The sequence below is a fragment of the Pipistrellus kuhlii genome, unplaced genomic scaffold, assembly GCF_014108245.1.
Source record: "Pipistrellus kuhlii isolate mPipKuh1 unplaced genomic scaffold, mPipKuh1.p scaffold_m20_p_12, whole genome shotgun sequence".
In the NCBI taxonomy this organism is placed as follows: Eukaryota; Metazoa; Chordata; class Mammalia; order Chiroptera; family Vespertilionidae; genus Pipistrellus; species Pipistrellus kuhlii.
The window spans coordinates 49,250,550-49,538,907 of record NW_023425427.1 but is presented as its reverse complement, the minus strand read 5'-3'; the positions used below and the strand labels follow the sequence as shown (position 1 = coordinate 49,538,907).

The following is a 288,358-nucleotide window of genomic DNA, read 5'->3' as shown; positions in this document are numbered from 1 at the left end:
AAAACATTGCATACTAATATCACAGAACTTAACATCTCTAATTTTAAGAATTAATATTTGTATCTGGCCAGTGTTGCTGAGTGGTTGAGTGTTAACCTATGAACAAGGAGGTCACTGTTTGATTCCCAGTTGGGCTTACATGCCATGTTTTTGGGCTAGATCCCCAGTAGGGGACATACAGAAAGCAGCAGATCAATGATTTTCTCTCATTATTGATGTTTCTCTCTCTCTCCCTCTCTCTCTTCCTCTCTGAAGTCAATAAAAACATCTTAAAAAGAAAAGAGAATTAGTATTTGTAACATTCACCAACCATTTTGTAAAAATAATTTTAGTGTATTCTGTTATGTTCATAGAAACATTAAATTTTATGGCATTATATATTTTGTTGACAAATTTATTCGCTTAGCATTTGATCTCAATTTCTTGGGAAAGAAATCCTTTCTTTCCATAGTTTTCCCAGTCTAGCCATATCTCCAAGACGTGCCAAGTTTTAAGTGTAGTAGAATAAACACAGACACACTTACATGGGGAGAGTGTGCCAGTTTTTAATCATCCCTTTAATCACCTCCAACATCTGCCAGCTTTTCCGTCTGTGAAAGCGCTGCCACTTTTAGCATGACCCCCAAGAGGCAGGTGCAATATACAAAAAGCTTGGTGTGGTGCTTTCTGATTGAGTCCCCCTTGACTTTCCTTTGAATGATGGGCCAGCCTGGTTTGGCTGAGATCAGATAGGTAACTCCTCTCCCCCAGCATTTACTATGACAACACCGCAGGAGTGCTGTCTAGGAGTTCCTGAACTAAGACAACATGAAGGAGGAACATCTGAAGAGAATGTTCAAAATGCAGAAGGATAAAAATAGCCTGAGGTCAGTGGACACTAATATAGACGTGAACAAAAACAAACAAATTGCAGTAACTATACAAGATACACCAGCAAATCAGATGCCTTTGTTTAAAATAGCAATTCTGGTTGCAAAGGAACCTGGTATGATAAAGTGTTCTCTAGACAGCTTACAAATCAGATAGATTCAAAGAGTGAGCTCCTACTGAGGACTTGGCTTAGAATAAATCCTGCCTGAGTACCCTGAAATTCTGAGTTTAAGTAATCAATTACTATTGATTTTTCACTTTTGTTCTGCCAACATTTGGTAATTCCCTAGGTCACCTCCTAGCCTTACCATTGGAGCCAAAGTCAATAAAGAACTTATTCATTCATTAGAATCTGTAGAAGTAGAATGTAATGCTGAAAAATTACATTTAAGAATTTCTATATATGAACTCTCATGGGAAACCAAAAAAAAAAAAAAAAAGGATTTTCTTTAGTAAATATTAAACATTTTGTGTGAGATTTTTAATGTCCATGACAAATCTATTTTAAGGACAAAAGCAAGATAAAATTATGCCTTATAAGGGACTAGTTTTGTTTATTTGAATTGTATAATTGTAAGATAAAAGTAACTTTAAAAGAATTCAACAGCAATATTTGTTTTATTTGTAGCAGGATTGTGAATATTAACTCAGTCATATACTAATAATCATGAAGTATTGTCATTACTTTTATTATAATTCTTGGAAACACCAGATATAAATAGAGTATTATAGTCTGACCTCTATTAGCCAAGTTCCTTCTGATGATAAGCTGCTGGAAAACACATAGAAGTAAAGATTTTTACAGTAATGTTGAAGCTCCCAGTTTGTCTTTTCATTACAACTAGTGCTTGTGAAAACATCTTGATTAACCAAAAACAGATTATTAATTTCTTACTTATTATATTTGCTCTAAGTATTCTCTTTAATTTTCAATCAAAAATACCAAAATGCTATGCAGTGCTTTTCATATGCAGAAAAGTCTTGCTCAATGATTTTAACCCTTTTCATCTCATAGCACAGGTAAACTATTAAAATTCTATTGCACACTAAATATATTCTTTGCAGACCTGACAAAAAAGTTATGATTTTGATTGATTTACAAAAGAAATAATCATAATCACCTACCTTTTATGCTTCAAAGTGACTTTTTAAAAAATCAGGTGCCTATACTTGTATATAAGGTACCAAAAATTGCCAAAAGCGGTTTGGCTCAGAGGATAGAGAGTCAGCCTGCAGACTGAAAGGTCCTGGGTTCGATTCCGGTCAAGGGCACATCCCCGGTGGGTGGTGTGCAGGAGGCAGCTAATGGATGTCTCTCTCATCAGTGTTTCTAACTCTCTATCCCTCTCCCTTCTTCTCTGTAAAAAAAAATGATAAAATATATATATATATATATTTTTAAAAAGGTACCAAAAATTAACCAATCAGATGCACCCATACTATGAGCTATGATGAATAAGATGCAACTCATATGATCTACTAGTGGCCCAGTGCACAAAATTTGTGCACATTAAAAGGGAATTAATTAGAGAAAATATTTTAATATTGCTATTTGCCCTTTATCTATAATAGAAGTGTCAGAGATGAAGAGAAATTAGTAAAATGTATATGAAAATCTAATTTCCCTCCTGTCAGAGTTTGGTAAATTAATAATGCTTTACCAGCAATTATTTTCTAACTGGTTATAACATATCTTTTTGTGAGTCATTTGCTAATTTCTACCTGGAAACCTCTTTGAGGGTAACTGTTGGTATATAGTCTTAAATCATATTCTTACCACATTCTGTGATTCAGTATGTGAAACTCTCAAGTTTATGATTATGGAACATTCCTGGATTTTCTGTATTCTTATTACCATCCATAGTCTTTGTCCATTGTTTTTGCATCTATGGAAATTTTTTCACCTGTTTTCCATTCTATCCTTATATTAGGCATTTCCTCTATTTCACTCATGAGAAAGCAGATACAAGAAGATTAAGTAAAACCAAGATGTAAAAATGTTACTTGCAGAATCCAGATTAGAATCCATCGCTTTCTCCTCTACATCATTTTCCATTGGTCCTACTCGAGTTACCCTTAAGGGATAATTCCTCCTATAAACTCATTAGTTTTTCATGAAGATATGGAGAAAAGGGAACCTAAGTACACTGTTGGTGAAAAACAGTATGGAATATCCTCAAAAAAATTAAATATGGAATTGCCATTTTGACCCAGTGACCCCACTCTAGGAATATATCCTAAGAAACCCAAAACACTCATCAGAAAGAATGTATGCATCCCTATGTTCTTAGCATCACAATTTACAATAGCTAAGATCTGTAAATAGACCAAGTGCTCATCAGATGAGTGCATAAAAAAACTGTGGTACATTTATACCATGGAATACTATGCAGCTATAAAAAAAAAGAATCCCTTACTCTTTGAGACAGCATGGAGGGACCTCAAGAGTATCCTGCTAAGTGAAATAAGTCAGTCAGAAAAAGACAAGTATTACATGATCACACCTTTATGTAGAATCTAAGTAACAAAATAAACTGATGAATGAAGTGGATCCAGAGATATGAAACAGAGTGTGGAATCTCTGAGGAAAGGCAGGGGGGTGGTTGGGTGGGAGGTAATCAAGCAAAGACCTTATATGCATATATGCATGGCCCATGGACACAGACAATAGGGTGCTGAAGGCCTGGGGCGAAGGGTGGGGGCAGGCTGGAAGGGGTTAATGGGGGGGGGGGGAGGCTTATGTAATAGTTCCAACAATAAAGAATTATTAAAATAAAAAACTCATTAGTTTCAAACAATGGTCCATAAATTCAATGAAGTTTTAGCTACACAATCTCAATTTTGGACAATGAATATAAGTAGCATTATACTCAACTTGAAAAATCAACTTATGAATATTAACTTATAAAGTTAACAAAATGCTAGATCATATAACCAAGATTTTCTTCTTTCACATAAACTAATATATTAATGTAAACTTGGATTTTCCAAAAATGACCATATGTCTTATATTTCCATTGTAATTTTTTTAAGAATTTTAAGTTGTGGGGAGGGGAAGGTTAAGACTTGAAGGAAATACAGTATATAACAAATATTTGTCTGAAGTTTCTCTAATTAGCAGCCACATGTGTATATAATGTCATTCAAAGTACCTATTTTTAAACAATTCTTTCATGCTTATGGCTTTTTGTTTTTGTCATACCAAGTAATTCATTCCTATATTAAGACTGACACTTTGAATCATGAGATATTTTTATCAAATAGAAAATTAAATGATTGACTATCTCAACATTTTCATTTCACAAATACAAAATGCAGATTTCAAAGACAGATTAAAAAGTGTTTTTTGTGCGACTCTAAATAGTATTTTCTTTCTGCTTTTTCAAAACAGGGGGAAAAAATTAAGTGAGGGTTTATGTGGCATACAAGTGAACACAATTAAGGAAACCCTCATTGTTGTCTCCTGAATAGACTTGTCACATTACTATTCACAGCTTTGTCTGGTGACAGCGGAATATCAAAAAGATACTGAATAATATAGCAAAAATCTATTGTGCCACTGAGATCTAATCTTTGTCTGAATGTAATTGCCTTATTAAAAGATTTGCAAGCTTACTCTTTCTGTGGTTCTAAAATAAGCCAAGAAAAACCATGCTGTAAAACTGCAACCGCAGTCCCTATGATATGACAACAGCATGTAAGTCAAACTGAAAATTAAAACACCATCCCCTGGTCCCCCAGCCATGGGATGGATGCTTCTAGTCCTGCAATTATCCCTAGCGGTGTGAATGGCATTTGGAAGACTTTCTTCCCATGAACTTAGCTGATCATGCCTCAGGAGCTGCTTATGTAAATAGGAACATCTCATTTAGATTGTAATTTATGGTATGTGGCAGTGTCTGCCTCTTACTACCTGTTCATTAGAGCTAATAGATTCAGGATCAGCTCCTTTGTCTTTTCCCCTCTCTCCTCCCAGAAACACCTTGCTCTGAGCCTTCCTAAGGGGAGAACAGCCTCACTGTTCAGTGCGAGTGAAGAAGTAATTGCACATCCTGATGCCAATACCCATCACAAATTGTTATTTTTAGTAAATAGCACAAGTGCATGAATCTTCTTTTTCTTTTTTATTTCTTTTTCCTCCCCCAGGCTATTTCTTTTTCATATGCTGTAATGATTTACTTTTATGATTTTGTGAAAAGTATGGTTTCCCATTCCCTTCACTCCCTTCAGTCAGATATAATAAGACAGGGTACAGGCTTCACACTGATAACGGCATTAATTCACTTTGACTGGGGCCTCGAGTCCCTATTCTTCATTGAGAACTGAACAACCACCAATTTCATTTTTTTATGATATAACTATATCCTTCAGCCAGTTTAGCATACCCCCTTGATTAAGAGTGGATTGAAGGTGGGCTATTGATAGATTCATGTATATTTCAGCAAAGTGTTAAGTTAAAAGAATTTTTTGAGACTCATCCATCTTGATCGTTTTTTTGGTGTATACATAAGGTATGTATAAAATGTGACATGTAAATTAGACAAAGTTTTCCTTCAATATTCTCTTTGCACATTAATAGCATGGGAGCAATTTATTCACATAATTGTGCTTTGTAATCACTACTTTGCCAAAATGAAAGTATGAAGTTAAGCTTACTCAGAAACTGTGACTCATCACTATAATCACTATGAAACATCAATTCAACAATAAAATTTGAGCTCCTCTTCAAAACGCAATAATTTGATATATAAACCACATAAAGTGAGATTTATTCAATGACACTATTAGCAAAATTCCAAGAGTAGAAGCTTATTTATAATACTAAGCTTCTTCTCCTTACCAAAAATCTAGATTTTTGTTAGCTGTTATAGAAATTGGGATTACATAACTTCCCTTAAAAGAGCATTTTTATTCAAATTATAGGTAGATGAATGAAGGCCAAAAATGTTTGCACATAATTTGTACTAATTTATATGTACCTTCACATCTAAATAGCAGCAATTTAAACACAATTATCGGTTCCCAATAGAAAGGCATTTCCTGATTTTTTTTTAAATTTCTTTTTCCTCAAATCCTGTACTAGATCTTCAGAGTACAGTTTATATGGGAAGTTAGGAGGCAGAAGCATAAGACTATAATATATTAACAGTCTCACAATATGTGAATGTCCAACTATTAGTGATCTTGAGGAAGAATGAGGTAAATTCTGACTTAGTTTGGTTAACCCAAGTTTATCAAGTTCATAATAAACTATTGTCCAGTTGAAGCAAAAATAATGTGATAAAACATTGACCCCTAACTTTATGTGATTCTGGCAAAGCCATTCATTCATTCTCTTTCCAGAATCTCTTGGATTAGCTGGAAGACTGTAAAAGGAATGTAAGCAAAAAGGAATGTGCATTCTACCTTGTCTTACTTCCACTCCACTCTACCCTGTCACATGGCTTAACTACGTTAAACACTCAATATCCTAGGTGTGGGGTACGGCCACAGTGTTTGGACAGGTTCAAGCCTAGGACTGATGGGAGGGCACTTTCCACTCATGGCCACGTGCAAGTCCCAGCTTGGAAGGCAGAGCCCTCCCAGCATAATTATAGCCAATAGCTGTAGTTGTAAGCTTGAACCTGTGGTCCGAACACGTGGTCCCACGTGCCTGAGTGATATAGGCTACAAGTAAACAAAGCTTTATCAGGTGCATGTAGTTGAGTAGGATCAGAATCCAGAAGAATGTTGAAAACAACTTGACCACACTCTTCCTTTGCCTCGGGGCATCTGCTATAAAATAAAGATGTGGCTTATGGGCGCTGGCTTGGTCTCTCAGGGAGCAGCTTTCCACCGAGACTCAGCATTCATTCTCTTGTCTGTCTTTTCTAAGCCTTTCACCACCCCCTCACAGGATCACTGAACCTGGCTGAGCTGGCACCCCGGAGCTGAGTATGCCATGGCCATGCCAGCTCACCACACTAGGTATCCAAACTCAGACCATTCAAATGTAAGAGAGGAGGCTATTAGTAATTATACCAAGACAACACATGTATATAGAAGTGTTTCCTGAAAACTGGGAAGTGTGCGAGCTATGTACCTCCACCCCAACCTCCCCATTTTCAGGGTGAAAAAAGGTGAAGGGACTACCAGAGGGAAAGGGGGTGTGGTAGGTAGGAATGAGAGGTAATGAGAGTTCAAATAGTGATGGAAGGAGACTTGACTTAGGATGGTAAACACACAGTACAATATACAGATGATGTATTATAGAATTTTACGCTTGGATATAATTTTATTATGGGCAACTATATTTATCAATATAGTTCATCCCTAGCTGATAAGTTTATATTTCCCAATTACTTTACCATGAAGGTAGACACAGTCTTACTTTTTTATTCAAACCAGAATCTTAGGGCATTCATAATTTCCCCCATACGTATAGCACATATCAGAGAGCATGCAGAATAAAAATGACATCAGAGAGGAAGACAGAGTGATAGAGAGTTGGAAACATCAGTGAGAGAGAATCATCAATCAGCTGCCTCTTGCACACCCACTACTGGGGATGTGCCCACAACCAAGGTACATGCCCTTAACCTGAATCGAACCCAGGACCTTTCAGTCCACAGACTGACGCTCTATCCACTGAGCCAAACTGGTTTGGGCGATTCTTTCATCATTGATGTTTCTATCTCTCTCTCCCTTACCCTTCCTCTCTGAAATCAATAAAAAACATACATATTTTTTTAAAGAATCACCTGAAGAATTTGCTAAAAGTACAAATTTTGATTCTGTAAATTTAGACTGCAATCTACATTTTAACAATCATCCCAACTGATGCGGATGTAGGTCACCCAAAGGTGACACGGAGGAAAAATTAAAGTTAATAATGACATTTATCCCACAACTACAGAGAATTCTTGGACATAATACAATCTCAGTGAGACAAGCCTCACCCCCTTCAATGACAGAATGACCAGCTAGAACTGAACCCTATCATCTCACAGAATGAAGATACACGACTCAAACAAAAGGAAATGATAGCCTACACATGCCAAGCAAATTTAATTTCAGCATAGCCATTTTTGAATGTACAAATGGATTCAGAACAAGTCACAATTGAAAGCCAATTCAGGATATGACCTGTACTCTACTTCCCATCCCTGTGCCTCCCATTTGTTTGTGGTAATAAAATTAGAGCAGATTCCAGAGAGAAAGAACAAAGTAACTGCAGTGCTAAGTGAACAGTTTGTTCTCTGGGCCGAGTTTTCCAAACTGTTGTTTATGACAAAACAACTGCTTTCCTTTTGCCAAATGAGATGCTCACCAGCTTGAATGACTTACGTGGATATATTAGAATGCAGGCATACCAAAGACAAAGTTTCTGATAGAAGATGAGCTCAAAGTAAAATTTTAATTAAATTACTGTTGGTAATGGAGAATTAAAAGTAGAATCAAACTTTTCTTATAAGACACAACATTATTATTACTAAGTGTTTAAGCAATGGTGCTTATAGCCATGCAAATAGAAAAATAAAAACATCTTCCTCTTTTAACTTCCTCTTTTAATTTATATCTGACATACAAGGATCTCTAGCCAGTTTTTTATTATTTAGAATCACTGAGTTCCGGAGTCTTCTCTTTACAAGTGGGTTTGATATTAAATCCAAACACCTAAGCCCCCTGCATAATACATTGGCCAATGATCTTCTAACCTCTCTTTAAAAACTCTGATAATGAGACAGCATTACCCTGCAGTAACTCCCGTGTGTATTTAACAACCTTATTGGAGAGTTCTTCTTTTGGATGTATTCTGTTTATTCTTCTCCCCACAGCATCCCTTACCCCCACTCCAACCCACATCTATCTCCACACAAACAGAAATAGTCTCTCTTACACACACACACTATACAAACATACACATACACCCACAGACCATATCTCACAAACGCTCCACCTCCTGGGACTTTTAAAACATTGACCAAAGAAGCAGACAAGCAGGGCTAGAAAGTATTTCTTATTCCCCTCAAGAATAATAATATGGATTCCTCGTGGTAGTCATCTATTAAGTTTAGAGTATTAATATTTTCTTTAATGCATGGCAAATAACTGACTTTCAGCTTACTAGTAATTTCAATCTTTAATCAGAAAAGAGACTAGAGCTAAAACTACATAAGTCAAATGTTTTCAGGCATTATTAAGATGGTGGGGAAAATGAAATATAATTTGATATTAGAATAACGATGTGGTTTCTGAATAGCCAAATTACATGGCTCCTCATTACAAAAGGAAAGTTTTACAACAGAACCTTTAATGATATTTTTCTTTAAAATGAATACTCAGATCCTGAACATTGTCACACACACACACACACACACACACACACACACACACACATGTGGCATCACAGTGAGTCAGGTTCCTCCTGTCTTCTGTGCATCTAATTAGTGTCCTTACTGTACAGTGGTTGGCAAACCGAGGCTGGTGAGCCAAGAGGCTCTTTGGCCCCTTGAGTGTTCTAACGCCACTTCTTCAAAATAGACTCGACCAGGCCGAGAACCAACTTTTGTGCATGGGCCATGAAGTTTCAGTCACACTGTACGTGCACGCCCGCACGTGGTATTTTGTGGAAGAGCCACACTCAAGGGGCCAAAGAGCTGCATGTGGCTGGTGAGCCGCGGTTTGCTGACCACTGTCCTAACACATAGATGAGTAAATGTTAGATAAGATTTAACATTATTTTTTTTTAATTTTTTACCTATACTTAAAAGTTATTACCTTGTAAAAATGGGTTTCTATAATATGCTATTTTCTATATAATATGAGCATTTCCTAATAGAATATTAATTTTTCACAACCTGACACCCCATGCAGTTAGTAAAATAGCAGTATTTATTGGCATTTCTTTAAAATGTTACTAAAAGTTGGCATATCTACATCATAGAGCTCACAATTTTATTTATTCAATACAAAGTAAGTTCATATTGTATGAAGGACATCTTCAGCCAAATGAAGAAAAGAGAATTGCAATCCTGACTCTACTTCTCCCCAGCTATGTCACAATGAAACCGTTATTTTACTTCTCTGAGCTTTAGTTTCTTCATTGGTGAGATAGGAATAAATTACTATTGTTGCAATTAAACTATCTTACAGCATTATTGTAAAGATTACAAACATTTTATGTTCATTAATAACACAATGCTTGGTACATACTGAGACTCAGTAAGTTATAGCTGGTATCATTGTTGCTTTTGTAAATATGAGTGACCAAAATTCAAAGGGAAAAAAATATTCAAAACAAAAGCAAAAAGCTTAAATAGTTTCTATTGTGTTTATGCCAATCTTTGTATTTTAGAAATTGGCTATTAAAATATTATATTGATATAAAATGTTCATATTTACTATGTTTCCAGAAAAAAAAAACCTTCCATGATAAAGATTGTAATTTTTATATAAGTGTAAAACGATGTGGGAATTATCAGCCTATGACTTAAATAAGATAATTGAGATTCAGAAAAGTCATTGCTTAATCAAAATCACACAACTCATGCACTGGAAAATCAGACCTCAAGGCAGAATCTCCTGAAACTAGGTTCACTGTTTTGAGTGATAAAATAATGATAATCAGAGCAAAAACAAAAAATTTCCCATAAAATAGAAGTGATGCAATCTGTGAGCATGAACCAAGAATGTATGAGAATTATATTCCAAATTATGTGATCATTATCATATATCCCAAATGAAAAAGATCACTTCTTTCAATTAATATTATGTTCCTAAAAAATGAAATTAATTCAAATGATATCTTAACATTAAATGTCCTTTTGAATATTTTCATTATTATTAACTACCAAGATGCCCAGTGCATGAAAATCATGTATAGGTAGAGTCCCTAGGCCTGGCTGGCAATCAGGGCCAATCTGTGGGGTGCCTGGCAGGGTGATGGGGGGAGGGCCCACTGATACCCACCTTGGCTGGCCTGGGACCTGTGGACTTGGGGCAGCTCCTGCCTTGAGTGTCTGCCCCCTGGTGGTCAGTTCACTTCATAGCAACCAGTCGGTCTGCCATTTGGTCAATTTGCATATTAGGCCTTTCTTATATAGGATTTTAATTATAATAATCATGTATTAATTTATCAATATATTAATATTTAATTCTATCCATATAGAATTACATATGTTAATTATGTATTTATCATATGTAAATATATTTGTGTAATATATAATGTCATATATTTTATATAACATAATCTATATAATTATTTTGATTATTACTAGTTAGTCTAAACATTTTTGGGGAATCATATAAATATCATTCACTTAAGTCATATTCATTAAAGTATGCTTCATAGTCCATTTTGTTTTTGCATTGAATTATTACTTTATGATACCCAATGTAAACAATTTCAACACTAGCAATTTAGGAAAAGGAATAATTTTCTCCCCTTAAATTCTAGACAGTCAGTAAGTGTGTAAGAATACTGCCAAACAAATCAGTTAGGTTACCCAGCAAAAAGAAGCTTAATAAATATTTGTTGATTATTTGATCTGTTCATCACCAAATTTTTAAAAAACTACTATCAACTTCAATATTTTCTGCCTATCTTTGAAAGCTAGCCTGAAGAACAGGGATTTTCCCACTTAAAAATGTACTGAACAAGCATTTTTATTAATTGAGGACATGGCCTCAGATGAGAACAATCGCCGTTGTGTGAGACAATGTGCATACTTTTAGAGTATACTAAATATGCTGAAGTATATAAAGCTGAAATGACAGTGTCTGGAATTGGCTTTAAAATACTTCAGCAAATGTTCACACAACAGAAATGCACACATATGTTCACCAAAAGATATGTACACTAATGTTAACTAACGGTAACATCAAAGACTAGAAACAACCTGAATGTTGATCAGAAAAATGGGTAAATAATGGCCTATTTATTCAATCCAATACCATATAATAACAAGAGTAAACTACCCCAGCATGGGTGAATCTCATAAACACGATGTTGAGCAAATGACACACACAAAAATGTCTATACTATATGATTTCACTTATATGACATTCCAAAAGCAGGTCAAACTAATCTATGGAGACAGAAGTCACACGGAAGTTGGGAGTAGTGACTGGGAGGGGCACAAGGAAACTTTGGAAGTTCTGCTGATTCTCTGCTTCTCAAGATGGATGCCTAGAGGATTATCTTCTTATGGTTTGTGTACCTCTCGGCAGTGTGTTACACAGACAGATGTTTATATGAAATAATCCCACAAAATAAAAATTATGACGTGCCCTAACCAGTTTGGCTCAGTGGATAGAGCGTTAGCCTGCAGACCGAGGAAGGGCATGTACCTTGGTTGCAGGCACATCCCCAGTAGGAGGTTTGTATGAGGCAGCTGATCAATGTTTCTCTATCATAGATGTTTTTAACTCTCTATCCCTTTCCCTTCCTCTCTGTAAAAAAAAAAAATCAATAAAAATATATATTTTTTTAAATTATGATGCTATCACAGTAAAGACTTGATAACTAGAATTTGGATGATGGGTATACAGGATTCATTTTACTTTTCTTTCTACTTTTATATCTGGAAACTTTCTTATTAAAAAAATTTTAATGTAATCTTAAAAATACAATATCAGCCGAAATCAGTTTGGCTCAATGGATAGAGCGTCGGCTTGGGGACTGAAGGGTCCCGGGTTCGATTCCAGTCAAGGGCATGAACCTTGGTTGCAGGCATATCTCTAGTGGGGGCCGTGCAAGAGGCAGCTGATCGAAGACTCTCTCTCATCGATGTTTTAACTCTCTATCTCTCTCCCTCTCTCTCTGTACAAAATCAATAAAATATATATTTAAAAAATACAATATCATTGGATGGGAACCTAAACTTAAAGGGTATGAACCCTTCAGAGATATAGATTGAAGAAGAATTAAAATATGGGTTCATAAATATACAGTGCATTGAATTTTGTGGAAAATAATTAAGATTCTGCCCAAATGGTCTTCCCCTTTATACATAATTGAGTCATGTATCTTGAAGAAATTACCTGGATAATGCAAGAAAAATCACATTGTACTCCCACATTTCTGTATTAAAAGGCCTGAGAAATAAAACATTGCCATCATTGTAATAATATATGGACATCTTCCCTGACAGTTGAACAAAATACCTATGCCTAAGTGATTCTTTTAAATGGTTTTTTGTTTTTGTTTTTTGGGTTTTTTTTGTTTTTTGTTTTTTGTTTTGTGTGTGTGTGTGTGTGTGTGTGTGTGTGTGTATTCTAAAGACTAGTTCTAAAAGATTGGGATGGGGTGGGAAGTAAAAAGTGATGGTGAATATCTTGAGAGAAGTCTGCTTATAATTCTCAGTGAAGCCACTTCAAATTTAGATGCAGTCAGAGTTGGATAAAATATCATTAGGCTATTGATTTAAGCAGGTAAAGAAAAATTTAGCCTACAAGGAATAGCACAATATTTCATTATGTTAACATGAAGCCTCCAGAGTTTGCTGAGTAGAACCTGCTGCGTATGCATGGTCAACACTTTGTCTTTCAAATTGGGCCATTTTTATTCCTGCTACAAAGAGCGCACTTTCTGAGTGTGTTATTAGTTAAGCCTCCCAAGTCTCCAAAGGTATTCCCATAATGGATGAAGAAATCACTGACTTGCCACCCCGCTTTGTTTTACTTCTGTGAATGTGCTTTTTACATTCTATTGTGTAATCCGAAAACATGATGCTAAGTACTGACTGATTTGTTTTACATTTTGTTACCATTTGCTAGACTATTCCTACCCTGAAAAGGTTTTAGAGCAGTCCCTTACAGAAGTCAGTTTCTTTCTGAGCAACCTAGCCCTACTTGTTGCTTTGTTATGTTAAAGTTCTAAAGGAATTCACACCTAGTCACAGGGCATATGAATTGTACTTAATAAACCATTATTCTCTGTGAACACTATGATGCTGGGGTCCTACTATTATATGTTCCTTGAGTTAAGAAAATTTAAAAACCTCCCTCCATTCAGTACAAATAAAATAGGCTTAACAGTATGTAATTGCTGATCATTTTTTGCCAGATATTTTTTTATTAGAGTAGCATGGTTACCATTAAAATAGGTTCGCATTTCCTTCTGGAGCATTAATTTTCGGATTAAATAAAATACATGGTCTTATTTTAAAGCAGGCTCATTTTATACAATAGACCGATTTTTTTAAAAGAGCTACCCTACACTTAATGTCATTAGTAAACAATGCATTTAGTCACACAGGAATGCGAGGCTCATGCATTTAAAACACTTGAGCATTTTGTTATGCCAGCTGAACCCTCACACAGCAGTGGAACCTACTAACAAGAGCTACTTATAGGACCAAATGAATATAGGAGACCGGATTTTCCACACAGATACAGCCTCTTTTCTAGCCCTTCTAGGACAATGTCAGAATACTGACCCATATCTGTATATGTTGATCTCCATATACCAGGAAAAGTGAGAAATTGACTGTTACCCACACACTATTATAGAGTTCCATTGAAAGTCTATCAAGTGAGATTTTCCAGACTAGTCTTAGCTCAAGAGCTTACCCTGGTGTGTCAGAGGAGCTATCATTAGTTAACCTGTTAAGAATGGGGGTAACAATCTACACCGTTAACATTATTCTATCATTAGTAGCCAACAATGAGTAAGCATTTGCAAGGCAATGTCTAAATCCCCCACATGCTTAATCTCATTAAATACTCAGAGTAGATTAGACTCCATTTCCCTGTTTTTATTTCTTCCTCTCCCAAGTAAAGAAACTGAGATTCCAAGGGATAAACAAAGTTCTAACCATCAAACAGCTAGAAAATGGTGAACTCGGAATTCAAGCTAAATTTATCTGACTCTAAACAGAAAATCATCTTAGCCAACTTTCTGACTAACTTTTTAAAATAATATCTTGGTTTTTTCCCCCCCTTATTTTATGCCTCCTATTTTTCTCTAAAACTACAGTCCCAGCATTTGGTGGTAAACTAAAAGCTTTGGCACTAATTCCAACACAATTCAAGCACCGGTATAAGTTATTCATAAATAAATGAGTTATTTTATTTTAAACAATCATCAACTTGTTTCTGTAAGAGGTAAAATAATAAAAGTTAGCAGATGCTCAAAATGTTAAATTTATTAGTTTATATCGTAAAGATAATAATACAAAATTTTAAAAATAATAATATAAAAATATAGTAAGTTTATAGATAGGGAAGGAGATTTACAATGTTTTAAGAACATTCTGTTGGGTAAAAGCCAGCAGGAATCATCTGGTCCCCTTCTGCCACACCACCCCCAACCCAGTCCACTCTTCATAAAACACGTACACAAAGACACACAGCCAGCAGAAGCTGCAGCCCTCCAGAACTTCCAATACTTTACCATTGTTGGAGATGCCACCTCTGCTTAACTGCCCATCAATAATGAGATACTATCTTATGAAGTTTATTCCATCTTTCAGATAGTTGTAATGACTTGAGTTCTTGCAAAAATAATGCTTCCTCCTCAGTCTCACTAAGTTAGGTAACTAGAATTAAAATAAATGTTCAGAATAACAATTGAAGCATTGATGAATTTATGTCTCCAATTCCTTAGATATTTTTAATATAATTTCAGGAAGAACTTCAAACAAATACACATTTTCATTGGGCATATATAAGAGGAAGCTCTTCAAAATATTTCACATCTATAGCTCTCTCAGGAAAGATCTCTGTGATTTACCCACTCTTAGAAGTTATAACTAGAATGCATATGGTGTGTAAGTTTTGCACATTAAATATTTCACAACTAGTTTCCTTATAAAAATCCTCAAATTTACATAAAATATATTTGCATATATATTTACAATTATAACACTTCAATTTACTGAGAGTGAAGGTTTTGTTTTATGGGAATGAGTAATTAAAAAGAAAAGAACTCTCCACTTATTATGTTTAAATTAATATAAATCATAGGTATATTTAACATGAATTAATTTCATTTATAAGTTCATATCATGGCTCAATAAGAAAGAAATTAGAAAAAGTCATTTTACCTGGTTATAATCTCAGATAAATCAACCAATAGCAGTGACATCTGAAAAACCAACATTTCTTCCTGGAAAGCAGTTTTTCTTGTTTCAAAGTTTACTATTACAATAATAAATGATTGCTTTGTTATTTACTTCTGAATATTCTGCAGATGTAAGGATGGTGAATAAATTGGTTTGTCTGGTTTTGAAACACAGTCCAAAACTCTTAAGTTGTAGATGAATGTTTATGCTTTGCTGGACCCTTTATATATTCAAGATTTTTTTTTCTTTTAAATACATGTTTATTGATTTCAGAGAGAACGGGAGAGGGAGAGAGAAATAGAAACATCAATGATGCAAATCATTGAATGGCTGCCTCCTGCACGCCCCCTACTGGAGACTGAGGCTACAACCCAGGCATGTGCCCTTGTCCGGAATGGAACCCGGGACTCTTCAGCCTGCAAGATCAGGCTCTATCCACTGAGCCAAACTGGCTAGGGCACAAGAACTGATTTTGTGTCTTTGTTCATTTGAGGTACTCAAGCATCTTGACTCCCCAGACTGTTTACAAGTTAAACTGGAAAGCAAATCCAGTTAATTATTTCAAACCTGGAGCCAACCAAACAGGACTAGCCATTTTCCTTCCATTTACTATATAAAATGATTCCAACACATTTTCATCAGGCAGCAGAATTGTCATTTTTAGAGCAATAACTGAGCAATGTTTAGTAGAATCAGAAGGTTAAGGCCTAGCCGATTTGGCTCAGTTGGTAGAGCAGACTAAAGGGTCCTATGTTTGATTCCGGCCAAGGGCACATGCTTGGGTTGCGGGCTGGATGATCCTCCCCCCGCTCCCAATAGGAGATGTGCAAGAGGCAGCTGATGGGTGATTCTCTCTCATCATTGATGTTTCTGTCTCTATCTCCCTTCCTCTCTGAAATCAACTATAGATATAGATTTTGTATTATATATATAGTTGATTTCAGAGAGTTGACTTCTCTCTCTCTCTCTCTCTCTCTCTATATATATATATATATATATATATAGAGAGAGAGAGAGAGAGAGAGAGAGAGAGAGAAGTTTAACACATTTGTTCTGGGCAATATCTTAATATTTATATAAAGATTAACACTTCAAATTATTCCTGCTGTTAAAAGATAGCAATATCAAAATTTATCACAAAATTTTGTGGTCAATGCCAGTCAAATGGAAACAAAAATATTTTGAGCTACTTATTTTCAGTTTAAGTTTCAATGAAAATATAATGTAAGCTGTTCTTAAAGAAATAATTTAACTTATGCAAATCATGTCTTTAATATCTAATTACATTTATGTAAATAAGATACATTAGTTTTCTAAATTGCTGTAATTCTCCTACATCATCAAAAATAAGTTTTATTAAATACTTTAATGGACACGTTTACAACTTTGAAGAATTACACTAAAGAATAAAAACTAACCCATGTCTTTTAGACATAAAGTCATCTGAAAAAATCATTCCAAATCTAAGAGATTTCTGTGAGCAGATATTTTCAACACAATTTAAAAAGTGAAAATGCACAGTTCTTTGGCTAGTACTTTACCTTGCGATTGCTGTATGTTCTCCTGTACCATAACATCCTGTATTGGATGTCGGGTGAGGGAGGGATACTGGGTTCATGGAGGAAAGAAGAAAATGGAACAAGGACAGGGCGATTAAGAGCAGAATGGCTGCGGAAAAATAGAGGCCTGGTAAAGTCAAGAATAAAAATTTTAAAAAAAGTAAGAGGCAATAATTATGGAAAAAGAGCCAGAAAACTCTATGGGGAAGGAAAAAAGGAACAAACAGCTTACTACAATTACCCCTATTTGGAGTGTAAGGAAAAGGGATTGCAATTGTGAAAGAGGTCGTATATTCTCACAATGAAATATTATTATAAAACAACCCTTAAAATGAACAAATGGCATCTATAAGTAACAACACAGATGAATAAGTAATGTTGAGCACAGGAAGACAGGCAAAAGAATGCGTATTGTATGATTTCATTTACATAAAGTTAAATACAACTGACTTAGTGTTAGCAGTTGGATAGTGGACAGAAGGAATAGTTATTGGGAAGGGACACAATCCATATTTCTGGAGTTTAGTTGATGTTCTATTTTTTTTTTTTACCTGTATAGTGCTTTCATGGGTTATTCTTTGTGTTAAATCATTTAGCTAAACATTTATATTTTGTACATTTTTCTAAGTAGGTGTTATATTCAAAGTGGAGCAAAATAAAAAGTTTTGGGTAAGGAAAAAAATAATGAGATAGGGATAAGACATAAAGCCAAGCATTAAACTTCACTCATATAATTATTAAGAATCAAATATTGCCAAAACCAGTTTGGCTCAGTGGATAGAGTATCAGTCTGCAGACTAAAAGGTCCCAGGTTCGGTTCCAGTCAAGGGCATGTACATTGGTAGCGGGCACATCCCTGGTCGGGGCTGTGCAGGAGGCAGCTGGTCAATGTTTTCTCTCTCATCGATATTTCTGGCTCTCTATCTCTCTCCCTTCCTCCCTGTAAAAAAAAATAATAATAAATTAAATATTATATATATATATATATATATATATATATATTTAAAAGAATCAAATACTAATATTATTGCATCAGGGTGGACCTAACTGCCCAGAAAATTTTTTATTTAATTAAAAAAAATTAAACTATTAACTTAAAAGAATTTTAAAGGTCAATTTAAACAATATTTTTTATTGACAAACAAGACAGATTTTAAATAATTTTTAAATACAAACTACCCAGGGAAACATTGTTTCATTGAAACAGAGATAAGTAAAAACATTCTTTACCACCATTATTGAATGGTGAATGTTGAATACTCATTCACTCATTCTCTGTTCAGATGACACTTGAGCAGAGACTTGAGGAAATGAGAGAGCAAATCACGAGGATACGTGGAAGGAAATCATTGTTGAGGAATCAGGCAATGCAAGTGAACAGAGGAGTGGGGGGTATAAAAATTGGAGTGGAGGAAATTCATGAACATTATTAGTTGTTAGTAAAATTGTTTATCTGGAAAACCCAAGAGATTCAGCTACAAAGCTACTCCAAGTATCAGTAAAAGGTAGAAGGCACTTGAAGTCTGCCTCCACCTTCTGGCTGCCTGTTAGGCTCTGTCACAGAGAGTCTCTTGGCAGTAGGGGTCCTGTGAGCAGGACTCAGTGAGTCACCAGGTTGGACCGAGTGGTGTTCACCAATAGTGCTCACAGATTCAAACAGCGCAAGTGCTGGCCGGAGCCACTCAGCAAAACTCTCCGGTTACATCAAGGGCAGCCGCCACCCACCAGGGGCCTGCGGACCTTTGTGGTGGATCGATGGAACGGGGTCTCGGGGTGGCCTCAGGGAAAGGCCAGTGGAGCTAAAATAGATTGGGATTTGTGGCCACGGGGAAGCAGGTGTGGTGGTGTCAGTGAGGTGTGCGAGGAAAACACAGGCCTTGCCCTAAAGCCACGCAACTCAGCCTCTCCTGGTGGATCTCTGACACCCCCTGAGTCAGCCCAACCCCCCTCAGGAACATTCCAAGAACACCTGCACCAGAGGCCCAGGCTGCCCAGGAAAGATGGCTGCATCACACCATGAAGCAATGAGATTCCAAGGGATGAACAAAGTTCTAACCATCACACAGCTAGAAGATGGATAACAATAAGAGAAAAGGGTGGAAGAGTAGGGGTAAAACAAACTCTCTGGTGGAAGAGAACACAAGCTGCTCTGGGTCTGCCCAGGACGCCTCTTCCAGCCAGCTCTGTGTCAGGAACCAGGGCGGGATCGGGGGAGGGACCTGCAGGCAGGGGTGCTGGGGCCTCAGTTGGGTGAGAGGCTGCACAGGCCGGGCCCTGTCCAGGGCTGCAGCTGGAGCTGCCGCTGGTGATGGCACGGCCGCTGGAGGTGGCCATGCCTCCAGGTCTGGAGCGGCGTCCAGGTCTGTGCCCGCACGGGCTGCTCAGCATGTGCGCCAGGAACAGGCTCTGCCTCCTGGGCTGGGGCTGGAGTTCCAAGAGGAGAAAAGATCACCCATGTGCTTGCATCCCACATGCTTCTCTTCCCATCTCTACTCTCCTCCCTTTCCCCGCCTTGAAAAAGACAGAACACAGCCTCAGCCCAGGCCCACCACAGGATGTCCTCCCTACCGGCATTCCAGCAGATGGGTGGTCTCTGAGGCAGGCCCTAGACCCCTCCCCATAAGCTCACATGCACCTCCAGCCCACATCCCACCCCCACCTCCCCACCTTCTCACCCTGGGGCGCTGCCTCCTTGAGCTCCAGGCTCTCCTGCCGGGTGTGTAGAACACGGGCAGGCGTGGCGCTCCAGGACAGAGGGGGACATTGTGAGCTGCCTGTGGAGCCTGGGCGGCTTTGGGGGAGGAGTCTTTGTCCAGCCAACCAGGGGCCCAGGTTCCCCAGACACCAGGTGGCCACACTCACTCTGGGCTTGCTCTGGTGCTCAGTGGAGTGGCTTGCCAGCCCCTCACTGTGGACATGGGGTGGGGGTCTTTGTCGACCATCTGCTGCTCCTCCTGGCTTGAGTTCTGCCATGACAGTGACTGATAGCCTGTCGGAGATACCTCACGCCATGCCAGGCCCCAGTCACTGCTGCTTCTGCCCCCTGGACCTTCTGCTCCCAGATCAGGCACAGCCCTGTGTCTGCATAGACCTCCACCCAGGGAAATGAGATTCTCCTCCAGGGCTTAGGATAGACCCCCGGCTGAGGATGCCACTCGGGCTCCATGTGTACCCCACCTCCCCAGCCTTGATGTGGGCTGTGAACCTGACAGGTCCATAAGGCTTCTAACCTCCTCCCATCAGCCTCTCCCTGCTGGGGCAGGCCCTCCCCCTGTGAATCCACTTACACACACACACACACACACACACACACACACACACGGAGGGGACATGGGGTTGTTCAGGTAGGATGAGAGTGGTGGCCTGACCAGAACAATCCTGTCTTGGACCTCCATGTGTTAACTTGTTTCTTCACTACATAGACATGGTAGGCAGAACAGTGCCCCACCCCAAGATGTCCATGCCCTAAACCCTGTAATTTACAAATATATTATATGGAACAGGGAATTCAGTTTGCCAATCAGATGTCCTTGAGATGGGGAGAGAGTATTATCCACGTGGGCCCAATGTAATCATACCGTTTCCCTGAAAATAACAGTGTCTTATATTAATTTTTTTCTCCCAAAGTTGCACTAGGTCTTATTTTCAGGGGATGTCTTATTTTCGGGGGAAAAACGGTAGCAGAATTTAGACATAAAAGAGGAAGACAGGAGAGTCTGTGCCAGAGTGATGCAACCTGAAAAAGATTTTCCTCTCCCCCGCCCCTGCCCCCACCATCGTTGGCTTTGCAGATGGAAAGGGCCACCAGCCAAGGAAGGTGAGCAGCCTCTGGAAACCGGAAAAGATAGAAACAGACCTTCCCTGGAGCTGCCACAAGAAACGCAGCCCTCTGGACACTAATTTTAGTCCACTGAGAGCCACTGTGAACTTGTGACCTGCAAAGTTTGTGCTGCTTCCTTGTGTTGTTTTGAGCCACTACGTTTGTGGTAATTTGTTACACCAGCAACAGACAACTAAAACAGTAAATAAATGGTGAAAACATGGCACAGTGCCTCCTGGGACCAAGCTTCTGAGTGACTGTGCACACAGGGCAGGCCTTAGGCACAAGGTGAGGCAGCTGTCTTGGGCAACTTGCTCCCTGTCAGCATCTCACTGCTTCTTTCGAGTAACCTCATCTTCTAGAAACCACAGCATTTGTGTAGAAGGAGAAGACACCATTCTCTGATTATCTGTGCCGCACCACCCTTCCAGGGCCAGGCCAGTGACTTGTTCAGTCACTTTCATCCCCGCAATGTTCATTGGAAGACCTGGGTGGTAGGTGAGACAACTACCTTGAGGGAACCTGTGGTGCAAAAAAGACGGGGTGTCAGAACATGGAAACAAGGCAAGAGGTTCATTATCCAAAAGATGGGCATTCTGAGGAAAGTTTTTCATCATTTTTCTTCTTGGGAGTGGAGCAGATAAGACACAACACATTTGGCAAGTCAATCCTGTAGAAAAAATAAAATAAAATAAACAAAGAGCAGATACCCAGGCAGGTAGATAGTTATTTAATATAAGGGAAGCTGAAAGGCAGATTTGGAGCCCTAGGATAAGTGATGAATTAAACTCTGCTCCTGAGCATACCAATTCGTTAATTGGTATGCTTACGAGCAGCTCTGCTAATACCCATTAGCAAAGACAATGGAGCACAAAGCAGGAGATGTCTCATTAGAAAAATTATGGCCAAAGTAGAAAAGCCTTTAGACTGAATCAATGTTAAGCTAACACTTCAAACCCAGAGATCCATCTATTGCTTCTATCCTGAGGTAGGTGTTGTCTAAATGTGAGGTGGGGGTGAAATGCCCCATCAGGGGAATGGTGTAAAGCTGCATAAGCAGGGCCCAAGCTCGCCATGACATACTTACTGTGTCCAAAGCATAACTGAAGTCTCATTATCACTGAAACCTTTATTCATTAGAGTTCACTGAGTGAGAGTAAATTTAACCAGATAAAATCATTGTGGGAGCATAATGAAGGACAATAGTACTTCTCAACCATTGTTGTTGTTAACCGCTATACACCTGGGAGCCGGAGAAGATAACAAAACCCCATCAATAACAGCCATTTATTACAGCGAAGGTTCCCATTTGGGGAGAATGGGGGGAGGTTTTGTCAGACCTTGAATGAGTCTGAAAAGTCAGACCTTAGTATGATTCTGTAGCCTACCACCTCCTGCCCACACTGCTCCCCAAGAGGGAATCTTTCTCTTCCTCGGTTGAAAATCACTGTGTAGCTTAAAGTGGACCTCAGCTCAGGATTTGAATCCTGGCTCCATGACTGGTTTTTCTCAACCTTTCTCAGGAAATTCATGGCCCACCTGCAGCTGGATTACCTTTGATTATAAAGAAAGAAACAGTCCTAGCTGGTTTGGCTCTGTGGATAGAGCATCAATCAGCCTGTGAGCTGAAAGCTCCCAGGTTCGATTCGAGTGAAGGGAAACATGCCTGGGCTGTAGGCTTGATCCCCATTAAGGGACGTGCAGGAGGCAGCCAATCAATGATTCTCTCTCATCATTCATGTTTCTATCTCTCTTTACTTCTCCCTTCCTCTCTGAAATCAATAAAGATATATATTAAAAATAAACGAAAGGAAGGAAGGAAGGAAGGAAGGAAGGAAGGAAGGAAGGAAGGAAGGAAGGAAGGAAGGAAGGAAGGAAGAAAAGAAAGGTAGATTTATACTGTGTATCACTTTAGCCAAGTTATTGCTTGGTTTCTTTACCTGAAAAATAAGAGGTTTGGCTGAAAGGTAGTTGTAGTACTTAAAATTCCTACAGTACGGCAGTGAAAGATAGTCCTTGGAGCTAAAAGACATGGATTCCAATGCCAATGCCACCACTTCCTGTGTGACATTGAGTGAATTATTAAACCTATTTTACTTTCAATTTCTTCATCTGTGAAACGAGTTTAATAAGAATATCCATTTTTGTAGGTTTCTTGTAAGAATTAGCAACAGTGTACTTAAATTGCTTGGCAATCCTGAAAACTATCTTTCTAAAACAAGTGTTATCACCTCAAAAATAACTTGATATCTTTGCCTCATTAAAATGTTAGCATTGCTATGGCCAAGTGGCTCAATTGGTTGGAATGTCGTCCTGTACACTGAAAGGTCTCAGGCTCGGTTCCCAGTCAGGGCATATGCCTGGCTTGTGGGTTTGATCCCCTATCCTGGTCAATGCAGGAGACAACCAATCGATGTTTCGCTCACACTTCTCTCTTTCAAAATAAATAAATGAATGTTAGCATTTTCAAGCTTCTTTAAGGAGGGACTGGAGCAGACTGTATACCACACATTGAGGATGTGTCAGTGCCAGAGAAAAAGCATGATTCTTGACCAGAAGGTCCAGAACTGTACACTGTCACTATTGCCACATTCGCTTCACAAGTCCGGCCCAGATTCCAAGATGTGCATAGAGACTCCTTCTCTCGATGGCAGAAACTACAAAGTCACATTATAAAAGACATATTCCTTTACTTAAGCTGACACCAGTAGTTCTTAGGTTTTGGCATGCCTCAATCTCCTGTAAGGCTTGTTAAAACATAGGCTACTAGGTCCACCTGAGTTTTTGATTCAGTAAGTCTGGGATAAGGCCCAGTAATTTTGATTTTTCTAACAATTTCCCAAGTGATGCTGCTGCTGTCTGCAACAGAACACTGGAATCTTTTCTATGAAAAAAATAAATATGTAAATTTATTCCTAAATAAACTATTTCCTGCATTGAGTAACATATATTATTTATGATATATTTCTCTTCTAGTAAAATGAGAAAATTTAAAATCTAAGTATTTTAGAGGACTTTGATTCTCCCTCTTTTTAAAAAAAATATAATTTCTGTTTTGTGATGATACTCTAAACACATCATAAACTCCATTCAATCAAGAACTATTGAAACTTCTTATTTCATCTCTCCCCTTGTCTCTTCCTACCCCTTCTACATTCCTTCCTCCTTCATGCCAAATACAATTAGGTCATTGAGGGGAAGGTCTTATTGAGTCAAATGAGAAAAATGTATTTTGTTAAATTAATAAGAAAAATAATTGAATAACCAATAATTAAACAAATATGAATAAAGTACATTCATATTGCACTTTCTCACTTAATAGTTGAAGGAACAGGTTGAGAAGAATTGAGTAACTTACACCAAACACGGATTTTGGTTTAATTACCCCTACTTGATATATCATAAACACACATGATCTAAATCAACAGTCCTCTACCTTCATCTGAATTCTTCAAATAATTAAATACCTATGCAGATTCTTTGTAACCTCTAAGTTAATTGTGACTTTCTCCTTCTTAGAAAATGCACTCACTTTTCTATTCTTTATTAACAAGAGAAAAATAAGTAATTACCAAATTCTTACCTAATTTTTTAGAACATTTTCCTGGGAAGACAGGCATTACCTACATTATACTGAGGAAAATGAGACTTAGGTAGGTTCAGAGATTTATATGTAATCATAAATTGGAACTAGGACTGGTTTGTTTCCATTGTATCAAACAAAAATAACAAATATTCAGATTAGCCCATGTGAATTATCCATGATGAACGCATAATTAACTCATAATAAACTATTTGCTCATTTATTTAGTCTGATTTTAAGTGTCAAGAAAAACACTTTCATCCCATTAGTTACAATACCCATTCCTTCCATTTTTCCTCTCTTAATAGAGAAGGTATAAGTGGGAGAAGCAGAAAGGGAGGTAAGGAAAAGTAAACCTTAGTAAACTTTATTTTCCATAACGTCTTCAAAATTGTTCAAAAGTAGAGTTGTAAAGCTGCAGTTCTTGGTACCAAATCCTACAGATGCTCTCACATTATTTACATTTAAGTATTTCAAATACTTTACTATTTGCCTAACATGGTATTATCCTAAGTGATGCTTGTTGTTCACTTACTATATGCCCATATGTACTATCTTATTTAATATTTACAACAACTCTCTAAGATAGGTACTATTTATATCTGTAGTTTACAGATTAAAATAGAGTTAGATGATTATTTGTTTGATTCCAAATCTTACTGTCTTATCAGTGACACTATTTTGTCTTGCTACTTGTACATTTTTTTAAAAATCAAGTAAAATGATGGCACTACAAAAATAGCTTTGAATTGATTGAACACTGAGCCTATTTTAGAATAAGACATTTCTGGCAGAATGAAAGGGGAAAAGAGAAAAGAAAACATCTGGTTTATTTTAAAAAATGCAAGTGAACATAGCTATGAGACTGATGCATTTAGCTAACATATATGACCAAGTGTATACACCTCTAGAGCAGTCACCTGGAAAAAACATGTTTATTTGAACAATGCTATCATTTATACAGCAGGTGTTTAGACTGATTATTTTGTGTACAGATATAATTGTTCCTTAATAATTATAGCAACAAAAATATGCATTGTTCAATTTATCAGTGATTGCTTACTTAATTTACTAGGTTTGACTCTGAACAACTTTTTGGATATTTTCCAAAATCAAATCCACTCTTCAGAGAACATGTTCATTGACATTGCTGCATTCCCTAAAACTGTAATTCAGAGTCTGAACACAATTCCTAAAAATAGCATCTAAAAATGTTTTGGCTATGACAGGAAACTAGAGTCATCAATTAAATAAGTTAATAATCTTCCAAGGTGAATATTCTAAATATTTCAATGTAAATACATTCCAAGGTGACTAAGCCTACATATTGTGAAAACAGAAGAGTAATTTTATTATAAAAGGAAAGGAGGAAGGTATTTGGACTAAATAAACGTTAGGTTCAACCTATTATAAGACAGTTATGGGCAACCTATTATAAATCAATTATTGGCATTCCTCTAAAAGAATTGTCAGTTGTGAGACTTCCTGAAATAAATGGGCCCTACATACCCACTCCTGTTCAATAATTTCAGCAAATATTGCCCCCATATACCAATACCAGTGATATTATTTAGGGGTGGAGTTTCAGAGAAATCTTTTACCTGGAATTCTTTAAAATAGCTTACATTCAGGGTCATATGAATAATCAAGGCAGATTTTATTTACATGCAGAGAACTACACAATAGCAGACAAGTCCAATAGGAAAGCAAGTTACAGAATATTTAGCTTTATTAATATAGCTTAAGTAGAGAAGACTTTGTTTTTGCAAATAAAACACCAAGTCCAAAGGTGGGCAGGCCAGGCCTAATTGAGCAGCTCACATATGGCATCAGGAGCCCATCTTCTCCTCCATCTTTCAGGGCTTGGTCTTTGACTTAATTGCTTATGAGGACGATACTCTACCAGTGGTTGGCAAACTCATTAGACAAAAGAGCCAAATATCAACAGTACAATGATTGACCGAAGCCGGTTTGGCTCAGTGGTGGAGCATTGGTCTGTGGACTGAGGGGTCCCCAGTTCGATTCCGGTCAAGGGCATGTACATTGGTTGCGGGCACATCCCCAGTAGGGGGTGTGCAAGAGGCAGCTGGTCAATGTTTCTCTCTCATCGACGTTTCTAGCTCTCTATCTCTCTCCCTTCCTCTCTGTAAAAAATCAATAAAATATATTTAAAAAACAAACAAACAAACAAAAACAGTACAATGATTGAAATTTCTTTTGCGAGCCAAATTTTTTAAACTTAAACTTCTTCTAATGCCACTTTTTCAAAATAGACTCGCCCAGCCCATGGTATTTTGTGGAAGAGCCACATTCAAGGGGCCAAAGAGCCGCATGTGGCTCTCGAGTTGCAGTTTGCTGAACACGGCTCTAACCAACTAAGCTACCTGGCCAGAGTTGGTTCTTGTTCTTTCAATGTTATTAAAAAGGGCATGATCTAGCGTGGTAAAGAGAATTGTACAAGTCATCAAGTTTATAAGCACTGCAATCAATTTCTAGTTGGCTCCAGAAACTCTGCTATCTAACATGGGCAAAGATATCATAACATCCAGAAGACTATGCTTTTCCAAAGACTAAGAATCGAGCTGCTCTTAAAAGGCAAGCGAAAACGAATCCACTGGATTCTCACACAAGGGTCTTGTTCTCACTTTTAACAAAATGTGTTCCTAAAAGGAGAGAGCCTTGGTCACATGGGACTAACCATGTGCTTCATTGATCATTGACACCTTAGCCTGGTTCTGGAAGGTCACTCACTGGTGGCAGATTTCCAGATGGCAAATGGCTTATTGAATACCTACTTTATATATTTTCCAGACTCAGTTTGCTTTTATTGGTTATTTTTCCCTGCCACATAAAGCAGGGCCTCACATAAATTAATAAAAATACAAAATAGAATATATTACTTTCTTCAGGTAGTAAACACCCTCTTTTCAAAGTGCGCCAACTCTGTCATATAGGGTGGTGGAATGGGCTAGGCAATTTTGGTAGGATAAACACTTTTGCAGGAGAATGGATCTTTAAGAATCATATCCACAATTTTTCTTCGGGCTTGATGTATCCTTTCCTACTAGAAAAATTTCAATTTACATATAGGTGTATAATTCTTGCTAATTCAGTACAACTGTGTTCCACACCAGCTTAGGTTCTCCTCATTAATGCTGAGTGAGTTGATGTGTCTTAATAATCTCCAACTGTGCTAACTTCTCCCAGGTGCAATCTTATGTTTCACAAGGTTAATGCATTTAATGCATACACTTACTGGAGCTGTTTTTATCACATCATAAAATTTTTATTTGTTAAAAGACCCAAATTCCAAATGTATTTTTTTTAAATATATTTTATTGACTTTTTATAGAGTAGGAGAGAGGGATAGAGAGTTAGAAACATCGATGAGAGAGAATCATCAATCAGCTGCCTCCTGCACATCCCCCACTGGGGATGTGCCTCCAACCAAGGTACATGCCTTGACCAGAATCAAACCTGGCACCTTTCAGTCAGCAGGCCGATGCTCTATCCACTGAGCCAAACTGGTTTAGGCCCAAATGTATTGTGTGTTTTTTTGTTTTGTTTGTTTGTTTTTTGGTCTGTTTTTTGAAGTGTCAAGATAAACATCTTTATTCCACTAGTTGGCATTCCAATTCCTTCCATATTTCCTCTCTTAATAGTTGTAGCACTAATAAGAAGAGCATTAAGGGTGAACTTGACAAAGTGTATATTTCCCCAATGTCTTCAAAACTCCTGAAAATTTCATGGGTTTAGGGTAGGGAGTGACTTACCCAGCCTGCTAACAAGCTCTTCTTTTAAAAATGTCCTAGTAGTTTTCAACCAGGAGAATATGTTCAGAGAAAAGTAGTTAGTATCTTACTTATCCAGGTCTTGAAGAAATGGAGAGCTTTAATAACAATATAAACATTTATTGTTTACTATTACACTTAAATTAGCATATTACAAAAACATTTGGCTCTGTATCCACTCACAACTGTTGAAGTAACCCTTTTACATTATACTAATTGTCAGTAAATCAATGTAAGAGAAAATGGCTTTTTTAAATGTTTTTTTTTTAGATTTTTCCATATTCTTACACATTATTTACATAGAAACAAGTATTTTGTTAATTATATAAAATTCTCATTCTTACTCATTAAGGTACACATCTCTAAGGCTTTCTTCTAAGCTCGCTTTATTAAGTTGGTGTTACTGTTAGTCAATAAATTAATTAGTTCATTAATTCAGATTTCTCACTAATTCCAGCTGGTTTTCCCCCTCACCAACTCCCCCTTCCCTTTTATTTAATTGTAGGAGAGATAGAAACCTAAGTCTGGGACTACTTTCAAATCATAAATTGTGAAAAGTGGAGATAAGTAATTGATAAAAAAAAAAAAAAAAAAGAGGAAGGCTTCTGTGCCCTTGATGGTTTTGATGGTTTATAAAGAACTCCATGAAGTCATCATCACAGCCTTTTCCTAAGTCTTCTGACAAGATCCTTTACTCTACTACCCGTGGCTTATTATGAGAACCAATGAAGGGCGTCCAGGTCTGTCACCTTTCCGAGGTGGCGGGACAAACATCTCAGTGCTCTCTGGCCTCCTAGAACAGGCTGCACAACGTACACCCCAGTTTTAAGTGACAAATAAATAGCTGACATAAAGGAGAGAGATGCTTCATTAGACATAAACGTTCTGTTTTCGCTCTGCTTCTTGCTTTCTCTGAGCTGCTCTAAGGCATCAGTGATGAGAGCACAGGAGCCGGTTACATAGTGTCCGGGACGCGGGGCTCCATAAACTCCCATAACACACACCAATCTCCCCGCGCGGCTCCGGGGACGCGCTCCGGGCGCTGGAACAGGTGCTTTGCGGGCGCATCCGGAGCGCGCGGCGTCGCAGTGAGTTGGAAATGGAAAGTTGAGTGTAACATAACAGCCCATTTGTCCACGCAGGGAAATAAAGCATCCTGCGAGGCTTTCCCCTGCTTGAGAAATCAAGTGCTCGTGAACTCGGTCCTTCCGACCATTAACAAAATGGAAGGGAAAATAAAAAAGTATTCGCGGATGTTTTCAACGGGGCAATGGGGAGGAGGGGAAGCCAGCATCCAAGACATCCAAGACTTCCCACAACAGGGACCGAGGAGAAGGGCTTTCCAGTGCTGTCTGCCTTCCGCCGGCAAACAGCCGGGGCCGGCGCGGTGGGGGGCGAGGGAAGATCCCGCCGGAGGGAGGGGGACGGGGAGGCTGGGGTCCAGCCCTGAAGGGGTGGCCGCGCTGCACCCCTGGGGGGGGGGGGGCGGCGCTCCGCGACGAGGGCGCAGCCGGAGCTTCCCCGTGGGACGAGGACCGGGGCCCGAGGGGTGCCCCGCAGCCAGGGACAGAACCCCTCCCGGACCGGACCCGCAGCCTCGGACCCTGGCCTTCACCCCGGTACCTCGCCAGCCCTCCCCTTCAGGTCGGGCTTTGGGTCCGGGTGCAGGGGCCCCTCCTGTATTGTCCTCCCGCCCCCCGGTAGCCGGGGGGGGGGGGGGGGGCGAGCTCTGGGAGGAGGGAGCCGGGGAGCCGGGAGCGCCTCTCCCGCGCGCGGTTGGGGGTGCGAGCCGCTGGACACTTAGTTGGAAGGAAACTCTTGGCGGCAGAGCATCCCGCTCACTCCCACACCCCCACCTGTGTTTCCTGAGATGTTTTTCCTGAGATGAATGAATGAATCCGCTAGCCATCATCTGTTCAGAAAACAATGACCTGATGGTTTGCATACTCTGGTTGAAGGCTGACTGCATAGGATGCCACGGGGAGTCGGAAAAGGGGAAGGAAAGTGTGCGTGTGAGTGTGTGTGTGTGTGTGAGTGAGAGAGAGAGGGGGGGGGGCTCAGGACGCAGGGGGAGGGCAGGGGGCTCCTCTCTCTCCCCCGAGGACGGACAGGATGATACATACTGTCATTAACGGCTCTGACCCACCCAGATCCCACCCCCCGGGCGCATCCATCACTCCGTGACAAAGGGCCGCGCTGTCCTCGGCCTGCCTGCCCGCGGGCTCCGGGCTCCCGGCGGCCTAAGGAGGTGCCCGGCCGGGCCATTGTGCGCCCAGGAGGCCGGGGCGGGGAGGCCACGTCTCAGCCGCCGCGCCGGGCACCCTGCAGCCCTGCAGCCCGGGCCTGGAAGGAGGGACTGACGGACTGACAGACGCCCCTGGAAGCCTTTCCCCGCAGGTACCCGCCGGGCGGAGGCAGCCCGCGGCGGGGCCAGGGAACTTAGACGGCACATCCCTCTGTGCGGCGGAGCCGGCTGCAGGGAAGTGCGGCACCGGGGAGCCTGGGAGCGGGGGCGGGGGTGGAGGTGGAGGTGGTGGAGGTGGAGGTGGTGGTTTTAAGCCCATCCCTGGTCCAAAGGCTGCCTGGATCAATTTCCCCTGCAACCACTCACCTCTCCCCTTTTTACCTTTTGTGTTGTGAGCTTAGCTTTTCCCACCCCACCCCCTCCCGGACACCTTCTGAGCCTTCCATCCGGCTGGGGGAGGTGTGTGTGTGGAGGGGGGACTTGTGCATGTTAAATATCATCCTGATGGGTGCCTGTTCTCTCCCTTTTTGTTGTGATTACTAGAGAGACTTTAAGTCCTGCCTTCCCAGTTCTGCGCCCCGCACAAGCAGTTTTGAAAAATTAAGTGCAAAATAAAAGCATGACAAAGCAATCTGAGGTGGCCGCGGTAAGTGAACTTTTAAACCAAAAAAATTACTTTTTTTTTTCTTGTATGATCAGATGGGTGGTTCCAAGGGGAATCTTCCCAGACAAAGGGCCGGGAAGAGGGGGTGGTGAAGCCAGCACAGTGGTTCTGATTTTGGTTTTGTCTTTCCTGTGGCCAGGAGACACGCTCTGTGTTTGTCCGTTTGGTACTCTTGGAAAGGTAACAGGCTTAGATGTAGTGGAAGTGGGGAGAGTTTGCAGTCTCCAGGGTGGAGGTGCAGGGGCAGGGAGGAAAGGGAAGAGGTAGGTGATGGTGTGGTTTCAAAGACCTGTGCTCTGACTTCCTGAACTCAGCACAGTGGTGGGGTCATTCCTGGTCAAATCCTTAAGGAGAAAAGGAACAGCGGGGTCATCCGAAGTCACAACTCTCTCTGTGCCCTCCTCACCTGCACTTTAGACTTCTCTTCCTCACGCTGCCCCAGGTAGCAGCCTTAGAAGCCATCCTCCTCAGACAAAGTTTAACTGCTAAGTGATGATCACTTATCGCCTTTGGGAAGTTGTGGTCTTGAAAGGTTTGAGGCTGGCGAAAGGCTGTGCTTACATCCTTCCCTCCCACCTCTCTCTTCTGGCCTCCTCCAAGCCGCTTTTTACCCTAAAGTATTCACATCCATTTAAAGGTCCTTCCTCCGCCTCCTCTCCTAATCCCTCTCCTTTGGTTTTCAATGGGAGGCGTGTTCCAAGGGAGAATTTCTGGGTTTTGTCCCTTAATCTCATTCGCTTTCTGAGAGCAGGTATCCACCTTAATATGGGTGGTCAAGTCACAATTCCGAGTTTAGTAAAGGGCCCAACCTTTCCTCCGGAAAATTCTAAACTGTTTGGCCAGCTCTGCACTTAAAAAATAAATAACAATGCTCAGTAGTCTAATTGTTTTCTGTTTGTGAATCTAGTTAGTTGCCTGTTAGCTTGTCAAGGGCTGTTGCCATGGAGATGACTGCCCCCACCACCACCACGCCCCTTTTTGGAATGACCTGCACATTCTCTGATAGGAAGGCCACCTAACTTTTCTCATTTGAGGGATGGGGTGGAAAAAGAAAAGTCCCTCCCTGAAAGGAATTGGTTTCATGTTTTGTTGAAACCATTCTTAACTTTCACTTATATGTGTGCAGCTATAATTGCATGTGCTTACATTTTTCAAAATCTATTCTGAAATAAAGAGTTCGTGAATTATTATAAAGTTCCTCTGATCATATGAATCACAGAAAATGACCATTTTAATTAAGAGGGAAAAAGGTTATTTTATTGGAAATGTACTTTAATAACTTACTTTAACAGCTGGCTTATTTGTTGTCCATTCCACATGAAGTTATTATAATTTACCAGCAACTGTCACAGGAAAATGACACCATATGCAGCTGGCTTCCAAAGTCATTAATATTGTTTTTCGTCTTGCTATATGCAGTTCCCATTCTTAAAACAGTTTTCAGTTTGAGAACTTAAACAAAATGGCTAACTGAACTACTAATCTGTTGGTTCAAGAGGAATCAATTCAGTGAAACTTGGAAGAAAACTTTCAGAAATCTTTAGATTGAAATATAATACTTTATATATATTTTAGGAGTAAGAATTTTTCAATTGGGAAGTTTGCTTTTCTTATCTACTGATATTAGAGTTACCAACTAACAATGTTTTTAACTACATAATTTTATTTCAGGTCATACTACTCAACTATCATTCGGTGTTTAATTTAAATCTATTATCTGTACCTATAATATTACTTTGATATTTGAATTGACAAAAAACCCTTTAAATAGCTTACATACTCACCATCTCAGACAAGCCCTCCTACAGATTGACTAAAGCCGACCTACAGATTGAAAATACTGTTTCAGTTCAAGACATTTATAAAAATTATTTAAACTAAGTTGGATAATTGAAAGTTGTCTTCTAAATGACAATCAATACTAGTGCAAATATTTCATTTTCTATAAAGGTACTTACACTGAAATTCCCTTATATCAGAATGTAATAATCCATTCCTTTCTTCAGTGTTCTACTTATATGCTGTTGTCATGTTAGAAATATTGCCTTCTCCATCCTATCCCTCCTCCAGTAGTCATGTTCTGATATTCTCCCATAACCTCAGTCCGTTAGAATAAATTTTATAAATAACAGAAAGTTTATAATGTTTACATGAACAAAATTCTAAGTGTTTTCAACTAAGCAATACTCTTCTAGAAATATTCACTTTTTCCCATTATATTGACTCACTTTAAGTGAATAGATAGTTACATAAAAGAGAAAAGTGGATGAGTTCTAGGGAGTGGGGTGGGTGGTAGGCAAGATCCCCCAATGTAGGTTTTACCACCTGCATTGCAGGCTTTACTCCTTGTACCATGCTTAGAGCATGCAATGTGCTTAAAGCAAAAAAGTAAAACAGGAATGGTTGAAGTGATACTATACTTTAAAAGATCAAAAGTAACCTTCATTTGTTATTTCTAATTAGTATTAAACTTACCATGTATCATATCAAATATACAACCTAGAACAGCTAAGAAGTTAACTTTAATAGTTAACATGAGTTGTCTACCTACTGTGATCCAGCCATGAACCCAGTCATATATGTAAGTGCTTTACATATATTTCCCTAATTAATATTCATAACATTGAAGTGGTAGGTTTTTCTATACCTAGAAAGAGAATAAACCATGAAGTGATGATTTGAATCAAAATCTGACTCTAAACTTGGGTCTAAAAATCAAACAAAATGAGAATCAACCAATAGAAAATATGAGATAATTTACTAAATTTAAGGAGACCCTCCACATAAAACCCACATGATCTCCACAAAGTCTAAAGATAAGAATGATAACTCTTACTCTAGGCACTTTCCCATATAAAACATTTTTGAAGAAAAATTATATGGAAATATTTCTAACTATGTCCCCAAATTGGGTTTGGATTCTTTAGGCAGGTTTGGCTGATTCTTCAGGAGCAATAGTTATGAAGAATTTATTGCCTTCTCCATCCTACCCCTCCTCCAAAATAACAAAAACAGAGGAAGACTAAGCCAATAATAATAGTATTTTCAAATAAGCATGAACAATGCTACTTAATAAAAGGAAAACTTAACTGGAAACTCAGTTTTCCTTAAAAGGGAATTTAAAAATCAATTAAGCACTGGGTTGTTTTTTGTTTTTTTGTTTGTTTGGTTGTGTGTTTTTTTGTTTGTTTGTTTGTTTTTGTGTGTGTGTGTTTTCATTGTATCAACTTAAATATAATTTAATTTTTATTTTAAATACTTTGAAAATTCACTTATAATAACAGTTGCTAAAGAAATTAAGGGTTATATGTTTTTATAGATAGCAAATCATTTGATTTGAGGGGGGGAATATATATTTTTTTTTCTAAGTTAGGGTTTATCTCAATATACTTACAATCAGTTACCTTCTACCTTAATTATTCAGTGACTTGGAGCCCTCCATTTTTAGAACTGCTCTCATTTAGTGAATCAAAGAGACATAAAGGTAGAAAGTAAGAGAGAAAATAGAAAAGTTTCAAATGGGGTCCCATTATATGATTCCTTTTTAAATAATAAAGCTGATAGACTCTTGAATACTGGGTGGGTGGGGGGGAGAGAAAACATTATTTGCCATTGAAAAGCTCTAATTTGCTCTTTTTTTTTTTTAATGTATAAAATCTCTAAACCTGAGAGGTTGAGACATAGATATTGCATCTGCTCGGGTTTGTTTATTAACTTGGATTTGCAAAAGTGGAGATGTTAAGATTTCATCAAGTCCCTCTAAGTATCAATAAAAAACATTGTTTAAAGTCATCATTTCCATTCAACAGGAAACTGCTCAACTTTTCACTTTCAGCTAAGAAACAGAAGCACTCATGATACTTTACCTCTGTCTGCCATCTGCACTTCATACAATACATGGGCTTCTGAGTTGTTTTGTGTAAGCCTTTTTTTTTTTTTTAATTGGGTTACTTTAAAAAAAAAATGCAGAGAGCTCACACAATAAAAGAACATTTGGATCTATACTCTGGTTAAGTGAAGAACTTTTAAAAAAAATTGATTAATCCATTTTGTAAGTTTTAGATTTTTATAAAGTGAAATCATCCAGATCTATCATGTTTTAACCCCATTACTGTGAGAGTGCTGATAGCTTTCTTAAGTCTGATAATTTGGACCTTTGAGAACCATCTTATAAAGGGAAGAATTGAGAGGTTTGAGCATTTCAACCCCACAATATTATAGCAGTCAGTCACATGCTCCACCTTGACCTTGGAGGCCATGCCTTGAAAGACCGTTGGATTTTTAACCCCCAGAACCTAATTCTAGTTACTTGTCTCATTTTAAATAAAACCCAGGCTCAGTTGTATGATGGTTAATTAAGTAATTATTTAATTTTCTACTTATCCATGATTTAGGCATTTGTATTATATTATTATGTACTAAAAACCTAGGACTATATCTAGACTATTTTTTCTCATTTCAAAGTCATCAAAGTGTACATGTTGTATATATAAATAATACATATATGTAAATATACATATACAAAAGTTATGGTTCTATTAGTATGAAGCAAAAAAGAAAATTTATTATAGCAGTTTTCTCATTATAAACTTATGGGATAAATAATGCCATAAAACTGAATTTTACCTAATGACAAGAATATTAACTATACTCATTAACTACAAACCTACGAGTATTTTAGGTTAGGTCTGTGGCATCTATTTTCTTCTACCTCTCTACTATTATTTTCCCATAACTTCATACAAAAGGATCATTTCTCTTAAAAAATTGGGAGGGAAATGTAGACTACATTTAAATTAAGAAAGGAATAAAAGGACTTTATGATAGTTCTTCCATAGGTCCTGGAATCCTTCATGCTATACATCTGCCTTTAAATAATTTAAAACATGAAATCAGTGTATTTTGTGTTTAAAATAAAGTTATATGAGTTCTATATTATGGGCTTTCAATGTCTATCAGAGCATGAAGGATTATGAGAAAAGGCAGAATGATACAAGCTAGATACCATCACACCCGGCAGATGTTGACAAAGGCTAAGAAGGCAGTGTTAATGGTTTTAATTATAATGAAATCTGAGATCATAATCAATAATCATTAAGAACTGAGAACTCAGCTTTTGAGTGTTTCCAGTAAAAAATAACCATAAGACACATGATAAGTATTTAATAAATGTAAAGTATTAGCCCTCTCCTTTCTTAAGGATCAGGAAAATAAAGAATTCTATAGAAATCTAGACTTGAATTTCTGATTTCTCAGTGCTCAATTTATAACCATGGAGTTTGATATTATGGCAGAGTTGGTACTGAGTATATCTCATCATAGACCTAACATTTTGATGTGTCTTGGAATACAAATACATGATAAATGTCACACGACTGCATGCTTAGTAGACTCTAGGCTCAGTACGAAGAGCCTGGCAATACCCACTTGGAAAGTTAGCTTTGCTGTCAAGCTATGCACAGGCTCTAAGAGACAGACATGTCAGCACCTGGTTCTAAAGCAGTGAGATGGTTGCTGTCAGAGGCATGTCCATGCAGAGCGCTTCCACACGGAGGAAGCTGTCACCACGTGGCTGCAGAGGGTTTTAGGTGGGTATGCAGAAAGTGCTTCTCAGTGGAGGTGAAGTTTTGCATACTGACTTTTTTTTTCCATTCAAAAATGTAATAATGGACCTTCAAATACTATAAAGAAAAATTAAATATATATCTTTCCTGCTTTTTTACATATTGATATGTACTTAGGATGAGGAAGACCAAGCTTTCGGTGTAGGATGCTGCATTTTTTTTTTTTTTTCAAGATTCATTAGTTTAATTTCTCAGATACACTGTCTTTGACAAATGTGCACAGCCGGGAAAACCTTTCATCGTATCGATTACGTTAGTGTTTTGTTGCTAGCAGCATAATGGATAAAGCAAGGGCTCCATTTTTATTCTGTGCTCTACCAAAAGATAAAAATAAATAAAAAGTACCTTGCAAACCGGGAAAGGCACACAAAAGCAACACTAATTAAGTAAAGTCAGTGGCCAGGGAGATTGCCTGTAATCTGGGCTTGAATTGGAATGGGAGGTGTAAGAGTTTACTTGAGAGGAAATGATATATGAACATGTTTTAAAACAGAAAAAAGAGTTCTCTTTCACAACAAAAGGATATCAACTTAAATGATTTCACTTTCCTTCGTATTGCTTTCACGTTTACAATGGAGGAGGAAAGTACTAGTAATCTGAAATTTGACTTAGTTATGATTAAGTTTCTTCATTGACCAGCCTGAAACCATCCTATTTTCTTTATTGAACTCCCAAATGCATGAAAAACCTTCACTTCAGAGTGATTAATACCTCATGTGAATAGCAGTATGCATTTTGCTCTCTGATATCTTGACAATACAGTTTAGCCCGTTCCCGCTGGGATTCTCTCCTGGCAACAGTTTTTTTTTTCTTTCTTTTTCTTTCCTTGTGTTCATTTTTAGGAAAATCCTCTCAGCATTGTCATATATATTATTTTATCGGAAGGAAGCATGTAAAATACCCTTGAACTCATTTTACTTGGGAATTTGAATAGCGTTCAGATTAGAATGATTCTCCCAGAATTTTATAGGCTTGCCCAATCCAGCTGTATATTTTATATGCTAATGTAAATTCTATTTTTGTTCCCCTTGGGGGTTTAAGTGATTATAATTGTTGCTCTTCAAAAGCCAAACAGATGATGATTGCTGCTTCAGGAGTATACCAAGAGAAACTGGCTTTCATTAAACCTGCTCATCCCCTTCATAATTATCTCCATTTTATCTCGCTAAGAAGCAGGGGGAAATGGCAAGTACAGATCACTGAAGCCAGTTCAGTTATTTAAACGCCACTTTATTGAACTAGCAGGCGGTGGTAAAGTAGAGGGGGTGTTTTCATTCTAACACAGATATGTAGCCAGTGGCCTAACTCCGAGAGTTAGTTGAGCTTCAAATGCCAGAGGCCACAGGGACTGGAGGAGAGCTATTTTGAGCATTCACAGCGGAGTCCTCTAGTGGATACAATAAATAGTACCGCAATGGCAGCTATTTTGAAATAATTCTCTTTGCTTGTTTTCCTTCCTGTAAATTCAAAAAGGAATGAGCTATTTAGTATTCACTAAGAGACTCAGAAATGCTTCCTAAGTGAAAGGGACATTTCCTATATAATGTAAAAAATCGGGGGAGGGCGGAGCAATGGGGGTTGGGGGTGGGATATTAGTAAATTCTGAAAAGATTGCAAATCCTGAGACTGACATCAGAAGCCCTTTAGGGAATCCTGATGATCATGTGAGCCTTGTAGTCTGGCCATGGGTAGGAAGTAGGAAGCACATTCTTGGGAAGGTTGTTGGGTTTTTTTGTTTGTTTTTTTAACTGAGAGAATCCCTCTCTCCTTCAGTCTCCTTCAGGCAACACAGGAGCTGTTAACTGTTCCCTAGTCCTAGGGTGAGGTGGAGGGTGGCCTTGGAATTGGGTTGCACTGGAACATGTTTCTGAGCACCTCCATTGCTGGCTGTCCTGATGGCACACTGAGGGTCCTTGAACTCGCACCCAAAGGGTTAGAAAAGTGCTTCCAGCTGTGAGAAGACAATCACTTCTCTGCTCAAATTGAACATTCTGAAAGGGCTCTCTCTTCTAACATTTCAAAGAGCCACATCTTAGAAACCAATTGTCTATAAGACTAGCCCTAGCCCTAGTCTGTCTGCCTCAGTGGACAGAGCATGGGCTTGTGGACTGTAAAGTCCCAGGTTTGATTCCCGTCAAGGACACATTCTGGTCCAGGTTGTGGGCTCAGTCCCCAGACCTACATAAAACATTACATTCATAGACAAATAAGATGAAAGGTTTCACATTTTCTACAGATTTTCATGTTCTGTGACAGTTCATCAAATGTCAGGCAACTTCATTTTTATTTTTTGAAGTTTTAGCATGGAGTTGTTCTCTTACAACCTGACATTGAAACTTTTGGGGAATCATATTGAAAAAGGAAAAAAAAAAAAATTAATGAGAAAAGGAAATAGGTTCCTGCAAAGCTTTCAGGCAATTTACTAGAAGGTTGTGTACATTAAAAATAATTACTTTCATCTCAATTCCTATGCCACAGTGATTTTTCCAAGTTGCATATACTGTATGTAATTTTATTTTGGCTTCACAGTAACCACTGGAAGTAAGAAAAATAGACACTACCTTTTTATTTTTATTTAATATATTAAATATATATTTTATTATATATATATATATATATATTTTTTTTAACATAAAGGTTCAAAAACTAGAATCTGGGACTATCCACTTCTTGATCAACATCATAATCTATCAATAGCTTGCCATATATGACACTGGACCATATCTAAACCACAGAATCCTTTCTAAACCCCAAAGCTTAGAATGTTCCCAGGAAAGAAGAATTTTCCCAGTGCATTCTTAGGAAATCTGCACACTTTGCATTCTCAGACCAAATTGTGCAGATTTGGTATTATCTATCAGTGGCCTGTACTCTAAAACCCTAAATGCAAAACTCTGGTGGTGTGGCAGTATCCAGTATCCTAAATGTATCTTATAATTGTATAAGACTGACCCACTCAAAGTCATATGACTGCCAGACTTCTACGACAGGGGAAGATAATTAAGGAGGGTAGTGGTTTCATTTAATGTTTAAAAGTTGCTCCCAGATAATAGAATGCTGTCATTTTTGTTAAACAGTCATGGTGAGTGACTTGTAGGGTGGTCATGTCAGGCCAAAGTATGTCTTTTTTTGATAGCTTTTTTTTTTTTTTTTTTTTTTTTTTTAACTGTGTGGTACTCCTTGATCTCTATCATGGAAGAGACTGTTCACTTATCTTGAAATAGGACAGATAGAAATGAACCAACTCAACAGGAAAATAGTTTTAAAAAAATTGATTTGGTAGTATTGGCTTATCAGCCTATGTTTATTAAAGAAAAGTAAAAGCTACAAGATATAGTAAAATATCTTGTAGCTAAAATATATCCATGCCACTGGATGACTCTGCAATGTCCCAGCTTTATCTCACATGCCTCTCCTTTTATTGTAGTAACAGGAAATTGTGGGAAAGCACATGCACTCTGTGACCTCATAGGTAGATAAATATAAACAAAAGCTTTTAAGTCTCCTAGTTAAATGTCTTTCAGTGTAACACAAAGTACAAATTTAACAATTATCCCAATGAATCTGCTCAACAGAGAGCCAAACCAAAATAATTCAAGCCAGAGTTTACTTTACCTCCTTGTTAACTGAGCAATGGGAAAATCTGTACTGTTTTTTGCTTTAAATCAGTGGTTCATCAGAATCATCCATGCAGGTTTTTATAAACACACTAGAGGCCCGGTGCATGACATTTGTGCACTGAGGGGAGGGGGAATCCCTCAGCCCAATCTGCATGCTCTCACAGTCCAGGACCCCTTGGGGGATGTCTGACTGTGGTCTTAGATGCTCCTGCCACCGCCACTGTGCTTGCCAGCCATGAGCCTGGCTTCTGGCTGAGCAGCACTCCCCCTATGAGAGCACACTGACAACCAGGGGCAGCTTCTGCATTGAGCATCTGCCCCCTGGTGGCCAGTGTGCATCATAGCGCCCAGTCATTCCACAGTTTGGTCGATTTGCATATTTGGGTTTTATTATATAGGATACGCTTAGATCTCACATTAGAATTACTAAGTAACCTCCTGGGGGTTGAGCCCAGGCCTTTGTCCTTTGAAGGGAAAAACCTCCACAGGTATTGGCATTGAAGCACAGGTATCCGTGAAAACCACTGAGCTTTTGTCTCACTAGTTCTGGCATTCACAGAAGATTCGCTCTGTGCCAAACACCCTCTGATGAATACATTGAACTGCTATAGCCCTGAACTTAAGAAGGCCTTTTTAGGATACAGATTGAAAATGTATGCCTGTACTTTATAACTGTAATTTCTAACCAAGAAGCTTCCATTATGCTGCTTTGATTAGCCTAGGATTAGCTGGAATATCAAGGATTGTTTCATTTTATGGCCGTAAAGAAATTTCTTTTCCTGTGAAAGGAGACATGGTCTAATAGGGAAAAGATACTTTAAAATTATAGGTAAAATGTGTTGCTTTCTTATTATAAAGTTCACAGATGACTTTCTAACTTAGTTCTTAATTCAGAAACTCAGGAGCTGCCATAAACTACCTTTTAATTTCGTGGCTAAAAAATATTCAGAAATGAGGCAATGTTACAAGATCATGCTTGTCATTCCGGGGCGATTTCTCATTAAGAAGTATTTGTTATTGTACAGAATCATTGTGATAAATGCAGTTTCCGGGATGGAATGTGCAATATTAGGATTTGTTCTTTTTTTTTTTTTTTTTAAATATATTTTATTGATTTTGCACAGAGAGGAAGAGAGAGGGATAGAGAGTTAGAAACGTCGATGAGAGAGAATCATCGACCAGCTGCCTCTTGCACACCCCCCACTGGGGATGTGCCCGCAACCAAGGTACATGCCCTTGACCAGAATCGAACCTGGGACCTTTCAGTCTACAGGCCGACGCTCTATCCACTGAGCCAAACCGGTGCCGGCAGGATTTGTTCTTTCTGATTTAGGTCTGACACCATTATTTAGAATAGTGATGACTCATGTCTAGGCCTGAAATCTGTTTTTCATGGGTTTATACATCTTTCCCCTTGAGTTGCACCAAAAATGGTTTTTTAATTGGCTTTAACTCATGCCCAATAAATTGGACGAAAATGGATTGCCTCAGTCATGTTTGGTTGGAAATTATCGAAGAATTTCTGTGCCATGAGTCAAATGAGTGCATGCACGAGGGCAGCGGCGCTGTATGTCCTCTGTTTGTGACAAACAACTTTTTGCAAAATGATCCTGACTCCTGTCTAAATGTTAATATAGGTTCACGACTTATAAGACTTGAAAGGTATTAACAGAACCCTGTTAAAACACGTGTTTAAAAATAAATTTCCTTTATTTTGGTACTCTTAATACCTTCATTCCCAGTTCTACCAGTACTGTATATTTCATCATAATATTCCTACATTTTAACACAAATTTGCTATATTAATACATTATTAATTTATATATTTATTGTTACAGTAACTTCATTTGAGCATATGAAATTATTTTGCAATAACATAAACATAATCCCTGCACGTAGCTCTTGTTAGATTCTTGGCTATAATATTAGAATTTTTTTTAAATGGCAAAATTAAATAAGTGAGAATGTTCAGAGTATATGATCCTATAAAGTTGAAACAGTGAGGCAGTTTGTCATTCTCTGAAGGGTGATTTTTAAAGACAAAAATTAAACAAGATGAAAATTGATTAACTCAGGTGACTGTTTAGGGCACTGAAATAGCAATTCAGTAAATGGTACCTGTCAGGAAGCCAGGTTTTGTTTAATCTCATTACAGTTATTTACTGTATTATGGCTTTCATTAATTTATATGACATAGAAATATAAGCAGATCACTTAAAAGAACCTTGCTAGTTGGGAAAAAAGGTTCATTTTATGAGATCCTCCAGAAACTGTGGGAAAGGGTATAATAGGGGGGGAAATGATTAATTAAATGAAATAAAGAATGTCCCTTGGCTATTATATAGACAGTAAGTAAAGGGCATTGTTGATGCTCATATGTTTAAGTAATATTAGGCAATTCTAATTGCATAGGAGAGTTACATCTGATATTTAATTCTAAGAAACTGGTAAAGCAATTTCTGAAACTTTTCTCATTTTGCTCTGTTACATTTATTTTTCCTATTTTTAAAGCTCAAGATTTGTTTTTGTACGTGAATACTTACTTTATCTTTATAAACTGTAAAGCCCCAGGGCTACTAATCTGCCCTCTTTCTAAATCTAAGTTGTCTTTTAAGAGGTCACTGGTCCTCACCCATCTGGTGGCTACAGGGCTGCAGCTTGAGCTCATGATTTAGAAAGGTTTTTCTCCCCCAACACAAAACTGCCCAGTTTTCTGATATATAAAACAGAATATGGGTTAAGAATTTTTACAACTGAATAATGCAGAAAGCATAAGTAAAATAAAAAAAGTAACCATAAGTCTACTGTCATTACACTTTAATAGCCGCTGCATAATGTTCTAGTTAAGATCCATTTCAGGATGTTTAATACTGTCCACAACGTTTCATGGAAATCTTTATGCCGTTAAAATGTAAATATGTTCTACCTGTTTTAACACTTCACTATATGGTTATGGGGAAGTCTTGTCTGAAAATTAAAATTTACAAAAGCTAAATAATTAAATTTCCTCAAACCCCAGATAAAATAATGTGGAGGCTAGGCTTGCCTAGGACATCTTATCAATATATGGTATTTCTCAAAATCCTACTGTATTTGAGCTGATCATTTTTAAAGAAGCAAATCATTGAAAAATGGGTTTTCTCTCTTCCATTTGTCAACAAGAAAGAGCATGGCAAGACATGAGTAAAAAAAAAAATCAATGGAAAAAATATCTTCTGGTGAGAATTTAAAAAGCTTGTTAATTATACCTATTTTGCTTGTGCTTTGTTTCTCTTGCAAGTGTTAGGTCATCTTGAGTTTCTTTAGAATTTTACATCTAGAAAGTACTTTAGAGGTCATCTAATAAATAGTGGTTAAGGATTTGGGCCCTAGAAATGGACTACTTTGGGTAAAGGTCCTGCTCTGTCCATTTCTAGTTGTACGGTCTTGGGTAAATTACTTAACTTCCTCGGATTCCTCATCTTTAAAACGATAGCATTGTTGTGAGGGTTAAATGATTTAATGCATGTAAAGCACTAAAATGCTGCCGAGTACCTAGTATATATTAAATACTTGTTACCCATTATCATTATTATGACTAATCCAGTCGTCTCCTGGGGAATCATGAGGTTTAGTCACAGTGACTTGCTGAAAGAACCAGCTGATTTGTGGGAGAAATAACACCAGGACTCACATCTCCTTTCTCCAGGCCTAGGAGCCTCAGCTCAGGGCCACAATGTGTCTTTGCTAGCAGTTTTAAAGCCACCTTAGGCACAACGGGGTTTTAGATCCATCCACAGCTAAGCTCAATGCAGCCTGATCAGCCCTGGATCCTGGTTTCACTTCCTCAGAGTTTAGGCGGCTTTTTGGCTCCAGAGTGCTATGTGTTCAGAACCCTGATACTTTTTGGCCATAAAACACTTTCATTAGTGTCAGTGTGAACCCCTCCTCTATACCTGTCAGTCTGTCTCCATCTCTATTTATCCTCTGGCCTTGCCACCTCATTCTAAGGGGTCTCAGTGTTTTAGACAGAAAGCCCCCTTCACCCTCCTTCTGTCTTGATTCCGATTCCTATCTCCGAGTCTTTCCCTGCTTGGCATGTCCAAAATTTACACTTTCAGTGGATATATCCTCATGCCGTAGATTTATGCCAGCACTTTTCTCTGCTGGCTCTCAAAGCCCTCCGTGATGAGACTCTACTATACCTACCCAACCTGATAGCCTATGGCTTTCTAGGACTTTCCTCCATTACAGTGGGTCTGGTCTCCCCAAAGTTTTGCAGTTTTCATCTCTGAACCTCATTTCATTTGCTCTGAACATACATACACACACACACACACACACACACACACACACACACACACATCAAATACTTATATAAATGTATTTTAAAGCTAGGAACTAAACCACCATAATATACATTAATATTTTCTTCTTTTATAAAGACCTTGTAAAGAGGCTCAAATTTTCAAGCATCCTTTTGATATGATTAAGATGGAGACCCACCTCCCTTTTAGTATTCATTTTACATCTAGGAAATATTAGTATTCTAGAAAACATCAGTGCTCCATGAGTTAAATAATGAGCACTGACAGAAAAGAAAGGCTTTTCTTTTTATTGTCTGCACAAAGAATCTAGAAATATCAGCAAGAGGGGGGAAAAAAAGGAACTTCACAGTAAATTGTGTCAAAATAATTCAAGGAAATGTCTATTTGTTACTCAAACAGCTTAAACAGTCTGTAACACCATTCATTTATATTACATCTTCCAACCCATGTTTACAAAAACTGACATTTCAAACTACCATATCCTCTAATATGTCATACCAGAATAACAGTGACCAAAGGAACAGAACATTACTTCTATTAGACATTATTCTCAGCCTTAAAATGCACATAAGTATACTCATTCAGAGAAAGAGATTTTCTGTTTGGTCACATCGACATGGGGGGTTAAAGGGCTTGGGGTGAAATGGCAATCAACAGCTCTGGCTCTTCTGGGTGATGTATGTTTCTTCTTGGTGCTACTTATACTTCCTCATACCAGTCTGGCAGTCACATGTCTGGGCTTGACTTTGGGTGGATCAATCTTACCAATTACAAGATGCATTTAGGATACAGAATTTTAAAATAAAGGTTCACTCTTTTATCCGTTTTCTTTTTTTTTTTCCAGTCCACATCTGTAGCTGCATCTATGTTAATCCATTAGTATTCTTTGATATTGTGTATTTTACAAAGTCAAGTAGATATTATGTTTCCATTTTGTTTCAAAATAAACAAACAAACAAAAAACTGTTATAAAAAGTGTATTCTTCTGTGCCCTTTTATACAGTCTACTTCTATATTCCACTGGATATTTATTTTGATAGATTTTCCAGGCACAGACAACCACAGAAATAGAAAACTGGAGAGGAAAGTACTGTTAGCCTATGTAAATGAAATAAATATAACAGCCTATAACAATGTAGGTAGAGTTAGGGAATGAGCCTGGGGAGAGGTGAGTGATAAGGAGATTGAAATGGATTTCTTTTAAGGCCATAAAGAAAGAATGATTTAAAATATCTGGCCTGAGATTTAATACACAATTGTAAATAAGATTGTATAGATATATATAAAATTGAATAATAAAAGTTTCTTTTGGCATAAAGTCAATATGTTTTCATTTGATTAGACACTGATGGTATATATTTGACTCAACTTGATTTCAGCAAGTAATTAACTGAATTATAACCTATACTTAATGCCAAACACTAAAATTTTGAGACTAACTAAAGTAACAATGACTATAATTAATGCCAAAGAGAATAACACATTGCAAAAAGACTGATATTAGATGTTCTCTAGTCCTATTATTCTTAGAAATGTTACTTTAATTCCTAACACCACTGTTATGCTCCTGAAAATGAGAAATCATTTATGTCCTTCCTTATCTCCTGGATTTAAATGATATGTAAAAGTGCATTGAGCTTTTTCTGATAAAAAGTACTAAAAAACCGAAAGTGTTTTTATTATCATATCAGTCAAATGGGATCTCAGTCTAAGTTGCTTTTTGAAGACCCACAACTCTTTATGGGTGACTCATGAAATTGTATTGGGAAATATATTGAAGCCACATAACAGGGTAGACAGAAAATTTTATGCTACTCCGGGCCTTTTAAACTGGGTTACAATTAGAAATGTGAAAAGATATTTATCAGGTAGGATGTTAACAAGTGCAAATGACAACATTTAAAAGACAACACATAAAATCAGAAATTGGCTTCATCAAATAAATGTGCTAAGTCATCATTTTTGTTCTCATAATCCTAGTTACCATGTATCTACTGCATCCTCTATCCCAGGAAGTTTGATTATTTTATACTCACTCTACATTTATTTGTAATGTGATTTTAAATTAATCATTATCACCATCTTATAGATCAGGAAATCAAGACTTATAAAGAGGTAATTTGTCTAAGGCCCCACAGTGATGGAGTCAAATTCAAATCTGGAGTAAAGACTTAAGCTCCTAACAATTTGCAAAACTGTAGCTCCTAGTAGAATCATTCTATAGTTTCTGTTTACAGGACTAATTTTTGACAAGCTAAACTATTAAAAAACTTAATAAAGAGATATTGTACAAAACCTTAAAAAGATAAATAACAAAATCCAGACACATTGTGAAGATGTGTTATACAACATGTTAATTTGAGTTGAACTGCCTACATTTTCCTTTTACTAGGATTTCCTAAAAAAAAAAAAAAAAAAAAAAAAAAAAAAAAAGTAATCTGATTTCCTTTAGGCATTTAGTCTCTAACCTAATTGTATTATTCTGGTACTAGATAGTCACTCAAAAGATGCTTGAGTCAAACTGGAATAGATCTTCTGTCAAAGATCAGAAATAAATATTTAGAAATAGGAGCTGATTATATATGTATCCTTCACTTGACCCTCACCTGAAGATAAGTACATAATGAGTAGCCTGATTTTTCTTTTGGTAATAGAATTATAATCAGTTTTAAACAAAACTATTATAACTTTGAGATATTTCCAAGGCTTCCAATATTTCTGCCTTTATACATAAAAGAGAGACTGTTTGCCTTATAAATCTATTAGCTCATTTCTAAAGAATAAATAATGGAAAATTCTTTAAAAAATAAAATTTGCATTTTTGGATTTTTTATTTTTCATCACTCATAATGAATTGCTATGCCTTTAGAAATCAAATATGTCATTTGTGATAAAAATTAGACAGGAGTGATTTTTAGAATAAATTCATGGTAAAATTTTCTTCCTGTTCAATAATGAAACTTTTATTTTTAAAATTATCTTTTAGCTTTGAAATATAATTTCAATTTATAAAATTCTTTTCAGATTTCAAACCTAGTGAGAGTTCATCTTTTAACCCTTATGCAAATTCTTATTATATAAAAGTCCTACCTATTTTGATAAAGGATAATTCAAACTGTCCATTGAATGCAGAGTTTCAATTTAAAAGTAAAAATTATAGCTTGAGAGACTCATTAAACTGGCAATTCAAAATTGTTTTGAGCATTTGTAACAGGTAGAAAAACATCTGATTATCTGAAGATAATAGTAAAATAATGCCTCAAAGGCTACAATTCACAAAAGCAATACTTCTTCAATGCTTGTATAGTAGCCACGATTTAAACCAATATGAAAAAAAATTATGGAAAGTGGTGGTATGAAAGGGAAAAGTTAACTTACATAAAAATAAACTTCTCTTGTTTAACGAATACATATAGCACTCATTCATCCATACACTTGAATTAAAAAAAAGCAAACACAACAGTTCTGTATTACAAGATATGAAGGATTTTTGCATCAAGTATTCAACATAAGTGTGTTTGAGATGTCATGACTTATATTTGTCTACCTCCCTATGAATAATCAGATGACAACTTCAAAATTTAAATGTATTGTTTTGTACTAAATCTCTGTAGTTTAATAACTACTGAAACGAAGACTAGCATCTTAAATTTCCCCTCATCACTTTTCCTGGCAAACTCATTTCTAATTCTTTCTCATCCCACTGTGATTTGAGCAGCCTTTATATTGTCAATTAAGTGCACTCTGACATCGATCAAAGTTTTGGGGTTAAACAAAGTAAAAACTGATTGATTTTCTAAAGCTGCATTAACTATGTGTTATCATCAGAAGGTACCTTTTTAGAAATGTTGCTGAAACTTAAAATATAAGTGCTGTTGTGGAAAAATGGAATGCTCCTTCTCATACTTCGGCACTCTCATAATCGTACACCAGTGAATTTACAATCTACTCAGCTACGAACAGAACAAGGTACAGTAGCAGGTCCTTAGTGCATCAAGGTCACTGGCTCTATTCTGATCATGGTACATTTAAAACTTTTTGTGAAACATTTATTCAAATAATGAATAGAATTTCTTGCCTCCTATTCATAAAAGCAGACCAGAGTGTGATAAAAAGCGTGCCACAACAACCAGGTGGTGTCAGAATACACACCTGGAATTTGTTGTTTCCGGAATTAGCCCATAGTAATTGTCTGGGGAAAGGGGGCGGGTGATATAGGACTAATTCCCGTAAGCAGCTGAGCACATCCTTTTCTGTGGTTAACAGCTTCTTAGGTTATTTCTAAAACCACCCTGCAGTCACTCTGGTGGCTCTCTCACTTCCACACACAAGGTCAAGTTAACCTCTAGTTGTTGGTAACTCCTCTGTATCTGGTTGGTCTGACACAAAAGGGAAAACTTGAGAGTCCATTCGGGATCTGCTTCTAATGCTGTAGTAGAGAGACTTCTGCGGCCCATGCTCTGAAAAAGACAGAATTCTGTGTTCCAGCAAATTGGTTTAAACGGTTCCTTCATCCCTTCTTACCCCCAAACGGTTCCTTCATCCCTTCTTACCCCCAAACTTCACACAACTTTATCCTTATCAGGTATTTTATTTATATATATATACATATATATATATATATATATATATATATATATATATATATATATATATACACAGACACACACACACACACACACATACATGCAGCACAGCCATGACTTGGAATCATGACCAAAATGATATGTCCCTTTGCTACTCCTCCTTCCAGCTTCCCATCCCCAAGTAATTTTTTTTTTTAAAAACTGGTGGGCTTTTTCTCTCCCTGCTCCACGCCCCCATTTAAAAAAAAGAAAAAAGAAAAAGTATCCCAACCCAGGTGCCCCTTCTCCCGCCTGCCAAAAGCATTTTAATGAGAGTTTACTTTAGCGGGCTGGGAGCAGGCTGCCCCTGCCTCTGCCACCTGAATTTCAATTTCTTCATTTACAGCCCAGATAAAACAGAATGGAGCGGGATCCGGGCTGCTCCCTACATTGGGCCGGCCTTATCAAGCGTGAAGTTTGGCGCATTGCAAACCTATTCAAGTGATTATCTGTGGAGGACCTCTCGAGCCATCTCCATCTCTGCAGCGCGCTGATAAGACAGCGGCTCCTCCAGCCGCCCTGTCTCCCAGGGCCTTGGTCTCCTTCCGACACAAACCCCGCCTTTGTCCCCGTGCCCCCGCGTGGACACTAGCTCCGTGGGGCAAGGGTTTGATCTAAACACACGTGGGGGGTGGGAGGGAATGTGAGAGCCGAGGAGGAAGGAAAGAAGAGGGGGGAGGGAAGGGAAAGGTTAGAGAGCGGAGGGGGTGGGGGCAGGGCGGTGGATAGCTCTGATGGACTGGCCGCCCAGCCCGGCTTCATTATTTCAAATTAGACGTGCATCGCACACAAGTGGAAACATCCATCTCCGATAGAAGCCAGAGCCTCGAGGAGGATCATCGGAAGCAGGAGAACCGTTTCTTCCCAGGTCCGGGGTAGAGGGGCAGCGAAACCATCGCCACCCGCTGAGACCGATGCTGGTTTCCTTTAACTTTGGAAAAGGGCTCTTTTTAATCGCGTGAATTCATGTTGCATGAGACCTATGGGCTCCGGGAGGAAGGCAGCGCGGGGCAGGCGGTGAGCATCCCTGAACGCACCGGACACAAAGCCCCGATTTGTCCTCTCTCGCCTCCAGGGTGTCTTGGCCTCACCTGGCCGCCTTCGCCGCCCTTGGAAGCTCAGGAGAGACGCGAGTAGTTTACCCGGCTAAAAGTTACTGCGGAGGAAAAGAAATCCGAGGACTTCTTTTTTTTTTTTTTTTTTTTTTTTTGAGCTTTTGTGCATAAATGATCCGGCGACCCGAAGCTGAAAATATATTTTCTGAGACGCCCTGGGGCACGTGCAACGGATTTTAGTCTGAGTCCCTGCAGGCAAATCACCTGCAGGAGCATGAACCTCATACACATTGTGCCCCGAAAAAAAAAAAAAAGGAAAAAAAAAGTGTGTGGGGGTTTGGAGGTGGGGGACAATATAATCTGGTGGCAAAGATTTACCGCGTCACCAGACTGCATTTAAAAAAACCCTTTCAATAAACAATTCACGTGCCTTTATGCGCACACAGTGACCTCAGGATGTAGGGGGAAGTCTCCCCAGGCTGCTCCTTTGAGTCCTTTCTCTCAACCAGGAGTTTAAGGAGGAAATGCAAAGGGAAAGTAAAGTTATGTCTGTGATCCTGCTCACTGCCGCCCCCGGGGCCCTGTCCCCGATGGAAAGTGTTTGCAATAGAAAGAGTCTTTCACAAAATAGTCTGGGAGGTCACTCACCTTCTGATAAAAGGGTCGGGCCCCTTCGCCAGGAGGCGGTGGGAGCCCGGAGAAGCGTGGGGGAGGGGAGCGAGGGGGAGAGGGTAGGCGTTTCTGTTGCGATTCTCGCTGGGAATTTGAGGACTTCAGCAGACTTTTGGATGACTACCTGGACTTGCATTTATTTGGCCAGCCCGCTGTGGTGACCGGCAGACTCAGCAGGGCCAGGAAGGGGGTGTGTGGCAAGGGGACAGTGGAGGGGGTGCAGCGAGCTCCGGGCTCTTACCCTCCTGGCGGTTTGTCACGATGGCCGGGTCCTAACAAAAGCCAGCCCGATTCAAAACAAACGTGTGTCCTCTGAGGAGGACAGCCTTGTCCTTAAAGTCTGTGGAATGAATCCTTCCCAGGAATTTCAGTCTCCGCGTCTCCAGGGAGGGGCAGAAAACACAGACTGAGCCAACCTCTGCTCAGGAGCTGCTGGTCTCTGTCCATGGTGCTAATTCATGCCACGTTCTGCTTAAACTCACATTGCTGTCAATTTTCTCCAAAACTTTTTCTGTTATCTAAACTGTGGAAGGAAACTTGGCATACTTCTTTAAGAATAATAAAAGCGTAATCATCAAGCTATATAATATCTATATTTCTCACACACAGGCATAAAATTGCCACGTTTCCAACAATATGAGCCACAGAGAGCCCAACAAACAGCCCAACAGAATAACACTAAGTATTTTTATTAACCTGAAAGGGCATAGTGTTTGGAATTATTGCCCTAAGACAAACATTGTAAAGTCATTTAAATAGATTCTCTGTTTTACTTTATTTTTTAAAAGTTACAATAGTGGTTTACAGTGCCCTTTATCATAAAATGCTAAAATCACCACACACACACACACACACACACACACACACACTAATATAAGGAGGTTATTTATCTTAAAATACACTACCCACAATACTTTATTAGTATATCTGTAGTTGGCTTTTTCCTTATAAAGAAACTTTGTAAAATTACTGAACTTATACATTTTCAGCTTTGAGAACCATTCTTTTGGCAACTTTCTCCATGGTAAACTTTTTCTCCAAGCTCTCAGTGACTCTCTAGCTCTTGCCCTTCTCTGTTACAGTTTAACCCCAATGACTTTGAAAAGATATCAGAGCTAGCATGACAAACATAACTGAAATGTCTTTTAAGTGCTTTTCTAATGCAAAGTCTGAATGAATAGGGTTTGATTACAATGGCTTAATGTGAGGTGTGATATGTACACATTATTTTTATTAATTGCAAAATAGAATGTTAATATTTCAGGCTATGACAACATGAATTCAAAGCGAAATCTACAGCCAAATAGCATTTGGATTAAAGTGGCTGTGCTCAGTTTTTATTGTTAAAAGTTGAAAAAAAAAAACAAACCAAAAACACATGTTATTTATGGCATATCTACCCATTTAAAAGTTTTTAAACTTAAAGATATTTTTAGTATCTTAAATATTAACTATATTTTTCTACAGAGAAAAAAAAAAACACTGAAAATTACAACATTTTGGAAAATATTTGCTCTTCTCCCCAAAGTGATAAAAGCATAGACAATGAGTCTGCAGAATTTAGCATTTTGTATTTAAAAACTTTTTTGTTTTTATGCATTTTGTTTTGTGCATTTGAATGGACAAGTTTACTACTTCCCATGTAATGTAATTAACTACATAACAAGCATACTAGATTTTCATCATCCCACACCACACCCAGCTTTTCAAATCCACCTCCCCCAATCCTTTTGGAAACATATCATTATGATTTACAAATCCTTCTTATGAACACAAACATGCACTGAAAAATTAAACTAAGTATTAGTTTCCACCCAGTTGGTACACAGTTATGTAACTGTAAGTTAATGGTAAATATTCTCTTCAAAGTGCTAAGAATATTGCATGAACACATGTAACTAATTCAACATTTTTCCCCAACATTACTTTAAGAGCATGTTAACAAGGAGAAAAGGCAAGTCACTTCATAGATAAGTCTGACTGAACAGTGCTATTTGTTTACCCAAATTGTATTTCTCTGTATTGAGCTGGAGCGAGGGGATGAGTTGAAAGAGGATGACAACAAATCCAATCTTCTGACTGTGTGCTCACACAGTGAGTATTCTAGGCAAGGCGAAGCATTTCCTCTCCCACTGACTCCCATCTCTTTAAACTGCTTTTCTTTCTCATGAACTTTACCAAGGTCTAGAGAATAGTTTTAAGTTGAAATTAGGAACACAAGCCTGATGTTAAATAAAAAGTGTGGAAGGGGTGGGGGGCAGGGATTAAAGCCTGGTAATAAATGCTAATTATAAGAAAACACAGACTCAGGCCTTCTTTTCCAACCTCCAGTTATTATCATGCAAAGTAACACAACTCAGACATACTCTACAGCCTCTTTGGGAGAGAAGCAGGTCTTCTATTCTTTACCATTAATCATTTACCAATAATACTCAAGGACACTCTCAAGAAATCCTGATTACTTCACCCCTCCCTTTCTAGTCATTTTGCTTTGTGACTATCTGTCCCTCTTTCCTCCATCCCACTCCACCCTCCTGCAGTCTCTCTTACCTCAGACTCCTCTTTCCGGCATTTTCAAAGGTAGTGACTATTAGTAAATAAACAGGTAAAGGAATTCCTTTTAGAAAAGGCTTGAGCTCCTAGAGATGATATGTTACTACATTGTGTAAGTAACGTAAGTTCTTTATAGGAAGTTGGAGCTATCTATCCTTCAAGATTGAAAGGAGAAATTCAAGCTGGAAAAGAACCCAGGTCAAGTGAATAGTGTCTTTACTTATACATCAAGTTGCTCCTAAGGACCACACTTTCAGTTGGAGGAAGAACTAAATGCCATGGGGAAAACACACAGTCTTTCAGCTTCCCAAATATCATTATAATATGCGGTCTAACAAAGTAGTCTTCATCTATACAGCAGAAGCGTTCAAATCACTGGGTCTTCTGGTTAAACTTTTTAATCCCCAGAGGGGAGAAGCTAGATAAAGGCACGAGTATCTTGACTGTCAGCAATACATGTGTGGTCCAAGAAGTGTACTGCTAACAAAGGAAGAGGCAAGCCTTGTCCTCATTTTATATACAGCTGCTCTTTTTGAGAGTCATCATACACTTCAAAGTGAAGGACCTTAGCTCAGTCCCTCTTTTCCTGTGCTGGATGCTTATCCTCCACTTTTCTATTCCAATATGAAGTGAAAGCTAATCCAAGTCGTGCAGCTTTATTTAAAAGCATTTCTGACTCCATCCTTATCCTAAAAAGGATGCTTTAATATATATATATATATATATATATATATATATATATATATATATATATATATTTTACACGAGAGCTGTAATATGCATATCTTAAAATTGAGAAAGACATAACATTCACTAATATCCAATACAAAATACTGGAACACAAATAGAAAAAAGAAAAAGAAAAAAGCATGCGGTCAAAGAATGGATGTACCTTCATCCCTTTCACTCAGATCAAAGAGAGGGAGCTCTCCAGGACTCATACATACCAGACAGAGTTTAATGCTAATACAGAAACGTGCCACACAGGACGAGGCAAAGGGACACGAGCCTTTCGGAAGCAGAGAGATTGAGGAGGAAAAGGAGGAGACCGCGCCACCTCGCAAACTCTGCTAGTACAGTTCCAACACTCCCCACACTGGCGTCCCTCTCTCCATCTCCCTTGTTTTTTTGCTCCTTGCATTTCCCTTCGCCGCCAGCGTTGAGTGTGTACCGCCCCGCGCAACTCACCTTGAAACGGGACTCCATTGAGCTCCGAAGAGTGACACAAGGCCTCAGCCAATCCTGTTCCGGGGCTGCGCCCGGGCCGCCTCCATAGGAGCACGCGGGCCAATCAGAGTCCCGGGGAGAGGAAGCAAGTTGCGTTGTGGCGCGAGGCGGCGTATACTTCCGCGCGTGCCGCCCGGGCCGGGATCCTGGCGGAGCAGCTGCACAGGCGGCGGTGCGGAGGCAGAGCCGGGCTGGGTGATCCGGTGCTATAAATCTGCGGCCGGTCCACCGCCCTCTCCAGGCGTCCTCCCCCGCGGTCTCCGTCCTCAGTTAGAGATGCAGCAGCTCACTCCTGTAGCGACCTACTAAGAGAGCAAGCCAGGAGAAAGAACATCGTCTTTTTTTCTTTTCTTTTCTTTTCTTTCTTTCTTTCTTTCTTTTTTTTTTTTTGGAAAAAAACACACACACAAAACGTTCTTTCGTCTCTTTGTTCCTTCGTTTTTGTTTTTGTTTTTTTCCCCCCTTGCCCCTTGTTTTGTTTCGTTGAGCGGCAATAGGAGGGTAGTCTCTCTGTCTTTTTTAAACTCTCTTTTTAAGTTTTCCCTCCCCTTTCATACATTTTTTTCCCCTTCCTTCTTGTTCTTCTTCGCCATTTCTTTTAGCGTTGGACTTTTTGGGGTCGAAAGCATTTCTTTTTTTTTTTTTTTTTTTTTTCATTTGCTTCTTTTAAGCCGAGCACAGTTTTTAGGTCTCGTGCTGTCTTAAGAGAACTATCCAGCAGCAGCTTCTTGCTCATCCTTATTGGGAGAACTGCACCGTTACTTTAAAAAACAAAACAAAAAACCACACACATAACACAAAAACCTTAAGGGAGAAAGGTAAGTTTCGGTTTGGTTTCTTTAATCATTAGTTGCAGCGATGCGCTGGCAAAACCCAGAAAAACCTGTAAGTGAGCGGAATACAAGAATTATGAAGTTAATTGCACATGTTTGTCTCCTTTTCCAAGCGAGTGGCTCTGCCTTTCTAATTCTGGAGAGCTAGACTCGAAAGAAGGTGGATGCATGCTTGACGTACTGAATATTTGCAGATGCCAATGGTAAATGTGGCCGGGGTCGGTTGAGCCACGGGGGGTTGCAATGGAAGTCTAGATGGGGAGTGAGCCTGGGGATTGAGGTTGGAAGTTCATTTTCGTGGGAAGACAGGGATCGCTTGGGTTATTGGGGGGGAAGAAGAGGGGGGATGCATGCCTCTACTTTTCGCAAAGCAACCGGGGGACTGGAAGAGGCTTAAGTGCCCATTGAGGATCATTAGAAGCCTGGACTTGCAGATTAGACACCAGCGAGCACCCCAGACTTAATTGCATTAACCCGATCGCGTGTGCCGGGGAGATGGGATTATACCGGGTGGCACTGAGATGCCGAACCCGGCAGCGAGTTGTAGTTGACTGGAAGAAAGTCCACGCCGCCTTGGGGCTGGGGCTGGGGCGGGTGGAAGCTGTCAAAACTCGTCGTGGCTTAGGTGTGCTTGCTCGAATGCACGGGCGCCCGTGGCCGGTGGCTCGGTCGTGGAAGAAGGTATAGCTCCTTTGGGGCCGGATTCTTCAGCCCGGGGCCGGGTACGAGATTCCCTTTGTTCAGAAAAGAGTAAATAAGATCCTCGGAGCTGTGTCTGTGCAGCGGCGGCTGCCTGCCGGGGGAGCCTCGCAGCGGCAGGCGCGGGGAAGTGCCTCGCAAGCCCTGTCCTTGGTCCTACGCGGCTGGCTTCGCCTTTGGGGCGCGGGGTGGGGGGGACCCCATCGAGCTTGGGGGGGAGGGAGGAGGGGGCTTCGCAGCCACCTCCCCGGGAGCCAGCTCGGCTTAGGTAGGTAGCTCTCCTCTCCTTCCTCCCCGCGCACCCCCGCCCTTCCTCCAAGAGCTATTGTTAAACGGACGCCGCCGGGAGGAAGATGGTCGAGGACGAGAGATGCCGGGGGAAGACACATGGCTGCGTTTGAACTTGCGTGATTTCCCCGGGTGTGGGAGCAGCCGGCCGGCTTCCTCCTAGCAGACGGAGTCCTCCGGGGGAGAGAGAGGTGGGCCGGGGGAGGATGCTCTGCTCGCGGGGCGGGGAGGGAGGGCGGAGGGGATGGGTGGTGGCGGCGGCAGCCGGCGAGGCGCAGCCTTTGCCTGAACGAAGTTTAAATAATTGGCACGAGGGAGGGTGGGGGAGCGTGTGCGTGAGGGCGCCCGTGTGGAGTGCTCCAGAGGAAGGGGCCGGGGGAAAGGTGGTACAAAGCCGGCTGGGATTATTTTATTTATTTATTTATTTATTTATTTATTTATTTATTTATTTATTTATTTAGCTGCTCTCCACCCCACCCACCCCTCCAGGGTCGAAAAGCCAAGGCTCGGCCAGCCTACTCTAGGCTCCTCCACTCCAGCGGGGGGGCCGAGGGGTCTGGGGATGGCAAGGTGGCAGTGCCCACCGTCTGGAGCTCCGCGGCGAGCCGGACCTCGAGTGGCCATTGTTGCTTAATGTATGCCCAGCACGTTGCTACCTCGTGCCCACCTATGTGGCACGTCTGTAAAGAATTAGCACGAGAGCTATACAACTGTGGCAAATTGGAGGTTGGATTATGTTCCCCCGTTTTTTCCATTTTTTTTTTTCAAGTGTGGGTGAGCGAAATGGATGGGGGAGACTGGGTATTTTCCCTGGTAATTACCTGCTGGCTGGATGGTGGCAGAGAAGAGTGAGAGACATAGTCAATCATTTTAGTGTTTGCTCTCTTAACCCTGCTGCACCAGGATGGGTGTCTGTACTTTTTTCCCCAAAAAGGCACCGGTTCTCTCTCTCCCCTCCCCTACGCAGGCACACAAACTGATTCTAACCCTTCAGTCCTTCCCCACACTCCTATGGATGATGCTCCTCTCAGGATGTTGGGAGTGGGAGGGAGATGGAGGTGTTTAATTTTTTTAGGCCTACACTGCAATCTAAAAAAAAAAAAAAAATGTAGGTTTAGAGTGGGGGAGGGGACAAAGCAGACAATAGTAACCAAAGGAATTTTCCTAATTGGAAAGGTCAGGGAAATGGTGTGCCTGTTTGGGGGTGAGGGGCAGGTGGTAGGGGAATGGAAGGGTTGGGAATCTGGTCTCCTAAGGCTTCCTTGGTAAAATGGCTTCTTAAGTGGGGCATCTAACACATTTCTCAGCGTCTGAACAAGTAAGTGCGCAAAACCCGAAAAGGTTGAGTGTGTAAAAGTTGCCTTTTGGGGATTTTTTTTTAAAAAAATTAACCGTCTCTCTTCGTTACTGCTGTCATCCCCTGAGTCTGGCTTACACCTGGCACTGCTCCATCCCGTTCTCTCCTTTAACCAAGTGCGTGGGCACCCCACTTTGTAAAGCTTCCTGTTCTGGAGTTTTCCACCAGGACGCAGTTTGCAGGCAGAAGCCTTTTGGAGGAGAGAGGTTTCCTGTAACTTCAAGAAGTCAGCTTTAGGAAGTAGGGCGTAGGGCATTCTGAGAGGTTTAGGCTTGGATTGGCAAATTTGGTAGGCCCATTTTTTATTTTTATTTTTGCCTAACGTTTGGAAACATGGGTTTTTGGCAATCCTGCCTACCTGATTTGAGAACACTATAATTCACTTTTTTTAGAGAGAGGTCAAAGAGGCACTCTGAGCACTTTCCCCAGGAACCCCTACAAAGTCAATTAAGGTCGTGGTTTTTTTGTTGTTGTTGTTGTTGTTTTGCCAATCAGATTTGCAATTAAATGACCTTATACTTAGATAGAATCAGGTATTTTTGATGCCCCCAGCCTCCGTCCCCCCAAATTGGGGAATGGTCGGTTTCCATTTGGTGGGTGCTTGAGCCTCCTTGTTTCCTATATGTGATTTAAGAAGCAGGCAAGTTAGCCATCCTGGCCCCCAACCCTGGGTTAGAGGAAGCCTGCCCCCCTTCCTCCCCAGCTCCGCCCGCCGCCCGCCCGCCCGTCGCGTGGGGGCGGGGAGCTCTGGGCGCCCTTAGCGGACCTTGCTGCATCAAACCCGCATCATGCCCTTGAAGCTGTAACCTCGGTCACAGCCTTGCAGCGACTCAGTGGCCCACTGCTCAGTGCCTCTCTTACCTTCTGTGGTTTCAGGTATGTATGGCAGGTGATGTTTTTAAATGTAGGTGTTTTTTTTTTAATTTTTTAAGGGTTAAGACAGAAGCCTTTGCAATATAAAAAAACAACAACAAAGAATCCAAAACCAAGCCACCCAGCACGACAGGTGCTCTAGCAATTAGGCGGCTGAGCAGGTGTAAAAACGTGCTCCCTCCTCCTGGTTGGGGGGGGGGGGGGGTCAGTTTTAACTCTCAGTCACGGGGCTGAGTGTGAGGACAAGCACAGGTTTTTCTTGGGAAAAGCGATTGACCACCAGGCGTGGGGGCAGGCCGAGGCTAGTGGACGCCCCCTCGGTGAAGAGTTGGCCATTTCTGGCATTTCCTGGCGGCGGTGTGTGTGGGGGGGTGGGGAGGGAGAGGCGTCGGAATATGCAATGAAAGGCAGGCAGGCAGACAGGCAGGCACAGAGTGGAGTGCTGGATTTCCTGTTCTGCGTTTGAAGCAGAGTATAGCACCCCACACAGGTATTCCGGGCTTATTTGAACATGAGATTCTATCCAAAGAGGCAGAGGTGGGCAGCGGGGGTCCTTCAGCTTAAAGTGGTGGGGGAAAAAGAGCTTTCAACTCTGCTTGGAATGGATGTGCACAGATGTAGGTCTGCATGTATATATGTGTTTGATATGTACATATCCATCAATGTAACGCCCCCAGAATCACTCCGGCTCTCCTCGAGCACCCGGAGCCTCGGGGTTTAGAAACTTGAATCCCGAATCCGCCTGGTCGGGGATTTGGCTGCAAATCGGGAGCCGGGAGGGACCGAGACTCAGAGCTGCCGCCGGGGGTATCTCCCCAGGACTGAGTCGCGGGGCTCTGGGCAGGGCACGCGCTGGCGCCACGGCCCGGCGGCCCCGCCCCCGGCCGGCCCCCCGCCCCTCCCCGCCTACAAACAGCGGAGCGGCGCCGAGGGAGGCAGCTGCCGGCGGGCCAGGAAGCCGCTCGGTCCCGGAGCTGCGCGGCGGCGCGGGCGTTCCTCCGGGTTCCAGGCGCCTTCCTGCCACCACGGGACTGGGGGACCGGGACGCAGCCTTCGCTTCTCCAAGGAGCGCGCACGGTGCCTCCCCCAGGCTGTGTGCTGAGGACCTCGGCACGGGCTGTTGCAGCTGCTGCCCCCGGTCGTAGCAGGCAAGCGAGGGGGCCGCGGGGAAAGCCGGGGGGCGGGCCGGGAGGGAGGTCCGTTCAGACGGCCGAGGCTGAGGGCTGTGCGGGCTCAGCATCGCCCCGGAGCCGCCGGGGCGCTGGGCGGGAGCGCCAGCGAGGGCTGCGGAGCAGGCTGCGCGCACCCCAAGTTCCTGGAGCCGGCCCCGGCGGTGGAAGAGCGGGGAATCGGGCGCCTTGGGAGGCGGCGCCGCCCCTCCTGCGGGCACAGGGGCCGGGGGCGGAGGGCACCGGCGGGCCCGGGCGGGGGAGCGTGCTCGGCGCGGACGTGCGCGAAGCGGCCGCGTGTAGCGCGAGAACTGCGCCCGGACGCAGGTGAGTGCACTGGAGGGGAGAGGGAAGGGGGCTTTTCCAGAACAAGGGCGGGGACGCCGTGGTGGCCAGGCAGCCCCGCTGTGTGGGGGGCTGTGTGCACCCCGGCCAGGTGGGGCCTGGGGGCGCGCCCACTGGGTCGTGCTCCTCGGAGCTCCCTCCGGGCGGCTCGGGTCTTTGGGCGGCCACGAGGAGTGAGGAGGTGGCCTGGGACGGTGGCAGAGCAAAGAGGATCCTCCGAGCTTCTCCCCCGCCCTTTCCGCCTTGCCGGGACCCTGTTAGGTGAGGCCAGGGGCAGCAGTCCCGCGACGTCCCAGCCCGAGGTCAGTTGCCCAGCTGCTTCCCGGATTGCGCACCGGAGTGCGCTGGGCAGGCAAGCGGGGGAGCGGGCCCTCCGGCCGCGGGCGAGGCGGCCCGGGCTGTGGGCCCCTCGGAGGGGAGGCCGCAGCTGCTCCTCCTCCGGGAGCACCGGCCAGCTGCGGCCCCGCGCGCCCACCCTGTGTGTGCGCCCATGACATTGGTGAGCCTCTGGAGGACCAGTGTCGCTTTGCCAGCAGGTGCTCCTCCAGTGGCCGTGATAGTGACAGGCAAACAGCCTTTCCAAGGCGTTTCTGGAAAAGCCCATTCGCTATCCTAGAGGGCTGGCGCTGGAACCTCGATGTGAGCTGTGAGTGTGCTGTCCAGATGGTCACGCAAAATAGCATTTTCAAAGATCAGGTGCAGTGTTCATCTTTTCTGGAAATGCGAGGAAAGGAGGATTGGTTGACTTGCTGTCTGGCTGTCTATCCTCCTGGATTCCCTCCCTGTAGAGCGATCCTTAACAAGGCCAAATGCCTCCGGCAAGGACAAAAACCTTTTTGAAAACTTAAGTTTTTGGTGGACGTGCCCATCACAATCCTATCTTTTCAAAAAGCGTAGCTCACCCCCCAAACTTACGGCATATAAGTCCATTTAAAACCCCTCGAATACCAGTTGGGTGTAATTTCCCCATGGTCTTAAGAAAAATTGATTTCTTTGAAATGCTCTGTAGCTGCCCTTGAAGACAGTTTTCTCAAGAATCATTTTCCTAGAGTCGTCTGAATTTTTCCTTGAGCTAAGGTAGCTCTTTCCTGCGGAAGCTGACCTGGGTCTCCATTTTGGTGAGAGGGTGGGAAAAGCTTGCCTGGATCTACTTTCTCCTCCGGACCTTTGGGTCCAGAAATGGTGTCTGTTTTCTTGGGTGGCCTGGCCTGACACTGCATTTGTCTTGGGTCTTTTCTCTCTAAGAGGTTTGTGGAAATGCTGATTTAACACAGCTTTGGTGTGGGAGTGCATACTAAGAGACAGTGCCCCTGGAAATGGGGGAGGCATGACAAAAACATCTGGACGATAATGGCCTGGGTGGGGTAGGAAAAGGTAGGTTATGAAGAAACACATTTACATCCAGTTTCCTAGGATTCCTGTACTTTTTTTTCTTTTCCTTCTTGAGAGGGTATTTTTGTGTTTGTGTGATCAATTCTGGTCCCTTATGCCCTTTTTTGGGTAACATCTGCAACCTTTCGGGGGGGATGAGGTTTTTTGTTTTCCCCTTCAAAGACAGAGCATTTAAGGCACCCTCTCCAATCAGGCATGTCTACCAGTGCTTGTCCTTAGGATTCACGTTAGGACCACTGTTTTCAGCTGCATGCACTCTTTCTTCACGGTTCAAGAGAATGTTAGTTTTCGGAAATGCTCCCAGAATAGAACCGGTGCCCAGAATTTTGGTCAGTGACAGCCACTATTTACTATCACATCTTTTATTTCCTAGGCTCAGGGTGTGCTACTAGAATTTCTGTTCTGGTTTTGTTGTTGTTGGTTTGGCCTGGGTCACGATTCTTCCCCAGACACTCAAGTTCCTTCTCTGTTTGGGTTTTGGTGCTTTGATGAAGGCCCAGCTCCCAGCGGGTGGTGAAGAACAAGGCTCTGGGTGGCATTTCTACCACCCCATCCCTGAATCCAGCCTTTGGGGTCTTTGTCCGCAGATGGATGTTCCTGGCTGAATCCTTGTTGCCCTTTTCAGCCATTGCAGCCTTCAAGTGCTTTTCTTGCTAACATGGTTACTACGATTTTGAAAAATACTAACGCGGTCACACCCCCCCCCCCCCCCACACACACACACACTTTAAAAGCAAGTCCCAGATTCTCTTTAAGGACACAGCAGAGCCATCCAGAAGGATATCCTGACTTCTCAGCTGGGGTCAGCCTTTCCTCTTTCTGACGGGGGAAAAAAATTAAAACAGAAAAAACCAAAAGAAAACAGCCCTGCACTGTTTTAGCTGCCCTTGCTAGGGTTAGCGTGGTACAGAGCTCCACAGTGGCAAGTTACCATTCTTCCTGTTCTTCCCCCCCCCCCAGAGGACTGGACACTCCAAGAGAGCGTCTGATCAAGACTGCCATGACCATTTGCCGGTTTGACCTCTTGGTCTGCGTGGTAGGGTCAGCTCTTTTGCTCTCATCTGAAGTCATATTAAACCTCCTACGTCATCACATTCTTGTTGCTGCCCTCGGCATCAATAGGCATCAGTAACGTGGGCTTGTAAGTAAGGGAGGCTGGAGATCTGCAAAACTTGGCCTGGTCAGGTTATTATTATTTTTTTTTATAGCATATGGGGGGTGGGGGCGAAGGCTGGATGCACTGGTGGCGCCACACCCAGCCCCTGAAGGAACACGAAGGAGGACATCAGATGCTCGGGGTGTTCCCTTGCTTTGTCCAGTTTCGTGTGACAGACGTGGAGGTCTTCGCTGGTTCTGGTGACTTGCAGAACCCACACGTTGGGTACTTGATTGCCAAGCTCACTGCTTTACATGTTGCTCATTGGGCAGAACATTTGCCCTCCGTTTATTTGATTCAGGATCCTAGTGTTGGCAGCACTAGTTGCTTTTTCTTTCTTGATTTTAATACTATAAGTTTGCTAAGTAGAAAGGCACTTAAGCTTGCAAAGCAATATTTCATTTCAAGGCTTTTGCATATTAAAAGATGCGTGTAGTATTATGCTATACATAGGCTTGGTAACTTGGAACCTGAACTAAAGATAGGAACTAGTACAGTAAGATTTTACAAAGGTTTTATGGCGTACTTAGGAAATTTTTCACTAACAAGAAATGGACAGATTTTCCTTTCGGCATGCATACTGTGTATCATGACTTTAATTTTAATAAGGTCACGGGAGAATGTTTTTCCCTTTAAGGGGAGGTGACTGTATCACTAGCCTGGTAACTCCATTGTATACAACAAAGCAAAAGGTGAGTCTTTGAGAAGCCGTGAGCCAGGTGCCTTCCCATAGGCACCTTCCCCTTTAACACCAAGGCCAAGTTTCCAGAGGTTGGTCTATGTCAACCTGTTTTTGGTAAAGGCGTTCCTGTCTATTTTCTCAGCACTTGTGCATCAGTTGCATTGATCCTCCTATGTTCCTTGCTTTGGAATCTTGCTGAAGAGCTCTGTGTGATGGCAGGTACGGGCTTTTCCTGTAAGAAATCTTCATGCACATAAAGGACAGGTGCTTTGGGAAGGAGTGCGAGAGGTCCTAGGACTGGGTGGCCATGGGATTAAAACCAAACCAACGTATGTTGTCTAATTCATGTAAAGTAACCGAGCTCTTCTCGTTTTTAAATTTGCACTCTCCTTGTACTTGTCTGTGTTGCTGATTTCCATTGTGTCCCTTTCAGACATATGACGAATAATACCAAAAAAGGTTTGGCAGGCAAGACTCCCTTTCCCACTTTTAGAAATTCTTTATTTTGCAATAAAACTGGATCGCTTTTCTCAATAGACTTGTTTATCCGTGAGTAAAATGATAGTTAAAAAAAAAAACATGTTGATGGTTTTGCTTTTGAAGAGATAAATTTTGAACTCCTGGGTTGTGCTAGCTGTATATTTGTCTCTTGTCTCATCGAACAGTGATAGATTCGTGTGAGACTTTCCCCTTGACTTAAACAAATGAGTCTGTCTCATAAAAAGGACATTTATATGCTACACGACTAGCGTTTTGTGTCCTGCAGAATTTTCGTTGTTGCGAATTGTCCACCACTGATTATTTCAGCAACTTTAGCGACCATATTAATGGAATATCACAAAAGTTCCTCTTTCCATAAATGTCACACCGGTAAACTTCCTTCAGGATGGGATTTTATTTCATTTTGCTTTTATAGTTCGCCGTGGTCAAACTCATTTCAAGCTTCAGTAGACATTTTCTTGACTAATTTCCTTTCCTTATGAGAATAGGGGCGATAGTTGTTTTAGAATTGCTCGCTTCCTTATTAATGGAGCTACTGTAAAATTGCTGGTTAATATTGAGGAGCTCTGAATCTCTGAGCATCTGAAGAAAACCCGTGGGCCTTTTTTCCCTTGGAAAATGCATGTACACGACTTTCTTTTTTCCTTTTTTTTTTTTTTACACAGTTTTTTGTCATCTTGCCCTCTGCAGTAAAGAGTGTGAAAATGACGTTTTACGGGGGGAAATAGGACTTTGAAAATTGGAGCCATCTCCCATCACTGGTGACAGCCGGGCAAAGTCACTCAGATGAGCTCTTGGCTGCTGAATTGTTAGTGATGGGCCTTCAGCTTTCATCCAAGACAGACTCTCAAGGTTCCTTGTCTCCTTGCAGTTTGTTTGAAAACCCATTCTGATTTTGTAAACAAATTTTACACATGTAAGATCTTCTTGAGAGTCCAGTGCCGCCATGCTGGCCACTGAGCTGTCTTGCCTCGGGAGGTTTTGTCCTTTAGGTTGAAATTCTTAATTTAGCAGAGCCAGGTGGAAAAGACGAGGCTGGGAGTCTGAGGTTTCCGTCATGTGGTTTTGGCTCAGTGGCCCATGTCCTTGGTTCCTTAACCTTTTTTTGGTACAAAGCAGCACCCTCCACGTCTGAAGGGCTGATGGAGATGAGCGTCTGCTGAGGTTTTTGGCAGTGGAACAGCGATGCTTACTGATTTGGGGGTGGTCCTGATAGGTTAGGTTTTATATATTTGGATGGGCTTCAGTGTGTTTTATGAACTGTTGTTTTTAGTGATTCTTTGTAACATAACATCATATAATGTATGTTTCTGCCAGGAGGAAAGAGGCAATCCCTAAACTGTAGCAAGATTTTGAGAGAATTGTGACTTTGCACATTTCAGTATGGAGATAGACACAAATATATCCATGATGGTGCAATTTGGAATGGGGGTTTAAAATGCATTTCACCCCCCCTTGAAAACACAAATAATGCTAAAAGTACCTGTGAAAAGATGAGGATTTAGCCAGCTGACATTTCAGGAATATAAATTTCTTAATTTAAATTTTTCTATCCTTTTTTCTTTTTCAATGACAAATCAAAATTTTAAATCTTAAGTATTTGCATTAAAATACTTGGACTATATTACCCTGATTTGAATGTTGCTTACTCTCTTATCACGGATTTATTCCTGTTCATCACGATAGGGAGTTCACACAGAAGTGCTTTATTTCTCTTGCTTGCTTCAGTACCTTCTCACCACCCCAAGTGAAAGCCAGTGATGGATGCCCTGCCCAGGAAGTTATTGGGAATTGCTCACTTGCTTAGTTTTTAAAGGATGTTTAAACACATCTTTATCCGTGAGGCATCATTTGTGCACATCGCAACTACCGGTGGCCTTTCTCAGAGCAAATAAATAAATCACAGTGCGTTTGAAAATAAACGTCGTGATTTGGGTAAGATGGGGAAAATATTCCCAGAACTGACTGTCCTTGATCATCCGTTTCCGCTGAGCCCCTTTTCAGAACAGAGATTTTTCTCTTTCACCGATGCTGCTGCTGGGTTGGAGGTACCTCTGTGGAGGGGACCACCCACCTTGACAGCAGAGCTCTCCGGAACATTTTAAATATACAAAGTTCATTATAGCATGAGCAAGCTTTTATAACCTGTTCCCAGGTCAGGCCTATTTCTATAGGAGTTTAGTCAACACCATGTTCTCTCCCCTCGCTGCTTGCTTCCTGGTGGATGGCTCACTTGGTTGAAACCCTCGGGGTCCATTCTGGCCTATGGCTGGGAGTGACTCACGGACTTTTTCCAAATACCAGGTCATCGGTGCTTTTTGACTGCCATCCTTCCCCTGCCATGGCCTCAGCAAGGGCCTGGAGCTACCCAGCCTTCCTGCCTTCTCTGTGCCCGCGGCCCCTGTCCTGCCGGCCCCTGTCCCGGCTCCTGAGCCCTGTGCCAGTCCCACTGCAAGCCGGCCCTTCTGGGTCGGTCATGTGCAGCCTTCTCACTTGTCCTTTTCTGTTCTTCCTCGGCTTGCACTTTGGCCATCGGCTCTGAGGCACTGTGTTACATTTTACTCACGGAAGGATACAGTATCCTCCGCATCCTTTCTGAGGTTTTATTCTTACTCGTGGCCTGGAAATATGAAATGGAAAATTCCAGAAGTAAACAGTTCACGAGTTTCCAATGGCACGCTGCTCTGAGTTAGCATGATGAAACCTCCTGCCATCCCGCTCAGAACGTGAATCATCCCAGCGTCTCCACGCTGCCTGGACGCTTCCTGCCCGAGTCGGTGCTGACGTAGCAGCCTGGGGGCCAGATCTGCTGTCCTGGGAGGGCAGCACTTGTGTTCAGATCACACTTATTTTGCTTACTGATGACGCCCTAGCGCAAGAATAGTGATGCTTCCAGTTTGGCTATGCCAAAGAGATGTCACAAAGAGCTTCCTTTAAATGAAAAGGTGGAAGTTCTTGGCTTAACAAGGCATTTTATTGTCTCACATCATCATCATCATCGTCGTCGTCGGAAGGGTGAGTACAGCACGGAACGGCATTTTGAGCGAAAGAGTGAGACCACATTCACCCAACTTTCATTAACAGTACATTGTTGTAATTGTTCTAATTGTTCTGTTTCCTTGTTGTTAAAAACCTTACTGTGCCTACTTTATAAGTTGATCTTTATCACAGGTGTGTCTGTATAGGAAAGGCAGCATTTATAGGGTCCTGTTTTAGACATTTATGGGGGGAAGGGGATGGTCTTGGAACGTATCCCCTGTGTATTAAGGGGAATGACTGTATTTTCTGTGACCAAGTGAATGGCTGCCGTTAGAAGACAAAGCAGAGAAAAGGGCATCAGTGGATAGCAGGTGTAAGCTTCCGCCATAGACCCCAGAGTGTGTGGCCCATTGGGCTGCGTCTTGTCTAACCATTTTCTTTGGCCCGAACTGTTGTGAATTGTTGCTCTAGGCGTTGGGAAATAGGATGCAAAGATCCAGAGAGCCATATCTTATGTCTCTTGAGGAGTTGGAAGGGAAGAGCAATGCTGGCCCACATTCATCCAGGGCACCCTTTCTCTGGAGCAGGGATACATGACCGCCTGGCCATGGTGGGTATTCGAGTCTGTGACCCTCCTGCTATGTTTCTGAAGTTTAGCTTAGACATAAAGCCGAACGTTCTAAAGCCGTCACATTTGTCTGATTTTTCTTGGTGTTTGCAAATAACATTTGAGGAATGTTAGGTTGCTCCTTATAAATGTAGATCTTTATTTCCTTTACCTCAGTTAGAGAAGCCTTGTCTTAGAGTTCTCCTGCCTTAACCCCTGATGGCAAGGCGGTGTCTCCTTCCTACAGGAGATGCGCTTCCTGCTGTTGATCTTTCCTTCCCGATGCCCCAGGGGGCCTGGCCCCGCTGGGAGCAGGGGTTTCTTCCTGCCCATGGCGTGCTAGCTCCTATTTGTTCAGATGCCTCGGGGTCAGCAGAAGTTGCTTGGTGCTGGGAAAACTAACAGGACGTGATGAACTGTTTGGAAGAGGCCCATGTGCTGATGGTGTCAGCTTGGAAAAGACATCCCGCCTCAGGTTGCTGTAGAAAAAGAGCTGATAGGAGAGGTTCCCAGGTGTGGGGCTTCTGCGTGTTGTCTCCCCTCCTCCCCCCCCCCCCCCTTCTGTTTTTCAGTCCTCAGCCTTTCTCCTCTCTGGGAGCAGCAGGGCACCCTCAGCAAAGCTTCTCACGCCTGTGCCTTAGGGCAAGCGGCGGCACCAGAGGCAGAGAGCGGCTCCACATGGCCTGTTTGGACCAATGCAGTAATTTTATCTTCCTGTGAGGAAGGCGGATATTACCCACCGACTCCTGAGCATAATAGATAGCACACTTTGAATAGCAGAGAGCGACGTTGGTGTGTGTGAACGGCGAGGTGGGCGCATGCAGATGATGCTAAGTAGGTAGACAGTGCCGGTGCAGGGCCTACCCTTGGGGAATGCGCCTCGCTTACATTTCTAGTTAAGTTTTTGTTCAGCCTGGCAAACAGGAAGATCAGTCTTATCTACCCAGCCCTGGTGTAGCTTTTGAGGCAGGAACCATGCCGTGAAGGCCCTGCTGTCCTGGTAGTCACCTGTGTTAGGCCCATCCTAACGAGGAATAAGAACGTGTCCCCATATTGAACATCTTCGCAAAAAACCCTTCAGCATAATAGGAGGTTAATGTTGGCAGTTTTAAAAACTGCCGCAGCTAAGTTTATGTTTTATATTTGGGGTGTGAGTAAAAGTGTATGCTTATTTAAAAAATACGTTGAATTAACTGTGTATATTAAAAATTATTAGGTATTTTTTGAACTTTTTTTATTTTTTTATTCCTCATCTGAGGACATTATTTAAAAAAAAAATTGATTTCAGAGAGGAGAGGGGTTGGGGGAAGAGGGAGGAAAACTTTGATTGGTTGCTTATGCATTCCAACCCAGGATCGCATCGCTAACCTACGTAGATAGGTTACTGCATATTGCTTCCGGGACAGGCCTGTGTAGCTTCTAGTGGTCGTTTTTGTGTGTATATTTATTTATTTGTTTAGGTTTTTTTTTTTTTTTTTTTTTTTTTTTTCATCCACCCTTCCCCTCACATCTTTTGTTCCTTTTGATTTTCTCCCTTCTGGTCTGAGTAACTCTTTTTCCTGGTTTGCCAGCCCAGTCACAGGTGGAGAATATTTATGCAACGCAGAAACTGCCAAGCCCTAAGTCGCGGCTGGAGAGAAACGCCACTGCGGTTGTCTTAATTTTGCTGCTGTTCTAGGAAGAGCGGATCCAGGCAGGTGTGTGGAACCACATGACGCCCCCCAATCTCTCCCCATCACTTTATTCTCTTGGCAGCATGAGGAGCCAGGAATCTCCTCTGGGTATCACGTTTTTCAAGACACCTAGGAAAACATTCTAAAGATGCTAACGTCCCTCTGGCTTTCTCCCTTTTAGTGCAGTTTTAGTGGCAGGAGCGAAGGAACTGTCGGAAGCTGGGGTGCTTTTCAGAGCACCGACCTGCACCTTCTCTTCGCATCTCCCTCATGCCCAAGGCCATGGCCATCAGGAGCGTGGGTTCTCAAGGCCGCTGCTGATGGTAACTTCCTCGTGCCAGTTCTTGGTGTCCTTAGTCTGGCTGCTGCTTCAGGGCATTAGCATTTACATTGCTTTCCCCCCTTCCTCCTGCAAGGTGATTGACCATCCCACATGCCCGCTGTAGCTCCTTGGGTTGCTGGAGCTGGCCCACTGGGACTGATGGGTATCCTTGGACTTTATCAAAGCCTGGCTCATCTACCAGTATTGTTTTTATGGACAGTAGGGGGCAAAGTTTGATTTCATGGTGAACACCATAGATTTGTGATCGAGGGCAGAAAGGGAAAGAGATCTTTTCTCTTTTGTGCAACTTCTGAAGTAACTTCTGAAGGACTGCCTCTTAGGACTGGAATTAGAGGAAGAGATTTTGAATGGGGCAGTCGGGTTGGCAGTGTATTGGAAGGAGGCCCCCAGAAGCCTCCTGTTTTAATTTTTATTTTCAAAACAAATTTTAAATAATTTTTATTGATTTCAGAGAGGAAGGAAGAGGGGGAGAGAGAGAGATAAACAGCAACATTTAGAGAGAATCCTTAAATGGCTGCCCCCTACAAGCCCCCAACTGGGCTCAAGCCCACAACCCGGGCATGTGCCCTTGACCGGAATCGAACCTGGGAACTTTCAGTTTGCAGGGCGACACCCTATCTACTGAGCCAAACCAGCGAGGGCCAGCCTCCTGTTTTTCTTTGCCGACAAACCTGGCTATTAGGACAGGAAACCAGGTGGAGTCTGTAATGGAAGGTGGTGCAGCACCTGCTGTGATGGAGCCAGGAGCAGCATTTCCTGTAGTGACCTTGGTGACACCCAGTGTTTCTGTTCTCCGGGTGCCTTTGCAAGGGTAATATGTTTATAGGCGAGGAAAGTGAGGCTCAGGGGTCAGGAGATTTGCCCCAAGATTCAACCTCCTGAGTTGGGGAAGGAGGGCCGAGGTCTGTGACCCCAGAATCATATTCTTACCACCTCTGGTAATTGTGTTGATTACAGTTTAAGGTGGCCGAGGCCAGTGGCCTACCAAGAGGCAGCCCAGCAGCTGTATCTCGACTCCAAGCCTATAGCTTGGCTCCTCCGTGGTGAGGCTGTTGTATAAGCAGATTTTGTGTTGAAAGCTTTCCCTACGGTAGCCACCCCCAGAAGGAAGGACGCCCACCAACTCTTTCCCCGGGGCCAGGATTCTGACTTTCCCTTATTTTAACCCCGTGACAAGGTGACTTCTAGAAGGATCCCATCACAGGAGGGTGTCTTCCTGTTGCCAGCTGGCAGTCTCAACTTGGAAGATTACTCTTTGGAACCGTATGAAGTATGGATTGGTTATTTTCTATACGCAAGAGGATGAAGACACTGTGTCCAGACTTATTTTAGGATGCTATTACAACCAAGGGAAAAAAAAAAAAAAAAAGATCAAAATACTGTATGTTCTATTCCTGGCGAAAGTGGCATTTCGGTAACCCCTGCTCATTGTAGTAGAGAATCTGTAAGGGCTGTTCTGAAAACTTGTTAAGTTTCTGAAACTAATATGTTCCTAACCTGGTGGGCTTTTAGAAACATACAGTTCTGAGGGGGAAAAAAAAAAAAAGAAATTTAGGACAGGTGCTTAATACAGGGTGTACGATGTCCAAACTCAAATCAATAAAACATCCACCTAGTAAAAGATTGTTACTGATTTATCTTGTTTCTCCAACTTAGCTACCATCCAAATTGGGTGGAGGCTAGATGGGGAAGAAAACAGATTCCTGGTAATCTTTTCATTCTTCCCTCTAGAAAGGGGACGCCTTGTTTATTCTTCTTATTTCTTGCATTTAGTGTACTACTTGTTTGCATGAGGAAGTTGGGAAATATTTAATTCAAAATTTGGAATAAGAATAATGTAGAGAAAAAAGGTAAGATAATACAGTGCTTGAAACGTACTCTCAACTGAGGAAGTTTTACTGGCATCCGTAGGTTAACCTTGTGGTTAGATGATCTCACCCGGAGGTCTGCGGAGTCTAGAGCTTGTATTCTTTTCTCTTGAAGTATGCTGTCCTTTTCTGATTTTGAAGTATAGTTTATTAGCATTTTTGAAAGCATTTGTCCATTGTATTGATTGAGGTGTAAGCACTACAGAGGAATGTCTATTAAGCTTTTTGCCTTGTTTAAAGGACTTTACCAACTCACCCAGAATTGTAGTTTGTCATTGATTATTTAGTTAATGAATAATTTTTCATAGACCCCCCCCTCTGACAGATCTTGACAACCTTTTTTATTTCTTCACAGTACTGTGTTTTCCCCAGTATTCGTTTAAATTTAAACTAATCACTAATACTGTATTAATTTGCGACAGTTTTTTTAAAACAGTTGTTGGGATGGGAGAAGCATAGGAAGTTTTCTTTGTAAAACCTTGGGAGACATTTATTTATTGGAAAAAGAATTTTTTTTTTCTTAAAAGGACCTGAATGGCTTTTGTGCAGCCCCTTAGTCCTAAAGGGTTTTTTATGTTTGTAAGAGATAGAGTCTGGGAAATTGCTCTAAGTAATCAGACAAAAACAAAGAAGAAAAAAAGAGGTTACAAAAAGGAGGAGGAAGTGAATTCTCCATGTGGCTTGTTCACTCATCCACACAGCTCGTTGGAATTAAACATACCGTGAATTTATGACATTACTATCTTCCTGCTTATTATTTGATCGTTCCATTTACTAGAATCTACAGGGTGGGGCAAAAGTAGGTTTACAGTTTGAATGGAAAATAATGCAATAATCCTATGTAATAAAATCCTAATAAGCAAATCGACCGAATGGCAGAACGACCAACAGAATGACCGGTCGCTATGATGCATACTGACCACCAGGAGGCAAATGCTCAATGCAGCAGCTGCCCCCTGGTGGTCAGTGCGTTCCTACAGGGGAGTGTCTCTCAGGCAGAAGCTGGGCTTATGGCTGATGAGCGAAGTGGCTATGGCTCCCAGCCCACAGCCCTGACTAGCGGTAATGGGGGTGGGGCCAGCAAGGGGGCATCACCAGGTCAGCTAGGTGCGAGCAGGGGCCCCGATCACCTCACAGATCAGCCAGTCATACCTAGGGACCCTACCAGTGCATGGATTTTGTGCACCAGGCCTCTAGTTAATAAATAATAATATTACAAGAACAAACAATGTGTTTCACATACTCATAACTGTAAACTTACTTTTGTCACACCCTGAATTGTTTATTTTAATATATATATATTTCTTGATATCAGAGAGGAAGGGAGAAAGAGAGAAAGAGAGAGAGAGACCATCATTAATGAGAGAATCACTGATTGTCTGCCTCCTGCACACCCCTACTGGAGATAGAGCCCACAATTAGGGTATGTGCCCTTGACCAGAATCAAACTTGGAATCCTTCAGTCCGCAGGCTGATGCTCTATCCACTGAGCCAAATGAGCTAGGGCCTACTTAATTCATTAGTATCTTCAGAAAGGCGGATTCTGGTGGCTAGAACAGTTGTCTTCTCTTGTTTTTAATATTATGTGGTAATGAAAACTTTGAATTCCTGTTAGTTTAAGCATTTAGAATTGTTTCACTTGGATGTAGCATTTTTCTAATTGGATCTTATTTCCTCACAGCTTTTAGTTATCACTTCCTTTTTCCTAAGATGCCAAAGGAAGCCATGGAAAATACGCACGGTGGCCTCCACCCTGGAAACGGGGTTGCTCGGAGAGCTTGGAGCACGTTTCAGTTCAGGAGAGAATCCTAACGCTGCTCGCACAGTGCTGGGACCACAGGGATGAGAATTAGGGCTGGTGTGGGAACTGGGGCTGGGCACTAACTTCCCGCGGACTTGTGTGTCTGGCTTTTTCTTAGTGGTTCTGTCAATTGTTTGCATCTTTAGGGCACCTCTTCAGTGTTTTCAACTACATTGGAAGCTCCTTGATATCCTGTCTTATAGCTTTAGCCCTTAAACTTAGGGCCTGTTTCTTTTAAATAAAGATTAATGTTATAAAATTACATATGCCAACGGTAAATATTGCATATAAGGTCTTTCTTTTCCCTCCCTCCATCCCTCCTTCCCTTCTTTTCTCTCTCTCTTTCCCCCCCCCCCCCCGCTCCCCCAAACTCTTCCTTTCCTTCTCTTCTTTAGTGGTATACTCAGTCTCAGAACTCTGGCTGCTGTGAAATTGCTATGTATAATACACACATTTAACCAGTTGGAGCTAATCACTATTTTTTTTTAAAAATACATTTTTATTAATTTCAGAGGGGAGAGGGAGAGATAGACAGAAACATTAATGATGAGAGGTAATCATTGATTGGCTGCCTCCTGCATGCCCCACACTGGGGATTGAACCTGCAACATGGGCATATGCCCTGACCGGGAATCAAACCTTGACCTCCTGGTTCAAACACTGAGCTATGCTGGTCAGGTGCTAATCACAATTTTTAATGTATAAATTGAGTATCTTGATGTTTTTTTTTTAATGGACATTGATTATTACTATTCAATAATTAGTTGCTGGTAGTAGTTAATTTGTCTTAAAGTATCTTTTGCATTAACAGTGCTGTTTTTCTCCATCCATCCCTATGAATGATTAATACTTGACCGTATCTATTTGCAGTCTCCTGCCTGGTGAGTTGAACAGTTTACTTGGACCACACAGGAGAAGATATGGTGTGATCCTTTCTGTATCCACTTTGCTTGGGTGGAGACTCTGCTTTTATACATGCATTTATGACCTGTTTTATACAGCTTCAAAGTGTGCTATATTTAAAAAAATACTGTTGCTTCAGGACCGGACTGAAGTGGCTGTGTTTGCCAGGATTAAAGAGGCAGGCTCCAGGGATGACCGCCAGCCCGGCATTTAATAGCAGCATGAAACCATTTCTGGCTGTCCAGCGGATGGCTGCTTTCTGCTCAACACAGAGTTGTTTTTGAAGCCTGTAGACAAGTTGGGAGCTAAGGTGGATGTTCTGATCACAGAAGGCGAACCTGAAGAGGGGTTATTGGGCTGGCTACACCCGTGGTTTACCCCAGTCCCTACACACACACACACACACACACACACACACACACACACACCACACACACATTCATTTTCTCATTCTCTCTCCCCCTCCCTCCTTCCCTCCCTCCCTCCCTCCCTCCCTCCCTCCCTCCCTCCCTCCCTCCCTCTCTCTCTCTCTCTCTCTCTCTCTCTCTCTCTCTCTCTCTCTCTCTCTCTCTCATATCAGCAGCTCCATCTGGTATGTCCTAGGCCTGCCATGACATAGCACTGTTTGTTCCAAAGCAACTCATTTTAAAGCTGCAGTATGTTAAATGGGCAGCCCTTCATGGAAGGCCTTGGGTGTGTTGGCAGTTTATCAGCAGCAGGGTTGTGATCCTGCCACTTCTCGTTAATGAAGCCTTTTTATTTAGCTTAGCAAATCATATCTCCTGTTAACATCCACTCTGTACATGGTGAACTTGAAAGGGGTGTTTGTGACTTTTTATTAATTAGTAGCCATCGGGGCGCTTGTGATGGCCGCATTGGTATATTTCTTCTGAGATACAGCTTGTCTTCAACTATGAAAACCTGCAAATGATTAAAATAATCCTTTGTGTCTTATTTTTGGAACGGTTTTGTAGCTGTCCTCTTAGGAGGCCATTTCCTCTGCTCTAAACTTCACTTCCATTTCAACATTTTCTAGCGGGGGTTTCATCAGAGCATTTACTTTTCTTTAGACAGCAATTTGACTTCCCAACAATTTGTATTTCTGGACAGCCCCCACTCCCAAATAAATATTTTGTGTTTATATTTAATGTGCATTTCTTAAATAAAGCAAATTCAAGGACATCAGAGAATGTGCAGGCTGGAGGGGTCCTTACCTAGTGTTGGCCAACACCCTCATTTCATGCATTTGGAGGAACGGATGCTAAAGATGTGTTGCCTCATGACTTAGGAATAGTGATAGCGGTTGGTCACTCCAGACCTATGGCTGGTTCCTGCCATGCCTTTTCTTCCCTCAATGCCCTCTCCTCTACACTGCTGCTGTATTTGTTTAATTTTTAAAATGCAGGCAATGCCTTGGTGGGACTGTAACTTGCTAAGTTTTTAGAAGGTTTTTTGGCAGCAACTAGCATAATTAAAAAGGCAAATAGACTGCAGACCGGCAATTTCTAACTTTATGTTTTTACTCTCTTGTATAAGGTATTTATTGTAAGCATGTTTTGAAATTCTGAAACCTTAAATGTTTATTAGTAGCAGTTTGGTTCAATTAATTTGGGCATATCTATCAAACAGTCATCTATAAAGAAAGATTTCTCTGTGTGCTGATATTTAAATGTAAAAACCAAGAGCAAAGAGCATCATAGAAAGATCTGCCCCTGTGTATTTGCTTTCCTCATCTGTGCTTGTTCAATTTTGTGATCCCTTTGAAAACGTTAAAATTGTTAATCTTTTCACCTCTGGGTGTGTTGGGAGAATTAGATTTCAATCTCTCATTTTGCAAAGGTCAATAGTTATTTTTTTGCATCACATATTTTTAATTTTCAAAAATATTAACATATAATTACTGATTACTTCAAAAGATAACCCCCCTTCTATTTTTCAGAGCATTTTAATAAATCCTCAGTATTCTGTACAATCAAACTGTTTATTAGTGTCCGGTGCCTGTGTTGAGCCGAGCTGTATGCCATGGCTTTGGGAGTTTAGAAGCAGCACCATGTGGATGCTCTCCCTAAGTGTAGCTGGCAGCCCATGGGCAGGCAATGGGATGAGTTGATTATGTGGTTCGGTAGGGATTGCTGCCTAGTTGGGAGAGGGTTCATGAAGTCAGGCAAATAAGCATGGCACCTTGGGAGGCTTTATGTAAGTGGAGGGAGACTTTTTTCTCTCTAGGAGAAAAGGAGGGGAATTCAGCATAATGTTCTTCCTAGCATTTAAAAAAATATATATTTTTATTGATTTCAGAGAAGAAGGGAGAGGGAGAGAGGAACATCAACGATGAGAGAGAATCACCAATTGACTGCCACCTGCATGCCCTTCCCCCACCCTCAATGGGGATCAAGCCCACAACTTGAGTATGTGCCCTGACTGGGAATTGAACTGTGACCTCCTGGTTCATAGGTCGATGCTCAACCACTGAGCCATGCCAGATGGGCCTTCCTAGCATGAATAATTAATAATAATAATAATAATAATGTTCCCACTGATCTCTAGAGAGGGTCACCTGGTGCTGTCAATAGCAAGTTTTACCTTGGCCCCAGTCTTAGCTTCGTCTTTGGGGTTGTGCATGCGCTCTCAGAAGTTTCTTGAAGCACTAGCGTTCTATGATTTATTCATGTATTTTTCATAGTGCTCTCAACACTTCACTTTCTATAAATACACACATGCCCACATATCTACGTACATGCCTTTGGAGCACTTTGGAAGGACACATGAGCTAAAAATGCACCTTGGTGTAGTTCACCTAAGCATTTTCTTTTTTCCTGCATTGCTTTCATTGTCCTAGTTTGTTTCTTAAATAGAAATTGACTAAATGGTACTGTGGGTATGTATATAGAATCTTAACCTCTTTTGTCAGCTGTGGAACACATCTGCACTTACAAAAACCACACAACTCTCCAATGCATTTATTTCCTCCCCTAATTAGTCACAGCGTTCGGCGGGTGAGGACAACGAAGGTGAGGCATCACCCAAACCGCCCAGTCATGCAGGGCTGCACTGGTCTGTTCCAGGTTGCTGTGGTCCTTGAGAGAAGAAATGCCACACTACTAGTCCCTTCTATCTTTAAAATGCAAGGTGGGGGTGGTGGTGGTGAGTGGATACCCAGTTATTTCTCTGTATATGTTTTCACATTTAAAATTCTGTTAGAATTAATTTCAAGTTTCAGATTTGCCCATTTACACATTTCCTGCATTTTATTTGGATAACAAATTCCTGAGCATTATCTTTTCAAGTATTCAGACATTTATATACCCTGATCTGAATGAAATATACTTATTCTTAAAGGTACTGATTACTATTTAAAAGTCAAGTTCTTTGCTTGGCTACCTGTGGTGGGTGAGTGAGGATCGTTGATATTTTGGATTTCTCGTTGTAAGAAACTTACTTTGTTGAAAATTCTTGAGGGCAAAGAGACACTTTTTTAAAGAAAGTGTGTGTGTGTTTTTTTTTTTTAATTTATACTAATTTCAGAGAGGAAGAGAGAGGGAAAGATAAAAACATTAGTGATAAGAGAGAATCATGGATCAGCTGCCTTCTGCGCATCCCCTACTAGGGATCAAGCCTGCAATTCTGCCCTGACTGAGAATCGAACCATGACTTCATTCATAGATCAGTGCTCACCCACTGAGCCACATTGGACACTTATATTGTAATAGTTCCATGTACACAATAGCTTGATATTGAGTGAATGATAGTAAAACTTTTATTCCTTTCAAACCAAAGACTCAATGTAAACAATCATCACTTTTTAAATTTTGGAAATCCCTATAAAAATGAGATCTTCAAACTGAGAAGATTCTGTCTTACTTAAAAGAAGGCAGCAGTTTATCTAAACACCTTTTGATCTATATATCTTTATGTCTATTTTTATATACATGTATAAAATTTGAGGTGATCACCAGTAATGGTGCTTTTTTGTGTGTTTGTTTTTATATTTCAGTAGAGGCCGGTGCACAAAATTTGTGCACTTGGTGGGGGGGGTTCCCTCAACCCGGCCTGCACCTTCTTGCAGTCCGGCGGCCCCTGGGGTATCTCCAAACTGGGAGTCAGACATCCTTAGTGCATGCTGGAGCTGTGCAGTGGCCCTTCCATGAGCTGACACCCTGGAAGAGGCTCCTGCCACTGCCGCTATGCTCACCAGTTGTGAGCTCTGCTTCTGGCTGAGCTGCCCTCCCCCTGTGGGAGTGCACTGACTACCAGGGGGCAGCTCCTGTGTTGAGTGTTTGCCCCCTGGTGGTCAGTGTGCATCATAGTGACCGGTCATTCTGCCGTTTGGTCAATTTTCATATGAGCCTTTTATTATACAGGATACTTTCAAGTGTTTCCTGTTAAGGGTATCTCTAAAGGCAAAGGGCTGTTTTGAAAAAATAACCTCTGGAGATCAGGGCATCTGTTACCTAATCCAAATAGAAATGAAATGCAAAAATGGAAGGATGGGTTGCTGTGCCATTCACCATATTGAGGCTTAAAACTGGGTCCAGCTGTAAGGTTTATTGGTACATAATGGACCTGGATCTGAAAAAGCACAAGAAAGGTGCGCTTAACTTTGCAAGAACAGGAAGAGGTGTTTATGCCAGCTTTCCTGTGGCTTCTGTTTGGTAAATGAGAACGAGATCCTCTGAGGAGATTTAAAAAGCATTCCCTGCCCTATAAATCGTAATGTAAATAAATGTGTTTTCTGATGATTCTCAGAACTGCTGCTGTAGAGCCTAAGACCATCAGAAAACATAGATATTTACATTATGATTCATTAACAGTAACAAAATTACAGTTACGAAGTAGCAACAAAAATCACTTTATGGTTGGGGGTCACCACCCCATGAGGAGCTGTATTAAAGGGTCACAGCATTAGAAAGGTTGAGAACCACTGAGGTCCTAGAGTCTTTGGAAGCCTTTCTCTAAAACTTCAGTTGTGTTTTAAGAAAGCAAATGCTGCAGTCCGTTTCCAGTTGCCCTTGGGTGGGAGGAGAGGACTGGGGGGAGAACCTGTGCTCAGGTAGCAGGTTCCCATTGAAGCACTCTGACATTTGCGTCTCCCTGTGTAGCTGAGCTGCTCTGAGGCAGCGCCATCTGGGGCTGTGCAGTGGCCCTTCCATGAGCTGACAGCGTGGGGACACCTGCCTGTGTTAGGTGGGCTGGGAGGAAGGAATAGGAACTCTTGTGTTTTAGAACTTTATTGTTACATCCGAGGTTAAGAATTCAGGGTCCTTATTCCAGACACCCACACTCTCCAAGCTTTCCAGCTTTTCACTGGAAAAATTATTCTCACAGATGGGAATAGTGATGACACCGGTGATGAAAGGTTGAGTAGGATGCTGTAGTAAAGCTCTCAGAAACAGTAGCTGCTTTCTTTTCTGGTTCCTGAGTCAGAGTTCTTTGGGAAACTGGAGCTACTTGCTAATGTTAATGAGATCATTTTATGAGGAATTATTTGACTTTAGGGCTTTATTTCTACAATATTTAGAATCCTTTGAATTTTGCATGAAATATCGGATCTGTTCTATGTACCAGAGACCCCTTGGATAGCTAAGGTGAAGGGCAAAGGCTTGGCTCTCACAGCTTTTGGGAAAGTGAAGAGAATGCAAAACTAAAGAACTTAGATTTCTCTCTTCAGTGATAAATAGAACCCTTTCAGGGTTTTCTAATTCTTAATAGATTTCTTGCCCAACTGTGTGTCTCCTGTTTGGTGTATCAGGTCCCTAAAGAAGCTTAGTCTAGCCAGAAGGGACCTGGGTGTGGTAAGGCAATTACAGGCTCTCAATAGATGAGGCACTAATTAGTGATCCACATCCCTTTCAAACCGGGGTGTCGGCTGCCTGGAGAAACAGGAGTTACTATTAAGCACCAATGACTAAGAATTAATCTTATTTAGCTGGAAGTGGGGGTAGAGATTGTAATTAAATGTGAGCAGCACAGTGATCAGACTTGAAAATGTAGGCCCTTTAGATTATTTCCATTTCTCCCACCCAGCGGAGGGAGTGGAGGGAAGAGTTTTGTAGTGGATGAGACCTGGGTTTCCAGCCTTGCTTTGACCTTGAGTGTCTTAGGAGAGCACATCCTTCATTCATTCTCCGAGTTTTCTTCTATCTGTGTGCCTGGGAGCCAAATGTAGGATTGCTTTTCTCCTTTAGCTATCTGACTTGATGTCAAAACCAGGGGAAGGGTTCCATCCTGTTATGAGTGACTTTGTTTTCTTGTGTAGAAGTAGTAGGTGAGAATTAAATAGTTTACCTTTTATTTCGGGCATTTTGTGGGCAGTTGTTTGGAGACTGAGGTGAAAAAATTTGAAAAGCTGCTCAGAGAGTGTCTGTCATAATTGGATAATAATTAGTTCATTAGAAGGCTATTATGATCAAGTTTTTAATAGTTCTTCTGCCCTTCACTTCACATGACCATCACCTGTGAGAAGATTTTGTGCCCTTATCAAGGAAGAAAATGATCAAATTTTGGCTTTAAGAACCTAACTGTTAAGTCTTAATTAAATGATACCTATTAGGTTGTAATTATGTCTACCCATATGAAAGAATGATAGCAGATTTGATTGCTGGTTTTCCAAAGCAGTTTTTTAGGATAATGAGTTTTAATTGTGTATGTGTACTTGGGAACCATTTTAGGCCATTGAGGGGAAAATGGATAAGACATATTGAAAAGGAAAAGTGTTTACCTAGATATATAGCTTTTAGCATGTGGTTTTGAGAGGACAGGAACGGAAAAACTGACTCTTTTCTCTCCCTCCCCACCCCCCAGGCTACTGAATCAATCAGTATTCCTTCATTTTATATGAATTTGTGCACCAATGGAGTCCCTTGTCCTGGCCTGCAGGATCAGGCAGAAATAGGTTCTCCAATATCCCCCCAAGGGGTCCTGGATTGCAAAAAGGGTGCATGGTAGGCCAATGGACCCCACTGGTGCACGATTGATCGGGGCTTGGGAGGGATGCAGGAGGTTGGCCAACCAGGGAGGGACTGCAGGAGGTCTCCATGGTGTGTCCAGCCTGTATTGCTTAGTCCTGATTGGCTGGACTCCAGCATCAAGCTAACCTACTAGTCAGAGCATCTGCCCCCTGGTGGTCAGTGTACAACATCATAGCGAGCAGTTGAGTGGCCTTAATATATCATTAACATATTATGCATTGGTTGAATGATGACTGGACAACCGGGCACATAGCATATTAGGCTTTTGTTATAGAGGATAGGATGCTGTAATATCAGTCAGATGTCCAAAGGATATGTATGGCATAGGAGTGATTGTGCCTGCTTCACTTGGAAGAAAACTTTCTCTGGGCCGGCACTGATCTCCAGTTCTCAGAGCTCTTTACAGAAACTGCAGCACAGAGAGGTCAATGTGAGCCGAGGCACCGCGAATGGCAGAGCTAGAATTAGGACTCCTGCAGTCTGGCTCCTGAGTGCTCCGTTATCACGGTACTGGAGTTAGGTGTCCAGGTTTTAGGCTCAACACTGTGGGCCAGTTGGAGTACTGTTTGGCTTTTGTAACTTTTTTAGCATTGATTTTTATGAACCATCTCCTTGGATAAAAATAACTTTGTAAGATTTAGATACATTGAGTTTAGAACCTTGTATGTAGGAGACAGGTGAAGGACAGCTCTGGCGCTGCCACTCCTGCCTGAAGCCTTCACTGGCTCCCTGTAGGCCAGACTTCAGAAACTTCAGGTATTCACAGTTCTCCATCCTCTCCCAAGTGCCATGTTCACCGTATGAGCTTAGCCACGTGATATTTTTACTTGAACATGGTCAACGGATTCTTAACCCATGCTTTTTACTCATTCAGATATATCTCATTATAGCAATCTCAAATCCTACACAGTTTCCCTTTTCACCTCCTCTTAGCTCCTGTCTTTTATTTGTTCTTTCATTATCTCATCCCCCTCCCCCACAACCAGAACCCAACTTTCAATTTTCATTTTCCAGTGCCTGGCACTCAAGGCTCATTTAAGTGTGTATTGCATGAGATTAACCTTATATCATGAAGATGACTCACACATTTTCCCACTTAGTATTGTTTATATTTACACTGATCCTGTGATGTATTACAGACTTAGGGATCATGCATTTACTTAGGGCTGTGTTTTAAGATTTAATTTAATTATTTTTAGAAAATATACCTTTTTTGAAATGCTTCTGTTGTTTGCATTTTTTAAAAAAAATCATGCTTATATTTTATTTAACAGAGCGGATGGATCTTCACTTGGTTTTAAACAAAAAGTAGGATTTATGCTAGATTTTGGCTCATTTCCCCCCTCAAAACTTAAGCTTTTCAAATCCTATTGTTAGCAGCCTGGAACAGAGCTGGGCAGGTTGTATCCATTGTATAAATCAGGACATTGAAACTAAAGGTCAGGTTAATTCAACCTGTGTCCACTTAGATAAATTGACAACCATGTCAGGTCTATGGGTTCACTCTACAATTAGGGGTGTCGAACTCAATCAGAGGGGGCCAAAATCTAAAATCCAACCTAACTCGCAGGCCGAATGGTTTACTGAACAGTCATAAACTGTCATTGTGATGGAAACGCAGCGGAGTGCAGTGATGACAGCGCGGTTCGGGCCACATTGCAAGGCCTGGCGGGACGGATTTGGCCCGCGGGCCTTGTGTTTGACACATGTGGGTTAGACTCTACATTAACCAGATTTGCTTTCCATCAGCCCATTCCTCATCCTATAAGCATCCCTCATCTATCACATGCGTCCTTCCTGTTGACCATAAACAGAAGGGGGATAAAGTGAGTGGATAATCAAACCTAAATTCCTTCCCTCTATTGTACTAAATGATCATGATACTGGCCCAGAAGGGCTACCTGTACAAAGGCATAGACAGGTGCTGTTTTTCTCAAAATACCTTTCCTGTATTGGGGATATTGTGTTTTAAAGAGACTTAATTATAGAACTAAGATTAAATGCCTTCTTGTTTAGAGAATCAAATCTGTACATAGATTTTGACAATGACAATGTAAAGGTCCCCTAAGGACGGTAAACCCTGAATACCTTACTTATAAAAAAATCAGACCTAGTGAGATAAACTCACGGATCTTGGACCATAATGATTCTATCACAGAATTATAATCTGGCAACTTTGTGGATTTACTGTTAGAGTGCGAAGCTGTTTTTGCCTTTTGGCAGTATTTTGCTTTCATCAGGATGATCTCAGCTTTCATTATGTTTTCATCTAATTGAAAAGATTGATTTTCGAGTAGGTGAGTCCTTTTATACAAAGTCTCAAAGGACAGAGTGTGGGTCAGATCACTCTTCAAATGGAGGGTAATTGTGAAGAAGAGGCTTTTAAAATGGAGATAGCAAGTTACCCAGAGCTTATTGGAACTAAGAGCTTTTATATGTAATAACCTTCCACATTTGTAAATACCGGGAACCTCAGTAACCCAGCTAAAGCACTGAGACCAAGGCTTGAACCAGAACTATGCTTTTACCTTTATTACCCTTCTAGTACTATGTTTTATTGTAGGCACTCCTTCTGTAGTGGGACCTAGAAAGTTCCTCATTTTTCTTTTTTCATTTAAAAAATTTTTTATTTATTTATTTTTTTTATTGCGGAAATATTGTCCTCTTCATAGTTCTGTTTCCTATAAAAGTAAGACTCCATGAAAACTCGAAGGACAAAATGAGTACACTTGCTCTGTGTGATATTCCACAACCTGGTGGGGGAAAAAATAGTGAGATCAAGTCAGTCAGTCATTGAAGTGTTTTCCCCAATCTGTAAGAAGGTGGTGGTGCCTCAGAGCAGGTTGTGAAGAGGAGTAAGTATTAAAAGTGATTGCTTAGCTCTTGGAAAATACTTTCCTGGAAACGATAAATAGCAATACATCCGCTTTTAGAGAGGAGACACATTGCCACTAAATGTCTTGTTTTTGTGTCAGCTTTGTAATGAGAAAAGGAATGTTTTTTCTCTACATATGTGAAATCTTGAGATTTTTAAATTCCATTGTAAGATGTTTATGACCTCTCTTTGAGGTCATTTTATCTTCTACTAGAGGCCTAGTGCATGAATTCATGCACTGGTGATTGGGGCCAGTTGGGGCAGTTTCCCCCAATCCTGATCGGAGCCAGAGGCCAACTTCCCATAGACCCTCCCACCGCTGGCCAGTTGGATTGGGACCATTGGGGCCGGCCTGCTGGTGGGAGGGACTGCGGGAGGTTGGCCAGCCATGGGAGCTTGGCTGTGGGAATGCACTGACCACCAGGGGGCAGCACCTGCATTGAGCATCTGCCCCCTAGTGGTCAGTGCATGTCATAGTGACTGGTTGACCAGTCGTTCGGTCGTAATGGTTGCTTAGGCTTTTATATATATATAGATTTGTGACTATGAACCTATTACTGTTCAATACTTAAAATGGTGTCTTGTTAGTGTCTTAATAGTCACTGGTAGGATCTTGAACTCTCAGAATCTTTTTATAAAACATAAACCAAATAAATTACTTGCTTAATCATGAGCCTATTACTCTTATGGTATATGAAGGCAGGGGCTTAATTTGTTTTTCAGGGTAGTTGGCTTAGAAAATACTGCTTAGAAATGTGTTTTACGGTCTAAAGAGCAATAATGTTATTTTACTCCTGTGGTTTATTTTGATAGTTGTTGATTTGTAGGGTATGGATACAGGTATCTTTTAATTTGTGTATTTGCTTAAAGAGAAATGTTAATCCTTTTAGCTTTTGTTAATTTTTATTTTTCTGGGAGCTACATATAACTACCATATATAGTCCTGAGCCTTTGCTGATTACCATAATGATAAAAGGCAGAAGTATTAATGCATACTTTGCCATATTTTACTTTAATCCTATTGGACAGGAAATCTTACCAGATTGGAGAGAGCGATGCCAAGTGGTTTTGTGTACTGGCTCTGAAAAGTTTAAGTTGCCTTTAACCACAGACGTTTTAGAATGATTTCTCTTAAACACTAGGACTTGACTGTACAAGCTTTGTGTAATTTTAATAGTCTGGTTTGACTAATGTAATTATTTGATCTGAGAAATATTTATATTCTGGAATTCTCAAATTCTAGGAATTTTTGCAATGTAAAGGTTTCTTATTCAGACTTGAATGGAGAAAGGGGCTCTCTACCCAGTGAGATTAGAACGTATCTCTCACCTCTTCAAAAAATTGTCCTCAGAAGCTTTTAAGAACTCTGGCAGGACAGCTTGCCTTTTCTCCTGCGAGAGGCCTGCTGTGCATGTGTGGAACAGTCAATCTGTCCTAGAAAGTGGGTGGTTCTTTCCCCTTTTTGATGGGGAGCTGATTGCCCAGCCCTCCTGGGCACTTGGTGTTCCAGGAAAAGAGAAATGTGACGTGTCTGCGTGTTATACTATCAGTTTGCTTCTGATTCTGCACCCTGCTTGTGGATCCACGTGGTGCCATTTCTCTGTGTTTTCACCGCTGAGTTAGAGTGGGGAAGCAGCGCATCCAGCGGGTTGAGTGCTCTTGGTGGCTAGTCTGTGGCATTGGAGAGTCTCTGGTAATGTGGACAACAGGTTCTCTGATTTGAGTTGGAGCCATAGAGCTAAGGCTCTTTCAATTTACCATATTTTCCGGCGTATAAGACGATTTTTGAAATGAAAAAAAGTCAACCGAAAATCGGGGGCAAAAGACCAAAATTGCACAAAAATTACCTGCAGATCTTGACGGCAAAGTAAGTCTTTTCTTTGAAGTGGGGGGTAGTCTTATACAGCAAATATAGGCATGAGCCTATGTTTTAACTGTAAAATTAGGGGGTCGTCTTATACGCCAGAAAATAGGGTCTCCGTACTAGTTAGGTCTCTACATAGGAACTACACTAATAGGTGGAGTCATTTTCACGGGGGTCTTAAAAGTATATGATGCAGTGCAAGCTAAGTGACCAGGAAAAATTTCTTCTACTTTTCAAAAGGGAAGGAGGGACTTGAAGGTGAGTGAAGTTTTCATAGTGATGAGCACATGGCTGGATTGGAGTAGGGGAGGGAAGATGCCAGGTGGAGAGAGAATGGCAGGTGTGAAAGTATGGAAGTGGAAAGGCCAGTGAGCAGGATGGAGTTTCTTTTGGGAGAATATAAAATTAAGAGCCAGACATTCAATTTGTTATATTATTTGTTTTTTTTTGTTTTTTTTGTTTTGTTTTTTAATTTGTCAACTACATGATGAAAAATTCAATAGGGGCCCTAGGTGGTTTGGCTCAGTGGATGGAATGTCAGTCAGCCTGAAGACTGAAGGGTCCTAGGTTTGATTCCGGTCAGGGGCACATGCTAGGGTTGTGGGCTTGATCCCCAGTAGGGGTTGTGCAGGAGGCAGCTGATCAATAATTTTCTCTCATCATTGATGTTTCCATCTTCTTCTCCCTCTCCCTTCCTTTCTGAAATCAATAAAAATACATTAAAAAAAAAGAATGAATAGGGATCTGGCGTAGGTGTTGAAGCTCAGTTTTGTCTTCACAAAAAGAGGGTGGAGGAGGCTTGTGAAATTCTCTGGAGAACTCATAGAGAGGGGTCACTGAAAATTGGGAAAAATCTGAGCAATTCCATGACAAGTTTTATTGCTGAGATAGAGGTGGTGGTGGTGGGTTTGGAAATAAAACAGGAGGTTTGAGAGGAGACATGCGTGCACTCCAAGGCCAGTCTCTGGGTGTCTCGTGGTCTCCGTACCTTATGTGAAACTTAGGATGATAACATTTCAGGGAAGATGAGCATTTGAAACTTTCTGATTTCCAGTTATGTGTGAAATTACGTATGATAGTCCCTGCTTCCTATTTATACAGAGGGGCTTTTTCTGTGCTGGGGAAGTTAAACATCACTGGCTCTAAGTGGAGCATGCAGTCTGTTCTCAAGGGCCGGTGGAAGCCTCCTGGTTCTTCTCCTTCCTACTCTCCAACCAGAAATAGTTTGGATGTGTTAAGGAATGCATGGGCATGTTATGAAATTTGTGATTTTGCTCTCGTTTTTCTTTTACTAGGTGGCTCCATCTTCCAGATCTTGTGCATGATGCCTTGGTGGGGCTAGCAGCCTATTTGAATGAGACACATTTTCTGGCAGAGCAGCATTTTAGAGTTATTGTTTTGTTTGTTTGTTTGTTTTCGCAGTCCCTTGTGATGGGACAGTGTTCTTCATAACTTCTCTGTTCCAGGCACCATTTTAAAGAGGAAATAGAGCAGAATGGACATTATAAATTGTTGCAACAATGTCAATAAAAGCAAGGAAATAGGAAAATGCAAGAGATATTCACAGTATGGCTGTCAGTCATTTTGACCTTGTGCAGGGATTTATTTTTTATTTTTTATTTTACGAGAGGTTGTGAGAAAACGTTAGGGTTGGCAGGTGGTTAGACAGTTGAAAAGGCTCCTGGGTGCAGATGTGTAAGAATGTAATTGATGGCATTGGAGCAGATGATATAGCATGTGATGCTCTTGGGAAGGGGAAGCTAGTCAGGTTGGAATTAAGAGTAGGTGGTTGGGGGGTGGGGGGAGAGAGGAAGAATTACATATGGTAACACGGGCTTGCCCTGGTGTCAGGGAAATTTGGAGAAGGAAGTGTGGATGCTGGTGGTACTGAAGCAAAAACAAACAGTTGTGGATTCAAACGTGCTGAGATGTGGTTCTGCTCACCGCCCAGGAGTCAGCAGGGTTGGCTGGCGGCATTAGAAAGCAAACTGTAACGGAGAGAAAGAGTTGGTTTGGGGGTTGTATCAGTCTGCTCAGGCTGCCATAACCACATACAGACTGGATTGTTTGAACAAAAGAAATCTGCTCTCTCTCAGTTCTGGAAGCCGACAGTCCCAAATCCAAGTGCTGGTGGCAGGGTTGGTTTGGGGTGAGGCCTCTCTTCCTGGCTTGTAGATGGCTGCCTTCTCCGTGGGCTTTCGCCTGGTGTGTCTTCCTCTCTCTCTATGGTGCCCTATTGGATTAGGGATGCACCCTTGTGACCTCCTTAATATTAATTACCTCCTGAAAGACCCTACCCCCAAATATAATGACATTGGCATAAGGACTTCAACAAGTGGGTTTTGGGACACATTCAGTTCAGAACAGGACTTGAAGGCATTTGATTCCTCTGGGGACGAAGGGAAACTAGTCTCTTTCCCTTGATTTTTCCATCCACAGTTTTTCTTGTTCAGCATGGATAAAAAATATTTTCTGATCTTGACAACTAGTCAAAGGCTCCTTGCTCCCACCCCAGGGATCAGGCATTTCCAATGTGGGGATTCCCTATCCCTTTTCCCCCTTCCCCGCCCCTTCCACTCTGTACAACAGCACCTGACCAGCTCTGCCTTTTAAAGTTGAGTTTGACAATTGATAGACAGTTGATTTCTTCTCTCACCTCTTCACTTCTATAGCCTGACCTCTTGTTACAATTGCCTTTAAAGGTACCGTGCCAGGTGCCAGTGCTTTAAAAGCCCCTTAAACAGCAGAGTTGGAAGACAGGATGCTTTACCACAGGTGTCTTGAGGGTCTCGCAGTGTTCTCCCTGCACACCTCACCTGTCTGCTGCTCTGAGACCTGGTCCCCTGGGCTTGAGCCATCAGGAGGCCAGCATTCATCCTGGAACCTGTGACATTTGTTTTGGAAATGCTGAGATGTGAGGTTAGGGACATTTTTTTTGTTTCTTTTGCTTTGTGTAGTTGCCCAGGGCCCACCTCTGAAGGTCACGACTTTTAAAATGAGGACAAATTTGCAGCGGAACCATCTATATATATATATAAATGCCTAATGACCAGCCAACCAGCCAACCATTCAGCTAGAAGCTACAACGCCCATTGACCACTAGGGGGCAGACGCTCAAAGCAAGAGCTGCAATGACTTGGCAGCTACATTTCTCCTATGACACCTGGAACCAGAGAGGAGGAGCCCGATTCTGGGGTGCATCCTCCAGGAACCGCCCTCTTGAAATCCGGGACCCCTCGGGATGTTGGAGAGCCGGTTTCAGTCTGATCCCCACAGGCCAGGCCAAGGGACCCCACTGGTGTACTAATTCATGCACCGGGCCCCTAGTCATGAATAAAACACAAAACCAAAGGTTGGATGTAAATGGCTAGCAATGACTGTATTAGCAGATCAGTCTAGAGCAGGGGTCTTCAAACTTCTCTCATTATGAGAATCACCTGGTGGAGGTGTTAAAACACAGATTCCTGATAGCACTTCTTATAGTTGGGATCCGGGAATCTGTGTTTTAACAACTCCACCAGGTGATTCTCATAATGAGAGAAGTTTGAAGAACCCTGGTCTAGAGTTACTGGCCCTGCCGTAACTTAACTATCTCTCTGTCTCTTCAGGGTAACTGTGGGATCCTGCCCTTACTGTCTCCTCTGGGGGAATGCGGGGGAATTTTCTCTAGGCCACGGTGTGTAGGTGTTTGTGGAGTGAGTTGTGAGAATGGCCTGGAGCCTGAGCTGGGAATCCTCCCATTTTCTTCAGCCAGGCTTTAGTGGAGCCGCCTTTTGTTTGAAGGTGAACTCCCAGGGCAGCTGATAATGCTTGTGATTAATCCTAACTAGAAAATCCATTCCAAAAGCAAACCGATATTTTCACTTTACCTGTGCAGGCACAGAACCGGGAAAGAGAATGTGGATTCAAACAGTTTGGTGACATTATCCCATCTTTTTTGTTGTTGTTGTTGTTTAATACATTTTACTGATTTTTTTTTTTTTTTTTTTTTCAGAGAGGAAGGGAGAAGGATAGTTAGAAATATCGATGAGAGAGAAACATTGATCAGCTGCCTCCTGAACACCCCTACTGGGAATGTGCCCGCAATCAAGGTACAGGCCCCCAATTGGAATCGAACCTGGGACCCTTCAGTCCGCAGGCCAACGCTCTATCCACTGAACCAGACCAGTTAGGGCCATTCCATCTTTTCATCAAGCAGGCATTTCCGTGTATTTAGGTGCCCTCTCTCTCCTAACCCTTTTCGCCATTTTAGGTTTTCCATTTTAGAATTCCCTCTCTGACCTCTCCCTTCGGTGTAACCGTTAGATCTATTTTGTTTCCAGCACACAACAAGAGGACGGTGACAGGCCCTTCAGTTCTTTCAGAGTGGTTCTCTAGACAAAGAATGATTTCAGAAAAAATTTCTCATTTACCGAAAGGCTTTCCCCCCCTTTCTTCACAGCAACTGTCATTCCATGTGTCTCATGGGTTATCCAAGCATTATCTTCTTTCCCTTTGAAAACCGGTTTCAGGAATTAGAAATGTGCCCTCTTAAGTCTGAGAGGGGGTTAAAGGAACACAGATCTTTAAAAAGCAACTTCAACATCTTTTTCTCATTTGTAAACTACACTTGGGAAAGGCTTGAAAGATATGAGAAGCTAATACTTTTTACTCCTGTACTCTATTTCCCCCCATCTTGGCCTCCCTCTCCCTCTCTGTAAGAATGCTTATTTTCTTGGGGAAGGAAAGATACCCTTACACAGCAACTCAGTTTTCCATCATAGTGACTGGACATGGTAATTTGCATAAGTTATTCAGGAAGACATTTCTTGCCATTTAGAGTGTGAGTTTAAAGATCACTTAGCTGGAAGATTAGCTACTAAGTGTGTGGGAAGTCATCTTAAAAATAAGGTCAGTGAAGAGGAATGTTCAATAGGAAATCTCGCAGACTACTACCAAGCTTTGTCATCTGGCAGGTGTCAGATTTTAAGTTGTGTGGGTTGTTTTAACCAATGGTTGAAAGTTTAACCAATCCTGTTACTAGATTTGTTTTCTGAATAACACTTGGCCCCAAGAATTCACTCAAGGACAGAGTATTATCAATACTCTGGACAGAGTATTATCAATATATAATTTTGTATATAAGTCAATGTACAAATTATGTACATTTAATGTATCACTTACATAAATTTACCAGCCATTTGTGAAATAGTGTGTGTTGCACCTTACCATTTAGAAAAATTTTAATTTTCATAGCTTGGACTGAAGGAGAGAGTATTGTGATTGAAAATAGAATTTGAGCCAAAACCAGTTCGGCTCAGTGGATAGAGCATAGGCCTGTGGGTTGGAAGGTCCCAGGTTCGATTCCTGTCAAGGGCATGTACCTTGGTTACGGGCACATCCCCAGTAGGGCGTGTGCAGGAGGCAGCTGATCAATGTTTCTCTCTCCTTTCATCAATGTTTCTAGCTCTCTAGAAACTGTTAGAAACTCTCCCTTCTCTGTGAAAAATCAATAAAATAAATTAAAAAAAATAGAATTTGAATAGACAGGTGCATTTTTCTGAGCCTTGAAAACTATCGAGGCCATTTAGAGGTGTAATGGTAAGAAGGGGAAAATTCGGATACTGTTTTCTCATACTGTACTGTATTAGAATATAGGAGCTCTGAATCTATTTTATTTGGATTATCTCATTTGTTCTTACCAATAAGTGAGCAAGGTGATGTGTCTGTTTCCTCCATTTTCTAAAGGAGGCTTAGAATGGTGAATGCTTAGAAAGGGTCACTGGAGAGTTTATGGTTGTAAACACTTCTGATTGCTCAGCAAGTCCTGCTTGTTACCTGTCCTTTTGTAGCTCTGCCATTAGCTTTAGGTTAGTCCATGGTTATTTCTTCCTTTCCTTTCTAAAATGTATATCCCTTTTGTCACCTTAGTTATAAAAGTTATTTTCCCCCTTCTTACCTACAGTCTTTTTTAAAAATCTATTTTTATTGATTTCAGAGAAGAAAGGAGAGGAAAGAGAGAGAGAGACATCAGTGATGAAAATCATTGATCAGCTGCCTCCTGCACGCCCCATACTGGATAATCGGGCCCGCAACCCGGCGGGGTGGCTCAGCTGGTTGGAGTGCTGTCCTGTACACTAAAACTGTTTCGGGTTTGATTCCTGGTCAGGGCATATACCTAGGTTTAGGTTTCCATGATTCCTCTTCTCTTCTCTTCTCTTCTCTTCTCTTCTCTTCTCTTCTCTTCTCTTCTCTTCTCTTCTCTTCTCTTCTCTTCTCTTTTCTCCCTTAGTTTCCTTCTCTCCCCCATTTCCCTCCCTCCTCCTTCCCTCCATCACTCAAATCAATAAACATATCCTTGGATGATGAGTTTTTAAAAAGTACAAATTTCCTGGCCTGTACTTTGTGCTCTCAACTTTTCTCTGTTTCTTTAGTCACTGCTCTGGTGACGCTTGCCCCGCACATGCTCTTGCCGGCTCTGCCTTCACATCCCACTGATGGCCGCAGGGCAGCCCTTTTCTCCCTAGAAGCTGGTGTGCTCCCCTGTCTTTGGCTGCTTGACTCTTGCCTGCCGGTACCGTCCACCTGATACTCCGCTTGTTTCATGAAGGTCTTTGCAGGGGCGCTCAACCCTGGCTGCACATTAGAGTCACAAGAGATTCTTACATACGAGGTCTGGGGAGAAGCCCAGCATTGGTGTGCTAATTTCTTTACTGAGGTGTGACAAAGAGCATGTGCTGTGCAGTCTGAATACACCTGGATTTACAAGTTTTGTAGTTCTGGGCAAGTTAATATTTTGAAGCCCGTTTCCTCCTCTGAAAAAACAGAGAAAACGATCCATTTCTTTAGGTTGTTAGGATCACATGGGGCTTGTTTTGCCTGGTGCACCCTAAATTCAACTTACAGCTGCTGTCTTTCTCACTCCATCCAAGAATGTCTTCCTTCCCCAGTGTCCATATTCTTGCTCACATTTGCCATTTATAGTAGTATATTGCCTTTCCGCCCTTGTTTGAAGTTATGTCTTTCCCATTAGAATCGGATTCTAGGGCCAAGATCCTTAATGATGTTTTATTCCATTGTGTGCTTAAGTAAAATCATACCTCTTAAAAGATATTAAACATAAAAAGCTTACAAGGAAAATAGACATATAGTGTAAAAGTTCTCTGAGTAGAAAAGTAAACTGGGTCATGTGTGTGTCATTTTAAAAGTTCAGTGGCTTAAATTTTTAAAGGCTTTCCTTTTCCCCCCTGTCACTAAAAGTGTATTATTACTGAACCCACTACAAAAGTATGCTAATATACTTTAGGAACATGAGGTCTTAGGTTTTGTTGTTGTGTTTAATCCTCACCGGAGGATATTTTTCCATTGGTTTTTAGAGAGAGTGGAATGGGGCAGGGAGGGGGTTAGAGGAGAGTTAGAGAGAGAGAGAGAGAGAGAGAGAGAGAGAGAGAGAGAGAGAGAGAGAGACACAGACAGACACCTGGACAGACAGACATCAATTTGAGAGGGACATGGATTGGGTCCTTCCTATAAGTACCCTGACTGGGCCAGTAATGAATCCCAACTCAGGTACCTGCCCTTGATCAGGAATCAAACCTAAGACCATTTGGTGTGCAGCTGATGTTCTAACCACAGAGCTGCACTGGCCAGGGCGAGGTCTTAGTTTTTTGCCTTAATAGGTTTCTAGTCCTGTCCTTACCTGAAGTTTATTCCCTACCTCCTCACTCCCCCCCCCCCCCCCCCCCCAGATGCTTATGTCTTCAGGAAAACTTTCTGAGTGATACAGTCTATCTCCAGCGATAAAGGGCAATTCAACACTAGTTGAAAGGAGTAACTTTTTTTTTTTTTTTTCATAAAAAAGATGGGTTTTTATTAAACTGCATTTTTCTGGGATGAAGGGAAGGTAAAAAGAGACACTCTTCCTAAAAGCTCCCATTGTTAAGTCAGTCTTCTGATAAGTCGGTAATCACCTTTGGATTGTCCTCATTTTAGCAATTCAGGCTTCAGTATGTTTCTAAATCATTCATGTCTTACAAGTCTTGGTATGAAATAAGCCTGCCTGAGTTCCTTGCCTGGCACAGTCTGAGCTATATAGTTCATCTCAATATAAATTAGATCTCTGTTACTGGCATCATTTTGATAGAATTTGATGGTAAGGTTTTAATTTTCTTGGAGTTCACCTTGACTTTCCCAGTACACGTGCTTTTAGATGGCTTTTCTTTCTCTCTGTTACTTTTAGTGCAAACGATGTGGGTTTTCACAGCCATTCTTCTGGAAGGTGACTTTTCTTCAGTAACAGAGATAAATGCTCTGGTACAGACACCAATGTTTCTGATGTCCTTGGAAAGATTTAGAAACCTCTCAAGTTCAGCGAGCCTGAGACAGTTAGTGTCCAAAATAGAGTGTAGCATCAGTGAAGACCAGCTAACTGTTCTTGCAGTAGATCAGTCAGCATTCTGGGAGGATTCCTGTTCAGGGTGACCCCATCTGGGGACTTTCAGGGCGAAAGGGTCTGGGATTGTTAGTCGCTGTTTCTCTTCTGGGACTGCAAACTCTGTGGAAAGGTTGAGATAAGTCTCCTTCAGGTGGGACTCAGGGTTGTGCTGCTTCTGTGCAGAATTCTACCAACTGGTTAACTTTTCCCCCCATTATATTCCTTCTCCAGTTTTAACCTGTTATTCTTCGCTGGCCAAACCTGGTCATAGGCTATAGAAATGTCTGTTTACAGCTGCTAATGGGCAGAATAGGTCCAGGTTCTGTTACAGCTGAGTGCCGGCAGTGGGAGCTTTGGGTTACCCAGACATGAGACGGTGAGGGAGGACTTATAATAGCTCCAATTTGAAGGACATTTCCTCCCCCGCTCTCCCCCCGTTATATTTGTTCCCACACTATTTGTGAAAACGTATAATGTAAGAATTGGAATATATGTAATTAAAATGTTTCTTTTTGGCTATAATTGACTTCTAAGGGCAGCTGTAATAAGTTCAAAGATTGAAAGTCCCCCCCTCCTCTTTTTTTTTTTTTTTGTCTTGCAGGACACAGAATTGCACTCATGAAAATTATCGGTTTATAATATACTTTGTTTTGTACATGGGCCCTCTTATTTTGCTGCTGAATAGTATTCAGTTGTGGGAATGTAGGACTGATTTTTCTCAAGGCAGAGGTGTGTAGGTGTTTGTGGAGTGAATTGTGAGAATGGCCTGGAGCCTGCGCTGGGAATCCTCCCATTTTCTTAAGCCAGGCTTCAAGTGGAGCCTCCTTTTGTTTGAAGGTGAACTCCCAGGGCAGCTGATATACTTGTTAATTAATCCTCCAGCTTTTCTTCTATTTTGTTTCCTACGCCCCCTCCAGGGCCACCTTTACCTTCAGTGCTCTGGAGTTCCCTTCCTCAGTTATGCTTTCTTCTGGTGCCCAAGTCTGTTCTGTAGGCATGTCAATAGTTTATCAGTAAATTCAGGAGGATTGCCTCATCAGCAGACTATTATCTTAGTGTGATATGGCAAAATCATCTTCAGGCTTAAGTTTAGTTCATAGTTCTAGCTCTTTAAAATGGTCTAATTTCTTAGACTTTTTAGGAATGCCAAGCACTTAACATTAATGGCAGGTGAGTCAGTTTGTTGACCATGCTATGACCCTGTGTTAAGCACTATGGTAGGCCCTGAGCAGATCTTATCAGACACCTTATTATGAATTCTCTATAGTGTATGATGATTACCTACACTGAGCGGCCAGATTATTATGATCTCTGAACGCATAATAATCTGGCCACTCAGTGTATATCTTATATATCCTATATAATAAAAGGCTAATATGCAAATTGTCCCCTCGACCGGGAGTTCGACCAGCAGACAGGCTAGCCTACCGCCCATGTCCCCTCCCTGTGGCCAGGCTGGCTGGACCATGCATGAATTCATGCACTGGGCCTCTAAAATACATGCACAAACACACACACTGAGTGCCCAGATTATTTATGTGTTCAGAGATCATCATTATCTTGCCACTCCATGTATAGTATAGGGATAGCTATAGGGTATGATTCTTAAATTAACATCTAAACACCACCGTCAGCTATCTATCAACATATTGTTTTTTTAATTGGTATCTGCTTAAGCATTTCTATGTTAAACAGACTTTACTCAAATAGACTATTCTGTCTGCTGTGGTAGTTTAAATATTTGGTACTTGGAACTTACTGTATGAGAATACTGTATTTTCCGGTGTATAAGACAACTTTTGAAACAAAAAAAAGTCAACTTAAAATCGGGGCAAAAGACCAAAATTGCACAAAAATTACCTGCAGATCTTGATGGCAAAATAAGTCTTTTCTTTGAAGTGGGGGTTAATCTTATACAGCGAATATAGGCCTAAACCTATGTTTTAACTGTAAATTAGGGGGTCGTCTTATAGCTGGAAAATATAGCGGTATTTGGCCTGTTTACAGGTGAGTTTAAGGTATACAGTGGCCCTCTTTCCAGCTGAGAGAAGAAAGCATATCTCACCTATATGCAGGGGTGTGTTGTGTCTTTTTGTTAACTTTGAACAACTTGATGTTCGCATACATTAGAAATGTGCTGTTGGAATGAGGTAGTGATAGCAGAAAAGATTTCTCAAGGTCTAAGAAATAATACTTTATAATGGTGTCTTATAATTTTTAGAAGCCACTCTTTTATCAATTATCTAACTTTGAGAAAAACCCTGTTTGCTAGTCAGAGTGGGAAAATCTAGATATAATAGATGAGAGAAGTTACTGATGTTAACAATTTTTCAAAGATCAAAAAACTATTAAGCAACACAATTGGGACTGGCAGCCAGCTTCTTTACTTCATAAGGATTTTTACTTTTACTGTGTTTCCAAACCCTCATTAGTTGTGTTAGACTAGGATCTGGAAGGAGAATTGATCCCTGGAAGTCAATTCCTGGCCCTGACATGAGCTGCTGTTGAAAGCTTCCACTCCCACCTTTCCCTTGCCTGCTACCAAGTACTGAGACCTGTGTTCTCCACCGTGGTGTTTACCTGCTCTCCTAACTCTTCTGAAGACCTGACCCAAAGCCTTCTTTTTACTACAAATAGGTGCATTTCATTTCGATATTTTAGATATGGGAAATACTAGCTGTGCTGGGGCGCGGCTGTGCTATACTTGATCATTTTGATTCGAGCACTTATTTCTATGAGGGATATAGTAAGAATCTTGGTGCAGGCCAACATAATTAATGATGTGGTTTTTATCAGGTATTCATGTATTCTAGTGTTTTAACTTTATAAGGGCATAATAGATGGACCAAAAATACGAGAAAGTGATAATACAGAGATGCATAAGGACTTAATACTTGCAAACTTTTGTCATATTTGGGAGTATTAGTATGTAGAAAGCTTTTTCCCCCCCTAAATTTGTGAGGCTGAAATTTCACCTGAAGGGTTAATTGTCATCAGGTATTGAGGGGAGAACTGAAATACTTGTCAGTGTTTATATTTAAATAAAGTGTGAGAGTGTCAGATTCTTTTTAGTAAGTTCTGTTTGACTAGTTTTGGAATCTCATACACTAGATTAGTAAACAAATAAGAAATTATTATCATAATGTACTGCTGTGTAATCCCAATGTTGGTCTGTTCCCGGTTCACATATTATAATCCAGCCCTGGGAGAAGAGAGGATCTCCCTAAATTACAATGAGGTTTTGCAGGATGGGCAGGATGTTCCCAGGTTTAGGACCCCTAACCACCTTCCTCATAATAGGGATTGGAAGTTCACAGGAAAGTTTTTAAAGGAAAATTAGCAGGAGTTCTGGGGAAACACACACACACACATGTACACACAAAAACCCATTAAAAATAAATTCTTGGCAGCTTTAAAGATTTGTAGTTGAGAGAGAAATAATTTAACAGGTTCTATAAAGCCCTCAATGTTGGAAGTTCTTTTGGCTTTTTATGTTTAGCTGTGGCTTTTGGCTTAATGAGAAGAGGTGAAAAATATCGTTTTCTCCTAGTCTCTGCCTGAAATCGCTGCAAGTTCCAGTTCACTCAGGTTCTGGGGAGACCCTTGTTAGGCATCAGTGTTGCCTGCTCTTGGCTCAGACAGACCTCTTGTTTCCAGAAATTTGCAAAGAATGGAGAGTTAATCGCCTCATGATTTTAACCCAAGTTGTAATTGCCCTGATATTGCCAAATGGACCCAGGGGCAGTTTGGCAGTGCTTGGAAAACTTACACCTGAAACAAAATAGCAGTGGGGCTGTGGGAGAGCACATTCACCCCGCCTTCCAGTGGTTCCTTTCACGGCTCCCAGCTCCCACTGCTGGTGAAGTGGCCAGGCCTCAGGCCTGCTGCCCGCTGGCCCCGCTACTGGCCGTCTGTGTCCACCACCGCCTGCCTGCGCTGTTGGTCCCAAGCAGGGTTTCATGGGGATCTTTCTGGTGAAGCTGAAGCAGCTGGGAGAGTGTGCAGTAAGACCTCTTTTTTTATACACTTTTGTCCCTACTTACGCTCCATCCTACCTCAAATGTAATTTATGTTGGCCACGAGAGACAGTTTTTACAGACTTTGAAATTAAAGCTTGTTTATTTTCATTCAGGGCTTCTGGTATAATGCAAGGTGATCTTTATCTTCTGCATGTGCTGGTCCCTCCCCCCCTCCCCCCCCCATCCTTGCAATCCTGGAGATAAGCTCTTAGTAGACCCCTCCCCTTCTTTCTGGTGTGAAAATATTTACTTAGGACTGAGTTAACTCAGGAAGGGGCAGGTATACGTACTTAATTCTTTGTGGACAAGACCAATCCGGCTAGCACAGGATGCCAACATGGATCTCATTTCCTAGTGCATTGAAGGTATGTGGCCATCATATTAAGACGTATGGAACACAGGATGTATGCTCTTTTGCTTCATTCTTTGTTATGGTTACCCCTTGGAACATTTCATGGACTATTAGGTCTAAAATTAAAGATGCTGAATTTAGATGACTATGATATGTCAAAAGGAGTTAAGATTAATTTACCCCACCCCAGCCCGTTATTAGTTGTACCTCTGTGCTGTATCAACAGTGACATTTTCAAGCATTTTGCATAGGAGTTCTCCTTTCTACTCCTCCACTCCCACGTCAGTATGTCAGTACTCTCGACCTCCGAAATCCTCAACCATCGCGATAGAAAAGCCATTACCCCCTTCAGCGTGTTTGACCTTTAGGCTCTGATGTTCGATGTGAGATCCAGCCCTGGCAGGAAGCAGGGCGTTCAGGCAAAGGCTTTACATAAAGCTGGTCTTGGGAGAACTGCACAGAAAGTGCTCCATTTAAAGGGCAAGCCTGCTGGCTAGCAGCTCCGTGGGAATGTGGCCTCTGTTACCAGTCTTCTCTGCTGTTTATTGGCTTCCGTTACTTCTTAAAGAGAAGCCCGTCATGTTTTTTTTAAATAAATGTGAAATTGTTAAATTGGTAAAGTTTTAAAGGTTGAGCACTACTGGTTTTATAAGAAGACATTGGCTAGAGCAGATAACACAGACGTGGACTCACCCCACCTCCTGGCTTCCAGTGTGGCTCTGGGCAGAGATCCTGGCTGTTCACTGCCAGGCTGCTTGCTTCTATTCTTGCTTTTCCTCCAGGAGCCACAGGCATGATCATAGGTGGTTACTGATGACTGTTTTGGGACCTTTCTTTCTTCCGCCTTTCAAATGTGATCCTGTAGCTTCTTTCTGACTTCATGCATGGATTTAAGCCGAGTCCATTGCCACCTTTTACTCTTATTTTTGACTGTACTAACTGGTTCTCAGACTCTCGGCCATTTATTAGAATGTGTAGTAGCTTAGGAAGACTTCTGACTCCCTCCTACCTTAGGCTCCCTCTTTCTCCAAGGTTTCTTCCCGCTGGTCAGAGCCACTGCTCTGTTCACCATGCCATCAGGTATGTGATGAATTTTGCACCAGGAAGGATGCTGCACGTGGCCACCTGGCTGTGTTGCTTATAGGTATTTGTTAATGTGTAGCCAACCTGGACAGATAAATAAGAGGATTCATTTGTTTGCATTTCGGTCAGTTCTCAGTGTAGGAAGTCAGCTGTCTTTAGTCCCAGCAAGTCAAGAAGATGGGGCATTCGCAATTAGAAGTGACTTTGGCAAAATACTGCTGTCCTGGCTAGTGATGCATAGTGCTTCTTGATCTGATAGCAGCAGCAGTGAAATTCGCTCTAGTGAGTGTTGTTGGAAGTGTTCTCAGGTCTGAATTTCCTGCTCCTGCTTCTACCTTGATGATTCCCTTCCCCCAGGGGTGCTCCTGCTCTCCTCCAATTAGAGAATGAAAAGTAGTATCCCATTTCCTCAACTCAGTTCTAAGTCCCACACTCCCTAGGTCTTTGTTGTGAATCCTGGGTTCTCTTCCTGACAAAAGATACATTTCACAAAAGCATGGTTGGTTGGGGGTGGGGGTTGGGGGTAGGGGAGAGAGTCAGAGGCTCAGGTTACCACTGTGCATTTGTTATGCGATGTTTCTCAGCCAGAGATTCAAGATCATGTCAAGGAACTCTGTACAATATGTCTAAGAAACTATACTTTTGTAGATCTTCGCTCTCTTTATAGATATGGTATAAATCAGAATTGGCTTGAGGATTCTTTTTCCTCCAAATGCATTTGAGATAAAAGTAGTAGATGATGGTAAAAATTTCTTTAGGCTGATCCGAAAGAGCTTGCAGTCATTCCTGCTGTGGACTAGTACATATTGCCTGTTACACAGTAGGTACTTTCTGAAAGTCCTGCCATTGGTAAAACTCTGCGTTCCCACTGCCAAACAATTGATGTGCTAAATCCACTGCATTGAGGAGTTCTTCTAAAGAAGCTTGTTCTTCTTACGGCATAGCAGGACATGGATACCAAGCAACTCTTAGCAGTCCGGAATCGGAAAAACTTCAACCTTTGCTCCTTTGTAGTTTCAAATTTTTATAATGAGGCAGAAATCCAGTTTAATGTTTAAATGCGAAGGCTCTGCACAAGCTCCTATTATTCTCTGGCACTTTAGACGCTTGGAAGCAGAGTGCTTCATGTCTTCTTAAATATATGCCCAGGCTCAGATGTGTAAGTTAGATGTGGTAGTTTCCATAGCAGCAATGACTTTGCCCTTTTATCTTTTTTTTCTTCTTAGATAGTACAATTTTTAGAATAGGTCACCCAGAGAGAGGGTTATTTCTGACTGTAGGTTCTTAGAGACTGCCTGGGAAGCCTTTGGCTTCTTGGGGTGCAGGTGGAGGAGATCCTGGAGGGGCGGGATACAAGTGTGTTGGGGGTGTCCTTGTCTTCCTCGCGCCTAGCACGGTGCTCCTGTCATGCCCACTGAGTCAGAGATGTTGCCTTCCTGGCCCCAGGCCGTTTCTTCCCAGCTTCCGGAGACCTTGGCTAGGCTGACAGAGAGGGGGGTGGACATCTGGGGCGGTCTTGGTTTTTCACGTTGGTGGTGAGCTTTGCTTATTTCTAACTGATTTGTTGGCGATAGACCACTCCCGTCTCCCCCCCCCCCCCCCTCTCTTCCTTCCTGAGGCTTTTGTTGTTTTAACAAAGGCTTCTAGTTAGGATTTTTTTTTTTTCCTTTTTCTTTTTGGAATGCTGATTCAACTTGAAGCTTGAGCAGATAATATAAGCATCAGTAGGTGTATCTGGAAGGGCATATGTGTGTGTCAGTGGTGGGGGAATGACAGCCTGCGACAGGGCTACCTTCCCTGTTATTAATAATCGGTGGAGATGCTGGCCCCTCCAGGTACAGAGAGTTGCAATGGAAGGTTTCCCACATGGCAGGGAATGTAAAGCCCATGAGAAATCCCACAAACAGGTGGGGATTATTTTTACTTGCTGTGTGCCTCTCAGGGCAATGATGCTCTTTCTCGCTATGGGTCTCTGCACATTCTTTGCTGAGGTGACAAAGGTGAGTGTCTGGGCTAATAGCACGGAGACTAAGCAGTCACGGAAGGCTTCCTGGAGGCATTGTGCCTTCTGAGAGCTTAGGGTGTTTCCATCACAGGAGAAAAATGGTAACGAGGCGGTTGCAGGCCCAGAACAGAGCATGAGGCACAGTGGGAAGCAGCTCGGGCCTGGGAGGAACCACTGGGGCTGGTTAGGGCCTCTGCAGCTGGGAGTGGTGGGCATGCCCCTGGGAGGTGGGTGGGAACAAGGTCAGGTTGGGGGCTGCTGCTGTGTAGGCAGTGTGGAGTCAACGAAGGTCTTAAAAAGAGGAATGGTTGTGTGCTACTGGCCCCTGTTAGGTAGATCACTGTAGCACTGGAAGGAAGAATGGATGGAGGGGCAAGACTGGAAGCAGATAGGAGGCTTTAGGTCAAGTTTTAGCACTGGTTTAGAAACCCTTGTTTCTCTACTTGATAGCTGTATGGGCTCTTGAAGTTCTGAGATTCTCATTTGTAAATTGAAGCTACTGTACAGAGCTCCTAGTACACGAGAGGATTAAGTGGGATTTTGTTTGTAAAATATCTAACTTGAGGACTTGTCTGGAATGAAGGATCAATAAAGGCTGTTCCCTACCCTCTTTCAGTAGTTGGGATTCATTAAATTCTACAAGAGGCAGTCAAATAATCTGAATCTCTTCTCTGCAGCAAGAGATATCTAAATCCTATGATTTGGTTCAGAGAATTCAGGAGGATGCCATGTTTAGTCTTACTTCCTTTTAATTAAAAATGATCTTAAAACTGAAGTGCATGCTTAGAAGGAAAATGTTGAAGTTCAGATCATTTTGAAAGTTGCAGTAGGAGAAAAATGGGAGGAGATTGTTCAGTTGTGTGTGGGGGGTCATTTCCCTTATGTGTAATTTGTAGAAGCTATGACGCCACATGATATGTCTCAATCTGCATGTTATCATCCTGTATTTTAGAGGTCAATCATGGATGAGACTTCTATACTCTCTCCTTCTGTTGTAAAGAATAAATCTAAATGTAATTGGAAGATGCTTGTATCATCCTTGGCGTTCCTAGCAAAGGAACAGAGAGGTAGTAATTTCTAATCTTAAATATTAGAATCCCAAGTGGCTGAGCAGCTGAGCAGGAGCAGACCGAGTTGGAGAGAATAGGACATATGTGCACTTGTGTGTGTGTGTGTGTGCGCGCGTGCGTGTGTGTGCGCGAGCGCGCACGCGGGGGGGGGGCGGGTGTGGGGGCAGCAGTGGTGTGCTTTTTAAAGTAAGGTATACTAAAATAGACAAGGTTGAAATTGTGATGTGAAACACTTAGGCTATTGGTATCCTATATATTTCAGTAGGCCTTGGAGGTCTGGGATTAAACATTGCAGCACTTCAAGTAAAAATTCTTACCCTCCTTCGTCACCATTTGTGGCTGAGCTAAATATGGGTTAGCGTAGCATCTGCTGCAGAGCCCAACACAGGAGCTGGCGGTCACGATGGAGAAGGCTGCCTACTGCACTCTCCATCCACAGTGTTCTTCACGTCAAGAGGGTCCCGACACAGCTCTGCAACCTTGTTGTCCATTTGGACATGGAAGGGGGTGGGGGGGAAGGCTAATCCATTACCTCAAAGCCAGAGAAGCAGATTCTCTGTGGTAGCATTCTAAAAGGGGCATCTTCCTTTGTCCAACAATAATGATAATAGCCTCTAATATTCACTTGGCACTTTACAGTGTGTAATGTGTTTTCACATGTTATTTGATTAAATTATACATATTTAATAAAAGCCTTTTGAAGAACATTGACCCCTATCCCCTCTCCCTCTTACCAGTGTGGGAATATGTCAAATCCTAGATGCTCCTGTGGTTTGAGTCTTAGAAAAAATTTCCCGTGTTAAGATGCATCCTGTTATTAACATAAGTGCCCTAACATCAGCTAAGGGAAATGGATATTGCTTCTTATCAACTCTTAGAATGTGTGTACGTACATAAATAAGAGATACATATGTTCATTCAATCAAACCCTTGCTTACAGAGTAGGCCTTGCCCCAATATACTTTGAGTTTGCTTAAACACTTAATTAAAATGTGCTTTATCTCAGCAATATTAAGATAATTTTTGAAGAGAGAAGTGAGAAGTTGAAGTGACAGTCCTTATCGGAGAACCTAAACATTTTGACTTCCTTTCCCTATTAGAGAGGTAGCCCAGATCTGATGCCAGGAGTGTGTGTATCGGTAGTCTAAAAAATGAACTTACTTTCTCCTTTCCAGCTTTAACTCTTCACATTCTTAGGCTGCACATTACCCAGAAATTTCCTCTTGATCCTCTCCCTCACCCACCTCCCCTAGTTGGAATCACCGGGCCTAAAAATAACACTTTAATTGAATTCCAATTCTCCATGCCCTCTTCCCTCTGGAAATTGTAGTAAATAACCAGGAGCTTAATTACCAAAGGAAGACACAAGGTACTTAGGTGTTTTTTCCTAGCTGTGGTGAAGTTTAAAGAAAGTTGTCTTTGGAGGAAGAAGGAAAATACTATAGCTAGACCAAAGGAGATAGTCTCTTTCTTAGTGTGAACCTTGTTTTTTTTTGTTTTTTTTTTTGTTTGTTTTTTTTTAAGATGTTCTAGCTTCCATTCTAAATAATTCCTATCCATGTTTCTAAATCAAAAGGATTTTTCTCTTGGGAATCACAGAACTTTAAGTGTCAACTGAAAAGAAAAATACATTTCCTAGTGGAAGTAGGTGAAGTATCTGTTGGAGACTCTGACATTGCAAGAGGAAGGAGCTGGCACCTGTGTTGATCAGGTTTATACTCCTGTGGTGGTGGTGGTAGTGGTGGTGGTGGGGCAGCAGGGGAGAGACCTTTCCCCCTCTCCCTGGTGTATCTATTAATCATAAGATTTTATATGTCCTAGGGCTGCCCCTCATCATTTCCAGTTTTTCTGAAGTTCAGCAGAAATGTTTGTAGCCTCCCACCATCATTAAGGAAATAGGCCTTATTTTTCTTACATTTTACTTATATTGACTTTTATTTTGGTGTAAGCTAATTGAAGTTAATTATACTCTTGGTTTTCTGTATGTGAGGCCAGCCAGTGACAGTGACGAGTCACATAGCTCTCCAGAGCCACACGGAGTACTGTGGTCCTTTATTCCACTGGTGACCATAAAACTTCCTTGTGTTTTCTATTCCTGGCAAGCCTGGGCATATTGCCCTAGTCCAGTGGTCGGCAAACTCATTAGTCAACAGAGTCAAATATCAACAGTACAACGATTGAAATTTCTTTTGAGAGTCAAATTTTTAAAATCTAAACTTCTTCTAACACCACTTCTTCAAAATAGACTCGCCCAGGCCATGGTATTTTGTGGAAGAGCCGTACTCAAGGGGCCAAAGAGCTGCATGTGGCTCTTGAGCCGCAGTTTACCAATCACGGCCCTAGCTGGTTTGACTCGATGAATGGAGTGTGTCGGCCTTCCGACTGAAGGGCCCCGGGTTTGATTTTGGTCAAGGGCATGTGCCTGGGTAGTGGGCTTAAACCCCAATGTGGGGTGTACAGGAGGCAGCTAATCAATGCTTGTCTCTCATCATTGATGTTTCAGTCTCCCTCTCCCTGCCTCTCTCTGAACTTAATAAAAAGTATATTAAAAAAAAGAAAGACTGGGCATACTTTCTGTTTTGGAACTTGAGTATGACAGTACTTAGGAGCTATGTTTTTCACCTACCTAAAGGAAACTCCCAACTCCAGGGATTAGAGGACTTCCAATCAGTCTTTCACAAACTGGTACTGCCCTGAGGGGGTTCCCTTTAGCTGTGACTTCACATTCTCCTGTTACACTCCTATCCCTCTCTAGGTTCAGTAGCCAAATAATGACATGGTCATTAATGAGGCCCACTGAGGGTGGAATGAAAGAATGAGGTTGGAATGATGCATCACTAGAAGGTAGCCAGTGTATGCAGAGTGTATGCAGGCCCGTAACCAAGACTGAGTTAACTCCCCGCTTAATCATCACTAACTACTGTGGAGGTGTATAAATAGTCCAGTTGAAGAATACAGATTTTAAAGTTTACTTCCATTTCACAAGATGTAACTTATTCCTGTCTGATTTGTTTCAAACGTTGGGGGGTGCAGGGAACTGGGAGATATTTTATTTTGCATTTTTGACAGCTTTAATGGGGCTTCATAAATTACAAATCAGTTTCTGAATAGTATTCCGTTTAGTAGTTGCATCTTTTAAGTTACTCTGGGTTTTTTTTTTGTTTTGTTTTGTTTTTAATTTACATTTGCTATTAAGTGAATCACTTCTTGGTTTGATATAAATTCAGGTTCTTTTAAAATACTTTTTTTTTCCTTTGACATGAGAAGCTTACTTTGCTTACTTAACCTTGTATTCTTAGTGCCTGGAAATTAATAAATGCATTGGTGGTTTGTTTGAATGTGAGCAATTGAAATCTAAACTGCTACCTTGATAACGGATTGAAACAGCTCCCTGCGGTAATTAACATTAGCCCGTTAGTGACAGGTTTCCTTCCGGTGTGCCCTCTTCCCTCCCCTCTGATCTGTTCCTGGCTGGAGTCACCCACATCAGACACCTTGATTACACAGTTGTTTTCCTCCTGATCTTCCTGCTTTCAAAGTGACTGAGTCCTCCCACACAATCACACTGATTTACTTTCACAGCATCAACTCTTTGGCTTAAAACCTCCCTGTGATTTCCTTTCTGACCCTGGCCTCTGGTGGGGTTTAGAACACGATCCCAAAATATGGCGGCCGCTTGGCATAGTGACTGTCTTGAGCTGACGGGGATTGAGAAAGCAGCAGGAGCAGAAAGTTCACTTTGACCACCCCCGTCCTTCCCCTTCCTCCCTGAAACAGGTCCCCAAATGCCGCAAGTGAAAGGTTCCCTCCTTGTACCATGAAGAAGGAAGACATTCTCATCACCAGAGAAGGGGATGCGGGGCCAAGAATTCTGTACAAACAAATTTCATTAAACTTACCTTGCTAGTTCTTCCTCACTTACCTGTCCCTAGCCCGGACCCTTTTTATCTGTCAGTTCTTCTGACATTTAGTGTTTGTCTAAGCATACAAACATTAAAAGCTTTCTACTCGGATCACATCTTTGGGCCTTCCAATTTTTCTTGTGAAGGCTCCCATGTAGATACAAACATTCAGTGAAGATGGTATGCTTTTCTCTTGTTCGTCTGTCTTTGTCAGCTCAGTTTTCACCCAGCCAGAGGCCTTAGGATTTTGGAAGAAAATGTGTTCCTCCCCACTATGCCTCCAAGGCCGCCTGTGGTCTGGCCTCACAAGGACTGGCCTTGGAAAGAAAGCAGTGTTTCTGGAGGAGCCGTAATGGACCAGAGACAGAGAAATGGTAGCATTCACAGCCGAAGCACATCCCCCTGTCTCAGGCAGCTGCTGCCCTTGTTAGCTAGCCCCAAAGCCCAAAAGCTAGTTGGACAGGGCTGAGCAATCCATAGGGCAGGCGAGCAGCTAAAATGGTGTGGCAATGGGGCGGGGACTTGACAGTGGTTCTGGGTTCTGGGATTGAGGAAATCGCTTGAAGTGTCAAGCCACAAACCTTTACAATTTTAAGAAGCACAAAGTGAAGAGCGTTAAAGAAAAACCAATGGCTCCTTCCTGGGGCTGACATCTCAGCCCCATGGATTCGGGGCTTGGTTGACTCTTCCATTGCTTGATTCTGTGAAGCTGAAATATATCCACCAAAATGCCATTTTGGTGGGAAAGACAAAACATGGTTCTGAAGGAATGGTGTCTGTTAGACAGATGGCCCGTTTGCTACTTATCCAGTTCTCACCAGTAAGCTTGCATCCCTTCACTGATTACTTGGAGTGCTTAGATGTGTTTTGGCCATCGATGCTGTTTTAGGTAGGTTCTGCTCTTGAACTTGAGAGACAGATGGTTTCTATGTGGTCAGAGGAGCGGTGTGCCCTGGTACTAATTCTGCCCTGGCATCTTGCTCTCAGAGAACCCTCTTGCTGCAAATAAGTGTATAGGTCAGGGTCACTTGACCCAAGCTGGACCTTTCTAGTGTGAGAGATGCTTGCCCTTGACCTTAGCTCTAATTCTTTTTAGAGCTGTTGTTTTGAATGTTTGCTTAAACTTTCTAGTTTGTGTTGAATTAAACCCGTTTGAAGTTCATAACTTAATTATTACGATGTGTTTTTTAACACCTTTGTGTTAAAATCTCATTTCCCCCCCACACATACCTTTGCTTCTGCCATTTTTCTCAAGTTAGATGCAGGTTCCAGATGCCACTGCTCCCAAGCCCTGCTGACCAGAGGTTTGGGGCACATTTGTGTCATGTTTTTGGATTTGTCTTGGCTTCTAGCTTCTTAGTAGTTGGCATGTTAAGCTCTTGAAAAAATAAAAAGTACTCAGGTGGCGCCTGGCTGGTATGGCTTCGTTGATTGTGGTCCTCCTGAAAAGCAGAAGGTCTTGGGTTCAATTCCTGGTCAGGGCATATAGCTAGGTTTTGGGTTTGATCCCCAGTCATGGATTGTGCAGGAGGCAACCGATCGATGTCTCTCTCTAACACACACACACACACATATATATATATATATATATATATATATATATATATATATATATATATATATATATATATATATGTATCTCCCTCCCTTTCTCTAAAATCAGTGAAAAAAGAAATTTTTTTTTTAAAGTACACAAGTGGTGAAAGTAATTTCTTTTGTCATGCCATTTGACAAGAATTTGGACTTTAGTTCTTAAGGATGTCTGATGAAGTGTGCCAAAAATTGAAAACAGGTTTTCACGAATCTCTCTGGTTTGAAATACTTGAGATGGAATAGGAAAACAGGCTACCGAGCTTTACAGGAACTGTTCTCGTCCTTATTTATGTTTTCAAATGCTTAGTCTCTGCACCCCCTGGCAGGGATGTGCGGTGGGTTTGGCTGGGGGCCTTCCACAGAGATGGAACCCCATGAGCAAAGCCAGAGATTGTATGATGTCTTTGTTCTGCAATGGTTGGAGCAACACCAAATGTTTCAGATTTTTTGTTACTTGAATAAATGGGCTTGTGGAGGCTCTCCGATATTTATAAAGTTTGTACAGAGTGCTTTGTGCTTCATTTGATAGGCAGGATAGGGGGCTGGCCATGGAGGGTTTAGGAAAGTCTTGTTGGGGAACAGTGTTATGTGGATCAGAATGATGAGGGGACCTTTTGGGAGGCTGGGATGTACTGGTCCAGATGAGAGGTGAGAGCCCAGGTCAGAACGCTAACCATAGCATTGAAGAGACCAGTGCAGACGGACAGGCCTTTCCAGGGCATGTGCAGCGGCCCTGGCAGCCGTCCTGCCATCCACCTGCATAGGCTGGTCCCCAAGTCACGTGGGTTCTAGGCCTTAGAAACCTCCAATGCAGATAAGGTACTCGGAGAGAATTCTCAGAATACATTTAGGATGCTTTTGGTTAGCAATCTGTTTTGTTTGGTGGCTGTCTCCCAGAGGTTTGAAATAGCAAAGAGGCTTTCAGATTTTTATTTTATTTTTTAGATTAGGAAAATTGGAAGATAGGAACATTTCCTTTTCTCTCATGTGACCAGAAAACTGTTGGTCCCAGATATGAGAAATCAAGCAATAGCATTGGTTTCCTAAAATGTACCATTGTGATTAACTTTTGAAATTTAGAGTACACAGAGGGCCATTGAAGTAAAAGAGAAAACAATTCAATTTTAAATGCTTGTATAGGTATATGGGAAGTAAACTGTGAGTGGGATAACTTAGAGGTCACTCCCCCCTCCAATAAAATCACGCCACACCAAAACTAACCTCCTCTTCTTCTCTTGGAATCCAGGGAACCTTTACAATATTCTAGACTGATCTGTGTGAAAGTGCCTTTTCATAAATCACCGGTTGGTGAACAACAGGAGGAAAAGCAGTCTCCGTTGGCCCAATTGATGTCAAAATTGAGACGTGAACGTACATTGAGACATTTTTTTTAAGCCTTAAAATTAATGGTTTCGTGTCATTAAAATACGGCCTTTTCTCCTCTTTCCGAAGAGTTTCAGAGCCAGTGGAATCTATAAATAGTGCCAGCCTGGTTGTCTGTGGTAGATTGAGTAGAGCAGACTCGCCTGTCCTTAAGTGAAGGGGAAGTAGCTTTACATTTTTAGTAACGGAATTGTTGGCCAGCATAAAGGTAAGGGCCATGTGAGCAGCTTATTTATAACTTCCCCACAAAGGTACGTGTCTGCCTCAAGCGGAGGAACTGTCTGGGGCGCTTGGAATGTAAAAGTGCAGCAGAATCATTTTCCATCCACAGCTTCCCCCACCTGGTTGGTGCAGTGAAGGGATTGTTGGCACCCCTGTGGCTTCCAGAAACTGGGGTGTCACTAGATTAGTTCATTCGTGTCCCCTGCTATGGAGTAGAAGGGATGGAGGCCATTAGGTTGGAATCTGGTTTTAGGTAGTGAACATATTTAGATAGGACCTCCCAAGGGTACTAGGGTATAACCAGCTTGGTTTGACCTGTTGGGTGAGGTCCTCCACCCCTTTCACCCCCATGTAGGCTAACGGTAAATAGGTTGTTGTCAAAATATATCATGGGTTTTAAAGCACTTTATTTTTTTCACAGGTTCAGTTCAGCTCTTAAGTTGTTGTGTTGTGTTTTTTTTTTTTTTTTTTTAAATAACATAGAAATCAGACTGAATTCTCTGATAACAGTGGGAGAAGGGAAGAAGACTTAGCATTTTCATGGCATCCTGTAAAGAGGGCAGATGCCAGGACATGGAGTCCATTGTTCCATGTGACTAATGCCATCACTTGCATGAAGAGTAAATCACAGCCAGATTTAACTCTGAGGATAAAGTCTTTATCATCATCAATATGCAAGTGAAAGCTGTTTCCCCTCCCCCTTCCCACCCTTTGTTGCTCATCCTTTATTTCAGAGACTGAGCTTTTTATTTTTTTCTTTGTTTCTTGAATATTACGTTGACCATGGAAATCATCTGCATACATGGCTAACTGTAAACTTTGGCTTTCCTGCCAGTACCGGTGGCAGCTTTGCTTCGTGTTCGGGCAAGTTGTAATAAGTCGTGAATGGCCCATTAACTATATTGGAGGCCTCATAGCAGCACTAATTTCAAATCGTGCTGGGTTTACAATTTGCATATTAAAAAATGTTCACTTGATTCCATTTGGGGACAAAGCTGACATCCTATATAAGCATTACTCCAAACAATCCTATTTATTGGTCCAATTATTTCAATTGAAGGATGCTGGTTTACTGCCTCTTATAGTATACGTGAACAATTCTCAGTGAAACTGTGGCAGAATAACCTCTCAGGGTTCCGATTCACTTTTAATTTTCAGTCCCAGGATTAAGGATCATTTAAAGTATAATGTAACATTGTGGGCAAATATAGCTTCTCTTAATGCCCTTCTGATATTTTGAGGAAAAGAGTGCTTTTATGCAAAGCATTCACTTATGAATTGCATGACTGCCTTTCTCACTATAAAATCTCATTCGCATTTCCTCCCTTCTCCCACATCCATAAGAGTTAGGACAGCATGCCGTGTTTTCCTTCATTTTACGATTTCAAATATATATTTTTTTTAAAGGTAGCTCTTTAGGATAGATGCCAAGGTAACTAGTTAATACCGTTTTGAAAGCAGGCTCTTAATTTAAAATGCTTAATTTGTGCAAGAAAACGACATGTTAAAATGAATTTGGAAAGATTAGATTGGAATTGCCTCAAATTCAATTACGCCACACTGCATGGACGTGCTGGGAATATTAATGCAATCACTGTAAATTTTGTACAAACTGATCTGTTGCATTATCTTGCTCATCTAACATACGGTACTTTTTGTGTCCATATTGCAGACGGCAACTCCAAACTAACATGGCAGTCAGACTGTGTGATGTGGCTTCTCTGCTTAGAAGTGGTTCGTGGGCAGCAGAGCCTTGGACTGGGGTCTGTGGGATTTTTCTTAAATTCTGTAGGCTGCTTTTTTTCAAGCATGTTGCAGGAAGTGCTGAGGCCATACCAAACACTTGAACTTTTCATTTGGCATACGAATTACTCTTACATCCAGCCGGTGACGGTATGGCCATCATTAGGACTTGGCAATTCTAACCACGGTGGTATATGCAGCATCAGAACCATGCTTTTGTCTCTGACTTTTTCTATTCTAAATTAGGACTTAGTGCAGACTCAAAGAAAAAAGAGTGACAAGCTTTCTTTAAAAAAAAAAATACAAACAAAAAAAAAGTTTTGGTATGGTCTGAATGCTAAGTTACCGTAATTCTTTACATTCTGTTTACTATGTATTTTTTTGGTTACTAAATTTTTGAAGCTATTCACAATTCCTGACGCTCCCCAAAAGTTGTTGAAACGGTAAATCTGGCTGGAAATTATTTGCCCAGTAACTGTTGAAAGAGTTTGCATTCTGTGAACAGTTGTGTTGAGCCTATCAATGAAATATGCATTATTTGTAAAATATAGCACATTAGTATCATTTTATTCTGAGCAGATGGTCCTATAGCTGAGAGATGCTGTAATTTTCAGTGCACACAGCCTACTGCAGCTGTTCACTTGAATGTTGGCTTAGGAGCTCATTCTTGCCACCTGAACATGGAAATAAATGTGCAATTAAGTGAGGAGTGTTTGTTGTCCTTACTAAATCCTGCTAATCTCAGTCAGTGAACACTTTTATGTTTCAAATGCCATCCCAGTGAGCTTCAGTCCAAATCTCATCTTGGAGGCTCATCTATGAAGTTTCTACACGTGCATAACCCTAACTTTTGAATAGCAAGTTGTTTTTATTGGCCTGGGCCTCTTTCATCGTGCAGCTCATTGTTTTCCTAACTGCTGGGCCAAGGTTAATCCCACAAAAATGTTGCTGTGGGAAGTGACCCACAACTAGTATTATACAAATTGGAACAGTTATGCTTTACTGTATTAGGAGATCTGAAACCTCCTTCCTCAATTTCAGGCAAATTTGTTAATTACAATAAAATGCACATCTTGAATTGTGTTAGATTTTTTTTTTCTCCCCATGCAAATTCCTAAACGTTTCTTTACTCCTTTAAGCAACTCCCTGAGAATACTTGTCCTAGAGATGTAGCTTGCAGCTTGTAGAATAAAGACCCATTTCTTTGAAAAGGAAATGAAGTCCTGGAGGGGTGATGGGCTGTTCGATGTTTCCTAGGTCCTCTGGCTTTGTCTGCTATTTTTATTTTTTTTATTTTTTATTTTTATCATGATAGCACTGATTCTTGTCCCATGCGGCCAGCCTCAGTCTGGTCAGTCTCAATCTGTTCTCTGCTGCCTTCTTTTGTAAACATCTCTTGCAGCAGAGATTTCTTCTTGTTTGCTTATGCACCGATGTGTCTTTTTGTTTTTCCTAGGCAATAATGTTTTTTTTTTTGTTTGTTTTTTTTTTAAAAAACTTTTCCTCTTTTCCTGTGACACCTTTTTCCTCTACTTTGCTTTTTAAATTTTGTCTCAGATTCTTTGCTTTTTTGTATGTTAACACTTCCCCAAAACTAGTATCCCATCCATTCAGAATTGTCGCTTTTGAGAAGTGGTTTTTTGGTAAGATGAGTGGTGTATTGGATGAAGGAGGAATGGCGATCCTTTCAGCAATGCTTTGGTTTTTGGATTCCCCCACAATTGTGGCTATCCTTGTGGCTATTGAAAGATGATTTTAGAAAATTTGGGGCTCTGGTTATGAATGTCTCTTGCTCAAAGAGCATAGGGTTGATTTTTAGAGAATTAGATACAAATTTCCTTAAGTGATTTTTAGAGTACCCTGAAAAATTTGAGGCTATTTCCCCAACTCTGCTGTTGATGCTGCATTTGGAGTTTTTAGATGCATTTTCAGCAGGCTATGTGCTCAATTGAAAATTCCTTGGGCTGGTTTGTTTGCAAAAGTTGATGTATTTACACTGCTGTTTTAGTGGACTGGATAGTTTTATTTTTTCTAAATGTCAGACTTAAGGCACAATATCCATGTTGAATTGTTTGGGGATTTCATTTTGATGCTTAGATCAGTTGCCTTGTTGGTGATCTTTAGCTGTCAAGGTTGACAAAAATGGCTAGTTAGATCCTATAAGGTACACTGTAAGTCTCATAGCTTCTTTCCCAAGATACCCTACAAATCCTTTTCACATCCTAGCATATAACATCTGATATTTTCTTATTTCTTACCAACAGAAGGGGTATAAGATATTGTCAATCACAACCATTTTCAATATGTAACCAAAACAGTACATGTTGACAAATTTATATTTTTAAAGTACTTTTGCTTCCTTGTTTTAATTAATGGATGTCTGTCAGTTTTTAGAGGATTGAAATTCCTAGGCTAACTGAAAATCTCTTCAAAGTTAGGTAGAACATTTTTTTTGTTTATTTTTGGTAGCATGTTAAGCCTTTTATTTTCTAGTTTGTTTTTTAGTCAGGGTTTGATTCTGTGCCTTTTGGTACTAAATTTTCTGAAGTCTGTGGACATTGCAGGTGAGTAAGGGTATGTGAGTAGATTCAGAAGGTGGTTCTAGAGAATGTTTAAGATTTAAATTGTGCTTATGTGCATGTATGGAATATGTACCTGTAAGTATCACTGTGACCTTAATTGAATAGCTTAATATGAAGTAAAAATCGGCATAGGCGTTGCACTTTGTGTTGAAGCTTTATTGCCTTTACAGCAGAATGACTGTGTGTAAATTTTAGGGTGGGATTTTTAATAGTTTGTGAAATATGAATTCTGACAGAATTCTGACATTTCTTATCGTCTCTGTGTTTAGCAGGTAATTGCTGCCATGGAAACACAACTGTCTAATGGGCCAACTTGCAATAACACAGCCAATGGTCCAACCACCATCAACAACAACTGCTCGTCACCAGTGGACTCTGGGAACACGGAGGACAGCAAGACCAACCTAATAGTCAACTACCTTCCTCAGAACATGACCCAGGAGGAGCTCAAGAGTCTTTTCGGGAGCATCGGAGAGATAGAGTCTTGTAAGCTTGTAAGAGACAAAATAACAGGTATGCAGTTGTATATATTTACTCATCTTTAAAGGACTGTGTTCCAAGGTGCAAGAAAATAATTTTACTATTTGTCCTGAATCTTACGCATCTAGTTATTTCCGGTGTGAAACTTAGTTTTAAGAATTTTATGAACTTTTTATTTTAAAGATAAAATTGCTTTATGGGCAGTATCTATTATAATTAGACTTGTACACTCTGAACTGTATAATATCTTTGTTTTAACCATGCATGTGTCTGGGACAGCAAATATCATGTTAATCTTTGGTTTTTACTTCCTGAGCTTACATGCCTTAGCATTTCAGCAGTGAGATAATAAGGATACCGTTTGTCAGGATAAGGGGAAAAAAAAACTCTTTAAATGTCCTTTCCCTTAAGTCTGTATAGGCCTTCTGCATATGACATATATGAACAGAGGAAGTGGTAATATTCACATTGTCAGTGTATAAATATTTGCACTGATACCATTTGAGCCTAGCAAGATCTTATGTTTTGTTCCTTGACGAGGAAAGGATTGCTCCTCTTATAAAGATACGAAGGAAAGAATGGGTAACTTGGCCTTTAATGATGGATGCTACATTTTGAATATTAGGTAGTGGAAAATGTCCCTGGTATTTTGTAAGATTTGACTACATTTTTAGAATAAGCCAGAATCCAATGCAGAGCGAGCTCTTGGGGTAGAAGGGTGAGTGCTTCCTGCAGAAGTTCTCTTCAAACACCGAGGCTGTGTGAAGTTACGTGTAGCTTTTTCAATGTCTGTGAAATTGGTTTAACTGGGCTTATAACAAAAATAAAACCAAATATTCCAAGTGCGTAAAAGATACTTAGAGACAGCGTGACAAGTCAGACCTGGAGTCTGAACTTTGCTCAGTTACCTTGGACATGTCACCTCTTGGCTTCAGGTTTCCCCTGGTAAAATGAGGTAGACGGCAGAGGACAGGGTCACACTGGGTGATTTCTGACGTCAGTGGTGACCTGAAATGGCTTTAACTGTGGTATGGGTGGGTGAGCATCGACCTATGAACCAGGAGGTCACCCTTCGATTCTCAGTCAGGGCACATGCCCATGTTGCCAGCTCTATCCCCAGTCGGGGGGAGTGTGCAGGAGGCAGCCAATAGATGATTCTCTCTGATGTTTCTTTCTCTCTCCCCTCTCCTTTCCTCTCTGAAATCAATAAAAAATATATATTTTAAAAAAGATAGGACTTATTTTCTCTAAGATAAATGAGTTCTTAGAGCTATCACCTGGAGGCGGGGGTGGGCTGTTGCTCAGCCCAGCCTGCGCCCTCTCGCAATTCGGAACTCCTCCGATAGAGTCCCTAGGCCTGGCCAGCAATCAGGGTCTATTGGGCTTTCCTTCCTCCTGCTGCCGGCAGCTGGCCCTGCCCCTGGCTGTTGCCACTGCTTGCCATCTATGCAGCACTGTTCCCCCTGGCTCCCTGCTCTCCCAACACTCCCCCACCTGCTGACTCCCTCTGTGGGCGACAGGCGTGGGGTGCAATTGTCTGGCTCTCCTGGGGCTCTCTCTGTGGGGTGATGGCTGGCTGGCCCTGCACACCCAGCACCCACCACAGTGTCATTGGCCAGTGGTCTTGCTCACCCACCTCAGCACCACCAGCTGATGGCCCGGCCCTCCCCCTGAAGTGATCAGTCAAGGGGCTCTGTGATTGATCACAGTGAAGTGGGCCACCCGCTGGGGCTCCATGATTGATCGCCGTGCAGAAGATGGCCTGGGCCTCCCTCTTTGGGGTGATCAGTCATGGAGCCTACCCAATGATAGCCCCACAGAGGGTGGTTCAGGCCTTCCTCTGTGGGGTGATTGTGGGGTGATGGTGGGGGGCCCCCCGCTAATCATATCGCACCCAACTTGGCTGGCCTGGTGCCAGTGCGTGTCATAGCATGGTCTTCCAGAAGGTTGTCCAGACAGTCATTCTGCTGTTCGGTCGTTTGGTCAATTTACATATTTTGCTTATTATAGATGTGTCTGTTATGATTCTATTATTTTTAGCAAAACAATGTCTTTTATGTATGAATTTTTCAAACTCTTTGCTATAATGGCTGTGTGGTAAATGGTATGAAAGCTGTGTTATAAATACGTGTTTTCTGGTTTGACGGCTTAGTAACTATCCCTGCCATTTAAAAAAGTGGATGCTTGAATTAATACTGGCAAACTGCATTAATATTTGTTGTCCATTTCTTTCACCTACCCCCACCCAACTCCCCACCACCGCCCTTTTCGCTGAAGGGAGCTAATAGCGTTTCCCACCATGGTAACATTTCTGTTTGACATCTCCAGTAAGCCAAGTGGAATTCCCAAGGAAACTGACAGCGAGCATGAGGGTCAAAGGATGTTTTCTAAGTTTCAAGCTATATTTCTTGGAATAAGTCTTGCATTGACAGACACGTTTGAGAAATTCTGCTCTCCCACAGTTTCCTATTGAAGACCCACACTGCAGATCGTTAGCACGTTAAAACTGCTAAAACCTTGCTGTAAAGAGAAACTGGTGTGACTTATAGCTCCCCAGCATCATTTGACCACGGAACTCATTCTGTGGGTCCCCCACACACTAGATTCACATTGGACAAGTTACTATTAAAGCTTTTAAAGTCACTTATTAACTGGTTATCAGACAATTCATCCGTCACCTTTTTTTTCACTACGATAAAATGTTTCCTAAAATGGAAGTCCATGATAATGAACTATGAGTTAAAAAAAGTTGGGCAGCAAATCTGAATACAAAGGACCTCTTCTTCCAGTAATTCTGTTTTGATTTGGCCCATTGACATCTTATCCTTTGGATCGGTTAAAATAGTGTTCAGAATGGTCTGACTTACTTAGTTTCGAGCATAAGTTACCTTAAGTTTTTGTTGTTGTTCTTTAAATTCTGGGTTTCTGTAAATTGTTGTGTATTGAACAAAATAGTCTACGAAATTACAGATTTCTAAAACCTGGTTTTAATGGTTGCCCTTTGCAAAGTGGGCATGTCTTCCTAAGAAGCTATTATTATATTACCATGTCTCTAGAAGTGTTTGAATGAATGTGTGGGGATTTGGGACCCTGCCCTGCGGTGTTTGGCTTTAGCCAGCTGGTGCAATCCCTCAGTTTACACGTTTAGGGTCAGGTCAGAGTTCCTTGGTCCCTCTTTAATCACCCAATTTACCCTCCTTCCTGGGCAGCACTTAGGCCTGCTCTTGGTATTCTGACTTTGTAGGAGGTGAGCGTTAATTGTCCGGGTCATCAGAAAACTCGGGGGTAATTCTTCGGAAAGAAAATTTAAATCCCTCCTTTTCCCTTTTCTTAAATCTTTCCTTAAAGAATGCTGAATTAGGAAACAACCGCAGGTATAAAAATAACTACTTAGGAAAGTGTAGGCCTCTTTCCCGAGTCCTAAAAGAAAGTATGCAATTTTCAAATTGTGTTGGTGTTAGCAAATCAATGTCACTATTTTGATAGAAGGAGGATTAGGGAAATACATTAAGACACGTCTTCAGTAGCAAATACAACAGTCTTCTCTCCAGCCTACATTCTATTGTGTTGTTCTCCAGGCCCTCTCTTTGGGCTCGCCCCCAGCCTGGTGCTTGCTTCTGTTTCCATCTAGAGGCATTCATCACGAGAAGCTGCTGCCGCTTGTGCAGCTTAGCTGCTGTGGGTTCATCCCTTTGAGTTGTTAAACGCACTTCAGAGTCCTTGACACCTGCTGATGCTGCATTCTAGAGGAGTGAAATGGATTTTATGATGCAAGGAATGAATAATAGAGCCTCTGAGTCAGAAAAGCCCTTGAGGTGACCGTAGCCAACTCTCTCACTTGACAGGCCATGAAAGGCCCAGGCTTGTTGAAATGACTAGTCCAAGGCCATGCGGCAATGAAGTGGTTCAGCAGGAACCAGGATTCTGGTTTTCTTGTTGTTTCCTGGTATGTTTCCTCCTTGCCTCAGAGTCTTGAATAATGAAGTGCAAGAGTAGCTGATGAATGTAGAGTGAGACACAGAACTTGTGCTGGAGGGGAGCAGCTTGTGGGGAGTGTGGCTCGATCGGAAGGCCTATGGGAGATTTTTGTGAGCTGAGGACTGAGGTATCCATAAGGTGAAGATTACCCTTGCCTCTCTAGAAACTTTATAATCTGTGGTTGCAAATTTGGATATTCCAGTCCAGTTGTTCCAAATCTGGCTGCCTTCTGACCTTTAAAAATAAAGATTCCAGAGGCTTTGGGGATCTTGTCAGAAAGCTCCACAGATGATTATGATGGGCAAGCAAGCCCTTCAGGGACTCAGTTTTTTGCAGTGTGGTCTGTGGGTTGTACCTATATTAGAATCAATGGGATGACTGCCAGAAAGTGATGTTCCTGGGCCTTACCTCAACCCACTGAATGAGAATCTTTGTAGGTAGAGCCTAGAATGTTCCAGGTACCTGGGAGTTATCCACTTTTTTTCCCTACTTTGCCAAGAGATACAACTATAGATGGACTTCCAGATTTACCTGAATTCTGTGTGGTGGTGGGGAGAAAGGTGTTGTAACCGCAGAGCCTCATTCTATGGCTGACTAGTTTCAGGTGCTGCCCCTCCTCAGCAGTGATTACCGATGAGTTCATTCCTGGGGTTCAGGACTAGAGATCTGCATTTAAAAGTCATGAGGCTGTGTCTTTATTGAACCTCTTACCTATCCCTGAAAGCATTTGTTTATGCATGTGTGCGCGTGCGCGCGTGTGTGTGTGTGTGTGTGGTGTAATTAGTTGTCAAAACTCCAGGATGGCTTATTCTGTTGTTACTTTCCCTTCCTTCTAAAAGAAGAGGTAGAGAAATATGGTCTGTTGAAGACCCCAGGGAATGAGTGTTGCTCTTTTAAATCTTGGTGTGATGGCTTCACTCTTACTCTAGGAATTGTTTGAGGTGGGTCCTATGCTGACCCCATCAGCTGCCAACTAGAAGCTTTCACACCAAAGGAAAAAACAAAGACCAAAACAACCAACCAACTACAAAGCAGAAGAGGCCCGAGAAGGCACCTTGCCAAGATGAATTATGCCTGAATTGGCAGTACCATGGATGGTTCACTGGCCTCCCTTTTATTCCCTTTAGAAAACCATATCTATACTAATAAAAGAGTAAGATGCAAATTGGCCATACATTCACAACACCCCCAGTCAATCAGGAGTGGGTATGCAAATTAACCCAACAAAGATGGCAGATTGATTTGCAAATGCAAGTGCTGAGCGGTCGGGGGTGGGGCCCTAGCCACTCCAGGCCTCTGGGCAGTGTGGGAAGGCAGAAAGGCAGCTCTGGGCCAGACCAAAAAGGCAACTCCAATCAGAGCCATGGTCATGCTGTCAGCCAGGGGAAGGAAGGCCCATTCTTGCACAAATCTTTGTGCATTGGGCCTCTAGTGTACACTGAGTGGCCAGATTATTATGGTCTCTGAATGCCTAATAATCTGGCCACTCATTGTATATCCTATAATAAAAGGCTAATATGCCAATTGTCCCCTCGACCATGAGTCAGGCTGGCCAACTGCCCATGTCCCCTCCCCCTGGCCAGATTGGCCGGAACCCACCCATGCATGAATTCATGCATGGGGCCTCCAATATATAAATACACACACACACACACACACTCTCTCACTATGAGTGACCAGATTATTATGTGTTCAGAGATCATAATAATCTGGCCACTCGTGTGTGTGTGCGCACATACATGAAAGTTCCCAGCACGGTTTAAGTTTTATTGCTTCTTGACAACTTTAAAGTTACTTTTTCTTGATCCTGGTTTATTTTATCAGAATAATGTGATTTTAAACTTCATTTTAATGGCATGGTATCCTCCCTTTCTCTTTTTAACATACAATCATAGCTCCTTGGGATTGAAACAGATAAGTAGTATTTTATCAGACTAATACATAATTTCAAATTCAATAGCATTTATTTACTGTGATGCAATCAGTCAATCATATTGAGTTGGGGTGTTTTGATGAACATCAGTCTGAAAAGGTGGTTGTATGTGTCAATTACAGTCTTAATGTCAACTGTTAGACCACCATAGATGGTATCAAGAGGACAGGAATCTTGATTCTTGAAGAACAGTAGCTGAAAAAAGTAGGATGGGGGGGAGGGGCGGTGGTAGCCTAATAAACACCTCACTTTGCAGACTTGGGATGCTATTTAGTTAGAAATTTACCAGAAAGGATGGTGTGAGGCTAGGTCTTCAGGAAATAAGATAAGGGCTCCATGGATAAATGCTTTGGAGGGCCCTGGTGTGTTACCTGTGGGATGAGTACATTGGAGTATGGCTAACTTGAGAGTTTAGTGACTATCGATACATTTGTAAATAGTGAAATTTGTATTTTCTAAAACCTAATTTCTTTTACCTTGTACTTTTGTCTTTTTCAAAGGTAATTACTAATCAGTCATTTTAAAAAAATTGCTATTATCACTATAGAAACATTTCATAAACTTAAGAATTATTTATTTTAGGTTCATTATTCCTACTCAAACCTGGAACTGGGGTGTTTTAGAGAACAATTTTCAGTGTCAGTGTTGATTAACTTAGACAAAAAAAAAATTCAGGACAATGAAATTTGAAATGTATACAATTTAAGAAATAGAATACATTTTATTTATTTATTTATTTATTTATTTATTTTTTACCATTGTTAAGGCTGAAAAACTTATTCACAGGCCCTAAGTCACTGCACCTAACAAGACAGATAATACAATGTTATATGTTGGTTTTATCTCAGTAAAACTAAGGGGAATAGTTTAAAAGGAAAAGAGGCACATAATTTCCATTAATAATTTTAAGTGTACTGAAGTTCACAGGAAATATTGCAATAGTTGAAACTCAAGGAAGGGGGATTACATCCCATTTTTAGGAGGGAGGGAGGGCCTGGACTCTGAAGCTCAGTAAATTGTTGGGGAAGTGACCGGGACACACATGGTGGAAAGTCACAGAGGTGTCAGGCTGTTTTAGCGAGGATTGTGTATGGGTCTTGGTGTTGGCTCTCCACCTTGGCGGTGAGAGTTGCTCTCTCTTCCTGCTACAGGAAAGAGGATTCCTTCACTCACTGGAAATTCATGACCTGCTTTTAGGTGGGAAAGGAGAGGGCAGAACATTCTTCCTGCCTGTGTTTGCTTCTTAACTGCCTTCAGCTAAAAATAACCCTTATGCCAGAGTGGCATATTTGGGGTGGTCCATGCTGGAGCCCTTCACCATGAAACAAATTGTCTCTCAGTAAGCAAAACTAAACAGAAAGGTTTCTTCTTTGCATATTCTATGGCAATGAAACCTTAAGTGGCTAGTTGCTGGGAAGAAAAAACAACTGTTGAAACAACCATTCCTGGTTAATTTGTAAATCATTTGGATTTTTTTGTTTGATTTCTGATGTTGATGTCTGTGTTACTTTATATTTTATTCTACCAGAAGGAAATGAAATAAGTATCACAACTCCCAAGAACTAGAAACTCAAATGCCAAGAGCTTTTTAAGACTGTTTGCTGGGAAATGGAGGCTGAACCAATTGGGTAAATGAGGTTTAAGAGTTTGAATTCTGTGCTTTCTTGGCCTTGTCACTAGGATTTTTAGAGTGACCGTACCTGTCTTGCCAGTTGAGGAGGCACAATTGTTGAGCACCTTTGACTTTCTTTTATTAGTTTGATACGAAACACAAACTTCAGTAATGCCTAGTCCATAGAAAATAAAACACGGTTGAAGTTCTTCTGTAAGGATTTCCCCCTTAAAACTGAGTAAGGTATGGCTGTTTGTGTGCTATTTGCACCTTCCACACTTTTTTTTTTTTTTTTTTTTTTTTTAGTTTCTGTTTACCTTTGCATTGGGAGATTGCTGTTACTATATGTTCAATTTATTAGTTATTGGCTGTCCTGGTAAAGGTGGAAAAATGGGGATGAGAAAAAGATCGTGAATTAATGGGCGAAGATAAAGAGCAACTAAATTCTGATATAGGATTTCTTCTTCCTTTGGTAATCTGTAGAATGTTAAAATCCTGTTTCTCCTTAGGTATGAAACTGACTGAATAGCCATGCCTGCCTCTCCAGCCCTCCTACCCCCAACCCCCAATTAAACCTGCTTTTCTTTGGCTGATTTTTATTCTCTATTACTCCCTTATCTAGTATTATACTACCTGAGCACACCAGCCTTTAGTTTTGTAACTTTCTAAATTATGACTTGAGCAATGCTTTTTTTTTTTTTTTTTGCACCTATTGGAACATTTCATTTTAAATATTTCCCGAACAAAATACTATCAAAACTCGCAATTTCTTTTGCACATGTTCTAAGTTAATTGCCTTTCAGTGGAGTACACTGCTGCTTCTGAATTGTGAGAGCTGGGGAAAGTGTGCCTTTCCAGCTAAAAAGGTCAACCTAAAAAAAATTTTTTTTGGCATTTAAGTTGTATCACTTGATTTGTCAGGTCTATGTGGCGGCTCATTTAGCATGTTTGGTTTAGCTTCTTAAAGTTTTAGATCCAGTATTTGACACCATTGGATGTCTCTTCTGCCGATAACAGTACCTGTCATCAGATATTTTTTGAGGAGCTCTCAGCTCAGCTGTAAAGCCATATTGCAGCTCTCCCAAGTTTCGGTGCATATACAGATCCTCAGTGAAAACTGCCTTTTTGTGTTCTAACTATTCAGGAATCTTCTCCCATCAATACCATCGTTAGCTATGGAGGGGGGGATCATTCTACATTGTTCTAAATTAGAAGAAAAATTCTCACTCTGTATGCCTCCTTCAAGGAAAAAAAAATGCAAGATGGCAGTGTTTAATTTTTTAAACTGTTTATAAGCATTCTTTTTATCTTCCCATGTGCGGTGGACCTGAAGGCAGTGGTAATAGGATTTTCCAAAGCCCTATGTTATTATTTGCTTAGCTTGGGATCATGTTCTCAGGATTAACATTGAAACAAAACACCTGCTACCTTCTTTCCTGCTAGGGAGGTGGCCTACAGTCGCACTACTTTTAGAGGTTTTAGCCTAGAAAGAACATGTTGCACTTGGGTTCCAATCCTAGCCTAGCTACTTACTTCATAGTCTTGTGTGAGTTATTGGACTCCCAGCTTGAGTTTCCTTTCTGATGTGCCTGGCACACAGCAGTTCTCTCTCTCTGCTTTTCCCTTCTTACCAGTTAATCATCAGCTACTTGACAATTGCAGACTATTTTCTTCTGGTAAACTGTCTTTTTGTTTTGTTTCGTTTTTTCGTTTTTTCTTTTTTCTTCCCAATCCTCATCTGAGGAGATGCTTATTGATTTGAGAGAGGAAGAGAGAAACATTGATTGGTTGCCTCCTGTACATGCGCCGACAGGGGCTCAAACCTGCAACCTAGGTATGTGCCCTGACTGGGAATGAAACGGGCAAACTTTTTGGTGTATGGAATGATGCTGTAACCATCTGAGCCACCCATCCAGCCTGGGAAAACTCATTTTTGATAAAATCTCCAAGGACAGGGTGTCCCCCCAATATGTACTTTAATAGCTGATAGCTCAATTTTGAAGATGAAATGTATTTTAATAAACACAGCCTTGTAATCACTCCAAGTGTGTGTATACTTTTTTGGGAAACACTATAGATCTGATGTCTTAGTATACTTACAGTTTCTCATAAAGTGGGAAGAATGCAACGTTAATTTTCTATCCTTTGCTAGTTTCTAGGTGATTAGACCAATGCATTTGATTTTCTAGGGGTGATTGCAAAGTGGGAATAGGAAGTAAGTACAAGTCAGGATTTGGAAGCCCAGAGGAAGATAAATTCTGTTACACTAACAACTGTGGATTAGAGCTCTTGGTGGTGATATTGCTCTGTGTGGTGTTGTGGGAATGTTATTCAGCATGAACGAGCTTGACTTAGAATATGAAGGAACTCTCAGCCAGCTTCCCCATTGGACTGTCATTGTCCAGGGAGGTCAGCAAGTTGTGAAATGGAGCCATGAGGTATTGGTTAGATAAAAACTTAACTGAAGGGCTTGTTTTCACTTTTATGGCATCTTTTCCCTTAAGATTAACACCCTTTTAACATAAATTGTAAATCCTATTGCTAAATATTCTGATTTCATAAAGAAAGACGTTCAACTAGGGGAATGCAGAGGCCTGCGTACTCGGTTATTGAGAATATTCCTGTTGTATTAGTGGATCAGAGCACGTAGAAAAAAGATTGCTGTCCCTTTGTTTTCTTTCTGTTGAAATATTCATTGAAAACATTGAAAGCCTTGCTTTCTTCAGTCATCAAAAACTTTACAGATTTTAGGTTGTGGAAGGGGGCTGGTGATTTCCATGAGGCCATGGCTAACTTAGCAGATGCAGTTTTACATCTTGTTTTCCTTGTGTGTGTTAAATCCTTATGCAAATTGTGAATTAGAGTTTATTTTTAGCTCTTAATGAGTTTTTTTTCTCATCACTGTACTTTTTGTTGGAACACTGTTTTCTGCATGATGCTTTGATTTGAAGGGAGAGTGTATGTGGCTTGCAAGTCTTCCAATCCCACCCTCCAGCTCAACTAAAATGTGCATTTTCGCATTTGGTTACTTGTTTCCTTGCAGAGTACAGGTGTAAATGCCTTGACTCTTCACCACCTGTCTGACTTTCAGGCTTTATTCTGAGAAAGCCCAATTCTACTCTTAATTTAAAAATTTTTACATATTTCATTGATTTCAAAGAGGAAGGGAAAGGGAGAGGAAGATAGAAGCATCAATGATGAGACTCATTGATTGGCTGCCTCCAGATCAAGCCCCCAATCTGGGCATGTGCCTTGACCAGGAATCAAACCATGACCTCATGGTTCATAGGTCGATGCTCAACCACTGAGCCATGCCAGCTAGGCTCAAATTCTCATTTTAAAGTGAGGTTTGAAGGAGTTATAGATGCATGTAAACAGGTAAACCAGAATCATTTCATTGGGTTCAAGGTCACTGGAACCTGGAGGGAACAACTTTCTTTCCTCATTTTGACTCTTTAAATTCAGTCTTAAGCAGTCACTGGGTCAGTTAACACCAAGGCAGTGTTTTCTGAATCAGTCTGCGACTCTGATTCTAGTCCTGAGAGCTTTGAAATAGAGTTTTCTCTTACCATTATCTAGCTCTAGAATTCAGTGATTTTTCTCTTTTGTGACCACAACTGCTAATGTATCTCTTCTTAAACGTAGTGCCAAAGGATTTGATGTAAGGTGCCAAAAGCACCTCTCAAGCAGAATAGTTTGGGATCTAATATTTTAACCTCGAGATGTTAATTAAACCAGTTTTTTTGTTTGTTTGTTTTTGTTTTTAAGACTCTTATATTCTGAGTATTTCTGGGCCTTTATTTCAGGGGTAAGTACCATTATTCCTGTTATAATTGGATTAAAATACAGAATTGGCAATAATGATTTGTGTCTGTTTTAGATCAATATCAATACATTTGTTATTGTAAGTGTTGAAAATTAGAAGCCTTTGCAAAAAGGCACGATACCATACCATTGGATGTGTTAGATCCCCAAATTCCATATTCTAGAACATTAAAATAGGACCTAATATGCTATCTAGAAGTACAGTGTGGACTCTTTGGGGCTTTGCTTTCTTGCTCTTATTTGACATGTCAGTTCTCTTGAGTGTTTATGGAGAGCAGCACAAGTGGGCAGAGGCATCCATGTAGAGAGGGCATCTGATATCCTTTGCTGGCTTCTAGAGCAGGATGGTGAACTTTTTTTTAAAATTATATTTTATTAATTTTTTACAGAGAGGAAGGAAGAGAGATAGAGAGCTAGAAACATCAATGAGAGAGAGTCATTGATCAGCTGCCTCTTGCACACCCCCCACTGGGGATATGCCTGCAACCAAGGTACATGCCCTTGACTGGAATGGAACCCAGGACCCTTCAGTCCGCAGGCCGATGCTCTATCCATTGAGTCAAACCGGTTTCAGTGGATGTTGGACTTTTTAAGAGTCCCTCCCTCCTTTATTTTAGGGATGAGATTATTGCAAATGGACCTATGCCAGTTTAGTGTATACAGCTTGTAGGTCATTTTGGGTAGGTAAAAAGTGGGCACCAAAGAGGGAGGAGTGAAATGACCTCTTTTCAAGATCCAGTTCTGCCATGTGTGCAGACATTGAGCAAGGAGGCCCGAGTGATTGACAGAACTGCTTTACTTGAGGAAGTCCCAGTTCTGTGTTCTTGTGAAGGTCTTTGGATAACACAGGAATTGTTCACTCTGAACTGACACCATTCCAGAGGCAGGGATCTGTGCCCCTGTTTGCGTCATGCAGAAAGAAACCCTTCTAAACAGAGGCTGGACCCAGGACCTTTCACATTTCGGGGTTCTGTCCAAAAGGACACAAATGTCCTGTTTATACAATAGCGGCTGATGTCTCTAATTCAGCCCATCTACACACCCTTGAATACCTTTAATTTTACCAAGGAGACCCCGTTTCTAACTTCTATCACACTAACAAGTAACTAGCTTAAGGAACAAAAAGCCCATATGCTCATGAGCAGAGAATTGGTTGTTGATTTAGCTATAGAGAGCAGATAGGCGTGTAGCAGTCACCTTTATATTCTGCTGCTCAGTGACTCCTGGACTGTATTCATGATAGGGTGTTAGATGACCAGCCCTAGAATTAAGGCTGAAACTCTTGAGTGTATAGGTAAATTTACACTGATGTATACACCAAATTAAAAAAAAATAATTTGAGTGTGATATAATATGCATAACATAAAGTTGATCATTTTAAGTGTGCAACTAAGTGACATTAAAGTACATTCACAGCTGCTGAAACCAGTTTGGCTCAGTGGATAGAGCATCGGTCTGCGGACTGAAGGGTCCCAGGTTCAGTTCCAGTCAAGGGCATGTACATTGGTTGCGGGCACATCCCTGGTAGGGGGTGTGCAGGAGGCAGCTGGTTGATGTTTCTCTCTCATCGATGTTTCTATTAGCTTTCTATCCATACTCTCCCTTCCTCTCTGTAAAAAAAATCAATAAAATATTAAATAAATAAAAGTATATTCACAGTGTTGTGCAACCATCACCACCATCCTTTTCTAGAGCTGTTTCTCATCCCAAACAGAAACTCGGTACTCCATAAACAGTAACTCCACCCTCAGACCCGGTAAACCACTGTTCTACTTTCTGTCTCTTTGAATTTGTCTGTTCTCGTATAAACAAAAAGTGAAAGCCATATGTCATACCAATGCATTTAAAAGGTAATTTATAGCAATTGTTTCAGGAAATGCTAGGTTGCTTTCTCGGGCTAGAAGCCAACCCCTCTGGACCCCGAAATAGCTTATTTATCTTCAAACTCAGTTCTTGCCGCTTTCCCATAAAAGGAATATCCAGTTGTGAAATGGGGAATTCGTGTAGCCTCCACCACACTGCTGACTGCTTGCCCCTCCGCAGTTGCTCGGCCTGGTTCAGCCTTGTTTTCTTCTTCCTGGAAGTTGCCTCCAATCTCCATCACTCAGCAAGATGGCAGGCCACCTGGAGGAAGAGGCAGCAGCATATAGTAGATTCAGACAGGAGAGAACCAAGCAGTCTTGCTCCCCAGTAGTCTCTGCCTTTGCGCTTTCCTGCTTTTTCTTCTCCCAGAGTTACAGCAGCCAGGGAGGAACATCTGAGGGGGGTCCTGGGTCACAGAGCAGCAGTTCTGATTTCCTCTACCTCACACCCATGTCTTCTGTTGAGAACCCGATGGAAATCTTGGCAGAAAACCATTCCTCAGTAGAAGGTGCCAAAGAGGGAGAAGTAGAAATTCTCTTCAATAGTTTTAGCTTTTCCTTTCATTTTCCCCTCCCAAAACACACACACACACACACACACACTCTCTCTCTCTCTCTCTCTCTCTCTCTCTCTCTCTCTCTCTCTCTCTCTCTCTCTCTCTCTCTTTCTCTCTCTCTCTCTCTCTCTCTCTCTCTCTCTCTCTCTCTCTCTCTCTCTCTCTCTCACACACACACACACACACACACACACACACATTCCTTTTTTAGCCCGTAGGGAGGAAGCCTTCAGCGTTTTCCTGAAGCAACGTTGGGAGACAGATGCTGATGTGGGTTGAATTTAGAGGCAGGTGGCCTGTGGCCTATTTCTGCCTTTACATTATTTCAGATTCTGTGTTACTGAAGTAGAGCAGCCTTCCTTTAAAACTTCAGGTCTCTTAGCTTGGCCTCCTGCCTTCTCTGTTGGCATCAGCCAAATGCCTGCTGGCTGCAGGAACATTATTTCACACTTAGTGACTGTATTTATTTTCAAACGTTGGCTATTGACAACTGAAGAGCAATTCCATGAATTGAGACCTAGCAGAATGCCTCCCCCAGGTTGTGTGAGTTTAACCTAATAAAGATACATACTTCTTATGGTTTAAGGTCTTCATACAAAGTTCACCTACCTAGACTTTACTTCTCTCCACTGCCTGATTAGCGGGGAGCTTCCCGAGGCCTGTTACTGGGATGAGGGAGCTCTGCCTCGGGGGCTGTGAGGTCTTGCCTGGGAACAGTGGTGAAGGTGATGCAAGCTTAGCCCGTAGTGTGGCAGGCTTGTCTAAGAATCGTGGGCATGCTAACGGATGTCAGCCCATGTTGGGACACTTGGTTTCAAGGTAGGTTCTATCTGTTGATGAGATCCTGAGTTCTAGAACACTGAGAGTGTAGCTTCTTACAGTGGCACTTAATTATTGAGGTGAAACGGAGGTGGAGGGACCTCCTCCCTGGCCCCTTGGGAAGGAGATGCAGAATGTGCTGAACAGGCAACTTTACTTTTGAGCAAAATTTAGAAGCAGTGTTTCATATATGCATGGATGATCTTGTCTGTGAATGATTTGTTGATTATCCTATTTGATAGTTCATCTTTGATGCAGTCTTTTATTTAAACAGAAGTGGGAGTTGCCCTTTTTTTGTATGGAGACATGTGTAAGGCCCTTTATGGATCTAAGGGAAGATAGTCTCCCTCTTTAATTAGGACTATTCCATATTGGGGAATTCTCTTTGCTAGTTAGGTGGCTTGTGGTTGGATAATTCCAGAAGCCAATGAGGAAGGTCCTCTCTGTCCCTGCCTTAGTGTAGGAGGCAAGGGGCTAGTGTGGGACCCACGTTAAACCAATTAGGTATTTTCTGCCGGGACCTGGATTCTCAAGGAAGTGATGGGTGGATGTGATACTGACAGTGAGCCATCTCATCATAGTCCGTCCTGGTTCTGAGATGGTGGTGGTTCTTTGAACTTCCTAGCTCTCTGGAGCCAGATAGTTCCCAGCCCCAATTAATTCTGCAAAGCCTCTGTGCCTCTCCCATAATCCCCTTCAGCTAGTTAGCTAGAGTCAATTTGTGTTATAATTTAGCAGTCCACAGAAACAATATGTGTTGTTCACATTTTTATCTCTTTATGTCAGAGTCCACTTTCAACACATCCAAAAGTAAGCTTATTGATTTTTTGTTGTTGATTTTTTCCCCCCGAGCCATTAGAGAATAACTTTTGTAATTGCCCCGAATTCCCTGCTTTGGACTCGCCACCTTGCCATTCAGGCTTGTCAAGGAAAGTGGGGGTCTCAAGCATCATCTTCAGGATGCCTTTGAAAGTACGCAGTGAAGCCGCCCGCATCTCGTTTAAAACAGAGTTTTCCGTTAGGAAGTTCTTTGAATCCAAGTGGGAGACTGAGTCCTTTTCTGGTTCAGGTCATAAGACATGCCAGTTAGTTGAATACCTTTCACACCTACATCATCCTAACCTGAACTTTTAGTCTTTAAAGTACCTGGTACGCTCAACGAGGTCCTCTGAAGCATCTGTGGTGTAGAAGAACTTGGATTGCTTTCTAGCGTCAGCTATTCAGATGTATTGCTGAACAGGGAAGAAAGGCATAGTTTTTATTTTGTCTGGAATGGTTTTTACCTCTGCTACAGAGTTTGGGGGCTGTTGTTTACAAACTCTTTCACTTCTAACAAAACAGTCACCCCTTTTGTAGAGTATCCTTCATTGCCAAAGTCCTCTAAAGTTGGCTTCCTGACCTTTCCCCCAATGTCTGCAGGGTCCCAGTTTTCTCCCTTTGAACCTAATTGTCATAGCTATGATGGATGAACTGCCGAAGCAGACTACCTACTTGCCCTCAGACCTTTTTCTTTGTGGGACAAAGTTTTCTTAGTTTATTGAGTTGGATTATAGTTCTTTTTTTTTCTTTTCTTTTTCATTGAATTTATTGGGGTGACATCTTCTACTAGTCCTATATAATAAAAGGCTAATATGCAAATGGAACGACCCTAGGACAGGCACTGACCACGAGTGGGCAGATGCTCAAAGCAGGAGATGCCCCCTGGTGGTCCTTGCCCTCCCACAGGGGGAATGTTGCTCATCCAGAGCCTTGAACTGGACTCATTGCTGGCCAGTGCAGCGGTGGTGGTGGGAGTCTCTCCTGCCTCTGCAGCACCACTAAGGATGTCCACCTGCTGGCTTAGGCCCCCTCCCCATGGGGAGCAGTACTAAGCCATCAGTTGGACATCCCCTGAGGGCTCCTGGACTGCAGGAGAGTTCTGGCCTCTAGTATACATATAAAAGCCTAAGCAACCAGTTGCTCTGACACATACCACCAGGAGGAAGTCAACTTGGACAGAGGAAAAGAGAAACAGGCCATTTAGTCTATGAAAGATCTCAAGCATATGGGGCTGAGCTGCAGTTTGCATTGGGCGGCTGGGCCATTGGCCCAAATTCCGTCACTCCCCAGGCACTGGTCCAGAGGCGTGGTGCCCCAGACTCCCGTCAACACCTCCGGCCATGTCCTTCCGGGCAGCCAGGACCAACGTTGGAGGGAGAGAAAAAAGAGACCAGGAACTCCTTCCCTAGTGCCCACCTCCTCCTATCAGACCGGAGCCACCCCAGGACTTGCAGGAGGGCACGTGAAGTGGGCAGCTACCGCAACTTCCCGGTCTGCCCCAGTTCTCTGAGCCTAAGACTCACCCCACTTCTCTGAGCCTAAGACTGCACCCTTAGTGAGGCCATGTGAACCCTGCCCTAGGGACCCACTTCTCCATAGCTGGGTGCAGCAGACCAAGTGATGCAAGAAACGGTGGTGGAAGAGGGGGGCAGATGCTCAGCTGACCTGATGAGTAGGGCCAGGGTGAGCAGGAGCAGCTCTTCCCCAGCCGCCTGCTGCTTTGCGTACTACTATATCCCTTGAAGATGTTGGATGCTGGTTTTAGCCCGATCCCTGAGGGACCTCATCAGTGCAGGAATCCGTGCACCAGACCTCTAGTTGGATGACAAAATTATACAGGTTTCAGGTGTACAATTCTATAATGTATCATCTGCAGGTTGTATTGTGTGTTTACCACCCAAAGTCAAGCCTCCTTCCATCACCATTTATCTCCCTTATACCCTCTTCTACTCCCCCACCCCTTTCCCTCTGGTACCATCAGACTTTTAACTTTAAGGAAAACAAAAGCTATTGATTGGTAAAGGAGTTTGTCTATGCTTTGATAGGTGTGTATTTTGAAAATAGTCACTTGTCTTTTTAAAAAAAATGTTTTATTGATTTTTTTTTTACTGAGAGGAAGAGAGGGATAGAGAGTTAGAAACATCGATGAGAGAGAATCATCGATCAGTTGCCTCTTACACACCCCCTACTGGGATGTGCCCGCAACCAAGGTACATGCCCTTGACCAGAATTGAACCTTGGGACCTTTCAGTCCGCAGGTCGATGCTGCTCTATCCACTGAGCCAAACCTATTTCGGCAAGTCACTTGTCTTTCAAATAGTTGATTCATTTGATTCACATTGTAAGTATTAGGGGAAATCCAAGTTCTAATATAATTATGCAAAAAAAAAAATGAGGAACAGAGAGGAATATTGATTGTCCCTCCCAAGCAACATCTTGTGACAGCTCCCCCATTTTATTATGTTTTATTGTCGCTGCTTTCATTGAGTGTGACCGAGAACAGCCTGGAGAATGTCTGAGAGGACTGGCATCTTCTGTGATACCCTTCTGGGTGTTTTATCTCTAGTTTTTAATCTTCAGAGGTCAGTAATATTGTGACTTCTGCATGTGTAGCCGCTTATGAGAGCCATATATACCTCGCACAAAGACAGGCTTCCTGTGAATGACCCACATTTATTTCTTCTGCTACTTAGTCATCATTTAATTAAAACCCTTTGGTGTCTAGTCACATGGGGTCATAGGTATGCTTGGAGGCATTAAATTTCTGTGTCTTATGGAGTCAGTGAATACATCATCAGCATCAGTTTTGTTTGTTTTTTTGGGCGGGTGTAGTCTTCAGTTCTCTTTGTAAAGATCAAATCCTGTTTTTATCTTGATAGTCTTTTTGTTTCTAACTAGTCACTGAGGCAGAATCATAATTGTGATTGTGTGAATATCCAATCAATTTGATGTGCTTCCCTTGCACCCTGTTTAGCTACTTAGGTAAGCTTAAAGGATTAGAATGGGCTATCTGGTCAAGTGGCTTCAAATAAAAACATAGGGGAGGGTGGGGAGAGGGATGGCCTGGCCAGGGTATCACCAGGTTTTAGGAGATGATACAGAAAATCTTGGAATAACAGTTTAATTAGACTGTAGATTTTGCATTGGAAGAACAACATTCCTATGGAGATTGTAAAAAGCTAATTAATCTAATTTAGCTCCTGGTCACTGTGTGTGTGTGTGTGTGTGTGTGTGTGTGTGTGTGTGTGTGTTTTCTTCTAGGAAATATCTTGCTTGAGGAAAACTAGATTGGTGATCTAGATATAATGGAATACCTTAATGATGATGGTGTGGATTAGGAGAACTAGAATTAGCACCACCTTCATAGGTTATAGTTGTTATATTTGGGAATAGGGCTTAGCTGGTTTTCCCCAAATAAAGCAGATTAATTTGCGGTATATAACTCCCCTGCTACTTTATAAATAGCAAGGAAGAAATTGTCAGCAACAAAATAGGAACACTCTTTGACACTAAAGGCTGTTGGATATTGGAAAGACTAATGTTCAGTGAGATCTTCAGTTGAGTGGTGTACTCGTAATTGAGTACCTAACGTTTTGTATAGCTTTCTACAGCATAGCAAACTCTAGTTCTGATGCATAAGTCCGATTTTATTTTTGAAACGAGGGAGATGGAGGAGAGGACAGCACCTTTAGCTCACCCCTTTTTTTTTTTTTTTTTTTTTTATAGAATAATTTAACAGATTGTACGTAAGGCCAGCTAGCAGAAGCCTTAAATGCCCAGTCATCTCCTTTTCTTTAGGAGACACTTTGTGGCCAAAAGATAGATTTTTCCCAATGAAATGCTTTTGCCACCTCATTCCCCAGATCCTGAAATGTCTTTGCAGAGTTGCCATGTCATATGGGCCTGAGAGCTGAGAAGGTCTGTCTATAGAAGTTACTTCCCACATCAGATACTCCTTATAATTAATTATTTAATCTGATGCTGTGAAAACACAGCCCCCTTCCCCAAGATTGAACCTCAGATATGTGACTAAGTAAGTAATCAAGTAACGAAAGAGCATCTTTAAAAAGGTTCTTGAGATGGGAAGTTCTTTCTTGATTATGATTCTATTTACTCCATCCTCTTGTTGTTCCAAGCTCATGGGTACTTGAGGTGATAAAATGGTAATACACTGAAAATATTATTTTTATGTTTAGATTTTTCCTACTTTCATGGGGGGAAATGTGTCTAGAGGTCACATCAGTGGCCCGCTGTACTAGGCTGTGGAGTACATGACTTGAACATTTCATTTTTAATAACATACTCTTCAGTCCGTGAGAGAGAAGTCCCAGCTCTTCCCCGGGTGGGTGTGATGGTGCATTTCCCCTGATGCTGTGGTGGATGGTGTCTCATCACTTTCGTATGCTCATGAGTCATTGTCTAGGCAGAATCTCTTAAGCGTTTGCTGCCTCTTAAAGTGTTTATGTGAATTTCAAATTGGGAGGATTTCAGCAGCTAATCTTTCCAACTTTCAAAGTAGGTGACTTTGCACGCAATGCCCCTGTGTGATATGAATGTGGCAATCCTAAGAGCTAGACCATTTTGCATTTCTCTTTCGAAGCCATCTGTTTAATTGGTGGGCAAATTGCCCTGTGGTCTCCGAGTGGCGTGCTGTCATGGAGCTGTCCCTTTATAAAAACAGAGCGGATGTTTATTTCTGTCAGGGTACCTCTTTGACTTAATTTGTAACCATGGTTCCCATCTGACCCACAGCCTTTAAACTTTTACCGTGCGCAGCTCCGCTTCCTCTGTAGATGGTGTCCCTCTGGGATCCTTTCCCTTTTACTGCTTCAGAGAAGGCTTCCTGGAGGCCCTGGGAGCTGTGTCTGCAATATTTAAATAGGTTTCTTTTATAGTCAGCATTTATACCCTAACCTGCCCAAACACAATGGGTCTGTTTGGGGATTTCTCCTAAGAATAAAAATCAGTGCTTTTGTGTGCCTATTTTAAATTGAGAGGGTAGGGGAAAAAACATGTTCCTTATACTCTCTTGAAAATGTAATTGCCTTTCTCTATTAAATATAAACCAAACACAATGTTCCATACAAAGAAGGAAAATCACATGTTATTTATACCTGACTCTTCGTGCCGGCCGGGGACAATGGATGTCCTCTGAAATTTTACCTCCTTTGTCTTTGCTAAAAATATCACTAATGTTAATTATGGTCTTTCTTTTTGAAATGAAATGAACTACAGTGGAGAGTTGTGCCAGATGGGAGCTTTATAAGGTACAGGAAGGATGCTTTATCAGTGATACGGATAGGAAGGTGAAAATATCCATCTGCTTTTACTTTATTTGAAACTTTTTTTCCCCCTGATGATAAGATGCTCTCTACTAGCCCTTTCCTGAATGACCTAGTCTTCCTCTCTCACTCTCTCTTTTTCTGTTTTGACTCGGTATTGCCATATTATATGTGAAAAACTTAGGTATGTGTGTACCCTCAGAAGTCGTATGTAATCTTATGATTGCTGCACAAAATGCCAAAAAAAAAAGGTTTGTTTGGGCCAACTTCCGGTAATAATTAACATTTTCTGTCCACTCATAATAGCAGCTTACCCATGGGAACAAAAGGATTCAGGGACACGTTTTTGCAGCCATATAAAAGCTTTTCCGGGCAGTTGTCTTGGGCTTTACCTTCTTGGTGGCTGAGGTTACCATCCATGCCTGTTAGATGCATAGGGAAATACACATTGGAGAGACTGTTGAGTTGGTGCTCTATTAACCTCTGAGCATTAAACTAAGGTTCAAAAGGTTCCTTGCCCTCTTATTTCTCTTACAAAGGTGAGAAGTACCACGCCAAGGAAGTGCAGATGCCGGGGCAGTGAGGGTTGCCTTTGATTCCAACCCTGGCTCTGATTCTGGAAGGCTCACTGAAGGGGAAACATTACTGGGCCCAGAGGTTCATTTTTGGGGGAAACGGGAACTTGGATGGAGTTAATTCTTATTCTAAGCTAAGCATGAATTTGGCACCGGCTCAGAGAACAGCATGAGCAGAAAGGTTCTGTGTGCCTTGGATAGAAGATTTGGGCTGGGGTTTGCCAGATGAGAGGTTAGCCATTTAGGATTGGGGCAGTTTGTAGGGTTTTGTGAAAGAGATGGTGCATTTCATCCTTATGTTTCATTTTTAGAGCTTCTGGACTTGATTGGAAGGCTCTGGGTCAGGTCTACTCCTTGGGCCAGCACAGCTTTTTGCTGAATGGTCTCCTTGATCCTATACCTGCTAATGGTCTTTCCCTAAGTCTGTCCTCATTGTGCCTCCCTGTGAGATGCATCCTGTAGTATGACCACCACTAGCCTTCCCTCCCATGGGGCACCCCTTTTTCAGGGTGAGCATCTGCTCCCTCACGTCTGCTCAGACCACTTACACAGAGAACGTGAGTCTTTGGTGTGACCATCTCTGTACTTCCCTACAGACCAGTTCTTCTCCAGAAACCTAATTCCTTAATTAGGCTGTCAAGAAACCCCTGCATTTCCCCCCCCTTTTCCACCAACCAAAGACTCCTCTTTTCAAGCTTGTTCTGGTTACCTGTGACACCCACGGCTTAATCATAATCATAGGAATTCCATGTTCATTAGGTGGCCTACATCTCCCTTATTGACTGTCATGCTTTACATTTCTGAGCTTCAGAACTTAGAGGGCAGAAAGCATGTGGTACCAATCCCACCTGCTTTTCTCCGCTATGGAGCTGCCCCCAGCCTAGGAAAGCGTGTTAGCGCAATCTGCCGCCTGGAGAAGTGTCTTGTGTGGGAGACGGTTTTGGCAGTGGCAGACATGTTTGGCTTTAGCCATAAGAATTGCTTTCTGAGTTTCTGGAAAAGGAGTATGTAAATCAAATCCTATTTTAAATGAGTCTTTTTATAATGTGGATATCTCTAATCTGTCTGTTTTGTAACGATAGAGTTGTTTTGAGGGTTTACGTGATTTGTGTACCTGCAGGATGCTACTCTTTTTCTTTTACACATAGTATCTTGATGGATTGAGAAAGAATGTTGAATTTCTAGTCAATAGATCACATGACAAGTAACCAGAAAACAATGCAGGTGTAGTTGGAGTTTAAGATGCATATACTGGTTGCAAAGTTATGAATGTTGGGTGCACAGGTGTCTACCTCCACATAATTTCCCAAAGTTGTTCAAAGGCAGTGTGCAATGTGTGCCAGAAAGACCAAAGTGGGAAAGGCCAATTTTGATTTAAAAAACCTGCCTACCTCTTACCAGCTAGTTCTGTGCCTTTGAGCAAGTGAATCAGTATCCAAACCGCCATATTTATATCTGTAAAATGGTTAGAGGCATTATCCACACAAAGTGTTGTGGTGAGAAATAAATGTGATAACTCTATGTCATATAAAGCTCTTAAGGTGCTTAGTAGCGGTTTCTAATTAAGCAGTGACAATATATGCTTCCAGAAAGCTAGATATAAGCATTTATGGGAACAAACTTTTCCCAAATGTAGGGGGCTTTTCAGATTGGTAGGTTTTGACTGGTGGACCTTTTAACTTTTGAATGAGAGAGAGATAAAAACAGAGAGAGCACGCATTTTTTTTTTTAAATACCACAACAATTCTGTGTTCAAGAAGAAAATTAATCATATCTAACGAAAATTTTTTTTATCATGTGGACCTGGTGGGATTTTTGTAGTCTGACCAATGTTTCCCATTGGTCAAAACTGGGAGCTCATCCAGAGTAGTTGTAGGACTGACAGGGTTTCAGAAAGGGCACTGAGCTCATTATAGAGCCCAGGGTCTTTAGTATGTTTTGTTTTGTTTTTTTCCCTTGCAATATCTGAGGAAAAATGATCTGTTACACACAGAGAAAAACACATTAAGAAGCCATACTGCTTTTTGATTGACGGCTTACTAGTACTAGTTTCCGTGTGTGTGTCTGTGTGTGTGTGTGTGTGTGTGTGTGTGTGTGTGTGTGTGTGCGCGCGCGCGTGCGCGTCTAGATTGGCACCAGCTGGCAGGGTAAGCAACAGCAGATGCCCTTTTTACTACTGCACTTGCTCACTGGTTTCCCCCTTTACCACAATCATCTTTGCGGCATGTAGTTCGTTTCCCTTCATCTCACATGATATTTACTTGAACAACTCCATCGCCTTTTAAGTAAGCACAAGATAAAGCAAGTCACGCAGTCTCCCCCGCTCCCTCTGTGGGGAGGGGAGGGAGCGTGTGGCATGGACTCTGCATACTGGCAGAGTTACTTATCATTAAAAAGAAAGGAGAATATTGCAGCAGACCCAGATCTCTCACTGGGAGTAGATTTCGCCTTAGCTCAGAGTTGTTAATGTTGTAACTTTTTTTTTGAGTCTGACTTTCTGGCCAAACTGACAGCTTTTTGGCTTTGTCTCTTATCACCGGGGCAGCTCCGGTGTTTGAAGGTAGAAGTGCTGATTTTTCTTTTAGAGCAACTACCTAAATCACTAAGTAACGAGAACTGGCTTTTGTCTTAACAGTGGTGTAAAGATGCTACCATAAGTCACTCTCTTGTCTCTCAAGCTAGAGAGCCTGCTAAGTTTTAAGTCTTATGCCGGGATGTGCATTCCGGGTGAATTGGTTCATTTTCCCACGTTAGATAAAGAGCATTTTCCCCAATCTTCTTCATCTTAGTACCCAGGGGCAGGATGGAGGACTCAGAGGGTTGGATCTGCCGTTGCTGTTCTCCACAGCCACTCCACAGCCCAGGACTGAATTTGTGTGGGAGTTCTTAATGTATCCCCAAATTGTGATGTATTAAGAGCCCACGGTTTCGCCAGCTTAAGCAAGGTCACGCTGCATTGCCAGCAGATTCATAATTACTGGGACTGGAGCTATAGGAAAATAGATCTCTACCAGTTACATAATCTGAGGAGAGAGATGGCCATTAAAATGGACTCGGAAGGAAAATACCCCGGTGCCCAGGTCATTGCCTGCTCCCTCTAGAATTAGGCCGTTTAGGGACTATTTACCAAACCATCACTATTTACAACTTTGGTTTCCGCAGACAAGCTCCAATCGAAACATTTCTAGGTTACATCTCCAAGTCTCTGTGAAGTCCTGAGCACCGCCTTACAATCTCGGGGCAGTTCCGGCAGGGGCCAGCTTGATCAGCATTTGGGTGGAAAAGGCTTCGGAGCGAGCCCATCTGTTCTGTATTATGCCAGCGTCTAGGTTGAATTCTCCAGCCTGTGCTAATCCCCGGGGATGCTCTTTGGGGAGCCGGTTGGAGTGCTCCATGCTTTCAGGGAGGCTGGCTTGGTCTGCAGTCCCAGCATCCCACCGGCCTCCCACCTCACCATCTGACCTCTCTAATGGGAGGGCGGCCAGGAGGACCCCTTCCGTTTGACCTGCGTGCATGGGCTGTTTAACTGGGAGGACCTGCTGCAGGGGAGGGGACTCGGCTGAGTCAGGAATTAACATACGGAGAGGAGTGGGGCTAGAGAAGATTGCTCCCCTCTGTTGTTCTGAGATTCAAACCTTTCCCCTACGCTGCAGCACCTGCATGGCTTTGTTACATATCAGACAGAAGATATTTAGAAGCTCCTTTGTCAAGTCTGGTGTATGTTGCTCTGGTGCCAGAGTTGCAGTGCACAGCCTGTCTGAACAGACACATGTAACGAGTGCCCAAGAACAGAAAGTCCATCTGAAAAAATACAGCACATTTGCAGCTTTGTTGTATGTTTGAGGAGGAAGAAGGAAGGGTATGAAAATGAGGAAAAGCTGTGGGGGTGTCCTTAAAAACCAATATTGCCCCCCCCCAAAAAAAACAAACAAAACACATACACACATACCTTGGAGGGAAAAGTTGCTTTTCCATATCAAGTTATATGCTTACTTTAAAAAAAAAAATTAATGTTAAGGGATGCAGTTTTATATAGGGCTGTTTCTGAAGATAGTTTAAATTTGTCTCTCCACGCTCCCTTCCCCTCTCCCAAGTGTTACATTATTAGTCCTTGGGTTGCAAATACTCTTGCCTGTCAGAGAGGACCATATCATAGTGACCTGTTCCTGCTTACTGTGGGATTTTAAAAAGATTCATGCTGCTCTTTGTCCTTTTTTTTATTTCATAATATATTACTACTGCTCTAAATGAAATAATAGATACACATCAATCAGTGTAGTCACCTTAGAATGTTGATTCAACTACCCGGTTTTTACAGAATTCACTCTGCATTTTATTTGACTTGTACTTGAATAGTCTTGGCAGACTTAATTATATTAGTGAGAAAGCACTTTCAACAAAATTATATGCTGACATGCCATAATTCATACTTACAGATTTGTGAAACAGATTTATGTAAATCTATCAAATTACTTGAGGTGACATTATTTTTTTAAAACTGGGAATTGATTTAAATGGTATTTGTAGAAAATTTTCATATGAAAAATTTTACAGGAACTATTTAAAAATATCTCTCACATCACTCCCTTACAAAGTCAGAATACGGTAACATTTGAGCATCTTGCCTTCCTTTGTTCTGCCATCCATCTGGTACAATGCAGGGACATGGGGAGCATGTTTATAAGGGCAGCTCTCGTCTTCACCATAAGCTCCTGGAAGGCAGATGGCTGCTTCTTCGTTTGTTCCTTGTTCATTAGCTCGCTTGTTCATTCCTTCATTCCCCCCTCCCCCCATTCAGTGACCATGTAGTTAATAATCTGTATAGGATCTTCTAAGCCTTAATCAGTAGTCTGAAGGGGAGGCATCCAGATGGACCCAATACCCAAATATGTACTAAGATGAAAGGGTAATATAAGGCCGAAACCGGTTTGGTTCAGTGGTTTGAGCGTCGGCCTGTGGACTGAAGGGTCCCAGGTTTGATTCCGATCAAGGACATGTACCTTGATTGCGGGCACATCCCCAGTAGGGGGTGTTCAAGAGGCAACTGATCGATGATTCTCTCTCATCGATGTTTCTAACGCTATCCCTCTCTCTTCCTCTCTGTAAAAAATCAATAAAATATATATTTTTAAAAAAGGGTAATATAAGGACTGTGGAAGGACCAGAAGGAACATGGAGCACTGTGTATTGGAGTGGGACAAATCGGAGTAGTAATGGTCTCAGAGAAAGTCTCGAAGGATGTACGGGAGTTGGCAGTTTGAGAGGTCCTGTTCCAGGTTCCAGGCGCAGGACAATGGGATGTGCACTTGAGGGAACATGTGTTGGAGTGGTGAACATAATAAGCAAGAAGATGATGATGACCTTGGAGACTAGAGCACAGATTCCTCTCTCAGAGAGATCACCAGACAACATCGTGATGGCGGGTGACTGGTTTTGAAGCCAACAGGAATCTGGGGAAGGCATGCTGGGCATAGAGCCTTGTAGCAGTAATCCACATGAGACATGAGGACCTGTGCTGAGGCAGAGAGGTGGGAGGAGGGGCAGGTGGGGCTGGGAGACCTGGCAGGCGGTGATACCTGTGTGGCAGACCTGGCCCTGAAATAAGACTGCTGGCACAGCTTCCCTTTAGCCTGGAAGCTGTTTCCTCCAAGTCTGATCGACCGCTAGGTTGAGACCCACTCTGACCACTGTGTTTAAATAGCAGCCCTGACCCCCTCAATCCCCACTCCCCACACTCTCATCCCTCTGCTTCCTTTTCCTTCCTTCATTCACTCTAACTTTCTTCAGGGTTAGGTATTTCTTTTGTCCCTTCTACCAGGATATACGTTTTATGAAGAGGAATTTTTTTTTGTCTCTTCGCTATAAACTCAGGGACTACCAAAATGTAGACTTTCTATGACTGTTGAGCAAGCGAATGCTAAATGTTGCTGAGGAATAATGAAGTCTGCCCTTTTTTTAAATACAGAATTTTATTTGTCACAATCCCATGTTGAGAAGGTTCTCGCTTAGTGTTGGTTGGATAAAATTAAATTAATGTGCCAGGTTTATAATCAAGAATTACGGCAGTCTGTTGCCTTTACCTTTAAACCTGAGGGGACAGTTCTGTACATCGGTAGTAATTTGAAGTAGAAAAGACTAAATAAAGTGACCTTTGAATTAAATGGGTCCAGAAGATTGTGTGTTTTTAATTAAAATATGCAATTAAAATTTTAATTAAAGTGTGCCATTAAAAGCAGTGTAGGTGGCAGGGGAATGCTGCTGGTTTGAATTATGCACAGTTTGGCATAAATTGGAGTTTACTGTGTCTGCCACCAGCACTTTGTCCCTATGTGGATCCTCTTCCTGTCTTGCCCTTCCTGCTCTGACCCTCACGTGGCTCTCACCAGGCCTTGGTCCCACTCAGAGGCCTGTGGGAATCTCCACTCTGTGCTTTAGATTACTTGACCTTGGTTCTATGCAGCCTGTCTGTAACCATTTTCTTTTTGCCAAGCATAATTTATAAGCGAGTTTCGCCTCTTGGGAAGAAGAGATCTTTTATTGTGGCAAATGTGTTAGACTGAAAAAGAGGAGGCAAAACAAAGGCACTCTCTCACACAGTGTCCATAAAACATGTGCTGAAGTGCACGTCCACATGGAGTTCTCAGTACTGTGTGAAGGTCTTAGGCTGTATGGCTCTTCACATAGCTTGCTTCATAGCAAAGTCCCTGCCATGGCTGTCAGGGCCAAGGCTTGGTATAATGGTTCAAAAATTCCTAATAGTCTGTGACTATAGGTAGTTTGTGGGGACAAGTAGTGCTGACCTCATTCTTGATGTTCAGTTACCAGAAGGCGTTATTTTTTGGTTTCTAAAACCAGAATGTGTGTGTTTGTGTGTGTGTGTGTGTGTTTGTGTGTGTGTGTGTGAGAGAGAGAGAGAGAGAGAGAGAGAGAGAGAGAGAGAGAGAGAGAGAGAGAGAGAGAGGGAGGGAGGGAGGGAGGGAGGGGTGGGGGGTCAGAAAACGAACACCTTAGTTTTGTCATTTTTTTTCAAAATTTTCTTTTTATCATATTGATTTCCATAATGGCTATATTTGGAATTTAAATGTATAGCTTCATAAATTTTTTAAAGAAATGATTCTTGGTTTTGGGATTGTCAATATGCACATTCTAAATTCAGAATGATTTGAAAAGTAGATTTGGGTGATATGGATAAACGAGGCTTGGCTTGCAAGCCTTCCCTGGTGGTTTGTGACTGTAACTAGCTGATGAATATAAGAGCAGGGAAAAGTAGATCCAGGCTATATATTTTTTATTGATGTTTGACTTGATATAGTTTTATTTTTAAAAAATCTGCATTCACAATAATCTGAAAATAGGCGCTATATAAGATACAATTTACTTTGTCATAGGAATTAATAAACGCAGAGTAATTCATATATAGGGATACTGATATTTGTATAAGAAATACAGGAATTTGGCTGAAGCCGGTTTGGCTCAGTGGTAGAGCATCGGTCTGGAGACTGAAAGGTCCCAGGTTCGATTCCGGTCAAGGGCATGTACATTGATTGCGGGCACATCCCCGGTAGGGGGTATGCAAGTGGCAGCTGGTCGATGTTTCGCTCTCATCGACATTTCTAGCTCTCTATCTCTCTCCCTTCCTCTCCTTAAAAAATCAATAAAATATATTTAAAAAAAAAAGAAAAGAAAAAGAAATACAGGAATTTGAAAAACAGTGGGCCACTGTCGCAAAAAAGTTTTTTTAAAAAAAATAAATCTTTATTGTTCAAATTATTACAAATGTGTTCCTCTCCCTGCCCCTTCAATTGCACCCCTCCACCAGGTTCACAGTTTTTGTTCAGTCTCTTCCCGCACCCCCCACTCCCCTTTTCCCTGAGAATCGTCAGTCCACTCCCCTTCCATACCTCTGATTCTATTATATTCACCAGTTAATATTGTTCATCAGATTTTTTAATTCCCTTGGATTTTAGATTCACTTGTTGATAGTTACGTATTTGTTGTTCATAATTTTTATCTTTATCTTCTTCCTCTTCCAAAATAACCCCCTTCAGCAATTCATATAATTCTGGTTTGTCAGTGATGAACTCTTTTAGCTTTATTTTATTTGTGAAGCTCTTTATCTGGCCTTTGATTCTGAGTGATAGGTTTGCTGGGTAGAGTATTTTTGGCTGTAGGTTCTTGCTATTCATCACCTTGAGTATTTCTTGCCATTCCCGTCTGGCCTGCATGGTTTCTGTTGAGAAATCAGCTGACAATCTTACGGGTGCTCCTTTATAGGTAACTACCTGTTTTTCTCTTGCTGCTTTTAATATTCTCTCTTTGTCTTTTGCTCTTGGAATTTTAATTATGATGTGTCTTGGTGTGGTCCTCCTTGGATTCCTTTTGTTTGGGGTTCTGTGGGCTTCCTGGACTTGTAAGTCTATTTCTTTCCCCAGGTGGGGGACGTTTTCTGTCACTATTTCTTCAGTATTCTTTCAGTATCTTGCTCTCTCTTCTTCTGGGATCCCCATAATTCTGATGTTGGTTCGCTTGAAATTGTCCCAGACGTTTCTTACACTGTCTTCAACTTTCTGGATTCTCTTTTCTTGCTTCTGTGGAGGAGTGTCCTCTGGCTCTTTGTGTTCTAAATCTTTGTCTTGATTCTTGCGATCTTCCAGTCTGTTTTTAGGACTCTGTGTAATATTTTTTATTTCAGACAATGTTTTCTTCATTTCTAGTTGATCCCTTATTATTTCTAGTTGCTCCCTTTTCATATCCTCTTAGGTCTCATTTATTTTATCGGCCTTTTTTAGGAAATTCTTGAATAACCTTATAATTGTAGTTTTGAACTCAATGTCCAATCTTTTCTTTTCCTCCATCTCCTTCCTTTTTGTCCTTCCTCTTGTCTCCATTTTAGTTGTTTCCCTGATTTGATGAAATAGTTTTGTGTGCTAGGTGTCCTGGTAGAGCCCAGTAGCACAGCCTTCCCAGTTACCTGCGGTGGACAGTCTTGGTATAGCCCTTTGTGGGCTGTGTGTGCAGTCTTGTTGTTAAGCCTTGCTTATTGTTGGTATCATTGGGAAGCGTTGATCTCCAAGCCAATTGGCTGTGAGGATCAGCAGTGTCTCAGCTAGGAAGGCTTCTGTACAGACAATCTTTGGTTCCCTGTTAGTCTCGCCTTAGAAAAGTCCTGTTTGCGGTGAATTTCAGAAGATTGGTTGCAGGCGTGTACACCTCTTTGGTAAAGGCATAGATAAGCTTTGGATTCTGGCCAGTCCCTCCTTAAAGAAAGCCAGCCTCTGGGAGAACTTCTGTGCTCAGCTTGGATGGGGCAGAGTCTTGGGTTGGTGCACGCAAGCTTTATTTTCCCCTCGGCTCCTCCCTAAGTCCCGCAGTAATGACCTCTGGCTTCACACACCTCCAAGAGATCTCTGTCCCCTGCCTGACAGTCTGGCCTCTCCCTGACTGGGGCCGTCTATCAGAGCAATAGGGTGATTCTGTTTTCCTCTCGGACAAGAAAGCCAGCCGCGTGTTAGCTGTCCGCCCTCTCCGCGCACCAGGCGTAAGCCAGTAGCGAACTCAGCCTGGCCAGCCCTCTCTGCACACCAGGAGTATGCCAGCAGCAATCTTGGTCCGACCCTTCCTCTCCGCGCGCCTGGAGTAAGCCAGCGCCTTTTCGTGCGCACAGTTCTCAGTACCTTCACAGTTCCTGAGGTTCAGCGTGCCTTCTCTCTCCTTCCCAGATGGTAGAGCCTCCTCTCAGCTAGCCATCCGGTGCTTCAGGGCAATGCCTCCCCTGTTTTCCAGTTCTAAATTCAAATTTGTTGTGGTAGGCTGCATTCGGGTGTCTACCGTATGCCGCCATCTTGGTCCCCCCCCCCCTTTTTTTTTTTCTAACAGCCTTGTTAGAAAATGCCTGCCTGTTACATGATACTTCAGGCATATTAAAGATATTCTGGGCTCAGATATAAAGTAGTTCGAATTGAGTAAGAATGTAGCATTTGCGGGTCATGGATTCAAGTCCTGACATAGCTTCCTACCTGCTTTTTTAGTCTGAAGAAGCTGATTGACCTTGCCTACCTTCAGATATCATTTCTCCCTGCAGGGGAAGAGTAAGTATCTCACATGATTAATGTGAGGCTCAATTTAAATAGTAAAACATTACATTGAGTGGCCAGATTATTATGATCTCTGAATGCATTATAGTCTGGCCACTCAGTGTGTGTGTGTGTGTGTGTGTGTGTACGTACACACACACACACACACACACACACAGGAGGCTAGGTGCATGAATTTGGTCCAACTAGCCTAGCTAAGGGGAGGGGGACATGGGTGGTTGGCCAGCCTGCCTGCTGGCTGAACTCCTGGTAGAGGGGACAATTTGCATATTAGCTTTTTATTATATAGGATATCCATTGAGTGGCCAGATTATTATGCGTTCAGAGGTCATAATAATCTGGCCACTCAGTGTATATCGCTGAAAGGTGAGAATGGGAGAGTTTTGCCTATCTTGGTGTCATCTGTGATATTTTTATTAATTTTAAACATCTAATAAACATTGGCTGACTTGACTAACGCACTTTAAAAAGAAAATCTGTGAGGTTCCTCACTCCTTTGTGTTCCAGTGCCAACATTTTAATGCATCTAGGAGAGTGTATTTAGGAATGCAGCCTATTAACAGCAGTTAGACCCTTGAGATTATTTTGCTTGGGCTAATAGTGATAGCGATTTGGCTGACTCATCGTTATTATCGCTACCCATGACTGTTCCAGGGAGTCAGGTCAAAGATCCAGTAAATGGATGGGCCATGTGATGGTGATGCTGATAATACCTTTGGTTAAATGCACAACACCATAATGCTTCTCATTTAGTCCCTTATCAAGCTTTCGAGTGCCCAGTGTGCTGGGCGTGAGAGCTCAGAGGCCAGCCTGGGGGACAGCTGAGCAGGGACTGAGCTTTTCACTTCACCCAGTGACCCAGCTCCGCAAGCACTGCTGTGCTCAGCCTGTCCTCAGCCGGCCAGTGAACTGTTTCTCTGAAGGGATGGGTAATGTGATGATTTTAGAAGAAGGACATCCACTTAGATCTTAAAAATGCATCTGTGAAAGGTACTCTTCCCTGCAGAGTCACGTCACATGTCCAGACCACAGCACTTGGCCCTCCTCAGGCTCCCAGAAACCTCATATGTAGCCCTTAATTATCTCTCACCATCAACACTGTGACTCTCAGCACTGGTCATCAGGATTTATAACACCTGGTACCAGTGCTTTGTAATAGACCAGTAAAATAAAAATCTTTGGGACTGGATCTTAGACCTCAGTGTTGTTTTGTTTTGTTTAAAGCTTGGAGGATTATTTCATTGTGCAACCAAGATTGAGAAAGCTCTGTGATGAGAAGCTGCTGAAAGGCAGGTGTGAGGGTAGTGCCAGAAGCTAGGAGAAATGGACTCCTAATGCTGGTACAATCGATGATTTGATTAATTTTGTCCCAGAGTAGCAGTGTGACCAGAGGACACAATGTTTGGCTTGCCTTTCTATTTCCCATCTTCCTGATGTAATGTAATTATTAGTTTATTTGTGAATTTGTCTTTATTGTTGAAAGTCATACAGATATTCCTTTTTCTCCCCATGGACCCCCTCCGCCCTGCAGCCCTCCAGGCCTTCACCAAAGTATTATCTGTGTCCATGCATTATGCATATAAGCATATAAGTTCTTTGGTTGTATTAAACACCTTAATCTATAATAGAAATACAGGTACTTTTCCCTCAGTTTATGTTTTTCTTTTCCTTTTTATTTGGTCAGTCCTCACCCCAGGATATTTTTTTCCATTGATTTTTAGAGCGTATAGGAGGGAAGGGGAGAGGAGAAGGGTGGGGGGACATCAATTGGTTGCCTCCCGCATACGCCCCAAATGGGGCCAGGGGATTAAACCTGTAACCCAGGTATGCACCCTTGTGTGGGAATTGAACCTGATTCAGTGTGTGGGCTGACACTCTCTAACCATTGAGCACACTGGCCAGGGCTCCTCACTTTATCTTTTGGCCAGAATAATCTTCCATCATTGCAGATGTTCTCATCATTGTTGCAGCAACCTCATTTGTTAGGGATTTTCCTTCTCATTTTAGAAATAAGGAAGTGGTGACTCAGGGAGGCAAAGTGGCTTCTCCAGAGTCACGTAGCTGGTAAGTGGCACAGCCAGGATTGGAAGTCCTTGTGTCTTTCTCCAAAGCCCGTATTCTTTTCATCATAAACTGCTTCGTTGAGCAGATTTTTTTATGTTCAGCCAATTTGAATCCTTCTCAGCAATAGTAGAGCTGAGGCACATTTCCTAAGAAGGCACTCACCATGCATGCAGGGCACACGTGGTGCTGGTCGAATTAGTATAAAGCTGAGTGTTTAAAATGACAGTGGTTTCTTTCACCTGCAATGTTTAGAAAATAGAACCATGAGTAAAACACATTCTCTATGATTAGTATGAGAGAAAAGGGTGAAATGAGTTAACTTTAGCTATCCCTTACTCTCCCCTTAAAAAAACAAAACAAACAAAAAAATACAGTTTGATAATAGGACAACTTTAGCAATGATTAGGCCAAATAAGGATAGTGGTTTCCAAAGTATAATCACAAATTTTGGTGATTATTAGGTACTGTGGTTTAACCTGCCTCCATACCTTCCCCCACTCTCTCCTTTCCTCCTCTCCCCTCCGCATCCCTGTCTTTATTGTTTTCTGTGTAAAACCACATTAGGGTAACCAGAGTGGCTATCCGAAATTCCAGTATTCATAACCACTAAGGTATCCCTTAAATCAGGGGGTGGGGAATGTTTCTCCCCCAAGGGCCATTTAGATATTTATAACATCATTCCCAGGCCACACTAAATTACCAGCTTAAAAATCAGCTTGCTATATTTGGTCAAGCATTTAATTAACTTACTCCTAATGCCTTGGCAGGGCCAGACCAGATGATTTTGTGGGCCTTAGCGGGCTAGATGTTCCCTACCCCTTCTTAAAAGAAGAAACACTCCCTCATCTCTTGGTGAGATCGATACAAAGATGGTGTTTATTTATTTTTAAAGTAAGTTTTTGTTGATTCGAGAGAGAGAGAGAGGAAGGGAGCGGGAGAGAGAGACACACATCAATCAGCTGCCTCCTGCATGCCCGCCTACTAGGGATCAAGCCCACAACCCAAGGTTGTGCCCTGACCTGGAATTGAACCAGCGACCTTCTGGTGCACAGAATGTTGCTCAACCAACTGAGCCACACCTGCCAGGGCCAAAGACGGTATTTAATGCAAAGCATTTGGACCTTACTAGGCATCTTCCAGGAAAATGTTCATTAAGTGTGGTTTTTCTTCCAGTGGACCATACCTCTGTTTACGTCTGTTTTGTAGTTCTTCTCACCTTTTCAAACCGGGAAACCTTCCCCTTGTTGAAAAACCCAGGCCTCTAGGATTGATTGGCTTTCCTAATTGTGCATTTCATTGATTCCAACCCCTTGTCACTTCCTGTTGTTTTAGAGTTGGGGCACGATTGAGCCAGGGGGAAGAGGGCTCATATGACAGGGAAAAGCAGCCATCAAAATACTTATTGGAAGCAACTCTCACTCCAAACATCCTGTTTTGTTATCTTTGTGCTGTTTTTTTTCCTTCCCACATGTTCTCGTGCACGTGGTCATCCTTAGTGCAAATCTTTGTGTTCATATTTCCCTGTATTCCTCACCTAGGCCATCAAACCCCTTTTAGAAAAGTGAGCTCAGTTTATTTGAAGAAGCTCTCCTTTGAAATACATGTCTGCATACCGTATTTTTCGGACCATAAGACGCACTTTTTTCCCCCCAGAAGTGGGGGGAAAAAGTCCCTGCATCTTATGGTCCAAATATAGCCTACGCATATACTTTTAAAAAAAAAGTTTTTTTACTTGCTCGGCTCTGTGTGGTCTCTGTGTGCTTGCCTGGCTCTAAAATGGTTCTAAATGCTGCTGTTTACTTTACAGGGTTGATTACATGTGTTTATGACTGTGATGTTGGGTTTTAATGCACATAAAATATTTTAGGACACTATTTGTTTCAGAATCTTTTTTTCTTCATTTCCCTTCTCTAAAAACTGGTGCGTCTTATGGTCCGGAGCGTCTTATGGTCCGAAAAATACGGTATATGCAGCAGTGGGAAAAACATAGGTTTACAATTGTGAGTACACAAAATAGAGCTGGTTCTCGTATTATTTACTAATTATTTGTTTGTATTACTACTGTAAACCTTCTTTTGCCCATGCCTACACACATACACACAACACACACACATATTCACACACACACACACACACACGGTTTTTCACCATTTTAGACTCTGAAATAATTGTACTTGGTAAAGACTGTAAGTTTGTTAGGATGCAATGTACAGAACACCCACAGGTTTTTGGTTGATGCTTCCTGCCTTCCCATTTAATGGGGAGGAAACTGAAGAGAAAAAGTCATGCATGTGGAGCCCACTCCATGTATTTATAAAAGAAAAATCCGGCTCCCAAAGCTGAGGGCTGCCTTGCTGTGCGCTCCAGCCCAGGCAGGGCCTGTGCGCTGCCAATCTGGGGATGGGTGTGTTTTTAAGTGGTAGAACTTGCCGAGTTCTTTCTGATGTTTGAACATGCAGACGTAGTGGAAAGGAGATGAAAAGATCATGTCCATCTTCCCAAAGGAATTAAAGGGAATTTCTTTTTTTCTGTGGAGAAAGTATGCTGGTGTTAATGGCAAGACCATATGCTGGAATGAAAGGGGATCTCTGTCATCAGCGTGTAGAACTGATGTATGCCTTTTTCCTTTCTTTTCATCAGGACAGAGCTTGGGGTATGGCTTTGTGAACTACATTGACCCTAAGGATGCGGAGAAAGCGATCAACACCCTCAATGGATTGAGACTTCAAACCAAAACAATAAAAGTATGTTGGTTTTTCTTTTTATATCTGCTTGCAGAACAGAGATTTAAAAAGACTAAGGTCTACTTGTAGTTCTTTCCTTTATTTATTTTGTGCCCACATAGACACTTCTCTGGGGGTTTAGTGGAGTTTTTTGCTTTGTTACATGATGGGGAAAGTTTATTTGGGAGTACTTCATGTAATCACTCCTATATTAACAAAGGGACAGCAGCAACTTTCTAAGACAAGTACCTTATGAAGCCTAGTGAATTAAATCTCCTTTCTTTATAGCTAGTTCCCTTCCATATAATTCGAGGAATCCTTAGGCCAGTTCTTGCAGTAATGGCATACTTGTTCTGTAAAGGGCCAAGTGGCAAATATGGTAAGGTTTATGGGCCACAGTGACTGACACAGAGTCTCAGCTCTGCTCTTATGGCTAACTCATATGTGTGGCTGTGATCCTGTAAAACTTTACTTACGGACCCCCAACAGGTGAATTTCCTGTAATGTTCCTGTGTTGCAAAATAGTCTTTTTATTTTACCCCAATCATTTAAAAATATAAAAACCTTCCTTCTGTAGTTCATAGTCTATAGAAAGATAGGGGCACACCAGCTGCAGTCCTTGGGCTGGAGGTTGACTCTGATCTAGCAGGTTCAACTTGGCTTTGAGGAGACTGACTAAGAGCACTCAGATGCCACACAGGTCATTCCTCCTGTTACATATTTTTTTTTAAGACATATGGTAAATAATTGTGGCTATTTTTCCGTGTGTGTGCGCGTTTGAAGTTCTTATGCTTACCAGGATTCTCTCTGGTAAGTTAATCCAATTGGAGGTATAGATTTTTTCCCCTTTAGAAAATAAAAGGGATGTTGCCTCTGGCAAACTCTTAGTATAGGAGCCATCGATTTTCCCTCTCCTGCTCGGTGCAGACATTGCCAATCAATCACTGCAGTCTTTCTTCCCGAGTTTGGATGTGGCTCCCAAATATTTTTCAAAATAGTGTTCCAGACAACCTCAATCAATTGACTCGAGTTGGAACCTGTTTTCCAACCTTGATTTAAGAAGTGTGCTCAGATTATAGCCTGAAGTGGTGAGGGGAAGTCAGTCAAGGCTGACTGTGGCATCCATCTTGCTTAGAGACTTCTTCTGCTCATTTCTTCAGGCATCTGGAAGCACAGTGTCATCTTTGTGCTTATAAGTGGCTTCTCTTAGAATTGTCAGTTAAAGTACTTCATTAGCCCTAGGTGGTTCTGTCACCTCATTCTTTATATTTATTGGCCCACAGAAAAAATGCCTCTCACTCCTGACTCATCCAAAGGAGAAGTACATGTGTTGGCCCCCAAATGCACTTGGATGTAAGATGTTCAAGAGCTCTACATGTTTCATGATCAAGAAAATGTCCAATGTGTGAAAAGGTTCACCCTTGGGTCAGAAAATGAATTGGTTTCTTTTATCAGAATTGGAGGAGGGAAAATTAGCTCTCTCATACAGTCTCTGCTTACCAAGATTTAAGTTTGCTTTTGACCTTGGTTTTCCAGTCTGGACTGCTTTTTCTAATTGTTCTTCCTACTTTTGGTTTGCATCACAGAGATGATCCTTTTAATAGCACTATTAAGCAAATGCTCTCATTAAAAAATATATTCGATATCTGATTATCTTCAGATTGGTTTGTGTGTTCTTGATCCTGTTGCACATTTTCAAGGGCTTCCCAACCTAATTTACTGCCAGAATTGCTGCTCAGTGATCATAATTTTGAAGTTCTGGGTTGTGGTTAAGAAATTGGGATAGATGGTTGGGATGGCTCATTTCAGGATATACCCTCTTCTCTGCTCCAGAAATAACCACCCTTACTTTATTCTAGTGAGTGAGTTAGTTTGCTCCGAGTCACATTGTCCACAAGAAAGCAGAAACGCAGGGGAAATGGGTCGCCATAGAACAGATTCCAATCACCTGCAAGAGAGCCCTGTGACAGCAGCTGCTTCCTCACCATCCATTGCCGGCCTCTCTGCAAGGCCCAGCTGGCCTGGGCGGAGTGCATGGGCGATAGGGCAGTCCTGCCTGGTGGCTTTTACTCTGTGACATCTGCTGCTGCTCTTCTGATTTTCTGAGATGGGGTGGGGGTGGTGGGTAAGCAGCAGGCTCCTTCCTTCCCCACCCCCACTCGGCTCCTTCAAAAATATCAGATAACAGCTGGTCTCCTCAGTTTGGCCCAGATTTCTCGAGAGGCAAAGCAGACCATTTTCCAAAACTACGTACATAGTACCATTTTTTTGGTCTGTCTGTTCTTTCTGTGTATTTTTTTTTCCCCCAATTAGATATGTTTTGTGTTCTTATCCAACATCTTGAGCCAGTTCTTTTCTTGTGTTCAAAGTTACCTTTCAGGAGCTGTGCTTAAGCCCCTTTCGTTCCCTGGGATACCGTTCTATAAATTACTTTTTTTTTTTTTCCCCTTCCTTCAGTCCGCCCTGGAAGGTGTCAGGATAATCTTAAAGAAACATAGTTTCCTCGTGCTACTTTCAGAATTCTCACATATTTCCCTACTGCTTCCCCATATCCTCTGGCTTAGCAAGGAGGGCCTGAGGAAGCAAGGAGCGACAGGGAGAGCCCAGGCGTTGTTGGCTCCTAGGAAGGTGATAGGAAAGAAGGGAGCCGAGGTGGGGCTGCTGTCAGCTCAATGGGGCCTTGCTGGGTTGGAGCAGCCTGGATTGGGTTTCCTCTTCTTTGAAATCTGTTCTCTTTACCCTTGAGAAACCGTGGAATCTTGGGGTCTGAAAGCATTACCTTCTGCCCCCAATGAAAAAGATGAGACCAGTAGTTTAGCTAAGAACAGGGAGTTCAAGATAGAGCGGGGACTCAAATCCTTGTCTTCGGATGTTTCTTTCCTGTAGAGCAGGCATGTCAAACTCAAAGGCTAACACGGGCCAAATAAGGTTTAAGTTTAGGTGGGCCACAAAAAACCAAAAGCTTCAATTTTAATGGAAACGTAGGTTTATTTTGACAGAGGCATGCTGAATACAAAGGGCTAAAATAAATGAGTAATTGTTGACATAAAATAATAGAACATTTTAATAAAAATTATTATTTTTTTTGAACATTAACTTAGCAGACACTGAGTAACTTGCACAGATTAGTAAGCGTAGCACAAATAAACCTATTTTTCTTGTTCTCTGAAAGCGAAATATTGCCTACTGTACACACCAAACAAGTCAGTCCAAGACTAATGATGTGGCCATTGGCTGCTAAAATATTTGCTGCTAGTAGTATTAGTGGTGAGAAATGGTGTGCCTGTATGTAAGGCACATAGGGAAATGAATGCAACATGATTATAGTAATCAGTCATTAGCGAACATTGTAGTTATTAATAACTACGTATAACAGGATATTATGAAAATTAAGTTAGGAAATTTTTATTAAAACATCTCTTACATAACATTATATTGGCTGGGCCACAAAAATATTCCTTGTGGGCCGCATGTGGCCCTTGGGCCTCGAGTTTGACATGCTTGCTGTAGAGTGCTGCAGCAGAATAGTTAATACACATGGTATATACAGGTATACACAGGTATACACAAGTTTGTCTACTCTTTGAGTGCAGGTTTCTGTTGTTTTCCAAGCCACCTAGCATGTAATGCATTTGGTAAAATGCCTGGTTATTGGAGTATTGAAACAGTGCATCCAGTGCTGTGAACGGTGGTTTATTTAGCAGTTTCTCTTCGGGCTTCCTAACAGCATTAGCCCAGTAGGGTTTTGTGCAGATGGATCTTGTGCTGAACAAATGACAGCTATTCAGTATTTCTGCAGTGCATGAAGTGGAGCCCCCCGGGCACTTCCAAACCTGGTTGCATCAGAATCACAAGGCGAGGGAGTTAGTAGTACAGGCTCCGGGAGCCACTTCAGACCGGTTAGGTCCGTGTTCAGAGGTGAGACGCAGGAATCTCTTCTAGTGCTTCCCAGGAAGCCTGTGAAGGCAGGTCTAAGACCTGGCATTTAGGAACCTCCAAAACATCCCCCTTTTTTGAATGGATTTCCTAAACATTCAATAATTTTGCATGCAAAGTTCAGTCTTTCTTTAGCTTTTACCTTTGTAATCCTCTCAAGGATAATTCTTTTAACCATGCTTTCTCCAGAGCCTGCTGAAGGATAGCTTAGCATTCAGGGTAGAAAGTAGTCCATACTGTTTCCACTTTTTAACAAGTGAGGCTTAGAAATGAGAAAACCTTAATTATTCATCTCATTTAGAAAGGTATTCATTTTAAGTAATAGCATTTCATAAGCTAAAGTCTCGAAATATGGTTATTTTCTTCTCCTGAGATCACTTCTTTCTCAGGTTGGGGCAATGTCCCAGCAGTTTACCTTGCTGGTGATGTTACACCATCTCTGAATTGTCTGGGAGGCAAGCAAGGCAGGTTAAGCCTGTCCCTGGCATTGAGATGGTAACTGGCATGTCATATTACAATATTTATAACTTCTATCAGGGAGGGCAGGGAAAAGGTAGCACATGTACAATTCAGACATGCAGGGGCCAGGGTTCTCCTCTGAGCCCCCCCTTAGGAACCTGTCATTTAGTGGACTATTCCAGCCCCAGTGGTTGTGACTTCTTTGTTCAGTCTTTGTGTGACTTTTCTACTCATTTTGGTTTTAAAGGGGTTTAAGGACAGCATTGATAAAATCTAAAGACTTGTGAAACATGTTTGGCTTAAAGCCAGTGCTTTTAACCTTTTGCCTGGGTTCATAGTGTCACACGTAAGCGCATGATTAAATTCATGCATTTCTGAAAATACTTAGAGGCTTTTTTCTCCATCAAGTACTGTGACTAGGTGATTATCACCCACACAGTGACGTGGATGCCTGGACTCTTAGGCTTCTCTCCTGAGTTCCCCCTCTTCTGCTACAGGCCGAGGAAACATAATTATTCTTGAAATGAGCTTATTTTATCTGGAAAATAGGAGCCCTGATCTCAAGGAATAAGAACTTTTCATCATTACTGATAGCTGCTACCTCCAGGAATCCATCTACTCCCTACCCCCAAAGAGAAAAATCCTGCCTGAAAGTACTCCCTGAATAGGAAAAGTACCTCAGCTTGGTTTTAATTAAATGAATCTTTTTCTTAATCATTCAGACATAGACCAGGCTAAATTTTACCTTTGCTTAAAAATTAATTGATACTCTTGAGATTATCACATTAAGTGAAGTCAGTCAGATAGGGAAGGAGAAAATGGTATGATTCTACTCATATGTGGAATATGGGACAGAAAGTGACAAACGAATAAAATGAACAGAAACAAACTCATAGACACAGACAACAGAAGGGTGATTACCAGTGGGGAAGAAGATGGTGGGAGGGCTAAGTGGGTAAAGAGAGTCAAATATACAGTAACAAAAGGAAGCTGGACTGCAGGTGGTGAGCACCCAGTACAGTGCACAGATACCCCATTATAATCTTGTCCACCTGAACATTACAGAATATTATTAACCAGTGTTACCCTAGTAATTGTAATAAGAATTGGTATTCAACAATGTGAAATTTCTCTAAAAGAATTGAACCAATATTTAAACACATAAAAATTCTATTGTAAGAAATTTGGGATATTAATTACAAATAATAATATCTATTCCTTAATGCACTTGGTTTTGTTAGAGAGTAAAGAAAGCTGATAAACATTTATTCTAAGCTACTGCTTTTATTTATTTTTTTGTTAAATTTATACTTTTCCCTAATTAGTCTATCCTTTTCTCAGTTAGTAAATGTCATATCCACAGACTTTTTTTTTTTTCCTTTTCTCTTTAGCTTGGACTCTATCTTTAATATGGGAGGAATATAGAGCTACTGTTTTGAAATCTTCCCCTCCTGGACAGTGCTAACATGATTTAACTGGTTCTGTGATCTTGGACAAAATCTTGGTCTTTTAAGTTTCCATTTGCACCTATAAAATGAATGAGTTTACTTATTGTTTAAAATAGTTCTTACATCTTCTTTTAAAAGTTTTCATGGTCTATCTGAGTGCATATTAAGTAACTATTTTTGATGATCTCTTATCATATAGAATGACTTAGTGATGAAATGCAGCCCTGAGGACATAATTTGAACTGCTTCCTTCCACTGTTGACAGTTTGCAGCCACAGTAAAATAAGTGCCGGGAAACACTTTTCTAGCTTGACCTTCTTTTTGGTACAGGCTCATCAGGGATAGGGTTGGCATTGACCTTCTTTTTGGTACAGGCTCATCAGGGATAGCGTTGGCATTTACTTACTGGTAACTAGCCTGCAGGTGCTGCCTAATTGGACTGCCCACTGTGTACAAGGAAAGGAAGGCATGACAGGGAATGCAAGTGAAGCCAGACTCCGACCTTGCCACCTGGTAGATGCTGTGCCAAATTCCTGCAGCGCTCACTGTTCTGGGTGTTGGCTATAAATGGGCTTATAAAGTAGCACTGATGCCGAGAGTTCATGCGTTTCTGGGGAAGTTTGAAAGCAGATGTGAAGGAAACCACATGTACTAGAGCAGAGAGCAGGGATTGGGGAGTGAGGTGGCCATGAGCCCCAGAGCAGATAGGGATCACAGAAGGTAGGGGTACCTTGCCCAGCAGTCATAGTTGTGTATGGCAGGTGAGAGAGAACCACCAGAGTTGGAGCAGAGCAGTGAAGGCATTGGACCTGAGTATTTATTTGGGCTCCCCATCTCTCGGAGCATCTCAAGCAAACCCTGTGTTCCTGTGGCTCATGTAGTTGATGTTGTTTTCTGTGAAGTTACAAAGACTTGTTGAAGAAGTGTGGGCTTCCACACGCTTATAAAGCATCTCCTATAAAGTACCCCTTATTTCAAAACTGGCATATAGAGGTCATTAATGACCCTTTACCTTGACCAGAGTTGGAAAATTTGGAAGTAATAGTCTGAAGGATTGGTCTCACATTAAATGACAGCTTTTGAGATGTTAGCCTAAATTGTTTAGTTGGTCAGAGTTCTGTTTGTGGAGGGACAGAAAAAGTATAAAAAGTAACATATGGGGAGTAGAGGCAAAAGTAGAGACTGAGTAAGAAATTTATTTGCCTTTTTAAAAACATAGATGGAGGGCATATTTTTCTAACTTAATTTTAACCCATGGTCTGGAGCTTTCCAGAGTTTTCAAGTGCCAGTTTTTAACAGTATACACCTATACCTGATTATCAGAAACTCCTCAATGCATTTAAACCCATCCTTACCTGTCTTGAGTCTAGTTCACACAGTCCTATTTCAAATGAGGAATAACAGGTGGTGTTGTGTGCTATCTGTGTAATGCCAGCCTGTGTCTGAAGGCTGCTCCATTGTCAGCTGGGGATTTTTTTTTTACACACTCCCTTTTTATTTTTATTTATTTATTTAGAAAGGGAATGGTACTTTTTTTTTAATCTGTGAAAAGTAATTTTCATTTTTGAAATCTTTATTTTTGAAAGTATTACGTATGTCCTCCTATCTCTACCACTGACCTCTTCCAGCCCATCCCCATACCCCACCCCAGGCCTTCACCACATATTGTCTGTCCATGGGTTATGCATACAAGTTCATTGGTTGATCTCTTCTGTAATTTTTTTTTTTGTGACACAAAAGCCCCCAAGGTTGTTACTTGTACAGGGTGATCTAGAGCATCAGCTGCCAACCCCCGTGGTCCATAGACCACTGGTGGTCCTGAGGTTGGAAAGATTGGCGACTGCTGATCCAGAGAGTGTGGCTGGGTGGCCTCGCGGGGTCCACAAGGTGGTGGTGGTGACATCAGACCTGTTGTCTTACTCCTGCTCCTCCCACGCTCTCACCAAAGTAGGAATTAGACATTCGAAATTCCCCAGAGGACAGAGACTGGGTAGTCCCTGAATGGCTCTTCTCTAGGTACTTTCCCACAGGGGTTGGGGTAGAGGCTGTGCCCGCACAGAGGGAAGGCTGAGGCGGAGGGCTCCCCTGTCCGAGCCTGTTTCCTGCTCAGGCCTGCTGGGAAGCCATGGAGGGTGGTGGTGGAGAGGGTCTCCGCTGTTGACTAAACCATCTTCTTTCCGGGAGGGGGTTTATAGATCCTTTTCTTACCTGAGCATGCCTCTGCCATTCTACCTGTTTCATGAAAGTGCATCAGCAGAGGCACTTCTGCCAGCCCTGTTAGCGCCTGTCTGCGTGGTTTCCTCTTGTCCTTTAAGGGCAGGGCAGGCGAGGAGGCTTTCCTTTCCTTTATGGCTCCAGAGTAGGTCCGTGTGGTGGCTGCAGTCTGTCTTACGGAGCTGGTTTGAGAGGTTAAGTAGGTGTGCTAACTTCTGAAGGAGGGCCCCTTAATTCATTGTTGCACCTGCTTTGTGTAATGTTTTCTTAGGGCTTTTGTCCTTTTACTTGTCTGGGTTCAAAAACAACCATCTCTTGTAGATAGGCAAATACTCCCTTTGATCAGTGAAATGAAGCTCAGGTGAAGAGTCTTGTTCAAAAAACGACATGGCTAACAGTCCTTGTCACCGGGACCGGAATGCAATGCTGGCGGATACCTGTAGCTTTCATTGCTGATGGTTTCCATCTCACATTATTGATATCCAAATGTTTTCCTTAGAACTGTGTTGTGGACTTTGCCGTAAACAAAGTGGATGTTCTCTTGGGGACCTGAATTTGGGGCATTTAGTGTCACTAGACTTTCCGAACCAGGTCTCTGTAGGTGCGAGGATGTGGGGCTGTGCCCAGGGCGGGATACCTCTGCTTTCTTCCAGGCTGAGCACTCAGCCAGCCAGACCTCCAGTTTGGGAGGAAAACACGTACCTGGGGGTCATATGAAGCAGCTCAGTCAGTTAACATCTATTTCAGCATTTCACTGGTAATTGGACAGTAAAGGCATTATTAGAGTGATTTTCCGAATCTTTGTTTTATCGGGTGCTACCCATCCTTTAACCATTTTTTTTTTTTCTGGTAGATTCTTGCAGGTCATAGGTGCTAGTTTAAAAAAACAGAGCAAAGTGTGTCTGTCTCTAATTAGTGTGGACTTTAGAAAAGCACCCGTTTCCGTTTTCTCTTTCTCCCTGCCCCCCAGAGCCAGATTATCCTGTCATCGCCTTGATCCTGAGCTCTCAGCCACAGGTGCTGAAGCAGAATTACTTGTGGAGTTTTTACTTCGGGAAGTTTCTGGACACACTGTTTATGTGCAAGCGAGAGGGGGGCTTTTTATTTTTTAAAAACAATGCAGGAGTCTGCTACTGGTCTGGGCTCCCTCCCCACCCCTCCTGTGAAGAATCCTTTGAATGCTGCCTCAGGACTTGGAGATGCACGTCCTGGATTTGAGCCCTGCTTTTGTTCTTTCGGTGTAGTTTTCTCATTTATGAACTGAGGGCAATGGTACCAGGCTACACAGTTACTGGGAAACCTTTTCTAGACATCTGGAGGCAGGTAGTACTTGTGCTGCTGAACTGTCACTTTCAGAGAGAGAAGATGGAGACTATTCCATGGTTTTTCTATCTTCCTTTTCCATAGGAAGTCGTGTTTTAGAAACCTAGTTGGGGAGGAATGAAAAACTACTTTTACTCTGAAGAAAGTCACACTATTTAGTTGGATATTTTAAAAATTACAGTAGATACCTGGTGTTACAGAGAGATGGATTTTGGAGAGAGAGAAAAAAAAAATCAATACATCGTGGTAATGCGATCTGTTTTGTGGTCATTGGTGTAAGGTTACCTTTTCCCATGGGAACCAGAGGTTCAGTCCTTCCAGCTTAGGTCCCAGGGTTGTAATGAGTCTTGAAGCGACCTTCCGGTGAGCCGCAGAGCATCTGCCCGGCCCTGGAAACAGGCGATTCAGAAAAAGCTCCAGTTTCCACAAATTTTGTCATTAATGACTCTAGGAACCCAAAGGTTGCCTCTTGCTTTACCCAGACAACCCTGTTCTTTTTTTTTTTTTTTAATATATATTTTATTGATATTTTACAGAGAGGAAGGGAGAGAGAGAGAGAGCTAGAAACGTCGATGAGAGAGAAACATCGACCAGCTGCCTCTTACACACCCCCTATCAGGGATGTGCCCGCAACCAATGTACATGCCCCTGACCGGAATCGAACCTGGGACCTTTCAGTCCGCAGACCAACGCTCTACCACTGAGCCAAACCGGTTTCGGCGACCCTGTTCTTATGCCTGAAAGCTCTGACCTCAAAGTCAATCAAGCACAGCAGCCCTTTGCAGAGATGGGCCCAACTGATGGACTGCCTGACCCAGCCAGTCTGATTCCTGGAAATACCTTTGGATTGATTTTTATGGGCTTTTCTTTTCTTTTACATTTCTGTATTTGTGGGTAATTTATATTTCAAGAAACCTGGGAAATGGTTTTATTCAGAAACCAGGCACTTAAACATTGGTGGGTGGTGAGGAGGAGAGTTCTCCAGGGAACCCTGATTCACCCCCGATTTTGAGGATTACCTGTATTAAATCCTTCTGTATAAGGGACTGCCAAGACAAGGGTGTTCCTCAGGATCCCAGAAGTAGGGCAGTTGGTGAAGTTCAAGTTTCTGGACCCCAGTCAAGAGTTGCTGTCTCTGTTTATCCGCAGAATGAGGCCAAGGGAGTTTTATTTTGATGCCACCACAGGTGCGTCTTACCAGGTGGTGGTCTGATGGGAGAACCATAGTGGACCTTAATGACTTGTGCTTGCAAAGGTCTGGGTTTCTAAAGAAATCTGTATGTAAATAGGATGTTTGTTTGTGAATTCTATCATACACTATCTGGGGTATTTAGGATTAACAGATATACTTTTAATAAATATAATACCGAAATTACTTTAAAATATACACTTATTCCCTCTCTCTCTCCCTCCCTCCCCCTCCCTCCCTCCCTCCCTCTCTCTCTCTCTCTCTCTCTCTCTCTCTCTCTCTCTCTCTCTCTCTCTTACAAACACACACACACACACACACACACACACACACACAATTTGCTCATTTTCAGGGTATTGGAATGATATTAAATACTTTTAGCATTACAAGTACATAAACATCATTTAATATTTGATTCTGACATTGGGGAGTTTACAGAATAGTTCTTCTGACACCCATTTATTTAAAGTGAGTGTTTTGTCGTATAAAGATGGGGAGTTGAATTATATGACCCAGGGTGGTTGTGAATCCTTAGGTTATGGAAGTTGCTTTTACAATGCAATTAAAACTTGACTCATTTATAGGCTCCTAACTAACTGCACTCTCCTCCCAGCCTTCCCCAGTGTCTGGATATTTGAACTTTTGAGTCATGGTTTGAACAAATCTGAATTTGCTCTATTATCGTAAGAACATCCCTGCAGAACATATTATAAGTATTTAAAGGGAAAAATTATTGTATGCTGCCTTCATTTATAAACCTTTTGACTTAGAAGCTGAATTTATTCCCATAGTTATATGAAAGCCCTGTGTAGTATTGCCAGGCGGCTTAGCATGCCTCTGTTCTGCTCAGATTTGCAAAAATGGGTTAATAAGTCATCGTCACCAACTTGTAGGATTTTCTTTGGTTCTTCATTAACCAGTATCTTGGGGAAATTGTGAAATATGCCTTGTCTGCAAACTACTCTGGCGCACAAAGTCAAATGTACTGTGAAGGTGAGGGCTGAAAACAGCCCTCTCACCTCTGTGCTTTGTTCTCTGAGTATTAAATAACATTGATTTACCAAGTGGCAAAGGGTCTCCACTTTGGCTATTTAATTACAGCCAGTGAATGTTATTGATGCTATCACTCAGCAGCCCAGGGAGAGGACATGGTGCCTGACCATTCGGTGCTCCCAGCAGTGCAATTAAATGCCGCAGGATTTACCGCCTTCTGAAGGTAAAGCGAGGTGCTCCCACATGCCTGGAGTAGGGGAGCAGCCAAGGTATTGCCTCTTTCAGTTTCTGGAGGAGTTCTGTGAATGACAACGCGTGAATGATACGATCTCTTGATTATGTCCAGTGAAGGTTGTTGGTAAGTGCTTCCCTTAAAAGCACTCATTTTTGTAAAATTGGGACAACCGCCATATACAAGGTTTTAGGAATACAACAGTTACTTTCTGTTAAAACTGTTTGGGGGAAATATATGGTTCAGGTGTCTAATAGGTATTTGGAGGATGAGGGATTGTCTCAGATGAGACTATTAGTCCTGCAAATCAGTTCACTTAGAAAAGCGTTCCCTGTGATTACCCTCTAATGTCTAATCATGTTGAGAGAAAAATACCTTGGCAGGTTTGAAGTTATAAAACATTCAGTAATGTTGTAGGGGCTAGTAATGTACTAGTAGTATTTCAGGGGCTATTCCTTTTAAATTATCTACTGAATAAATTTTTCATAGCTTTATAACTTATGCCATATTTATAAAATATGTAGAGGTAAAACTTTCTTTGGCTCTGGGAAGGCTTGTAATAACATTTTCATTATCCTTTTTTCTCTTTTTAAATCATATGATATATATTTCTTTATCATACATTACACACACACATATATGCTTCTCATATCTCACAGATTTTCATGCAGGCCTATTTGAGAGATGGGGCATGCCAAAGATAATCCAAAGTATTTCCTGTAACTGCCCTGTTTTTTGTTTTGTTTTTTAAAATATTTTTAGTTGATTTCAGAGAGGAAGGGGAAAGGAGAGATAGAAACATCAGTGATTCAGTGATGAGAGAGAATCATTGATTGGCTGCCTCCTGCACGGCCCCCACTGGGGATTGAGCCTGCAACCCAGGCCTGTGCCCTGACCAGGAATCAAACAGTGACCTGGTTCATAGGTTGACACTTAACCACTGAGCTACTGTGGCCAGGCTGCCCTGTATTTTTTAATGGTATATGGTTTATACCAGTTAAACTTACCAAGGACAGGCTACCCTTGAAAGAAAGTGAGTTGGTTTCCTAAAAATTTTTGTGCTTGTGTGTGTGTGTACACATACACATCTGCACACACTAGATACTTGACAGTTATGGTAATACCATCTTGGGACACCTGTGAGTAATTAAACAAGTACTTGATTTATCAAGCATTTAAGTGCCTAGGATGCACTGGGCAGCGGAGCTAAAACATGACAAGAGGTGGCCTGTTCCTGGATGTCATTGTGCAGCAGGGGCACAGCTCTGGCTCATGTGGCCATCATCTGAATGTGTAAGGGAAAGAGAGAACGGTGGATGGATAAGTCACTGAGGAAGAAGAAAGGTGACACGTGAAGGAATGTCTCGTCCAAAGGTGCGGACAGGCCTTAAAGTGACATGTACTTCCTGGAAAAAACTCCACCTGAAAGCGATCAAGTCTGCTTATTTTACCAAGTAATAACCTTCTACCAAAAAATGGTTGGTAGCAAAATTTGATTCAACCTGGCCCCATGTGTTACATGTATACTTCTTACGTGATGACCTAACTTATCAGAGCTACAGGATGAATTTTGGGCAGATGAATTCATTTTTTTTGTGGACACATCTGCCTCATTTTGCAAAGATCCCTGGTGTGACTTAACCAAGTCTCGGTATGACAACACAATGCACATTTTCCACAGAGTGTTTAGTGTCCACACAGAGACAGGGCCATTCTGTTTTCATTACTGTGTGTGGATAGCTGAGTGAACTTCGTAGCCAAGCAGTTTTTCTTCTAGCTATAGGACAAAAGAAAACTTAATTGCAGATGACATTTAAATTAGCTTTGTATTGCCACACTGATCTTGACTAGTCTCCTCACCTGGCTTCTGATGGCAAAACTGTGTGCATATTGTACAGGTATGTGACATACACGTTTCTGTAGATTGTCATTGCCTTAGCCAGGAAAGCCTCACCTGACAATGAAGAGCTCAGAATCTGCCCCAACTCTCCCTATGCAGTGCTTTTATTGTCCTACAGAATTTTTATCTCAGCAGGGTTCTTCATCCTTAAATATGCAGAATCTGAGTCTTCCCTCTGCCTATACCAGTGCTTCTCAACCTTTCTAATTCTAGACCCACAGGTTGAGATCCGCTGCTATAGAGCCTAAGACCATTGGAAAACACATATTTACATTAAGATTTATGCTGAAACTGGTTTGGCTCAGTGGATAGAGCATCGGCCTGCAGACTGAAAGGTCCCAGGTTCGATTCTGGTCCAAGGCATGTACCTTGGTTGCAGGCACATCCCCAGTAGGGGTAATGCAGGAGGCAGCTGATCAATGATTCTCTCTCATCGATGTTTCTAACTCTCTATCCCTCTCTCTTCCTCTCTGTAAAAAATTAATAAAAACTATATTAAAAAATTTATAACAAAATTACAGTTATGAAATAGCAATGAAAATAATTTTATGGTTGGGAGTCACCACAACACATGAAGAACTGTATTAAAGGGTCGCAGCATTAGAAAGGTTGAGAACCACTAGTCTATACCAATGTCATTGTTTACCAAGTTTAATTTGGCATTTAAAAGGACTTAGTTTTCAGTGCACATGCCTTTTCTCTCCTGGTTGTGGATTGCTCTCTGAGGGCAGGCATCTTTGTCTTCAGAGCACCTCACAGAAAACTTGGGCCCTGGTAATAATTCCTGAAAGAGGAAGTTTCTCCATATTGTTGATAAGAAATAGACCCGCCCTGGATTCTCAAAGAGAAAAAACTGCAACTCTCACTTCTTGGTAGGCATTTCTACTCACTGAAGATATAATCAAATGAAGGATGTGTGAAGGACTTACCTGCTCCTTTTTCTTTTTTTCTGCAATAAATGAAGATTTAACTGTTGTTATCCCTTTATGGAAGATTTTCTATGTAAAGTCTTCTGCCTTTATCTTTGTCTGTCAGCCCCCCCCCCCCCTCTTTCTCTGATATATATTTTCTCTCTGTATCAAACTGTAGATGAAGGAGTTTGTAAAAGCCCGTGGATGTGTACCCACGGACATTGGCTTGTTGAAAACTGTTTTCCCCATACATTGCTAATCAGTACTAGTTGGCTTTTATTCTTTTTTTTTTTTTTTTTAATCCTTCCATGAGGATTTGTTTTTGGTGACTTTTAGAAAGAGAGGAAAGGAGAGAGAGAAAGAGAGACAGGAATCAAACCCACAACCTTTTGCTGTACGGGATGATGCTCCAACCAACTGAGCCACCAGGCCAAGGTTTTTCTTAAACAGCCCCACTCTGCTGTCACAGCGGTGTGCTGAAAGGACCCTAAGAAGCTGTTACAGGAGAACGGCTTTCGAAGAAGGGGATGAGTACGTCTGTTTTTCCACCAGCATAAGCCAATTTAACTTCTGTATTGTTTCCAATAGGCATAAAAAGGCAGGTAGTTTGGGCCAGTACTGCGCCTTCTAATCATCTTGCCTGAGAGGCACTTCACAATAGCCCCTGGAAAATACTTACTCGGCAGGTATTGGAGTGCCTGCGTGGGGTGTGTGAGACATATATCTATAAGAGTTAGTTACAGCCCTGTAGGAGCTCAACGCCTGATAATATAACAGCTTTGCTGCCCCCGGAGGAGGCACTGGGCAGCCTGCTGTTTGGCCTCGTAGAAGCCCGAACACCTGGGATACTGAGTCCTGAGCCTTCCTTTTCCTCCTCAGGTCGCTCATGTCCTTAGAGGGTATTTAATGGAAGTGTCTGGAGTGAGGCGTTTACAGTGCTGCCTACTAGTGTAGCCTTCTTAGTGTTGGTTTATTCTCTGTGCAGTCACGTTGCTTTAGACTCTGATCGCAGAGCCTTGTAGCCCCTTCCACATGCAGAAACATACATGTAGCCCTAGCTCAAATCAGGCGCAGCTTGAAATCCCTTCATTGTTTCTACCACTGTCTCCCCAAAAAAGTATCCTCTGTGTTTCATCCTGCACCTCTTGAGGATCTATCTCTATAAGAGAGAAGGAGGGAGTGGGAGGGTTTTGATTAGAGAAATAAAATTAAGTTGGCCTTTTGTACCAGCCTCATGCTTTATCCAGGCTTCAGGTTCTCTCACACTCTTACCTGCCATTGCCTTACAAAATACAAGCAATATTTTATAATATCATAATTATAAGCCATAATTACAAATTTGCATTACACATTGTATTGTAATGTAATAATTCATATACTTTTTTTTTAACTGCCATGGGTTTGGAAAACATCTTAGTTATTTCAGCTTTGAACTGCTTTTCTGTTAAAAGTGATGCCTCTTCCTAGTGTCCAGGTCTCCATGTCTGTGTCTTCTTACCTGATCTAAGAGACAGTGGTATGTTTGAGTTTTTTCTTTCATAAACTGGGCTGCTGAAAATAATACTCAGTTCATACACTTGTGAGGCTCAGTTGAGTTAGTGTATGTAACATACCCAGCCTAGTGCCTGGCACATGGGAAGAACTTAATGCATGTCGGGGGCTGTCATTAGCAGTGTTGTTAAGAGATTATACACAGGAAATCATTACATTATAATTAAAACATTACTATGGTTCTCCAGCTCTGTGTTAATAGTTCTATTACTCTACTTAATCCTTATGAGGTCCCTGTGAGGTAAGGAGTACTAAACACAGAAATGAAGGTTTCAAAGTACCAAAGGGAATTATTCCAGAGTTATGTAACTGGCAAGCAAGCAACAAGAGTCTCCAGATCTGGACCTAGCTCTGTGCGCCTCTATAGCTTGTGCTTTTACTCCTTGACTTTGCTGTGGTGCAAGCATTAATTTCTGGCCACTACTTCCTATTGCTCTCTGTGCTGGCCAGAGCCTTACCAGTAATAATGCATTTTCTTCTACCTCCTATTTATGTTTAAAATTTTTAAAGATTATATGCCCATATAAATACAGGGTCATTTCTCATTCTTACTTATTTTTAATAGTTGCTTTTTTAAAAATTGGTTTTAGAGAGGAGGATGGGAGAGGGATATAGAGTTAGAATCAGCTGCCTCTTGCTGGAACCTGCAACCCAGGCATGTGTCCTGATCGGAATTGAACTGGTGACATCTTGGTTCATGGGTCGATGCTCACCCACTGAGCCACACTGGCTGGGCTCATGTCTCATTTTTCATGTTAAAAGAAAAGGAGTCTTCTCTCTTAACCACTACTGACACTTCCTAAGGCAGAGCGGGTAGGAATGGACTTTGCTGGTTACAGCTGGAACTCCATTTATTTTGTGTGTGTGCGCGCCACTTTTATGTAATCGCTTCCTAAAATGTTAATGGGCTAAGTGATGGCTTTGGGCTTGGAAATGGAATATGGAATATTTTGATTGGTAGATACCTGCTTTGACCTTGGCATGACTAAATCCACCACCACTGCGGTACTGAATTTCACTTAACTGCCACCAATGGGAAACATTGAAGGTTGTGTGTTTTTATAAGGAAGACATACTTAGTGTCCTGAGCATAAAGGACTGAGACATTTGAAATTAATCTTAGAGCATTAGGGAGCCCCTGAGGGAATTGAAGCAGAGCATAACATGATCAGATGTATCCCTCAGTATCTGAGCTACTCGCTTGAATGAACACAATCTTTGTGTAGACTTAAAGAATTCAACAAATCCAGGCTCAGTAACATTTGAGGTTCCTTCTGTATTTCCCATTGATGTAGTTTTTCTAAATTCATTCTGTGTCTTGAAATACCTATGAAAAGCGGCTATACCTTCTCTAAGCCTTCCTGCTAGGTGTGATTATTCCTTAGAGCTCAAACATCTTTGCTTTAGTTTCTGATGGATCTATTTCTGTTTGCTCTATTCTCTCAGGCTTACTCATTTGCAACCCTTTGTTGAAATTTATCTGTTTTTATGTAAAACCTCATCTTGGCCTAAGATACCTGTAGGTGCCTCAATGTGTGTTTGAATCCTGATCCTGCTAGGGTTTTGCATTTAGAAGATCTAAGTACCGTATTTTTCGGACCATAAGACGCACCAGTTTTTAGAGAAGGAAAATGAAGAAAAAAAGATTCTGAAACAAATAGTGTCCTAAAATATTTTATGTGCATTAAAACCCAACATCACAGTCATAAACACATGTACTCAACCCTGTAAAGTAAACAGCAGCATTTAGAACCATTTTAGAGCTGGGCAAGCACACACAGACCACACAGAGCCGGGCAAGTAAAAAAACTTTTTTTTTAAAGTATATGTGTAGGCTATATTTGGACCATAAGACGCACTTTTCCCCCCCAGAAGTGGGGGGGAAAAGTCCCTGCGTCTTATGGTCCGAAAAATACGGTATATGTCCTTCTTTTGGGTGAACTTTGAGGTCGGTGGCCTGAATTGAGGTTAGAGATCACATTCTTCTGTGTACTTTACTTCTGAGGGCTTTTGGAGGGTCCAGTGTAGTCAGTCACCTGTCCGGAAAGCCTTGCTGTTAACAAGACCTTTGTTACTGTGTTCCAGAGTCATAGCTGATTTTCATTTAGTGATAGTGTCATTTTTCAGACAGTCCCATCAAGGCTCCATTTTTTATAAGAACAGCAATTAACTCTCCATTTAAATAGGCCCAGCGATGACCGGCCGTGTGCACTCCCTTCTGCAGGAGAGATTGAAAGGAGCTTCTGAAGTGGCAAGTGTCTAATTTTCAGGATGTTTGTAGTCCTAGGTCAGTAATTGACAAGTGATAGAAGTTGTTCAATGGTGATCTCACCAGTGGGAGATTTTTCAAATGCCCCTCGTTTAATGAAGGAGGAATTTCTGTGTTCATCTATAGACCTTATCATCTTAATCTCTGGCATTAATGTCCATTGTCACTGATCTTTTCCTTGATGAATCAGAACTGGAGGCAGTTATGTTTTTGGACAAAAGCACTTAAATGGACTTGTATTGAAAGTAATGTTCAGGGATTTTTAAACCTTACTATGCACATTTAAAATACCAGTTATTATCCATATTTCCATTCCTTTTAATTCTGCATATTGTAATTGTGTCCTTTTTTTTTTTTTTTTTAATCCTCACGTTGAGGATATGTTTTTACTGGTTTTTAGAAAGAGGGGAAGAAAGGGAGAGGGAAACATTGATATAAAAGAGCAACATCAATCTGTTGCCTCCTGTACCCACCTCCACCACGACCGAACCTGCAACCTTTTGGTTCATGTGGTGATGCTCCAACCAGCAGAGCCACCCAGCCAACGTGATTAACTTGGTTTTGATAGCTCATTCCTCATATGCTTCCTTGAATGTTTAATGTATAATTAGTTTCAGTTGCGAATGAAGAAATGAGTTTTTAATTGTAAGAAATATACTGTGTTTTAAACTATTCCATTTTTGAGACCTAATTACTTTGTTACACCTATTTTTATCTCTATTGTGTCCAACCTGATCTCATTTGTGAAGAACAAATGGAGACACCATTGGCCAGAGCATTTGTTTGCCTGGTACTTGTAACTGCCTCCCTCTCTCTTCCCTCAAGTAATCTTAGGATTGCTTGTCTTTGTTTATTATATCACTTGGAAGGTTGTGGGAAATTCCTGCATCAACCCGAGTTTTAAATTGCTGTCATTGGAGTAGATTGCTGTTCAGTGTAGTACTCCCTGTGTTATCTTTAAATATTTAAATTGCAGACTCTCTAGCTGCCTCTTAAATTAGATCCTTCACTTAGTCGTTTTGACATTTTGTAACCTTGCTTCTCAGGCATTAAATATTCACCTGTTTAAATGGCAGTGAAAATTTAAAATCCAAACCCATCTATTAACCCAGAGAATGGTGTTTGGAGAGCAGCTTGCGCTTGGTGAAGGAGTGGCTTCTCTGATCCCGCTGGGACAGACGCTGGAGGTCCATCCTACTGACGTATTTCTCATTCAGAACTCGCCACAAAACAAAACCACCTCTTGGGTCTTCTCCAGGGGTTTTAGTCTGGAAGAACCACACAAAGATAGACAACATTTTGAGGTTTAAGATAGCCCAAGCGTGGTTCTCTCAGTGGGTATTAAAGCATGGCACCAGTACGTACTCCAGAGCCACAGAAAACATCAGAATAAGGAAGGTAGCTGACAACTGCCAGATGCAAAATTTGATCTGGAAACATATTTGGCTCTTCAAAGGTGCAAGTCCTTATCCTACTGTCAGCTTTCTTCCTCCTTTGGTCTCAGTGTTGTTTCCATGTATAATCCTTTACGGTGGGAGAAAGAGAAGACATATTTTCCTGGAAGGGAGAGTCTTCCTTGCTAAAGGGAGAGAAAGGGAGCAACTTTGCTCCTAGAAACAATAAAGTTTCAGGCCTGAGACACAGCATAGTGGTCTGGGAGGGGGGGACAGTTGCCCTTACAAAATTTCGGGAAGTGGGCAGGGGTGGAGTAGGGGTGGCGCATTACTCATTTAATTACATCCTAAAAATAAGGGAGTATAAAACTAATTCCAAAATTCTGATAACGATGTGCAGTTTCTCTAGTTCATAGCAATTGGTGGCCACTCATCCTTTTCCTGGAAAAAGTGACTTTTAAAAAATATTAATGGAAAATGAAATAAAATAACTTTTGACTTAATTATAATTTCTAGTACCATCTTGTTTTCTGCTCTGCTCACTTTCACTCTGCATTTAAGAAATAACCAAGGGACATTTAATTTTTCTCAACTCTCAGAACAAGTGTACCAAGCGAGTTACTACCGTGTGGTAGTGTGGCAGAGAAACCAGACAAGTAGACAAGAACACGGGGTCGGAAGACCAGAATTTGAATCAAGAGTTCAACACGTGTGTGTAACCTTAGGCATGTTAATTGCCTCGTCGATATCTATTTCCCCAGCAATAAAATACTAACGTGTGCCCTACCTACCTCACAGGGTTGTTGTGAGGCACAAATAAAATAACTGTATTTGAAAATGGATGGCAAATGAAGTCTCAGGGTTTGTCACCTCCAGGAGTTTGCATACAATTTTATACCCCTGTCCTGCCTGATTGGAACCAGTTCATTGACAAAGTTACTAAAAAATACTGTATTGAGATTTGTTATTAGTTCTTGGGGCCTTTACAATATGGTTGTGTGCTGAAAGTGTATCCAGGATTTGTGTTAGTCAGGTTTGATAAGACCTGCAGACACAGAAATGATTGTTAGAAAGAAAGAAGTTTATACTCACACATGTCTAGAAACCGACGCAGCATGCTACGTAGGGCCACATGGGGAAGCACCAGGGGCAGTCAGGTGTCAGGGGAGAGGGCAGAGCCTTCACTGGGGTTCCTGTGGAAGGAAAGGGTGAGGCAGGGTAGAGGGAGGTGAGTAAAGTTAGCGTTCGGTAGGTGGGATAATTTTGGAGAGCTCTGGGCTACAGGCTGGTTCCTAGATGTGTCTAGTGCCTGGCCCTGAAGTGACTTAGGGCTGGAGGGGATATTGGTTTGGTGAGTTAGATCAAGGAGATAGCAGTGTGGGCTCCCGATTGGTTGGTTTGTATATCAAAGTTGTGCTCACCAGGGGAGTGATTTACTATCTCTAAGAAGGGGCAGGCTCTTCAGGATCAAGGCCCTACATGTACCAAGCATACAGAAAATAAGACAGTCTAGTCAGCACAGGCTGGGAATTAAAGAAGCAGTGTGAACTGAAAGGAAAACTAAAAGTAGGTAACATAACTGACCCAAGTATGTTTTCAAAGCTTTTATATAAGCACTAAATATAAACCCGTTTTCCTAAATATATTTTAGGATAACTTTTAAAACACTCCACCCACACTCCTCTGAAATGCACAAAGCAGTAAATGTCGCTGCGTGAGTAAATTCTTGGGAGCACGGTAATGGGCTCAGGTTACTCCCAAGCCTAGTAGTCTGGATCCTTACCTACGTTTTCAGGGGCATGCAGAGGTAAATAATATTTATAATATAGTCACCTAGCTTACCCAGAGGATTGGGAATTGTTCTTTTTAGGCTCTGTGCTCAGCATTTTATGTGCTTTAGAGATTATTTAATTATTCCTAATAACTATATAAAACCAGTATAGTTATGTGTAATGGAATTAAAGAATTTGTCCATAATGAAGGGAGCCTAGTTTTTTTTCTCTTTTAAATAGTTTATATATATATATATATATATATATATATATATATATATATTTTTTTTTTTTTTTTTTTTTTTTTTTACAGAGAGGAAGAGAGAGGGATAGAGAGTTAGAAACATCCATGAGAGAGAATCATCGATTAGCTTTCTCCTGCACACCCCCTACTGGGGATGTGCCCACAACCAAGGTACATGCCCTTGACCGGGATCAAACCTGGGACCTTTCAGTCTGCAGGCCGATGCTCTATCCACTGAGCCAAACCAGTTTCAGCAAGGGAGCCTTGTTTTGAGGTCAGGCACATTGCTCAGCAATCTGTCACCTTGACACCTACTGAGTTACACTTTTCATGCCGTGCTTGAGCTCATGGAGAGCCTGCCCGCCTCTGCTGCCTGCTTCCTCAGCCATTGCACATTAGCCGCCTGACTTTGAGAGGATGCTGACTCTGTTGCCCATGGGAAGTGGCTCTTCCTAAAAGGAACACTTCTCTCACGTGATCTGGAGCAGACTGACAGCTGACTTGCTGAGAGCTCCCTGCCCCTGACATAAAGCCTGGAGACCGTTAGATACCAGGGCATCCAAGCAGTGAGATTCTATTACCCAGAGGATTGGGGATTGTTCTGTCCTCACTGACTGCATAGGAATACATTGGCTTTATGTTTGTATCTGTTTATCACTGTCCCAGGACTGGAGTCCACTTTTGTTGCCTTCTTGGTCACTTGGAATTTTCCTTCATTTCTTATTTTTCACTTAGATTATAGTTCCCCAAGTCCATGGTTCCTTAAGTTCATCGTTCTTAAGGGTGTAGGCAGAAAAAAAGAGTAGCATATGAGTATTTATTGAGTCCTTTTGCCTGGAGGTCAGGACAGTGCTAATATAGCCTTTGGGACAACAGGTATATTTTTGCTTGTTAATCAAACTTTGAATGAAGGATAAGAGTATTCACACTATTAGGACAGGGATAAAATATAGCCAAGACCTTTTATTAAAGTAGTATTAAACCTGGCCTTCCTTTTATACCCCCTGGGAAATAAAAATGAAAAAAAGGTAACAAAGAGCTATGAGCATAATAACCATGGAGAAAATATTTCATGTCAAAGACTGTTTAAATCAAAAAGTTTAAAAAAAATAAAGGGAAAGGGATAGAGAGATCGAAACATCTATGAGAAAGAAGCATTGATCAGCTGCCTCTTGCACATCCCCTACTGGGGATGTGGCTGCATCCAAGGTACATGTCCTTGACCAGAGTCAAACCTGGGACCCTTCAGTCCACAGGCCAACACTCTATCCACTGAGCCAAAAAGCAATGAAGTAGATTAAAAGTGAATACTAATGGATGAAAGCAGGTAGAATTTACCATAACAGGATACCATGTAAGTCAGTCCTAGAATTAGACCCATTTGCCTTTGTCATGAATAATCTGGAAGAGGAGGTATAATGTGAAGTTTCTATTGTTTAGACAGACTCAGTTTATCTAAAACTTGGCAGGGATAGCTTATAGGCAGAGAGCAACCAATTACAATTTGGGAAAGTCTAGATGACTTGATGAACTGTCCCTTTAAGGCTGTGGTCCAGTAAGCGGCTGTGACCCGTCAGATCAATGGGGTATTACATTGGTTTACTCAGCAAATATTTTAGCATCTACCACATGCCAAGAGATTGAGGATACCATGATAAGAGATAAGAGAGTTAGCTGTATGAACTTAAGTAAAGAATGTTGATTATAAGTAACTTGGACTTACTTTCTCTTCCATCCTAGTAGGATTTGGGGTACTATATGTCAAAGATGGGTTGACAGGTTATGTAAAATCTCAGGTAAAGTCAATAAAACAGATTTAAGATCTTTTGAAATCAAGATTAGAAAGACTTGTGGGCAAGACAGCAGTAGACAGGATGATAGGCGATACAGCTCAATCACACATTTAAATCTGGGAATTTAGAGGTGCTAAAAAGCTATTTTGGAGTAATCAAAGGGGCATATTTAATGATAACGGTAAATTGTTTAGAAATGTGGCACCATCTCCTCTGGAGATGAGAGAGTTGAAAACAGCTTATAATAATATCAGATGACTTTATAGAGTCCTTAAGCTTAATCATTGGATTGAGCCTAAATCCCTAGTTGAGAACAATCTGTTAAGAACAAGTAGCCATGTGCTGTGCGCATCACTGGTCTGTTTTCAGACTTATAAATCTAGGGGAAACTATTCTCTCCACCCAGCGGGATGGCATTTCCCGTTGGTTTAGAATTTCTGTTTTACTCCGTGCTGGGCTTGCTTTGACTTCAGTGTTCATTGTACCGTCCTTACCGACAAACCACTCCCTCGCTTGAGGCTGCCTTGGAGGCTCTGCAGGGAGGTACTTCGGTTTTCTTGTGTGTCTGATTGTGTTCCCCTTTCCAGGTTTCCTATGCCCGCCCAAGTTCCGCCTCTATCAGAGATGCGAATCTGTATGTCAGTGGGCTCCCGAAGACGATGACCCAGAAGGAGTTGGAACAGCTCTTTTCCCAATATGGACGCATTATTACTTCCCGCATCCTGGTTGACCAGGTCACTGGTAAGTAGGCAGCCGCCCCGGGGAATCTTTCACACTTCCTGCCTGGCAGGTCGTGAAATGTGCTGCCTTCCAATACCGCGATCTTGTCTCTGGAACACATCAAAGGTAGATGTGGGCCAGAAAATGCGATTTTCTGCTGGAATTGTTCATAAATATGCATGGGTAAGAATAGGCTGGTGGAGTGGAGGGAGTGAGCTTGAGTCATTGCCACCCTGAAGGTGCAGGGTGGAAGCCTGTTTCACGGCCTGTAATAAATTTACAGATGCTGTAATCTTCGCTCCCGAGCTGCTGCGTGAGAGAAGCCCCCGTCCTCCTTGTAAAGCGCTAATAAGCAATTTTATTTTTGTGAAACACGTAGTTCAGTGCAGCAACACGCAGCCAGCTCTCCAAGGGCAGGTCACACTACAGCAACGCTGGCAGTTGCTGTTCAGGCTGATTTCCAGGCCCGTGCTGTGTTGTGTAGGCACGTGGAAGACTTGGAAATTTTGAACGTTAAGCATTTATTTTATGCCTGATGCTAACTTTTAACCAGACGGAAATGAGAAGACTAGTGTGTTCATTAAACTTTTGTATGCCAGGGAGCTCCCCGGGAAAGCCTTTAGTTGAAACCTAACAATCTAGATCTGATTATGGATTTTAAAAATAAAGTAGTACAGGTATATTTTTCTATTACAAGCGCAGTCCTTACTCTATTTAAAACATACTGAAAATAGAGAAAAGAGGAGGAAATCACCTGTAGTGCCATAGACTCAAGCACTCACATTAAGCCTTTGTGAGTTTCTAAAATGAAAACAGTAGGCTTTCCTCTTTTCTTTGTATTTCTTCTTTCTCTCTCCCCTCTTTCATTCTCCCTCTTCCTTTTCTTTCTCTCTGTCTCCTTTTCTTATGATGACAATACCGCTAGAGATGCCTTGTGTACCAGAGTATCATATTTTGTTTTTAAAAGAGGCGGATTAATCACAGATTTGAATCTGTGTTTAATTCTTCAAGGGAAGGCCAGTTAGTTGATTTGAATTTGATAGAGGCCACCCAGGTTACGCTTCCCTGTGCTGTTCATCAGACTCACAGGAGGCCAGCGCCACACGGAAGAGCTCTGTGTAGAGCAGTCGCTCCCACCACACACATGCTTGGGAGGATGACCCGTAGGTGTTGCCGTGGATGGTGAGGGGGTATCACCTGTGTCACAGAAGGGCCTTGTCTGACCTGCAAGTTCGTCCTGAGTCCTCAGGCTCACAGGTGGACCTGCCCTGCCACCTGGTTTACGCGGCATTTCTCATGCTTGGTCCTGCACCTGCAGCATCAGAGTCCTCCCGGGACAGTGTTAGAAACACAAAGTCCTGGCTGCCCCACCCCAAACCTCATGCAGAACACTGGGAGGGTGGGCTTGGCGCCTGCTCAGGTGTGAGGACTCCTGGATTAGATGACAGGCTGTGTAGAGGCCATTTCAATGCTAATCTGATGTTTTCTTCATGGAATGGGTAAGCCCCAGGGGTTACTAATTCCTAATAGGAGCAAGTCCATAACCTAAAAGAATATATTCCCTGTCATTTCACCATTTCATCTTTATACGTATGGCTTTCAAGGCAAAAACTATTCGTTTTACCCGGCAGGAAAAACCCTGCCTTTGTGTTACTCACCCATCAGGTGGTAATAACATGCAACAGATACACCGAACATAGGGAAGGTACAGTGACAGGGGCTGTCTGAGGTAAGCATTTTGGGGGGGAAAAACCTTACCAACCTTAGAATAAAATTCTAAGCCATTGACCGTAAAGCAAGGAGGCCTGCCTGCGTTTTCAAAGTTTCCATACATCAGGATGGCCTGTATCGTTTTCTCAGCTCATCTTCCTCAGCAGCCTCTCATTCTCTTCTTCAGTGACATTCCCTGAATCATCCAGCCGTTTCTAGCTGCTAGTCCCGAGCTGGTACTGCTGGTACCGATTCGCTGGCCAAGCAAGTGTTTCCTTTCCCTGCAACTGCTCATCTCAGGATGGCCAGCCACGGCCACCCCCACTGGCCTGTTTAGCTAATTAAATGGGATGAGTGGGGCTTCCCCCCACCATTTATCAGAAGCTGGGCAGGTATGAGGTCATCCCTCCGCGTTCCCATTCTCCTCTCTCCACGTGGGAGCAGCGGGAGGCAGGGAACGGGCGTTCTGTGCTCGGGAGGGATGCTGCTAAAGCCAGGCGCTTTGAGGCTTCCCTTCTGTTTTATTTATTTTTTTAAAACCACTTTCACCTCTTTGATATAAAGCACAGCTCGGCTAAAGCAGCAGCAAAACCTCAGGGAACCCTGAAAACCTCTTGAGACGTTTTCCTTAAAGGACCGGTATCCTTGTATTACATTATTTAGTTGAATGATATTTAAAAATGTAGCTGAAGTAAATCTTTCTACCCCTGCGCGTGTATTTTTAGCACAGCTATTAAGCGTTTTCAGCGGGTGCCTGGTTCTGTTCTCCTTGTTACAAGAAACGGAGCTACTGTGCCCATCATTACTGAGTGTCCAGCAGCATAATTGGGAAAATGACACTCAGGCATGCAGCTGACATTATTGGAGAGAGTGTATTGGAGGGAGAGAAAACATGGACGTAACAAGTGTGTTCCCTCTTCTTCTTAGTGTATTGGGTATTCAAATGGTACAGGTGCCTTCATGCGTTAAAAGGCACACTTTGTGATTCTAGACTCAATGACTACTGGGTTAAGATTAAAGTCTCCTCCTCTGATTTTGGGCAGATGTAATGTGGGGGTGAAAACACATTTCTTGAAAAGGGAAAAATTAATGTATCCTTTCTTCTTTTCCTCCTCTCTCTCTCCACTCTCTCCTTCCCAAATCCTTACCCAAATCTACCATAGGCATATCAAGGGGTGTAGGGTTTATCCGATTTGACAAGCGGATTGAGGCAGAAGAAGCAATCAAAGGCCTAAACGGCCAGAAACCTCCTGGTGCCACAGAGCCAATCACTGTAAAGTTTGCTAATAATCCAAGCCAAAAAACCAATCAGGCCATCCTTTCCCAGCTGTACCAGTCTCCAAACAGAAGGTACCCGGGACCATTAGCTCAGCAGGCACAGCGTTTTAGGTAAGTCTGGTCTGGCTCTGATGCCAGGCTACTCAACTCCGAACGCTCAGCTTCACTGTCCAGTGCTTGTGTTCACAGGATCTCTGGTTTGCTACTATTGTTACTGCTGCTTTCCTTCTCTCCCTTAGGGCACAGCGAAAACCTACTTGGGGAATAGTGCCTTTTGCTAGTATTGCACGCAGGGACAAAGGGACAGTAACCTACAGCATCGAACCTCAGCTGCTGGGGTCAGGGGTCAGGGGGTGGGTGGTATAATTTTGCCCCTCAGGGGACACTTGGCTCAGGGTTGGCAGAACTTGGGTGGAGGGTGCTAGTGGTATCTAGTGGGTAGAGGCCGGGTAGTAGCTGAATATCTCATATTCTACACACAGCCCCCAACACCACAGATTATCCCTGCTGCCAATTTCAGCAGTGCCAACATTGAGGAACCCCGACCTATACAATACTGGGTTCTTCTTAACTGTTTCCAGTGCTTTTGGTTTATTTCCCCTTTTTAGGTTTCTTCTTCTTCTTCTTGATAACATATATTTTTTCCCCCCTGTTTCTGATTTTAGGTCAAGATCTTTCAGTTACTTTGGTTTATAATAGATCTAACTCTAAGGATATATAACCTATTTGACTACATTAAGTTTCTATAAATTGGTCCCTCTCCCCTCTTTAAACTTGTATAGGGGTTGGCGAACCTTCCCTGTGAAGGGCCAGATAGTAAATATTTTAGACTGTGTGGGTCAGGGTCTCTGTTGCATGTATGTCTTTAAAAAACAAAATCAAAATGTAAAAGCCTCCTGGACCCCCGTGAAACAGACTGTGTCTGTACGTGGCCTGTGGGTGGTACTTTACAGACCCCTGTATAAGTTCTTGGAATGCTCCTGCATCTTTCGCAGAGAAGATGCTCTGTCTTATAGATAAGTAGAAATACTACAGTTTTTGAAGTTCTGTGCTAATCCTGCTGTAACAACCAAACCTCCAGTCATTTAAAAAAAATAAATAAATAAAACACCTCCCTAAATGTGCATGTGCAAAGAACAGTAACTTTAAAATATTAAACAGCGCACAAGGCACTATCACTCAGTTTTTATTTTCCAGAATATTTTTTAAATCACAAGTGCAATTTTAAATAAATTTTCTTCCTTTCCTTGCTGGAGCAGAATAGTTAATTATCAAATATATAGTCACAAATGAAACGTAATAAGGAGTGATGTGTTTTTAAGCGTAATCCCATGCATTTTTTTCATTGCGGTATTTCAAGTGCTGAAAAGAAAGTGGGGATAAAAATCAGTCAAATATTTCCTTTTAAAAATAACAGTCCTGCCATCTGAGGTCTGAGAAAGACATTGCTATAAACACTCTGTTCCTTCCTCCTGAGGTGGCTTTGCTCTGAGAGAAGAGGTGACACGTTGAAAAGGTTCTGTTTGGAACTGGATGACTGGGTACCAGTCGATTGAGCCTTGTGTTCACTTTGCGCTTTAACTTGGTGAGGTTAAAAAAAAAAAAAAAAAAAGCGTGTTAGAGAGGAAGCGCTGCCCTCTCTGGCTGAGGTGGGTGGTGTGATGATGGGCTGGAGGGAGGCTGCATGGGGCTGCTTGATGCTGCCCTTGGGGAGAAAGGGATCCTACAAAGCCTTCCGCTCTTTCTTTTTTTAGCTTTGCCTGTAGGATTCCTCCGTGGCATCTTCAGTGAAAAATAGCGCTGTAAATTTAGCACAGACGAGCTCGCAGGAATTCTGGAGGTGTTTCCTAGGCAGGCCAACTCGTTAACGTCAGAGCTCCTTGGGACTCAGACGGGGAGAGGCAAGTTCTCTGGAACTTGTTGATTTGAACGCTGTGAGAGTGTAACATGTTTGACGTTAGTAGGTTTAAATTGTTATTTTTGGTGTTTCCAATTTAAGCTCTGGTTTTTGTTTTATGGTCATTAGTAAAACTGGGTTTTTTAGAATCAAGATTGAATCCTGAGGAAGATTGGGCAAAAGGACTGAAGTGACAGGATCTTCCGGAGAGTCCCTGGTTATGGAAATGGCAAGGCATGCTGGTGACTCCAATATGAGGCTGTTGATAACACTGTGATGCTCTCACCTTGATCAACTTCCCCTGCCTGCAAGCTCTCTGCTTTTTATTTTCAGTAGGGTAACGTTTTACAAAATATTCCCATGGACAAATTTAATACCTTTTAAAATACCTTGTTCCCATTATGCGCTTTTATCTTTTAGCTCCATATGTTATTAACTTGGGAATTTTTTCTTTTCTGAACTCCTGTAAACATTTGTTTCAGGGGTGAGTGGGTGAGGGAGTGAGTTGGCTGCTGTAAGGGAAATTTGGTTTCAGAAAATAGGGCAGCATCTTATTGTCATTTCATATTTCTAGCTCTTGTCTCCATCACTCTACTTCCCACTCCTCCCCAAACCTCTGTCCAGATGGTACATTCTGAACTAGTCTTTGAACTCAATGAAGGTGTGTATCTAGACGAGTGTTAGGAGAAACGAGAGCCTTTATCCCTAGAGTTCAGGTTTAACCTGATGTGTGTTTGGTTGTGGTGGTGTTGTTAATTATCACCTGAGGATATTTTTTCCATTGATTCCTGGTCGGGACACTCGCCTGGGTTTTGGTTTGATCCCCAGTAGGGGTCGTGCAGGAGGCAGATGATGGATGTAGTTTCACTGTCATCAATGTTTCTATTCCTTTCCCTTCCTCTCTCTCTAAAAAAAAAAATCAATAAAAAATATATATTTTTTTAAAAAGTGGGCTTGTGAAGTTTATGACTCACTCAACCCACATGAATCATTAGAAAGAGAATTAACATGAGCACTGCTGATCTAAATTGTGTATTTAATTGACTCCAGTTTTCAAAATAAAACCATTCTTATTTATTTGGATGGGTAGTGTAATTTAAGCCCCTTAAGTATATTCTTGGGACATGGTGTCTGAATTACACTTTCCGCCAGATTTCCCCCCCCTCTCTCCGTGTGGAGCAGCTTTAATTTTATTGAATGTGATCTAGTCTAATGGCCTGTGCGCCAGCTTCCATAAGCCTTTATGCATTTTTCAGTGAGCCTTTCAAATCAGCCCTGGAGTTGCATTTAAGGCATTTGCTGCTTGCGCTATCAGAATTTCCTTTTGTGAGGAACTAGTATCAATTCTCCTGGATGATTATTTTCTCTCTTAGAGAACAGATGATACTACCTAATTGGATAAGGGGGTAAGTTGACTTAACCTCCAAGCAGATTTTGGTTTAACCTCCAAGCAGATCTTGGGCAGGGCTTTGGAGCATTTTTGAGAGCTGATACTTTTAGGGTCCAGAGTTCTGTTTTCTTAACCTTTGGAAGTCATCTCTCTTTATATTTTTATTTGACTTGAGATGACATTGAATTTTCTCTTCTACTTGTGTGTGGGTCATAGTGTGCCCTAGTGTTTACTCCCATAGTGTGTTAGCTGAATGTGTTGGAAACTAGGCAGGTGCCTTCATTTTATTCTTTACTTATCAACACCTAGCTTGGAAATAGGAATGCTCTCCCTAATATTTGGTTCTCTTCAAAGTACTACCTAGTTATAGGCTGAGTTGTATTCTTATTAATATAAAAGTGTTTGCACTTGTATCCACAGTATATATTTTTCCATAAACTAGAGGTACCTGGGCTTATGCTATTGCATTAATTCACTCAGAAACCCTGATCAGACATAGAAGATGAAGATAGGCTGAGGATGAAATAAACACATCAAAGGTCTTGCTCATTGTGCTGACTGGCTTTATATTTCATTTACCAATATCTTAATGGATAATATATACCTTTTTAAAGCAAGTGTCACAGAATTATCTTCATAATTTTGAATTTCTGGTCTGACTTCAGGTGCGACACAGATTGTCTTGTGTCTGATCTCCTGATGCAGTTGGTACTCGGAGTCGAAGATGTAGCCAGCTCTCCCTTTCCTTCCTTATGATGTGGGTGACCCTTACTGTTGTCACCCTCACTCGGGTGGTGATGAGGGTGGTGGTTTTCGCAGGAATCTTTTTGAAGCTACCTACTCTTTGAGGATTAGTTTCATTGAAGCTAGGTTTACGTATCTAATCCTCCAGATCCACTTAGTGAGTTCTTTGTAAAGGAACTATATCCAGCCTGAAGACTGAGAGAGAGTGGCCCTGTCCCTCTGCGGACCGCTCCACCTTCCCTCGGGAGAATATGTGAGGCACGTAAGTGAGGACCCTGGGTGCACTGCACTGATTAAATATGAGTGAAAAATACCTTTTTAAAGTTTAAAAATACATACTTGATAGAGGTCTCCCACACTGCACTACATCATCCCACAGTCCCCCTGCATCATTCTGGAGGCTACTTACTGACTTGGTCTCCACTAATCATTGGCTACCATTTTTAAATGACCTCTCAGAGAAGATGTGTAATCTGGAGAATGGGCGGGGCGGGGGGTGGGGGGGTGCCTGTGTCTCAGCTAATTAGAAACAAGGCCATTACAAGAGAACATGGTGGTATGTGCCATGATCGCTTACAACTGCCTAGTTTATAGTTTGCCCGCTGCTGTAGGACTTGGGGTGTGTGGTACCCGTATGGAACCCCTGTGCCTACTTTCAGTTCTCATGAGAAGCATGGGTGTTTGTTTCTGAGAAAGAAGAGAAGAGAGACCTGCTAGGCCCACCTGCTCCCAGGTAGGAGTTCTCAGCATCACGTAGGTCCTGTTTCTTAAGTCCAATACTCCTCCATGCACACCTTGTCCATGTGGGGAAGGGGAGGGGAGAAGGAGAGGTAGAGGCAGATAAATGGGTTTAAGTTTCAGAGAACTAAATTTCTCCTAAAATAAGCACTGAGTAAAGAATTCAGGGAGAGCCCTAGCCAGTTTGGCTCAGTGGATAGAGCATCAGCCCACAGATTGAAGGGCCCTGGGTTCGATTCCAATCAAGGGTATGTACCTGGATTGCAGGCTCCATCCCTGATCCTGGTCAGGGTGTGTGCTGGAGGCAACCAATTGATGGATCTCTCTTACATCTGTTTGTCTCTCTCTCTGTCTCTCTCCCTTTAGTCCACTCTCTCTAAAAAGAAATGGGAAAATGTCCTCAGGTGAGGATAAAATAAAATCAGTGAGGGTCCTGGTATCACAAAGGATTTCACAGGTCAGACAATTGTGAGACCCACTGAGAGGGTTCTCAGAGTCCTAGGCTAAAAGCCCTAGGCCTCCGTCCTCCCTGGAGATTCCCGGGGTGGAGAGAGGGGAATGAACTCTCTCTCCCTTCAAGTATATAATTCACTTCGGTTTCCACCCTGTCACAAAAATAGTGAAAGCTTGCTTAGGAGAGGCTGTCCCTGTACTTTGGTTGGTGTCTAAGCTGCTGGTGGCAGAGTGTAACAGTTACTGCATGGGCCCAGTTAATGGGCACAGATGATACAACTAGTTTGAGTGAACTAATAAGGTTGCTTCTGCCTCTGGACCTTCCTCCCCTTGGAAGGAGACCTCAGTATCTCAGTGTGCTATTCTGTTCTACAGATACCACACGCCAGGTGCATTCTCTGTTGGTCATTCCAGCAATTTTATGAAATTACCTGTATTTTATTACTTTATGGTTGGTGATGGGATTTGTTTGCATCTTTATTTCTGGTACTTGTGGCTTTCATTTTGGAGTATAAAGACATGGCATCTTTGACGGTGGTCATCACCTCTGCAGAAACACTGCCCTCCCGCCTGTGCAGTCTCTCCACACATGTGCTTTCTCCTGTGCAGGTCACACCGGCCCCCCAGCCAGCTCTCCTGATTGCTTTGATTCTGGAGTAAGCAGTTAAGGATAATGTTGGTAACCTCGTCGTTTTTATTCAGTTAAATCTGCAGGATCCAGGTCCTTGCTCCCAGATCAGTGATACAGTGAGGATGAACTGTCCCTGGTCCTGAGAGGGTGGTGGGACAAAACACACACAGATGAGGATCCTTGGTATCTCTGATTTGTTCTGTCTTCTTACACTTCGCATTACATCAGTCCATTTCTTTATTTGCATTTTAACAAAGTACACAATTGCCCAGGGGTAATAGGGATGAGGGATATATGAAATTCTTTTTCTAATTGGGAAAGACCAGAAAGAGAGGTGGTGTTTTGTTTTGTTTTGTTTTTTTGGCTTTTATAACACTAGAAGGATTTTCTCAGGTGAATTTGAGCTTCACTTGAGGCTGAAGATTGTTAGACCATAAGGGTGAAGCATTTAATTTCAAACTTACTTTTCACATAGGAATTAAAAGAGTAAAATTATTCCCTGGACCGAGGTCCTATGTGGAGAGTGTCCAGCATTGTGGCCATGAAGGGTGGTTATGTGGGCAGTGCATTAAGTTGTGCACACCTCCCCTAAACATGTGTAATTAATTGGTATGCATTGTGGACATTGGGAACTATTTCCAAATGCTAAGTTCTATACAATCCATTTAACTTCCGAAGTAGGAAACAGATGTGGAGAGTTTTACATTAAAGTACTGACTCACCCCAAATACTAGCTTTTTAAAACATTTAAGAGAAGTTCAGGTTGGTTGGTTGGTTTGTACCTGGCTTCTTACCCCTTGAGCAGGGTTACACTCCTTGTAGCAAAATAAGCCCCAAGCTCGGGGCCTGAACTCTGCCCTGCACAGCTGCCTGGAGTGGGGAGTCTCTCGTCTTTCTTTCTCTGGTTCTTCACTGAGCACAGGGGGAAATGGGGGGCTTAGCGGAGGCTGTGTATAAGGAAGGTTCTTTCTACCTGTTATAACACACTTTGATTCTAAGAAATGAAAGTCCTTCAAAGTTGGGAGGTTGAAGGGAAGTTTATGGACACCTGCAAACTGCAAGGGTTTAACTACGGGTGCCACCCCGAGGCAAATCACTTAAGCTTGTATGTGCATCTCAGCATGCGCAATAGAACTGTGAGAATTGAAGGTAGTGTTCAGTATGTGTAGGTGTGGTGTAAGTGGAGCGCTCAGAACCTCCTGGCAGAAGGAAAACCCAAGTGTTAACTATTCCAGAACCTTCACACTTCCTCTCTGAGAGCATCCTCAGTGACCACCGGTGTTTTCTGTGTGTGGCATTGGCCCCCATAGAGATATATCCATCAGAAGAGCTAGTGTCTTGTGGCAGTGGGAACCCAATCTCTGGGAAAAGCCCCAATTTTTGATGTCCCATCCAATTATAGTATACACATGTCCCCTTGGAAGAGGGCAGTAACAAGCCCAGCTTTCTTGGACATCAAGGGGAACAATTAAAAACTGAAATTTGCTAAATGTGTGTTTTGCAGGTTGGACAATCTGCTCAATATGGCTTATGGAGTGAAGAGGTAATGATAGAGGTTCATGATGCTCATATTCCCTTCCCTGAGTGATCGGTTTCTTTGATTTGGGGGAGTGACTCCCTTCTAAGTTTGCGTTGGGTTTTCTTTTGCATGTATGTACCCAATGGAAAGCTGCCTTTTGAAGCACGGTTGACTTAAGGGATATCTTTGTATCACTGGATGCCACCCGGTCTTTAAAAATCCATCATTCATTTTATATTGCGTTGCGACGTTACAGCATGTTTACATATGTGTTGCGCCCCTCCCCCAACCCTGCTTAAATTCCTGAAGCCCCTTCTCAATATTCATATTATATATATATTTTTTGCTATTGTGGACAGTACTATTCAGCACAACATATAATGGCCATTTCATAATGTACTCATACCTCGATAGCACAGCATGTCTCGCTGCAAGTCACACACAGACTTTGGTTGAAACATCAAACAGCTGTATGCATCTGTGGGGGGAGGGGAGTTATGGAAGCTATGAGATGGGGAAGGGGAAAGAAGTCAGTCCATTGCTGTAACAGTCTGTTTCTGGTGTGTGTGTGTGTGTGTGTGTGTGTGTCCGTGTCCGTGTTTCCCATTTTGTTTAGTAGGTTTTCTCCAATGACCATTGACGGAATGACCAGTTTGGCTGGAATCAATATCCCCGGGCACCCAGGGACAGGGTGGTGCATTTTTGTGTACAACCTGGCCCCCGACGCTGACGAGAGCATCCTGTGGCAAATGTTTGGGCCTTTCGGCGCAGTCACCAACGTGAAGGTCATCCGTGACTTTAACACCAACAAGTGCAAAGGTTTCGGATTTGTGACTATGACAAACTATGATGAGGCCGCCATGGCCATTGCAAGCCTCAATGGATACCGCCTGGGGGACAGAGTACTGCAGGTCTCCTTTAAGACCAACAAAACGCACAAGGCCTAATGCGCTCCTGTCCTCGGTCCATTTCTATATGAAAACTACCCAACAAAGGCAAGTTAAGAGAAACTTTCTACATTAGTACATGTCTTTGTAAGTCAGTGTTGAGATGGGGATTAAAAAAAAAAAAAAAAACAAATGACTACTTAGCATCCTAAGAAATATGTGAGATTTTTTATTGCTAGTATTTGAATTAAAACTTCTTAAATATCTTTTATGTTTGAATATGGACAAGAGGTACAGGGTTTTTACCTGTCACATTGCATTCTATTGCCTTCTTTGAAGAAGGTGGACCTTTTAAAAGTGTTTCAGCTAAGGGATGACATTTCTTTTCTTTTTACATAACTGCCTTGAACCTGTGAGTAAACCTTGAGGCTTTGTGTTGTAACTCCTCAGTTGGTTGTGTCTTTTTTCCCCCCCCTTTTTCCCTTTTTTCTGATTAGCTTTGTGTTTTGTTTACATTTGAAGCATCGCTGTTATGTCTAAGAAAAAGTATTTTGAAGTTTACATTTTTATTTATGACGTTACACACAGTATTTATTTTATAATTATGATTTGGGTTGGGGCAGGGGGGGCTACATTATAAACGCTTATTGTAAGAATACTGGAGAACTTTTCGTAAAGCAGTACCTTGCCAAAGAGATAAGAGCCTCTTTGATGTGGGTTTAAAAAAAGCATCTATTTTTATAAAAAAGAAAATTTGGAGAAACTTTTTACTGGTCCTGGAACAAATATTTTGACTTGAATACTTTGAGAAATCTCTTCATATGACACCTAGTGAGCTTTTAAAATTTACCAGGAAATTTGCAGTGGTTGGAAAATTTAGAAAGATTTATGATGTAGAAAAAATACTTTTGAGATCTTTGTACGAAAGGAGTAGAATCCTTGGGGGGAGTCAAAGGCTGCTGGTTTCGTTTTTGTAATCACCAGTGGAGCGTCTGGTCATCCTGGTTACTACGTGATAGGCGGCTCACATTGATTTGTGATTTTGAAACAAATAAAAAAAAATTTACAAAAGAATATATAAGAGCAGGCAAGAAATTTAAATTACCAAGAGATGGGGGAAAAAAAAATCTGTTCTTCCTAAAGAAATCCCTTCAGATAGAGCTCATGGTGTTTAGTGATGTACTTGCAGTATTGTTTGAAGAGTTGTTTTGTCTTAAAGGAAAACGATGTTGCACATGATTTGTACTGCAGCAAATCGGCAAACGCGATCTGAGTTGGATATATTTGAAGGTATTTTGAAGGTTCTGTTCAAGGCTAACACCTGAGCTTTGTGTAATGTAAATAAGACCTTGTGTTTATGACCCTTTCAGCTAATTTTGATTTCCGTTTCCCCCCTTACATGCCAAGTGATGTTCAGGTTTTGAATGTTTTTGTATCGGTTTTTTTCTTTGTAAATGGCATTGACATTGTTACTTGAGGTCTTGCTTAATCACTTTTGTTGTCCTGAGGACTTGAATTTACAGTGCATCAGATCTGTTGCTAATTTCGTCTGTAGATAGTCTAGCTTCCGCTGTTTATGGTGATGCTACCTTTTCATTTATAAATATGTTTGTGGTAAAAAAGAAAAAAAAGAAAAATGAGTATAACCATAGGTTTTGAACAAATTTCCTTACATTTTTCATACAAGAAATCATAAATATCTGTATGCTATTGAAATTTAACTTTGTATGATGCTTAAACCACTATTTGGGGAAAAATAATAAAATAAGTCTTTACCATGTATGAAAGAAATTTTAACAAATACAAAATATTTTCTGATTAGCATCTAGCTTATAATAAATTTTCAAAAAAGCTGAAGGCGGACACGCCTTCATCAGGATGCACTGAGAACTATATAGTCACGTCCTGCTTTTTGTATAAACTGAGATGCTCACATGCTTTCCCCTAGAACAGGCAATGTGCTATGCATAACATAGTTGTACATTATCTTTGCGGTTGTGTTGAGTTTACTTTTTTATTATTTAAAATTGTAGTTATAAAAAATTTCAGTATAGTACAGTACATATACTGTGAGGCGCGTGCTAAAGTGAATAAGCGAGTTTTCATGCTGACCCACTCAATGCTATTCCGAGATCAATTGGCTTAGCACTTTCTCATATCCTTAGGTGCATTTAGATTGTCAGAGTTAACCTCTTCTGCGTTTAAAAAAAAAAAAAAAAAAAAAAGCTAAAAAACTGAAAAACAAAATACATGTATATACTTAAAAAAAAAAAAAAATAAGGTTTCCCTGGCGGGAAAACAGCATATACATGCTTCTTTCCTATACTACTGTAGCAAACCGAGGCATTGATGAGAGGGCATGCAAATTGTGCTTCACTTTACAGTGTTTATCAGAGCACTTAATAAAATGTAAGGCTGGTATTTATTTGAAGTTGTACAGTATGACTTAATTCACATCTGTTGGAATAGAAAATATATTCTGTTGAGTATTTAAGAGGCTGTACATGTTTTCTTTTGTGTTTGGATTCTTTGTACTTTTTCATGTTCAGTACATCAATAAACAAAGTTGAAGGGAAAGAACAGTGTGGTGAGTAGGTCTTTACACACATATTTTGGGGGCTCTGTGCTGTGACTAATCAGCTTGCTCTATGGAATTAAAAGAGGTTCCCTCCAAGTGTTAGTTGAAAGCGGAGTTGTAGAAAGTAAGAATTCCTAAAGGCATGCTAATTAAAGTAGAATGTGCAAAAAAAAAATTTTTGAATGACACCTTCTGATTAGGTAGCGTTCACATATCACTTGGTGAATAATTTTTATAAGAATACATGCTTTCATTGACTAGTTGTAAAGTTTGGGTAATTGGATGCTGACATCATACATCATTCTATAGCTTTGATTTAATAACCATCACCTCCCCCCCCCCAACCCCCCAAATGGGAGTGGTTCTCACACATTTCTTTGAGCAAAAGAAAAATCAAATGGAAGGAAGGTCACTTATTCTGCTTTCCCTAGCGAGATTTGACTCACCTGTAGAACTAACTGTTGGTGTATGAAGTTTGTATTTGTTGTCCAAGAGCCTCTTCTCTAAAATCATAAACTCGATTTTCATTAAGTTAGAGTCCATGTGAGTAGTGCATACAAAGCATGAGCTGTGCCCATCCCGTGTTTCAGGTATATATATTCCATTCTTATGACATCCCTAGCACACCTGGGGAGGAAGAAGAATGTTTCTTGCTGATCTTATATGCAAAGATTCTACTTCTATAGAACTTCAGAAAATTTAATATAAAACATTGACGTTCTTTTTTCTTCCCTTTTTTTTTTTTAATGAAGAATAATAAATAACTTCCTTTCATTTACTTGTATCTGTAAGCTTTTTGGTAAAAAGCTATTCTAAAAAGTAATTGTCCTGAATTCACAACTTAGCAGTCAAGAGTGGATCTGAGTGACAAGACGATTCCTTTTCTTGCAACGTGCAATTAATCACAGATCCCCACACTCCCTTCTTTATTATATGAATCCACACTCTAACTTTGTGGTGTTAGAATGCCCTCCCTTACCTCTCCCTCTGACATGCCTATCAGTGTTTTGACTCGCTTGCATGCCAGCAGTGCTCTTATTTGAGCAGATAGTGGAAACATCCCAAGGAAAGGTGATTTGTGAAACTGCTTGATTTGAGAAATGTGTTTTCCTTAGAATGTTTTCTCACCTAATGCTTGGAAATAAATCATTTAGGGTATCACCGTTTAGAGTTGGAATAGCCAGTGTAAATTTTTTAATCTTAACATCATTTGATATTATTTTAATATTACTTGAGAAAAAGTGTTAGCAATTTAACATTCCTGTGTTGTTTTTTTGTGTGTTTTTATTTTTTTAGATAAACAGATTGCAAGAATCCTACCATTACTTGATAATGAGGATCAAAAAATGTAGTGGAAACTTGTAACTTCCTATTCAAAGCGTTACCCAGAAATAAGAAAATGCATGTATTTTAACAATAAGTATGTTGAAATTTTAATAGCCTTGTAGAACAACATGCATATATCTTTTATTCTGTAGAAGATACAAAAATAAGGAGGCAGTGGTTTTGCTCCTTTTTGCCTGTGCCTCCATTTTAGAACCTCAAACAGTGAGGAACACAGGAATATCGCTAAAATTGTGACAGCATTTATTATTGTTTAAAGAACATTTATAGCTTCAGTTATTGCAACAAATGGTTTATTTTTTACTGTTCTTTGTACCGTTTCTCTGAAAACTCACCAAAGTTGGCTCAATGCCCTTCAAATTGGAAGGATTAAAACATCTACATCATTAACACAGGAAGCCTGTATTAAGCTTTCCAGAATTCTGGAAATAGAATTCATAGAAATAAACTAGAATTCTCTGGTTGTGCAGCACAGGCTTACTGGTTATTCTTGTACTGTGCTGTTTCCTAAGTCTATGAAGATGAACAAAATGTGGCTCTTTGTCTTCTTGGAAATGGTCACCCTGGAGGGAGGACAGACAAGCTACCAGGCCAGGCTGTACTGTCCTTATACTGTAATCAGGAGCAGGCGTCAGGATAATGGGCTGTAGCTTCTTTAGAAATAAACCCAGTTACAACTTGCAAAACTGAGCCTGCTCTGCCCTTCTTACAGAAGCTGCTTTTCCTTATTTGGATTGGTGATTAGCTCATTTGCATATGCTTCAGTCTGACATCAGTATCCTTCAGCGTGGCGAATCTGAAGATGCTCTTATATTCATTCAGTTGTCTAAATCCTTTCTGAGACAAAATAAAAGTTACATACCGTAAGACACTACCTGGCTAGTTGGGTTAATGGAGGCATTTGGATTCTCTTGCTTTCTCTAAACATATAATATATGGAGTAATAATTTGCAGAGTACTGATACGGTACGATACCCTGAATATTAAAAGGATGCTGACTGACTTTATTCTACTTTGAATCAAGACATGTCACAGTGTTGGGGGTCTCACATTCAGAATTAACATTCCTTTTAGCTTAACCAGGTAGGTTAAGAAGCAGTAGTTGATACTAACCCCCAGAAACACTCATGGCTCTTATGTTTACAAATACCTGATAGCCAGCAGGCATGAACCCCTGCTGTTATACAGTGTCTTTAAAGGAGCAGACATTAAGTGCGGGGAAGGCATGTGCCTCTGTTCTCACTCAGCTGCTCTTATGCTCCTCCTCTGGCCATGCCCACAATTAACCATACAAGTCAAAGTCAAGGGTGCTGTGTCGGTGGGGAGAGTAATTCCTTGGGTGGGAGTGGGAGATGGCACAGGAATGAGAGCAGTTGCACTGGGCCATTAAGAGTAGGTGGGGTTGAAGAGATTGAGAGAATTTAAGAAGAGAACCCTGGTCAAAGACATGTTACCTATGGTAAGCCTTCTTTAGCCTAGGTCAATATTTAATATAGACCTGAGTTCATTAAACGTTGTGTCCAGGACTAAAATCTCAGAGGAGTCATACATTGAAGGCCATAATGAATTACAGAATATCTAAACATCTAAAAATATCTTCCAGGGTAAGCTATATGTGATTTTTTTTTTTTTTTAATAGAGCACATGGTTCAGAGTACTCAAAAAGGCCAAACAAAAAATCTCCCAATAATACCAGACTGGACTAGTGTATTTCCCAGAATATATACCTTTCAAATATTTGAGATGATAAAAGCCTTTTTTTTTTTTTTTTTTTTTTAGTATTTATAGAATTTCTAGTGTTGTAATGCCTGGTTTACTTTTAAAATTTGACATATTTTATATTTTCTTACCCATATCACTCAAGAATCACCTTCATAGAAGGTAAGGGGAAAATTATAAAATCCAAATGTTTCTGGGGTATTTCTAAGATGAGGTTTCGGCTTCATAGCTTTTTATTTTTGGTTTGGAAGCAACAGAGGTTAGGAGAAATGCAGGAAAGAAAGCAGCCGGTTTAGACAGCTCTTTAGGGAAAGGGCTGGCTGCTTTGTGTTTTCATACCGAGGAGTAACCTTGATTGTCGCTGTGCACTCCTTCCGAGAAGCCTCCCTGCCCAGTTTCAGAAGCAGCTAGCCCCTCTGTACTTCCTGGGACACAGGATGGAAGCGGCAGCCACTCCGGGGGGAACCCACCCTCTGGATTGAAGCACACGGTTGGCAAGGTGGCTCCGACCTTGGATTGCACTGCAGCTGGGACCGAGGTGCGGCACGCCCGTGGCACTCAGGTTGGGAAGCTCTGCTTTCAGCGCTTTGTCTTTTTAAAAACGTCCCTTTTGGCACTTCTCTGACTGACTGTACATGGAGCTCCTGCTCTCTGCCAGTTGCTGTGCTGTCTTTCAGGGCTGAAGATTTCGTTTGTTTTTACTCGGGTTTTGAGTTGGAGGACACCCCGAGGGTCTTGTTCAGTTCCTTGTTTTGCAGAGGTGTCAGGCCCGGGAAGTTAAGGTTCTTTCCTAACTTGAGACCTGGCGCGTGACCCCAGCTCTACCGTGTTTCCCCGAAAATAAGACATCCTCTGAAAATAAGACCTAGCGCCAGGAAAGATAAGACATCCCCTGAAAATAAGATCTAGTGCAACTTGGGGAGAAAAAATTAATATAAGACACTGTCTTATTTTCGGGGAAACAGGGTAGCAACTCTTGGAACGCTGTTCTTTGTTGTCATTAAAGTACTAAAATAAACTGAATTAACGTGCATTAACTGCGCCCTTTTGTGGGGTCAGATCTCTTGAATCTTGCAGGATATTTAAGGCATCTAGAAATTGACTAGAGTAGAGGTAAGTACAGGTAGCATTCTATTTGACACATTCTATATAATTTACATTCTTGTGGGTAATTTCAATCAATAATAATGTAGTCACTGGAGAAAATTTATTAAGTACAGCACGTACAAGGAAAAGTTACCGTATTTTCCGGCGTATAAGACGACCCCCCTAATTTTACAGTTAAAACATAGGTTTAGGCCTATATTCGCTGAATAACACTACCCCCCACTTCCGAGGAAACACCAGTTCTTTTTTTAATAGACCACCTCTCTGACTCTGGCCAATCTGAGCAGGCTTTTTACTAGAACACAGTGTCGTCTTATACGCCGGAAAATACGATATCCAGTCCTCCCTTAAAAAAGATAACCTATTTTCTCGGATGCTTTTTGTGTTAAGTTTATGTAACCATATCTAATATTTTCTTCATAAAGATAAAACATTCATATTTGTGGGGGGGGGGGTTTCCCCTTGAGAAGGATGTTTTCCCCCCTTGTGATTTATTTACATGAGTGTATGGAAAAGATTTTTTTAAACAGACATAAATTAATGCATTTCTAATTTTGATTTAAGACATAGTCCAAGCAAGCTGCTGTCTGGTTTTTACTGCATGGATCTCTGCTGACATTTTGTCAGGGAGGTGTCAAAATCAGAAACCCTGCTTGGTTTTCCATTACCACCCATCCTCCAGGCTTTTATCAAGGCTGAAGACAGATTGAAGTCCAGAAACCTAGGGGTGATGTCTTCAAATCGCCGTTTGGGGAGGTGCCTCCATGTTACTAGCCACTCTCAAGGTGGGCAATTTGGTTTGCAAGTTTCAACTAAGGAGCAGGAGCCTGGTGGTGGTGGTGGTGGTGGGGGGTGTGTAGGAAGCTCTGAGTCCTCCTTGGAGACAAGAGGACACAGAGATGCCCAGAGTACTGATAAGCCAACTTCTCTCCTTCCTCTCTTTAGCAAAAGGAAAGGCTCCCTTCCTGGACAGAGACAAGGAGGGGAGGATGACCAGCCCAGTTGAGGGTGAGTGATTTTCCCTCTTTTCCATGGGTCTCTGATTGCAGTGATGTGTCTTGCCGGGGCCTGGGTAAACACTGGCTCCTTTGTGCATGGGCTCTGAGAAGTCGTTGATGGCAGAGGAGCACTTTAAAAAAGGATCGAGGGAGCTGAAAGATGCTCGTTAGCGTGCATCTGGATCCTGCCATGACATCACAGGTGGCCCGCAAACAGCGCTCCGGGAGGCAGGCAGCCTTTTCGCCCCTTTCTTTAACAATGAGACGTAGATTGGGCCTGTTCTCTATGCAGGCACCCGTATGAGTAAATGTCTATTTTTACGGGAGCGCTGCACTTTAAAAATAGCTCCAATCAATGCGACTCCTTTCCCCCATATGTTAAAAAGTTATACATGAGTTAAAATATCTCAGATTGCTTAAATTCTCCCAGACACAAGGCACTTTCCTTTTTTCTTTCTTTTTCTTTTTCTTCTTTTGGAGGTGAGGGTGTGGGTAGCAGAATGGGATGGAGGGCATTAATGGTAACATGAGGACTTTCCTTCTGGCTTCCTCAGCCCTGTTTGCTCTCTCAGACTTCTTTACCAGGAGCAAGGCTTCCCCACCAAGACTTGAGCTACCCGGCAGTTGAAAATTTATTAATATTTGGCGGGTGCAGTCTCCTTCCTGGAGCGATTGTTTATTTTGGTTGCCGAGAGCAATTAGCTAGAACAGTCACAGTTGCAGCTGTTAGATACCGTACGCTCCAGTGGAGACCGCAAAAGGCCTCCCGTGCATTTAGGATCTGCATGGGGATGGTTCTTCATTGGCTGCTTCTGGAATCTTCCGTGCTGGCCAGTTCGGGTGGGCGGTCTGGAGCCAGAGCAAGTGCTTCAGGGGATTGTCGGCATGCTTGCCTCCTTCAGAGGTGCCCACACACCTTGCTTTGTGGAAGCCCCTGGCTGGGGCCGCTTAGTGCAGGAAGAACCTGTACCAGCCCTTTCCCTCCCCATGCTAACCTGGATAGGGCTCATCCCAAAACACTCCCCTTTTTTCTCTCCTCAACAATTTGTCCTTTTTGTGAGTATGGCTCTTGACTTCTTGGGGCTTTTGTGGACTCATTTGCATGTGTTAAGTGTGGGAAGGAGGCCCACAAACACACTAGTACATGTTTAGGAGAGAGGGCCTTCCTACAGTGGCTCCTGTAGGATGCCTGCCACTCCAGAAAGAGCGGTGCAATCAGGGGACTGCTTTGCTGCTTTTATAGCGTCTGCACTTTTGCCTTTGGAAGTAGGTTTGATAGAAAAGAACGGGTGTGCACATATTTAAAAATCATATTGCTCAGAATTCACAATATGCTTTTTTGGGGGTACATTTTCTTGTTTGGATCTCCCAGTAACCTTGTGAGGCAGGGACTTGTCCTTCTATTGCAGAAGAATAGATAGTCTCAGGGTCGGCAAGTAGCCAGCCACCTGCTCAACTTCTCTGTGCTGTAGCCAGTTACTCTGGAAGATAAGAAAGTCGTATTTGGTGTGTTTTACTGCTGGCATGGTGAGCTGAAGCAGGCTGATGAAATGGCTTGATCTTAAAGGCTGCCGGAGCTTGCTCTGAGGCACAAGACCAGTTCAGAGTGGGTCCTCGGTAGAGTGGGATCTGGCTGGCTCAGTAGAGTGAACTCCTGTCTATATTTGAAGGAATAACTTGGGAATCTCAGAGAGTTTTGGGGGTCCAGAATGTTCAATGGAAGTTGTTTCCTGCTAGCTAGCAAAAGTTAATTAGAAGTCATTATGTTTTGATTAGATTTAGACACTTCTATGAAGATATATTTATTTATTTATTTTTAATATATTTTATTGATTTTGTACAGAGAGGAAGGGAGAGAGATAGAGAGTTAGAAACATTGATGAGAGAGTCATCGACCAGCTGCCTCTTGCACACCCCCCCCCCACTGGGGATATGCCCGCAACCAAGGTACATGCCCTTGACCGGAATCGAACCTGGGACCCTTCAGTCCCCAAGCCGACGCTGTATCCATTGAGCCAAACAGGTCTCAGCTATGAAGATATATTTAAAGCAGCCTTTCACATGGCAATTGGTTGACTAGATGGCAACCTGCTTGTTCAGCCAGCTTAGATCTATTACTTAGTCAACTGGAGCAGTTTTTAATCACACCCTCTTCCAATACAATGTTCATATAAATGGAGAAGTAGGAACACTGGTGAGTTAAATGTTAATTTAGTAACTTGAATGAAAATTTTCTGTGAAATCTTTCTCTTTTTGCTGACTATCTTTAAGCAATACCATAGTCTTCTAAAAGTATTCTAACTTGAATTGAACGCACAAATTCAGCAAAATGCAAGACTTTGTTCCTTCCTCTCTCCTGAAGATTAAATATGACTGGTGGATGGCTTTCTTGATTTTTCAGACTCTATGAGACATCTTACATTTTTAAACTTTTTGGAAACCCAACCAGTGTATACTAGGATACCACATATACTAGAATTGAAGTGTGTCTATTGGACAAAGTTTTTAATACTCAGATTTGACTATAAATACCTTTGAAAGCAATGTGGCAGAATACTCTGAAGTAAACTAGTTCACGTAGATTGGCCAGAATATTGGAGCAGAGGAGCTAGGGCACCTCCTTGTGACGATATCCTTTCCATCACAGCAGACGGCAATTGAGGGGAGCACCCCGTTAAGGAGACTTCTGGATGGGATTTTGAACAGAGATCCTGAGGTTTTGAAGACAGGCAGTGATATTAACCTCAAAGGAAAGCATCTAATCTGAGTGGAATCATGTCTAATGCGGATCTTGCATTACTTATGGAATGTGCTGCCCTCCTCAAGGGTTCTCCAATGGAGGTGTGCATGATACTCCCTTTTGAAGCTTATTGATATAGATGCTTAAGGCTCACCCCTAGTTTCTGGTTTACTGCCACTAGGGTGAGTCCCAGACAGGCTCCGGAACAGGCTCCTACTGGTCTAGCGGTTGGAATGAGCTGCTGAGGATGTAGGAAGGCAAGGTGTCCCTGCTCTGCCTATTTTCCCTTCTCTCTTGTTCTCTTCAGGGCCTGAGGAGCCTGTGGTTGTCTACTCCTATCTTAGTTTTCACCTAAAAAACCTATAGTTGTTTGCATGTTTTGAACATGTTAAAAAGTTTACATGCAGTGCGTCAGATTTAACATCACAAGAGAGGTACCCTAATGATCTCTATTTTACAGAGGAGTAAATGAGAGTTAAAGAGGTTAAGACGCTTGTCCAAGGACTATAGGCAGTAAATGATTGAGTGGCCAGAATGCTGTTCACCATCTGACTTTAGGGCCAGCCATCCTCATGACCAACAACCGGAATGGTTACCAGCGGGCTGCTGTGTTGGAAATAGTAGATTTTACCCCAAAATGAGGCCGTTTGGTTTTATTGCTGCAGATGCAACTCCTATTGGAAAAGAGTCCAGCTGGTACTCTGTGTGCATTTTATGTGTTTTTGTGAAGTCTACAATATGTAGATATGCCATTTCACGTGTTAGCTCCCATTCTAGACTGGGAAGTCCCTTAGGAAAGGGTCTTTCTGGGGCTGAGCTCAGTTCTCTTTCCTCTGTGCCCACCATGGTGCCTTATACATCGTAAGTGCTCGGAATCCTTGTCCACATAAAAAGGAAGCAGGAAGTTCGAGCAGCTGCTGCTTGCTCAACATTAGGGTTGTTGTGAGACATAGTTTGGTCTTACATTTATGTTCTCTGTCCGGAAATTAGTGTTTCTAATATCTGTGTTTCACAGATACTTCCGGTTCGCTTGCTTTGTTTTGAGGGTGCGTCACGATAGGAAATCATACCTAAATTGTAAAAGGATGATAAGAAAAGTGTGGAAAAGGAATTACTGTGCTCCGGGAAGAAGTGCCAGTCGATACTCCAGGGCCTTTGTGCCACATGTTCTGCTTTTATTCCCCCTGGATAAGAAGGTCTGTAAAGTGTGACTATATGGACATGGATATTTATTTATTTTTTTGTTTGTTTTTTCCTCTTGGACAGGGTATGAGCTGGCCCCATGTCTGAATGTGTGTGAGGCAGAACTATAAAGATAAATTGAAATCTTTGGTTCAGCATCTCCAGGATCCCAGGTGGCCCGGCATTTGGTGTACATTTATCCATATAAGATTTCACAGCTCTTCACATTTTTATGTGTGCATTAGGTGTTAATAGCCAGAAAAACAAACCTGGCCTCTTTGAATTTGCTCTGTGTAACAGAATATTTCCTGCTTAGAGTGTATAGCTTGAATAATGGGATTTCTTGACCAAATCGAAGTCCTACGAGAGTCACATAAGAATATCAGGATGTTAAGTATAGTTTCTTAGTTCAGGCTGCTGGAACAGAGTACCGTAGATCGGTAGGCTTATAAATAGTAAACATTTATCTCCTAGAGTGGGGGCTGAGTTTCGAGGTCAGGGTCCAGCAGGTGGGGTTCTGGTGAGGCCCCTCTCCAGGCTGCTGGCTGTAGGCTTCACCTTGTGACCTCACATCCTGAAAAGTAGCAGCCTGACATCCCATTCATGAGAGTCTACCCTTGTTACCTAACCACCTCTCAGCAGCTTTGCCTCCAAATACCATCACACTGGGGATTAGATTTCAACGTGAACATTTGGCAGAGGGGGGGAGCAGAAACATTCAGTCAGCGACATACGATGTGGAAGTGTACGGTGTATTTGGACAGGTATCTCTAACTCACTATCAGAGTCATCCCATAAAACTGTCTTATCTTTATGGCTTTCTTCTGTTGAATATCAACCATGACTTCGTCACAGGGCATGGCATTTCACCTTGGTTATTGCACATTTCATGGTGATTCTGGAAGGTCATGCTATCACCCCTGTTTTACAGATGGGGAAACCTGAGGCGTGGGGAGACCATGGAACCTGATAGAATAAAAATGCCTTCACTTCTTTCCTCACTGATAACGAACACATAAAGCAGAGTTCTCCATCTCCAGGGAGGTAAGTGATAAAGTATGTGCCATAGTTCCCCCATCCACAGTTTCACCTTCCATAATTTTTATTAGTTATCCATGGTGAGTTGAGGTTAAAAAAAAATAAAGGGAAAATACCAGAAGTAAACAATTCATAATTTTTAAATCGCCTGCCTTTCTGCCGTTCTGGGTAGCGTGATACAATCCCATGCCATCCCACCCCGGATGGGAGTCGCCCCTTTGTCTAGCCTCTCCGCACTGTAGCCGCTCCTCACCCACTCGTCTCTTAGTGGTATCTTGGTCATCCATCAGATTAGCTGTCATGGTATGACAGTGCTTGTGTAAGTCACCCTCATTTTCCTTATTAAGGACCCTAAAGCTCAAGAGTGGTGATGCTGGCGACTTGGAAACTATGAAGTGCCTCACTTAGGTGAGTAATAAGATATTTTGAAAGTAAAAGAGACCATATTTTGCAAAACTTTAATTAAAATTATTGTTACAGTTGCTTTATTTTATTGCAACTGTTGTTAATCTCTTATTGTGCCTAACTAACAAATTAAAATTTATTATAGGTATATGCATAAAGGAAAAAATGTAGTATAAATAGGATTTGGTGCTATCCACTGGGGATCTTGGACATATCCCCATGGATAAGGGGGAGGGTACGACTGTATTCAGTAACTACCTTTGGGACCGGAACTCAGATGATTCCTCGTGTCTTGTAGTACATGCACTTCCAAGAGATGAGAAGTCCTGTAAACTTTAATGGAACCTCAAATTAGTACTTAATGTTTCTGCCTTCAGAGACAGGAGGGCATGTGTTCTTTTGGTGGTAAGATGCTCAGTTATCTTATTGCTTCCTGTGGGTAGAACCTTCTTCCTCTGGAGCAGTTGTGGCTATTTCTGTGTTTACTCTTTCCTATTGGTCGTGCATGTTGTTGTGCCTGTAAAGAGGATATAAGCCTGTGGATTAGTTGATAGAAATGCCTCCGTATGGCAGGCGAAGAAATCAGGGAAGGGAGAAGCAATTGAATTGACCAGTGGTGAGCACTTACCTTGTGATCAGAACCGCAGACCTCCAGGTGCCGGGCTGTGCTTTAGAAACTGAGCGGTGTCCTGTGAAATGATACCTGGAATTACATTTTGCAGCAGCACTCACAGTCTCAATCGAAGTGCATAAAACTGGAAGCTGTGGGCTTTTCTAAAATAAAATGCGCAGTATTTCAGGCAGGGGTCCATGGACACCATCACGGCCTCTTCCCTTCAATCTCACATAACCTTGGCTTCCTAATTAGATTGCTAATAAGTTATTAAAGTGCACCGAATGGGAGCTTTGGAGTCCCTTCTCCAAGGTCTTGCTATTCTAAGTGAGGCTGTGGCTCAGCAGCGTTGGTGCACCTGGGAACTCGTTAGATGTGCAGACTGCCTCCCACCGCCAACCTGCTGACCCACACTCTGCCTTTTACCAGAATCCCCAGACTGATCCACGTGCACACCCACACTGGAGAAGGACTCAAAGGCTTGTTTCTCAAACTTGAACGTGCTGGGGAGTGACATGGAGAGCTTGTTGAGCACACAGTGATGGCCCAGAGATTCACTCGATGGGTCTGGGGTACATGTGTTGGGAGTTTCCCTGTCCCTGGACCCCCCTGCAGCATTGGTTGCTATTTGAATGGTTGAACTCAATGAGGTTAAGATCCTATGCAATCACTTCTGGGGCCTTTTACCAAGGGCTTAAGAGGGAGTCCACAAGAGTCCCGCTTTTATTTATTGCAGAGTTACCCTGTGAGGACTGAGGTGGATGGAAAACTGTCACTGGGAGAAGAGAGAGAGAGAGAGAGAGAGAGAGAGAGAGAGAGAGAGAGGGGGGGGGGGGGGGGGGGGGGGGGAGGGGGAGAGAGAGAAAAGAAGGAAACGAAAGAAAGATATGAAAGGGAGAAGAGAAGAGAAGAAAAAGGTAAAAAAGGTGGGGGAGCACATCTCAACTTTTCTAAGATTCCACTTTCTCCTGAGAACATGACAACTGCTCATCCCTCCCCTTCCAAGTACAGGGCACACAGACCAGACCTTAGTAGCTGGCATGGCCATCCGTATGCTCTTTTTAAAATAATTTAGGGTGGTTTTTGTGCAAGCAAGAGTTGGCCACCTACTACGTTGCCTCAAGGTGTATTTTTGTGTTTATCTATGGAGTGGATAGTGTGCCTCTGAGGCTTGCAAACAATCCTGCTGATTAGTGTGGTCAGGAAGTATTGAGCCCGCTGGGTAAGACTGCTAAATCTGCAGGGTGGTGGATATGGATGGGTTTCAGTAAGTAGGAGTGCCTTTGTGTCAGAAGGAAAACTCTTTGAGTTTAAGCATATTCTGGTTTGTTTCATGAAATTTAAAAGCAGCAGTGGCACTGGAAAATGCACACATCCCCAAAGTAATTTTTTCCAGAGGATTTTACCCCTATAAAGTTTAAGTATTTGATGCCTTAATAAAAGAAAACAAATTTGGTGAGTGTGATACGCAGCAAATTGCTTTTTTAAGTTTGCAAATGAAGCTTGTGTAAGTGGCCTTATTACTCATTTGCCCTTAGTTTTCAACTAACTTGTTTACACAAACTTATTTATACACACACACACATATCCTATGTAATAAAGAGGTAATATGCAAATTAACCCTCAGGCCCTCACAAGATGGCAGCTTACAACAAGAGAGTTGGTGAAGGGACAACCAAATGACTGAATAGTAGGCTGTGAGGGGTGACCAAGCCAGTGGAGGGGGCATTTGGGGGTGACCAGGCCAGTAGGGAGGGCAGTTGGGGGCAACCATGCTGGCAGGGGGGGCAGTTAGGGGCTACCAGGCAGGCAGGCAGGAAGGTGAGCGATTAGGAGCCAGTGGTCCAGGATTGTGAGAGGGATTTCTGACAGTCAGACATACCCCAAGAGGTCCTGGATTGGAGAGGGTAAAGGCCAGGTTGAGGGGACACTCCCCACCCCTGCACAAATTTCATGCACTGGGCCTCTAGTGTGTGTGTGTGTGTGTGTGTGTGTGTGTGTGTGTGCGCGCGCGCGCGCGTGCGCGTGTGTAGTAATATTAAGGGGGGAAATTCCTTATGATGTCAATTTTAAAAGCTGTACTTTCTGTACATTTTCCACTTTTTGTTTGTTTTGCTTTTGGAACAAAATAAAGGTTGAAAAAAATTCGTAAATAATTTTCTGGAAAATATGTCCTAGGAAAAAGTTGGGTTTAGTGTTCATTTGGGGCATGGCATGTGTATTTACTTACTATTTGATGTTATGCTATCATAGAGCCATCAGATAATTGCACATGTTTTATTTGGAAGATACCATAGGTTTCGAGGAAGACATCCAGTATTTCATGGAACACCCAGCACTTGCGGGGCCCCTGACAGTTCTGTGACATGAGTTGTCCCTTTCACTCTGACAGCTGAGGAAATAGGCTTACATCAGTTTCTGAGATTTCTTTGCAGAGCAGAGATTGAAATTTGGGTTAGAACGTAGAGTCCAGAACCTACTCTCAACACTGCCAACATACTGAATGTTGAGCCTTATTTTTTGAGAGCTACGTAAAAGAGACTTGAATCTGTGGTAGCCGTGAAAATGCCTAATGCCTACATCAGAATTTTAAAATTTTAAATGTGTAATTTAATTGGATCTACATAACCTTGTGAAGTGGACAGGGCAGATGCTTACGTACTAATTTGCTGGTGGAGTGGGTGGGTAGGTAAGAATCTGAAACTCCGGAGAGGCCAGGACTTGCTGAATTTTACAAGGTTAGTGAATGGCAGAGACGAAGGCCAAGCACTGCTGTGGACTACGAACCTGGCATGCTTTCTCAGGCCTGCCCTCCCTGCTGGCTAAAAGTGTGTATAAAAGAGGCTGGACACATCGTTAAGCAGAGTATCTCAGGGTTTTGTGGCAGTTTGTAAAAACGCTTGTGGAATATACCTTTCCTCCCTCTCCCCCCATCCCATATAAACCATCTCTGGCAGGAAGCTGTGTGCTGCGGAGGACCACCTGGTGAAATGTGTGGTGACGTGGGGCCTGATCTAATACTATTTAATGCCATTGTCTTCAGAGCTTAATTTTCCTGAAGGGAAAAAGGTTTTTAAATGTGCTCCCCTTTTGACTTTTGTTATTTTTAATATATATTCTTACTGATTTCAGAGAGGGAGAGAGAATCATTGATTGGCTGCCTCCTGCACACCCCATCCCTCTCCAGGCCCCCAGAGACAGAGCCCACAACCCGTGCCCCCAACAGGGAATCCAGCTGTGACCTCCTGCTTCATAGGTTGATGCTCAACCACTGAGCAACACTGGTGGGGCTGCCCTCCCCTTTTTAAAGTTAAGTTTTCTTTCCAGTGGATTGATCATGCTTACTGTAAAAGTTTGTTGATCTTATGTTGCAGTTACTGTTTGCTAAATCTTTAATTTTTTTGTGTGTGTGTGCATAAAAAAGAGCCCTTACTCACCGTAGAACATTTTAGCCTCTTTGCTGGAGAGACCTTTAGAGTTTGAAGGTAGTGTCCAGTGTGAACACTGTATCTTTGATGGTGAATGTCACAGGGGTGGGTTCTTTCTCCCTGAAGGGTGACTTTGCTTTCATCATGACACATCATCAGACCCGAGTGTCTGGCTCTGCCTAGTCATGTGTGTGGGTGTGTGCTTCCTGTCTGGTCCACCAAGCTTGAGGAATGACTTTTGACCCTGCCCTGAGAGCCTGCTGGAGAGAGCTGGCAGACTCTCCGGTCCTGCGTGAGTCCCTCAGGCTGGGGAGGGACGACAGATGGTTGAGCTAAACTCGGAGCCACCTCTCTACAATGAAAAATGACCAGCCTTCAGTAAGTGAAAATCAGAGCCCATGCACTTTTAAAGTCTGAGAAACAGGACATTGAAACAAGCACGGAGTGAAGAAGGGGAGGAAATCCTTTCATAAGTGACCAACCTGTCTTTGTTGGTACTTTCTGTGCTTACTAGTAGGAAAATTCCTCGTGTACATATTTGTTCATCTGTATAGTCAATGTGCATGGACTGTTGGGACTGAGCACTAATCCTCTGTGCCCTTTGGATATAAAGAACCTCTTAAATGCCGAGACTGTGAGGCTGGATCACCCAATACAGATGCAGAGCCACATTCTGTACTGTACGAGCAGCAGGAGGCCCTCCTTTCTCACAGGCCTTCAAGGTTGTCTGCCTCCCATGACTCACGCTGAGGCCATGGTGTGTGCAATCCTTGTGGCCCAGGCTTTCGCACCATTGGTACCAAGTTCAGTCAGTCTGTAAGTGGGGCTAGGTGGGGAAAGCTACAACATGGAAGCAAGTTGGTAGAGAGCAGAAAAGCAGGTGGGCAGAGTAGCTGAGTCCCAGCTATCATGTCATATGAATGAAGACTCTTGAACTTGGGTTTCCTAACTCCTGTGAGATTCCTATGTTCCTCATTACCTTTCACATGCTATGGTAACACTTGTTTAAGCTGGCCCTCTTTAGGTGCTGTCCATGGTACTGAAGTCTGAGTGCTTGGCTTTGAGTGCTTGGCTTTAAAGCCATCTGCCCTTTCCTAGTTGATGAGTTTTGGGGTGGGGTCCTCGCCCTCTGTAAGCATCAGTTTTCTTCCTCTAACAGTACCTGCCTCAGAGTGTTAATACAGAACAGATGAGGCCCTTTGCCTAGTGCCTGGTACATAGTATGTGCTCAAAAAAGATTAGCTGCTGCTATTGCTATTACTCTTTTTATTGTCATCACTCAAAGGAAACTAATGATTATACTTCCCCCCTACGCTGAGAGAGTGGGAAGTCCCAGGGCCATCATCTTTCAGATCTTGACCTCTGCTGAGATTGCATTGGGCCTGTAACCAGTGACATTAAATCGTACAAGGTTTTTCTTTCCTTTCCTTAGCTAAACCTCTTGAACTCTGACTGTTGGCCTGATCTTTGTCTATGAACACGAGGCTGTTTTCAACTGTTCCTATTTGAGAAACATTAGCATACAAAGGCAGCCCCCACATCCCATGAGCTCAAATTACTGAGGGAGTTGTCTTCCTTAAGCACACAGGCACTTTAAATGTCTCTCTGCAACCAATTATAAAAAAGAAAGGGGTTTTAATGATGTTCTTCAATATTTTCTCAGATAACCGTGGTTGGTCACTGAAGTATGCAAACTGACTATATCTCTAGGTTCTCTCCTGCTGGTGCCTGGACCAGGTTGAGAAGGTGAACAGACAGGTTGTTTATCTTTGGACTGTTCACCTTTGGCTAAGCGCCCTGCTTGTGTGCAGGAAAGAGAAGTAAAATAATTATTGAGGAGAACTTCCCACTGTTTGTGCTGTGACCTCCTTCTCTGGCAGCCAACTTTTTTAAACAAGCATCTTACTATTTCAGCAGATGGTGCTAAGGTTTGTGCAAGCAGCCCACAGTATTCCCAGTTCATTCCCACACTTCTGGATTCTTTGTAATTAGCTGACAACATGGATGCAACTGAGCTCAGATGGAAGGAGCGCCTTGGAGCTGGGAAGAGAGGCATCTGCTGAGGGTGTGGGATGACCTTGCTGTGCTTTTAGGGAGCTGCCTAAGGGGTAGGGGGCGGGGAGCTCAGAGATTAGCAGTGGCTCCCAGCTGCTTTGATCCCTGCAGTGTGTTCTGTAGTCTGTCCTGGCTACCTGTGCACTGCCAGGTACACTTCGAGTATTGAGTTCACTTACAAAGCCCTTTGTCATTTTTGTCCCGAGTCTGGTTTTCTTGAACATTGGCCCTCATTCCTTGGTTTATTTTTAGTTCATTGTGTTTTTAGTCCCTGTATTTTGTACATGTGTCTGGGGATCACATGTGGAAGGTGTTCCAATTCTGGAAAAAACTTTGAGTTAGATTTTATAAATTAAGAACTAGTGTATTCGTAAGAACATATTGTAAGGCTGAATGGAAGGTAAGTGCTTGATGACAGCAGGTCAATGACACCATTTCCTGACATTGCAGCACTTTTACCTTCCCTGTAGAAGGAAGTCCTTTTCTTCTGACCTCTGGTGTGATTGCGCTGGGCCTTTCAACAGTGACATGAAATCGTATAAGGCTTTTCTTTGCTTTCCTCAGATAAGCTCCTTGAACTCTTATTGGTCTCATCTTGAACTCTGAACAACCCACTCGGTGCCTAAATAATGCTGGCTGGCAGTTATCTCTTGATTAATTGATGTGGCAGAGCATCATGGGAAGACACCTCTGTCATTTGAGGCAGCATCTCATCTCCTCCCTGGATGCTGCAGCTTGGGTGAGGCAGTGTTGGATGCCCTGCAGGTTACCCCACAGCTGGTTTGGGACCAAAGGTATTCTGTGAGTGGGAGTATTATAGTATTCTTAATGATAGGAACAGTGGATGTAGAATTCAGTAACATTTTTTCACTAAGAATTTTCCTTGTCTCCAAGTGGATGACTGAGAAGAAAGGCAAGGAAGATATCTTTCCCTCAAGACTGCTCACAGCCTTCCCTGTGTCTCTTATTCCAACAGCAACTGTGATCTTAGGCGGAATGTGGCTCAGGAATGGCTGATAACCACACCTTAAGGACCTGCTGTGACTCAGGGACAGCTGAGTGATCTATGTGTATTTTCATTCAGTTCTCACGATAACTCCACAGGTAACTTGGTTATGATATAGTTTGACAGATGAAGCTTGTGAGATTATCTGGATAATATATCAATATAATAGAACTAGGACTTGAACCCAAGTCTATTGGATTTCAAAGCTGCCAGCTGAGGCTGAATGAAAAGAATCCTTCATGCCTCTGTTTCTATGTTTCCTAAATTTTCTTCTTTGACCTTAATTTTGCCTACTCTTTATCTATGAACAGACCTAGTGTACACCCTACACACTATAAAGCTGAATGAGGAATGAAACGGGGGGAAACATCAGATCTAAGTTCACTAAGCTGGCAGATACATGGTTTGTTCTCAGGGAGAGAAACGCTTTAGGACAGTAGTGGGCAACCTCATTAGTCTCAATAGAGCCCAATATCAACAGTACAACAATTGAAATTTCTTTTGAGAGCCAAATTTTTTAAACAAATTATATAGGTAGGTGCATTGTTATTAACTTGCTTAGGGTATTCCTAAGCTGGCTTTTGCCAAAAACTCAAGAGGCCAAGGAGCCACATGTGGCTCGTGAGCTGAAGTTTGCCGACCACTGCTTTAGGACAAGGTCAGAATACCAAAGCTGAGTGAGAGTGGTTGAAGAGCAGGTGAAAGCATCGCTCTGTCCAGTGGAGGCTGCTGCCAGCAGGTGAGGCGGTAACCATTGCTCCACCTGCCTTCTGCATGTGTCATGAAGGTAGGGGTGTTGCTTTTCTCACCTGAGAGGTTGACTGTCAGAGCAGCAAGTAAGTTCTTTGAAATGGAGCCTGATAGAGTGGTTAGCTATTCTGCTCTTTATCTTCTGTCCTTTCAATTATTTGAGATTTCTTGTCTCAAGGGCAGAATCGGAATGCTTGACTGGCATTTGGACAGAGAGTGAAAACCTGAGGTTCGTGCCTTGGTACTTAGGATTCCCCTCCTGAATGTTGAGCAAATTCAAATGGCAAAGGTTCTCCTAAGGAATCCTTTTTGGCCAGATGGAGCAGGACTACATTTCCAAAATTAGTGCTGCACAGAGAATTCTCTCTCACGGACTAATTCTTCTCCCCTCTCTCAGGACCATCTGTCTCATGGGCAGAAGAAAAATAGGCATCTGCTCAGATCTGCAGGGTTGCCACCTGGACCCGTTCCTATAGAGTTGCCAAGTGGAGGGTTGTGCTGTCTTTGGGCCAACCCAAAGCCTTAGATTCTGGGTCTTCAGTGAAGAATTATAGAATCAAGACAAAATAATTTTGATCCAGAGCCTGGTTTTGTAGAGCAAAGATTGGTGAATGAGTCATCATCCCAGATCAGGGATCAGCAGACTTTTTCTATCAAGAGCGAGCAGATAACAATGTCCTTGTAGGCCATGTGATTTCTGTCAGAACTGCAGGCCATGTCATCTCTGTCACAACTGCAGGCCATGTGATCTCTGTCACAAGTATTCAAATCTTCCATTGTAACACAAAAGCAGCCATTGATATATGTAAACTAGAGGCCCTCAGCCCAGCCTGCACCCTCTCCAATCTGGGACCCCTCCAGGGATGTCTGACTGCCCATTTAGGCCCGATCCCAAGGGCAGTCGGACATCCCTCTCACAATCCAGGACTGCTGGCTCCCAACTGCTCGCCTGCCTGCCTTCCTGATTGACCCTAACTGCTTCTGCCTGCCAGCCTGATAGCCCCTAACTGCCTTCCCCTGCAGGCCTAGGTCCCCCCAACTGTCCTTCCCTGCTGGCCATCTTGTTGTGGCTATCTTGTGTCCACATGGGGGAAGCCATCTTTGACCTCATGGGGACAGCCATTTTGAGTGTTGGAGTGATGGTCAGTTTGCATATTACTCTTTTATTAGATAGGATGAGTGGTCATGACTATGTCCCAACAAATCTTTATTGAATAAAAGAGGTGGCTGGCAAGACTTGGGCTGCAGGCCATGGTGTGTTGACCCTATTTTAGACCACCAGAATTCAGTGTAGGAGATAATTCCTTCATAGGATTTGGGTTCATGCAGTGTGGTTGTCGAGGCTGATGCTGTGAAGTTTATACTCTTGGATTCTTAGATTTCTAAAGGTAGTTTTGCCCTCCGCCTTCACGATGTCCACTGTTTTATGCCATTCTGGTTATTTGGAAGTAATTTCATCATTAACACAACTCCAGAAGAATACAGGATGTCTTTGAAAGTCAGTCTCAGAACATCAACTTAGACGTTCCGCTTCTAAACTGAGGGTGTCCAGCTTAGTCTGGACATCCTTGGAGTGCTGACTGAAGGCAGGCATGTGGAGCAGACAATTACTTCTCAACTTTGCCTCCACAGGAGTTGGAGTTCTTCATCACGAAACTAATGACTTGCTTCTAAGGATGCTGTGGGTGGTTCAGCTTATTGCAATCACTGTGATGGATTTAGGTCCTGTAACTTGGTTCCCTTCCCCCTCTTGGCTCTGAGAGGATACATTGAAGGAAAAAGGCTGCAGATGTGAGCCACCAAAATAAACATACTTGTGACTGAACTAACACTTCCTGTTTCCTGGTTTGGGCGTAAAGGCTTCACATCAGACTGATGGCTAACTTGTCTAGGCAAGTGAATTAGAAATTGTTTACAAGCTAGAATGTGAATATCAGTGAAATATATCAGCACTATTTTGCATCATTTCCTCTCTCTTCCTTCTCCCTGGGGAGGGGTTATAATTGTGTCCATCTGAACGTTGTTTCCTTTTACTGCTCAATTTAAAGAGACAGTGACTTATTAGACATGTGCAAGTGCTGGCCTGTTTATTTGTGATCAGGAATATGTGGTGTGGAGAATTCCTTTTTGCTAAGTGGCTGAGAGGCAGCATACACATGTGTGCATTGCTTTTAAGATGTACTTTCTTTGATCAGAGGAGTCAAACAATTGGGCAACTGCTTGTGTCCCACTTAAAATACACATCTTGTTAGAGATACATGGACACCTTAAATTAGGGGTGTCGAACTCAATCAGAGAAGGGGCCAAAATCTATTGTAAAATCCAGGCTAAATCGCGGGCCGAATGGTTTACTGAACAGTCATAAACTGTCATTGTGATGGAAACGCAGCGGAGTGCAGTGATGACAGCGCGGTGCGGGCCACATTGCAAGGCCTGGGGGGATGGATTTGGCCCGCGGGCCTTGTGTTTGACACAAGTGCCTTAAATGCTCATAGCTTGTTTTTACTGGGAGACTTCACATAACAGGGAAGAATGGGTGAGAAAGGAAGAAAGGAAGGAACTGTAGTGAGTAGAGGGATGAATATGGGCATATTTTCTGCCATCTTATTTCTAGCCTTTAGGCACCACTCATTGATGTTAATAGAGTTTATACAGTGGTCTCATGAAAAATTGTACATGGTGTCATCACTGCCATACTCTGCTCTGTGTACTGTGTAAACTCAGTGTTGCACTGGCACACTCACAGGTGTCTGTCCAGCCCTCAAAGGACCAGCTGAGGTTGCTATCTGATAGAAGGTAGGAGGAGGAGAGTAGAGGAAATTGTGTAAATACTGTTTATTTTCTTTAGTATTTTCTTCAGTGTGGGGGTAAGAGTTATGGAAAATGAGCAAATATGAGTAAGTACAGTGGGATCGGCTTATCATGGAAAAACAGTTGCCTGAGATTGCTGGGATTTAATGATGAGATCCTCCACAGCTTAAGATGATGGAAAGACAAAAAGGCCATCGCAGTTCGGAACGGTGAGGGAGGTGTACCAGGTGCTGTGGAGGCGCCGGAGGGGCTTCTAACTCAGCCCCAAAGAGACCCATGTCTTCCTGGCAAAAGTCACAGAGAAGCCGAGATGCAGGAGAACTAGCTGGGCACCAGTGTGAAGCGGGGAGAGGCATGCCATGTGCAGAGCCTGGCCTGTCTCTGCAGACCTGAGAACGAAGGGATGTGAATTTGAGAACTTCCCGAGAGTTCTTTTTAACTGGAGCCTGGGGACAAGAAGGGGAAGAAGTGAGAGGCAAGGCTTGCAGGTGTGAACATGGGCCCCATTTTGAAACACCATGTTAAAAAGTGGGTGTTTTATCCAGGGCCAGTGGCATCCCTTGAAGAGTTTTAAGCAGGGGAGTGATGCAGTTAGTTTTGATCAGTTTAGAAAATAGAGATGAAGGATTGGGAGGGCAGTAAAGATGGGAAGCAAGGACATCTGCCAGATCTTGCTGTAAAGCAAATGAGAGAGGATGGGATTCAATTCTGAAACCTGTATAACTAGAAATTAGGGGCTGTAGAAACTTTTTAAAAATTATATTCAAAATAAGAGCAAAGGAAAGGTAGGTGTTTGGATGAGGGTGAGATTTTGAACTTGGTTTTGACATACATTCAGTTACTCACATCCGGAGACGGGGAGCAGTGGGGAGACCCAGGGTTGCAGGGAGGAGAGGAGTTGGTTGTATGGTATCACAGCCATCACAGCTATCCTGGAAGAGGCCTAAACTGACAGGTGTAGAAAGTGTCCAGAGGTGGAGCAAAGGACCCAGTTAGGTCCTCCCTTTTTCTTCTCTCCCCTCAGATGGGGCAGACTCATGGAGCAGAGTCGATAGCCTGTATGTTCCTCACCTTCTCTGTGGTGGTGCATGTGTGCCTCATGCATCCCCGAAGTTTAACATCGAACACAATTAACTGGAAGCGGAATCTGTTTGTGCTCCTAATCCACGCAGGTAGTTTCCCGCGCTAACAGAGCTTTCACAGCTGAGCAGGACTGATCTCTTGTGTTCCTGAGTATGATTGGTGATTAAAATCACCCTTTCTGCAGAGTTCCCCATGGGTGCTGTCTGCAGAGAATAATAAAGGGCCCTGCACAGAAATATGAAGATACGGGGCCAGTCCTGCCCCAACGCCAGTTATGACCTCAAAATTGGGAACAGGCCTCTGGGACCTTGGTGCTCCCCGGGGGCCCGGCAGCCTCCCGCAGGGCCCTGTGCAACTGAACTGTGATCTGTTGTGACTGATCCCTCATGCAAGTGTTAACAGCGGCCACTTGCCATGAGTGGGGGAGTGAGAGCGAGTGTTGTTTATCCAGACAAGAAGTGATACCGAAATGAGACTGGAGGTGTGATTCTCATTTGCACCTCCATTTAGTTGGCCTGGGGGAACCTCACTTCTTTGTCGTTATTCCTGAATATATATAGTGCCGGGGGAGGCCTCCCGAATGTGCTGCTGACAGATGTGGCAGCCGCACTTCTGTGCGCCCCTCGCTCTGCTCATTCATGCCCCCCACACACACATCGCCGTGGGCTTTGAGAAAAGGCCCTTGCCAAACTGCCCCACGTCCCAGCAAGGACGAAATAGGCATCTCAATGCCACAAGCATGTCGAAATGTGTTCACTGTCCCATGTGCTTTCTGTGTGGCCATACTGTGTTGCACCCTGTACTGTGCAAAGCCTGCTTCCGATGGAAAGGTAGGGAATGGTGAAGAGTGTGTGTGTGACAGAAGAGTCTCTGACACTTTTAAGTGGCCTATCCCAGAGATTCCGAAAGTTTGTTCCACGCAACACGGGCCCTGCACGGCACAGTTGCTCTTTATGAAAAAGAATTCAGGGGTAAGCTTTAAGGGATCCAGAGCACATGTGAGAGATTTAAAGGCCCAGAGGAATTCTGCAGGAAAGTGTCCCTTCTTAACTCTTGTTTCACTCTGAACCTCCTGATCAGAAAGAGCGTCTAGCCCTCCATGTAATGAATTATGCTGCTGGATATGCTGACCGGCTCTGACTGTTAGGATACACATTTCTTGTTACATCGATGGGGCTTTCGTGGCCTTGAACTCTTGGAAAGGCCCGTGGGACCTTTGTTGTGGAAGCAAGGTCAAGAGGCAGCAGGTGCTCAGTAAGAATACCCATGGCACTGATTACTGTTACTGTCGTCATTGGCTTTAAACTTCCCTATCCTAAGACAAATGTAAGGTCGGGGAATGATGTATCATTGGAATCAAACTGACACCACTGCCTTTCTCACGCAGGCTTGACGAGAGGGGGGCAAGTCCTGGTAGGAGCCACATCTTAGCTGCCATTGAAGGCTTCGCTGGCCAGACGCTGAGGAGTGCTTAGACCCCGTAGTTGTCTTCCCTGTTGTTAGAATTACTGTTGGAGGTTTACAAATTGAGACCTGCCTCCATCTCTAGCCCTTCCTGTGGATTGTGGAAATAAAGCTTTAGGAGATGCATGATCAACGACTGCCCTCTTTCCTGTGTGACTTTTAGCAGTAGCTCACTAGTCGTAGGCACCTGCCAAAGGCAGGGGGAAGTAACCGGGCAAAAACAACTGCTAGGCAAATAAAAAACTATTATATTTGAAGAACTACAATGCAAACTGCACAGCAGCACCCTGTGAAAATGCAGGGCTGCGAAGCACGCTTCTGGAGAACAGGCTTTGTGGCCAGCGCTTCATCACTAGAGTGTCGCCCACATCCCTGGCTCCCGTTCTGTGGTGTGACCGCACCCGGTGGAACCTCAGAGAGAGGAAAAACAGCCGCCTGCGTCGTCGGGTCTGGAGCTAGCCGGGAGGAACGGTGCCTGCAGGTTTGCTCTGGTTGCTGTTCTGAAGTTTGCACCGCCAGGTGCTGCTCTGTTAAGGAAATTGAATTCCAATGGGGAAATGCCCAGATGCCAGTCATGGGTAAATCGAGGATCTTCTCCAGAGATCCTGGGGAGGCATCGCCACTGATCCTCCCGTAGCCTGGGAGCAGGCAGTGGGAGAGATGGGGATGAAAATAACTGCCTTGTTTTTCCAAAACAGCCTCCTGTGGCATGCAATTCACACTGGCAATGTGAAAGGATTAAGCCTCTCTCTCAGCAGAGCAGGCAGTGGTGTTCTCCTTACTTGGGGGGAAAAAAAAAATTGTGCAGGAGATGAACACATTTCATGCTCCAGGCACTTTCTGCGTTACAGGGCCAGGTGAGCAGACTTTCCCAGGCCCACACAGGAGCTGGGATCTGGGGGGGTCTGATTTTCCAGGTGACAAAGAGGTTCTAGCAAAGGGAGATTTCCCAGGGCCCGGTTCCTGGACTTGCCAGCAGCTTTCGGGCTGTGTCTGGCCTTGTTTGGGTGCAGGGAGATAGCTCACTAACTGGCCCTGACAGGTTATTTTATCTCCAATTGAGTTGTAGCGTGCCCTGCGATCACACCATTCTGCCTACATTGAAGATGCTCTCTCTGTTGCAGCTTGTGAAGCAGAAGCTGGACCACAGGAGCAAGAAGCCGGTCTGCTCCACACGAACCAGCCACAGACAAGTCAGTGAGTGTCCGTCCTGCTTCCACGTTGCGCTCTGTCCTGGGGAGATCTGGCTCTCTGGGCTGCCAGGGTGAGGACCAGAAAGCAAGCCCTGCCTGGGGGGAACCTGCCAAAGGTAGCAGAAAGTGAGAGGGCAAAAAACAATTGCTAGTAGAAGATGACATCAAGCCCATGAGCTCTCAGATCCTGCGTTTCTAAGCAAAGACTCTCATTAAAGAGTGTGCCCGTTAATTCTCTCCCCTGCCACGGGTCCGCACTGTTACCCTGTTTCCCCAAAAATAAGACAGTGTCTTATATTAATTTTTGCTCCCAAAGTTGCGCTAGGTCTTATTTTCAGGGGATATCTTATTTTTCTATGAAGAATACGGTATACATTTATTGTTAAATGAAAATAAAGGAAATTTATTACCTGTATACGGTACAGTAGTAAGGTAGTTTTCAACACAAACCAGACAAACTGTGAATCCTACAGTATCAAGAATTTACTCATTTATTCAATGACAATCATTTCATCATCTTCTGGAACATCATCAGAACCATCCAATTCCTGAATTTCCTGGTGAATTTCTTGTGACTCCATTTCTTTCAGAATCAGTGGACCAAATCTCTCATGTTTAGCAATAGCACTGTCTTTAAATGAGTACTTCTTGTCAAGGTAGCCTGTTCGCAGTGCATTTGCAATGCAACTGTCAGTGATTTTCTCCCATGAATTCTTCACCCAAGTCACAACTTCTTGTAGTTTAGGTTTCACAAAGTTTCCACGCTGATTTCTCTCCATTCTATTTTCAATGTAGTCATTAATTTCCATGCTCAAATTGTCTTTGAATGGCTTGTTTATTGTAATATCAAGAGTCTGGAGATAGGCCGTCATTCCTGCGGGAATCATTATCTGATCTATTTTTCTTTCGTGAATTATTTTTCTTTCGTAAATTAATTTTCATTCTGAGACAGAGCCTAGGGGGGCCCTTATTTTCAGGGGGATGCCTTATATTTCACTCAGAAGGAAACCTGTAAGTAGGACTTTTTTTGGAGGATGTCTTATTTTCGGGGAAACACGGTACTTCCGGGTCTTGCTGACTCAAGAGAAGCCGCAAGCTGAATGAGTAAGATGGCAGATAAGTTGATTTCATTCAGCAAACCTTTAAGTACCTGCTGTGTGCTGGAAACCGGAAGTCCCCAGAACCTCCAGCTGGTAGACAGTCCCTACCATGGATTGGGTGGGTTGGTGACTTACCTGTTAACAGGGATCATCAGTGTGAATACCAGTCAACTAGGAAGAATAGCCCCTTGTGAGAACAAGTCTCTGTTTTGGTGATGGCCTCAGAGATCAAGAACAGCATAAAGATGGCCGAGGACTTTACTGTGGGGTAGGGAACAGACACCATCTTATGGGGACCTTTATCATTACCAAGATCCTTTTGTTCAAACACCATTGTTTTCTAATAAAGCAGATAGAAGATCCAAGGAAGGGAGCAAAGGGATGCAAACTCCAGGTTATTAATGTATTCCACAATATTGATTAAAAACTTATGCCCGGCCCTATCCTAGTGTCCAAGGGTACTGAAGAGCACAGATATGGTGTCGCCCTAATGAATAGAGTATGACTAAGTACATAATCAGAATCATCACTCCCTTACTGGTTGTGGAAACATTTTTGAAGGGAACAAGAGACTGGGATGGAGAATCATTGGCAGAGGGTGAGAGGAAGCCGTTTTCAAAGGTTATCAGACAAGGAGACATTTAAGCTGAGACTCGTGTAAGAAGGAAGTTGTAAAAGAGTGTAAAAAAGAATATTCCAGAAACAGGAAACAAGCAAAGCATTCTTGTGTTTGTTGAAGTGAAAGTGAGAGAGAAAGTGTGATCATTTATTGCTATACTAGGGTTCTCCAGAGAAACAACCAATGTGTGTGTGTGTGTGTGTTTATTTTATAAAGAGTTGGTTCTGTGGTGATGGAGGGAGGCATACCCCCCAGGGTCTGCAGGATGAGTTGGCAAGCCGGAGACCCAGGAAGAGGGGGAGGGTAGTTTTGGTTGAAGACTGGCAGGCTTGAGACCCTGACTAGTACAGGTCTCAGCTCCAAGCAGGCAGAAGCTTCCTCCTCCTCACCTGAGGGTCAGCATTCTTGGTCTCCGGTATTCACATTGATTGGACTGGTATTCACACTGAGGACCTGTGTTAACAGGTAAACCACCAACCCACGCAATCCATGGTAGGGACAGGTCTTGGACTGACTGGATGAGGCCCACTCTCACTAGGGAGGGAGTGACGGTTCATTTTATGTGTCAACCTGACTGGACCACAGGATGCTCAGCTATCTGGCTAAACCTTCTTCCTGGATGTGTCAGTGATGGCATTTCCAGAGTAGATGAGCATTCAGATTGGTGGCTTGAATAATGTAAATCGCCCTCCTCGGTCTGGGCGACAACCCACTGTGGGCCCAAATTTGAACAAAAAACTAGACGAAGGTCGAATTCTTTCTCTCTGCCTCACTGGTGTATCTGTCTTTTCCTGCCCTTGGACTGGGGCTTAGATCTTGGGACTTCACAGCCTTCGTATTCCCACTAGCCATTTCCTTATAATAAGTCTCATTTTATATATCGATATGTAACTTAGTGACATACATAATTTATTCTGTTTCTCTGGAGAACCCTGAGTGACACAGAGGACAATCTGCTTTACTCAGTCAACTGACTCAAATGTTAATCTCATCCAAAAACATCCTCACAGACACAAGAATGTTTGGCCAGATGTCTGGGCGCCCTGTGGCCCAGGCAAGCTGATGTAAAATTAACTGTCACATAAGGTCAGAAAGGAGGAGAGGGGCACAGATGAGATAGGGGAGAGAGGCAGGACCCGTGAGTCCTGGTAATGCATTTGGAGCTTATTCTGGCTGCCTAGCACCCTTCTTCCTCTGGAAGCCCATGGCTGTTGGTGCTGGCCAGAGAGCAGGGAAGGGCGATGGGAGAACAGACGAGGAGGTGGAGACACGCGGGCTCTACAGGAATATTTTGGAGGCTTGGGCCTGGGGAGGGAACAGCGTGACTCCGGAATGACCAAGCCTATGGAGGAGGGCTCAGAGCTGTGCCTCCTCTGTGTAGGATGCTTAACGTGACATTGTCTCATTCCCTCATTTGGAATCGGCAGTCCGTAGCCCCCTGGTTTTGCATGCCTCATGAGAATGCTCTTTATGTTTTGAAGGGTTCAAAAAAATCAGTATTTTGTGGCCTGCAAAAATTATAGGAAGTTCAGATTTCACTGAACACGATTTTATGGGAATACAGCCTTGCTTGTGGCTCATTTGTTTACCTTGTGTCTGTAGATGCATTTGTGCTAGAACAGTGGAGTCGATTAGATGCAACCAAGACTCTGTAGCCTGCAAAACAGTATTTATCACTGGCCTGTTGCAGGAAGTTTGCCAGCATCTGTGCTAGTTTATTCCGCGGTCTCTGCAAAACCGTGTAGGCAGTCATAGTTCATTGCATCTAACCCGTAGGTGCCTCTTGGCGGAGCTGTTACAGTAGGTGGTCAGCTAATGAGATGTTAACAGAAGAGAAGGCAACCAAACTTTCTAAGCCTAAGCCTGGTTAAGTCTGGAAGTTACAGCTTCAGACACTCCAGGGGACAGCCAAAGGGACTGGATCCCTGAGCAGGCAGGAAGACGGCTTTCCAGTCTCCAGGGGGTTGGGTAAACTGCGCTTCCCCTGGACTATGGGCTGTGGGGGGAGTGGGGTGGGGATGGAGGAATAAAACAGTAGGGGAAATTCCTCTGCTGAGGCATGCACAGTAGGGGCTAAAATGGTGACATAAAAGGGAGGAATCTTAATCTAGGAAAAGGATCGATAGGACAGTGGTCAGCAAACTGCAGCTCGCAAGCCACATGTGGCTCTTTGGCCCCTTGAGTTTTTAGCAAAGGCCATTTTAGCAGTACCCTAATTAAGTTAATAACAATGTGTCTGCCTATATAGTTTTAAAAATGTGGCTCTCAAAAGAAATTTCGAACATTGTACTGTTGATATTTGGCTCTTGTTGACTAATGAGTTTGCCGACCACTGGGATAGCATAAGGCTGTGAAACCCCAGGAGATCCAGAAAAGGGATTGGATGGGGGAGGGCCCGGCACAAGCCCACTTAGAGCCAGGAAAGAGTTTGGTTAGCTAGGAAGAAAGCTTACTCCTTCCCAGACCCCAAGGAGATTTAGTCAAAGTTGAACAAAGGCCCGGGGTGCGTTCTGTTGGTTGGGCCTCTCCCTGTGGCAGCCTCGCAGGCCTCATGCAGCACCCGCTGGCGGCATTGGGCTGCTCTGCTCGCTCTGAGTGCCCGGTCATGGCATCTCTGGCCTTGATCATCCTGTGCTTCGTGAGAACACGTGCAGCTGTAGGTCCAGAGCCTGGACTTGTCCTGCAGCCAGTCAGGCACCTGGCAGTCCTTTGTGTCCGCCCCAGTGAGCCTTACCAGCATTCCCCGTCGTCCTGAGCGTGGGTCCCGAATGGATTCCTTGCAACTCTGTGGAAGATTCCTGCTTCCTGTTGTCATAGGTGTGAGTTTCTCTGTCCGCAGCCTGAAGAAAGCCAGCCTTAAAGAAGCCTACTGTGTGGGTCCCGGAAGGGCCCGCTGGGCGGTGTCAGGAGCCCAGCTAGAGGTATAGGCTGCCCCGAGCACAGAGGAGCAGAGTGTCAGAGGTGAGGGGCAGAGGCGCAGTGACAGCAGCTCAAAGCTCTTCTCTTACTGAGGTTTAAATGCCCAGAGATGGTCTCCTGCCTTCGTTCAGCAGTTCCGGCCCCGAGAGCTTGGAGTTTGTGCCTCCACACAGGCCTGGGGCTTCCTCTTGGCCACTCCAACAGAGAGCCTCCGAGCCCCCGGGAAACTGCTCCTGTGTGGTACATACCTCCCACAGGAAGAAATTGGACACCTGTACCGTTTCCTTGTTTGGGGTACACATCTGAGCATTTATTGTTTGGACACAATTTCCTAAAACAGATGATGTTTGAAATTTATGTGATTAGAGTGTGTTTATTCACAAATGTGAATGCGACATCATGATAATTCAAGGTCACAGAAGCCTAGGGTGGCTTATTGGTGGAGGGTCTCAGCCGACCACCTTCACTGTGAGGAAGGTGTGGAAGGGGGTGGGGAGTTGTGCAGCCCAGCACCCTAAGCACGGTGGCTTGCTTGCAGTGATCTTTGCTCTCAATGACCTTTACTCATGGAGAGGGCATTTGGAGGGCTTTGTGTCTGCAAGCTCTGTGAGTCACTTGGAGGGACACGGGACGAGAGTCCTGCTGGCAGAGCCGTGGCAGAACAGCTCTGATGGCTGAGCCAGTGCACGCAGGCTCAGGAGTCACCTTTGAAGTCTGAAGGGAGGTTCCCAGGCCGCTGGCCATGTGGGCACCGCTGACAATGCTCCTCCAGCAGCGCCAGCACTTCTGTAAGGAGGTTGAACGTTTCTTTCCACCGCCGTTGACTTCCTCTTTCTTTTCTTCGTGACCTGAAGTTCCATTTTGCCGTGTTTTAACACCTTTGGAGAACTCGGAAAAGAATACAGAACAGGAAGCATTCTTTAAAAAAAAAAAAAAAAAAAAATTGCCGCCCCAGCATCCTTTTTTTTCATACTGTGCTAATCACTTTTGAATACATTGCACAGATGGTAGGTTGTATTTTTGCGGAGGATTTTTTTTTTCAAGCCAAGTTCATAGACATGATCTTGAATTTATAATATTGTATTCCTAAATGCCTTTTTTGGGCTGTCAAAATAGTGCTGTCTTTTAAAAGTACAATTAGTCTGGGTATGGTTGGTTATGTCTGCTTTCTTTATTTAAAAAAAAAAAGTATTTTTCCCTTCTTATAAAAGTAACATTTATTTTAGAAAATTGGGGAAAGAAGAAAAATTAAAAATGAGGGACAATAAAGTGGTTTAAGTATAATCATTAAAAATAACCACCTCCTCTTATTCCCCCACCTCAGTGGCCATCAAACCGCAGCTCTTGAGCCACATGCGGCTCTTTGGCCCCTTGAGTGTGGCTCTTCCACAAAACACTACAACCTGGGAGAGTCTATTTTGAAGAAGTGGCTTTAGAAGAAGTTAAAGTTTAAAAAATATGGCTCTCAAAAGAAATTTCAATTGTTGTAACTGTTGATATTTGGCTCTGTTGACTAATGAGTTTGCCGACCACTGCCCCACCTGTTTTTTGTTTTCTTTGTTTATTGTTGTTGTTTTTCTTTTGGTTGTACAAGGAGCACCATGCTGGAAGTTCACTTCCATCTTAATTGGTTTTGTGTGTCACACACACAGGGAACAAAACATCTGGCTTGGAGAACAGATGAATAGGAGACGTGATTGTGTGAAGGTTGCAGAATAGACTGAAAGACCATGGGTTTTAAAGACAGCGGTTCTGGATTTAGTTTAAGAATTAGAGTTACATTGTGTGCTCTAGGAAACTGACTTGCCTGCATTTTACCTGTTAAGCAAGGAGGGGTTATTTTGGGAGATGCTACAGGAAGGGCCTCCGGTCCTGCCTCGGGGGTCCCCCGGGCTCGTGTGGTGGCAGAGGGTACTGAGGCTCTCGCCTCCTGAGTGCCCACTGCGTGCAGACCTGGTTCAGTGGCAGGCTTGTATTGAGAAGGACCATACAGTGAATATCTTGGGCTTTGTGGACCGAGGGTATAATTCAGGGATTTATCCCTTAAAATGTAACTGTTTGAGAATGTACAAAGAGAATGTTCTTAGGTCACAGGCTGTATGAAAACAGGCAGTGGGCCTGTTCTAAGACCCCTTCACATATTGTAATCTTCACGACCCTGGAGGAGGTCACACTGCCAACCCTTCTTGGACCCCAGACTCACACGGGATCCTACTTCGGTGTGGAACACCCCCTTTCCCTCCTTGAAGGTCAATCAGTGTAATTCATGAAACTCCCTGGCCCACGTGTCCCTCATTCTGCACCCTCAGCTTCGCCCCTCTTTTCTGTGGCCTCCACCCCCTTCCTTCCCTCACCCTTCACCCACCAGGCTGTCTCCCTCCTGAGGGCTGATCTCTCTTATAAAACTGCCCGCCCTGGGTGCTTGGCTGACTCTTTATCCTTCACGTCTCAGTTCAGATGTTAGAATCCTTCTTAAAATACTTGTCCTTGTGTCCTAGTCATTGCCACATCATTTACTTTCAGATCCTTTCTTTCCTCCTCTTCCTAGCTTTCATCCCATTCAGCATTGTCTTCTGGTGTGCCTCTGCTCCCCTGTGGGTCTGCAGGAGCATATAAGCTCTTCTTCCTCAGGGCAGGGCCAGGGCTTTGTCCTTTTTGAAGCTGCATTCCCAGGGCCAGGACAGCAGCTGCAACGGAACAGGTGCCTGGTCTCCCTCAGCGTCCTCCTTTTTTCAGAAATCAGTGACATGGTCAGTGTGGTGCTCCCACATCCAGGTAGGTCTCGTGTGTCTGGTGTCTCATTGTTTTCCTGTGGCTAGAAGGGCCGCCTGTGACTGGGTAAGCCCAGCTCCTGAGGGAGAGAGCTGGTCTCTCCCAGGATCGGAGGTGTGAGGTGTGAGCCTCAGGAGCCCACAGCCACCAGGACCTCTGTGTGAGGTAGAACTGCCGTCTTGGGGAGAGACTTGCCCACAGAATCCGTTCTTGGCTCCAGTGTTGCAAAAGCTGAGGATAGTGCTGCTCACGCCTTGAGACATCTGGGACCTTGGGAAGGTTCTGATTTAAATAATCTGGGCTGGGATCAAGATTCTGAACTCTCAGCTGCTTTTGCTCAACAAACCACTTACAGTAACACAGGCCTGGGTTTCTCTACCTTGGCACTGTGGACGTTTTGGACCAAATTATTATTTGTTTGGGGGTTTGGTTTTTTTGGGGGGGGCACTATCATGTATGCTGTAGGCTTCTGCTTGAGCTAGTTTAGTTAAATATTTATGAACTTGTAATTGAATCCTACAACGGATGGCCATTGAAGTTTGTAGTTATTTGTGTGACTTTATTTATGTTGCCTGGTACTCTACCAAGCTCTAAATGTACATGCTGCGTATATTTTAGTATGATTTTAGTGCTCAGCATGGGGTTCAGTCTGTGAGAGGTAGTTGATAAATGCTGACTGAATGAATGAAATTCTATAAAGGATGGTATATACATCTTTTCTTTTTTTGAGCCCTATAATGTATTTTAAAATGTTTTATTGATGTCTAATATATATAGGCCTGGGCAAAAGTAGGTTTTCAGTTATTCATAGGGAAGTAGCATAATAATTATGCAAGAATAAAATCTGTGTCTCGCCTACTCACAATTGGAAACCTACTTTTGTCCAGCCCTGAAATCCTAATGAGTCCACATTAGTACACAGTTTGGTGGTGTTCACACTTTGCACCAAATCAGGAGCAGCATTCCAGAAGCTTCCCGTGTGCTCCCTTCTACTCTATAGTTTTTAAAAAATTTTCTTTCTCTTCCGTAATGAAAAGGGATGTTTGTATTACTAAAAGGACAGAGAAGCAAACAGAAGAAATTATACTCTTATAGAAAATAAATGTTAACATTTTTATGTATTTTCTTTGTCTTTTCAGTGCATATATGTGCACATAAATGCATTTGTCAAAGTAAAGTGGGATCACAAGATTCATACTGTACTACTTCTAGCTTTGCTCACTCAATACCAGGTGGTGAAAATACTTCCATGTGCATCAGTGGAAATTTACATCTAATTCACTGTTGTAAAGGCACCGTGGAATTCCATTGAGTGGATATACCACATTTCATGGCCATTTCTTTGAAAACTGGATAGGTAAGTGATTTCTGTTTGTCACTTTTATTTTTTGTTCTATCAATATGCAGTTGATACTTTTTCTTAAGATGACTTTTTTACTATTATAATTGCAGAGTTAAACTGAACCCTAACAAAACCTCTAATCCGCAAATTTGGTTGCTAGAGCCATTTTTAATTAACTAGTATACTAGTTAGTTAACTGTATACATAGAAATTGAGGTTAATGTGTGCTTTCAATCAAATAGTTAAAATGCACAGAAGGAATACAGTGAAGTGTTCCTCAAAGCAAGTGCCTTTATCAGTTTCTGGGTGGACAACTATATTGACATTAGTGGTCAGATAGAGTCTTTTAAATAAAGGTAGTAGGAGTGTTCTTTAAAACTTTAAATTTCTCAAAGACAATGACAAGATTGTTGGATGACTAAACCTATATTCTAGATCAGGGGTCAGCAGTCTTTGTCTTTGTATAGAGCCAGGTAGAAAACCCTTGAAACTTTATAAGCTATGTAGTCTCAGGTACAGCTAACCAGTTCCACTGCTGGAGCGCCACAGCCACAGGCAGTGCATCAACAAGGGCATGCTTGTGTTCCAATAAAACTTTATTTAAAATACCATCAGATTTTTACTGCACACTCAACTTTGCCAGCACCTGCTCTATTTTTAATTCATATGTGTTGTGTGTATTAAAGTATGAACAGTCACATGAATTATATAGATCAGAGGGTGGGGTGTGAACATTTATCTCTTTCTTGTGTTGTCTCCTTGAGTGGTGAATTTTCTAGGTTGAGTCATTTGTTTCCTCATTTCCTGGAGTAGCCAGTGTATTTTTGTTTTAACTGAGTCAACATAAAAATGAACGAATCAAGCAGCAGCAGTCTGTTAGTTAAGCTGATACTAACTGCTTCAAGAAAGACATATCATTAGTTGATTCCTCCAGGCTCCTTCCCTCTCGGCTCTGCTGGGCATTTCTAACAGCACGTGGCTATAAGGTTTGGTGTAGAAGGATAGGGAGGGTAGTCTCCTTGGGGGCTTATGGGCCAGGCCTGGAAGTCATGCACATCCCCGTCCCTGCATTTGACTGGCCCAACAATGTCCTGGTTCAACCCCAACTGCCAGAGAGGCTGGGGAATCTACTCCAGGTGGACTTCCATGAGGAGGATGGGCAGGGTTTGTGAATAGCTAGCAAATCTCTGCCATAAGATGTATTTAGAATAGATCCACACTCAGATCTGAATTCTCATTACAGTCAAACCTCGGTTTTCAACCATCTCAACCAAGTTGTTCATGGAAAAATGTCTCGGTTATCGAATCCAAAACTAGGTTTTCGACCGGACAACCTTTTCATGCTGATCCCTGCATGATCAGCCACACATTTCTCAGGTGAGAAACAAAGGAGAGAATGCTGGAGTATGAGTCAGTTTATCACCAAACCTTGCATTAACATCTCAGGGAATTGTGCTGTGAATATTTTTGTGAATTGTTTTTTGTTTTATTTTGCTTATTATTAAATACAGTAAGTAGGTTCATGATAGCAGCAAAGTGAAGAGGAAAGTGAGAACAATAAGATAGCTTTAAGAATAAATAATCTCCGAGTTCACGTGTTTGATCTGCCTATTGAGTATGGCATGGCCAGATGGACGATCAGCACAGTTTTAAAGCATAAAGAGGCCATCAGCAGTGCTGATGCTGCTAAGGGGGTGGAAGTGCTCAGAAAACAACCATCACAGGCAATTGAAGAGGTAGGAAAATTGTTGATGTGGATAAAGGAAAAGTAGTTAGGCAGGGACAGCATTTCGGAGGCAGTGATATGTGAGAAGGCGAAGATGCTTTGTGCTGACCTCCTGCAAGACGTCCCTGGAATGAGTACTGGGTGACTCGCTTAAGAGGGGTAGGGGGTGGTTTGGTGAATTTAAGAAACAGTGGTATTCCTAGTGCAGCAAGGCATGGCGAGACTGCCGGTTCTACCAAAGTAGCAGCTGACAATTTGGTGACAAAATACATAAAGGTGGGGGGAGGGGGAATTTGCTCCCCAACAAGTGTTCAGTGACGGTGAGACAAGCCTCTTTTGGAGGAAAATGCCGAGAGCACCTGCATCTCATAGGAGGAGAAGTCATTGCCAGGACGCAAGGCAACGAAGGACAGCCTGGCCTTGTTGCTTGGGAATGGGGGAGGGGCTGTCAGTGGAAGCCTCTATTTGTCTACCATGCCGAAAACCTGTGAGCTTTGAAAATAATGTAATGAAAAATAAGTTAGAGGGAAGAAAAGAAAATAAGTTGAATGTGATGTGGAGGGCTAATAGCAACCCTTGGGTAATCGGGCAGTCTTTGATGGGAGTGGATCCAGGAAGTGCTGGCCCCAGTGTGAGGAAATGCCTCTGGGAGACACAGTTCCTGCCCAGGGCCCTTCTTGTCCTGCCCAAGGCTCCTGCCCCCCCTGCAGGCTCGGGGCCAGGCTGGTGGAGGGGCAGAGCTTCACCAGGGTGAGGTTCCTGCCCCCGAACACAAGGCTCCCACCCAGCCCAGGGGACAGCAGGTCCTTTCCAATTAAAAGAAAAAAAACAACTCTACCCAGAGGCACTGAGAGGTGAAGGTAATTTAACCCTCTGAAAGTAATTTAACCCTCAGGGAGTTCTGGAAGGAACATTTTAATGCCCTCACTGGCTTGAGGCTCTTAGTTGAAGCATGTGGGAACGGTCTTCCCAGAGGACCCTGTGGCCGGAGTCTGTTGCTGAAGGAGCTTTGAGGGCTGTGAGGCTGAGCCGGGGTCTGTTCTGGAGGATATTGCATCTGGGCAAGTCCTTGAGCTTGGAGGTGGGTGTTGATGATGAGGAGGAGACCACTGAGGGGCTCCAGAACCTTCCGAGGGAGCAGCCACAGAGGGCAGCTGAGGAGTGCTCTTCAGAGGAGGGAAGGAAGGTGATTCCTATTTCACTAATCAAGGGGATGCTTGCAAATGGGGAGAAACGCAAAGTGTTACTGAGAAATATCACCCTGACAAAGCAGCAGCAAACTGCGCCATCAACTTGTTCCGTGGCAATGCGGTGTTTCACTCCAGGCAAGTGTTAAAATGCAGGCAAAAGCAAACTCCGCTGGGTAGGCTTTTAGTGAGACATAGGCCCAGGCAGCTGAAGCAAGTTCTAATGGAGCAAAGAGAGGAAAGGAAGGAAGGAGCAGAGGAACGGCTACCTGATGTTTTTTATGGAAGGGCACTCCCCTTCCCAACAGGAACAGCTATCCATCCATCCATCCCTCCTCCTCCTTTCTTCTCCCTTTTCAGTCCTCCCTAGCTCTCAACATTAACGGTAAGTTCTCGTGCATAAATTATTTTCATTTTGGTTAAGTTTTCATTTACATGTCATGTCCTTTTTGTTTTTTAAAGCGATTATTTATAGATTAAACACTACATTAGACATGGGCTGTATATAAGAAAGGTTAAAGCAGGGAGTCATTTGGGGGAGGGGTCTGGAACGGATTAATTCTATTTACATTATTTCTAATGGGAAAAATGATTCAGCTTTTGAACAAATTGCTTCTCGAACAGCTTTCTGGAGTGAATTCAGTTGGAGACCCATGGGTCCACTGTACTTTCTAAACAGAGTGGGTGAGGGGTGAGGAGGAGGGAGGAAGAGGAAGCCCCTCCTGAAGCAGGCGAGTTGTTCAGGTGGTGGTCTCTGTGCTCTGGTTAGTGACAGGCCAGTCTGTATTTAGGAGGCATTGAGCTGTCAACACTGTCTTTTGTGAAGGCAGGTGTTCTAGAAGACCACGAGGAAAAAATGTGCCAGGCCTCCTCATACCTGTGTGTGGATGGTGCCATTAGCTTAATCCCTCTGACAGTGACACTGTGCCATTCAATTAAATGCCCTTTGAATGACTTCAGTTTGTGGAGGATGAGGAGTTCCTGTCAGTGGGGCTGTGTCTCAGTTGTACTGATGCTGGGAGGAAAGGCTCTCTGGAATGCCACAGAGGAAGAGAATTAGAATTCAGTCGGCGTGATAAATCATTGAACTTGGTGTTGAAGGGCCTACATTTAAATTAAACCTTTAGAAGCAATAACCTCTTTTCAATTTTGGTGCTACTGGGAGATAATGGAGCTCCTAAGTGGAAGGAATTTGATTTACAAGTGCAACAATTCTCTCTCCAATTGCTGATTTTCCCGCAGTGTGTGTTTTATTCTTTCAAAAGTTTAGTCAATAACTAAGGCAAGTGAAATGTTTCTTTCTCACCTGTTTTCTGCTTAAAACACTCTCTGGTACTAGTTTTGCGGGGCGTTTTGGTTGACATTGGGAATATAGGTGTGTATGTAATTGCGTCAGGTACGCGTTTCAAGAATTTCCTAGTCAGAGATGTGATTTTAGACATGCATAAAAAATCCCAAGAAATAATGTGTTTAAGTGCACATCACCCCAGATGATTTTCACATGACTGGGCTCATGTCTCCTAGACGTCACTCACTGTAACAGTGTGTGACTCAGAGGTGTGCTCAGACCTGGCAAGCCAGTGTCCCGGTTTCCCCTGTACCAGGCCCAAGGGACAGTCACCCAACGGATTGGCTTCAGGAATTGCTTAGCCCCGTGGTCAGCAAACTGCGGCTCTCGAGCCACAGGTGGCTCTTTGGCCCCTTGAGTGTGGCTCTTCCACAAAATACCACGCACCCTAATTAAGTTAATAACAATGAACCTACCTATATTGTTTAAGTTTTAAAAATGTGGCTCTCAAAAGAAATTTCAATCATTTGTTGTGCACTGTTGATATTTGGCTCTGCTGACTAATGAGTTTGCCGACCACTGGCTGAGGTGCTGTAAATCGAGATGCGGAGCATCTTCAGATCCGGAGCATCGTGTTAGCTTGCTAGGACTGCTGTGACAAATGACCGTAAACTTGATAGTTTAAAACAGCTGAGGTGTATTCTGCCAGTTTAAAACAGTTGAAGTGCCTTCTCCCGCCGAGGTGTGCAGTTAGGGCCAGAGTCAAGGTATCGGCAGACCTGAACTTCTGGAAGCTCTTGGGGAGCATCCGTTCCTTGCCTCTCCCAGCTCGGATGGCTCCCAGCATCCTTGGCTTGTGGTGGCATCACATTCCCTCTGTCTCTATGGTTACATGCCTCCTCTTCTGTGTCACACCTTCCTCTCCTTCCCCCTTATGAGGACATAGGGCGTTGCACTTAAGGTAAGGTGACCAGACATTCCGATTTTTAACAATTTGTCCTGCATCCCTTGAAAAAAGTCCCGGGATGTCTGGTCACCTTAATTTAGGGCCCCCCAGATGATCCAGGATAACCTCCCATCTCAAAATCTTAAATGATCCACTTCTGAAAAACCATGGTGTTTTTTTGTTGTTGTTGTTGTTTTTTTGTGTGTGTGTGTTTTTTTTTTTTTTTTTTTTTTATGACATAGGGCTGTGGTCAGCAACCTACGGCTCTTTGGCCCTTTGAATGTGGCTCTTCCACAAAATACCACGGCCTGGGCGAGTCTGTTTTGAAGAAGTGGCGTTACAAGAAGTTTAAGTTAAAAAAATTTGGCTCTCAAAAGAAATTTCAATCGTTGTCCTGTTGATATTTGGCTGTGTTGACCACTGACCTAGGGTAAAATTTACAGGCTCTGCAGATCAGGACATGGATATCCTTTTTGGGGAATGGGGGCATCGTTCAGCCCACCGCAGGCAAATGAGCCATTCTGGAAGTGACTGCTCTGGAAGGGACTATAGTGCTGACTTTTTCTTTTTCACCTGAGCTGGCTGGTTTGCTGTGTATTTCCCGTGGAAGTAAAGGTTCTCCTTTGTACATGAGGGTCAGCTCGTATACCCTGACAGAGAAAACAAGGGCAAGTTTAGCACTTTTTGGTCCTTTTTCAGGTTGTCTAGTCTACTGGCATGAAGATGAAAAGGATGACCTTGTAAACGTTTACATTACAAAAGGTCCCCCTGAGGAGCAAATGCATTAGGCCACCTTTGAAAATGATAGATTTATTTTCTGATTAGAAAAGGATAGCTTATTTAAGAAACATAAAACCCAGAGCAGCATGAAGAAGAAAAATCTCCTGAAATTTAACCACCTGGAAATGACAACTATTGATATTTTGGTTTCTTTTATCGCATCCCATTAGGGCTCTCCTCGGAGTTTGAGCAGTTGTTGTACTGTGTGTCCACATTGGTTTGAAACGCCATAGGTTGGTATTACTGGAGGGAATGGTGTTTCTGGAAGGCGGGAAATGAAGGAAGCAGGAAATAAAGGTTAGAGGCTCCCTGCCTGCCTAGGTGGGGGAACTGATCTGCTGACACCCAGTGCCCTTTGGGGACAGAGGGAGCCCGGGTGTGTCCATTTGCTTGAGTGGAGTAGTTAGCATAAGCCCACCCTGAATGCATCATCAGGCTGTTTTATAACATGTTGTAGCAGAACCTTAGTCCTAAGAGATTCTTTGAAGGGGGAACACAGGCTGTTCACAGGCAAATAGACATGGGAAGTAGTGAATACTTCGTGTGCATACACGTACATGTGTGTTTTAACAAAAACCAAGACTTTCTAGAAATAAAAGAGCCTATTTAACCTAGACCTTCCCCCCGACCCCCACCAGCAGCTGTTTGAACACCTATTTCAGAGAACTGTATGGAGTGTAATTTGTGAAATACAGTAATAATGAATTTAGGTGAAATGGATAGCCAAATATTTTTGCTGTGACTGGACTTTGGTTGGATATATGTGTGTGTGTGTGTGTGTGTGTGTGTGTGTGTGTGTGTGTATGTATCTGTGTCTATGTATATAAATGTTATTGTTGGCATCCTTGCCTAAGTCAGTTTTTAAAAAGTGACTCATTTGATTCAAGTATTGTATTGTAGAAACTTCTTTACTAAAGATGTGTCTTACATGATAACACTACCCTTTGGGGAATTAGGAACTACCGTATTTTTCGGACCATAAGATGCTCCGGACCATAAGACGCACCAGTTTTTAGAGAAGGGAAATGAAGAAAAAAAGATTCTGAAACAAATAGTGTCCTAAAATATTTTATGTGCATTAAAACCCAACATCACAGTCATAAACACATGTAATCAACCCTGTAAAGTAAACAGCAGCATTTAGAACCATTTTAGAGCCGGGCAAGCACACAGAGACCACACAGAGCCGGGCAAGTAAAAAAACTTTTTTTTTTAAAGTATATGTGTAGGCTATATTTGGACCATAAGACGCAGGGACTTTTCCCCCCCACTTCTGGGGGGAAAAAAGTGCGTCTTATGGTCCGAAAAATACGGTAAATCTAGGAAGAGTATCAAGCAGAGTGAAAGTTCAAGGGAAGAGTGAAAGCAATGTATATGTTCTTTTAAAAAAAATGGAGTGTGAAGCTCCCCAGCCTCTCCCACCAAGTGTGATTTTGGCCTCCAGCTGAATTCATTCTCATCTGATTAAATCAGAACCAAGTTCTGCTGCTTCCTAACTGCTGTGAAGTGCAGATTTTTAAAATGTGTCAAAAAAGCAAGAACTTAATCCTAGTAGGGAACAGCTCTCTTAAGGGAGAATAATTAGCATTTCGTTTCTATTATCACTTTACCACTTTTCAACATATAAAATTATTCATGTGTTCATGTAACATGTGATCATTAAGTGCCTGGTCAGAATTCCAGCATTAATTTTGAAATTCGTGTTTCTAAATTTAGATCTACACAGGCTTGAGGAATAACCCTGCATTCCTGCCCATGTCTGTCAATGTGAGCGAGGATATCAGGACCGGAACTAAACTTCCATCTTTTATACTTACTAATGGAGCACAGGCTCGGGTAGCATACTCAAGTGGCTAATCCAGAAATTGCTTATTTGAATTTCAGAAGCAACCACTGATGCACATTTTTACACATACTCTCTTTACACATTCCCACTCTTAAATATTTGGGGAGTGAAAATCTGATTTCCCTGGTTGATTAAAAATAGAAAGGCCTGCCTGGCCAACATGGCTCAGTGGTGGTCAGGGCCCAGGCTTGCTTGGGTTGCAGGCTTTATCCCTAGAGTAAGGCCTGCAGGAGGCAGCCAATCAGTGATTCTTTCTCATTGATGTTTCTATCTCTCCCTCTCTCTTCCTCTCTGGAATAGGTAAAAGTGTATTAAAAAAGAAATAGAAAAGCATGTAAAGAGAGGTTGTTGTAATGCAACCACCTGATGTTGCTTCCTCCCAGTTCCCTCTGTGCATTCCTCGCCAGGGCAGTGGCTCAGAGGAGCCCCAGGACCTTAGCACCACGAGGTGTGACGGTGAATGTTGGTGTTGACCTGGCTAAGCTAGTTGTTTGGTCAAACACCAGCCCAGATGTCACCACGGTATTGTTTTTTAGATGTGATTACCATTTATCAATAGACTTTGAGTGACATAGATTACCCTCTGCAACCTGGTGGTCCTCATCCAATCACTTGAAGAGCCTCAGAGAAAAGTTTGAGGTCCCCATGGGACAGAGAGCTCTGTTCCAGGATGCATTTCCCTTCAAGATTGCCATGTCGATGCCCACTGGCAACTCCCACCTGCCTTCCCGCAGAGGTTAGCCTTTGCAGCCCATAACTATCTAAGCCAGTTCCTTAAAATAAACCCACGGGGTGTATGGCCACACGCACTGTGGGTTCTGTTTCTCTGGGGTACTGGAGCGCACCTGGGCACTTGTTGGAAATGCTCTTTCTCAGGTGCCACCCCACTCCTGCTGAATGAGAAACAGTGGGGGTGGGACTCCGCAGGCTGACCGAACCAGCCATCCTGCTGGCGCCCCTGACCTCTGAGCTCGAGACTCACTGCAGGTAAATGGAAGGCGCCTCCTGCTGCAGTTGAGGTTAAGTAATGGGCCCAAAGTCATCCAGTCTTGGTGGGGCCGAGATTTATTCTTGATGCTTTGAAAAGGATAAAATAATGTCCGTGGGTAGCTTGGCAATCTTCGAATGGGCTTTTATAGCGCACTGTTGGGATGCCCATTTTCTTAAGGAAAAGAAACTGCGGGACCAACTGTGTGTATGGAGCGTACGAGAGCCGTGCTTCCAGGTCTTTAACCACCAGGTGTCACTTCTGTTATTTCCTGTGGTGGGAGATGCTGTTGATTAAAGAAGCTGTATTTTAAAGGAATAGTTACTTTGCCATACTGGCCATGCAGAGCTCCTAGTTGACAGGAGATCAGCCCAAGGAAAGCAGAGACACTGATATTTTAATTAGCTTGTAAACCTAAACCATTAAGCATCTTCACAATTGGAAATAGCCAAGGATTTTCATTACTAGCCTAGTTTTCCAGAGCATTTGCTGACTCCTGGCTGGTCATCTTGGCACTGAAGGACGTTCCAGTGCAAGTAGGTCACATTAGCATTGGGGCACGTTTTTTAGTCATTCAATGGATGCACCCGTTTGGGTGTGACTCTCGTCCAAGCAGTAGGCCAGATATGTGAGGTGTGTCCTTGAGGTTCCACCATCGTCAGTGTACAATGTTCAAGGTCACCATAAAAGTGGGAGAGCAGGGAGGCTGCTGATGGGCATGCTGGGATGTGGGTACATCATTTTAATCTCCATTTTATTGGCTGGAACTTGGCCGTGTAACTGGGGAATGGGGTCTGACTGCGTGTTGGAAACAAAAAATGCTTTGGTGACCAGCTGGCCATCTGCCACATGCTGGTAGGTCTGTGCTGCTGCCTCTGATGAATCCATGTTCTCCTGATAACCAGAGCAAGGAGGGTATGGGAGTAGCAATAGCGTATTAGTTGTTACTGATCACCCCTCCTTCCTCATGTTCTTACTGGCCCTTGGGAACGGAGAAACCACAGAAGTATTAACTGCAGTTGTACTGGCTCTCACCCCCAACTTCAACAGAGACCTTCCACCACCTCTAGGTTTTCATCTCGGTATAGCCTCATAGGTCAGTCTATTGGCAATACTTCCCATATGCTCTCCTTTATTCTGTTCTCTCCATTTCCTGTGCACCCCAACCCTTATCCCACTGACTGAATTCACTGCTCATGGGTCACCCGAGGGTGTCCTAGCGCCACTGAGCCAAGAATATTAATCACAGGTTCCATAGACTACTGCCCCCTCAGGCTGGAGTGGTATTGTTTCCAGGCACAAGGAAGGAGACTACCTGTTGTCTTGCTTCTCTGTTGCTCTGCGCCAAACTAGAACATTCCAGTTTGTTGTATTTCCACAAGTATTTGGGTTGATTGGGCTCAACTGGGCAGTTATTCTGCTCCACATGCTGTTGGCTGGGGCCACCCAGGGGCTGCATTCTGCTGGGACTTTACTGGTGCTGGTGGGAGCTGTCAGGTCTCTTAAGGTCTTGGAAGTCACAGAACGTCACTTCTACCATTTCTACTGGTCAGAGTGTCACAGAACCTGAGGGAAAGGAAATGGGTCTTGTGTGTGCAGGGATGGGAGGAATTGTTGGCCATATGGGGAGATTATTGCCTTGTCTGGTCGCCCTATCTACTTTGTCACCTGTACCTCAAGTCCCTGCAACCTGAATGGCAGTATGTCAGTCACCTGTGAACTCATTCCTACATCCCACCACAGTGTCACTTTTCTTTTCTTTTTTAAATATATTTTTTTGATATTTTTACAGAGAGGAAGAGAGAAGGATAGAGAGTTAGAAACATCGATGAGAGAGAATCATCCATCAGCTGCTTCTTGCACACCCCCTATTGGGGATGTGCCCGCAAGCAAGGTACATGCCCCTGACCGGAATCGAACCCGGGACCTTTCAGTCCGCAGACCGACGCTCTATCCACTGAGCCAAACTGATTTTGGCAACACAGTGTCACTTTTCCCCAGAGGTTTCCAGCTACTGACATCCTCACTGTAACCCTGGGCAGGTGGACACAGAAATAAAGGATGTGCTAGCTTGGCCAGTGATGAGGGTTCGCGTTAGGAAGATGGTAAGAGTTTGAAGCCTTAAGCAGAGGCCTGCATTCTCAGGCAAAAGGTCAGAGAGTGTAGAACTAGTGGTGCTAAGTTGCAAAGCAGTGTTTAAGGAAGGTGCATTTCACAACATGTATAACAAGGATTGAAAGGTGGTGACCTTGACCATGGTCACCATGTGCAGGCATGAAATGAACAAGGGCCTGCGCATGAGTGAGAACAGTGGGACCTAAGAAACAGTCCCAGGAGACAGGGAAGTAATCTGCATGACTAAGAGGAAGGAGAGGCAGAAAGGAAAGACAGAAGGCAGATGCAGCAAGTTGCCACGTATACATTTTACATACTGTTAACAGAGGGTTTTGCTAAACATGAAAACGAATCCTATTGTTAGCTGTGAGGTTCGTAGTTTGGTCTTGCAGGAGTGGTGGTAGTAAAGGTTCATCTATCAGTTAGCTAGAATTTGTCATGGTAACCAACCACTCCAAAATCCCAGTGGTTACGGCCACCCAAGATTGATTTCTCCCTCATAAACGATTTAGCCCAGATCTGCTCCCGCCTTCTCCGAGGTTTGACCCAGGCACAAGCAGCAGCTTATCCAGACCAGGGGAAGCATAGCTCGGTGAGCACGCCATAGCTCTCAGAATCCCTTCCTCATTTTGTTTCATCTTCATTCCATTAGCCAGGGCAGACCCAGGAGTTGACCCTGATGTCTATGGAGGCACGAATTGTATCCCCTTCATAGAAAGAGACACCAGGAAGGGCCCAGGAAGGTGAGTAGCAGTTCTGAATAAAATAAAGCGATCAGCTCCTGGTATGTGTCCCCCTATATTTTTCATTACACAATAGTGAAAGACCACCCCAGGGAAAAAGCACACAGCCAGCATTTCCAGTCACTCCAGATTGCTCTCGCCGGAAATAACTAGCGCTGCTAATACTTTGAGAGACACAGCGTCAGGTAGTTTTTTCCGGGAACCTTTTGCAGTGGAGCCAAAGAGTAGGTGCTCTCCTGCCACTTTTGTGTACCGACTTGCAGGTACTCGGGGAGCACGCACCCCTGCCAGCATACAGACCCCTGCATCCTAACGCCAACCCTCCGGCGTTCCTCCCTGTGAGTACACCATCACTCGTTGCCAGTTGATGGACGTTCAGGTTTTTTCAATTCCACTGTTTAATAAAACGCTGTCCAAAGTCCCTTCCGTGTACACGCTTGCACATCTATCAGACTATTTCCCTTGGACAGCTTCCTAGCTGCGAACTAATTAAAAGGAATATCTTTTTTAAAGTCCTTTTTGATACATCCCTGACGAATTTTATAGCCCACTCTTCCTCTTCCCTCTCCTAAAATGGAGTAGTGGTTACCATGGCAATAGGAAAAAAACCAGGACTCTCGAAGTGCCTAATTTGTCTTGCTCTTCATTTTAACTTGGAAAGTTACATTTCTGTGCCAAGGCTGGCCCGTAAAGCACCTGTCCAGCGTCTCTCCGGGGAGGGGGGCAGTACCCCCTGAGAGCGCCTCCACCCTCCATGGCTCCCCTGCCTCACACATGGGCTCCCCGGTGGTCAGCTGGCAGGGGCTGGCAGAGGCAGGGGGTCCTGGAAGTTGCTCTGTGTAGGAAGACTCCATGACTGAAGAGTGTGCCCTCGGCCTGTAATCTGGAAAGCCACCGCTCATAAAAGAGGCGGTGGATTTATTTTGAGATCAGATTCATTTCTCAAGACTGCCCCGAGGTGTGCTGCATGCGACCTGTGGTCTGGATTTTCTGGAAGAGGCGGACGTGAGGGCCTGGATGAAATGGTACTTCAGGGAGCTTCAGCCGCATTCTAGGGAGGGCCAACTATTTTGAAATCTGACAGAGATCTGGATTCGAAAGCTGGTGGGTAAGACATGATCAGAGATAGTGCACGTGTAACTGGAGGTGTCCCCGTGAGGTGAGTGAGGGACTCATGGGTGGAGGGTGGAGTGCTGGCCTTGGGGCGGGGACAGCTGAGATGAGCAGCAGGAAAGCCCTTTGCGTTACAAGGGCTGGGCCCCTGCAGCTAGGCTTAAGCCACTGTGCCGTGTGCTAATGAACATACCAGGTTGCTTACTGTTTGGGGCAGAAAAAAAATTTACATTCACATTGTACAATGCAGAGTCCTGAGACAATGTGCTTTTCTTTTTTCTTAAGTCAGGGTAGCGCCCTGGAGAGCATTGCTCAGTGGTTAGAGTGTTGACCTCATTTGATTCCTGGTCAAGGACACGTGTTTGGGTTGCAGGTTTGATCCCTGGCCCGCTGGTTGTGACCTTGTGGAAGGCAACCAATTGATGTGTCTCTCTCACATGGATGTTTCTCTCTCTGCTATGTCTCTCTCCCTCTCCCTCTCCCTCTCCTTCTCTCTCTCTCTCTCTCTCTCTCTCTGAAAACCAATGGATAAACTATCCTTGGGAGAGGATTAAAAAAAAAAAAAAGTCAGGGTAGCAAATGAACACATGAGCTCTGGAGAAAATCAGTGTGGGCTGGAGGTGGCTGTGGTGTTTTGTGACCCAGGCTTGTACCTGTTACCTTCCCAGGGTCTAAGTTCTTATTTATAAAATGAGGCAGAGTAGAAGTATCTGAGGGAATGTTTATAAGTCAAAACACATAAAACAGCCGGTATGGTTTCTGCCTAGCACACACAGGCCAGTACATGGTGACTATTTTTAATACGATATATAGTATAATTATTATTTTCAAAAGGCAATAGTATACTTCAGGGTACTTCAGGGTTCAAGCCGTATTATCAAAGGCAAATCCATCCCTTATTGTTGTTCATGCAGAGATGGCTTTATAACCTTGCATGGTTCTAGTGTTCTTGCTGTATAAAAGGAAACTGCAGTATTTCAGTGGCTCAATACCATAAAACGTGTTTTAATGTGTCGGTTAAATGGGCAGTTGCCGGGCTGAGGGTTAACTTTCCTTCACGTGGTGACTGAGAACCCAGGCCTCTTCCCTTTGGTGGTACCATCGTCCTCACATTGCACTGCTGCCAGCAGAGAAGGGAAAAGCACAAGGATCCGTGTGGGGAGTTTTCCACGGGCCTGCCTGGCAGTGGCACATGTCACTCCTCACATCCTGTGGTCTGGAGCTAACTCACGTGGTCACGTCGTAACACAAGAGGCGGGCTGAGCAGCAGGGCCCCTGGCTGGGCAGAGGTGACTGGATCTGGTCCCCTCCCAGCTGGGAAGCAGGCCCCTGGCTGGGCAGAAGTGTCTGGATCGGTTCCTCTCCCAGCTGAGAAGCAAGGCCTCTCAGTGGGCAGAGGTGACTGGATCGGTTCCCCTCCCAGCACGATGCCAGCACAGACAGGCGGTATGAATTTTGGAGAACAGCCAGCCAACTCTAGTTCCAACCTGTGCTCTAGTTCCAAGGCTTGGCCAACAGGAGGTTTAGATGTTTCTGTCCCTGATATTTTAAAGGAAGAAGTGACAAGATTTTGGTGACAGAGGAGGTAAATATAACAAGCAAAAACCTGTTGGAGGATTTTAACTAGTGAGTCTAACTAGTTAGACCAGTGATCACTATAGGACATGGGGCAGGGCAGCACATCTGTGGGCAGAAGACCAGTGAAGGGTCTTGGGAGCAAGAAGAGTTTGAGACAGAGACCTACATGGATGCCTCCTTAAACACTTAGACATACAGAACCTGAGCTTCCATGGACCATCTTCCCTGTACGAAGACACATTATGTTTCTGCCTTTAATTTTGCCTAAATCCATCTGTGATACTGAGCTGTCAAAAATGGATTCTCAGGGTTTACCTTTCCTTAGTGATCAGAAATGGCTAACCAAAATAGGGGTAAAAACCTAGGGAGCTTTCGGAGATGTTTTCTAGAACATGCGTTTCCCAGCTGATGCCCAGTAAACTGTCATATGGTTTGTATGTGCCACCCTGAGTACAAGAGATCTCTTGAAGTCAGCGGGCCCAGGGTCACCCCAGATAAGCCATGCACAACCATGTTGCTTATAACACGCTAGATCCAGTGTCTGTAACATTTTTGCGGTGTGGTGACTTACGTTGGCCTCGCTGTGGAACTGGGAACTAGCTCCTTTTACTTAAATAGGGAGTTAGTCAACCTCAAATGACGCGGAGGAGGTATCTTTCAGACCTCAAATTCCATAAAGGTGTGCTGATGAATGATACGCTTCCTCCATAGCTGCCTGGTTGCCACTTCCTTGGTGTTCTCTCTGTCTAAGTCGGTCTGCCTTCAGTGTGAGGCATCTGTGAGCTTCCCACTCTCAGGAATCTTAAACCTTGACAGAAGATAGTGCCCCCAAGCCATCTTCATTTTGGCTAAACTATTCTACACATCTAAAAATCGCCTGCAATCTCCATCTGCTTGGGTCGCTGTAACAAAGTTCCAGAGTGGCTGAAACAGCAGAACTTTATTTATTACCGTTCCGAAGGTGCCCCTCAGATCAAGGTGCCCCTCAGATCAAGGTTGCAGGAGAGAACCGCTTCCTGGTTTGTGGCCAGCCAGCCACCTTCCCCGTAGGCGCTCTCCCTGGTGCATGCACGTGGAGAAGGAGGCTCTGTCTTCCTTAGAAGCGCACTAATCTCATCATCTAAACCAGCTCATCCCCCACAGGCCCCACCTCCAGATACCATCCTATTAGGGCTTAGGGCTTCAACCTAGGGATTTGGGGGGTCACACGGACATTCAGCCCAGGATACCCGCCTTAATTCCGTGGGTTTTCCTCTACCCAGAAACATACTTAGTGCAGCCAGGGTCCTTTCCGGGCGGAGAAAGAAAAGGTTCGGGCTTATCTCAGTTACTCTACCCTTCCTGTCATGATAACATTAGTCTCGGATTCAGTCAGTGCTTAAACATTTATGACACATCTGGTTGCCAGGCAGTGAGCGGGTTCTGGGAATGCAGAGATTTCTCTGACAGGACCAGTGTCCTCGGAGGCTTGCGGTTAAGGAAGAAAAGGCTCCCAGGGAGCTGTGATAGGAGTTAATATAGGGCACAGTGGGGGCCCGGCCAAAGGAGTGGTCCCTTCTGTGAAGACATGGGGAGAGGGGTCTCATCAGAGGAGCTGTGAGGAGGGCTGGACGGGGCTACATTTATTGTGTGTGTGTGTGTGTGTGTGTCAGTCTGGACAGATTTATGTGGCTCCAAAGTGACCTGGTGTGTGTGGAAAAGCAAGTGCAAACCTTGGCTGGCTGCAGCCTGGGCTGGGTGGGGGCTTAGCCAGAGGTGAAGCTGGGTGTGGAAGCAGGTGCCACATTGGAGAGGATACTGTCCTCTAGGCCAGTGGTGGGCAAACTCCTTAGTCACCAGAGCCAAATATCAATAGTACAACAATTGGAATTTCCTTTGAGAGCCAAATTTTTTAAACTTATTTTAATGCCACTTCTTCAAAATAGACTCGCCCGGGCCGTGGTATTTTGTGGAAGAGCCACACTCAAGGGGACAAAGAGCCACATGTGGCTTGCGAGCCGCAGTTTGCCATCCATGGCTCTAGGCTGAGTTGGGACCAGCACCATCATTAGGTTCTGAGGATGACTAGTTCTGAGGATGACTATGGTTTTCTGCATTTTACGAAGGCCTGAAGAACATACTCAGAAACTCATGGCACATCTTATTTCTGGACCTTGGCAGCTGGGACCTTCATTCCCAGGGGTTTCAACTAGGACCCACCATCTTCTGAGGGTCATGTTGCTTCAGGCCTAGGGGTGCATGCATGGGAAAGTGGGAGGGACATGTGTGGTTTTGCATTCCTTTGTTCAGCAGCTCTGCTTTGCTTTAAACCTTGACCTGGAGAAGATTGAGATCCTCATCCATTCCATCCTGGGGCACTTACACCACCTGGACAAGGTCACTGGCAAGACTGCTCCGAAGCTGCCCTCAGGGTCCACTGCTCTGCCCTCATACTGTCAAGCATACCCTTAGTGCTGGCCCAGGAAAGGAAGCTGGCATGCCTTTTTCTTTTCCTTTTTCTTTTTTAGAGATGTTTGATCTTTCTGAGTCCATTTTCTCATCTGTAAAATAGGAGGAAACACTCCTGGCCTACCAGATAGGATCAGTTCTGCTGTAATTATTTCTAAACCATGAATTTGTTCTAATATGATCAATATATCAGGAAGCAATTTGAGTAGCCTGGGTTTCGTATTTATTTGCGTGAGATTTTTGTCTGCAGGAAACATTAGGTGAAACCGAGCCCAGCTGACTGGAGCTGCCTCAGAAGACAGAAACCCGGACCCACACCCACCACATCCAACATTACAGCTGACCCTCCAAGTTCAGATAACCCTCTTTCCACCACTTCCTAATAACTCCAGCGGCAGCCCATCCGATGCCCATTTCTGCAGCCCAACATGGGGCCTCCTTCAAGGTAAAGTTCAAGATGTTTCTATTACAGTGTTTTTATTACAGTTCTTAATCATTTAATACAAATTCAGACGTGCCACTGTTTCTGTGAAGTTCTTCTGTTTCACTGACAATAAGTTGTGAGGGTTGTTCCCTATTTTCCTGTGAGCGCTGTGGTTTTTGTTGTGTGGTTTTGCATAGGATGGTGATTTTTAAGAACACCTTTGCTGAGTTATTGTGGAACTGATCTTAAAAGATGAAATGTTAGGATGCGTTTGATGAAGGTCTTGGTACAATAGCTATGCATTTTGGGCTTGGAAGCAGAATGATGTTTTCCCATTCATGGGCCAGTCAGTGGTGGCCAGACCACCTGGGAAGAGCCTTTTCAATCGGCATCATCATGGGTCACACCCCGTCAGGCCCCTGGAGGGGACCTGCAGTGGGAAATCCTGCAGCCTGCCCCGTCTCCTCCAGGTACCCTGCACCTGTGGGGAGCTCTTTCTCAGACTCCAGACCCACCGTGTGTGCTTGATGTGGGGTTTGGACTGGGGGACCGTCAGGCTGGCTCCCAGCTCGATTCTGCCCTCAGGGCCCCTGGAGGCAGGCTGGGCAAGGGAGCAGGGTTCTTGCCTCCTGTGTGTTTGCTGTTTCTGCCCTTACCTGGCAGGGGTCCTCAGTTTCAACCTCCAGTTTGTCTGGGCACAGCCAGTACCAGCTGGCAGCACCCACTACTCAGAAGTCTGTGCCCAGGTCCATGGAGGCCTTCTCCAAGCCTCTGGGTCCCCGTCACCCCACCTCTTCCCACCCCTCCGCAGGGTGGCGACTCTTATTCTGCGTTGCCTCAGCATTCCCGGAGCACATTTTCAGTTCCACAAATCCACCATACTGACTTTAACTACTTCCTGCATCAGATTCTCTCTGGGGAGGTGTTTGGGGCGGTTTTTTAGTCTTTTCCTCCCAGATCCTGGCTGGTACGGGATGGAAGGCTTGGTAATTCAGTGTCAGTGGGCGCAGTGGTACAGAGCGAAGGGTGGGGTGGCTGGTGGGTGGCTGGGATTGGATGGGCCTGCCTGAGAAGCAGGAGACCAGAGACCTCACACCAGGGTGCTGCGCCAGCGATATTGAGATGGAGGACGTGGGCCAGGGCGCCCCAGCTCTGCCATTTACAGCTGTTTCTCCCACAGCTGCTTTAGTCCCTTTGAGTCTGAATGGGAAAAGTCAATGATGATGTCAGTATCAGGGTTTGTGATGGGAGTCGATGAGATGACGCGTACAACGTGTGCGTGGTGATGGCTGCCCTGAAGGGTTTTCCATTGCGATGGGGCCGCTGCCTGTATGGCCCTGCTGGGATGGGGGTGGGGGGGAGGGCCTAAGTCTGGGCAGAATGGTGCTGCAGTACTCCACGTTCAAGACCTCCCAGTCAACACCCCCAAACCCTGGCAATTCTGGGCGGCATGGACCCTAACAAATGAGGAAAATGCCTGGGGACCTATGGCTGGTAAATGACAAAGCTCAGATTAGAGGGTCATTTTTAATAGGAGACTCAGTACACGTTTCTTTATAGGAAAAGCGGAAACACACACACACACACACACACACACACACACAGAGATGCTTTGATGCTTGACTCAAAGTGAGAGAGGAGGAGTTTGACTAGCCATTTGAAGGAGAACTCTGTACCTTGGAATTATAGTCATGCTTTGCTTTGGAGTGTGCAGCTCGAGTGTTTTGCATTTAAAGAGAAAAGTGCAGTGAACATAATGCAGTGAGTGGCTGGCTGAAGGACTGCTGATGTGGAAGGGGACTCCCGCAGGAAGCCTGCTGGTCACACGCAGGTCCCGCTGGCGTGCACTTGACTTGGGGGCAGGGCCACAGGGCAGGGCTGCAGGCGTTTTGAAGTGGTTGCCCCAGAGCTGCTAAATAGGGGATCACTGGTTATGAGGATGCAATTGTCATTGCCACGGCCCTTTTCTCCTCAACTCACGGGGAAGTTAAATGATTTTTTTTTTTTTTTTTTTTTTAATAAACTGCAGTTAATCCTTGCTTTAAGAGCATCTGGCACATGCCAAAACCGGTTTAGCTCAGTGGATAGAGCTGAAAGGTCCCAGGTTCGATTCCTGTCAAGGGCATGTACCTTGGTTGCGGGCACATCTCTAGTAGGGGTTGTGCAGGAGGCAACTGATCAATGTTCTAACTCTCTCTCTCCCTTCCTCTCCGTAAAAAATCAATCATATATATGAGCACCTAGCACAGAAAAGTATGGGCTCATAATTAGGAAATGAATTTTGTGTGTGTCTTTAATGGAAGAAGACTTTGTATTATAAAAGAAACCCAACATGTGTTGCTTTCAATAACAAGCTATCATCCTGCATTTAAATTGACCCAAACAGTACAGTTTATTAAAAGCTGACTATGTGCCAGGCAGTGTATAGGTGCTGGGGTCATATCCCTGAGCAGGTTACAGATTCCTACCTGTGTGGATCTACTTGTGTGGATCTTCCAGTCTTCTCTGGGAAGAAGCCATAAATATTATGCAAATACCAATGTACATAGAGAATAAGTAAGATGAATGCTGTGAATGAAAAAGGAGAGGAAGGTAAGGGACATAGGTGTCTGAGTAAGGAGTGTATTCGATGTGCCCAAAAGGAATAGATTTACATGAAGTTACAGTGGGCATTGTGAAGGCTGAGTATGATCCATGAGTTTTCAGAATGTATTTATTACTAGGCCTAGTCACCTGTTAACAGCCATTGTTTCAAGTCCGATATAAAAATCTTTTTCTTCTGTCTGTGACACAGCCTGGTTTCTCTGAAGATATGATAGGCCTAGGGTAATCATTAACTTTTGTAATCTATTGTGATTTATGCAGCTTCTGATTTAATTGGAAAAATTTGGAATACATTTACTAATATGCTGGCTATTACGTGGTATGGCACATCTACAGATTAATTGCTCTTTGTAAATTAATGCTTGTTTCTTTATTATTTTCTCAAATAGATTTCCTAGGGGCATTTTTCAAGGAACAAACAACTCCCTTTTAATGGTGGGTGGGAAAAATCTATTAAATTCGTATTTGGCCAAATGTAGGTAAGCAGCTGTGGGATTAGGGTTGCAAATTTAATTCGAAATCAATTCCTTTTACTTTTCTCTCACCTGCATTGCTAAAGGGACCCATTTTCTAAGACCTCTGAGAAATCTGGCAGTGTTTTCTACTAGGGTTAGAATTTATTCATCAAATGTATGTTTCAAGCATTTTATTCATTTCATAAAAGTTATTTTTGCATTAGAAAATTTTGTCATTCAACTTTTTGGCAGTCATCAACCTACATAAGTCAAAGTGAAGTCCTATTATAGCAAAAGCATTTCAAAGGACTCTAACACAACTGTTAATTTTTCTTAGTGTTATTTATGGCAATAGGAAGTTTTCATTTTGACCAGAGAATTTTTTATAAGAAATCAGACAGTCCAATGCCTTCAAAAGCTCCTTTCTAATTATTAGCATTTTTTTTATTTTTTTTTTTACATATGTGTGGAAAGGAAGACAAGAACTAAATGGGAACTGTGCTTACTTGGTTCCCAAAGTGGCTAGCTCTGCTCAGCCCTGCATATCTCCAGCAAAACACTCTCCTACAAAATAATTCCTGCTTTGGATACAGTTGTGCCCTTACATCCGCGCTAAGGGAGATGAAAAAGGAAACTGCTTGGGGGTGGATGCTGCTGGATGATTAGATCTTGGATGAGCAGCTTGGCGCGCTCTGCACAGCCCGGGTGCATCCTTGTCCTGTGTCATCCACATTTTCTCTTTTGAGCTGAGTGGCTGATACTATCCCCATTTTACAGGTGAGCAAACTGAGGCATGAGGGATCTCAAGTCTGTTTAAAGGTGGCTAGGTTAGACTGTGTTTTCTCGTTGCTGCCTGAGGGGAGATGTGAGTACAGGGGTTTGACAGTATTTCCTGTTCCTTTCCATACCCGGAAATGCACTGTTCACCTTAGAAAAATGCTGGGAAGCGGCCTTTTATCCTGTCACTTCACCCATTCCTTTCTCATGGCACCTGGCACTGCCGCACACTATAATATACATTTACTTGTTTGGAATGCTTTTTAATGGTGGCAGACATTTTGTTGGATTGCTGGCCAATCCTCAGCCTCCAGAACAACTCCTGCCTTGCAGTCGGTGCCAGATACTTACAGAAGGAGCATAGGACACCAGGCCCCTTTCTGGCCTGCGCTCAGCATTGCTGGGGAAGTGGGGAATGGAAGCTGCTGCCCTGCTGGTCGGGGCCGAGCACCTCTGACCCCCCCCAAACCCCCCCACTTCACAGAAGCAGGCCAGTGGTGGTGGAGACCTCACCAGGCCTGTGACAGAATTTCCAGCCCCAGACTGCTTCTGACCACCTTGAAATTCTGTTGGGGCGTCCTTGTTTATGGAAACTGTCCTCACAGCTCCCAAAACGCTGAGGAAAGCCAGGATAAAACTACCCAGGAAACTCAGATCCTTCAGTCCTAATGTCTGTGAAAGGGAGGCATCTTGAGAATCAGAAAATTGAATCGGCGTGCTGATTTCCATAAACATGGCTGAGGGAGAGATCAAGGCAAGGGAATCGAGTTGCACAGACCCTTTAAAAGACAAACAAACAAACAAAAAACTAGGTATCTGCTTATGTCTCTCCCTTGGAAATCGTCTATATATTTATTGATTTCAGAGAGGAGGGAGAGAGAGAGAGAGCGAGCGAGCGATAGAAACATCAATGATGAGAATGGACCTCCCTCCCCCACGGCTGGGGACCAGGCCCAGGCATGCACTCCCAGCAGGAATCGAACCCAGGACCCTTCAGTCCAAATGCTCTAGCCACCGAGCTAAACCAGCCAAGACTCTTCCTTGGCAATCTGGAACCTAACATTACCTTTGTTTTGAGGATAGAAGAGAAAACATGAAAGGCATTTATATCCTAATACCTGGTGTGCTCCCCCAGCCCTCAGAAGGCAGAGCTCAGGTGCCTGATCTCTCCTTTGTCCTCTGGGCTGCTGACTGGGTCTCCACTCTCTGCCTTGGGCATGATGGATGAGGCAAACCATTGCTGCCCTAACTGCATCGGAACTGTTTCTCTTTTCTTTGACGTTGGATGTTTCTTGCACTTGCCATCAACATTTCAAAATTTGGGAGTTTAACATTAAACCCTATTTCCAATTGTCTTAAAATATCAGGTTTGACCATCCTGGTCCTACGTGTTGCTATGACAACACAGTGGGCTAACGTGGAGGACTGGATGCTCCTTGGCTGGGCCTGGATCCTCCGTCTGTCAGTCTTCCCCACGCTCCAGGGTGCCCCCACTTGCTTGCCTCAGTTGATTGTTTGGTTTTCACAGAATATAGGCAGCAACTTCTTCAAGGTGGGCCTAGAAAAACAACACTCCTGGTTGGCCATGACCTCATGCCTTTGCTCTCATTCTCTCAAAGTGCTGTGGGTCTGTACCTTCTGTAGAAATGCCTACATTTCACCAGGTTGGACAAATGGGTCAGAGCCCTTGGAAAGCTCAAAGAGTTGACTGGAGACTGGCTCTTCGGAGATGGGAATATTTGACACAGTGACTATGAGATCAGAGACGCGTCCTTCCTGAGTGTTTTCCCATCAGAAGGCAGCTCGGGGGAACTCCCAGAGGGCCTTCCCTACACTGTGCTAACAGCGAGAGCCAGCACAGGCCATCATGTCTGTGCAAGCACACTGACAGTCCTCCTGTGCCCTCCCACTCCTTTGGATTTTCCACACTCTTCTCCTTTGCGACCCACTTTAGTTGTCTTTTATGTGACCCAGTGGACAGACATCTTAATGTCAGGTCCATTCAGTCTTCACCTACAAAAGAATCTGAAAATGCTAAACCCTGGCAGGAAGGACATTCCAATTAGCACTGATAAAAGCACAGTAAGGTGGCACAAAAGTGGCTTCAGCTGCTCTGGCTCATGTGGTATTCCTTGTGAGGTGTAGTTGCAACTTACTGGTAGTTTCCCTGGTTATCCAATGGATAAAGGGGTGCATATATCTTTTCTGTTTAGTTTGGTTGTTGAAAGGGACACGCATGTCCCTTTGCAAAGATATTTGTGTGGTTTTGTGCATGCATTCTGCACAAGAGAGATTGGAATTTTCTATACAATATTTTATTCACGCAATATTGTATCAGCTTTATGTGAACAATATAGTGGTTTGACAATTTTATACTTTATGTGATCACCCCATTAATACTAATAATCATCTGTTACTGTGCAAACTTATCACAATATTATGGACTGGATTCCCCATCACCTATTTCACCCACCCCTGCAGCCATCCCCATCCCCTCTGGCAATCATCCCTTTGATCTCTGTTTCCATGAGTCCATTTTTATCTTTTGTTTGTTCAGATTCCACAAATAAGTGAAACAATATACTATTTATTTCATATATAACCTCTAGGTCCATCATGTCTCAAATATCATCAATAGTTCACAAGGCCTTTTCTCCACATTCTTGCCAACATGTTATTTGTTGAATTTTTAATAGAATCCATTCTGACTGGTGTGAGGTGGTACTCATTGTGGTTTTGATTTACATTTCCCTGATTAGTGATGTTAAAACATCTTTTCATCTGTCTGTTGGCCCTCTGTCTTCTTTGGAGAAATGTCTTTTCATGTCCTCTGCCCATTTTTGACCGGATTTTTAACAAATTGTTATTGAGTTATGTCAGTTCCTTATCTATTTTGATTATTTTTGTGAATATCTGATAAAGGGTTGATATTCTCCCATTCTGTAGGTTATCTTTTTGTTTTGAAGGTTTTCTTTACTGTGCAGCTTTTTTTTGTTCTGTTTTATTTTTGCTTGTTTCCTTTGTTCAAGAGGATGTATCCAGAAAGATATTTAGTCAGACTTATGTCAAATAGTTTACTGCCTATGTTTTCTTCTAGTTTTATGGTTTCAGGCTTTACAGTTAAGTCTTCAATCCATTTTGAGTTTATTTTTATATATGCTGTAAGAGAGTGATACTGTTTCATTCTTTGCATGTATCTGTCCATTTTCCCCAAAACAACTGTTTAAGAGGCTGTCGTTTCTCCATTTTAAGTTCTTGCCTCCTTTGTCATAAATTAGTTGACCATATAAGCAAGGGTTTATTTCAGGGCCCTATTCTGTCTATTGAGCTATGTGTCTGTTCTTGTGCCAGTACCATGCTGTTTTGATTACTATAGCTTTGTACCATGTTTCCCCGAAAATAAGACATCCTCAGAAAAGAAGACCTATTTACAGGTTTCTTTCTGAGTGAAATATAAGGCATCCCCCGAAAATAAGCCCCCCCCCCCCCCCAAGGCCAAACATGAGAGATTTGGTCCACTGATTCTGAAAGAAATGGAGTCACAAGAAATTCAGGAATTGGATTATGATGATGATGTTCCAGAAGATGATGACATGATTGTCATTGAATAAATGAGTAAATTCTTGATACTGTAGGATTCACAGTTTGTCTGGTTTGTGTTGACAACTACCATACTACCATACTGTAAACAGGTAATAAATTTCCTTTATTTTCATTTAACAATAAATGTGTACCGTATTCTTCTTCATGGAAAAATAAGACATCCCCTGAAAATAAGACCTAGGGCATCTTTGGGAGCAAAAATTAATATGACACTGTCTATTTTCGGCGAAACGGTAGTATAGTTTAAAACCAGGGATTGTAGTACCTCCGACTTTATTATTCTTTCTCAAAATTGCTTTAGCTTTTGGAGTCTTTGTAGTTCCATATAAATTTTAGGATTATTTGTTCTAAAGAAGAATGCTATTGGCATTTTCATAGGAATTGTATTAAATCTGTAGATTGCTATGGGTAGTTTGGTCATTTTAATAATGTTAATCCTTCTAATTCACAAGTATAGTTTATCCTTCCATTTATTTGTGTCCTCTTCCATTTTGTTCTTCATTGTGTTATAGTTTTCAGAATATAGGTCTTTTACCTCATTGGTTAAATTTATTCCTAGGTATTTTATTCTGTTTGATGCAGCTGCAAATGGGATTGTTTTATTTCTCTTTCCAATTGTTCATTATGAGTGTATAGGAATGTGATGGATTTCTGTACATTAATTTTATATCCTGTTACTTTACTCAATTCATTTATTAATTCTATTAACATGATGGTTTCTTTAAGGTTTCCTGTATGTAATATCATGTCTTTTGCAAGTAGTGACAGTTTTATTTCTTCCTTTCCCATTTGGATGTCTTTCATTTCTTATCTGGTTGCTGCAGTTAGGACTTCCAATACTGTACTGCATAATAGTGGTGTGAGTGGCATCCTTCCAATACTGTACTGCATAATAGTGGTGTGAGTGGGCATCCTTTTCTTGTTCCTGATCTTAGAGGAAAGCTTTCAGCTTTTCACCATTTACTATGTTGTTAGCTGTGGGCTTGACATATATGGCCTTTGTTAAGTTGATGTAAGTTTCTTGTCTACCCATTTCATTGAGAGCTTTTATTACAAATGAAATGTGAATTTTGTCAAATGCTTTCCCTGCATCTGTCAAAATCATATGGTTTTTATCCTTGGTTTTGTTGGTGTTGAACCACCCTTGCATCACTAACAAAATTTGCAGTGGATCACAACATATAATCCTGATAATGTACTATTGAATTTGGTTTGCTAGTATAATGGTGAGAATTTCGGCATCTCTGTCCATCAGGGATATTGGCCTGCAGTTCTTTTCTCAGAGTGTCTTCATCTGCTTTTATTATCTGCATAACAATGGTCTCATAGAATGAGTGGGGAAGCATTCCCTCCACTTCAATTTTTTGGAATAGTTTGAGAGGGACAGGCGCTAACTTTTCTTTAGATGTTTGGTGGAACTCACCTGTGAAGTCTTTGTTTGTTGGGAATTTTTTTTTGATTACTGATTCAGTTTCATTGCTAGCTATTGGTCTGTTCAGATGCTGTTTTTTTTCCTGGTGTAGTCTTGCAAGATTATATGTTTCTAGAAATTCCATATTGTCCAATTTGTTGGCACATGTAATTGCTCATAATATCCTTTATGATCATTTGTATTTCTATGGTGTCCATTGTAATCACTTCCTTTCATTTGACTTATTTGTTGTATTCTTTTTTTTTTCTTGATGATCTTGGCTAGAGGCTTGTTAAGGCAAGCAACCAGCTTTTCGTTTCATTGATCTTTTCTATTGTTTTTATATTTCATTTACTAGTATTTCTACTCTGATCTTTACTGTTTCCAACTTTCTACTAACTTGGGGTTTTGTTTCTTCCTCTTTTTCTAGTTTCTTTAAGTGTAAATTTAGATTGTTTATTTGTGACCTCTCCTTTTTGAGGTAGACCTAGATAACTATAAACTTTCCTTATAACCTCTTTTTTGCATCCCATAAATTTTGTAAGGTGGTGTTTTCATTTTCATTTGTCTCAAGGTAAGGTAATTCCCCCTACCCTTTTCATCCATTAATTGTTTAGATGCATGTAGTTTTAATCTTTATGTATTTTTATTCTTCCAATTTTCTTCCTTTAGTTGATTTCTAGTTTCATGCCATTGTCATCTCACTCAATTCTGAATAATAACCTTGCTAAATGTAGTATTCTAGGTTGTAGATTCCTTTCTTTTTGAACCTTCAATACTTCCTGCCATTCCCTTCTGACCTGTAAAGTTGCTTCTGAGAAAATCAGCTGATAGCCTTATGGGATTTCCCTTATAAGGGACTTGTTTCATTTTGATGCCTTCTAAATTGTCTATTTTTAACTATTGCCATTTTAATTATGTCTTGATGTGGGTATCTTTGGGTTCATCCTGTTTGGAACTCTGTGCTTCCTGTACTGAAAGTCTGTTTCTCGCTCTTTACTCTCTTCTACTCTCAGCTTTGTTTAGCAGCATTACCATCATTTATTTGAATGCTTTATCAGTCAAATTACTTATCTCTGCTTCATTAGCGTTTTTGTCCAGAATGTTTTCCTTACTCTTCATTTGGGGCATAGTCTTCTGTATCGTTAAGAGTTAGATGGAATAGCTACCCTTCCCCATCTTGAAAAAGTGGTCTCTGTGGAGACTGTGTAGAGAGGTTTAGTGGGACAGTTGTAGGCAGGGTGAGTGCATGTGGTTCCCGATGCATTGCCTGAGCTGAAGGAGTGGGTTCCAAGTTGGGGCATCTGGTGTGTGCATGCTTTCTTGCCCTTCTATTATAGTACAGGTGTGTGGATGCCTGGTGCACTCTTGGCAGGGCCCTGTTGCTTTGTCTGTTGTCAGAGTAGGGCCTGAGCAAGGCTGCTTTCTGTGCTTGTATTTTAACATCCCATGAGGGTCCGTCCCCTTTCAAGGTGGGGCAGCCTTGTCTACCAACACAGCCAAACTTTCCTAATTCTCACCCACGCTGGGTCATTAGCAGCATTGGTGCATCATCATGCACGTGCAGCCCTGCCTGGGTGCCCTGTTTCTTTAATTGTTAGCGCTTATGCACACAGAGCGGCTCCATTCAAACCCTGCTCTGAGTCCAGTGCCCTATAGCTCCATCCTTTCTCCGAGTGGGGCCCCTGGCCTGCAGGCACAGCAGCAACCCACTCAATCTGCCCAGGACCTGTCCTGCTTGTGGGTACCACAAAATTTGCCAGCTTTGCACTTTCTTCAGATGAGACAGCCCTACAGGCAGCAGTGCCCCACCACCCCTGCACTTGCTCTGGGTGGGGCAGTCTGTGTGTACCATGACGTGTGCTAGCCCCACATGAACACAAGGTAGTGCTCCACTGTCTGTACTGTCACAGCAGCATTTTTCCAGCTCTCACCCTCTCTCGGCGTGGAAGCCACGTGTGTGCACACAGTCCTGTGGGTGCACAAAGCAGCACCCCGCGGTACTGGCTGGATCAGCCTTCGGATGGAGGGGCCCCTCGTGGGCTGCTCTAGTTACTGCCGGATCTAGCTCGTGGAGGAAGTGTGGAGGCTGGGGTTGCTCTCCAGTGCCCAGGAGGTACCTGGAGAATAGGAATGGAGCTTCCGCCCGCCCACTGCCCACATGCAGAGGAATGGAAACCAGTTGTGCTCACCTGGCCTGGGTGGTTCCCTCAGCTCCCGCACAGCTCGTGCAGTTCCCTAGCCTCTGTACGCAGTCTCGCTCTCTTGCTTGTTGTTCAGAAACTGGCTCACAGCTTTCTCTCGGGAGGAACTGCTCTAAATATAGGTGTTCTTGGGAGGGGCGAGTTGAGCACCCACCTGAGCTGCCACGTTGGGCCTGCCTGGGTTTTGATCGCTGTGTTCTCCGAGCTGCATCTCTTTGAGCTGCCAGAGTCTGCACTGTATCTGCTGCCGCCAGAGGAACCAGTGGGCCTGTGTTAGGGAAAAATCAAGCCCGCTTCCCGTGAGCCTCACAGCGATACACTGACTGGCTATCATAAGATCAGATGTGGGGTTTACATAAGATCAGATGTGGGGTTTACATGGATATCATAGTCTTGCAAAACTTTTACCTCCTAGAAATGAGTTTTGTTACTGTGTGTAAAAAAAATAATTAACTTTTAAACGCTATTCTCTTTTTTACCCAGCTAATTCCTGCTTATCCTTTAAAATTATTATTTTTAAATGTTATTATGGAGGGAGAAACATTGATTTATTGTTTCACTTATTTATGCATTGTTTGCTCCTTGTATGTGCCCTGTCTGGAAATCAAACTCACAACCTCGGTGTATGGACAACATGCTAACCAACTGAGCTACTCGGCGAGGGCCCCCTTTAAAAGTCTTCTCATCCCTGACCAGTCTGGCTTAGAGCGTCAAACTGTGGACTGAAGGGTCCCAGGTTCGATTTCAGTCAAGGGCATGTACCTTGATTGTTGGCACATCCCCACTGGGGGGTGTGCAGGAGGCAGCTGATCGATGTTTCTAACTCTCTTTCCTTCTCCCTTCCTCTCTAAACCAATAAAATACATTAAAAAAAAAAAAAAAGAAAAAAAAAAGATCTTTAATAAAAATAAAAAAAAGATCTTTAATAAAAAAAAGAGTCTTCACTCAAGAGGCTCTTAGTGTGTCAGAGGGTTAAAGAGGATGTTTTGCGAGGGGCAGAGGCACTATCTATGGCCAGTGTTTTGTTTCTGCCAGATTCCTGGCAATGTCTTCTTAAAAGGGTGTCTGCTTCTTTCATCTTTTTACCCTTCGTGCCTAGCACAGAGCAGGAGCTCAGAGTGTGATGACTGAATAAGTGGGTAATCAGATGCCTGGATAGGTGAATAAATCTATCTAGTAATCACTGAGTTAGCATTATTTCTGAATTTTATATATGATTGGACTAAATATATATCTTACATTATATTTTCACTCATTTTGCTTTCATTCTATGGGTTTGCACATCCTAAATTTAGCTTCTAATACACAGTATATTTTACTCTAACACAAACATGAAGCATTTATCATTTATCTTTCTAATTGCTGACTGGAGTGTTCCATGGAAGACAAGAGGTGTTGAAAAGAGGGATGTGGCCCCGAAGGAAGTAAGTGTGTTCTGGAATCGTTCACTACAGTGTGTCAGGATTGGCTGCCCCGGTGCTGAGGAGCCTGTGCTGTAATCCAGGCCACTGTTCCTTCTGGAAGATGCATAGAGAACTGCCAGCTTCTTTCCAGATCCCGAGGCTCCTGGGGGAGGGGACAAAAGCACCTCAGACTCCGAATCCCTGGGCTTAATCTCCATTGTGGACACCTTTGTACTGCATTTAAAAAAGGGTCAAATCCTAATGCTTTTTAAAAAAAAAAAGTGTATCTGTATTGTTGAAAATATTATTATAAGTGTTCGCTTTATTGTTTTGCCCCATTGACCCTTCTCCTCCCCACATTCAGCCCTCCATTGTGTCCACGAGCTATGCATAAATGTATGTAAGTTCCCTGGTTAGTCCCCACCCGCCTTCCCTCTGAAATCCATCCGTCTGTTCATGGGTTTACATCTCTGGGTCTGTTCTGTTCCATCAGTTTATTTTGTTCCCATTTGCAACAGCATGGAAGGACCTGGAGAGTACTATGCTAAGGGAAATCAGTCAGTCAGAGAAAGATGAGCATCACATGATCTCACTCATACATGGAATCTAATGAACACATTCCGATTTTGAAGGAGACATGAAGCCTCAGGAGCCAGACATTTACAGCTGCTGTCCAAATGCTGACGATACCTACTCCCTCTGCTCTCCCTATTTTACATGTTATTTTTTTACAGAGAGGAAGGGAGAGAGATAGAGAGCTAGAAACATCAATGAGCCAAAACCGGTTTGGCTCAGTGGTAGAGTGTCAGTCTGCGGACTGAAAGGTCCCAGGTTCGATTCCGGTCAGGGGCATGTACCTTGGTTGCGGGCACATCCCCGGTAGGGGGTGTGCAGGAGGCGGCTGGTCGATGTTTCTCTCTCATCGACATTTCTAGCTCTCTCTCTCTCTCTCTCCCTTCCTCTCTGTAAAAAATCAATAAAATATATTAAAAAGAAACATCAATGAGAGAGAAACATCAACCAGCTGCCTCTTGCACACCCCCTACTGGGGATGTGCCGCAACCAAGGTACATGCCCTTGACCAGAATCGAACCCGGGACCCTTCAGTCCGCAGGCCAACGCTCTACCACTGAACCAAACTGGTTTCGGCTTACATGTTATTCTTACTACCTCAGCTATAGAGGTTTAAGAACTTGCCCCAAGATAGCAGAGCTTGAGCTTCCTGCCTTCGACTTCACTCCAACCCCATCATTTTGTACCCATCTCTACCTATAAAGATATTATTTGAAAACATGATTTAAAATGTCTCCGAAAGCAAAGACCTTTTCCGTAAGGCAAACATTTATTGAACTGAAACCTTAAGGAAAGCATGTCACTCTGGTTGACAGCCTCATGCATCAGAGCTTTGTTTTCTGTTACTCGACAAGCCTGGCAGCCTAAACCCAGGCCTTAAATGTGTTCCGCGCAGCAGCCTGGCTCGGGGGGTTACACAGAAAAATAGTTTCAGAAACCTGCTGCACCTCTAAAAATACCCTGGAAGGTGAAAGCATGTTAGGAGTTTTGAGCTCTCCACACCTAGAGGACACAAAGAGGGTAGATGTAAATATTCCTTTAAACTTGTGCCGTCAATGAGAAATGTTAACCTAATTAGCATCACTGTGTAAAATGTAGAATCTAAAATACAATAACACGATGCAGAATTATTTCTGTTTGGTTAACATGTTGCAGTGTGTACGGATAAAACAGCTGCTGGAGGAATGTGTTTGGAAGGAATGCAAGATGTCTTTGATTCCTTCATTCACACCACATGTGGCTCTTCCTCTTGCTGATCAGTATCTTAATTATCCCAGACAGATGAGAACAGTGGAGGTTGTGGCATACAGAGAAGCTGTTTCTATTTTGTCTTTAGTAACTCATCCAAAACAAACACATCAACAAAAAAATAACCGAGAAAAACGTACTAAATCTTGAAAATTGGGACAAACTAAATTTTTTTCCCTTGTGTAAAAAGGAAGATTTATCCCATCTCCATGAACTCTACTCTGCTCGACTCTGATGAGTTCCTTATTCATTTTGAAAACCAATCCTCTGAACCAAATTTCTGATATCTCATCTGTAATATGTCACTTTGATAGATTATGTTTTCAAGACTGTGTTGGGGAAGAACTTTAAAAATCCATCTACTCCAAAGGTTTTTTTGTTTGTTGTTTTTAGCTTGGTGACTATTAGGGGAAACATGAAAGCTTATAAATTCTAAACTAAAGGGTTTGTGTGTTTATCTATGCAGAAGGTCTATAATTTTTACCTGATTAAAGGGCTGGTGAATCCTAAAAAGTTAAGAACAATTCAACAATACATCCCTTCCTCTCCCATCATTTTAACTTGAGTGCTCTCGCAGCTTGCCTGGGCTCCATTTTAACAGCCTTTGGATTTCTAATCTCAAGTATGGCCTATCTCGCAATTGGCTAAAGCAAATTCCTACCAGTAATAGATGAATAGTCCTTCCACACGGCACTGTCTGGAAATTGTCTTGGACAACATGGGAAAATAAAAGTGTACCTGAAATATCTAGTACTCATTGGATATCATTGTCATGTTGGTAAGACTATTAGAACAGAGCTAGGAAATATGGGGAAAGAGCAAGTTTTTCTGCAATTAGCACACAGGTCTTTAGAGTTAAAAGGGGAACTAAAACCCAAACAAATACATAATCCAATTAGAGACATAGCCACTCGAATGGCAATTAAAATGCCTATGCTGATTGGAAATTTAGTAATGATGTGACTAAAATTTTAGGACCCAGGTTACATGACCACCTGCCTTACTTTGAAATCCCTCCTATAGACTAGAAATAGGACTCTGTATTCCATCAGTTAGTCCTAACAGAATACAGTGAGTGTCCTGATTAAAATCAACAGTGATATTACCTGGAAAAGTCGTAATTATCTTTTTTTTTTTTTAACTCAGACAATGTTTTTTATTAAATATATATTTTGATAGACTTGAAAGTAATACAGAATATTTTTGTGTTAAAAATAATCCATGTTTGTATGGTATTTGAAGTTTTTGTAATGCTGAAAAGAATTTGGTCTGGTAGAGTAGCATGATCAGTCTCTTAATTTCAATTTAAAAAGCATAATTGAGTAATTGATTTAGAATTGTGGTTTTAGTTTGAAATATTACTAAATTGATCTACAATGTTGGAATATTTAAAAGAACTTGGTTCACTATATTTATAAATTTAATTCATTTAAGAGATTTATTTAATTACACAGGAAGGCTGTAAGTCAGACAATTGAAGTACTTAAAGGAAATTAAATACATTAAATTTATAAATGAATTTTAAAATGTTTGAAGAGCTTTAATTAACTATTTATAAATGGAGCTAAATAGTCCTCTAAGTTTCATTAAAAGCAATTGCTAAAGTTTACTAGCTTATAAATAGAATTAAATTTGTAAGCTGAAAGAGAAGCTTAAGGAAAAAATGACTTTTACATTTGTAAACTTGAATAAGTCAAATATTAATATTTAAAATGAAAATACCATCAGGACTAACCTTTTCTGAGTACAAAGGTCACCGTTAAGGCCTCTAAAACCTCATGTTTAATGCACACTTTCTGAATTAAACACAGGATTGTTCCTCACTTCCTCAGAGGCGTGTTCACCCCCTTTTCTTCCTAGAGTCACACAGTACGCTGGACAGTGCTTTTTCCATTTTTGATAGACACATATTTTTTTCTCTCAGAAAGGAAAAATCGGTGCAATTGTGATATTTGAGGAACAATAGGAAGTAGAGGGATTGTGACCATTTGGATGTGTACTATTCGGCTGATCATCCCAGTGTATAATAATACCTGTTTTTTGTTGTTTTTCCCTAGGAGAAGTTGGAACCTGTTTTTTGTTGTTTTTCCCTAGGAGAAGTTGGAACTTTAATGTGAAATCTTTCATAAGAAGAGTATGGGTACCAATTCTTATTTATTTATTTTTTAATCTGGGAGTGGGTCCCTTCTACACCTGAGACTGAATTAGCCTGCAGGTCACTTGCTTTAGAACTCTGGTGAAAGAGCAAGTGCTACAAGCATGGATGCCATGGATGCCATGTTGATAGGAACTGCCCTCTTCCCAGCCTCTGCCCAAGAGAAGCAGAACTCATCAATATTCTGAGTGGCCCTGGACTCTAATCCTCTCACAGCACTGGCAAACAGCGTCATGTTCACTAAAGGTTTTGAGGAATCCAGGGACAGGGAGTTTACTGTGTGTACATGTACTCATTAAAAACTGGACACTGTATTACAGAGCCTCCATTTTTCCTACACAGCTGCTCTGCTCAGAGTGTAGAGCAGAAGGGTGGTGGTCGTGGTTTTTCTCCCCCTTGACCTTCACACAAGCCCAGGCAGCTGGGTTTAACCTCCTCCCTGTCTCTCAGGGAGCGTCCACTCCCCTGTGAAGCAGAGCAGTCCGGCTTGCCCTACACCTGAGCCTCCGGGCACTCGGTGCTGGGGCTGCTCTAAACTTTTCTAGTTGTGGTGGAAAGCACCAGTCAACCTCCATACCTACTGCTGGACGTGCACAGCCCATGTTTCCCGGTGTGCTGTCCACCTCGGGCTGTGCTTGCCAGCTGCAACTACTGCCCTTCCCACACTCACTCTACCTTGCCATGTCTGTCACTGGACATAGGCCTGACCTCAGTGAGCACCTGTTCCGGCTGCCGGAGCCCTCAGCCTTGCTGCAGGCACAGCGTCAGGGAGCACTGGGCCACTTCCTCCACCCAGCAGCCCCTGAGAACAGCACTTCCCACCTAGGCCTGGAAGGGTGGGAAGCGTGTGCTCTATGCTGCTTCCCAGAATTCTTCAGTGGGAATAAACTCCAGCTACCCCGCCTGGTAACCTGTTGACAATGAACCCTTCATTAGCTCTATTAGCTTTTCCTTCTCACAGGCTTACTGATCCACCTCCGACTTACATTCTCATGTCCACCTCTAGATTCACTTCTGGGGAACCTAAACCTGTCAAATCCCCTCCAAACAGATGCTGTGTCAATAAAATTCAGCAAGGAATTTAGTTAGCCCTTCGAGATCTTAAAGGAACGCTGCAGAATCTAGCACCCAGGCATCGGACTTCTTACTCATTACACAGAAAAACCCACTCCCAACAGTAGGTTGGCCTTAAGAATCGTCCCAGCCTATTGGAAAAGGGCATTCTTCTCTCCGGAGATTTGGTGTCAACAATTTGAATTTCAATTAGTCAAGCTGACCCTGTGGGTGTAGGATGGCACAGTGGTCAGTGCAAGGCGGTCTGCTGTGTGCGGTGGGGAAAGCATGCTCAGGTGACCTGGGGAGCAGGCAGATGGCCGGGCTGCCCGGGGAGTGAAGGATGGACTTCCGTGGGGAAGCCACTGTAGGACAGAATTTTAAAGGGGCCATTTCCTTCAGATGAGGACGGGGAGGTTTGAGAAGGCAGAAGTCATTTAATGCAGAACAGAACATGCGAAGGAACGTATGAAAAAGCAAGGTGCATTTAAGAATCATGGCATGAAGGTTCCTCAAAAGAGAATGAAGGAAGACGAGTTTTAAAAGACGGGAGGAGCCAAGTCACAGCCACGTCTGTCATGCAAAGAATTTGGGATTTACATTTTAGGCAAGATGAAGTCACTGACAAATTTTAAAAAGGGCAGTAATGCAATGAATGATTAAAGCCACAATGAGATAGCACCTCACACCTGTCAGAATGGCTATCATCAATAAATCAGTGAACAGCAGTTGGTGGGGATGTAGAGAAAAGGGACCTCTGGTGCACTGTTGGTGGGATTGTAAATCGAAGCAGCCACTATAGAAAACAACATGAATGTTACTCAAAAAATTAAAATTACAACTACCAATTACAACTACCAATAGTTCTACTCCTTAGCTGATGAAATAAAAAACTGTTATTTGGAAAGGTACAATATTTGCACTCCTATGTTCAATGCAACATTATTTACAGTGTCCAGATAAGGAAGCAAGCCAAGTTTCCATGGACAGGTGAATGGATAAAGAAGAGGTGGTACATATAGACAATGGAATGTTACTCAGTGTACAAAAGATTGAAATCTTATCCTTTGTGACAACATGGATGGATCTACTAGGTATTACACTATGTGAAATAAGTCAGACAGAGAGAAGCAAATATCATGTGATTTCACTTATATGTGGAATCTGAAAAGCAAAGTAAATGAACAAATAAAACAGACAAACTTAGAGACCCAGAGAAAAACATTGATGGGAGGTGGGTTCTGGGGACAGGTGAAAAAGGTGATTAAGTACAAATTGCCAGTTATAAAAATGGTCATAAGATTGTAAAGTATAGCATAGGGAATATAGTTAATAACTATGTATGTTGTCATATGGATATACATTTACTGGGGTGATCACTTCATAAGGTATAGAAATGTCTAATCATCATATTGCACTTCTAAAACAAATATATTGATCTACCGTACTTTCCGGTGTATAAGACGACCCCATAATTTTACAGTTAAAACACAGGTTTAGGCCTGTATAAGACTACCCCCCACTTCTGAGGCAACACCAGTTCTTTTTTTAATAGACCGCCTCTCTGACTCTGGCCAATCTGAGCAGGCTTCATTTCATTTCAAAAGTCGTCTTATACGCCGGAAAATACGGTAATATTGCATGTCAACTGTAATTGAAACTATTTTTTAAAAACGCAATGAATGATTACATTTAATAAATGATTTCGTTCTTAGTGTAGAAGTAGATGTAATGAGATCATACCCAGGAGACAAAGTGGCTCAAAAATGACTATATTTAAAAGTGGAAAAATTCTTAAGGGTGGATAAATTCTTAAGGATTTAAGAGATCTGAAAACAAAACTTTTTATAAAAAGTTTTCTGAACATATGAAGGACAATATTATGACCAAATATAGCCTTGGAACACTTGTTACATTTATATTTCTAATGTCAAAATGGCAACAAGGGTTAAAATGAACAAAGCGATATTCATACTGTTTTTTACCAGTTAAAATAAAATTTTCTTGCTGTTCTAATTCTCAATAAAAACATTTTTTCCATAGAATCTTCAGTTTCTTAAGTTATTTAATAAAATGAGACTTAGATTTTGTACCATGAGAAGGAGGCAATAGGGAGAAACTATATTCTATCTTAGTTGTTGAGGGCCAATAATAAAAGAATAAAGAGATTTTTAAATGATGAATTTTCACATGAGAAGTGATGAGGATACCTGGTAGTGTTAAGTATAATAAACTCAAATGAGACAGAACTGTAGCATCAAATATACAATTCCTATCATATGTACCCTTTAGAAGTTTATCAGTAAATACAAAAGAGATTTTGATTGCATTTTGATAGTGGTGAATTCTGCTATACATCATTAAGTTGATTCATCAAAATAATTACTTGGTGGCGAGAATACCATTGTTAAAAAAGTCCCTAAAATGATCATAATGGTAGGGACAATGATATAAATGATGGCTGATTACATTTAGAATCATTGATGGCCAATAAATGAAACTTGGAACTTTATAGTACGTTTAACTTAGGCACCTTGATTTCAGCAGCAGAAAAAAAATTTTTTTTGACAAGTGTTGTCTCAAATGCTACTGTTTTGTTTATATTTACTTTCAAATTTGTTTTGAGGTTTAATTACAAATTATAAGAATAAAGAGTTTATGCCTAGTGTTATGTCATATGAGAAAAGTAATTTTAAATAAACAAGGTGTTTTGTTTGGTTTATTTCCTTAAAGGGAAGATACAGACCACTGAAATTTAGAAATAAAGAGGTTTTAAATTAGGACCGTTAGGAAAGGGTTGGGAATTATTTGGGAAGTTGGATAAATTCATTGATTTAGTTCCAGTGAAAGCACCTGTCATTGGCTGCCCAGTGTGTATTAGCTACTGGCTTCAGTATGAGGGATGGGGAAAAGCCATGGCCCTGTCCTGGAGGAGGAGGGACACACCAGACTGGGGTGATCACAGTGCAGGACTCGGCCAGTATCGCTCCAGGATCTTGGCTGCAGCCTGCTTTACAAATCCCAGGTGATTAGAACCTCAAGAGAGTATTTTCATCTCTCCCTATAAATCAGTGAAAAATGTTTACCTGCCAGTAGTCACTATTTCCTTTATAACATTAAGTATACAAGAGGCGATAGCCTCCAACAGCCTTCAGGCAAGCTGAAATATTTACCAAGCCCTAACACTTGCTCCAGCCTTGGATATTCCTAAGAGGTACACAGATAACCAAGTGCAGAAAATCATGCTTCTTTCTCACCCACCAAGCAAAACTGAAGTCGCTGCTCTCATAAATGGATCTATGCCTCAAAAGCTTTATGCTAGTAGTTAACTAAGACATGTTTACGTTGTGATATTTGCAAGCATATTTATTAAAGTATTTGGATAATTATTTTCTCTCTCTAAATGCGTGCTTCCATAAGCAATTTTAATTATAACAAAGGGAGAAAAGAGATGGGGAACAGGAAGACAGGGAGGGGGAATAAAGCCTACCAGGAATAAATAAAGCAGAGGAATGATGAGCATTGATTTGCTTCAAACTATCACCAAGACATTTTCTTGGGGCTCATTGTCAATCTTATCCCAGTTCTGCCATTTAACTATTGCTGGCTCTTAACAAGTCTGTTTTCAGTTTCCTGATGAGGAAAATGGGCATGAAAAGGAATCAAATAGGAAGGAGGGGAGGGTTAAGAGCGTTAATGCAGGTAGAGCGCTTAGGACACCAGCTGGCCCGCTTGTGGCGAGTGCTGATTTGTGATTATGATGGTGATCATTATGTTATTTATTGAGTGCCCATTGTGAACAGAACACCATCCTGTGGCTGAGCTGAGCGACTAGAAAATTGGCAGTCAATCCTTCTACCCTCCAGGGACAAGACTCTGCTTTGGAACCAACAGTGTGAAGAAGCGTTTTATAGGGGAGCTCTAGTTGAACTAATTACCACCTACACACATCTGTGCCATTTGGTCCCTTGCCAGGAGATTTTATGTTATTGTGTGGAGGTGGGCATATTCTTTCAGAGGTTTGACAAAGTAGTTGCTCACCGGCTTATCTGAAGAGTTACTGCACCAGAACATCCTGGGAACTTAGGGAAATATAAATTCCTAGGCACCGCCCCCTCCCAATGAATACAGATCTTAAATCTTTGAAGGCTGTTCACAAATGCCATCCCTGTGCGTATTATTCTCAGACACAGAAAGTGCAGCTTAATGGAAATCATTACAATTTACACGTTGAAGAATATACTATACATTAACACTATTTAATTGGAAAGGAAATGACCCCATAACTGTGTGATGCAGGGCCCTGTCCCGCCCACTTGTCAAGAGGCAGCAGCTTTTGGCAAAAGCTCTGCAGCCAGGCAGATTGGGTTGAAATCTGTCTCCCCCAGTTAATGGCTGTGAACTTGGGCAGGTTACTTAACCCCCAGTGTCTCAGACTCCTCATATATGAGAGTAATCATAGGTCTTATCTCATTGGTTGTGAAAATTAAGTACAACAGATGTAAAACATCTGAAATACCACCTGACACATAGTATATACTCAGATGCATAGATGCATAGTACGTACTCATTAAATATATGAACTCATCATAATGTCAGAAGTTATTGTTAATCTAAGTCTACATCTTAGTGGGTGCTTGAACATTAGGGATTTCCCCCTATTCTATTTATATTCTCAGTAACTCATTAAGTTAGAAGTCTGTTTTTTACAGCTATTTCTGAAAGTAAGCTTTGAAAAAATGAGTTAACATGGAAAACAACGCTTCAGTAGCTCAGGGATTAATCTTTCCAATGACAAGAACATTCTTTTTTAATATGGTATGGTTTAATGCAACACAGAGAATTGCTTAGCAAATACTGATCAGTTATGGTAATTTCAAAAAAGTCCAGAGAAGATCACAAAATGTATCTATAGGGGTAAAGGCAGAGGCAAACATCAGAGAAAATTGAAAGAAATTAACAAATCACTTTAGAGAGAATGGTTTCTCCATGTAGATTTGTATTAAATCAAGGGAGAGCAAATACTGTTTGCTAAAAGTATACACAAAGTCCTACTCATCCCTGCCTAATAGATCCCAGAGAATTCACAGATACTCTTTGTTAAATAATATACCAGGATCATAAATTAGTCTCTGCCTAAACTGTAGTGAATGGGGAATTTGCGGTTACTTCTATGAGATTAAACTGGGTGAAATGCTCCCTCACAAACATCCTCTAACTTTAGGCACATAAATTATTAATGTGTGTTATGGTTGTTAGGGGCAATGCCTGGAGACTTAGCCAGATCCTGAAATCTCAAATAAAAGGAAATGGTTAGAAACTGAAAGAGTTGGAAGGAGACAAGGAGACAATTATATTGGTTTGATGAGAGTTGACATGTTTCTACTACATCAACATTGATTTTTAAAGATCTGAATGACGTACAGACTGATGAATAATTCAGATTCATTTATTAACCTACTGGCTCTACACATGGCTTCATAAAAATGAAAATAACATTGTCTGCCTTTCCATAGGATGGAATATGTGTACGTAGCTGCATAGAATTTTTTTTTTTTTGCTCCAGCACATTGGACACACATATATTTGCATGTCATACATTTAGAAAAAATGTTGCGATAAACAATTTCCATAACTTGTACAAAGGAGACCATTTTGCCCCCTACTGGAAGCTGACAGGTCTGTGAAAAAAGACAATGCTGAAATCATGTAACAACTGGTTACCTGGCAACTAGAAACTAGACAGTGGAGCAGTACCATTCTATGTCCTCTGTCTAGGATTGACACAAGGAAGTGTCACCAGGGCATCTGCAGGGCTACCTCCTAGGAGACTATGCATTTTCTTCCATGGCCTCCCATCTCCAAGAATATAAAGCCATCACACTAAATTATTTTGCTTAGGAAATAGAGTCATTGATGTTGCTATTAGCCAAAATAGAGATTCTAAGAAAAGGAATATATTTATAGTAGGTAAGAATAAATGAGTTCATTTTTTGAATAGGTTGCGTGTGAGACATCTTTGGGACACTAATAAGATGACGATTAGGAATTTGGAAAATTTTCCCTTAGGTGGGGGACATGAATTGTCCATATTGTCCTAACCATTCATTTGAAGTCACTTATTTACAGTAATGTTAGGTGATCTGTTACTTTATCAGTAGGCACTGCCTGTCTTTTAAGCCTACAATCTCCATAGCCAATTTCAGTATTCTCCAGTCAATTATTGTATATAACACAGTAATAAACTGAAGTTTGGGCTATCACCCTATGACAATAGATACTGGATACCAAAGGTATTTGTAATACAAACTTTCCTGTAAGGCTTTCAAAAATAGGTGTGTGAAAAATATGAAACTCTTGGTTTAAAAGTCTTCTTACCTCCATGACCTATAATAATAAAAGCATAATATGCTAATTAGATTGCACAGCCAAACAACCTCCCAGACAAAGCTGGGGCTGCGAGGGCCAAGGCAAGCCCCTGCGGCTGCCAGGGCTGAGCCCCTTCACTAATCTCATGCATCAGGCATCTGGTAGTTTTATAAAAGCTTCAAGAGTAGAAATTGCCAAAGCCAGTTTGGCTCAGCGGTAGAGCATCGGCCTGTGGACTGAAAGGTCCCAGGTTCGATTCCAGTCAAGGGCATGTACATCCCCAGTAGGGGATGTGCAAGAGGCAGCTGGTCGATGTTTCTCTCTCATCAATGTTTTCTCTCTCATCGATGTTTCTAGCTCTCTATCTCTCTCCCTTCCTCTCTGTAAAAATATCAATATCAATATATATATATATATATATATATATATATATATATATATATATAGTGAAAATTATGTGAGAATTATTCAGGATGCTCTTTTTTGGAGAGGATGGACTCTGGTCTCCACTGACCTCCAGTGGGTTGGGGGTATCAATTTACAACTTGGGTAGACAGTTTCCTACTGTTTTTCAGACCAAAGAACTATTAATCCATAGGCTGACTTAATAATCTAGTCATAGCAGACTACAAGAGTGTAAGTAACTACATTCCCAGAATTTGTTGAAGCAAAGGACCCATTAGTTTACTCAGGGATAGACATGGCCTATATACATAGCAGAGAGAAAGCTGGTGATGAGTTTCTCATACTTAAATGATAAAAAACAGATGTCAACAGAGGGATGTTAAAGATATCCCCAGATTCCAAGAGAATGAAGAAGGAGTAAGCAAGAAGCTAAAATGACTTTATCACTCTCAAAAGGGCAATGCAGACAAGAATTCTCACAAGATAAAGAATGTGCCTGTGGGCTACACCTAATCCAAAAATGTAGTCAAAACAAAATCACCACAACTGTAGCTGTCAAATAACTACATTTCAGCTCTCTCTACCTCATTACCTTCCCAGTTTTCACCCCAAAGAAATCTTGTTTCATAAGACAGTTAAGTAGGGGCAGGATAATGAGCACCTCTCCCCAGTAGTGGGTGTCCCATTTGCAACAGGCCCAAGAGAGGAGAGGAGAGAGAAAGCCTCAATCTTATATCACATTTTGGATTTGTATTTCAACATTGAAGAGAACACTGTATTAGGGAATTGGGAATTTTTTTCTGCAACTTAAAGTTATTATACACCTTTGTATTTCCTAAAGGTGAGTAGAGAAGTCTGCCCAAATGTTCATCTCAGGGTCAGCAGCAAAATTTGCGCCAGTAAGCAGATGTAAAGGAACTATGGAAGACCAAATAAATTGCTTTATGATTGTATCCCATGAGCAGTGCTTGTGCAATGTTCCTGTTACCATGACAACCTCCTAACATGATCAGAAGCCAGAAGACTCTAGAGTGATCCAGTCCACTGCCTACCCCATGCCATGTCTTCTGCTCTAGCTTTTGTGTGTATGTTTGAATAATTAATTTAATTTTTTAAAATTTTAAATCATTTAAAAATTTTAATTACAGTTGACATACATTATTATATTAGTTTCATGTGTACACCCTAGTGATTAGACATTATATAATCTACTAAGTGAACATCCTGATAAATTTCATACCAATCTTACAATATATGTAGTTATTAAGTTATTGACTATATTCTCTATGCTGTGCTTTACAGCCCCATGACTATTCTGTAATTACCAATTAATTTCCTCACCTTTTCACTGATCCCCCAACCCTTCTTCCATGTGGCAAGCATCAAAATGTTCTCTGTATCTATGAGTCTGTTTCTGTTTTGCTTGTTCGTGTTTTTTTTTAAATATATTTTATTGTTGATAGATGTACTTTTATTGTCATTTTATTATTAATATTTATGTTTCTTTTCTCTTTCTTCTTAAAGAAGACCCTTTAACATTTCATGTAATGCTGTTTTGGTGGTGATGAACTCCTTTAGCTTTTTCTTGTCTGTGAAGCTCTTTATCTGACCTTCAATTCTAAAAGACAGCTTTGCTGGGTAGAGTAATCTTGGTTGTAGATCCTTGCTTTTCATCACTTTGAGTATTTTTTGCCAATCCCTTCTGGCCTGCAAAGTTTCTGTTGAAAAATCAGCTGATAGTCTTATGGCAACTCTGTTGTAGCTAACTGCTTTTTCCTTGTTGCTTTTAAAATTCTTTGTCTTTTACCTTTTGCATTTTAATTATGATGTGTCTTGCTGTGAGCTTCTTTGGGTTCATCTTATTTGGGACTCTCCACACTTCCTGGACTTGTATGTTATTTCCTTCACCAGGTTAAGGAAGTTTTCCAACATTATTTTTTTTCAAATCATTTTTAATTTTTTGATCTTGCTCCTCTTGCTGGCACCTTCATGATGACAAAATTGGTGTGCCTGAAGTTGTCCCAGAAAGCTCTTATACTATCCTCATTTTTTTATTCTGTTTCCTTTTTGCTATTCTCAATGGGTGGTTTTTTGCATCCTTCTATTTCAAATCACTGATGGGATTCTTAGCTTCATCTTCTCTACTATTGAATCCCTGTAAATTATTATTTATTTCAGTTAGTGTATCCTTCATTTATAACTGTTTTTTAATGGTTTCCATGTCCTTTTTTATGCATTTGAATTTCTCACTAAATTCCTTGATTATCCTTATAACTATTGTTTTGAACTCTGTATCCATTTATTTGATTGTCTCCATTTCATTTCATTATTTTTCTGGAGATTTCTCCTATTCTTTCACTTGGGACCTGTTTCTTAGTTTCCTCATTTTGCTGCTTCCCTGTGTTTGTTTTTATATATTAGGTAGAGCTGTTATCTCTCTCAGGCTTGATAGATGTCCAATGTAGTAGGTGTACTGTAGGCTCCAGTGGCACAGCCTCCCCATTCTCTTGAGCCTCACTCTGTGTGGACTGTGTATACCTCCTGTTGTAGTTGAGCCTTGATTGCTATGGGCACACCACTAAGGGGGATTTATCCAGTCCAATAGACTGCAAGGACAGGATGGAACCACTGTGGAGGATCAGCTGTGCAGGGGCCCACACCACAGAGCAGGACTTACTTTAGCAGAGCTCTGGTGCCTCCTGAGTCTTCCCCTTGTGTCTGTAACTTTATGGAGGTGGCTTGGTGGTGCTTTGATGTGAGCTGAAGCTGCCCACTGGGTATGCTGGCCTCCTGGGAAGTTCAGGCTAAGGTAAGCAGCCACATATGTTCTGCCCAGGCCTTCCTGGCAAGGCTACAAAGCCATCTCCAGATGTCTGCTGCTGTGCAGGATTTGGAGGTGCCCAGGAGAGGCCAATCTAGGAAGCAAGGCTGGCTGCTGCTAGTGCCTGGCCTGGGGCCACGTAACTAGAAGTACAGGGCATGCTGAGGCCAGATGCTGCTAGTTTGAGAGATTTTTAGGAGAGTCTGAAGCATGAGCTAACATAGGCCATTCATATGGAAAAGCCACTGGAAACAGCTTGGGTGGGTCTGCCAGTTTGGTAGGGTAGGGTCTCAGGGAATCACCAGCGTTGAGCAAACAGTACTAGCCAGGTTGATGGAAACTCAGATTTAATGCTTGCCTGTTGGCTCTGTTGGGGGAGGGCTCACCAAAGGACCAGTAGTTTCTGCCTATACTTTGTTCTGGGAGAAAGTTGCCTCTCCATCTCCTGCCCCAAAGCCAGACAACTCAGTTCTTTCCCATATGTTTATGGTACCTTTTGAACCGATGCCTCAGCAGTGAACTCAGAGGGAGTGAGTCTGAGTAAATCCATGTGTGGGCTGTTTAAGAGGAACTTCCTGGGACTCTAGCAGTCTCTGCCTCCCCCAAACTCAATACCTGTTGTTGTTTTTACAGCCAGAAGTTATAGTGACTTCTCTTCCTGGCACTGGAACCCTGGGCTGGGGGCCTGGGGTGGAGCTGTGTCCCCTTGCTCTTCACAGGGAGTGGAGGTTATGCAGCCAAGATATTCCTTCCAGTTTTTATCTGCCACACACGGGTGTGGGACCAGCCCATTCCATGTTTCTGCTCCCCCTACCAGTTTTGATGATGTTTCTTCTTTAATTCATTAGTTGTAAGATCTCTGTTCAGCTAGATTTCAGGTGGTTCTGAATGATGGTTGTTCTGCAGTTTAGTTGTAATTTTGATGTGGCTGTGGGAGGATGCCAGTACAGCATTTACCTACGCCGCCCCCATCTTGACTGGCAAACTGCTCTAGCTTTTCTGGCTTACCCTGCCTCTTCTGGGTAAATGATACAAGATGAGTATTTTTCAAGTGTGCCCTTTCCATTTTTATCAGTTCTAATTTTGAAAAATTCCTTAGTGATTTTCAATCTACTTCCCGAATCTTCTATCATGTTGCCCTAATTCTGTCTTTCCTAGTTATACACAATAAATTAAGTGCCTCTTTCATATGATAGTTCTTAGGGATCTTGAAAAGAACAATCATTATAACTTTTCCCCCAGCCTGCTATTCTTCACACTAAACCATCACAGTTTCCTCTGACCATGCTTTATTCTGTTCACCACTTCCTCAGACAAAAATCTCCAGGTTAGGAAGCATTCCACCTCCCTAAGAAGTGTGAACAACACTTGTCCTACAACTATCAGCTATAATGGACATTTTCATAATAAGTATTGATATGTTTTCCAAACATGAGCTTTTTGATAAAGTGGTGAATCTTTAGATTTGACTGATGTGTGAAAGCTAAGGCTACTCCATCTTTCTTATGTTTCTGTGTGGGACTTCCTAGTGTGATGAGTGCTCTTAGCCTCCTGCCCATCCCTTACTCGTGCATCCCCAGAGGATGTGAGTTGCCAAGTTCATAAGTGACAGCCACCTCTGCATTTTTTATAACAATAGTCTATTAACAGGTTATAAGTAATGGGTATGAAATCCCATCCCACCGCCCATCCCCAACCCCAGCCCTGGCCCAATACCACAAAGAGACAATAATGTGGAGAGACCAATTTTTTCCTGAGATAAACTACCCAAAAAGTAGACTGGCAATGAGGCAGGAAATGAAGAAATACTAGGGGAATTGGGGGAGAGAGAAGAGAGAAACTGGAAATAACATATTCATAGTCCTTTTCTAAACCATTTTCTTCACACAGAATTAACTAATGCTTTCATCAAATTTTCTCACTTAGTAGTCAAGAACAAATGGGCATAATTTATTAACCCCTAAAATCCTAATATTTGGCCTTCTAATTTGGTACTGTATCTCAGGGGAGAGGGGTGGGGAGGAAAGAAAGAAAACGAATTATAATTGGAGAGTGCTTAAGGACTTGGACTTCGGTGCACTTGGGCCACATGGGGTTTGGAGAATGACAGCCCACACAGCAGCTAATTGTGGCTAGAACTTATAAGTTGAGGTCATTTTTAATGGGGTGGTTTGTTTGAAAAAGTCAAGCTAATAAGGCATTAATGTGTGGTCCTCAGCAACTGACCTTGAAATACACAGGTACAGATTTTATCTAAGCAGGAATAGCTGGAGCAGGTTTAATTATATGGAAAAGTCTTTGTGTAGACAGGCTTTTTAAGCAATGAAAGAACAACTTTTTACTACTTTCTGGTGTCTCCTGATGTGCAAACAAGGAGACCAGGACTGCAAAAGCAATTGAGTTTTACAAGTAGCACAGAGCACTAATAAGGCCCTATCTTCCAAATGTTAGTTCCACATCCAGCTATAGAACCCCATCTCAACTCACCAAACACCCTCCTGCAGAGACAAAGTAGAACAGTAAATCGGTAAGAATGACTTTTATAGCTTCATCTCTTCGGCCTCTTAATACACATTTTAAGAATATCTGATTTGGAACTTTAAAGACTTGGAATGCAACTTTTAAGGGCATAAACATGCAACTTACTTTTGAGCTTCAATCTCTCTCAGGAAATTTATAGAAAGAATGAATATATATTAAAATTGTGGGCAGCTCTATATTGTTGGCCTTAAATTACTATTTTAACTTAATGTTGTCTTAAAACCTATGTTGAACGTTACTGGACTACATATCTGGGAGCTTTGCAATGACAAGTGAAGTGGGAGTGAATTTTCAATCCTGGATATGGTGAGGTCTTGATATACTTTAATCAATATGTTGTTCTAACCCTTTTCTGAGAGTTCTGGAGACAAAATTTGCACCAATAGCCAACAGGTCAATTGTTAGCATTAAGGGAGACACCTCTTGCAGCAGGATTCACACGGGCTTACTATGTCAGACAAATAGGTTAAGAGAATCAAGAGCTAAGAATGTGAGGATAACTCAGGAAAGGGCCACTTGTCTCCCCCTCACCTCCTTTCCTATTCCTCAAATTTCCATGTGGAGTCACCTTACTGAAACAATACATCTGACCAATTTCCAGCTTCTTTATCTTTTACACCAGAGGAGTAAGTTACCTGGTTGGTGCAATAGAGACATGGGCCCACCTTTCCAAGTACTTAGGACTTAAAAGGCCAAAACACCCATAGTTTGGTCTTTCTTAGTCCCTCTCCATCTGTGACCATAAGGAAATGATGCTACATCTATGTGTCTCCTCTGCAGGATTAAACCTTCCTCGGGTGGGCTATTTCTAAAGCCGAAGTGAGAGGAGGAGAGAAAGAATATCGGTAACGTTGTCTGATCCTAACACTGAAGCGACAATGAGGGCAAAGTAAAAAGAAAAGGAGAAAATGTGTCCTCGCCAGACATGCAGGACAGAAACAATAAAGGAGTTCTTCAGAGAGGAAAAATGAACCCCAGGGGACACATGAAGATTTCGGGAAGAAATAACAAGCCTTGGAAATAGTAAACACATGTGGTAAATCAAAATATATTGGCTCAAAACAAGCGCCACAATATACTTAACATGAATAATTAAAATACATAATGCAAGTTGTGGGGAGCAGGTGGTAAAAGGAGTTAAAGTGGTTCAAGTTTCTAATATTATCAAGGAAGTAGTCAAAGTAATCATTTTCATTATTTCATGCAACAAGCTAGGATGCTTTTTGTAATCTCCAGGTTAACCAGAAAAACATTAGGGAAAAAAGCAAAACCAAAAAGATTGTTTAGAAATCAAAGAGAAAAACAGATTGATTAAAAAAAAAGTAAAATACTAAAAAAGAAAGTGGAAGAAGACAAAAACGGAAACAAAATAGGTGGGCAAACTAGACAAATAGTAAGATGGTAGGAACAATAAACACATAACTAAGTAAACTAAATACAAGCAAAAGTCTATTATTATTAGACTGGATGAAAAAGTAAAACCTTATTACATGCTACTTATAAGAAAACCACCTTACATGAACCAATACCAAAAAGTAGAAAATAAAAGGATATAGCATTAACCAATAATAACCTTAACAAACAAACAGAGTTCAGTTAATAAATGAGATAAAAGAAGACATTTTTCAATGGTAAAGAGGAATGGTAGACCAGGAATAAATCTTCAGTAGCATAAAATAAGTCAAATACATAGCACTAGATCCAATAAAATTTTCAGATCTCTTCAGTGAAAAATCTAAAATATTATTGAAAGGCATTAAAAATAATCTAAATAAGTAGAAGAATGTATTCTGCCCATGGATTGGAAGACCCATTATTATAAAAGATAGAGGCCCAGTGCATGAAATTCATGCATGAAGGGGGGTGTCCCTCAGCCCATCCTGTACCCTCTCCAATCTGGAACCCCTTGAGGGATGCCTGACTGCCCGTTTAGGCCAGATCCTACTGGGATCACTCCTAAATGGGCAGTTGGACATCCCTCTCACAATCCAGAACTGCTGGCTCCCAACTGCTTGCCAGCCTACCTTCCTGATTGCCCCTAATCGCTTCTGCCTGCCAACCTGATCACCCCCTAACCACTTCCATGCCAGCCTGATTGATATCTAACTGCTCTCCTTCCAGCCTGTTTGCCCCTAAATGCCCTCCCTTGTAGGCCAGGTCACTCCTAACTGCTCTCCCCTTCAGGCCTGGTCACCCCTAACTGCCCTCCCCTGCAGGCCTGGGTCCAGCCCAACTTCCCTTTTCTGCAGGCCCTGTCACCCCCAACTTTCTTCCTCTGCCAGATTGGTCACCCCTAACTGCCCTCCCCTACAGGTTTGATCACCCACAACTGCCCTCTCCTGCTGGCCATATTTTGTGGTGGCCATCTTGTGTCCACATGAGGGCAGGATCTTTGACCACATGGGGGCAGCCATCTTGTGTGTTGGAGTGATGGTCAATCTGCATATTACTCTTTTATTAGATAGGATACCATTCTCCCAAAATTGATTTGTAGATTCAATGCAATCCAAATCAGAATCCTTGAAAGATTTTTTTTTGTAGACATTGACTACACTAAAGTTTTGAAGTTTTGTTTATCAATATAGCATTAAGAGAATCAAAATCACCCACAAAGTAGGAGATAATATTGGTAAGACATTCAGAAAAAGGACTAGCATACAAAAATGCACAAAGTTCCTATTAATCAGTTAAGACAATGCCAGAAATGTGCAAAAGACTTTACAGAGTGTCTCTAAATGTCAACAAGCATATGAACACTGCTAAATATGATGATTATTATGAGAAAATAAAAACAAAACTACAAAACCCTCAAACATTCATGGTCAATTGATTTCTCACAAAGGTGTCAAAGTAATTCATTGGGAAAGAATGGTGTTTTCAATACATGGTGCTGTAACAACTGGATATCCACATGTAAAAGAATAAAGTTGGAACCCTACTGTCTACAAAATAAAGTTGGAACTCACACTGTTAACAAAAATGACTCAAAATGGATCAAAGACCTAAATGAAAGAGCAAAAACTATGAAATTCTTAGACAAAAATACAGGTGCAAATCTTCAGGACCTTGGTTTAGGCAATGGTTTCTTATATGTGACATCAACAGCATAAGCAACCAAACTACAGTTTGATAAATTACACTTCAGCAAACCTAAAAATGCGTGCAAACCAAAGGATTCCATAAGAAGTTAAAATACAATTCAGAAAAGGGGAGAATATACTTGCAAATCATATATCCAGACTATATAAAGAACAATCACATCCCAGCAATAAAAAAGACAACTAATTCAATTAATGAAAGGGCCAAGGATTTATATAGACATTCTGAAGAAGATACACAAATGGGAAATAATTACATGAAAAGATATCAATGGCATTAGGAAAATTAAAACAATCCTACTTCACATCCACTAAGATGGCTATGACTTAAAAATGGAAAATAAAAGGTATAATTGAGGTTTTAAGAAATTGGAAGCCTCATATATTGATGGGGAAAATGTAAAATAGTGCAGCCATTTTAGAAAATCAGTTGGTAGTTTCTCAGAAAGTTAAAAGTTACCATATGACCCAGCAATACTACTCCTAAGTAAATACTCAGGAGAACTAAAAACATGTCTACACAAAAACATGTACATGAATGTTTATTCATAGTAACCCAAAGAGGAAACAAACCAAATTTCCATCAACTGATGAATGGATAATGAATGTGGTGTATCATACAATGAAATATTATTCATTCATAAAAAGGATGAATTTTTGATTCCTAGTACAACTTGGAAGAACCTTGAAAATATTATACTGAGTAAAAGGAGCAAGACACAGTCACAAATTATATGATTCTATTTACACAAAATGTCTAGAATAGGCAAATCTATACAGAGAGGAAAGCAGATTGGCTTTTTCAAGGCCTGGGGATAGAGGGAAATTGGGAGTAACTGCTAAAAGGTATGGGGTTTCCTGCTGGGTTGATGAAAATGTTCTGGATTTAGAGGATGGTTGTACAACACTGAATATACTAAAAAGCACTGAACTGTATAGAGTGAATTTTATGATATTTGAATATCTCAATTTTAAAAATATAAAATAAAACCATGATCAATGCCACACCATACCAATCAGAATAACTAAAATGAAAAATACTGATTATCAAAAGTTGATCACAGCATGTAATGACTGACTGTCTCACACACTTCTGGTGGAAGTATAAATAGAAACAATCTCATTGAAAACTCTATTTCAACTAAAGCTGAAAATATGCATACCCCATGATCCTGCAATTATCTCAGCATATATTCTATAAAACAGGTAAGCATGTTCACACGATTCACATACTGTACACTGCAGGGACGTTTATATCAGCAGTATTCATGATGTCTCCAAACTGGATGCCACCCAAATGTCCAACAAGAGTAGAATGGATTAAAAACACCGTGGAAATGTTCATGTATTGAATCTCTATACAAAACAATAAAGGAGAACAAACTTTTTACATGAAACAACATTGATGCATCTCACAAATATAAGGCTGGGCAAAATAAGCCAGGCACAAAAGAATGGACTGTGTGGTTCTTTCAATATAAACTTGAGAAACAGATAAAATCAATCTAATGTGTTAGAAGTCAGTAATGAGAAAGGTGTAACATGAGACCCCTCCGAGAGTTTTCTTCTCTCTTTTTTTTTTTAATCTGGGTGCTGGTGGCAAGGGTGAATTAATTTTATGAATATCCTTGAGATCTTTTTTATGGGTGGGCTTATTTGCATGTATGTTATACAACAACTTACCAAGTTTATGTTTATGTTAAAATAAACAATAGAGTTTAGAGAGAAAATCATGTGTATATGAATACTTAATATGTGTTACAACTAGCATTTCAAATCATTTGATATTGTGGGACTGGAGATGATAACAATAAGACTTTAATGTGGAAACCCACAAAGGCTTCTCTCCAAATTGAATAACTTTTTAGTACTAATACTCCAGCCATAATGTCAAATGTTTATAATAATGTTGGTCACCTTATCCCATTTCTCATTCGATTCTTTCTTTGCTATGATCATGATACTCCATATCATCAGGCTTCTCCTGCTACAGACTTAGCAAGTCTCCAAAGAGGAAATGTGAATGAAGAGTGAGTGTGTGTGTGTGTGTGTGTGTGTGTGTGTTGTTTAGTGAATGCATGCTGGTCCCTAGGGATAGCCTCAGTCTTTTTCTAGGTTTTCTCAACAGAGCAAAAATTATTAAGGAAAACTGATATCAAAATTATGTGTCTATATTTTTAAGAGCCTATAGTGCTTCACCTGAAAAATAAGAATTTATTCCTCTCCAGTTTGGAAAGGATTTCCATGATTTCCCAAATAGTAATGATTAGTATTATTCCATGTCAATTTACATATGTAAAGACATTTAGAATGTCATTTAATCCCAGCTCTATAATCAGTTGCTACTCCTGATCATCCATGCTTTGAGTGAAATACATATTTTGGATTTTTTTTTTTTTAACATTACAAGCTGTGCATGTCCTTATGGGGATAAAAATATTTTTTATAAGCTACTAATTTTTTTACACTTATAAAAGTCCACAATGTTTTTCAAGGCTGAATTCAATTCCAACTCCCTGACTTCACATTAAAGCCTACACAAACTGCTCCATATGAATAGTTATTTAATCTTTTATTAGAGCTTTTAATTTTACTGTTCCCTCAGCAACTTATTCCCTTGCTTACAAACCTTATGGTCAAGAAAATTTTCCCAAGAGCTAATATGAATTTTCTACTTTTTATGTGCTACCATTCTAAGAGGTTTGTTAGATCTCCCCTCCCCACCCTCTCCTACCACCATTCTTCTCTAACACACACAATTCCTTTTATCCCTCCCATTTCTAATGCCAACTGTTGCCAAGCATTAGCATAACATACATGCTAAGTCATCAATATAGGATAAGAAAGCTGATTAGGTCTATTATGAGTATAGTCTCAACTAAATTATTAATCCTTGTCTGCCCTCAACTTCCTAATCTACTAAATACAAATAATGGTATCTACTCCATAAGGTTATCCTGAGGATTCAGATACAAAATATGGGGCAAGCCATTGCTTGTTTGCACTAAAAGCTCAATATTGTTATAATTACTACTAGAGGCCTGGTGCACAAAATTCATGCATGGGTACGGTCCCTCGGCCTGGCCTGTGGTCAGAGCCATCTTCCCTGGCTTTGCCTGCAGCTGGCCCCACTGCCCACCCCTGCTTCCCCATTTGCCATCAGGCGATTGGAGCCTGCTGGTCAGGGGAAAAAACCAAGTGGTGGTCAGTGCACCTCATAATGACTGGTCAAGTAGTCATTCTGGTTGTTCTGCCTTAGGGTCAATTTGCATATTATCCTTTCATTATATAGGATTGTAGTTTTTGGTTGCAGGTCAGTGAAAGGCTGCATCTACTAGTAAAAGGGAGGGCAGGGCAGAGTGTTAGCATGATTCACAGTGAAAGAACCAGTGCTTTGGCTACATAGCCATAAGGGTCGCTTAGGCCACAGCCGTAGGGTCCAGCATCATCAGCCATAATGACCCCCGCACACACACCACAAGTGTTGTGTTCAGTTCAAGTTTTAAATTCAGGGAGGGTGCATCTCCTTTCTCCAACGTGGCTCAGGCTGTTTGGCACTCCCGGGTCAATGAGGCAAGAGGAGGAGACCACAGATGTCACCAGGAGAGGTCTGTGCCCTGGCAGCCTCTCCTCCTGGTGCTAACATCCATTATTACAACACTGACTGCTACTCTTCTAACTCCACTGCGGCTGCTGCTGTTACTATTACTGCGACATCCCCTTTTATACCTATTAGCAAGCGACTCTAGCACTTCATCTAGAATCAGTGAGAAACCAGATCGGAAACACAACAAAATCCTCGCCCCCACAAATTATGCCAGGATGGAAACTGTCATTGCTGCCCCTTGTGATACAAAGAAGGAAATAATAAAAATCAAATCCAAAGATATTTACTTGGAGGAATTTAACCTTATGAGTTTAAGGAAGACATAATCCCATGACAGCCTTAGAGCAAGGATAACTTTGAGGAATCCTTCACAAAACCTGAACTAATGATGCATAGCAATGATAAACAGCTGCCAGAGACTTAGCTACACCTTCTAATCGGCACATTATTTCTGTCTTTACCCAGCGCACTCTGAACACTGCATAGACACATCATTTCCGCCTCTACCTGGCACAGTGTCGCAAGTACCTGCTTATAAAATGAGACTAAATTAGATTTAATTTATCCAATTTTGATTAAATTCTTTACTTAAATCACTATTCACTTAAACAACTAAATTGCCATGGCTATTACACGTCTTTGAGTATACTGGTATATTGCCAAGCACATTCACACAATATTTACTTGAATAAATGTTGACAAATATTGTAAGTAAATATTTACCTGAATGCATAACTATAAGGTATAATTATAATTAAGAATTATGATTGATCTAGCAATGTCATTTCTGTTTCCCCCTAATTGAAGGACACCTTGCTGGTGCACTCCCAAAAGGAAACCAAGATACTGAAAAAATAAAGACTATGGCTGAATAAAATTGTGTTACTGGATTAATCTTAGTAAGGGCAGCAGCACAAATTAAAAAAAAAAAGTAGATAGGGAAAAAAGAGTACATTGGTGATGGTGGGATGGACAAACTATTGACTCTAGAGTTGAACAACCCAACCCTGGGGTACAATCCTAGCTCTGCCGCTTGTTGTGAATTCATGAAGCAATTCCTACATTCACCTGAGCCCCCGTTACAGCCCCAGAAACAGGCAGGACGGATCCCACTTCTAGGAGGGACTCTTGACGAGACAACACATAGACCAAGCATGGGTCCAGCGTGGAGTAGGGCACACCATGCCTTGTTAGGCCATCACTTTCTCAAAAGAAAGTGGAAACCAGTTTATTCTTCATTTGAACAGGTCAAGAAATATAAACAATTTACAGAAGCACAAATCTTGTCATGTTAAAATAGTACTACTTAACATTTTTTTTTATTAAGAAAATGTCAGGCGCAACATCTCCTTTGACTCCATAATGAGAACACAAATTAGGGGAAGCCTAATTTATTTAGATTAGCTGAGAGATTTGTTCAAGGCCAAATGGAGGTCTCTGGTCAAATCAGAAGAAAAGCCCAGGTCTGCTGACTTTGAGCTATGTGCTAAGATGTACTCTGTCTGAGCTCCAGGTGGCATCTATTGGCCGGGGAGGGGGCCGACTTGGGGGAGCTTGCTATAATTAGCACTCCTATCTGAATATCAGATCAGTAGCAAAGACAAGTAGGTAGGAAATCAAGAATATTCACTGTGTTCCGAGCCGATACAGTGTGTTGCTTGTGCAAAAATAAATTAAAAATGTAAAAGAGAACAAACTGCATACTGAGGAAAGGAATCACACACTGGCAATTGACCTCAGTTTCAGGAAGAGCAAAAAGAAAAAGATGGGCCTGGACAGTGCGGCTCAGGGGTGGAACTTCCACCTATGAACCAGGAGGTCACCTAGGTTGTGGGCTTGATTCCCAGTGTGGGGCATGCAGGAGGCAGCCAATCAATGATTCTCTCTCATCATTGATGTTTCTCTCTCTCTCCTTCTCCCTTCCTCTCTGAAATCAATATTTTTTTTTAAAGGAAAAGATTGTGTTTATGGAGAAAAAACACACGAGTATAACTTCCCTTGCCAATAGAGCAAGGGCCAATCCCCTCTGTATTCTGATGCTTCTACTTCCTACCCTATCCCCTCCAGCCTCAGCGCAATAGCTCAGTTACAACTAAGATGCCAATAGGCTCAGGGCATGTTCCAGTTGAAAACATAAAATGGGGAAATAAAAAAACAATAGGCTCTTTCCCCCCAAATGTGTATGGAAATCATGCTGTACAGCTCCTGAAGAAAATAAGTTCCTGTGAAGGGGAAGGGATCAGGATGAGGAGGAAAGAGAAATAAAGTAGAAAATGAGGGCCTTTCCCAGGAGCTGTCCTGAACATGTGCACTTATTTGATTCAGAAGGGTGTTGCTACAGAACCCAGCAGGGGTAAACTATTATTTATCTCTGGCTAACAGCCAAGCCTAAATTGTGTAACAAATATAACAAAAGACCTTCTTTACATCTAATTAGACATAAAGGCTAGAACAATGTTCTCCTGAAAGGATGCTTTTAAGATGCTTTCTTGGAATTGAAATAGTAACAACATTTGTTTTGTGTGGTAAACAGAAGCCTTTTGGCAGTGCAGTTGCTTTCATTTGGAAACTGCCAAGAATTATTTGCTTATCTATGGAATTTCAGCTCCTCTCCCTGCCTGTGAGTCAGACAGGATGCTAATCTAGAATAAACATGGATGTACAGGGGAAAGCTGGGGCTCAAGGTGGCCACACACACACACACACACACACACTCACTTCAGTATTCACAGTCCTTCAGTTGCAGCGGAGGGTGGGGAATAAAGAAGATAGAGAAAATACTGTAAAGGGTAAAAAACAAGAAAGAGACAGGAGAATCACCGAAAATGCCATGCCATGAGAGGAGGGAAGGAATGAGAGAAAAGGAAGGAAGAGCAATGTCAGGGAGAATGACAATTCCTAGGGTCAAAATCCCAGCAGAAGGGAAAAGTATAATTTTTTTTTTTTTAAGGGAGAAATGGGAGAGGGTTGGGTAGACCGAACAACAACACAGAACGTGAAAGGAATAACAGGGGGAAAAGAGAAAACGATCTTGTGAATCAAGCACAGCCTAATACAGAGTTGTGTAAATGATAGTGGTATTTGACAATTTGATATGTGGTTACAGCTGTTTCCAGCTCTCTATGATTACTATATGGGATTATCCAGATTGTCTGGGGTTTATCGCCACAGGCATGTGGGATTAGCAGCCTGACCAATGAAGAATTATTCTCCCACCCTATTCTTAGGCTGTGCAACATCTTCCCAAGTTCCCTCAGAATGCGACATAGAATGCAATGACTGGGGAGCGATAAGGTATGTGTACGTGTGTGTATACATTTATCTATCAATATCTATAATTCTTCCATCTAGACTTGAAATGTACAAAGATACTGGGTTCAAAGAAATTCTCTAAATTAGCAAATATTATTTAGACACTGAGAAATCAGTGACAAAAAAATGAAGACACAGCCTGTGCCTCTCAGAGCTGAGAGCCCAGTCCCTGTGTGGGAAACGGTGTGTCAGAGGAGGTACAGAGCTAGGAAAAAAACACGAGTCCAGAGAACCAACTCAGTTCAAGTGGAAAGTAATGTGTGAGTTCAAAACTTAAAGATGATTGAAAATCAACCAGATGAAACCTGAAAGAAGGGTGGGGTGTTGCAAGGAAACAGAAAGGAAAGGTTCAAGACAGAAGGAATAACAAAAGAATGAGCTCTTTGCTTTACAGTGAGTACGACTCAGTGCTCTAGATTAGAGCACAACACCGCATGGGAACTTTGAGGAGGGATGACCTAGCGCAGTAGTCGGCAAACTCATTAGTCCATAGAGTCAAATATCAATAGTACAACGATTGAAATTTCTTTTGAGAGCCAAAAATTTTAAACTTAAACTTATTCTAATGTCACTTCTTCAAAATAGACTTGTCCAGGCTGTGGTATTTTGTGGAAGAGCCACACTCAAGGGGCCAAAGAGCCGCATGTGGCTTAGGAGCTTCAGTTTGCTGACCACAGTCCTAGGGGAAGCAGAGCCAAGGTGAGTAGGGACTGAGATGTGTACTGAAATTTAGAGCTTTATAATCAGGGCAACAAAAAGCTTCTGGAAAGTTGTTCACAGGGATGAACACTACAGAATTTTTATTTTCTAAATATCACTCTTTGGAAAGTGGGAGAGAAGTAGAAAAGACTGGTGTTTTTCAGAAGTTGAGGTAAGAAGTTCTTATAGGAACAGTTATGATAGAAGATGGTGGTCTGGACCAGCACAGTAGCAGTGAGGGAGAGAGAAGGGTCTGGATTCTCAAATTGAGTTCTTGAAGAATCAATGGGTTTGACACATTTGAAGAGATTAAGCCTGGGATCAGTCTGTACAGATCATGTATAGATGGTGTTGCATTTCACTAATCTAGAGGTAAGGGATCTAAAAGAGAAATGCAAGTTGAGAAATTATAGGAATACCAAACTTCTTGATACCAAGAGGCACAAATCTTTAGCTATAGTGTTGCTGACTTAACTGAATAGTCCTGGGTCTTCTGAGTTGCTCCATATATAGACACATCTTCATTAAAATAAATTCAATACAGGTTTATTGAATGATTGATTGGATTCCAGAATGGAAGTGAGGGAATAATCACAGCATTGAATCATTTATTAGTAGTAAATAAATGATTAAATGAAGGAGTAGGTAAGTGAAGGAGAGAAAAATCATGGAACGAATGAGACAGTGAACACATGAAAAGGTCTTTTTCCTCATCAACTACTAAGGAGACAATTCCTAGGGTTAAAAGGATGCTTCATTATTAAGAAGGCTAAAGTCCCATTCTCCATTGTGCAAAGTCCCAGAAATTAATAGAAATTTTAGTTCTCCAGGTGATATACCTTTACATTCAAAATGGAGTCAGTCTCCCAATTTCAAGATGGTAAATGCAGAGCAAACTAAAATCTGCAACAGAAATTGTACTGAGGCCTGATAAGCTTCATTTAGGAATGCAAACACGTTTGGATACTTTATAGACATTGACTTTTCCCAGGGAGGCAAACAGTTATAAATACTAGTATCCTCTTTAATGCTTTAAAAGAAGCCCAACTGAGACTCCAGACTCTGTCCTAATGAGTGCTGACTTCTAGCTCACTACTTTCTTAGATGCATACATGCTTATTTAATGAACATTTTAGTATGATTTGTTAGACAAATAAGGTAGCAAAATGGTTCAATTTTACACTTAGAATCAGAGCTCTCTGGGAGTTTTAAGATCAAAACAGTGAAAACCAACAGGATCTAATAAAAATTATCCTAAACGTGCTACATTTCAGCTCCTCTTTGCTCACAGGTGTCCCTGGGGGTGGAGACATGGGCACCAGCTAGCGTGTGCTAATGGATGAGATCATCCCCTGAATGAGCTCTTGCCCCCTTTGATGCAATTCAGAGAAACCCATTTCTCACTCAACTCAGTGTCAGCATATTTAATAATTCAGAATGGAGACAGCACTAGTAATAAAAGGTAGTGCTTTAGCTGACAGCAATATCAATATGTAAAGTAAGAACTTTGAAATCTGCCAGAAAAAGTAAAATCTGAGGAGCACACTCTGGAACCCTCCCTGGAATGTGAAGGTGCATCCTTAGCTTTGAGGTTTTACCTGAAAATGTAAGATAACAGAAAATGTCCATGTCGTTCTACTAGTTCCCCACCTCCTACCTACGTTAGTCTAGTGGACACCCACTCTTCATTCACTAAATGAACATCCATGTTCTACTGTGAACCAGACTCTGTCATAGGTACTGACAAGGACTAGACGCCACCCTCTGGGAGCTCACAGGCCAGAGACAAAGAGGCATCACCCAGCATTCAGCACAAAGACAAGATGATCAAAGTGTTGCCTGAAGAAGATTATTACCAATGCATCACTACATATGTTGAAAATCGAAGGAAATTGGGAGCTAGGAAGGCCAGTTAGGAGGCAATTGCCATAATTCAATAATAAAAAAAATTTTTTTTTCATGATCTCACCATGACCCCTGGGACTGAAGAGGAAATAATAAAACTGGGAATGAATTTGAAGAAAAATGATTTCATTTTATAAGTAGTTGGATAGATGAAATTAAAAAAAGAAAGATAAATATATTCTTCGGTTTCCTTACTATGGAAGCATTATTATGGTTGCCCTATCACTAGCAGATAGGGGATTGTTGAGATTTTCTTAAAAAGCAAACACTGCTAGGCTGGTGATTATGGCTAAAGCGATTATGAGTTGGGTTTTTGAATATTTCTATGTCATAAGTTTGACTCAAGGATGGACTGACTATGCGAAGTCATTCTGTATAAGGAAATACAAGCTAAGGACCTCTCTAAAAAGGATGCATGGTCTTCATGTCAATTCTCTTGGAAATCAAGATATTCACAAGCGGACTGGTTAATCTTTCAATTATATTTTGCAAAATAACTTATTACCAACTCAGATTTTCAAACCTGCATCCAGACCAACAATAAAACACAAAATTTAAATTGCCTTCAGTGACTTTACCTAAGCAAAATCAGCTGAAAGAAAGAAAACCTTTTATCTTCACAGGTAGGAGACATAAATCTTCATAGGCCCTTAAGATGACAGATATTTTAAAAATAAAACCTAATTAGAAATAGAAGCAGCTTTTCTCTTAAATAACACAGCAATTGGACAGCACTTGTTAAAATCATCAGATTCCAAAGATAGTGTAAAAATATAACTCAAGTGGTCATAAGATTGCTTAGCTAAAAAAAGAAAGAAATTAAACTATTTTTTTCTAGAATTTGAACTATTTTTCTTTCTCCTATTTCTCCCTTTGTTCAATTGTATTTTCTTAATTTTAGATTAAAGTTAAATTGAAGAAACATTTGTTTTTTGGAAATGAACCTATTACTTCATAATCCCTTCTGCCAGTCACTGAGCAGCCCCCAGGGTGGTTCCTTCCTTCTTTTCTCTTCTTTCTGTTGAGATGTATGAGAACATTTTTAGGTGTCTTATAGTCCTGGGGTCATTATCTCAAGGATAATGACCCTTATTAGATTACCTTGTAAACTCAGGCACGTCCCTCTCTAAGATTTCATTTCCTTAAAGTAGAACATTTTCTTTACATGCTGTTATGTTAATTAAATGATTTGAAGCGTCACATGACATAAAAGTACAGAATTCAGTATAGTTTTCTCTCTCCCTTCTTCTGCCTAATGATTTAGTAATAGGAGATATGGAAGGCATGCATACGTTTTATTATAGATGTGAAAACAAGAAAGAGAAAATATATAGAACTATTTGTGCAATATAGAACAATAAAAATACATAAATATGGCTAGAAAACAAATGCAGGGATACATATTGTTATTAAGAGTAATTATTTGGGTTGGTAGACAATATTTATCCTTTTCACTGTTCTCGGTTTCCCAAACTCCGTATAATTAATATTAACTTTCCTAATGAAAAATATAAATTTAATGAAAAAGGAAAAGAAACTTTCTAGAGTAAAAGAAATTCAAATGTTCTCATTAATGGAAGCAAAGTTTACTGGATTAACTAGTAATTCAGAGAAATAAGCTTCACACAAAATAAGAGTACTCTTTCATTTTCCTGAACTGCTGACCTGCCTATTCTATGAGCAGAACAAACCCCACTGATGCCCATGGAATATACACTGAGACACTGTCTACCGCAGTGACTTTGGGCTTTTTGACATAAAAATAAGGCATTTTTAATGGCATTCCAGTCATTATCATGATAATAGCATTAACTAATCAGCTTTTGAATGTCAATTATCCTCATACAAATTAATGCCAAATAGTAAATGATAATGTGGCCTAGGCATGTCTTTATTCTAGCAAAAATACAGAACAGTTATTAATAGTTAAGAATATATGGTCACTACTCTCCAGCTTCATTTTGTCTTTTTTTTTCTGTTGATTTCCTAAGAGTGACTCAAAGTATGTCTTAAGTACAGCAGCAGTGGAAGCTTAACCCACATACCACAATGCAATGTTAGTTCCAAGTAACATAAACCCTACTTACGCTATTGTTTCTCTCTCCTGTAACCCCTGGCAGTGATCTTCAAAGGGAAAATAAAGACTTCCATCAATAACTTTCTATTACACTTAGTCATTCACATGTCTACTTTCCTATAACGATGTGCTGTTCTCCTTTTTGACAAGGGGGAAGTTTCACTCTTTTTGTATTGCCACATCAGTTGCAGAACATAGGACATATTCAATCATAAATGAGTGAGTGAATGAATGAATAGACTCTTTGAAAAGGAAGGAATCTTAAAGATTAGACAGCCCTATTCTCCACTGATTTTAATACACCTTCCATAGCTTGGTGAAGAATAGTCTGTCAGACTTGCTTTGGCTCTCATTAGCCTGTGACAGGACACATAGGACTGTTATTTGCTTCACCTGGTTAAAGAAAGCTGGTCTATCCCAGTGGTCGGCAAACTCATTAGTCAGCAGAGCCAAATACAACGGTTGAAATTTCTTTTGAGAGCCAAATTTTTTAAAGTTAAACTATTATTATATAGGTAGGTACATTGTTATTAACTTAATTAGGGTATTCCTAAGCTGGCCTTTGCTAAAATCTCAAGGGGCCAAAGAGTTGCATGTGGCTCTCGAGCTACAGTTTGCTGACCACTGGACTCTATCCTAAGACCACCTTTCATTGAAATGTGTAGTTTGTTGATTATTTTCCACTTGGGCCTCTTTCATTGGTCTGCCTTCTGCTTTTCTTAAATCAAACATGTCACATTAGTGTAGCTCTTGGAGTCTTTTCTAAAGAGCACCACTTTGGCATAGCTTATGCCCATTTACACTGGTTTCAACTGCCTATGGCCAATGTCTAAACTGTAAGGTCTCCAAATCAGGAACCAACCACCAGCTCCGATCCCCATGCTTTGACATTTATTAATTTAATCTTATCTTCATTAAATGTTTATTGTACATCTACTCTGTTCCTGGATCCTTGAAACCAAGAAATAATGTTGACCTGCCTAGAGCATGGAGCCCAGAGGCCAACATGTGTTTTAAACCAGTGATCTTCCTGGCGTCACTTTAAAAACAAAACAAAAAACTTTATTGTTCAGATTATTACAGAAGCCCCTCTTTGTTTCCCCCATAGCTCCCCTCCACCGGTTCCCACCCCACCCCAGGCATTGTCTGCATCCATAGGCACTACATATGTGCATATAAGATCTTTGTCTAATCTCTTCCAGCACCCCTTAACACCCTTCCCCCAAGAATTGTCAGTTCACTCCATTTCCATGCCTCTGCCTGGCTTCACTTTTAATGAAGAAACCAAATACTAGAGCTATGAGGTTAACAACATAGGTATGAGACAGATACTCCCCCCATGTGCAGTTTATAAAGAGACTGAAGAACGGTAAGTGCCTGACAGATAAAAATATTTAAAAAGGCAAACTTCCACTTCTGGCCACCATCATAAACTAAGTGGATCTGGAAATAGAACAGGAGCTTGGAGTCTGAGAGAAGGGAAGGCACAAACGGAACACTGAGCCGGACTTGATTTCTGACTGTAGCGCAGGGCGGGGATTCCAAGCAGAGCACTCTGGCCTTGCCAAGTTAAGGAGACACAGATTGGAGCTTGGAGAAGCTGAGGTGGCTGGAATTTGCAGGGCAAAGTACCAGAGAGGAGGGAGCTATGCAGAGGGAGAGCCCCAGATAGCTGCGTAGGGATCCTCTTGAGTCTGCGGTGGGATATTGTGCTGTGCTTATATTATATAAGGTACAACTCCGTGAAGCGGGAAAGGAACAATCACTTCAGAGATTTAGCTGAACAAGTCCCAGAGCTCACAGAGTTCTGGGGATAGTGGAGCTTTGACTAGACAATGTAATGAAAATTGTTGAAAACTAAAACATTCAATAGAAATTCCAGTGGGGTCACATCTTAATAGTGAACTAACTAGCCCTAGAGTACAGGCCACTGTACAAACACCAGAAGAAAGCATTCAAAACCTTCAAAATGATAAAGCTCAGCCATTGTTAATTAGGTGCCAGAAAAAAATAAATTTCAATACTCTTTCAAAGATAACACATTGAGAAAATCAACAATGTGAGATTCATAATATATAATCCTCATAGACAAATAATATCAGGACATCTGCTTATACCCATGAAGAGTGTAACTGCTACAAGAATGTCCTCCCACAGTAAAAAAGTAGAAAATGTAAAAAAAAAAAAAAATGCAGAAAATAATTGTTTCTCAGAATTGACAGATAAAATGTGGGAAGCAAGTTAAATATGAATTTCAGATAAACAGTTTTAGTGTTGGTCTGTCTCGTGGAATGTTTGAGACCTAGTGAGACTAAATAAGTACTTGTTGTTCATCTAAAATACAAATTTAGATACTTGTTCTGTATTTTTATATGCTGAATTTAGCAAAGCCTATGGACACTGGAAAGCACTCACTGGGCTATGACAATTGAGAGGAGGAAAAATAATATGTGAGCCCCATGACAGTCCCAGCTTTCACATTAGAAGCAAAATTGGACTATGGTTCAGGGTAAGGGAACCAAAATATCCCCCAGAAAATATGAACCCCAAAGAGGCCAAAATGGCTAAACACTATAGGACACAAGCCATGGAGGATAGCTACGTGGAAACAGACCTCTACAAATACAATATCCATCGAGTGCTTGACTGACTGGTTAACATAAAATTGCATGAGGCAGGGGAAACAACTATTTAAAAAAGAAAAATAAGCAAGACACTATCCTATCTAATAAAAGAAAAATATGCAAACTGAATGTCACACCAAGACACAAGATGGCCACCCCCATGTGTTCAAAGATGACTGCCCCCATGTGGACACAAGATGGTGACCACAAGATGCCTGCCACAAGATGGCTGTAGGGAAGGGCATTTGTGGGAAATTATGGGTGACCAGGCCAGCAGAAGAGGGCAGTTGGGGGTGACCAGGCCTGCAAAGGAGGGCAGTTGGGGGAGACCAGGCCAGAAAGAGAGGGCAGTTAGGGGGGACCGGGCTGGCAGAGGAGGATAGTTGGGGGAGATCAGGTCAATAGGGGAGTAGTTGGGAGGGACCAGGACGGCAGGGGAGGGTAGGGACCCAGGCCTGTAGAGGAGGGCAGTTGGGAGTCAGCAGTCCTGGATTGTGAGAAGGATGTCCAACTGGCCACTGTGATCAGGCCTAAATGAGTGGTTGGACATCCCTCAAGGGGTCCCAGATTGGAGAGGGTGCAGGCAGGGCTGAGGGACACCTCCCCCCAACCCTGCTTGATTTCATGCTCTGGGCATCTAGTAAGCTAAATAATTTCCAGAGCTCACAAAGAACCAGACTTTCTACCAGCCAGAGTAGAAAGATTCCAATAAATACACGAGACTTTTAGAACAGACTCCAGAAGGATGAGTAGTAAGGGATAAACTAACACTACAATAAATTCTACTCTAGATGTGCCACAGAAAGATAAACCATAAGCATAAAAAGAATAAAACTCATATACAAGTAACTTTATACGTGTTAGCCAGAACAAAGACCACAAAATTCAATAAGCTCAAGGAACTAAAGGAAGCCATATTTATAGAATTAAAGTATGACAAGTG

At 42.1% G+C, this 288,358-nt stretch overlaps 1 protein-coding gene across 8 annotated transcripts; it reads left to right on the top strand.

Moving 5' to 3' along the window:
- The first annotated feature begins 55,386 nt into the window (after positions 1–55,386).
- Positions 55,387–189,606, top strand: ELAVL2 (ELAV like RNA binding protein 2). Of its 8 annotated transcripts, none has more exons than XM_036434195.2 (8): positions 55,387–56,080; positions 112,153–112,243; positions 115,078–115,318; positions 151,346–151,449; positions 175,644–175,797; positions 178,650–178,875; positions 186,122–186,160; positions 186,753–189,606. In XM_036434195.2, the coding sequence occupies exons 2-8, from the start codon at positions 112,172–112,174 to the stop codon at positions 187,081–187,083; spliced, it is 1,167 nt and encodes a 388-aa protein (XP_036290088.1). In that variant the 5' UTR covers positions 55,387–56,080; positions 112,153–112,171; the 3' UTR covers positions 187,084–189,606. The 8 variants fall into 8 exon arrangements, with proteins under 8 accessions (XP_036290088.1, XP_036290089.1, XP_036290084.1 ...); XM_036434196.2 differs by having other exon boundaries at positions 55,389–56,080; positions 186,756–189,606; XM_036434191.2 differs by having other exon boundaries at positions 55,389–56,080; positions 115,075–115,318.
- The last annotated feature ends 98,752 nt before the right edge of the window (positions 189,607–288,358 follow it).

Bases quoted from the DNA above. Each gene is read 5' to 3' on its own strand.
- ELAVL2 (XM_036434191.2), top strand. From the start codon at position 112,172: ATGGCAGTCAGACTGTGTGATGTGGCTTCTCTGCTTAGAAGTGGTTCG. The intron at 151,450-175,643 runs GTATGTTGGTTT...TCCCCTTTCCAG, and splicing joins TTCAAACCAAAACAATAAAA to GTTTCCTATGCCCGCCCAAG. The intron at 178,876-186,121 runs GTAAGTCTGGTC...TGTGTTTTGCAG, and splicing joins CAGCAGGCACAGCGTTTTAG to GTTGGACAATCTGCTCAATA.